The sequence below is a fragment of the Danio rerio genome, chromosome 23, assembly GCF_052040795.2.
Source record: "Danio rerio strain M-AB ecotype USA chromosome 23, GRCz13ab, whole genome shotgun sequence".
Lineage (NCBI taxonomy): Eukaryota > Metazoa > Chordata > Actinopteri > Cypriniformes > Danionidae > Danio > Danio rerio.
Window position 1 is genome coordinate 11028800 of NC_141043.1, and position 238270 is coordinate 11267069.

The following is a 238270-nucleotide window of genomic DNA, read 5'->3' on the forward strand; positions in this document are numbered from 1 at the left end:
TCTTTTCCGGAAAAATTCCGTAACGTCCTCGCCTGTGTGAACAGCGTTTTTTTGAATATACCGGTAAAGTAGTTCCGGAAATTTTCCGGATATTTACCGGTATCACTGTGTGAAAGGGGCATATGAGCGACTCGCAGTGGCAAATCGACAAGCAAACGGTAATTTCAATAAACAGCGAGCGACTTCCGGCGACCTCCATCTACGCAAGCGACAGCGACTGTTGGTGACCAGGTGGGCGCCAACCAACTTTGAGCGACAAGTCAAAGTTGATGCCTCATTCAGAGGTGAGCTCAACTGGTGCTCTTATTGGCCTTCGCTCAAAGTTGCTCTTCATTTGCATAAAGTTGAAGGATTCTCAAATTTTGTCGCATCGCTCGACAAGCCCACCTGGTCGCCAACAGTCGCTCACGTAGACGGAGGCCGCTGGAAGTCGCTCGCTTTCCGTTAAAACGAACAGTTGCTTGTCATTTTGCCGCTGTGAGTCACTTGTAGTGAGAATGAAGCTTGAGAATCCTTAAATTTTATTTAAATGACGAGGGACTTTGAGTGACAGCCAATAAGAGCACCAGTAGAGCTCACATGATCTCCACTCAGCTCGATCAGAGGACGGTTGTATTCGTGCTGTATAGACCTACACAGACCTGCGTTTGCAGCAGGTCGCCACCCAGAGCAACAGACAGCTACAAAGTCGCTGCTAGTGTAAATGAGGCATAAGGCAACAAATTCCCTGGGTTATTGAACCAAAATGAAAATATAGTTCCTGGGCATATTGACCTAGAAAATAGCAACTTTTAATTTTTCATCAATCTTAGTACATGATGTAGCAACAGAACAGTCTATTAGTCAGTCAAGCACAATTATTCATCAAAACTCGTGATGCTAATAGACCAATCCAATGCAATCATATGTTTAGCTAAAAGTTCTTCTGCCAGAGCCAGAAATCAGCTGAATGGAATCAAAAATAAACTGTTTACTCTAGGGGAGTGAAGTGTTTCTTTAAGACAGTGTTTCTCAACCACGTTCCTGAGGGACCACCAGCACTGTATGTCTTGGATGTCTCCTTTGTCTGTCACACCCATTTCAGGTCTTTCAGTCTCTCGCTAATGCGCTGATGATCTGAATCAGGTGTGTTTGGTTAGGGAGACTCAGGCTGTTTCTCAATATACGTTCTTCTGCGATCTTTGCGTCCTCGTGTTCTCGACATCAACTACCAAAGTCCAGTTCCAAAACTCAAGAAAACGGAGGACACATGAAAGTTCCTGGATGCATTTTTGATATCAAGGATGCGTCGATGCAGACTTAAGAGCAAAATTCACTCGAGAAGTTCCAGGAATCAATATGGCTGAATAAAGGAGATGGGAATCGCAGCATTTTCTATAGAAAAGAAAAATTACCAATTATGCGTGTATGCGCAAGGAGAATGCTAAGAACTTCCGGTCGTCAGCTGATGCACAGAAACAGTCACATTTGGACAGCTTTGAAATGATAGTTTTAATCTATTTTACTTGCTTCTAGTGTCTTTTAACTAATACTGTTGTCGATCAGTGCCACCTGCTGGACTGATAATTAAAAAAATACGATCTAATGCAGGGGTGTCAAACTCAATTCCTGGAAGGCCGAAGCCCTGCACAGTTTAGTTCCAACCCTGCTCCAACACACTTACCTGTAGGTTTCAAACAAGCCTGAAGGACTCAATTAGTTTGATCAGGTGTGTTTAATTAGGGTTGGAACTAAACTATGCAGAGCTGCGGCCCTTTTGGAACTGAGTTTGACACCTGTGATCTAATGGGATGGAAAACAACTGCTGTGAGGCATTTTTCCCCTCGTTGTCACATTAAGGGTGCTTATTTCCTGAATTTCGTAATAAAAAATTTGTATTATTTGCATTGTGAAACGTATACGAGTATGGTTTTTATGCATAGTATACATTGTGAAAAGAGGGAAAACAATAAGTCATTGTATGAATGCTGTCATATTTAAATAAATTTCCGTTATAAATGCTTAAAGGTCATGTGACCATCAGGAAGAACGCAGCATCTCATGTCTAGCAGGACGCATTCTCTGTTGTCAAGCTCTTCTGAGTTCGTTCTTATAAGGGTAACTTGACAAGAACAGTCTCCACAAGAACACAGGTCTGTTCTCAGCGTTTTTGGATTTGAGAAAATGCACAGAGCTGGTAGTCCTCCAGGAACATGGCTGAGAAACACTGCTTTAAGACATGTTATGTTTGCGTTCTTTAGGTATTTTTCAGGACTTTGAACAGGAACCTTCTGTCTATGGAGGATGAGGTAGCTCTCTGATTTCACCTAAAACAGTGTTTCTCAAACATGTACTTGGGTGACCACCAGCTCATTTTCCATGTCTCCCTAACCAAACACACCTGATTCAGATCATCAGCTCATTAGCAGAGACTGAAAGACCTTCAATGGGTGTAACAAAGTAAACAAATAAAACATGCAGTGTTGGTGGTTTTACAGGAAGTGGTTGAGAAACACTGACCGACATCTTAATTTGAGTTCCAAAGAAAAACAAAGATCTCAGGGGTTTCCAATGACATGAGAGTGAGTAATTGATAACACAATTGTAATTTTTGTGTGAATTAACATTTTAAGTACTTATTTTAGAGGAATATATATATAACAGTCAAAATATGAAACAATGTACATGATACCAGCATAATCCTCAAGACTGTAATAAGGTTTAGAAGGTTTTTATTAGCTTTATAAGCTTCTAGATTTTTAACAAAGGTCAGAATGAGTGTTTAAACCTGTGCAAAATGTCCTTATGGGCGAAAAAAGCCAATTTTTACAACACAATGCTATAGTGGGAGTATTAATCGGTGATCAGTTTTCATTAAAGGTCTCAATAAACCGTAAATATACTGTATGAAATCTCACAAACAAGTAAGCTGCTTCATATTCCAACAACTGCCGCGCACGTTCTCAGTTTCGTCGCCGTGAAGTTGAACAACAGACAGCACCATGGATCTGGATATAATTTGACAAGAAATATGCAAAGGTTTAAAGTCTAAAAACAGAGCAAGATAAAGAACAATTTCCTAAATACTCTCTTATCATCTCGTGAGCCACAAAACATGTCTACATGGTACACCGTATGGATTTCAAAGTTGGCCTTGTATTTATAATACTGTAAACTCACATCATCACAGTTTGTGTTTCCACCATGTAAACGGACAAGAGTTTCGTCATATGAAATAATAAGGGAACCAATCTCCCCCCGCACACGGTGGGCCAAGCACGATCTTTTCGTCGACAGACCGCCGATTCAGAGCTGTCTGAGAAATGGATGAGTTTAGATACTGTACATTTAGAATAAACGATTCTACGTTCTAAACACAAAGTCAAAAAACAGCTGTCTGCACGATGATTTAAATGACAACGAACGATAATAATGCAAACTTGGGAGCGCTGAGTTTCCGTGGTGCACACACAGGGGTTATATCTGGTAGAAGTACAGAATATACAGCGGGTCTCGGCGTGATGGGTGACTCACATGAACATCAACACATCAATCTACAAGGTGCTCCACGAGGGTTTCTCGACGGCTACGTTTCTGCCGCTGTGTGTGTGGAGATGGACATTGTCTGAATGGGGGTTGGAAAGATCCCTTTTCCATGTACAGTTTGGAGTGTGGCTTTAGGAGCTCTTGGCCTCGTCCAGTGAGATGCGTGTATGTGTCAATCGCTTCCTCCTTCAGAGGGTCTCGTTGTGCCCGGAGGAGTGGTCTCTTCTGGGGGTTGAGGCGCGGGATGAGCCCTTGTCTGTGCTCTCGGAGCTGGAGCTCAGGTGCTGCTGTTCAGAGCCAGCGCTGGAGGTGACCGTAGAGGACGAGGTGGAGGACGAGCGGGTCTTCTCCTTAAAGTCTGTGATGATGACAGTCACGTTGCCCACCGTTATAGCGAGCTGTTGAGCCGAGCTCCGGTCAACGTTCTTCAGTTTTGGTCTGGAATGTAAAAGAAACAAACAACTGAGCATTACCATTGAGTTCAACGTGCAAAGAATATTAAAGGTTCAGCTTGATTTAAACTGAAAATACAGGGATCGTTTACGAAAAGGGATGTTATGAGTCAATTCTGAGTCGAGTCAATTAAGAAATTAATTATTGGTCTTTAATTTCTTAAATGCTTCACATTTTTATGTAAAATATTCCAATTTTCTGAGATACTGAATTTAAGGTATTCAGTAGTTGTCATCAAAATCATCACAATTAAAGAAATAAACACTTGAAATGTATCAGTCTGTGTGGAATGAATGTATACATTATACAAGTTTCACTTCTTGAATGAAAGTCACCTGGATGGCACCTGTGTGTATATGTATACATATGTACACACAGTTCTACCGATTCTTGTATCTGATTGGATGATAGCCATGAGATAATAAAGTAATATCCGCTCTCGGACAACCTCTTCACTCTTGTGTATTACTCCGCCCACACCAGCGACATCGAGAAAGCTAAACAACTCTACACAGCCTAATAAATATTGCAGCTGTTGGACAACAATGTACTTTTGTTTTTTTTAAGTCAATGATGCAGTTGTTTAGACTGGTTGTAGTTGTTGGGACTGTCATAATGGCTATCAAACTGTCATGAGAACTCCTCTGACTGCTACCATTTCAAAAGTTACGCGAGTTTCTTTATTTCAGTCTACTGTAAAATGCTATTTGTTTAGGCTACATTTAAATGCCGTAATTTGGTCACAGTCTTCTGCTATTTACTTCAGAGGAAAGACGTGGTGCAGTGCAATCTGGGCTGCAGCCAATGCTTTTTAATGGGCTCACCTAACGATTCTACGTTCTAAACACGAAGTCAAAAAACAGCTGTCTGCACGATGATTTAATGACAACGAACGATAATAATGCAAACTTGGGAGCGCTGAGTTTCCGTGGTGCACAGACAGGGGCTATATCTGGTAGAAGTAAAGAATTTACATATGATGCAATCTCAGCTTGCATCATAAAGGATGCATCCAGATCCTATTGAATAGATTTGACTGCAATGTTAAGTTAAGCTTAATGCTGAATGACAACTAGGATGCTGTTCTTTTGACTGATTTACATGTCTTTATACAGTTTGTTAAATGTTATTAATGAAGAAATTAATTTCAAATAAATTGTGGTAATACTTCAAAAATATATTTTTGTAGTAACCCACAACGACTTGAGCAAAGAAATTGACATTACATTGTTCCGCCACAAGATGGTGACAGACCACAAAAAAGCCAGAGAAAATGTTTTTCTGAGCATGAATTTAAAAGGAAACTTGAACAAATCATTATAGAACTGGTAAATGAGTGTCTTTCTAAGTAAATATCTCTCATTTGTATGTTATAGCGCAATGCTATCTCACGGCAATTCGTAACATTTTGATTTAGTGGCTAATTCGAATAAATTTGTACGATCTAATTCGTGCAGTTTAGTACGATTAGCTCATCACCCAATCATTGTTGGGGTTAGGTGTGGGGCTGGGTTCCTAACCTCCTTTTTAAAATCATACAATTTCGTATAACAGAACTCATATGAATTCGTACAAATTAGCCACTGAACTGACAAAACGTAAAATACTTACGTTTCCTTGTGAGATCAGGCTGTATATTGTTGTATTTATACCATAGTCTGGTAAAGTTTCTGGCAGTGTTTGCTTTGCTTTGGCCTTTTTGGGGTTAATTATTGTGATATCCTGATTGCAACAGAGAAATACAGGAAGATATCTCTGTAGACTGATGGCCTTATAATCTTAAAATGTGAGCAAAATCACCTGTTTTGTCATCACTTTAGACATTACACTAGAGAATCACTCAAATACTAGCTCTAAAGTGACATTGGCGAAGTAGCAACGGTTTCTGCCGTTCTGACGTCAGCTCCAGGTATGAATGAACAGCAGAAGAAAGTAGTTCCTCATGCAAAAGGATTTTAGACACTCCGTGTTTGATTTTCGTTTTTATAAACACGATTATGCCATCAAACTGTTGTATAAATGCAATATCACACGAGTAGAAATGCGATATGGCTGTACATCATCACTGCCAATGCACACCTCCCACCGGTGCCAATATACAGCCATATCACACTGCTACTAATGTGTTATTGCATTTATAAAACAGTTCAATGGCATAACAGTGATACTGCTAATATCAGGGGTGTGACGAGACAATCCACAAGACGAGACACGAGATTGAGTTCACAAGAACGAGACAAGATTTTTATACTATTTTATTGAATCCTCAAATGATGAAATATATGAATGGAAAATTGTCTTTTATTCAAATAAAAAAAACACAAAATGCAAAACTATTTAGGTGCTTCTTCAAAATCAACTTGTAAAAGTTATTTAACTTGTATTTTATTGATTTCTATGCTGTAAAGGGAAAGCAAACACTGCAAAATATTTGCTAATATATGAATGGAATTTTTTTTATTAAATAGATTTTTTTTTTTGCTAAATAATAAAACTAAATTTCTATTTTATTTACAATACAAAATAAATAAATAAATAAAATAAGTAGCTTAAATTATAATAAAAAAAAAAAGAATAAAAAATAAGACCTTGCTCTTTAATTAGCCAAGACCTCCTCCTGTCCTCTGCAGGATTCAATAAAAGTATCTTTATGTTTCTAAGATGACAGAGAGATTAATCACTGCACTGACTTACATTTTTGGAATGAACAAAACCTATTAAATATAAACCAAATTATCAACGTTTTTAAAAATGTGCAAAGTAATTGTTGGTTGGCAGTGTTTGCTGTAACTACATCATTCTGACAGCAAAAACAAGCTTTCCAAAATCCACTGGCAGCAGTTCCAATGTCTGTTGCAGAAGTTTTGGCAACTTGTCATTAATTTACTCTGCAACCAAATGTGTCTCTTAATAAAAGAATAAAGAGAGTATTATTTAGCCGTCTTGTGATCATGCATACTGCAGAAACTGGTGTGTGGTTTTTGTCAAATTAAATTTAATTTGAGTCTTTACCTTGTACAACAAAAAAAGCATAATTGAATGCATATTAGTCTGTGATATATTAGTTTTGTCAAATAAAACAGCCATTTGAGTCTTTACCTTGTAAAAAATATGCATCTTTAATATTTAAGTCTGTAATATTTACTTCTCATCTCATTAGGAATAAAACTCTAATTAAAATTAAGTGTATTTTTAAATGTTTCATTAAGCTCTGCAAACATGATAATCCAATTTTCCCATTTACAATGCAGGAGAGTTACAGACAGACTGCTCATTGGATTTCTCTTAAACTCAAATTATTTGCAAACAATATAAATTGAATGAAATTCGTTTTAGTAGGAATCAAGAAAGCTGACATATAAAACTAATAATATAAATTTGCCTAATATATATATTTTCTTTACATATTGTGTTGTACAATTATGTAAAAAAAATCTTTTAAAATATAATGCATGTACAAATATCTAAAAATGTAGCTAAATTTCATATTAATGGAAAAAAAAACCATAAGAATATGAACTTACCGTGATATAACAGATTTGTTATTCTTCGTAACAGATTTGCCAGGCTTCATGCCATTGCTTTCCCCAGCTGGACTTTTCTGAATGAGTTTGGGCCTGTAAATGTTGATAAAACATGTAATTAGTAACTGACTATTAGCATAAAAACTAATTGCTTTTAATAATTTACATGCAAATGTGAGCTGGTAAAAAAAAAAAAAGTGTTTCAAATAAAATTTGAATGTATTTGTTAAGCTGACAGTCTTATCAAAATCAACATTTTGAGGAACTTTTAAAGTGCACCTATTATGGATTTTCAAAAACACCTTTTATGCAATGTATAAAAGCTCTAAGTGGATGAGCTGTACAGTTGAGTTTTAAATATAAAACTACTCCATGTGTAAAGTTCTTGGCTGTGTCTGAAATCGCATACTTCCATAGTATGTTAAATACAGTATGCGAGCCGAGTAGTGTGTCGAATTCATAGTATGCGAAAAACAGCATGCAAAAACTACCCGGATGACTTCTTGTAAGATTGTGAAGTGCACATCCAATGTACACTATACTATCCCACTATGCCATGCAAGTACTTTCAAGAATGGGAATGAAGATACTAACACAGGTAGCTTACAAGACAAGATAATTACGAATGGCCGATGTAGTATGTCCTAATTACATTCATACTACTCATATTTTAAATTCAAACTCAAATGTAGTAACTACTCGAGTACAAGGCGATTCAGACACAATCCTTGACCCTCAAAATGAAACTCAGCCTCAAGAGTCAACTCAGAGTTGTTACTTTGAATCATTCATAATAACAATATAGCAGATTGTGGGGAATGGGATTGCATTATAACTTGACAATGTTTTACAAAAATACTACAGTAAACCCCCAGCCTTGTGCTGTGTTCCTGTCTAGGCTACACAATAAGATGTTGTTAAGTATTGCAATAACTATATTTATTTCAATATAACAATGTGATTTATTTAAAATCATGTAATGATCATACTAAACCAAACTGATCATACTAGTCTCAGGGTGTACCCACAATGTGTACAGTTGCCTTGAACCGGGCCGAAGCCACACAACAAGTGTACCGCGTCAAATCCCAAGTGAACTGCGCTCTGGCTCACCTCTTCCAACCGAGCCTGAACTGAACCGTGTGTGAGCCCGATTAGGAGCACTCGCACTTCTCAAATGGCACTGTTCGGATAGCATAGTGTGAGTACTAGGGTTGGGCGACGTCAACCAATTTGGCATCGTACTATGTCTAATGTGTAACATCGCGACGGACGATGGCATTGTCGTCATGTGAAAATCAGTGTGGGGGGGTTGGAGACGGTGTTTGACAGGGTGCATGCGCAACGTGTCTGAAGAGCGAGGAGGGATCCGGTGGTGAAGGGTGACAAGGGTGCGCAACTTATTTGAGGACCGGGAGGGAGACTTCCGGGAGACTTGTCTGAATATCACGTTTAACAACTAAAGTGAGACGCGATTCAGCCATACATCATTGATAAACTGGCCGACATGCACTTCTCACTGGAGCCAAAGAGCTTAGAATGACCAAGAGAGTTTAGAATCACTCAATAGAACCTGGATGTTTTAAGTACACCTAGTAAGACCTTGATTAGCTTGTTCAGGTATGTTTAATTAGGGTTGGAGCTAAAATCTGCAGGACACCGGCCCTACAGAAACAAGTTTGGTGACCACTGCTCTAGAGTGTCGCCTCTTAGGCCCCGTTTACAATAGTGCGTTTTAGTTTTAAAACGGCGTTTTGGAATGAAAACGATCCGCGTCCACACTCGTGTTTTACCCAGCGTTTCTGAACTGCTCTCCGTCCACACCAAAACGCTGAAAACGCACATCACGTGAACACACAGACACTCGGGCAAGCACTGCAGCCCATCTACCCAGATGAGAGCTGTGCTAGTCGGACTTCTCATCAAGCATCTCCCGCTGGATCTAATCTCACTATATTTATTAAACGGAATATTTCATTCATCTTGTTGTCTTTATCTAACGACATATTCCCTGACTTTGGTCATTGGAATCTATTACTTGTTCTCAGGTAACGTGTTTTGGCTGAGCGCAAAGATAAGTTAATGATTAATGTAAGCACGTAGCCTACATTCTGTATATTGACTGATCGCTTGCCTTTATTTCCTATAATGTATAAACTTATTGTATGTCTTACTTTTATAATGGCCATTATCGATTATTAAAACTGGTATTCAGCAAAAGAGAGGGTGTGTTTCGTATTTTCACTGAAATTGAAAGGAGACAGTTGTTATCGGCTCCGTTTTGTTATAAATATCCACACAGTGAAGATGACGCTCGTGCCGCACGACGCCTCAACATTTCTCCTGTCTAAGTTGCTAATATAAAAATGAAAATTGTTCCTTAAATCATGTTTACATTTTATTGTTGACAAAGTGAAACAACGTAGCCAGGGTGATGTGAATGAAGTTATAAAGTACACTGTTCCCTTTGAAGATTTACCCGTGTCCTCGGTATAGTCTGTTTTCAATATCAAACTGAGAAGAAGAGACTGCAGCCATGATCAAACTTGCGAAGTCTGAACTTACACGGAGAGAATGCAGGACTGAACTGTGTGTGTTAGGCTACTTAATATTCAGGAAAAGCCCCAATCAGAGAGGCGAATGTCTGCAGCCCCGCCTCCGTTTTCAGGTGTCTCCGGTTTCCATCATTCACACTGAGACGGAGCAGCAGCGTTTCAGAATGAAAATGGCCTCTCCAGCGTTTTCGAAACGCTTCGTTTTCGGCGCTCGAGAACTCCGGCATAGTGTGGACGGTTGGCGTAACCGTAGCAAAACTTATGCGTTTTCAAACTAAAACGCATTAGTGTAAACGGGGCCTTAGTGATTCTATGCTCTTTGCTGGAGCTCAGATGAGCGCATGACAGTGTGTGTGGCTGTGTGTGTGTGTGTGAGAGGTCAAGAGGTCAAGAGTTCAAGATGTGCGTTTTCAGCGGATGAAGGATTGTTCAGAAATGCTAGGTAAAACACAGTGTGGATGTGGGTCATTTTTGTTCTAAAATGCCATTTTAACACTAAGACGTATTAGTATAAACGGGGCCTAAGTGTATATTATTCGTGAGTGGGTTTGCAACGCAGAGCGGAGGATCGGCGATGCTGTCTCAGCATCGTGTTTTCCATTGACCATCGCGATGGATGATGGCATTGTCTATCGGCCCAACCCTAGTGACTGCGCCCTCACACCCAATTCATGGTGGGCCACAGCTCTACAGAGTTTAGCGCCAACTCACACCTGCTTAATAGTTCAGTCATGAACACCTTGATTAGTTGGATCAGGTGTGTTTGATTAGGGGTGGAGCAAAACTGCAGAGCTGCAGCCAGAAATCGAGTTTAAGACCTACATACTAAAATAAATTTCGTAACAGATAGTATTTTTATCCAATAAAATCTAATTCAGGCATTTACTTTAAAACAATATAAATAAGTGAACACCTCATTGGGTATTCAAATTTGTATTGGCCGTTGACATTTTATTGACACATACAATAAATAGATTTTATTGCACCTCTCAGCGATACATTCAATGTACTTTATTGTGCAGCCTTATTCCTGTCATTATACTGATGACTGCTACAGCAACCAAGAATGCGGGATTTGCCGGCTATTTATTAATAAAGGAAGGGTCAATACCAGATACTAGCTGTACTTGGTGATTTATCAGTACCATGTTCATTTGAACAGCTTTATTTTCATCCAAATCACAAATTGAGTGTGACTAAAATGGTTGTCTTCTTGATGTAGTAATCTATAGAATGCAAATTATGCATTGTGTTGAACATGCCGCATTTGCTCCACACACATGCATAAAAAAACTTCGATTTGACTGCATTGCCATTTAGCAGAGCTGGTGCAATCACGTAACTATGATCAGATGCTTTTTTAACCTTGGAATATTCTCATGTTTTTCTGTCTGAGAATGCGCGGACAACACATGTGGGTGGCATCAAGATGTTTGCAAACGGCGTACTCATAGCTCAGGTATATCAAACTTCTTTTTACCCCCAAGCAAAGCTAAAAAGAACTTTGTGGGCCCTTTAGACGAAACTACAACCATAAAAAAACAACACTCACTTCATCTTCTTAGGAGTGGGTTTTTTGCTGGGCGTCAGGCTTTTATGTCTCTCTTTGTGTTTCTCCATCATGGCTCTCTCGATCTTTCCTTTTTTGAGCTCTTCTCTCTCTGCGCCCATCCTCTCGGCCGGCTGCATCCCAGAGCCTGCCGTGTGCGGATGATCTTTTTCCATGTGCTCTCTGAGAGGCTGAAGTTTCTCCAGCATGGCTCTGTCTGTGTGCTCTCTGTCTATTCTGTTGTGTTGCTGCGGCGGATGCTGCTGTGGCTGTTGCTGCGAATGCTGCTGTGGCTGCTGCGGCTGCTGTGGATGCTGCTGTGGTTGTTGTTGTTGTTGGAGGAGGTCTGGGGTCAGTCCTGCTCTTTCAGGCCTCCTGTCTGAATCGAGTGCTTGCGGTTTGTCAAGAACGCGTTCCTGTCTCCGTTCTTTGAGTGAATGTCCGCGGTCCAGCTGACCTCCTTCTAGACCTAGTCTCTCAGGATGGTCAGAGTCAGGATGGAGGCTGCTGAGTCTGTCCGAGTCAGAGTTGTCCATGTCGAAGTGGTCGTCGTCAGGCAGGTCTCTGTCTGTTCGTTCTCTTCTTTCTTTCTTGGCTGGAGGTGGAGCGGCGTACTGTTGAGCGACCTGCTGTGCCACGAGTTGAGAGTTTATCCTAGGTTTTCTGAAAGAGACGAGGTTACCAGAAATCAAGTGCTTTGTCAACAATACCAATCTCCAAGTTAAACACAAGTATCTGCTGATTTGTCTCTGATGTCAAAATAGGATGCTAGATAATCTTAACATGCAGTGAGGGTTATAGGTATTGTAATTTTAAAAACATGTCATGTTTTTTCCTGGGAATAATAACTCTAAAAGAGCTGTTGACAATGAATTAAACCAGGGGCCTGTTCCATAAACCAAGCTAACAAAAAAAAGCCAGGCTTATTTTGGTAAGGCAGGTTTATTAATGGCAGATTCAGTTTCATAAATAAAATTTACGATAGTTCAAACTCAGTTACTGTGGCAACTTTTGCTGGGAAACTAGCCTGGTACGGGGCAGGTTAACTCTTAGGCTTAGGTTCAAGCTTTATCAACTTAAGTCTTAAGCTTTGAATTCAAAGTAATGTTAACATTTACCTGCCATGATCTGATGCCCCTTTAATTCACTTAACCTCTTAATAATGATTAAAACTTAAAAGTCACTTAATAGTATATATATATATATATATATATATATATATATATATATATATATATATATATATATATATATACATACATATATATATATATATATATATATATATATATATATATATATATATATATATATATATATATATATATATATATATATACTAAACATCTTTAGGAATAGAACGATAAAGCATTTAAATTAAAATAAATTATTAAAAAAAACAAAAACAAATACAAACTCTAACATTTCAACAAAATTTAAAATTTTTTATGTTTTCTGTAGATTTTTTCTTGTTTATTAAAATTTTGTTTAATATTTTCCTCCAACATAATAATTTGGGTGCATATAAAGATTTTTTTTGGTACTGAAAATTCTAATGTATATGCACAAAGATAGTATTGTAAAGCATTTCCAGAACAAAATAAAAATCCATCAGATTTTTGCGTGTACGGTCTTTGTAGCCACTGTTTTAATCTTAATGTGCTTACAATTTTAAGTTACATTTTGTACGTTACAGCGAGCCTGCAATGCATTAAAACTTTTCCTTGCAAGCAACAACTGGCAGTAAGCGCATATCTCGCCATATATCGCTTTCTCTTTTTCTATCTTGCGCGGAAGCACAATGTCAATGTATTGTTTAAATTAATATCGTCTATCTAATATGATCTTTATTTTGTATTTTCTATTGGATTTAAGTAAGGTGATTGGCTGGACCATTCTACATCTTGATTCCTTTTTCTGAAGCCTTTTGAGAGTTTTCTTGGCTGTGTTTTGGATTATTGTCTTGCTGAAATGTCCACTCTGGTTTCATCTTCATCATCCTAATAAAGTAGACGACTGAAGCAGCTGATATTAATTTACACTGACAAAGGGCAGAGGATTGCTTAACAACTACTGGGAGGTTTAAATGCCTTTCTTCACCTCCTTTTCCTCATGAGTTTTTCGCAGTCATTTTATTTTATTTTAATACACAACTATCCCGATCACCAGCGATCTTGGAAAACATTCACACTTACATAGGACTATAAATCTGCTGGTAAATGGACTACAAGAACCAGTCATGCACCACACACACAACCGGCTCCTGATTCTGACTGATTGCATACACATATATACAGCTCACTTTGAGACACTCATGGCTGAGTCTTGTTATCTGTTTAGTGACATTACAATGCGTTTCCTTTGTCTTGCTTTACCGTGTTTTTGATCCTTGCCTTGTTTATTTGTTTATCCTGTTTGCTGCCTGCCTCTGACCATCTGCCTGCCTATTGACTACGATTCTGGACAGCCTGTATACATCTGTTTGCCCCTGTGTTGACCATTGCAGGCCTGACCTCGCTAACAAACCTGCATGTGGATCCGCACCTCTGTTGTCAGTGTCACTTCTCACGTAACATATAACATTATTTGTAAACTAATAAGTTTTATTTTATTTGGATATATGTTTTTTTTTGGTTGTTACCAACATCAGGTGAAATTTTTAAAATTAACAGCACCTTAAGAAATACGTTTCCTGAGAAAAATGCTCATGTTTTAAACACTTATTTCCCCCACTGTAACTACTTTTGAAATAGTAAAAATCCCATTTTTAAAAAGTCTCCATTGTACCATACATAATTACAACAAAACTTCAAATTCTAAAATCATCAACAATGTAATAACTAGGACTGTCGACATTAACTTAACACATGATAAATCTGAAATGGTTAATGTGCAAATGTTTCTTTAATGCAATAATCATTTAATAAGGTTTGATCCCAGTTTCTTGCCGACATTGCAGTCATAACATTGTCTGATTCATGGATCAAATCACAAAGTAATTGTCATTTGTCATAAAATAATTGCGATTATTAACAGCTTCTAGATGAAAGTTTGGATTAAATCAAAGTTTACCACTAGAAACGAACTGCCCTTGCACTGAAATACAACAAGTTTAAAGCACTAAATTTGGGTCAAACATATTTTTGCAGATGTTAGCATAATACCAGAGTGTTAACCATCCACGCACTTCAAAGCACACTGAACTGTAAGCTAGTCAACAAAAAGCAATGGCAAAAGCAAACTCTTTCCATCCCTTAATAGATCGTCATAGATTGTTAAGCACCCTAGCATCAACAGGAACTATTAATTCAAGAATACATTAACTGTATGACACTGAAAGCTAAAAATAAAGTAAGTCCATTTGCAGAAGGCACTTCTAATACATTTACTGTAGACCACTGGACATCAGTAACAAAATCTACATCGGTGTAAGAGCATTTATCATAAATCAATAAATTGAAAGACTAGTAAGTCAACAAACAATATTTCTTTGAACTTTATTGCTGCATATTTACAGTTAAATGCTATATTTTAAATGTGCGATTAATCTTGATTAATCAAAGACCATGACTGCGATTAACATGTTCATTTTTTTAATTGAGAGCACTAGTAATAACACACATAGATGTATAGAAAACATAGTGAATCAAACACATACTACTCATCAAGTAAAATTTAGTACTTTAAGACCATTATGAATGAGATTTTAGACTTTAGATTTTTTTTTAATGTGTCAAAACAAGAAAACTCTAGTCAAATATTTGTTTTTAATGACAAGTTTAACATTGTTAAAAGTACAGTTATTATGTAATAAACTACACGAATAATCAAAAAATATTTTTGTCTGCTTTTGGTCAACTCCTATTTAACCTAATGCGTTTCTGCTATAAAACCTGACGTTTCATGTCTATTTATAAATATTATGTCCACTCACACTTTTTTTCTGTAAATAGTTTTTGTGTAAATGGAAGATTATACAAAGGGATATATTGCTATTATTATCATGAGAAACTGTGTAATTAAGTTTTCTTTTACTGATTAGGGAATTGAATAAAAATAAATGCTGTAAAATGTCTAACAGCTGTTTTTAAATAACACTTCTTTGCAATAAAACAAAAAAAAACATAATTATATAAACTTAAACATATAGATTATTTACATTGTTAGTGATTAGATGGGTTTTTTATCTCAATTGAGTAACATTACTTCGACAACTTTTAAAATTAAGCCCCGTTTAAATTGATTTAAGACCTACAATACAATATTTCTGTGAATTTAAGACTTTTTAAGATCTAAAAAGATCTTTAACAACCAATAACAGTTTTAAAAACTAATAACAACCAACAAATAATTGGTTTTGAACTGAATCGACAGATTAATTTTTTTTCATAAGACTTCATTACATTTTAAAAATATTTAAGTAAAAAACTTTTAATATTTCACATTTCTGCTGTATTTTTGGTCAAATTAATGCACCTTTGTGGAGCATATGAAACTGTTAATTTTTTTAAAGGCACAAACAAAATGAAACCATGTATAAGCCATTAAGACTATCAATAGACAATAATTTATGAAAAGAGGAACAACTACTTCCCTTTGAAAAAAATGGCAACGGTATTATATTAACCTGTGCATATACTCTAACAATGGCTCAAAATTATTAGGCTTATATAACTGGACTATCAATTCCAGCCTGTCTCAATACCATTTCATACTGGCACAGCAGAAAGCAATGAGAGATTTTTACTGGGCAGCCAAGTTTCGTTCATAAGGGTGTGAATGAGGAAGGGTGAATTCTGGGGTTTAAAACAGAGTTCCTTTATTATCTGAAAAAAGGAGTGCATATAAGTGGAAAGAGAATGACAATAAATACTCATGCATCAGAGTTGATAACGCCCTGCTGACAGCTTATGTGATTGATTGGCGGCTCTCTATGAAGTTATAATAACATTACCTGTTCCAGATTTCACTTCATTCTGACAGCACATAATCACTCTTTTCAAATCTTATTAAAGAACGATAAAGTTGTGCTCATTTTTGCTAAATAAATAGAAATTAACAATCTCTTTGCAGCAACATCACAAAGCACTAACATAAATTCTTTATTATAACTGGTAAAGTTGCATTTTCAAGACTTTCCTTTTTTAGTTTGACAACTGAAAAGAATTGCTAAAAAATGCCTTCATTTTTTTCTATTTTTATTTTATTTTATTTTTATGATACTCGTAATATCTATAGATTATTTCTTGGATTCATAATCATTTGCCACATATGTGATATGCTAACATATGTATTCATATAACACCAATGAAATGATTGTGGTTACTGCAGTTTTAAGTTTTACTGAACTGTAAAACGTTGTCATACACACACACACACACACACACACACACACACACACACACACACACACACACACACACACACAGACACAGACACAGACACACACAGACACACACACACACAGACACACACACACACAGACACACACACACACACACACACAGACACACACACACACACACACACACACACACACACACACACACACACACACACACACACACACACACACACACACACACACACACACACACACACACACACACACACACACACACACACACACACACACACACACACACACACACACTTTTTTGTATTACTAATGGGTAGCAATTCACAATTATTTAAAAACTTGGTTAATCTGTAGAAAACCTCTTTGATTAACCAGATATGTACATTGTAACTGTAAAGTGCATGTCATTTCTGCAGTAATTCAATTTTGGTATTGCTATGCACAAAACAAACCTTAAACTAGGACTGCACAATATATCGTTTTGGCATCGATATTGCAATGAGTTTATTCGCAATAGTCACATAGCAGATTATGCAATGTTGAGTTTGCATTAGGACTGCGCAATCGTTTCAACATTGATATCACAATGAGATCTTTAGCAATATTCACATTTGACTGTTTGCAATGCTAAGTTTGCATTAGGACTGCACAATATATTGTTTCAGCATCGATATGACAATGAGATTATTTGCAATACTCACATCGCGATATATACAACGCTGAGTTTGCATTAGGACATTATATCGTTTCAACATTGATATCACAATGTGTTCATTTGCAATAGTCACATCATAGTATATGCAATGTTGAGTTGGAGTCATAGGAAGTTTAGAATTATATACACTCTACTGGTTAAAAGTTTGGGGTCAGTAGGAAGTAAAATAACTTATTCTGCTCACCAAGGCTGCATTTATTTAATCAAAAATACAGGACAAATTGTAAAATTGTGAAATGTTATTAAACTCTAAATTAACAGTTCAAAAGTAGTTTATAATGGAATTTATTACTTTATTCTACTGTTTTTAAAGATAAATTTCCAGCTTCATTACTTCAGTCTCAAAGTCACATGATCCTTTAGCAATCACTCTAATAATAATAATAATAATAATAATTATTGTTATTATTGGGCAACGCACTGGCGCAGTAGGTAGAGCTGTCGCCTCACAGCAAGAAGGTCGCTGGTTCGAGACTCGGCTGGGTCAGTTGGTGTTTCTGTGTGGAGCTTGCATGTTCTCCCTGCGTTCCCGTGGGTTTTCTCTGGGTGCTCTGGTTTCCCCCACACTCCAAAGACATGCGGTACAGGTGAATTGGATAGACTAAATTGTCCGTAGTGTATGAGTGTGCTGTGTTGCAGCTGGAAAGGTATCCGCTGTGTAAAAACATGTGCTGGATAAGTTTGCGGTTCATTCCGCTGTGGCGACACTAGATTAATAAAGGGACTAAGCCAAAAAAAAAATGAATGAATGAATTGTTATTATTATTATTAGTATCAATATTGTTATTATTAATGGTAATACAAATAAAAGCAATATTGACTGAAGCAATAATTTCATTTGAAACTACATACAATGAGAAAGCAGTTATTTTAAATTTTAATAAATATTTACAATTTACAATTTTTTATTTAATAAATGCCGCCTTGATGAAAACAATAATTTTTATTATTATTATTTTTTAAACATGAAAAAAAACTGACCCCAAACTTTGGCCCGGTAGTGTACATTATATTGTGATTATACAGAAACAGTTCAAAATACAGGATATTTGAGGAGTTACCGCAGAGTTTAACCACAATGGAGTAGAAGTGTATCTTTTATACATTTTTAAGGCCTGAAAGAGTTTAAAGCATTCAGACACAAGCAATTTTAGCATTTGTATCTTCAATAGGAAATCATTTGATTAACTCTAAGTCTAACTCAAACTAAGTCTTTACAGTGTTATTTTTTATTAGATTTTTTTTTACCATAAAGCACTGTTTATTTCACTTTTCTATTTGCCCTGTTGCAAGTATTTTTTCTTCCACTTGTTTTTACATTTCCTGCATCATTCACTCTCCTACAGAATTCTCGCAGTCAATCTAAAATTAATAAATTATTTCCAAATACAGTTATTCAAGTCATCAGGTAAAATTGTACATGTATATATTGCAATGTGTATCGCAAAAATACAAAATTTCACAATGTCAGATTTTTCCAACATCTTGCAACCCTAGTTTGCACTATAATTTATCATTTGCATGTGTTTTTGAGGCTTATGATTGTACAATGATTTTAAAAGCATTTGAAATTGTACCATTTGTAACTTTAGTAACGAGTGATTTTATTAAACTATTTTCTTATTCAAATACTGTACCCTTAATACTGCAAGACTTGGAAAACGATAAAACACTGTCTTTTTCTTTATTGCATATATAAATTGTTTATTAGATTTTATGGAGATGCATTCCCACTGCACAACTGACCTAACATCATAAATTCTCTCCAAATAGAGATATTAGGTCATCTGGTGAAACTTTATTAAATCACAATATATAATATAATGCATATATAATGCAGGATAAAAAAATATGGCAATGTTTTTCCAATATCGTGCAGTCCTACCTTAAACATTTAGTCATTTAGCAGATGTTTTCATCCAAAGCAATCAGCAAGAATTTAGCAAAAAATTATTTGGAAAAGATTTACAACTGGGAAAAATTACGTTTTTTTTCATTATTATTAATCTGTAATTAACTATTTTGATACTTAATAAAATAGGACTCTTAAAAAACCCTTGCCTCATTGTTGACCTTATTCTAAAATGTGGTAGTGCGTCTGTTTTCGCGATTGATTTAGAACTTCCGATTCAGTCGCCTATGGGAGAAATGACAAGGTATAATAAACGTCAAAAAACGGTCAAACTACTTGCACTACAAACAAATGTTTGCATGACTATATAGACCAAGTAGAATAATATAATAAGGAAATGTCAGTTTGCAACATCAAACAGCGAAAAAAGCAGTTTTTAATGTCTAAAAATGAATGGAAGTGAATGAGACCAGAAGTCTCGAGACAAAAAGATTCAAATGGCTGCACCTGCTCTTCGGTGAAAAATAAGGTGAATAGGGCTGTCAAGTATTTTGAAACTATCAAATCAAAATAAAATAAGAAATAATCATGTTCTTTTCAGTTTTTCACAAGTATTTACCCTGTGTTTTCACTATATGTCATAAACATTTTATTGACTATGGTTTCCATTTTTCCCACTGATAACCGATTAAAACTGTCACTTGTTTTCATTATCGATTAGATGTTGCAACCCTACATTTTATAAGCGTGTGGTCCCCCTCACAGCATAAATCTGGCTTAAAAGAGACAGACAGAGGCTTTGTTTATGTGTGTGTGTCTGTCTATGTGATACCCTGCTGATTCCCTCAGCTGTTGCTACTCTGGTGTGCAACAGTATCAAGACACAGACGACACTCTTTCAGGTCAGCAGAAACAGATCTCAGAATGTAATAAATCTGGCCTCATCAAACAACCTTATTACAAGACAGCACGGACTGATCCTGTGGCTTCAACAAATCTAGAAAAATCAACATTCAAGCATGCGGTTTAATTTATGCGAGAGGAGATGTGTGCACTTCAGGCCTTAAACAATACATGAAAAGACTGTCACTTTGGCAGAGAATTGAGCACCTGTGATAGAGCCAGTGTGCGCTCGCTTTCTTCATCCCACTAGAATATTCCTCTGAAAGCAGGTAATGGAGCGAAACTTAAAAGGATGTGGTGTTTCCTTTATGATCTGTCAATTTTTCAAGAGCAATTCTTTTGCAAATATGAAAAATTAAACACCTTGCACATATGCAAAAGGTGACTAAATGTCTGAAGCACTGGTGAAAATCGTTTTCCCTAGTGGTGTAACCAATCATAAATCTCACGGTTTGGATCACATTATGGTTTTTTTAGTCATGGATCGGATTTTTCGGATTAGCCAAAAAGGGGAGGGAACAAATGTAATTTGCTTTCCATTTATTACAAAAACAACACTGCAATACACTTTTGGTTAACAAACAGAACTTAAAAACCTGTAATTTTATTAAAAATAAAATGTAGAAATAATCAGCTTAATAAGGATAAATTGTAAAATATTTAGTGCTGTAAAAAACTCAGTGTTACTACTGCCGTTGCTGACATGCTATACGTTTAAATCTAACATTACATTATAATTTGTACAACCCATATTTATTTTTAGCCCCATTTTCAATAAATGATTCAGTTATTCGCTCATAAAACTTAATTTGTCCATGCGAGATGGATCATTTTTGAAGAATTATTCAGTGGACTAATCTTGATAGCTGGTTGGATGTCGCGTGGATGTTAAGATCCTGATCTTTTTATAATTTAATCGAGCAGCGTACACTGAATGCATAAATATCGACTAAACAAGTAGTGACAGAAAACCCCTTTAATAACCTAAGAAACCCACCACCACATTCTGAAAAACCTACCACAACTTCTTCTGTCATCCTTATATTTTACAGGAAAGCCTAAATGCTTTCATACACATGATTTGAATGACTCGAGAGGCAATTTCTTTGCAATCGTTAAAAATTTAGGATTAATCGACAAGTAAAAAATGTATTAGCTTGATCTGAGTTTTACGTGTGTTTCGAACAGTGCGTTGTGATCCGTACAAATACAGATCAACCGTGATCTATTACACTCCTACTTTCTCCCCCTTTTTATTTGAATTCATTCAGAAGTTAAAATGATTATGTATTTATTGTTTTACATGTTTTTGTGCAAAACAAATATAGGAGCTGTACTGAGATCTTTAAATAGATGCTGCATCCCCAAATTGCCCACTTATATTGTCCTAAAAGCTTCTTCTTCACACAATTGTACATACGTTTGAGTGTGTAAAGGAAGAGCATGTATGTTTTGGGATATTCTACTTTCTCATCAACAGACTCTTATTTTGCTTAGTTACACACTCTGTCACCATATCATCCACATTCTTTCATATGTAATTTCCTTCCATACTGGAGATGCAGCAGTATAATAATCAGCCATTTGCAAGTCTTTCATGCAGAGAAATCTCATCAGGCGTTTGCATAATTTTGCGTTCAGAATCTAATGACCAAACATGTCTTTATAAAAGTTCACGTTGTTGTTGCAGATAAAATATAACATGGAAAATATTATAATTACTTTCCAGTAGGTTAGATATTATTCAAAAGTCATTAAAACATCTCTAAGCTTCTCTACTTGCCAGTTGTTCTTAAACATGCGCCAGTTTTGTAGTTTAACACTGTTTTTACCTACATTTGTAGTTCTAAGCAATTTCAAGTCCAAAGCGCAATGTATTGTGGGCAATATCAGTGGTTAGAGTACAGAGGTTCCACACTTCAATGTTCTACTGGACATAGTAGTAGACTATCTGGGACCCTTTGGCATACTCTTTTCAATACATTCTATTTTCTGACCATTTAGGATGTTTAGTATGCGAATTGAAATGCAGCAAGAGTTGTTGTTGTTTATTAGTTTTTTTTTGAATGACATCAAATAAGGTAGATCAAGTATTACATTTTAAAGTATAAAATTTTTAATTATTTTTGTATTGTCGTAGAAGTTACTGGTAAACATTGACATTTTATTGCTCTACTATGGCGGCTGAGAGAGCTCAAATGCACGGCAAGTCAAGAAAACACATGCAAACAGAAGAAAACATCTACATCAATTTAACACATTCTCACAACATGTGAAAATACAAAAACGTGAAGTAAATGCAGAAATGTGTCGGGGGTCACAAAATGTGACAAACCCAGTTGCTTCCTGTTGAGTTGCCGGAGAACTAAAAGGTTAGTTTTTCGTTTATTTTAATATTCTGAGAGCTCAGTTTCATGTTGGTTGTATATTTTAGCCCTAACAATCTGACAAACTAACTCTTAAACATTTCAGTTATGGTCTGCGCTATTTGCTGCACATTTCTCTATTTCCATGTTATGAGAAAATTTTGTGCACGTGTTGTCAAATTAGTGGTGGTGTTTTTGGTAATGCATTTTCTTAAATTGCAGCACATTTAAACTCTCTGTATCATTGTTTAACAATAGCTTCTACACTAAAACACAATTAAACAAGATTAATATAATTAAAAAAAACTATATTTAAATATTACAAAGGAGCCCAAAATCCTGTATATCTTATTCTATACAACGGTCTTTCAAAATGACTGGATTTTACCCAGCAAGATTTTTTTAAGAATGTAAAACAACTAAATTTAGCGTGATCACCAGGGCCACACAGAATCTGCTTACACAGAAATCTGCATTTTTTTAGCCCATAGAGTGTACTTTTTTTATTCTGTTTTAAAATTAATTTCAGTAATATTACTGACTAATATGAAAATGTTTATAGGATTTATTTACAATACAGTATGTAAAGTAATATTTTATGTCTTTTTAATAGATATGTGGTAGATGAGAGAGAGAGTTTTAATTTTATTGCCATTTCAGTGTCTATGGCTATGATATGTGGTAGATATATTATATGAGAGACTTGCTTTGTTTAACAAACAAGTGGATCTAATTGGACATGCATTGTAAACATTAAATAATTTTTTTATTTCATATATTACGTTTTAGTTACGATACTTTCCGAAATCATTCTGCATTAATCTGCAGATTTAGTTTTTTTTTTTTTTTTACAAAATTCTGCACAGAAATAGCAAAAAATGTCTGTACATACTGTCTGGCCCTAGTGATCACGTACCCTTATGTATTTTAACCCTTTAACTGCCTGCTCTACCAAATGGTTGACCATGTTTTGACTGTTTTAAACAAATGTTTAAACTGTTTAAAATAGTGGTTTACACACACAGCATTGTTGGTTTGCAAAAATAAAAATAGAAAAAAATATAACAAATATAATCCTGTTGCACTACTACACTTGTTTTTGATGTTATTGTAAAAAAAAAACAAGAAAATGTGTTAAATGAGAATCTGAAATATGTTATGGCATACTTTAAAATGATGATGTAGTGTTCAAAAATGTTTTATTTTAATTGTATTTTTAATTAAATTGGTCTTACACTTCATATTTTATAGTATATGCCTTAATTCAGGTACACATCCATAAACTGACATGTCAACCATATGGTAGAGGTTGATATTTTAGAAATTATGGGATGTGTTGAAAAAAAAAACGCATTGAGTGCTAACTAGCCACATTAGGCATTAAGAAATGCAATCCGATTTTTTTTTTCTTGTTGGGGCAGTTAAAGGGTCAAAAAGGTCAGACGGCAGGTTCCATTTTTGCAAAAATTTTCTGCCATGCTTAAGAATGATGATGAAATAGCACCCATATACTTTCATCATTATCATTAAAGTAGACATTTTGCACACATTTGATTGCATTTAATTTCATTTACCTTTATATGCAGACATTGTGTTGTTTTTAACCTAGGGTTGGCCAATTAATCGAAGTACATCGATCTAATTTTTCCAGGTCAATTTTTTAAATTACATTTCCAACCGCGTGTTGAGTCACGTGACCCTAGGCTCTGATAGGGTTGATTTATACTTCTGCATCAAACGTATGGGGGTATGGTGCAGCGCAGCCTTCACATAGTCGCATTTCCGCACACCTCTCACAAAAAGTAACTACACGTGGCACGTTTGCACTTCATTGACGCTGGTTGGATACTGTCCCAGAGATGCCTTGAGACGGCATATTTTCATAAAATAAAATAAATAAAATAATTGTTCATTACTGATAATCGAGTTAAAATTAATCATGATTATGATTTTAGGACAAATCACCCAGCCCTTTTTTTAAATCCCATACTATTGAACATTTTCTAGAACAAATCTAATATTTACTTGGAAGCTTCTGATATTTTCTACAAATTTATCATAAAAAATATCCCAACTGTATCTTATAATCCACTATCGAGACATTTGCAACCGCTAAAATAATTACACTACCATCTGTGATAAAAAGAAATTAAACAACTTTGAAATAAAACAGGCGACGCAGTGGCGCAGTAGGTAGTGCCTCACAGCAAGAAGATCACTGGTTCGAGCCTCAGCTCAGTTGGCGTTTCTGTGTGGAGTTTGCATGTTCTCCTTGCATTTGCGTGGATTTCCTCCGGGTGCTCCGGTTTCCCCCACAGTCCAAAGACATGCGGTACAGGTCAATTGGGTAGGCTAAATTGTCCGTTGTGTATGAGTGTGTGTGTGGATGTTTCCCAGAGATGGGTTGCGGCTGGAAGGGCATCCGCTGTGTAAAAACTTGCTGGATAAGTTGGCGGTTCATTCCACTGTGGCAACCCCGGATTAATAAAGGGACTAAGTCGACGAGAAAATGAATGAATGAATGAAATAAAACATGCTCATATCTACAAAAACAATTTTTAAATGCATTTTTCTTTACTACAGGCCTACATATCTGATCTTTAACTTCCTCACCAGATGCCTTTCTACATATTTTCTAGAGACCATATTCAGCACTCATACACCAAATTCTAGCACTTAACATCATCAATATGATACCATCAGTGCATTAGTGTGGCCACAGCAATACATCAGCCACAAAAAAAAACAGCCATACGCTCCATATTCTCAACAAATAACTTAACCTACATTAACAAATTAGAGACATTAAAGCCTCAACCTTGCAGTTTTCCATTTCCTATACTATAGGAACACATAATGGGCCCCTGCACACACACACGCGCCAGGATACATCCATACTATCCCAGATCCTGCCGCCTGTCCTAGAGTGTCATTGAAATTCTACAGGAATCTAATGACGTCAGTATGCACGAAGACACAATCCGACATCAACAAGTCACAAAATATCAATGTTGACATCCTCGTCGCATGCGTGTGCAGTGTGTTTATGCTGCATAATGTGAATGCTCAGCTCGTCCTTGTGTCACTTTACCTTGTAGATGTACCTTTCCGCACATCACATATACTGCATTTGAATGCCTCTGCACTGTTTTTGAAGGTGCAGACGCTACAGTCCCAAAATCCGTTGTCTGCAGAGGGCTTGGCTTGTCTTTTTGGCCTGCAAGATTTAAAGGGAGCAATGGTTAGGGCATTTAAATAGCACGCTGCACCCTAATTAGTGCAAGTGTCATCATGTGCACTTAATTCTACGCGCTGGAGACTGTAAACCAGGCTCCACAATCACACCATTACGCGATTTAGCATGCCTAAAGGGCAAACTAGCTTTATCTGTTGACAAAAAGCCGAGTGAAATAGAAGAGAGGAGGCGTTTCCTGAATTCCCTTTGTCTAAAGCTGGATACCGGGAGTCAGGCAAGGCTCCGTATCCGCCATGGCTGCGCTTTTTTCCGTTAAATCCGACCAGGAAAAATAAGTAGACTTCATCCGCATTACGCGGCTATTCGCCGGTGTACACAAACGCACGAGCTGCTTTACAAAAAGGCAGAGTAATCGAGTCGTTTCTATACCTGGATGGGCTTTTCTTGTCGCCCATAATGGGAGAAACACCGTCTTCCAGAGGAGGGGGCTTCTGTAATGTACAGTGTGAGCTCCAGACAGAGCCGCTGCTGCTGTTATCGCACACTTGCACTCGCTGACCGCTGCAGCGCAAGGCGTCGGTCCGTCACGTGACCCCGTTCTTGGCCAATCACGACTCGCGCACGTTTAAAAGTCTAAATGTTTTATAAAGAAATTTGCTCGTTTGATTGATATGAGAGCTGCAGACCGCGTGGATTTGTTGTAGGGTATAAAGGAAAATTACAAAAACTAAAAAATAATCGATGGCCTTTTTTGTTGGATATCCAGTTGAGTACACTGAAATATGGGAACTGGAGGTAAAAAAAAAAATGAACGTCGGAAAATGACTGGAATTGAAAGCAACTTTTAAAAACTAAAGAGCTGCAGAAAAATAGATTTGACCAACATGAGCTGTTTTAACTGATATTTAGCCCTATGTATATAGCAAACTAAAACAGGAGTTTTTTTTACTATGTAAAACACGTGTAAGTTAGACTCCATGGGAATGTTTCTGGGCCCATAGTATTTTCTTTTAAGGGAAATCATAACAAATGTAAACATTTTATGAAACATTAATCTTGTGAAATTATTATGTTATAAAACTAATCAATCTATAAATCTAAAGATTAAAATAAATAATTAGTCAGACATTTTATTAAAATAACCTATTTGTGTTCAAAATCAATTAGTAAATTAAAACTGGATACAAGATTATCTAATGATAAAAATGATCAAATAATTTACAACAAAATGTATTAATAAATATGATTCAAATAAATCAACAAAATAAATAATACAATTATAAATAAATATGCAAATAAATGAATACAGTACAATAATGAGTGTAATAAAATGTAATAGGCGGTTCATACCATTGTGGTGACCCCTGATACGGATTAGGCTGAAGGAAAATGAATGAATGAATAAAATGCAATAAAGCAATGTAATGATAATTATAAGTATGTATTTTCCACCAATTTATTATGTAAATTTTACACATAAAAAAACTTAATGCCTTTTGTTTTATGTAGGTGGTCTTTTAGATGGAGATCTGGTTTTGCTGCGCGACATAAGAAATGTGTATGTATATGTAACCAATTAAACTAAGTAAATTAAACTAAGTAATCTAGGTATGATATTTAAAAAAATCGAAATATACAAATAAATATAAAATATTATAAATATATTATTATTATTATTGTATTATAATTCATTCATTCATTTTCTTGTCGGCTTAGTCCCTTTATTATTCCGGGGTCGCCACAGCGGAATGAACCGCCAACTTATCCAGCAAGTTTTTATGCAGCAGATGCCCTTCCAGCCGCAACCCATCTCTGGGAAACATCCACACACACATTCACACACACACTCATACACTACGGACAATTTAGCCTACCCAATTCACCTGTACTGCATGTCTTTGGACTGTGGGGGAAACCAGAGCACACGGAGGAAACACACGCAAAGGCAGGGAGAACATGCAAACTCCACACAGAAACGCCAACTGAACCGAGGTTCGAACCAGTGACCTTTCTTGCTATGAGGCGACAACCTACTGCGCCCAGCAAAGCATTAAAAAATTCATGTTATACAAAAACAAAAAGGAAAAAAGCATATAAAAATTCATGTTTCACAGTGCACTGGATAACATTATTATCAGGTTTGCATAAAATTATTATTCATTCATTCATTTTACTTCAACTTAGTCCCTTTATTTATCAGGGGTCGCCACAGCGGAATGAAGCATATGTTTTACACAGTGGATGCCCTTCCAGCTGCAACGCAGTACTGGGAAACACCTACACTCTCACATTTACTTAAACATACACACACACACACATACTTGTTTTTGTGCATTGTGGGGGTCACCTGTCACGGTGGTTACGTAATGGGGACCACCCTTTCTGATGATGTTAGAGACATAAAAAAAATAGTTTGCCACACAAAAATACAAACTATTTCATAAAATCACTTCAGATTTTGGATATTCCGCAAATTTTTTTTTAGACCTGACACAGTGGTCACTTGTGGGGACATTTCAGGTTTTGTGTAGAAGTGGGGTCCGCCACATACACAACCGATTTTTAGACAAAGTGGGGACCAATTCTACACACACTTTACTGGTTTTGAGACAAAGTAAGGACCAGTTCCAGATACACATTACCGGTATTGAGTCAAAGTAGGGACCAGGTCTACACACACATTACTGGTATTGAGTCAAAGTAAGGACCAGATCTACACACACATTACTGGTATTGAGTCAAAGTAGGGACCAGATCTACACACACATTACAGGTATTGAGTCAAAGTAAGGACCGGATCTACACACACATTACTGGTATTGAGTCAAAGTAAGGACCAGGTCTACACACACATTACCGGTATTGAGTCAAAGTAAGGACCAGGTCTACACACACATTACCAGTATTGAGTCAAAGTAAGGACCAGGTCTACACACACATTACCAGTATTGAGTCAAAGTAAGGACCAGGTCTACACACACATTACCAGTATTGAGTCAAAGTAAGGACCGGATCTACACACACATTACCGGTATTGAGTCAAAGTAAGGACCAGGTCTACACACACATTACCGGTATTGAGTCAAAGTAAGGACCAGGTCTACACACACATTACCGGTATTGAGTCAAAGTAAGGACCAGGTCTACACACACATTACTGGTATTGAGTCAAAGTAAGGACCAGGTCTACACACACATTACCGGTATTGAGTCAAAGTAAGGACCAGGTCTACACACACATTACTGGTATTGAGTCAAAGTAAGGACCAGGTCTACACACACATCACTGGTTTTGAGTCAAAGTAAGGACCAGATCTACACACACATTACCGTTTTTTAGTCAAAGTAAGGACCAGTTCTACACACACACATTACCGGTTTTTAGGCAACATGGGGATCAGATCAGCACCCTTACTAATATTAAATTTTAAACCTCAATCAAGTAATTTGACAGTAAACTGCTTTAGAATTTTCATTTGAAGAGCAGGTCAGTTTATAAAAAATGTAATTTGAATACAGAAGGAACCTCAAGATCCAAACAGGAAATGGTCCAGAATAAATTTAATAAATGTTATATTTATCATAAATAATTTCCACAAAACCTTTAAACACAAAAAACAGTAAACACAAAATCCATGAAACTCTCTTGCATGTCTAAAAGCAGTTCTCATTGGGTATAACAAGCTTCCACATAACTCTTCCATGTCTGCATACACATTTAGTTAAGTGCAATAGCAAACAATATTAAACGGTTAGTTCACCCCAAAATGAAGATTCTGTTATTAATTCCTCTCCTTCATATTGTTTCAATCCCTTGCTGTCTATGGAGGATGAGGAGTTCTTGCACTTCATCTAAGTTATCTTCCTTTGAGTCTGAAGATGAATGAAGGTCTCAGGGGATTAGAGTGAGATGAGGGCAAGTAATTAATAATATAATGTACATTTTTGTGTAAACTCTTAAAACCCACCAGTATGTTCTATTTCTGTTTCTGTCGTATTTTAACTATTTGAAAAAAAACATTAAAAATATTTAAAAATACATTTATAAAGAACTGAACCCCACAAATGCACAGAGACCTTTATCATATAACCAAGCCACCAAAACTCCAAATAGACATCATTTGTTAAGCATTAACTCTACATTAATAGTAAGCAGTTTATAAACACAGCTAGATGCTCTATTGTTGACTTATAAGCATGTGTTATGTGCTCAATTTTTGTGTTTTCATACTTTGTTTATAATTAATTTTTCATTACTAAATGAAGTATTGCATTATTTACAAACTGTCTAAGAATAATTGGTGTTTTTTAAGATCATTAAGAATGAGTAAATAAATGATTAAAAAACTATATAAATTAACATTTATACATTTAATATTCAGGCATATAATTAGGGCTAAAAAAAGAAAAAAAAAAAGAAAATCCAATCGGTTCACTCTAAGCAAAATTTATATTTTTTCGGTTCTGTTCTTGCGTTGCTTAATAGACAAAATATTCCGAAAACAGTTTTCTAGAAAAAAAAAAAAACTTTATTTAATTACAAAGTATTGCAGGGCTCTAGAGTGCTCTGTTTTTTTTAATGGTGCAACTAAAAAATCTATACGAGGGGTAAGATTAAATGAATTTTCAATAAGTATCATTAAAGACATATTTATAATATGAACTTGCTTTTGGTTATTGATTGACACACTGTTTAAAGGTGCTACACACAGCCTCACTCCTTGGTATCGAGCGCAGGCCAGGCACTACATTTAGATGTTGTATAATATGAAATAGCAATTAAATTATGAAAATTGTTATGAAATAGTTTTTCAGTTATGTAGCCTAATAAAAATATTTAGTACACTGCACAGTGCAATTATTATTTAAATTTATTATATCCATTATTATTAATATTAGTAAAATTGACAAAACACAGAACTCTTTTGAACGTTTGCTTTCATTTTGACATGCTAAAGCGCACTTTTACAGTTTTGTAAAGAAACATCCCATTATGCAGCAGCAGTCAAGTTAGGACACTTAAAAATGCCTTTTGTGTTCAAAGATGAACGGCCTGCGAAGTCAAGTTTACATGGTTATAAATTAAATAGATATAGCCTAGTGTGTAAGTGAGTTTGCTGCAGATCCACCTCTCACATGTGCTGCAGGTAGGGTAAATGATAATCTTTTTTAAAAATTTACTTTAGGCTATACTGCTATTTGCTCATGCAAAATTAAACACCAGAAAATATATCGTAGGCCTATATTAAGAGCTAAATTACAGTTAGCATCATATTAGTTCAATTATGTGCTGTAGGCTATTGATTGACCAACACCCCCTGTATACAGTTTACCCACTGCAGGTCTACAGTTCTGATGTGTATTTTGAATTACTTGTTTTAAATGACAGTAAGACATGCTATATTAAGTTTTTATTGTAAAATATACATTATAATCCAGTACAAAGTAAAATAATATTTATTAATGGCCTATTGGCAGCGTATAGCCGTTAAGCTTATAGTCTAAGCATGTCATTTTATTATAATTAACATAAATTACAAACTAATACAGAAAAAACGTTTCTGTATATTTTTATTAAACGAAAAATGCAATGAGTTATACTTTGGTTTTAATTTTATTAGAAATTTAATAGCCGTTTAGGCAACACTACTTCTACATGTCATTGGCTCTGATTGCGTTTTTTACAGATAACCTATATACAAAGATTTTTATTAAACAAGTGCACTACCACAAGATATTTTTGTAGGTGTAAAAATCTAAAAAGTATCATTATCATATTCTTGCCTTAATCATCTTTAATATAAATATAAAATTTAACACATTCATTGATTAAACTAGGGATGCTAACGATTACTCGATTGATTTATTGTCGGTAACCCTTTAAAACCGATAGACCTTATCGATGACCGATTAAGCATGGGCATTTAATAAGTTATGCTTTGCTCTTTGAGATGCGTCCACGATTTCACACATTACATAATCAAGTGTGCGCAGTTTAGGCTACGTTACCCTTTTTTAGACAGTCGTGCACTCTCTTGACTTTGCATATTGGTTATGCACATATTGGTCATACCTATTATGCTCAGATCTCGTTTATCCGCTGGTGCTGCCATTAATCCGCTGGTCAAGTAATCAAAAAGTAGGCTACATGACGTTTAATTATGGGCAGGTTATTAAGACCAAACATTGGTTGTGCAAACTTTATTATGTTCTCTAAAATTTTAAAGTGTTTTAGGCTACATTATCTTTTATAGACTGGCATAGGCCTAAATACGCATCACGGCCAGACATTTATAGTTTATATAAAAACGAGCGTCACCGTCGCATTTGTTCACATGCTTTAAATTAATGCTTTTTGTCTCCCAAATTCATATAATAAAGAGAATGATAAAATAACATTATTAACTGTTTAACTGTAACCATTTCTGTTCAGAACGATTAAAGTTGATCTTTTTTTTCGGTTTTCGTTTCTGTTCCTGAAAAATGTCATTTGATTCTGTTTTTCGTTTCCGTTCCTTGAACCGGTTTGGAGCCCTGCATATAATACGTTTTTCTGCATGTTAAATAATGCTTTATTAACTCAACTTCATGCAGTTTTGAGATCTAATCTAAAGTGAGGAATATTGATGCTTTATAAATCCCTTATAAATGACAATTAAAGGCTCAGAATCATTCATTTATTCATTTATTTTCATTTTGGTTTTCTCTCTTTATTAATCCGGGGTCGCAACAGCGGATTGAACCACCAACTTATCCAGCACGTTTTTATGCAGCGGATGCCCTTCCAGCTGCAACCCATCCCTGGGACACATCCATACACATACACACTCATTTACTACGGACCATTTTAGGCTACCCAATTCACCTGTACCGCATGTAGGAGCACCTGGAGGAAACCCACACCAACACAGGGAGAACATGCAAACTTTACACAGAAATGCCAACCGACCCAGCCAGGGCTCGAACCAGCGACCTTTTTGCTGTGAGGTGACAGCACTACCTACTGTGCCACTGCGTTGCCAGGCTCAGTATCAAATAAACAATAAGTATTTGCAATTGTACCTAAACAAATACAATTACTGTAAATTTTAAACATTGCTGAATAACAGGAGTGTCGAAATACAACATCATTTGATAAAATAATATAATAATTTAACAATACATTACGTGTAAAGCAATTTTATATTTAGACAAGATTGCAATGATTTACTTTTCATTTGATACAGTTTCATTTGAGCATCTTGTAATAAGTAGAAATGAATATTCATTTTTTTCCTGTATATAATGTAACTGAGCCTTATATTGTCATTTATAATGGATTTATAAAGCATGAATAGCCCTCGCTTTAGATTAGATCACAAAACTGCATGAAGTTGAGTTCATAAAGCATTTATTAACATACTAAACAACTTATTATATGCCTGAATAATAAGAATTATCAATGTTATTTTGAATAGTTTATTAATCATTTACTTGCACATTCTGAATTATCTAAAAAAAAAAACACCAACTACTTTTAAATATCTGGTTTGTTAATGATGTATTTTTCATTACTAAATTAAGTATTGCATTATTTACCAAGTATGAAAACAATCATTAAGCACATTATAATTGTGCTTATAAGTCAATAATATTTGTAATTTATATTTATAAATATAATTTATAAACTGCTTACTAATGTCTATTAATGTAGCGTTAATGCTTAACAAACGTTCAACTAACTATTTGCGAATGTTTCATAAATAATTCATTGTGTGCAGTTATTATAGTGTTACCCAACATTTATATATCTTATTAATCAGGCATATAGTAATGGTTACTCTGTCTAATAATAAATGCTTTATGAACTCAACTTCATGCAGTTTTGTGAGCTAATGTAAAGTGAGGACTATTGATGCTTTATAAATCCCTTATAAATGACAATTAAAATCTCAGCTATATTCTAAACAGAAAAAAGAAATAAATTAAAAGGGAGAGTGATTTATAGCTTTATATATATATATATATATATATATATATATATATATATATATATATATATATATATATATATATATATATATATATATATATATATATATATATATATGGTGAAGCAGTGGCGTGGTAGGTAGTGCTGTCGCCTCACAGCAAGAAGGTCGCTGGGTCACTGGTTTGAACCTCGGCTCAGTTGGCATTTCTGTGAGAAGTTTGCATGTTCTCCCTGCATTCGTGTGGGTTTCCTCCGGGTGCAAAGGCACAGTCCAAAGACATGCTACAGGTGAATTGGGAAGGCTAAATTGTCCCTAGTGTATGAGTGTGACAGGCCCATATGACAGGCTGGCCGGAAGGTGTAAAAAAGTCGTTATCATATGGACAAGTCTAAAACTGAAGGACTTGTTCCAAAAAGAGCCGACCCCGCAATCATACGGGACTAAGGCCAAAGAAGATATATATATATATATATATTTTTTTTTTTCATTAATTTCAAGATACACAAATGAAACTATCTAATGAAAAATAAATCTTTGCAATCTTTGAAATCTAAAATTACTGTACAGTGCAAACATCACAGAAACACTGAAATGAATATTGCCATATTGTGAATTATGTTGTTTTGAAATGATGTTGTATTTTTATTTTGCAATGTTTAAACTTTACAGAATTTTTTTAATAAGATTGCAAAGATTTATTGTTCATTAGATACTGAGCCTTTAATTGTCATTTATAAGGGATTTATCAACTATAAACAGTCCTTAATAGATTAGGTCACAAAACTGCATGAAGTTGTGTTATTATAGCATTTACTAACACACATGGTTACAATTTCTATATGCCTGAATAAAACATGCTAATTTAATTATTAATGTTCATTTGAATAGTTTATTAATCATTTAATAACTCATTCTGAATTATCTTTAAAAAAACCACCAACTACTCTTATATACAAATAGTTTGTAAATAATGCAATACATAATGTAGTAATGAAAAATGAATCAGTAACAAAGCATGAAAATACAATTAAGTCAAGTCAAGAATACAGCGTTTGAAGCTGTATTTATAAACTGCTTCCTAAAGTCTATTAATGTAGAGTTAGTGCTAAACTAATGATGTATAGTGTGTAGTTACTATGAAAGTGTTATTCAGAATTTTTTTTTTCTAAAGAGCCGAGATTCAGTTTTTAATATAAAAATCCAAAGCTGACCAATCTCTGGATTTTAGAGCCAATGGTTCAGCTTTCACCACAGCATGTACTTCCTGTTTGCTCCAGGATCTTCTCTTTATGGGACCTATGGGTGATTAAAATATAAAAAAGTGGTTTTAGTTGCATAAATGTTCAGTCATTTTTACAACATGTGCTGTTATGTTAGTTTGATATTGTGATAGAAAATGCTAGAAAAATATGTCTTGCCTATTATTAAAAATACTTAAGATGGAGATGTATTAAAAAATACTTCCTATTAACTCCAAAACTGGTTAATGTGGTTACACTTTATTCCATAGTCCAATTTAGACATTCTTCTAACTATGCGTAACTCTGCAACTACGTTAATTATCTCACCGTAAAGTATTATGTGTTAGAGTATTTGCATACTGTTAGAATGTTCAATAAGACTAACGCTCATCTGATTATCAGTAGAGTATTAGCAGACTGTTAGCTCAAGTTTAGCTCAAAACACTACACTGTAACACATATCTGTTAATTACCAGTTCCTGTATTTTGTGATTTACAAGTGTTTTTTTTTTGTTTTGTTTTTTTGTGATGGTGAATTGCATTATGGGATGTTGATCTCTGCTCTGTGCACTTTTGATGTTGAAAATTCAACTCTACAGTTTAACAAAGTGAATTATACTGACATTTTAGTAGTTTGAAATAATATAATGTATAAGAAATAATATATAGAGATAAATAAGTCTTTAGAATAACAGAAAATGTACCGGCAGTTTATTACAAGGTTTCTGTAGCATAATATACAACAACAACCCAAACAAAAAGTCACTTTTTTTTTACTTTTTAAGATTAAAAGTTGTTGGAAGAAAGATCAAGATCCCATAATGCAATTCAAAAGCAGAAACAAACAGATTTCATAAAAACAAATTATGAAAAACTGCTAATTTAATCATTATTACTTATTTTTATTAATTTTAGAGTGTAGAGTATTAGCTGACAGTTAAGGTTACCTCAATAAAACCAACTCTCATTGGTCTCAGTAAATAGTACAGCAGACTGTTAGGTTACGCTCAAAATTAGTACAATATGACTAACTCTTATATTAATTTAGCAGAGCATTAGCAGTGTTGATTCTAACAGACAGTCTAATGACTGTTAGTTGACAAGTAGTTGCAGTTACTTGTAGTTAGTAGTAGTAGTAGTAGTAATAGTAAAGTAAATTATCAAAATAAAGTGTAACCAGATATGCAATTAGTATATTTTTCCAAAGTATTTAGCAATATTGTTTAACTAACATGAAATGAGACATCAAGTGCCACTGTACTGAAATCATCATGGAAGTAATGTGCTTCTGTCCTGTTTTACCCTACATGTTATGTAAATGAGCTTGTGCATTCGGACTTGTACAATAACACAAGTCAGTCACAAATTAACTTTAATGATCATACCTCTCTTTTTTGTGAATGCTGGGTCTGCTTCACTATCTTCACACACACTGTACCATGGTGATGATACTTGAGGGGACTCTGAAAGTAAAAATCAAGTCTGAGAGTTGACTTCTCTGCATAAAGCTTACCAAAATATTTGAGAGGGTGCTCGCTGCAGAGCCATTTGAGGAGAGGTGAGCTCCAGAGAGGGGGAGCATGAGCTGTCGCTCCTCCTCCTGTAAGCTGTTTTAATGCGTACACCAACCCCACCCCTAACCCTACCCCCAGTGACATCACTCGTAGAAGAAGTGCAAAAAAGGTGGAGCTCAAGCTTAAGCTCCCCCTCTCTGAAGCTCACCTCTCCTCAAATGGCTCTGCAGCGAGCACCACTTGAAATATTTATTTGATTTTGTGTTGTTTTTTTTTAATGGGTAAAAGCGTGTGATGGTAGCTTAAAAATAGTTTTCAAACATAGCACATACATATCATGATAAAAATAAACATTCTGAAAAAGAAAAATTCTGATCAGAAAAATAAATAATATTTTTACCTTTTAGATTGGACTTCACCTTCTCCAAAATCACGATCCACTGTAACTTTCTCTGAATGTAAAAACCCACACAAAAATACATCATTTAAAACAATATGATATATGTTTGCAAATACAAATGTGTATATAACATCCAGAAAATCTGGCACTGTATTACATGTTTGTGTGTAAACCCACGATTTGATCAAGATTCCACCCTTTAAAATCTGCCCAGCGTCTGTTTTCAAGTCCCAGAAAAACTGAGTTGTGGGAACAGAGCAGTTCTCTTCTGCAGTCATACAGTCATAACACACACATACATATGAAGAGTTTGGTTGCAAAATGCGATAAACGGCATTTTTTGACATTTGGATTTTATTATTGGAAATCACTGTTCAGATGTACCTTAATCTATGTGTGAATTGCTGCCATTAATAACATTTAAGAATGCACATTTTAGGCCAAGTACAAAACGTTTTTTTTTTTCACAAAACGCAATTTCCGTCAGACCAGTTTCTTTACAAAGTGCGATATACAGTTAGAGAACGTTCAGGATGCGGCGTGAGCTCAGCATCCCCTGGGAAGAGAGTCATCGCCGGTGAAGTGCTCAGAGTTTGCTCATTGATTTAGCGATAGAAGATGAAGTCTTCAACTTCACAAAAATTTATAAAAACGCCACAAAAGTGGACCAGAATAAGATACTTCTGCATCAACAATACACAAATGCAGCAGGGAACGAGTCTCCGCTAATGTCAAAAGAAGGCCTAGGAGCGCCTTTTTTTCTACTCCCCATCACAAGATACCTGTCTGCAAGGCGACATTTCTAAGTGTCCTTTATAAGTTTATTTTTTAAATAATTTCTTAAATGTAGCCGAGTAGCCTATCTGAAGATTTATTTATGCGGTTGCACCTATTATTTATAATTTATTCTTGTTGTTGTTGATTTATTATAAAGGAACTTAAAGGGCACATGTTGTTATGGAGAAAACGGTTTAGCTTTTTCACAACCAAATAAATAAGCTATTGTTATTATTATTACAGTGAAATAATTCATTAAATATGACATAGCGAGGCAAGTTTGTGTCACGGACTCAGCTCCGCCCGCTCTAATCATACAGGTTTGGTTTTCTGCAGCGGTGTGGAAGGAGCCGCCCTCCACTCTTTCTGTACCAAGCTAAAGGTCATTTATCTAACTAACTTAATCTTACTTATCAAACAAAACATTGATTCACTAGCTTTTGGTAATGGTATTAATGTAGTATAATATAGCCTAAGGTGGATGTAGCGTTTTGCAAAAAAATAAAATAAAGTTATGTTATGTTGTGTACATTCTGGCCAAATCTAACTTAGAATCTTATTATTATTAATCAATCTTTGCATATATTATTCCATATATTTATGGTGTATAGTTTTTTTTTTAACCAATTTAAGATGTTTGACAATGTGGGTTGGATTAATATGTAGCATTTTGGCATGTTTTTTTACTTAATTATAGACATAAAATTAAATAAAAAATATCCTGGATTTGAAAATATTGTGTTCCTGGCCTTCACTGAGCTTAAGTTATAGTTTAATGTACAAAAATTGTGAATGAACTTGACTGTTGATGTCCTGAAAAATAATGTCAAAATTACCAACATTTTTTTAAATGGATATATCTCGTTCTGCAATGAAACTCTTCATATACAGTTGAAGTCAGAATTATTAGCCCCCCTGAATTATTAGACAGCTTGTTTATTATTTCCCCAATTTCTGTTTAACGGAGAGAAGATTTTTTTCAACACATTTCTAAACAATAGTTTTAATAACTATTTCTAATAATCATTTCTAATAATGGACTTATTTAATCTTTGCCATGACGACAGTAAATAATATTAGACTAGATATTCTTTAAGACACTTCTATACAGCTTAAAGTGACATTTAAAGGCTTCACTAGGGTAATTAGGTTAACTAGGCAGGTTAGGGTAATTAGTCAAGTTATTGTATAACGATGGTTTGTTCAGTAAATTATCGAGAAAAAAATATAGCTTAAAGAGGCTAATAATTTTGTTCCTTAAATGGTGTTTAAAAAAATTTAAACTGTTTTTATTCTAGTCAAAATAAAACAAATAAGACTTTTTCCAGAAGAAAAAAATATTATCAGACATAGACAGCAGTACTCAAGGTTCGCGGTCTCCACTATGTCAGGCCTTACTGTGTGTGTATTGAGGACTAAGTGTGTTTAACAGCTTCTCTAACATGCCTCTGGTCCCCACAATGTCAGTGCATATGTTCACCAATAAGGACACACACTCTGTTTCATTTCTATATTTTGATTAAGTTAAATAATTACAATTAAATACACCACTACTACAACAACAACTACTATTACTACTACAACTAATAATAATAATAATAATAATAATAATAATAATTGTTATTATTATTATAAACACACCTCATCAGAGTTGTGGGTCTCCTACTGGAGCAGAGCAGTTCTCTTCCTCTGTCATATGGTCATCCTTCAATAAAAGCTGAAAAAAATAAAATGTATATATATATATATATATATATATATATATATATATATATATATATATATATATATATATATATATATATATATATATATATATATATATATATATATATATATATATTAGTTAGACAGTAGTACTCAAGGGTCCCGGTCCCCACTACGTCAGACCTCACTGTGTGTATTCAGGACTAAGTGTGTTTCACAGCTTCTCTAACATGCCTCTGGTCCCCACAATGTTACACTAGTGCATACGTTCATAAATTAGGACACACACTCTGTTTCATTTCTATATTTTGATTAAGTTAAATAATTACAATTAAATGCACTACTACTACAACAACAACTACTACTACTACTACTAATAAAAATAATAACAACAACATTAAACACACCTCATCAGAGAGTTGTGGGTCACGTACTGGAGCAGAGCAGTTCTCTTCCTCTGTCATATGGTCATCCTTCAATATAAGCTGAATATAAAAAAATTTATATTAGTTAGACAGCAGTACTCAAGGGTTCCGGTCCCCACTATGTCAGACCGTACTGTGTGTGTATTCAGGACTAAGTGTGTTTCACAGCTTCTCTAACATGCCTCTGGTCCCCACAATGTTACACTAGTGCATACGTTCATAAATTAGGACACACACTCTGTTTCATTTCTATATTTTGATTAAGTTAAATAATTACAATTAAATGCACCACTACTACAACAACAACTACTACTACTACAACAACTAGTAATAATAATAACAACAACAACAACAACAACAACAATATTAATAAACACACCTCATAAGAGAGTTGTGGGTCTCGTACTGGAGCAGAGCTGTTCTCTCCTTCTGTCATATGGTCATACTTCAGCAAACCTGAATATAAAAAATATATATATTAGTTAGACAGCAGTACTCAAGGGTCCCGGTCCCCACTATGTCAGACCGTACTGTGTGTGTTTTCAGGACTAAGTGTGTTTCACAGCTTCTCTAACATGCCTCTGGTCCCCACAATGTTACACTAGTGCATACGTTCATAAATTAGGACACACACTCTGTTTCATTTCTATATTTTGATTAAGTTAAATAATTACAATTAAATGCACTACTACAACAACAACAACTACTGCTACTACTACTACTACTACTACTACTACTACTACTATTACTACTATTACTAATAATAATAACAACAACAACAATAATAAACACACCTCATCAGAGTTGTGAGTCTCGTACTGGAGCAGAGCAGTTCTCTTCCTCTGTCATATGGTCATCCTTCAATAAAAGCTGAATATAAAAAATAAAATATATATATTAGTTAGACAGCAGTACTCAAGGGTCCCGGTCCCCACTATGTCAGACCGTACTGTGTGTGTATTCAGGACTAAGTGTGTTTCACAGCTTCTCTAACATGCCTCTGGTCCCCACAATGTTACACTAGTGCATACGTTCATAAATTAGGACACACACTCTGTTTCATTTCTATATTTTGATTAAGATAAAGAATTACAATTAAATGCACCACTACTACAACAACAACTACTACTACTACTACTACTAATAATAATAATAATAATAACAACAACATTAAACACACCTCATCAGAGATTTGTGGGTCACGTACTGGAGCAGAGCAGTTCTCTTCCTCTGTCATATGGTCAACTATCAATATAAGCTGAAAAAAAATAAAATATATATTAGTTAGACAGCAGTACTCAAGGGTTCCGGTCCCCACTATGTCAGGCCTTACTGTGTGTGTATTGAGGACTAAGTGTGTTTCACAGCTTCTCTAACATGCCTCTGGTCCCCACAATGTTACACTAGTGCATACGTTCACCAATTAGGACACACACTCTGTTTCATTTCTATATTTTGATTAAGTTAAATAATTACAATTAAATGCACTACTACTACAACAACAACTACTACTACTACTACTACTAATAATAATAATAATTATTATTATTATTAAATTTAAACCCACCTCATCAGAGGGTTGTGGGTCTCCTACTGGAGCAGAGCAGTTCTCTTCTTCTCGTCATTTGGTCATACTTCAATAAAAGCTGAATATAAAAAACAAAAAATAATAATTAGACAGTAGTACTCAGGGCTCCTGGTCCCCACTATGTCAGACCGTACTGTGTGTGTATTGAGGACTAAGTGTGTTTCACAGCTTCTCTAACATGCCTCTGGTCCCCACAATGTTACACTATTGCATATGTTCATAAATTAGGACACACACTAAGTTAAATAATTACAATTAAATGCACTACTACAGCAACAACATCTACTACTACTACTACTAATAATAATAATAATAATAATAATAAACACACCTCATCAGAGAGTTGTCGAAGCAGTTCTCTTCTGCAGTCATATGGGCATCCTTCAATGAAAGCTATTTAAAAACAGCTTTGTTATATAAGTCATGTCATGACTATAAAGCTTTCATGACAGTCTTATGAACCCCCCTTTAAAGTAAAGCATTACCCAATTAATGTAACTTTTTTTTACCCATTAAGACAAGAAGAAGATATTAAGAGATTGATTTCATTATCTCTTATGAATGATGCAAACTCTTTATTTTTGAACAGATTTACCCTTAATCTATATTAACATTAAAAAAACTCTTAGCTTTGCTGAATGTATTAAGGATTAATGTATTAAGTGATCAAAATGTCAAACCTTTCTCCAAGGCCAATCACATGCGCCATAGTCAAACGTTATTTCCTCTCCAAAGAAAATATCCCTGATTGCAAAAAGGCACAAATGAGGTTTTCTCTGAACAACGATCTTATTGACAGTGCAGTTAGGGTGCAGATGGTCATCATTCACCAGCCGGCCGAGGGTCTCGTCCTCATGATCGGCATCAATGCTGCAAAACTAAGAGAAAAGAGCAAGCAACATTTTAATTATGCCCTCTCATAGCAATGAAAAGCTAACTATGGCATGAATACAAACAAAATGAATATAATATATACATGTACATTTGAATGGGGAAAACACTTAACCACCTGTTCTTGTTTTACCATATAAAGTCAAACATAAAGACAGTATTTTTATTAATATCTCATCTATGCTTTGCTTCCACAAGCTCTATCATTTGTACTCAACCCCAAAACTTCCTTTAATAAATGTGGACAACGCAAACTCTGACCTAAAAGATTTAATGAAACGTGTAGGGTTCAAAAACTACAAAAACCTCACATTAGCATCCTCTCTGTGTGTGAATTATAAATACAGTAAACCTTTTGAAGTGGATCAGAACCTTTCCTCAATGTTGTTCTAATACTATTGAACACCTGTTCTTCTTTCTTAGGACAGTTTTAAAGAACTTTTTTCAACTTCAATTGTTTACAGGTCACACTTTACAATCAGGTTTTATTAGTTAATGTACTTACTAACATGACCTAGTAATGAACAATGCATGTACAGCATTTATTAATCATAGTTTAACATTTACTAATGCATTATTCAAATCAAAATTCATGCTTGTACCAGTAATAATGCATTGCAATAATTAATGCATTGTGCATGTTTAACTAGTAATGAACAACTTTATTTTCATTAACTAAAGTTAAACAACATGAACAAATACTGTAATAAAGTATTATTTATTGTTCATGTTAGTAAATGCATTAACCATCATTAACTAATTTAACCTTATTGTAAAAGGCTACCAGTTGACAGCAAATAAATAAATAAAACACACACAGTGAACATTTATGTACTTTTATATATGTTTTACACTAAGTTGGAGTTTATTATAATTATTTATCTAAAATAAAACGTTTCTACACGTCATAGAACAATAAATTAAGTACATTTCTAGGACCAGATGGCCCCACATTTTAATTATAACCTCTATATCACTACATTAACGTATAAATAGTATATAATAGTGTTATTTCAGGATTAACTTTACATGTTTAAAGCAATTAACCATTTAAAAAGTATGATACAAGAACTATGAAAACATACCTTAGTAACCTTCTATATATTCGGTTTCCAGTGAATGGGTCTTGTTAGTGGAGCTGGTGATGTGTTTCTCCGCATCTTTTAATGGTTTTATCCTCCGTCGATCCATTTAGCCGCACGGTGATTGGTGACTGTCTGACCGCGGCTCATGCACTCCACCCCGGCCTCTGACTCACGTAGCACCGGGCAGTTAGCACGTTAGCACATTAGCGCGAGTAACTTTTACTCGTGTAAACAAGTTAAATTACATACCGAACTGTAGTTTGTGTCTTATCAGTGTTATATTAATACGTAATTTGAAACTACATCGATTAAAACACCCAGGACATTCGTTAAAACATTTAATTAACTATACCAGATAACTGTCAAAATATGCAACATAAGTATTTGTCATAAAACCGATTTCATTACATTATGATGGTGAAAAACATTATAACTTACCCGAAAATTCGATTAATTTGATGATAGATCTTAATTAAGTTGATTAAAGTCGGATTCATTTATGAGATCTGCGCATGTGCAGTAGCCAGAGTGTGTAAGTGTGTGTCAGGGTGCAGTACCGCCATCCGACTACAGGACCGCTATAGAGCAGTGCGCCGACACACACTTACACACTCAATTCAGGTAAATGGTCAAGGTGGGGATCAGTGAAAAAAACTGCACTAGGCATATCAGCAACGCCCCCTGAGTCTTTTAAAGGCAAAACATGGTGGGGACCGGGCGATCGGTCCCCACTATGTTTTTGGTCCCCACTTTGTGAGTGTGCTATCATGCTGAGGTCCCCACCATGTAATAAAAACAAACACAAACACACACACACACACACACACACACACACACACACGCACACACACATACACTGTCAGTTTAGTTTATTCAATTCCCCATACTGACTTTGGGGGAAACCGGAGTATCTGGAGGAAACCCACGCGAACTTGGGGAGAACATGCAAACTCCACACAGAAATGCCAACTGAATATATATATTTTTTGTATGAATAAATAACAAAATTGATTAAAAACACAAACTTACAAATACATTTTTATATTTTATGAAAATTGTTTAATTTCACTACAATATTTATCACCAATTGACTTCATTTCAAATTCTAAATTCTAAAATGTCTATGATATTGTGTAGTTATATTTGTCAGTATTATTCTTCGTTACATGGTTGATTAGAATTATAAAAAGTATAAAACTTAAAAATAAAACCTATTAGAACTGTTTTATTATGCAGTTTGGGTGACACGGTGGTGCAGTAGTGCTCACAGCAAGAAGGTCGCTGGTTTGAGCTGGGTCAGTTGGCATTTCTGTGTAGAGTTTGCATGTTCTCCCCATGTTCGCGTGGGTTTCCTCCGGGTGCTCGGGTTTCCCCCAAAAGTCCAAAGACATGTGGTATAGGTGAATTGGGTGAGTCAAATTGTCTGTAGGCTATGTATGTGTGCAAATGAGTGATGGGTTTCCCAGTGTTGGGTTGCAGCTGGAACGGCATCCGCTGTGCAAAACAGATGCTGGATAAGTTGGCGGTTCATTCCACTGTGGCGACCCCAGATAAATAAAGGGACTAAGCCGAAAAGAAAATGATAATTCGGTTTATGTATTGTAAAATCACTGCATCTATAGATGTTCAACTGGAATCAATCTTTTTCGTTTAATTTTTTTTTATGTTTTGGGACAGGTGCTTTAGGGGTTACATTTTAACGTGATATTACAACCAAAACTACTGTCTTACCACTTGGTCGTCCTGGCGCTTCTGTGCACATTGTGCAGTTGAGTTTTGATCAACAGATGAAGACCTGGCGCATGCCCAGCAGAAGCGGTCAGGCAGGTAGTGACGTCACCGGCGCCATATTAAAGATTTGCTGCTGTTTTCTCCGTGTCGCTGTTGCCATCTTTCTGTTTCCAACTGGACTCAGAGAGACTAGAGAGTAGTAAACATACCTCCACAATGGAAATCGACACGCTTCTGGGAGCATTTCGAGGTACTACGGGCGCTATCTAACGGATAACGGAAAAGATTTGGTAGATTCGTTAGCTTGTGAGCTATGCTAGGGAATCAAACTAGCAGCCGATGCTAGGTGCTGATTCCACCGGGAAAAGCTTTGTGTATCTATAATAATCGATGGTGATTGTTTATTAACAGTACACAGGAAATGTATTGAAGTTGACCTTGAGGATGTACCGGGTCGGAAGTTATTATAGTGCTCTGATATCCAGGAACTGAGAGAAAGCCGGTTAGCTCTGAGCTGCTCTGATGTTAGTGTGAGGAGAGAATATACACTGCTTTAGTCGCTTATTTACAGACACAACTTATTACTTTCAGTAACTTCGTTGCATAGTCAGCAGAAAAGTTTCTCGGGCTATTATTTCCGTGACTTAACTTTGAGGAAGGTTGTAGATGACTTTGTTAAAAGAAAATCAAAGTTGATGTTGAGTTAAGTGATGTTTTCAAATTGTCATGATGATTTTGTTTATTAGATTTGTTTTAGTTTTAAATAAGACTTTGAATATACATATCTTTAAAAATCCAAAGATGAGCAATTCTAGCATCATGGATGTGACATTTGCAGTAAAAACTCAAAACCATAAAACAAACAAACAAAAAAATCTACATAGAAAGTATACATTAACATTACATTGAACATCTGGTTATATTTTCCAAAACAACTATCCACAGAGTTAAAGAATCAGAAAAAATATCCATCTGTAAATCATTTTTTATATTTTAAATGAGGAAAGAAACATGCGTTTGATGCGACAAAAAGAAGTTAGCGAGTTTTCAGTATACAATATAGTAGAAATTCTGTGAATGAAACTGCTCAACCCAAAAGAAAGAATGCTAAACAAAAGGGCAAGAGATGGCTCACTAGAACAAACATGATTTATTTTATTTGACGTTTTTGCATTTATGAGGAAAGAGCTTTGTTATGAATGTGACACTTTTCCGTTATGAATGTGACAGAGGTGAAATTGGCACTTGTGTGTGACTTTGGTTAATCAAATATAATAGTTTAAAAACACTGACAGAGTCATTTTTGATAATTTTTTACACATTGTAAAATACTTGCTTAAAACATGTAGAAACAGTTTCTTTGTTTTGGTGAAAACTATTTTTTTTCATGGCAACATTGACATTTGCATGGAATTGCTCAGATTCAGATTTTGTTTTCCATGTTAACATTGTACACACAATACTGAGGTAAAGTTGGTTTTTATATTCACACATTCTGACTTTTTTTATGATATAATTTCAGAAAAGTATAGTGAAATCAAATGAGCATCCAGTTATTATCAAAGTACAACAATGATCACAGTCAAATAAAGTCACACTTCACTTGCATGTGATTTCAGACAAAATACTCAAAGTACCATGGTATACAATGAAGGGAGTAGGCATGGGCTGGCATAAAATTCTGACCGTATGAAAACCTTGGATAAAAATATCACGGTTTCACAGTATGACAGTATTGTGATGATTATTGCTCTAAAGTATGTTCTTCTGGGTAAAAAACAATCTTTTCCCTATTGAACACAATATATTTTATTTTAAGAAACATTTAAAATATTTTGGAACAATAAAGATGTCAGTCTAAATATTGAAAATAAATCATTGACTTCTGCTTTCTTAATTAGTTTACATAAAACTTTTTTCTTTACAACTTGATGAGGCAGTTTCTTTATTTTCTTTGGATATAAAGTAAGTAAGAATAGCACATAGGATGCATATAGCAGTATGAGATGTTGAATTATAAGTGATTTTTTTCCTCAAATGTTTGCTGAATCATGTGCTGACCAGTAGCTTTTGATGTGAAAGGTATTTTTCTACTAGAGATACTGTTGCCCTAAAAAAAACCTAAACAAAATATATGAAGAGTACAGATGCAAAAACCACTAAGTGCAGTTTGAAATTTTCACTGAAAATGATTTTTTTTTTCTCAGCCTCATTTGTTTATGTTGTGTTATTTTACTTTTAAAAAACATGAAAAGGACTAATCGTTGGCCATAAAATTGAAATTTCTGAACCTACACAATTTCAGACGGCATTTAGATGTTTTTGCATCTAGTTCTAAATTCTTCAATTGTTAAAAAAAAAAAAAAACCTTAAAACCTTTGATTTTCAAAACTGCAGTAAACCTTAAAAACGTTTATCGTCCCATTCCTAATAGGGAGTTGTTACAGAGCGATTGTGCGAATATAATACCAACTTTATCTCAATATTACCACCATTATACCTGGTGCAGAAATGTAATTGTCGATATTTCATTCTATATAAACCAAATGCAATTAAAAAGGTTGTACTGATAAAATAAAATAATGTGTCAGAATTATATACCAGCAAAATTGGCAATAGGTTGAGGTAAAGTTTATATTCGCAGTTTCAGACTTTGATGTTTAATAAAATAGTTAAGCAGAATTTTAAAAAGCTAATACAGATTAATGATAATGACAATGTTATGAGCAAAACTTACATTGTGCTTAGTGTTTAGCATGCCACTTAAATATTCAGTCTTAAGTCACAAGTATGACTTGGAAAGAACATTAGCACTATTTTACTGACTGTAAACTGTGTTGTACTTTGATAATTATTCACTGGTGCTAATATGATTTCTCTATTTATAATTTGCAAAGAATACTTTTTCTGAAATGATGTTAATAAGTAAAAAATCTAAATGTGCAAATATGTAAACAAACTTTACCCCAACACGCAATAGCATTAAATAAACATTCTGCAGTACCTTCATAAAGCTGTTTTGTTTATTTGTTTGTTTAATGTAGATTTCGAGAAGAAAGGAGAAAAGGAAAGCTGCCCAATTTTGGATCAGTTTCTATCGCATGTTGCAAAAACAGGAGAGACCATGTAAGTTCTGAAGAACTCTTACACACTGATCTTGAATCAAGTGCAAGTTTATACTATTGTGAAGAGAATATTGCTACTGCTTACATTTCGATTGATCTGTGCCCACATATATACATTTTAAGTTAATTCACCCTGGAATTCTTTGATTGAAAACCACATTATGCTGTTGTAAAAAGCTTACAGTGTGTAATGTTGCTGTTTGAAAATGTAAAGTCTTAAAGATCAATATGTATAACTAATAAATTGCCTTCTAAAAACACAGAAATGTTACTGGTAATTGGATTTTCAATTCTGTAACTTATCCACACAGATACATTTAGCTTTTGTAAAGTGTCTAATTTGACCCACTCTTAAATCTGTTGACGACATAAAGTTGAGAAGAACCTTTGATTTGGTAAGACAAGACATTATAAAATAATTGTTCAATTGCTGAAACTGAGGTAGTGTTCGATTTATCAAGATTTTGATTTTAGGAGGTCATATTGCACAGCCCTAATCAGTCATGATCATAAAACAGAGCTTTGAATTACAATTGCACACATTTAGTATTTGACACACAATTCTCCCCCCACAAAAAACCCCAAAACAATTTAAATCAGAATTGTGGTATGCTCATTACATTTATCATATTATTTCAGTGCTACATATAAAAAAATATATTAAATTACTTCTTTTATATAATATTATGTGTGCATTGATATTTAGAAATAAATGATGTCTTTAGGTCATTGTTTTCCATAATTTTAATTGAAACAATATTATTAATCTACTTTTACTGTGGTATTGAGGTACTGTACTTGTGGTTTTCATGATCTGCAGTGCTTTTATTTGTTTTGGCATCATTTTTGCTAGAAGCCCTTATTTTTGACCCTGATGGACTTGCGCTTGTTAATGCTAATGTATATCAATTACACAATTGTAAAACCTACTACAAATAAACGCCCACATTTCATGGAATTTCATATTCTGACTGAAAAAAAAATAAGAAGTTATTCTAAAAGATGTAATTCATAATTGTTGATAAAATAACATTCTAAGGAAAAACTGAATGCAGATTCAGACTTTGATTAATGTAAATGAAGGTTCTAGAAACTAACAATGTAAGTTCCAGAACATGTTAAATAAATTTTATCTAAAGATATGATGTTTAAAGCAATGGTGTTTTCTTTTAATAGCAAATGTCTTGCATATCATATAGTTAAGCTGCTAGTTGCTGTGGTATTGATGTACTTAAATTTTGTAGAGCAGTTACTACACTGCTTACTCAAAATTAAATTGTAATTAGTTTGCAGACACAAGTGTTTAAAGCAACTTACTGTCACTACATACTATCGACTACAGCAGCATTGCCAGTATTTAAAGTGCCCTACTCACGCTACTACTGCACTCGGTTAACCATGCAACCATAGTGCATCAGTGTGAAGCAACAGTAACTTATGCCTTAACCATACGTTCCTTACATACAGTTTGCAAGCAACAACAGTCTATTCACCTTATTCTCCGCCGACGAGTGGGCGCTGCCATTTGAATCTTTTTGGCTTGAGACTTCCGGTCTCATTCACTTCCATTCATTTTTTGACCTTAAAAACTGCTCATTACGCTGCTTGATGTTGCAATTTGATATTTTCTTATTATATTATTCTACTTGGTCTGTATAGTCCTGCAAACATTTGTTTGTAGAGCAAGTAGTTTGACCGTTTTCTGCCGTTTATTATTCCTAGTCATTTCTCCCATAGGCGACTGAATCGGAAGTTCTAAGACAATCGCGAAAACAGGCGCACTTCCGCATTTTAGAATAAGGTCAATACCAGGGGTGGCCAACCCTGTTCCTGGAGAACCACCTTCCTGCGGATTTCAGTTGCTACCCATATCAAACACACCTGAACCAATTAAATAGGACCTGAACACCACGTGATAATTACATTCAGGTGTGTTTGATATGGGTTGCAACTGAAATCTGCAGGAAGGTGGCTCTCCAGGAACAGGATTGGCCACCCCTGGTCTATACAGATAAAAAGTTTTCTTTTTTAGAAGTTAAAATCTTTTTTGGGGAAAAAGAGTTTTTACCTACTCATTGTTTCTGCCACATTCATTCCTCCATGGTGGGGCGCCACACTAAAATTGATTTACGCCATGGATACATTTCAGCTTCTCCTTTAAAACCTTGAGTTGTTGCTGTTTTTTATGGCGGGTTATAATCGCACCAAAACTTATTAAAATGTAAGTGAATTATAACAGAGGGAACTTTTCTGTAATCGTAGTAGTGCTGTGTGTTATTTGGTTAACTCTTTAAGGTTGCATGCTGACTGACTGACAGGATTGTGCGATGGATGAGGCCAGTAAACACAATGTAGCCTCCATAATTATACTTTATATATAAATTAGAGCTGCATGATTCTGGCTAAGATGAGAATCGCAATATTTTTTTGTTTGCTTAAAATGAAGATCACAATTTTCTCATGATTCTGTAGATGTAAAATAAAGGTTGAGATCAGTGGGCTAATATTATTGTTATTTCTCAAACATGGTAAAACAACAACAATAATAATATTACCCCTATGTGTAGGTCATCTGTTAAAATGATAAATATTGCATAGACTTGGAATAGTGGACTTGAACAGACTTTAAATTTGTCCAGGTCATTAATGCACAGTAAAGTGATGACTTCAGAGTTATGAATAGTTATATTCTGATGTTTAATTATTATGTTTGAGACATGTGCTTGTAATCTGTCCTTGACGACATTATTAGACCATTTATTCAGGGGTAAAGTCAGAGATTTGTCATTATCAAATTTCCTCTTGCCTTATATTCAACATTATATAGGCTAGAGTAGTTATATAGACACTGTAAACATTTGTTCTTATGCACAACACTCTGCGTTCGATATGAAAGAAAAATATTAAATGCTTGTCGCAATCATAACTGTAAAATGCGATATGATTATGTAAATGATGTGCTCGCTTTCGGTTTCATTTTCACTGCTAAATGCGGTTCATACTTCCTGCACGGCTCCGAAACGATCACTCTGTTCCACAAAGTGAATGTTATTTACAACTTTATTACATGTTATCCACAGCCTGTGCAGGTTCTGTTCACTAAAGCAGACTTCATTCACAGGCGCACACCCACCCTCTGTGGTAACAGCTCGCGGTCTGCTCACGTCACGTGTGATTTAGCGGATGTGAATAAATCATTACATTAAGACAGAAATGACATTTTTGGCTGAATTATACTTTATAAATACAGTATGTGACCCTTTTAACACCATTTTGGAGGTGTCCACGTTGTTGAGCAATGTTTGTAAACTACGTGAAGATTTGTGCAGAAGTATCTTGAAATTTATTTTGCCCAATTTGTGATGTTTATCTTATTAAAACTGTTTGTTACTGCGCCTCTAGGATTCAGTGGTCTCAGTTTAAAAGCTACTTCCTCTTCAAACTTGAAAAAGTGATGGATGATTTTAAAGCCTCATGTCCAGAGCAACGGGGACCTGCAAATCCAAATGTTGAGTACATTCCCTTTGAAGAGATGAAGCAGAGGATTCTCAAAATCGTCAATGGGTACAACGGGTAAGAGATGACAAACATATTCCACAGGTGTTTAGTTCCCGTGTGAAAATATTTCATAATAAAGTTACTTTTTTTTAGGATTCCTTTCACTATTCAACGGCTATGTGAGCTGCTTACTGAGCCAAAAAGAAACTACGCAGGAACAGACAAGTTCCTCAGGGGTGTGGAGAAGGTATGTTGATAGTTTCTTTAATAGATTTAATTTGTGCCTAATGCAGATTTACTTTAAGGGATGGCTCTCCCTATTACATGATAGTTTTGTTATCATTTACTCACCCTCCACTTGTATCAAACTTGTATGAGTTATTTTGTTGTTATTTTGGATTTTTTAGGGCTGATAAATTGATGTCTTGAGTTTTGTGGATCAATTCTGCAAATTATTTTTTATTTATTTTATTTTTAATAATTTTTATTTATTCTATTCTTTAATATTATTATTTATTTATTATTATTTTTTAATTAAAATTATTATAATTGTTTTTGGAATGGATCATGATTATCTCTGGAATCGATTCCGAGCTTGGTTTTTAACAGCAGATGGCGTTTTATGCTAGTTCTTAATCCTTCACTCAAATGCTCACAAGGAAAATAGCACTCGGCCTCTCTTGCGCATACTCTGTCTCTGCTTTTGTCCACTCCGGTGCCTCAAAGGTAAAAACTAAGCTCAGAATGTGTTCAAAGAGAGCTATAACTCTTTTAATTCATCTCAGAATCAACACAGAATTGATTCTCAAATCGCAGTGCATTATTTTTTTTTGTCCCAGCTCACAAACTACATTTAGTTGTTCACAAATAATGTTATTGTTTCTAATATTCAGAGTAAGGGCTTAATCACAATAAAACGTTTACATGTCAGAAGCAAGGCCATTTATATAATCACATTTGTATGCCATTTCCATTATTGCATTGTTCTATTGTTCTCTAACACCAATTCACATGAGGCTTCAGCGTCAACTCTTGAAGGAGGGAGTGTGTGATGTTGTGGCTGACACGATCATCATATCAGCGTCAGCCAATGAAATTAGTCCGCAATCAGCTACTGTCTTGGCTGGGGTATTTGCAGTGGCTGATGCTTCCGTTTGCAGTTAAAAAGTTGAGAAATTACCAACTTCTGCAGCAAGCAACGCCACTGAAGCAGTGCAGATGGATCCACAATTTAGTACGGCACCGCTTGATGTCACACAGTCAAAGTGATTGTGAAGCGTTGACGCTCTCTGTGAATCAGGTGTAAGAATTGTGGTTCTTTTTCTTACTTCTTTTAATTTACTCATTCACTTTTCTTCTGTATAGTCCCTGATTTATCTGGGGTCATCACAACAGATTAAACGATTGGCATTTACTCTGGCACATGTTTTATGCGGCGGATGGCCTTTCAGCTTTAATCCAGCTCTTGGAAACACCCATACACAAACCAGCAACCTTCTTACCACTGAGCCACTGTGCCCCCTTTCACTTTATTTATTTCCATCTGATGCAAAACACTTTTGCATGGTTGAATTTTGTACCATAGAAATCCCAAGCTGGGGTACTGTGCGCCATTTTGAAATGAGGGAGCAGAGGTTGGTGCTAAGGAGTTGTTGAACAGAATTCAGGAATTAAAAGTGAAGAGGAAGTTTCAGAATGTCACGGATATCATTCATAGAGCTGTGTGAACTTGTTGTTCACCCAATGTCCACCAGAGTTTTCCATTGGAACAGTGAACAGATTTGAAATCACCTTTTGTACGTCAAATCAACCGCGCTCATCCAACTTTAAAAACAATGGCTTGCTAAATAAATATGAAAAAAGATTACATAATTTACATAAAAAGTATAAAAGGACTCAAAGGCAGGTGTGAGGGACACTTGGAAATAACACTATTAAGGTAGTTTATGTGCCTGAATACTTGGATTAAAATGCGTACACCCCCTTTGTTAATATTATTATTCTTACTGCAATTATGAGCTTGCATTATTTCTGCCAAATGATTGTGTTTACCTCAGGTAAAGTTAAATCGCAATATTGCCAATTATAATTGCATTAAGATGGTACATTAACATACTCTGTTAATTATTTACTTCCATAGTAATTTTGTTCCTGTAATTCAGTGATTACTTACCAAACATTTTTTTTAATCAACATGGTTGAGGGTGAGTACATTTGTAAAATGTCTGGATGTACAATGTCTTCAGTTTTGTTCTCTGTTGGTTTTAAATAATTTTTGTTTTTTTATTTACAGAATGTAATGGTGGTCAGTTGTGTGTATCCTACCTCAGAGTGAGTGAACCTTTCTTTGTTGTATTTTCCGGTTTATTGAGTGGGATTTCAATATCAGCTTTCGTCCAACCATTCTGATTTCCTTAATTCTACCATTCATCATTTTTTACAGGAAAAAAGGGTCAAGTTGTGTGAACCGAATGAATGGTGTCATGTTTCCTGGCAACACTTCAGCTTTTCCAGATAGGTGAGTTTATCACTTGAACCACCACTGTGGAGAACTTTAATAATAGCCTCATGGGTCACTGATTTCAGTAATTCAGTTTGAAATGTTAGTAATTGCTGTAAAGAGATGAATCTTAATTTACTGTCCGATGGCATGATGTCTGTGACAGAAATGTGAATGGTCCGGGAACACCAAGGCCACTGAATAGACCAAAACACTCCTTATCCAGCAATGTAGCTACAAACGGCCTTCCTGACAGCACAGAAAGCAAAGAACAAGCATCTGAGCAATCAGAGAGGACGGTCAAGTAAGTTTGAAATACCAGTGCATGCATGTGACACTCTTGTTCAAACCAGTTAAAAGAATATACATTGGGAAATACACTCACCGGCCACTTTATTAGGTCCACCTGTCCACCTGCTCGGTGACGCAAATTTCTAATCAGCCAATCACAATGACAGCAACGTAATGCATTTAGGCATGTTGACATGGTCAAGATGATCTGCTGCAGTTCAAATTAAGCATCAGAAGCCGAAAAAAGGTGATTTAAGTGACTGAACGTAAATTAGTTGTTGGTGCCAGACTGGCTGTATTTTAGAAACTGATGATCTACTGGGATTTTAACACACAACTATCTCTAGGGTTTACAGAGAATGATCTGAAAAAGAGGAAATATCCAGTGAGTGGCAATTCTGTGGTCGCAAATGCCTTGTTGATGCCTGAGATTAGAGGAGCATGGACAGACTGGTTCAAGCTGATAGAAAGGCAACAGTTACTGAAATAACCACTTGTTACAATTGAGGTATGCAAAAGAGCCTCTCTAAACACACAACACGTCGAACCTCGAGGCGGATGGGCTACAGCAGCAGAAGACCACACCGGGTGCCACTCCTGTCAGCTAAGATCAGGAAACTGAGGCTACAATTGGCACAGGCTCACCAAAATTGGACACTAAAAGATTGAAAAAATGTTGCCTGATCTGATGAGTCTCGATTTCTGCTGCAACATTCGGATGGTAGGGTCAGAATTTTGTGTCAACAACTTGAAACTATGGATCCATCCTGCTTTGTATCAACGATTCAGGCCGGTGTTAGTGGTGGTGTAATGGTGTGGGGGATATTTTCCTGGCACGCTTTGGGCCCATTAGTACCAATTGAGCATCATGTCAATGCAACCGTCTACCTGACTATTGTTGCTGACCATGTACATTCCTTTAAGACCACTGTGTACCCACCTTCTGATAGCTACTTTCAGCAGAATAACATGCCATGTCATAAAGCGCAAATCATCTTAGACTGGTACCTTGAACATGACCATGAGTTCACTGTTCTCAAATGGCCTCCACAGTCACCAGATCTCAATCCAATAGAGCACCTTTGAGATATGGTGGAAGATAAACATCATGGATGTGCAGCCGACAAATCTGTGGCAACTGTGTTGCCATCATGTCACTATGAACCAAAGTCTCTGAGAAATATTTCCAGTACCTTGTTGATCTATGCCACAAAGGATTAGTTCTGGAGGCAAAGGGGTTCAACCCGGTACTAGTTAGGTACCGAATAATGTGGCCGGTGTGTGTATATCGGGAGATTTGCTGAATGCAGTTTTACTGGGGGTTGTAACAGTGTTTCTGCAGTTTTTTTTTGTTTTTTTTTATTATTATTATTTTTTTTTAAAGATTTAGGAATGATCCCGTTCACTCGTGCTTGACTGCTGTTTCAACCAATGCAATGATCTTTTATGTCTATCAAAGAGCATTAAAACAGTGTTGTTGTTTGTAAATTCCTATTAAAATTAACAGAATTGGGAAGAATTTATTTTTAATTGAAAGTAACAAAACAAATCTGGCGATTATTGGAATGGATGTGTGCTAAAAAGGACTGGTCAAAGTTTATTCATGCATCAACTACAATGGCATAGGCCAGGGGTGGCCAACCCTGTTCCTGGAGAGCCACCTTCCTGCAGATTTCAGTTGCTACCCATATCAAACACACCTGAACCAATTAATTGGGACCTGAACACCAAGTGATAATTACAGGCAGGTGTGTTTGATATGGGTTGCATCTGAAATCTGCAGGAAAGTGGCTCTCCAGGAACAGGGTTGGCCACCCCTGGCGTAGGCGGTAAGCTTTGGAATTCTAAAATCTCTTTCAAATGTTAAATTTTGTACAAAGTTCAAGGCAGTGCTGTTTTTGTTTGGTAAATGTGCCAGATAAAAGTTTCAAATAATGTACAAAGTTATCCTTGTGTATATAAATCAAGAATCAATCAAAATCGCTTCAAGGATATTTTAGGTGTCGGTGCTCTTGTGCTCTTTGGGTAAGAGATCCATAAAAATACACAAAGAATCCTTCACAAAATCAAGTACAAGTCACTTTAAGGAGGTGAAAAACTTAAAAAGCCTTTATTGACATGGCTATTGTTAAAAAAAAAAACATCACTCGCCTTCATTAGGGTGTACAGTTATTTTTTTGTTTAGTAGTACATGCAATATTTAAAGACCCATTAGAAAACCAAAAGTATATTTTGTTATATCTTCGATTATGTTGTGTTTATATATGCACACAAGTCAGAATTATTAGCCCCCCCTTAAATTTATTTATTTCTAACATTTCCAAAATGATGGTTAACAGAGCAAGGATAATTTCACAGTATGTTTGATAATATTGTTGGGAAAGAAAAACAGGGAGGCTAATAATTCAGGGGGGCTAGTAATTCTGACTTCAACTGTATATGTATAAAAATGAACCCTAAACATCATGAATAATTTTTGTTTAGGTTATTATTTTAAATTATCATCATATTAACCTAGAACAGTTCAAGTCATATGTTGAAGTTTTCATTGTGTGTGTGTGTGTGTGTGTGTATAATATGAAGTTTATAATGGCATAAATCTTTATATAAAGTTCTGAACTTTTTTTTTTGCTTTAGCGAGTCTTCGGCATCAGAAGCACAAGGTCACAGTGGTGCAGTGAAGAGTAAACATCGTGACGACGAAGATGCTACACATGCAGAGACACATGAAGCAAAGAGGCTTAAGTTTGACAAGGAGGAAGAGGAGGAGGAGGATGATGAGGAAGAAGATGAAGATGGGGATGAAATAAAGAAAGAGCTTGATGAACCGCACTCACCCTGCACATCAGTAGCTGAGAGCTCATCAGACGTACCGCAGTCTTCAACAGACGTCACTGCTGAGGTGAAGGATGAAGACCAAGGTATGTCTTATTTACGGTTTTAAATCTTAACCTGTTTCTACCTGCTATTAACACATGTTTTTAATCATTCCATCACAATTAATCAGCCAGGATCCATCAATGTTTAATAAACATTGAGTTTAATAAACATTGATTTAAGTAGTACCAGCCTAGTACCTATTGATTTCTGTGATGAATTAAAGAAATTAATGAATCAAAGCTAATGCTGTTTACCTAATCAAATCACAATATTGATTGTTGTCTATGAATAGCAAACCAGGAGAGACTTTTTAAATATAAGATCTGGACTTTCGGAGTCTGAGAACTTTGGAAGCACTGAAAGGAAAATTCTGGATGCACTTGGCCAAAAATGAAAATTTTTTTTAAATAGGGATGCTCCGAACGGTCGACCGAAGATCTGAACAACACATTATGATAAAACAACTCGAGGATAACATACAAAAACTTAAAAATAATACCAACAGTAAGAAAATATAAAAAAAAAAGTAAATAAAAAAATAAAAAAATAAATAAAATAGAGAGTTACTATAGAGTATAATTATTTACATACGATATCAAAAGTAATTTACTGTTTGACCTTGATGTTTTATTTAAGTTCTATTCCGCTGTTCAGTCGTATGAAAATGTTAGATATAAAAAAAAATGCCCAACCCAACCGTCATTGGTGGATGAGCAAAGAATGAGATTGTACAAATTTATTTATTAAATTAGCCAATAATCAAAAAGTTACGAATTGCCATGAGATGGTCTTGTCTTCAGGCTCCAGCTTTGTTTTATGTTGATCGTATTAAAACAGAGAAAACAATCTGAAGTTGCTGTTTTTAAGTTATATTTACCTTCATTTTAACAGTCCGGCCCACTTGGGAATAGATTTTCTCCCATGTGGCCCCTGTGCTAAAATGAGTTTGACACCCCTGTTCTGAGCAATAAGTTTGTTAGGTTAAATGAATTGAGCAGTAAAGATATCACAAGAGCAAATCCCTCCTTCTCTCTCTCTCAGTAGCCGCGTTTCCACTATCGCGCCTAAAGCGAGCGAGCCAAGGCCAGTGGGGTTTCCACTGTCACTTCCGGGGCCTAATCGGGCCAAAGCGGGGCTTTCTTGGGGCCAGCGGCCGGCCTTTTAATAAAGTAGTTTTAATTTATAGTGATGTTTTTTGCTGCGTCCTCCTTTATGTTTCAATAACACATAATAATCTTTACACCATATTAAAGACACAGCAGACAGTAAAGGTTTTCGAGAGTTTTTGTCAAATTTAAAATGTTTGTTTTTGCGCGTTTACATGTCTGTATGTGTGTGTGAGACCGGGCAAAAGCGCTCCTTCACAGCTCTGTTATGCCGCGAGCGGATTTTTTCTTTATTTATTTTGGAGATAATACACAATATAAATACAACAGAAAGACATAAAACTTAACAAATTATGTGCCCACTATCGTAGACTTTAAACAATATATTGTCATATCTTGATAAAACAGCCTTAGCTATATTGAAATATAATTTAAAGAATAAAATATCGGATATATATAAAACCACATTAAATAAATTAACCAATATAAAATAAACAAAATCTAGCTATAACAATGTAGGTAGCCTATATACAATACATAAATCAAACCGTTTTAAAGCCACATATAGCCTAACTTTCATTTTACAAAGACCTGTCTGAAAAAAAAAAAGATTTTCGATATTTTCTAAAAACTAAACACCGAAGAATGTTTGAAATATTTATATAAAGTAAATATTTATATAAGATAATATTTATAAAGTATTTGGATATGATGATATTAATCAAATCGCGCAACAAGAGCATTATTTCGGTGAGTGAAAGCAGAATCCTTTACCTTTTTTTCTGTCACTCAGTCCTGCGCAGCGCTCGCTGCTTTAAACGCATCGGGGGAAAGTCCAAACACAAAATGTGTTCTATATCCTCAAACAACTGTTTATGTTTTTATATGACGTGGTTAAATTTATAAATGAAACTTTAAATGAAGAGCTTTAGTGAATAGCTGCCGAGCGCAACAAATATGGCTATATTTTATTAGGCTACTCGCTCTTGTGCTGAAAACTTAACACGACTTCTATCAAAACGAGGATGTTATAAAATACATGCCATATCGAGTTATAAAGGAGAATTTCTATGGCTTTATATTATGGATGTGTGCGCTCACTGTGATAGGTCCCTGCGCTAATGGCGAGAGCACTCTATGCACAATGCCAACAGTTGGTCGGCGAGTAAACAATAAATGTAATGAATGGAAATACACAGGTCTGTGCGTATAGACATTTCATGTACTGCTGTACAGTAATGTGTCGTTTGTTTGTTTCGGTTGTCTTCATTTTAATGGTTTCGTTTCGTGATGATTCTATGGTCTGCTTTATCTGCCTGTCCTCATTCCCGCTGAAGTGGGTGGGTTGTGTGACGTTTGATTCGGGGACGTTCTGTGGGCGGTGTTTGCGTGACGTGCTGTGAGCTACTAGCCCGACAGTGGAAACGCGACATGATTTCAGCCTCATTTCTCAACCTCCCGGGCTATTGGCCCGGCCCGGCCCAATTAAAGCCCTGGCTCGCACTGGCCCGATAGTGAAAATGCGGCTAGTGAGAGATCTGCTGTCAGTAGTTGGAAACGAGCAAAATATTTGGATGGTCTTGCATGTTCTTAGGCTTTTTTATAACAACTGAAAGTTCTGTGTTTTTGACAATATTGCAAGTTCACTAAAAGATGATTAAATTATTAAAAAATAAATAAATTATAATTTTTTTTCATGAATAGTTAATAATATGACTTCTTAATAAACAGTAGTTTATAAGCCTATTTCATTTTAGTAAAATAGTAATGGATTTATTGGTGTGCATTTTAACTTCTGATGGATCAAATTTGTGCTTCAAACTTTTTTTTTTTATTAAGACATGTTGAATTCTTTTTTAATCCTTTGCAAATATTTCTAAATTGCATTGTTTAAAATTTTTCTTCTCAATTGTTATACCATACATTATTTTCTGTAAAACTGCTTCTGGCCATGACATGTCCACACTAAATGGTTAAAAGAGATGTGTTTAAGATATTATATGCAGCATCCCTAATTTATTTTCTTAAGTGAAGAGGGTCTCCACTTAAGTCCCATACTATGGGGAAAATGTGCATAATGCAATATAAAACTTGTATCATTAGAATTGGGTACTGTGTATCGACCGATCACCGTGACAAAGAATTGGTACTCTGTATTGGCTGCAAAAATCCTGATCGGAGCATCCCTATTTATTTCATTTAATAATATAAATTTTCAAGAATTTTTAAGTTTGAGATAAAAATACACACAACTTAATAAAGGTTAAACAGAGTAAACAGAGGCATTTCCAGAGCTATTCTGAAAGAGACCCTTCATTTACCACATTTTTCCCTTTTGAAAAGTTGTCTTTCTGACTAGCTGTCAAAATGAAAGTTTGGTTTTTAATTTACATTTTTATTTAACTTGGTACAATAGGTAAAACATTTCATAGGGTTCCTAAAATGTTATTTTTGATTTTTCATAAATAGTTACATTTAAAAAGGTTAATGATTTTAATCTAATACATGCCTTTTAACTATTGAAATTGTTTGTTAAAATTGAGGCCAGGAAATAATCAACAGTTGTAGTTGTCTGTGGTTGTCAGTGTCTACACCAGGGCTTCTCAAAGTTTGGACACTGGTCTTCAACTGTGCATAAGGGATTAAATTTGGATTTACTACCTTTAATAAAAATGTGTTATATTATTAGCTTTTTTAATGTCTTTTTTTTTTTATTGTCCAAAATGAAACAGAGTGAAAACATTTAGTGCGTGATGCTGTTTTGTCATGAAATACAGTCAGCGTATGACATTTGCCATAATCCGACGACACTCTTCATTGTATTGTGTAGATGGTTGAGGATGTCAGTTTCCAGAAAAGAAAGGTTAGGATAGAAGTGTGCCTTAATTTTGCTCCAATTCAGCACAAAACTGTCCTGTTTGATTGATTATTAGATAGTTGAAGATAGTTTGAAAGCTGAAAATGAAAGTGTCCTCCACATGTGGTCAGGGCCGGATTAAGAACACATTGGATCCTGGGGCTATAGCAAATCCAAGGGTCCCCGTTTAATTTTTTTTACCTCACAAAAGAGGTACCTGCAAAAATAATCAAAACCAAGACATTTGCAATGCTTCCTAAATTAGTGCTTTATAATAAATACTTTAAATAGGGGTTTACCTTTTAAAAAGTTTCTTTAGAACTTTAGCTGACCATAAATCCCTAATGATGGTATATCTTTAAATTCCATGCTTCTAATATGCAAAATATTGTGGTCTTCTGAGTTACAGAAGGCTAGCATCCTTATTTTTATTTATTTATTTTTTTTGCAGCAGATAAATTGTCTGATGAAAGCCAGCGCCAATATTTCATTGCCCCTTTTATAAAAATGACAGTAATATTATGGAGCAAAGTAAACATTCATAAAAAAGTTTGCTTTTTAACTGGTTCAGTTAGACATACTGTAAAGCATAACAGAGTGTATTTACTTGAGATAGGTACTCCGTAACGATGGACATTGCTTGTGTAGGCAATTTGATGTGTTCGCACACTCTCTCGGTTTATATTGTGATGGAAGGATTGTGCGAGCGCATGTCGTTTTTTTTTTTTTTTTTTTTGTCAAGCTGTAACCGCTATGCAACCGAGACAGCACTTCATTTTTAAGTTAATTCAGCATTGTCCCAGCTATCTACTATCTCAGCTTCTGTTACTACATGTACAAGTTAATCCAGGGGTGTCCAAACTCGCTCCTGGAGGGCTGGTGTCCTGCAGATTTTAGCTCCAACTTGTCTCAACACACCTCCAAGGATGTTTCTAGAAAGCCTAGTAAGAGCTTGATTAGCTAGCTCAGGTGGTTCTGATTGGGGTTGTAACTAAACTGCAGGACACCAGCCCTCCAGGACCGAGTTTGGACATGCCTGCGTTAATCAGTATGATAAAGATGGTTTGAATTGTACTTTTTGTTATACAACAAGCTTGGTTAGCCTGTCTTTGACTGGACTGTAATAAGAGACTGTCCTGGGAAAACTGGGACATCTGATCACCCTTATTTGTGACTAAAACAAGGCTATTTAATATTCTGATTGGGCTATAGCCACTCTGAGCTCCAGTTTAGCAGTTTGTCAAGTGTTTTCCAAAAGGAATACTTTACATTATCGACGAGAGAAAGCATAACGCAAAGAGGTGTTTCCAGTGTCATAGCGCAAATTAATTCTTTAGCCAATCAAAAGCCCCTTTCTTCTGTGGGCCCTGGGGCTTCAGCCCCACCTAGCCCTTATGTTAATCCGGGCTTGCATGTGATCAGATGAATTCAAAACAATCATATTCCAGGCATAAATAGATATTTAGAGTACATTGGCATCTAAATGCATAGCTTTTAACATCCTCTATAGATGCAGACTGTGAATGTCAGATCAGTCTTAATCAAACATTTGGATATTTGCCATTTACTGAAGGTCTTTACCTTAAGAGTGCCTTGTTCTGTTCTCTGAGTTTGTAAACCACTTGCTAATGCTATGCATTGTTGTTGAACTATTATCGTACAAAATGGTCTTCGCCAGTTTTCACATTTGGTGATTGTTTTGGTCTTAACCCTTTGAAGGGTCTTTAATATTGCATTATGTGGCTGAGATCCACAATGCATTTGTATTATGAACACGAGTGTCACAGTAAGCACTAGCAGCAGCTGTTTACCTCTGTATCTAGGTAACCATTGAGGACAACATTCCAAAAATGGAAAGTGCTGTTGGTTCATTTTTTTCACTTGTGTTTTTGTAAGCGACACTAAATCTTAACATGTACTGCAAAAGCAATTTCTTCAGACATGGCCAGCAGTGAAAAATGCATTATACTGTAATGGGCTTCCACATAATAAAGCAGATTACTTTTATGGAATTTGCCAACTGTACTGGAGTTCACATTAAATCCCATTTTGAAGGTTTGGTGCACAGGCGCATTTAGGAAATGAATGTCTCATCCCTCTCTGCCTGTCGCTCTGTTCTTGAAATGGGATGTTTAATGTCTTTATAAAGGCTATATAGTCAGGCACATACCAATTCATTCTTTATCATTACTGTATTAAGCATTTTACAATCTAAGAAATGTTTTAAAACCTAGAAATGTGGAAAGGTTTAGCGCTATGCTAACCATCTCCCAGCCCCCGCAATATAACAAATGCTAAAAAACCTGGCCACAAACAAACAATTGTGTATACTGTTTTCCAAGTTACAAATAATCTGACAGATCACTTTAAGGAGAGTAAACTTAAAAGTTGTTTGCAGGTGATACATAACCAACACAAATCTTTAAGTATCTATAAATCCAAATATACATTAAAAATACATTCATTGAATGTATTAAATTAAATGGTCTTTTTTGACCCCCAATTAAGAACCATAGGGTTAAAATCCATCATTAATAAATTTGCAGCAAATCAGCATATTTGTGAAGGATTTCTGTATAGGCTAATAATGCTTTAAGTTCAGATGTGCCAGACAGAAATAATATGCATTTTTCAATATAATAAAATGGAAAAGTCATTTTAATAGTGTTGAGATTTTAATACAATTAAAAACTTTGTATTTTGATTAAATGAATGCAGCCTAAAGAGAGCCTTAAAGAAACGCTACACCTTTTTTTTTTTTTTTTTTTTTTTTTTACAAAGCACCCAGAGCTAAACAGTTGAGTTTTAATCCATTCAGCCCATTTTGGATTTGGCTGGAGCACATCTGTTAGGAGCACAAATTATTGAATCTGATTAGATCATTAGCATACTGCTGGAATTAAAAAAATATATTTCTTATTTAAAGCTTGACCTTTTTTGTAGTTACGTCATGTACTATATGAGGCAGTGTTTCCCACAGGTTTGAAATATACTTGTGGAGGTAGCTGGATTAAAACTGAGCTTTACCCATGGCACATGGTTGCCTTCATGCAACAAAACAAGTTATTTTTAACAACATTTTTATTAATTATGACACTGTTACACACTGTTTCTTGTCAATAGGTTGAAGTAAAAAAAAAAGTAATCCACTATTTGTCCTTTTTAATTTATTCAGGAGCCATGTGCACCCACTGACAGGTCAAATCTACTGCTGCCATGCAACTGAGAAATATATGACTAAGGAATAAAAACAGACCGTATCTCTAAAAAGTATAATAATTACAAGAATAAAAGATTTTTTAAATAATGCAAATCAGTTAATGAACCGGTTAATTAACCAACGGTGTACAAATAATTGGCAGCAAGTTTAAATGTAATATCATCCTCGATGGGCTTATCGAAAAGTTTATCTGAGTCGTTTAGTATAAAGAGTGAATTATTTGATGTTTCTCTCGCACTTGCAGCTGTGCACTTGTTGTCAGCTGCGAAGCCAAGAGAAAGTAAATCAGGCTTTAAATAAAAACATAATGCAAAAACGAATACAATCAACGAAGACTTTAGAAAGCAAAACCAAAAGCTGATTCACGGACATTTTAGGAAATTTAAAAACCCTGGATAAATGTACAAATCCCAAAAAAGGAGCATCTCTGCAGAGTACGTGAGATTGTCTGTAGAAGTCTTAACCGTTCTCGCACGTACACAACGAGATGTAGGAAACGTGTAGGATGAAAAAAGATTTTTCCACTGGTTAATCAATCGTGTATGTTTGACTATGTTTGAACTTTGCTGCTGTACCAGGTGCAATGATATTAGTCTGAACTATTACCTAGCAGGGGAATATTTTCAGATTTAACTTCGAGTAAAATGCTAAGGGTGTAATCAGATTCAATCAGTAATGCTAAGCTAAAAGTGCTCCCACCAGACCCTGAGATCGGCTGAATGGATGTAAAAATGGTTATACTCGACTGATTAACTCGCTTGGCTAGTAAAATTTCCAAAAAAAGGTGGAGTGTTGCTTCAGGCAAGCATAAGATACTTCCTTTAAAAAGATACAAAAATGATTTCAAACTTTGCATATCAGTATTTTCTAAGCATATCTTACAATACATTTTGCTCCTCTCTACAGAGCCCTCTAGTACACAGTCAGAGGTCGTAGAAAATGGGGTTGACAGATCTACTTCAGAAGATTCACCCGACCCTTCCCACAACAAGGCAACCGGCAGTGAATCGGACCCTAAAGAGCAGCAAGCGGAGGAGGAGGAGGAGGAAGAGGAGAGCGCAGAGGCTCAGGAAACAGAGGAGACAAATGACCCAGTCAGCAGTAGCAGCAATAACAGCAGTGACGAGGGAGTGTCCAGTGCAGAGACTCCATCCGCATCTCCCAGCAGTTCCACAGAGCTGCCAGCAGAGGGCAGTGTCACCGCAGAAATCACTTCAGACAGCTCAGAGACTGCAGACGACAACATGGAGCAAGACTGAAGTGTGGCCACACGCTGTTGATTTTTACACTCTACTGTACAAACCCCCCCACAAATCACTTATCCTGCAAATTTAGCAGATCCTTTATAGACCAGGAGAAGAGGGCATTTTGGTGACGCCCCTAAAGAGCTCTCGAGACACATCTCCTCCTTTTGAGCCTCCTTTGGGCTTTCTGTTAATATGGGTTCTTCTCTGAAGAACCACTTGAAAAACTGGAAGCTCACTTTTCTGATGGCTTAGCAGAGCGTTTGCCATTGAATAACACAAGTCCTTGTGTCCATGGCGGTTTTCTGTAATCCTACTCTAATCATGGGTGTCCATCAAAATCATGTCTCTCGCCTGCTTTTCTAGGCGTGAAAACGTGGCACATCTTTGGTTTGTGTGAACATACGTTTGAAGGGTAAGGGGCGTATGTGCACTTCCTTTTAGTTTTGTCCAGTCAACAAATGATCTCAGGATTCCCGTTGAATGGCAGACCGGTGTCTAAACATTCCAGGAGAACACCCACTTTTGCCCTTATTGCCTTCTGCATTCATCTGGTGGATTGTAGCACAAAGTGCTCAATAGCAAAATTTAGACCGATTTCCTTTCTTTGCTAATTGTTTCTCTTTTATTTTTAGCTCCTTTGATTTTAACTGCCTTCCCAGCATAGCACCGAAATGTATTAATCCACTGATGCTGGTAAATAGATTCTAAAATGGACTAATGTGATTTTCCATGCACTAGATACTTGAGTGCTGTTGGTTGCAATGTGTAACTTAATATAGTGAGCCTGTTTTTTCAACCGACATAATGTGCTTAACCACTATTGAGCCATTCTTATTTGTTATGAGCTTTTTCATTTTCTTTCATAAAACGACGGCAAACAGTTGTATACAATTGAAATGAACAACACTGTCAACAGCAACATCTCTTAAACTGTACTTTTCATGCTTCCTACAGACATGTGTAGAGGCTGTCCCACCCATACCTATTTCCACAGCTCCTTTTTGATATGTAGAATTTTTAAATTAGATTTTTGTAGATTATTATAAGTGTTCACTGCTTTTGTGAAAAAGTGAAATTGTATGATCTCCATGTGAACTGAATGCTTGGGCTTTCAACAGTATTTCTGAAGAGCAATAAATGTTCACATTAAAAGCGGTGATATGATTAATCTGTGGCAACTGGAGACAGTTCTAATCATTCGTCTCATTTAAGGTCATGGACACAGTTCGTTTGCATCACAAAATTTGCTAGTGAAGCCTAAAACTGATGGACATCACATATAATGCTGTTCACAACAGACGCGGAATGCATGAATAAATTGTGCAATTCATGTGTAAATGGACGTGAACATTTTGAGTTTACTCACTTCATTCACGTGTCAAGTGGGCAGGAGCTGGTATAAGTTTCTGATAACCTTGGATAAAAATATCACGATTACACGGCATCCCAGTATTGTCTAAAATATATTCTTTTTAAATGTCTGGGTAAAAAATAACACATTTTCCCCCCTTTGAAAACAATATATTCTATCTTTTGAAAGATTTAAAACATTTGAGCAGTAAACATGTCAGGCTAAATAATGAAAATGAATCATCGACTTCTGCTGTCTTCATTATTTTCAACAACACAGATTTCTTTACAATTTAAAATGGCATCTTTGGATGTCTTTTCTGCTGGAGATACTGTTTTCCTAAAAAACAACAACAAAAAAGTCAATATAACAATCTTACAAACACCTTGGAAATGGTATAGAAGAAAATTTAGGTGGTTTTAAAACCTTGACTTTTCCAAACTGTGGTATACCCATGCCTAGAGTCAAATTCTCCTCACAGTATATGCGGATTTGCGTCATGGGTGGGGCTTCTATCTGCCGACTGACTCTAGCTTCATTGCTAATTTGCTAACATGGATTTCATTTAGAGAATAGCTGTGTTAATGTGCTTTAGGAAGGCTAAAAACAACGTATATATTCGTTCGGCGCAGTGTCTGAATCCACTAGATTCTTTCAGAGATGCAACCAGCTCTGAGTTCATCAACTCCTACAGAAACTGTACCTGGATGATGGAGGCTTTCAGCTGTGCTTCCGGCTGAGCCCAGTTTGATAAACTGTTGTCCGGTGTCATCATAACATGCATCATAATCATGCCCCAACAAGAGAAACCTTCTGTTTGGTTAATGTGGTGCGAAGGTCCGCTGATGTTCAGATTGTCCAACGCAAGCGAAACGTGCTATATGCTCGAAACACTCAACTCCAGCCTCTTGATTCACGTAAATGGCGCATCACGCTGCAGGATGTCTACTCGCGTCTTTGCATTGACTTACCAAAGTAAATCACTTGCACTTGATGCTTCACCTGCGTCCGGTGTGAACGAAGCATGAGAGGGTGATGTGCAAGCATTTGGAAATAACTGAAAATAAGAGCATACTGTAAAAAAGGTTTGGCATGAGGTATTGCATAAACTAAGATTAGTTGCCCAATGTGAGATGTGGGTACAAAAAGTAATTTTGGTGCAGCTGCAAGTATTAAGATATGAAATAGATACTTAGAATTAATCACTGTTGTACTCGAACTGCTGTCACACAAATCAAGGTTTTTAAGTACCTAAACAACCCCTTAAATGAGGCAAGTCTTCCCACACCAGTCTGCACACAATTTTACACAGTAAACTAGTAAAGTGCCCTGAACCGTTGCGTAATCCACAGGTGTCAAACTCTGTTCCTGGAGGGCCACAGCTCTGCTTAATTTAGTTTTAATCCCAATTAAACACACCTGATCAAACTAATTGAGCCCTTCAGGCTTGTTTGTAACCTACAGGTAAGTGAGTTGGAAGTAAACTGCAGGGCTGCGGCCCCTCCAGGAACTCCAGGAACCCCTGGTGTAATCCCTTACACTGTTGTCACAGAGAGAAAGGAATTATATAGCTTAGTCCCGTCTGTGGACTTTGTTCCATGTGTCAGCAGCTCCTGAATGGTCATCCAGTTGTCAAATATCCTCTTATTCCTCCTCTTCATCATCTTTTTACGGCTAAGCTGGATGATGTCAGGCTCTTTGTTGTTCAGTGTTCCTGTTTTTCCCTTGTTCTCCATGTAGCACTGCTTTATGAGTTCCCGTTGTTGCTGCTGTTCCTTGGCTTGCACAGCATGCTGCTTGCGTTCCTTCTTGTTCCAATATCTACCCAGTTTTAGTTCGCTTCCCGCATCATCATCTGTTGTTATGCTGCAGCGCTCTTCTCGAATACGCAAAGCACGCTCCTTTAGCAGCTGGTCTCTAATGGGTCTTCTTGTAACGTACCTTGTTCCATCATTACAGACCTTTACCTTCCACCCCATCTTGAGCCTGGAATCAGTTGTAGTGTTTTCTGGATTCTTGCAAAGGCTGGCTATGCTGACTTGACTGTGGGCGTATTCCACAGCTGACTTTTGCTGAATGAGTTGCATGTAGCTTTGGTAATGTTGTGCATGGGCTGGGATGTAGGTGTTCTTGTATGAGGAATGATGTAAAGACCTTGGGTTCTTCCTCTTACTCTGCTTTCGTTTACCCTGATTTGTTACCTCTGGATCTCCGGCTAAACTCTTGGTGGGGCTGATCTCCCGAATAGGAGAGAGGTTATGTTTTGAACATGCTGTCGTTGAGTTGCGTCTAATCATGGGTGAACCTTTACCCTTGTCTGCAATTAGCATCCTTTGGGATTCAGGAGAATGTGACTCCAGAGCAGGCTGTAAGCTCCAACAGCTCTCTCCAGTGTTATAAGCACTAGTAGAGCATTCGTTGTCCACCTTGTTATTTAAGAGGTCCTGGTGAACTTTATCATTTAGTTGTTCAATGAAGTGCTTTGTGCTGGGATCTGTGGTTTGCGGACCACTATCTTCAGCCTGAAGCCTGTGCGCTTGTATTATACTCAGACATTCCAGCTCAATGTTCAACAGCTGCTTATTAAGCATCTGATCCTCTTGATCATCACAGTTTGTAGTAATCCTCTTTCCATATTGTGTAGCATCGTGCTCCAGTAGACCTTGAAGATTGTTGCTGTTCATCAGACATTTCAATTCAAGCAGTTTCCGGAAACGTTCGCATGCAGTGCCAGGTATGCCAATGAAGTTTCCATTGTCTCCATTGTCAACTGACAGGAAGGATTCATTGCTTAAGTTCATGTCCCCACATTCCAGTGTGCCCTGGCTATAGCTAAACTTCTTGTGGTTTTCTGGAAGGGTGTCACAAAGAGAATTCTGGTCATCCCCTAAGATGTCCTGCTCAGAGCTTTCATCATTACGAGTGCTTTCATCAGTGCGGCCTACACCACTGTCTTTCTCATGATGGTTGGACAGTAAGGTTGCCGTATCAGTAGTGCCTCCATCTTCTTCACGTGTGCTCTGTTAAAGTGAGAGGAAAAATCTTTTAATGGCACCTTTATTTGGAAAACAATTACCTGTTGACTTGACCATTATTATCGTACCTGCTGCAGCATACTTGTATCAAACTCTTTGACCTTGTCATTCAGTTGCTCAAGAATGCCCAGTTTCAAGTCCTCTTCCAACCAGCAAACGTCCTATGAGCCAAATTGCAATGCAACGTTATACAGTGCTTTTATAATCAGGGATCTCCAGATCTTTCTCCAGAGTTTTAAGTGAATTCCATTTCTCTGTTTTGCATGTGAAGGGGTAGGGTATTCTAATATTTTTTGTTAGGAGGGAGAAGGGCTTCATAGCTCTTCAAACAAATATTTATTATACCTCACACAAAGTACTATGTCAAACAAAATGTAGTAGATTGGTAAACATTTGAAGTGAATCAAAAACATTTAAAGTGAATTCATCAACAATGTTTTAAAACTACGGAACAACACCCATTCTTTTAGGACAATTTTTTAAAACAGTTTTGATCTACTTCTAATGTTAACCACTTTAGTAATGTAGTAAACTTTTTTTAAACAAAATCCCTAGAGGGCTGCTTACCTGCACAGTTTAGTGACAACCCTATTTCAACACACTTAAGCTGTGGTCACACAGGAATTTTCTCCCCATAGACTTCCATTCAAACGCACGAGAATACATCAGACCTGAAAGGCCAGGTTGTGTGGCTAGTTTCGCAATTCGATAAGTTGCAAAGTTAAAGCTTGGTGAACTCTGATCTGCGAAAACGTTTCACTTGACTGTGTGAGACCAATCGAGCATCAAAATATGGCCTCTCTGTACAGAAATTTTAAATATGGAGCAATCACTTGCTTTTTTTTAATGTCTAATCATCTTGTTTAATCCCACCCCTTTCCACAACACCGAATGACAGAATTTTACAAGCTCAAACTCTGATGTGACATCAGCTTTACTTGTAGGTTTTAAACAAGTTTAATGCACCAAATTAGTTTGACCTGGTGTGTTTACTTAAGGTTGGAACTAAACTGTGCAGAGCTGCGGCCCTACAGGAACTAAATTTGAAACCAGTGGTCTAAGGTAGATGTGTCCAAACTAATTAATTAGCTGATTCAGGTGTGTTTAATTGGGGTTAGAACTAAAATATGCAAGACACTGGCCCTCCAAGACTGGGTTTGGACATGCCTGGTCTAAGTGAAGGAATAAAAATAAGGGATCCAGGTTCAGGTGTATTTAAATTGGTTTGGAGCTTAACATTGTTAAAAGGTGATCAAACAGAAGCAGGATTAGAAACCCCTGACATAAAACAAATGATTCTTACTAAAATGTTTTCTGTAAAATCACAGAATCAGTAACAGACCTGTCTTTCTGGTCGAGCTACTAGGATGGCCACATTCTTGCTGTCCTCCTTGGTCAGAAGTGCCACTGCCACCTCATGGCTCTGAACCTCTTCTCCATTGATCTTCAACAAGAAGAATAAAATCATTTAGTTTTGTTACAGTATACATTTTGTCCAAAGATTCCAAAAAGGCAAAGGTATGAATCCTACCTGGATGATCTGGTCTCCTTCTTGGATTCTACCATCCTTTGCTGCGACTCCTTCTGGATCAATCTAAGGACAGTGAATTTAATCTTAAGAGTTAAGCCTGGACCAGACTGGAATATTAAAGTTGATACAAAATGTACTGCTTTATAACCCTACCTTGCTAACATAAATGGTTGTCTTCTCATCATCCATCTTGTAACACAACATCAGGCCAAACTTATCCTGGATGTTTTTCCTCTGAAGATCCACCTCCTATTAAACAGATAATTGAACTGAATTAAAGAGGGTGAAAAAGATTAAGCATTTTACTCAGTGTCAACATGTAAGCCAAAGCCTTGAGAATTTGCAGTGCTCGCTGCAGCTCATAGAAGTTTAATCTGCATGATAAATTCATGTGTAATTAAAATGTACTTGGGGAAATGTTAGCAGGTATACGAAATTAAAAATAACCCCAGGAGATGTTGTTTAAATTAAACATGCATCGTTCAGTAGAGTGTGAAGATGTGTCTATACAAACACAATACCTCGTATTCCAGCCCTTTACTCTCAATGTCTTTCTCTACACCGTCATCAAAGTCTGGGGGGTAAGGTGAGTCGCATCTTGTTTTTTGACACCTTTGATACAACACAAATTAACACGTTAGGTTAAAAAAAATTTTTTTTGAACTTTTATGACACAGTAGAACAAATGTTTGAAAAATTCTGACTAGTACTTACTGCTTGGGTGAACAGAAACCGTTCAGAATAGCAATACTCGGTGGTGTTGTGGGTGATGGCAACTGGGCCATAGTCTCTATATGTTTCAAATATTGCAGTGTAATGTTGGTCTGAGTGCTGTTGTCCATTCCACAGACTGGTTTGAGAGGCTTGCAAGTCTTGTGCGTAACCCTGCGTAGTACCTCAACCTCAATGGGATCTTCGGTAGTTTGGAATGCCTCAACTGCTTGGTCATGGGTGGCGATGGAAAGGCTTCTTCCATTTATCTGCACAAAGAGAATAGAAAAGATATTTCAGTGACATGGTGGAATAGGTGTTTCAGAATAACGATGTACACTACCTGACAAAAGTCTTGTTACCTATCCCAAGTTTTAGGAACAACAAATAATAACTTGACTTGAAGTGGCTAATATGAAAGACAAAGGCGTCTAGATTGCGCTTATTATAACAAAATAAAATATGATCATGCCTTGATTATAAATTATTTAATTAGGAGAATGAGGTCTGACTTTGCTTAGACAAAAGTAGTCACTTAACATAAATAGTGTACAGTACAGCATGTTATGAATTTATATTGTGTATGACTCCCATGAGCTTGGAGGACTGCATCCATTCATCTCTGCAATGACTCATAAAAGAATTTGCCCTCTCCCTTGGTTTGTAATGTATTGGGCAGCACAAATGTCTGCCCATTACAGAACTGTAACTCTGCAGATCTCTCGCACACCCCCATACTGAATATAACCCCAAACCATGATTTTTCCTTCACCAAACCTGACTGATTTCTTTGAGAATCTTGAGTCAATGCTGGTTCCAATAGATCATCTGCAGTATTTGTGATGATTGTTATGCAGTCCAACAGATGGTTCATCGGAAAAATCTACCTTCTGTCACTTACAATAGTATTTTTGTTGTCTGTACTTGTACCTTATTCTTATAATAAGTCTTAAATTGATAATAGACACTTGGCTCTCATGGGACTTTTGTACTAATTCATACAAAGTGGTCACTGTCACCAAAGAAGCATGTCTAAACATTTTTAGTCATGACAGGTCAGTAGTTGGCGATGAAACCTTAGACACATATACAGTAGTCAACATTTGAATCAACTATTCATTGAATGGTCTGTTCCAAATGGAATATACATCACCTACCTAAGGTCACTTCAGTGAGAAAACAATTATAGCTGCCTTAATGAAGTGTCATTCCAAAAATAAATAAAACACTTTTAAGTGCCTTTTGGAATGAGGGATGCACCTGATGAACCCTTCAGGCCATGATCACACAGGGAAGTTTCACTGCGTTCAGTTTAGAAGTGCACATGTCTAGGTTCTGTTCCCTTCAGTGGGACCCTCCAAAGAGATTAGGGCATAGGGATGAGCCCTTCTGATTGAAACCCATTGGAAGTTGTACTTGAAAAAATTGAACAAGACTCATTCTGGTCTCATTACGATTTTGAAAACCCTTTTTTTCTATCTCCTTGCATATCTTAATGCACAATTTGATTTGATGACTATATCCAATATTTCTTGTAACGGCTTGCATCATCTTTAAAAAGTGACCAATATCTGGTATTGTAGCATATGCAATTACACTACAAACTTAAAAAAAAAAAAAAAAAAAGAAATAACCCAATTTGCACTAGATACAATCAAAATGATATTTCAAGCATTTGCTTTCTGTACCACCTGTAAAGGTCTCCTAGGAGGAGTCTTGTCCTCCATTGTGCCATTAAAAAGAGTTGTGGTTGATGCTGTGCTATCTTTAAAGGTCAGCACAACATAAAACTTCAGCATGACTCCTCTGGGTTTAGCCCTCATCTTCCAAGAGTCATGTGAGTGCAGTCAGTATTCATTTGAGTTGACGTCATCATTAGAATCCATGTATTTAGTTTTTTCTCCAATGTTTGATGGTCATCTAATTTCTGCCATAAGTGGAATTGAGTCACTATAGTATAAATGTGACCTTTGTGAAGAAACAGTAGGTCTCTGTGCACATATGCATTCTTCAACAGTTCTGTAATCAACCATTGTTGTCCTGCTCTTTTAATCCTGTTTTCTAAAGCTTATTTTTAGGTCCCTGGAGTGTAAACGAGCATAACTTTTTTCTTTTTAGTTGCAAATGGTGTCATGTGAATGCACTTTTTAAAAAGGAAGCAACCCATTTTTTTAATCTTGCCTTTTTAAAGAAATGGACCAGCGCTTATGAGATAGATGACATTTTATTAGTGAATGACTCTAGTGGCTGTGAATTTAATGATCTTAAATCAGAAGTGATCAACCTTTTTCTTGGAGATTTCAGATCATACACACCTGCCTGTAATGGGCTGTTCAGGTCTTAAATAATTGGTTCAGGTGTGTTTGATCAAGGTTGGAGCCAAACTCTGCAGTAAGGTAAATCTCCAGCAACAGGGTTGAGTAGCAGTCTTAAACCAATAAATGGTCTGTTGTGGCAAAGAAGGAGGTGAGCCCACAGGCAAAAAGTTCATGACCATAGGTAAGAGAACGTAGATTGACCAATAAGTTTACCTATGTTCCAAAAGGAAAACACCTCAGATACAAGTGGACAAAATAAGTTTCCTTGGCAGGGTGCACCCTTATAGATAGGTTGAGGAGCTCTGTCACTTGGGAGGATTGGGAGTAGAGCTGCTGCTCCCCCACATAAAATGAAGCCAGTTGAGGTTGCTTGGGCATCTGTTTTGGATGCCTACCTAGGTAGGTGTTCCAGGGTTGACCCACCAGGAGGAGGAGCCAGGGAAGACCCCTGACATGCTAGAGGGACTATGGGGTCTTCTTTTATTATTTAGTCAAACAAACACATCTGAACCAGCTAGTCAAGCTCTTCCAAGGTATACTAGAAGCTTTCAGGGTGGTGTGTTTAAGGAAGTTGGAGCCCTCCAAAACTGAGTTTGGACACCCCTGGTCTAGGCGCAAAGTCTAAAGCGCATGGTAAAAGCATTAAGGGCGTGTCCGAATCCACTCCTTATGAGTTACGGGTGTGTTTTGAGTCTGTTTTGTGCCTCATCTCATCAAGAGTCAGTTGTGTCACGACATGGCACATTTGCTTTTTACATGGTGGACAAACTGAATGGAAAAACGCTTCACTAGCGAGAAAACAGTTAAACACAGGATGTGCAGTGTGAGGACAAAGAATGAGCCTCCTCCATTTGGCCTCTTTAATTTAACTTTTTACTTTATTCTTTTACTTTTGTGGAGAAAGGAAACAATGTTGTACGCAGTCCACTGAGGACATCCATTAGCCTAAATATTTAATTTCATTTGTTAAGCGCAAAGATTTGCTTCAAAACTATTTCTAAATTCAGTTCTAGTTTCCAGCAAATGAATAAATGAACAATAATAATGAAGTGTGGTCAAAAAACTATATATATATATATATATATATATATATATATATATATATATATATATATATATATATATATATATATATACACACAACTATTTATATATATGATGCATATGTCCCCAATACCAGACAGGTGGACAAATCTAAACAGGTTTTTATTAAAACAAATATGAATATGCATATAATAGATAATACTACTAATAATAACATAATAATAAAAATGCAAATTGTCATGAATAAATTGAAAAAAAACAAAAAAACAAACAAACATAAAGTTATGGAGGCAGTGGTTTTTATATTTATGTAGAAAATAATTTTGTAACATTTTAATCCTTTATTTTTTCATATGTAAAGATATTTGTGTGTTGCTGTGCATCCTGTTTGTAATAAGCATTTGGACCTGCATATGGACTCTTCTAATGCAGTATATTTCAGTTTCTCAGAATAGCAGCGCGCCAACAATAACCCTTAACACACCACCTTTACAGACCAGCACACCCATGAGTCCACAAAGTAGCGCAAATGGATTTGCTTTTTAAACAACATGGCACAAAACATGAAAATAAGGGTTGCACTGGTCTGACAATAGCAACCGATCACTGCAAACACATCTTCCACATTATTACGCTGGGTGTATGATAGGGCCCACTGTCTATTGGGCTGAAAAAACCTTGGGATTCCCCAGAGGAACAGGAGGAAGGGTCAGGAGAGAGGAAAGTTTGGGGCTCCAGGGTGAGACTGCAGCCCCCTCACCAGATAAGTGGTGGAAAATGAATGAACAGAGCTTAATTCACCCTTACCCTCATGTCGTTTCAATCCCATGAGATCTTAATTCATCTTCAGAATGCAAATTAAGATATTTTAGACTGAATCCAAGATTACATACAAAGCTCCAAGAGCAGTTTTGTGTGCCAAAAACTAAAAACAACGCCAATGTTTTTTTTTCCTCACCAGGTCCTCAAAGTTTGTGTTTACCACATGCAGTAGGAAGTATTGCCATTAGTTCAGTACAACACATAAGTGTTGTATTGTCCATAGTAAACATGCACTGTAAACTGACATGGAACAAAGTTGTTTTTCCAGGTTTTTGGCACACAAAAGTGTTCTTGAGGATTCATATGCTTACAGTTGAAGCACCGAAGGATTGTTTTGACAATGGTTTTAAATCCTTTTTTGGACTTTTAACATCTTATGACAATTGCTGTCAATGAAGAATAAGACAGCTCTTAGATTTTATTTAAAATTCGTGTTCCAAAAGTGCATGAAGGTCTCAGGGGTTTAGAATGAGGTTGAGCAATAGCTAACAAAATTTTCATTTTTAGCTGAACTAACCCTTTAAGCAAGGTCTGAGTTGGCATTCTGCAAGAACTTTGCTTCTTTAAGGTTCCCATGGTACTTTTCGACTGACTGACATGTATACTAACAAAAGGAAACCATTCTATAGACAGTATTTCTATAAAAAGAAATACACACTACTCTAGCAAATACACTACAGTTCAGAGAATACACCTAAATATCACTTTTAAGTCAATGTATGTTTTGTAGTTGTATGCATTGTCATTGCAACTCGACAATATATTAAACGTGAGTCCTGTTTGTGGCTGTACATTAACCTTAAACCCAGGAACGAGGTCAAAATCCAAAAACCTTCAGATTATGGAAGGGCATTTGACCCTCCAAGTAATGTAAAGCAGATGAGGCAAATTAAGCTCGAGCACTGTTTTTCACATACACAAAATAACTGGCTATTCAATCCTGTTAATGGACTCTATATTATTATAAAAAGTAGTATTTTGGAGAAAGTAAAAAATCATACAGACAGAATAAGAACAGTTAACCGGCAAGTTAATGATTTGCTAAGCAAGAATGAACAACTGCAGACAAATATTGTCATATGAAACACTGACTTCTTGACCTAAAAACAGTTCATTTTGGCTAAACATTGCAAAGCCAGGCCTGAACTTGCAAGGGCAATGCAGAAAGACATATATAACCGGAAGCTCGGTTTTAACATTATCACACAGTTAGTGAGATTTCATTCATCGATTGGAGCCCAACAGGGTGTGTAAAAGCTTCTGAATCGCACAAGGAAATGGCTATGTGCCAGTAAGCTAATGGGAGAGAACTTCATTTATCAAAGCGCCGTAAGACTCGAATCTCTAGGCTAATGTCCTGAGGGAGCGCGACTCAATCTGCTGTCTGTTCTGGAATCTTGCAGTGGCAATAACACACATGGGAACTTTGTCAGTGTGCCCATTCATGTGTGAGCTGACAAACTACTTTAAATTCACTTGCTCACACTGTTTCTCTTACGCCTTTTGGCACACGGGGCAGAAAATTCACTGCATATACTTGAGTTTAATTCAATGAGACAAGCTTTGCCTGACTACAGCCATTTTTAAAGTCGCACTAAAGCAAGACGAATTCTGTATGTAGCGTTGCAGCTAGTTTGATATATTAAATTAAGCTGCTGGTCTTTTTGTTAATGAATCAAAGAATCAAATAAAGAATGTTTGTTTCCAGCCTTTTATTAGAACACAAACAAAATTTGAGGACTATAAAAAATAAGGTAAATATTATGATAACTGTAATTGTGTCCAAAAAAGTATATACATCGTGTCTAAAGATAACCAAGCAATAATATATTATGCAAAAATAAGACATTGTACTACAGGAGGAACAACGACAAATTTTTGAACAGTAGTAACATCACAATCTGTGCATTAGAATAATACTTTCATTTACTTTTCTTGGTGGTGACGAAATGATGACGTATTTATTTTTAGCTGCGTAAGACTTAAATAAAAATGGTGTTTTTGAATTCTGATAAGAGTTTGATCAAAGGTTTACAAGAACTGAAAGGATACAGTGCTTCACGTTTTCTTTATGAGTTTCTGACCAAAAACTGGACAAAAGGTGGATTGGATTACCTATTGGCGAAAATTGATCAGCTATCGTGTGGTGATAAGTGATCGTCCACACACTGCCTGTACTGTTGAAAATATCACCTTGTCAAAGACATGGTGCTGAGCCATGAAGACGCACCACACACCCACTGCACTGTCCAACAGATTGCATGGGAGTTTGCCAATTAATGACTGCGATGTGTAAACTTTGCTTTATTTCTGCATGTGCTAATTCAGTTTGCAAGTAATAAAATTGATACATTCTGTCAATATTTGGGTTTTATTGCTTAAAAAGGTAAAGCAGTGATATAGATCAGGTGAGGTGGACAAAGTATACATATCATATTATCATATAATTACATCTATTTGCCATCTAATTACATAATATAATTAAAATTGATGTATTTTGAAAAAAATCTGACAATTAATTATGCTTGGATTTTTTGATTTTTGAATTTCTTTTTTAAATATTTCCCAAATAATGTTTAACAGGGCAAGAAAATGTTCACAGTATGTCTTATAATATTGTTTCTTCTAGAGAAAGTCTTGTTTGTTTTATTTTGGCTAGAATAAAAGCAGTTTAAAATTTTTTCAACACCATTTTAAGGACAAAATTATTAGCCCCCTTAAGATAATTTTTTTGTCTACAGAACAATCATTATACAATAACTTGCCTTATTATCCTGCCTAGTTGACCTAATTAACCTAGTTAAGAGTTAAATGTCACATTAAGCTGTATAGAAGTGTCTGGATAAGTATTAAGTAAAATATTATTTACTGTCATCATGTCAAAGATAAAATAAATCAGTTATTAAAAATTAGGTATTAAAACTATTAGGTTTAGAAATGTGTTGAAAATCTGCTCTCCTTTAAACAGAAATTGGGAAAAAAATAAACAGTGAGGCTAATAATTCTGACTTCAACTGTATATATATTCATTCATGTATTTGCTTTTCGGCTTAGTCCCTTTATTAATCTGGGGTTGCCACAGCGGAATGAACCGCCAACTTATCCAGCACGTTTTTACACAGCGGATGCCCTTTCAGCCACAACCCATCTCTGGGAAACATCCACACACACTCATACACTATACTCAATTCACCTGTCCACATGTCTTTGGTCTGTGCAAACCGGAGCAAACCCACGCGAACACAGGAAGAACATGCAAACTCCACACAGAAACGCCAACTGAGCCGAGGCTCGAACCAGCGACCTTCTTGCTGTGAGGCTAAAGCACTACCTACTGCACCACTACGTCGCCCTGCTAATGTTTTATTTTTCTCTAATAACTTGCATCATAGCATATGATTCACACATCGTATTCTACATATGTCACATCCAAGTTCATAATGTGCATGTCTCACTGTGATTTGTAATGATTTTATAAGATGTCTAAAAATCACATAAAAGTCTAAAGATGCTTTTTAAAAACATATTGACCACAAACCTTTGAATGGTAGTGTATCTATAAACTGACTCAAACTGGTAAATATATGGTTTGCTTCATTTATCTTAGTTATTCCTTGCACTCACACAAGTTTCAGCCATCTTAGAGGTCAATCAGAGGTTAAATTACCTTGAGAGCTAATTAAACAGATATTGTGGGAATGTTGCTGATCTATCTTAAACCCAACCGTATAAACAAAGTAATAAACACACACAGACATTAAGTATTTGCATTTCTCGCTCGTCTTCAGTGGAGTGTGACCCTCTCATGACCCTGTCAAATGTACACACCGTCTCCAAAACACATTCCTTCTGTCTGCAAAATAACCTTTTGCAACCTTTTTAGCATGCGAAACAACCTCCGGAGGCTAACGGCGTGAACTCGAAGGCATTCCAGATTGCTCGTTCAATGGTCGTAATCTAATTATGATTAATTCAATAGGAATGAATGACATTTCTTAATCAGTTTAAATTAAAACACACCTCCACGCCCAGCGGATGTTAGCGGAGAATAAACAAACCTAAATGACACTGTGACAAGTCAACTGCAACTCAACATATCTTCATTAATATTCATTTTTACTTGACATTTGCCTTTTAGGAGTTTGCAATTCTCATTTGATTGCTTGATCAATTCAAAACAGCAAAGTTCGCAAACAGAGATGCAAAATATGCCAATTTTGATCCAAAATGAACAATAAACAACCTTAAATGACATGCCAAATGAAATAAAGTCTTTTTTATTTACCTGACATGTGGTTTGTAGGTGTTTGTAGTTCTCATCTGATCGCCGTATTGCACACAAACTGCAGCCCATGATGGAAATACATCAGAAAGCAGCAGAACGACTCCAAAACGTGACCGTAAAAGCAAAAGAGCATCTACTGAAGCCTGCAGACACAACAGCTCCAGTGTTTGTATCTAAAAGCCACACATGTGAGAGCTTGTTATCTCCTCCCATTGAGCGCAACCCTCTCTCATTAAACCAACGTGTTGTCTTTATACTCAACTATGTTGTTTTTATTGTCATAAAAAAAAACAATTCAACCCCGTAATCCAAAGATGATAATAACCACGTTCCTCAGGTGTGGCGCAAAAGAGTCTGTTTTGCAATGGAAACAAGTTGTGAAAATGTTTTGTCGCAGGCCATTAAAAAGCGCACTTCAACGATTGCCGGCACGAGCATGTCGATTGGAAAGTTGCTGCAATGAAAATGAGCAGTTGTTGTAATGTCAGTGCGGTACAAGCATAACCGGAGGGTTTTGTTATTTGTTTTTCTCCTGAAAGTGCACCAATGTTCAGCCTGTGGGCTCTAGGCTGTGATGTAATCTTGCATGTCACAGACAGGGTAAAGGTTACTGAGGAGCCTGATGCATTTGTTCCATCCTTTTGAAAATAACTTTAAAAGACGGTACTGGAAGAGCAGTGGAACCATCCTGTAGAATGATAAATAAATCATGCAAGGATGCATTTAATTGAGCTAAAGTATGGAGCTAGATCCTTCTTAAATTGAATACACTTACTAAATAAAATTCATACATGCACAACACAATTCACATGTACAAAATCCAAATTGTAAATTCAAACACAATTCATACACAATTCTACATACAATTTGTGAATTCAAGTAAAAATCATTGTAAAAAGTAAATATTTTCACAAAATGAAATGAAATTGTGTATTTTTAAATCGTGTTTTGAATTTACAAACTGGATTTGGGTATTTTTGAATCACGTTTTTAACTTATAAATTGGATTTGTGTTTTTTTAATCATGTTTTGATTTTATAAATTGGATTTGTGTATTTTTGAATCGTGTTTTGAGTTTATGAATTGGATTTGTGTATTTATGAATCATGTTTTGAATTTACAAATTGGATTTGTGTATTTATGAATCGTGATTTTATTTTATGAATTGAATTTGTTTATTTTTAAATCGTGCTTTTATTTTAGGAATTGGATTTGTGTATTTTTAAATCATGTTTTGAATTCACAAATTGATTTTGTGTATTTATGAATCGTGATTTGAATTTGATTGGTTACTACCAATTAATCCATTATTATTAAAAACTTGACTTATTTAAGCAAATATAAAAAATACCTTAATGCAACATCTTTACTTAATATTGATCAATTTTACTGTATTACTGTATTGGTATACTCATTCATTTATTCATTTATTCATTTTCTTTTAGGCTTAGTCCCTTTATTAATCCGCGGTTGCCACAGATGAATGAACCGCCAACTTATTCAGCACATGTTTTATGCAGCGGGTGCCCTTGCAGCCGCAACCCATCACTGGGAAACATCACACCTATTTACACACATACACTACAGACAATAGTTTACCCAATTCACCTAGAGCACATGTCTTTGGACTGTGGGGGAAACTGTCCAGTTTCCGTGAGCAATTGATCCAGCCGAGGCTCGAACCAGCTTCCTTTTTTGCTGTGAGGCGAACTATCTACTTACTGCGCCACCGTGTTGCCCCGTATTAGGTATACTGTATTACTGTATAAATGGTATTACTGTTTTGGCAAAAAAATAACTGTGCAACACAAGACTGGTTTTTCGACTAGTTTTATATTTATTTAAGCAGGATTTTTTTGTATTTATTTCTTAATTGTTTTAGATTGATATAATTGTACTCAACATAAGGGTAATGCCTTACTTGAAGGTAGTGTTCAAAGTAACATGTAATGTAACGTGTAACATAATGTAATGTAATAAAGTAACAGTAATGTCATGAATGTCAAATATATTTTTTCATGCTTATGACAAGTGCTGTTAGGTGTCATTTAGTCAGTTATGTAATTTTAAATCCAAAAATGACATTGTTTGTTCTGACAACTTGACATAAATAACCAAATCACAACTAGCCTTTATCTTTGTCATGACAACTTGACAATACCAAGACAACATAACTCATCATAAATCTGTCATAAACACGATCGTCGTGTCATTTTAATTGTGTCATTAATATTTTTCTGACCACTTTTTCTGTGGGACAAACTGAATGTGTTATTTTTTTATTTTTAAGAACGTAATTATGATTTAATCACATTTTAATGACAAATTCAGCTTGTACCACTGTAATTAAAGTCAAAATAATGACACTGTTATAAAATTCATGACATTTATAGTGGCTTCTTGAAAGTCATGCTTATAACAATGTCATCTTTGTAATTCATGACATATGACATGATTATAAAGGCTTCATGGCAGTCGTATGAACACCCCTTAAAGTGAAGTTTTACCAAAGTTTCTTTGGAAATTAAAATAAGCTGTTAATGGCAATGGGCTATGTGAACACACATATAACAGTCCCTCCAGGATTTAGCGATTTTGTGTGTATTTTGCCACAAAATGCAAGAATTGGGGCAAATTATGTTTTGAGAAAAGCTTTTTAGATCACAAATACTAAAACAAAAATAAATAAATAAATAAACGATTAGCTATCCTGTGACATTTGAATTATTTGTCTAACATTTCCCAAAAACTGTTTAATAAAGATTTTGTTTTTCAAAACTTTTTTTAAAAATGATACTTTAATGAATAATTCATAATTACTAATTTCTTTTGATTTTGTCACGATGACAATACATAATATTTTACTAGCAACTTAAAGGCTTAACTGGGTTAATTACACTTACCGGCCACTTTATTAGGTACACCGGTCCAACTGCTCGTTACCCCAATTGTCTAATTAGCCAATCGCATGGCAGCAACTTAATGCATTTAGGTATGTAGACATAGTCAAGACGATCTGCTGCAGGTCAAACAGAATGGGGAAGAAAGGTGATTTAGGTGACTTCGAATGTGGCATGGTTGTTTGTGCCAGACATACTGGTCTGAGTATTTCAGCAACTGCTGATCTTCTGGTATTTTTATGCACAACCATCTCTAGGGTTTACAGAGAATGGTCAGAAAAAGAAAAAAATATCAGTGAGTGGCAGTTCTGTGTGCGCAAATGCCTTGTTAAAGCCAGAGATCAGAGGACAATGGCCAGACAGGAAACAGTAACTCAAATAACCACTCGTTACAACCAAGGTAAGCAGAAGAGCATCTCTGGATAATGCGCCATCTCATAAAGCGTGAATAATCTCAGACTTGTTTCTGGAACATGACAATGAGTTCACTGTTCTCAAACAACAGTCACCAGATCTCAGTCCAACAGAGCACCTTTGGGATGTGGTGGAATGGGAGATTCACATCATGGACGTGCAACCGACAAATCTGCAGCAACTGCGTGATGCTATCATGAACCAAAATTTCTGAGGAATACTTCCAGTACCTTGTGATATCTATGCCACAAAGGATTAAGGCAGTTCTGAAGGCAAAAGCGAGTCCAACCCAGTACTAGTAATATGTACCTAATAAAGTGGCCGGTGAGTGTTTATTACGTTAGCTTAGGTTAGGTTAATGAGGCAAGTCATTAGATTGTTCTGTGGTCAATGCAAAACATAAAAAATCTCAAGACGGCTAATAATATTGATTGTTAATAATAATAATAATAATAATAGGGCGACACGGTGGTGCTGTAGGTAGTGCTGTCACCTCACAGCAAGAAGGTTGCTGGTTCATGCCTCGGCTGGGTCAATTGGCATTTCTGTGTGGAGTTTGCATGTTCTTCCCATTTTCGAGTGGGTTTCCTCCAGGTGCTCCGGTTTCCCCCACAGTCCAAAGACATGAGGTACAGGTGAATTGGGTAGGCTAAATTGTCTGTAGTATGTGTTTAAATGAGTGTGTATGGATGTTTCCCAGAGATGGGTTGCAGCTGGAAGGGCATCCACTGCGTTAAACATATGCTGGATAAGTTGGCGCTGTGGTGACCCCAGATTAATATAGGGACTAAGTTGAAAAGAAAATGAATAAATAAATGAATAATAATAATAATAATAATAATAATAATAATAATAATAAATAAAAAAAATTCAGTCAAACTAAAAAGAAATAAGGAAATAAAAATAAAATAGGAAATACTGTGAAAAATGAAAACATCATATGAGATATTTAAAAAATAAATCAACTGTATGTTGTTCTTCGAGGACAAAAACACAACATTAGTGGCTGCACGTTTGAAACACTTGACATGGATGTCAACACTGAAGAAGCACATGCTAAAGCAGGGGTAAAGGCTTGAAAGTCTCTTTACACGTCCGTGTCCTGATATCCAGATATCATTAAGCCCTTCCTCAGGGTCTGTATAATCCTCTCATATGGCTCAGTGCTCCATCAGGCTAATGAAAATCTCCGCTGGAGGTTGTGTATCACAGAGCCGCAGTGTCTGCCGCAGTGCATACAGCCAACCTAATGGTGAATTGTGCCATTTTACCTCAACCAATGGCATGTATGCTAATGCAAGTGTTGGCGAAATCTAGTTCTAAAAATAATTTAGCTGCGGAAGCCAGTAATCAATATTAAGCATTCATCATGAAACCTGCAGTGATTGAACCAATTGGTTAGATAAACACAAATCTTTCTCCGTTCTGTTATTTGGATGTCTTGTGTCTGTGCTGTAGTTCAGTGTGGATCGTTTTTTTTTATTTCTGCCTGTAAACTGAGGAGAGATGATTCAGATTGTGTAAGAACACAGTGTCAGGATTGAGTCACCTTTTGTGACTGTGTGTGAGAGCAGCTCCGTATCTTCTGAACATCTCAGGAAAAGCATGACTCACACATGGATAAACTGTTCTGTTTTTCTCTCCTCTGTTCTATTTTAATCCATCTGGAGAGTTATGTGTAACAAACTCTACTGTATTGTCTTGTGTTAAAAATAGGAGCTAGAACATCTATAACTGCAAACCAGACTGGAAATACATTCCTCAGCTTACATTTCATTACACATTTCAGGTGAAAAATCCACTAGAGGGCGCTGTTGACATTTATGGAAATCTGAAATATGTTACTTGAATTAAGATTTAGACAAGAAGCAGTTGCTTGTTGAACAGTTCAACTAGACCAGTGATTGAAATTGAAACCTAACTTTATGTGCAAAACTATAATATCGTATAAAACATGTGCGAAAAAAGTAGCGTTTCTATCCAACGAGTCAAAGCGAAGAACATTGTTACTTCCTAATTAACTGGCGCCAAATATCAACAGTGAAGCTGCTGTAGGAAAAGCTGCATAAATCTTTTCTTCATTTAATAAATGACTTGCCTCAGAAGGCAATCCAGACATGCAGTGAATGTGTGGTGGCGTTTGAAGGCGTGAGACGCGGAGCACAGACACTGTTGATTCTGGAGATAATTAATAATATAATAATACTAATACTGAATTGGTTAAGGTGTTTTAGAATGACCAAAACTACATTTCAGATGGTTTACAATGTGCTCAGCCTGCTGGTTTGTACATTTACACACATTTTTATCATCACATGATGTCTTATAACAAAATCATATGATCTTTTTATTGCGCATACTGGAATTTGTTTAGTAAAAGTGTTTCTATCGCAGTTTATGCACATCGTTTCTTAACGAATAAAAAGTTTGTCCTACTCAGTTATGCGCAGAGATGTAGAACTACTTCACCACTGTACTTAAGTACTAAAAGGCTGTATCTGTACTCTCCTGGAGTTTTTTTTTTCTTCTCCTACTTCCACTTTTACTTCAGTACATATTTTCGATGAGTTTAATACTTCTGCTCATATGCTGCATCATTACTCGATACTAGGGGTGTCAAAATTATTAATGTCGGTTCAGTAATAGATCATAACCGGTTATTTTGTACTGACGTCATTTATCTCCTATGCACGATGTTGCAGTAGAATACTATGGCGAAGGAGGCGAGGGCAATTAAATAAAACTCTCACTACAATGAAGCGGCACAGCACACAAGCCACTATTAAAAAGCTGTAAAACTCCATGTTTACCTCTCTCACACACACTTTGGACATGTGACCCCCTGGCATGTTTGTGAGGTAACTTTTCCTCTCCTCTTGGCTGTCAAAGCGATACTTGTGGAACCAGACATGAGCGTGCCAGTGGTGCAAGTTTTCTCCACAGTGTCTATTACAGATTACCTGTAATAACCGTGTATTATGCACATATAGACTAAAACCACGGCTGTTCTTCCCGTCATCGGTGAATAGCGCTTTCATTTCTAAAGCCAATAGCAGCCCTTTCTGTTGAGCGGGTGAAGACAATAACCAATCAAAGGGGTGTAAGACCTCACTTGTCAGCGCTCAAAAAACAAGCGGGATAATATTTACATTAGTTTATTTGCTATAAAAGCTAATGCTGTCTTCTGGGCATGGGAGGGCACTATAACGACCAGCATCTTCCGGTGGAATTTTAGAACTTACATTTACATCGTTTACAACCGGTGATTTGCGATCCGAAAATGGGTTTTAATAGCATCTTGTGTGGATTAAGGAGAGTTTTTGTGGATGCGGACTTCAGAATCTCGCTGGAAGTAGTAAATCATCTGGGTACTTCTCGCATACTGATTTTTTCGAATTCTTAGAATTGAGACATACTACTCGGCTCGCATACTGATTTTAGCGTACTATATAGTGTGGAAGTATGCGTTTTGAACGCAGCCATGGTCAAGACGATCTGCTGCAGTTCAAAGATGATGGGGAAGAAAGGTGATTTAAGTGACTTTGAGCATGGTACTTGACTGGTCTGAGTATTTCAGAAACTGCCAATCTACTGGGATTTTCACACACAGCTATCTCTAGGGTTTACAAAGAATGGTCCAAAAAGAGAAAATATCCAGTGAGCAGCAGTTATGTGGGTGCAAAAGCCTTGTTGAAGCCAGAGGTCAGAGGAGAATGGCTCAAATAACTCAAATAACCACTCATTACAACCAACGTGTGCAGAAAAGCATCTCTGAACACACAACACGTCCAACCTTGAGGAGGATGGGCTAGAGCAGCAGAAGACCACACCGGGTGCCACTCCTGTCAGCTAAAAACAGGAAACTGAGGCTAAAATTCACACAGGCTCACCTAAATTGGACAATAGAAAATTAGAAAAATGTTGCCTGGTCTAATGAGTCTCGAATTTAGCGTCAACAAGCACAAATTCTTGCCCTGTATTAATGGATCAGCTGACCACATAGCAAGCAGACTTGGCCCAAATGTGGCCTCATTATGGCACTGCTGACGTGTTGCAGACAGTGGCATGCATAATGTCAGCCGAATGTGGGCCATGCATGGATGACGGCAAACTACATTTGGGCCAGTAGTGGATGGTAGCTGTGTGGCCCAGATCAGTGCAGCGATTGTTAACAATGTTTAACATTACGCTGGATTATGGCTCAGTTTTTGGGGTTTTTGGTTAAAGTATAAATTTAAGCTAAACTAACGTATAGCTGATATGTTACCAACAAAAACCTGTTTTGTCCAAGTTCAGGGCCAGTTATGGGTGATAAATTGGCTGAGATTTGGGTTGGTTATGGCATATGTGTAATCCTTGTCTTTGTGAGGGAAAAGTTATTGTGTGGCCCAGAGACGGGTCAGAAAACATTTGCTATGTGGGTGGTGGTGTAATGGTGTGGGGTGTATTTTCTTAGCAGACTTTGGGTCCATTAATACTACTTGAGTATCCCATCTCAGACTGGTATCTTGAACATGACAATGAGTTTACTGTACTCAAATGGCCTCCACAGTGACCAGATCTTAATCCAATAGAACACCTTTGGGATGCGGTGGACAGGACATTCGCATCATAGATGTGCAGCTGACAAATCTGCAGCAACTGCATGATGCTATCATGTCATTATAAACCAAAATCTCTGAGGTATATTTCCAGTACTTTGTTTAATCTATGCCACGAAGGATCAAGGCAATTCTGAAGGAAAAATAGGGTTCAACCTGGTACTAGTAAGGTGTAATAAAGTGGCCGGTGAGTGTATTTAACCCATATTGCAATTTCCGTTTACTTTAAAATCAGGCAAAACCACTGTAACACTCATACATGTAATGGCTTATTGTTAGTATTTTGATGAATCATTATTCAAACTGACTGTTATTGTCTGCAAAGGAGCCGTACTCTCTACAATCACTTTCTCCCTCACCAGCATAAGACACTCTCTCGTCACATCAACACAATTATCATAATAACACAGTCGCACTTCACTCGCTCACTCAACATTTCCACAGAAGACAGGACTGTAAACCTGTTTTCAACATCTTGACATGAAAGCACTTGCCAAACCAACGCTTTTTAGGACAACTTGTACAAAAACAACCACAAATAGAGCCAGCATCAGGGCTCGGGCTGCATTAAAACACAGCGCATTATATAGCTAACTTGTACAATTGAGTTCACTCAAAAAACATATGCACTCTCTCTTAGGTCATCCAACATGTAGGTGATGTTATTTCCGTAACTAAAAAATTCAAGTAGATTTTTTCAATGAAAGATATTTTATCTGAAGTTGTTAATAAAAATCCAATTCAACATCTACAGACACTCTGAGTCAAAAAAAAGAGAAGATATAATTATATAATTTATATAATAATAATCATTTAAAATCTCTTGTTGAAAAAACTGCTGTCTTATTAAATTATTTACATTTTTACAAAACTGCACTATTGTGTGAATGTCCAATGGTATAACTGTTTCAAGTTCAATAAATTACAGCTCTCATAAATAAATAAAAAATCTTTAACAAATACTCCAGGCATTTTATTAAATGCAAATCATTTTTATCCATATATTTCTAAAAATATAGGAACTTGAAACAGTATTACAGTCGCCTCACAGCAAGAAGGTCGCTGGTTCGCGCCTCAGCTGGGACAGTTGGCATTTCTCTGTGGTTTGCATGTTCTACCCATGTTGACGTGGGTTTCTTGGGTGCTCTGCTGGGTTTCGCCAACAATTCCAAAGATGTGTGCTACAGGTAAATTGGGTAAGCTAAATTGTGTAGTAGGGTTTGTGTGTGAATGAGTGTGTATGGGTGTTTCCCAGTACAGGGTTGCAGCTCCCTGGGAAGGGCACCCACTGCCTAAAACATGTGCTGGATAAGTTGGCGGTTCATTCCACTGTAGCGACCCCTGATTAATAAAGGGAACAAGTTGAAAAGAAAATAAATGAACGGAACCACACACACACACACACACACACGCACACACACACAAAATGATTAAGCTGTGGTGTTGTTTGCTGTGACACCCCTGTTTACTGAAAATGTTCAACAAATCCAACAAGTCATGGAAAAAACAACCCAGCCTCATTCTGATTACGTACCGCTATATACATTTCTGGAGAGCAACAAATTCAACCCAGGAGCTAAGTTTTTTGCAGTTTTTGTTTTCTTGAATCCACTAGAGGCCACTGTGTATACTTTTTGATATCTCAAATTTGTTTCACAAATGGCATTAGTGTCTGCTCTTCTCGCGTACATCCACCAGAGGCTGCTGTTGACTGACTGACTGACTGAATGATCGATTGAATGACCTACACTCCTCTTTCCCTAAGCCCAACCAATAGTGTTTTCAAAAGCACAGATGGCTACATAATTTGCGATCTCCAGAAATGTTTACAGGGCTACGTTTTCAGATGTTGGGAAAAAAACATTATTTATAATTTCATATTTTAAACAGCATTATATGTACATAAGTGTCCAGCAATGAAGATATATCACACTTAAGGTAAATCTAGTAAAAATTCAAATGAAAAAATTGAGTTAGTGACCCTTATATTTTCTCAAATATGAGACATCAAACTACATGAATATAAATATGTTTTATACAAAAATTGTGTTTTTTTTTTTACTAAAAACTACCTAACAAAAGTCTTGTCGCCTATCCAAGTTTAACTTGACTTCTATTTAATCATTTGGTATCAGAAGTTGCTTATAGGCAAAGGCCTCTAGATTATACTTATTTTACCAAAATAAAATAAGATCATGCTTTGATTTTTAATTATGTAATTAGGATAGTAAGGTCTGACAGACAAAAGTCTTGTCACTTAACAGAAATAATGTACAGTATAGAATATAAAGTTATGATGCAGTGGAAAAAGACCTAATATTGTGTTTGACTCCCATGAGCTTGGAGGACTGCATCCATACTGTACATCTCTGCAATGACTCAAATAGCTTATTAATAAAGTCATCTGGAATGGCAAAGAAAACTTTCTTGCAGGACTCCCAGAGTTAATCAAGATTCTTTGGATTCATCTTCAATGCTTCCTTCATGTAGCCCCAGACATGCTCAATAATGTTCATGTCTGGTGACTGGGCTGGCCAATTCTGAAGCACCTTGACCTTCTTTGGTTTCAGGAACTTTGATGTGGTCTTTCTGCTGAAGAATTTGCCCTCTCCTGTGGTTTGTAATGTAATAGGGAGCACAAATGTCTTGATACCTCAGGCTGTTGATGTTGCCATCCACTTTGCAGATCTCTCGTATCTTCCCATACTAAATGTAACCCCAAACCATGATTTTTTCTTCACCAAACTTGATGGATTTATGTGAGAATCTTAAGCCCATGTGGGTTCCAACAGGTCTTCTGCAGTGTTTGTGATGATTGGGATGTAGTTCAACAAAATGAATATACCCACGGCCTTAATGATACATTCAGGATCTTTTTAATAATGATTGCTCTGCGTAAGAAACCTTATGTACAACATTATTACTTTTGACACGATGGTGAATTAATGATAAATTTTCATGTAATGTAATACTGAACGCATAAAGAGCACCTGCACAAAATAGAGCCTAGTCATCATTTCTGAACACCACTGATTTCCCATAATGCTGGAGTAAAACAGGTCTGGTCAGTTCTCTGGATGACCTTACAAGCTACGTGAAGGAATAGAGGTGCTCCGTGTCTTTATGAAACCATGAAAACAATTACTTAAAAAAAACCTGAATAGGAGTGCTTTAACTGTTTGATTTGCAAAGACATGCCTCTCTGTTCTGCGCTCCTATAAAAATAACAGGCATTCACAGTATTCATGAAAAGGTACTTCCGTTGAGACTAATCACGCTTTCAAGTTTGAAAATAGGCAGAAAGGAACAATGCGAATAAACAATTGCACAAAAGAGTCGTTCTTTCCACCAGAGAATAGAGGACGCCAAGAAAAGCAGGCCTGAACTTAAGACCAGAGTCTCATTACACTGGAGGTGAATGCAGAGCAAAATCAGCCTCCTTGAAGCTGTAAAAGGATGAATCTATAGTGGTCTGCATTAACACTTCTTCAAACCTCTACTTGTACATTTCTGTGACCCAAGACAGACTTATTAGACAGCATTTACACGGCATGGTTCAAGTAAACCAAATACATTTTTTTTTCTTCCATGTGCCAGATATTGGATATAGCCCATGTATGCGTAAGGAAGAAAAATTCACATGGGACTGAACCGAGATCCAGAGTCCTAAATCTTATATCTCATATTCAAGGACAGAAAAGCATTTATATTATTGTGTATCACAAGTTAATGCAATTAATCTGTCACGGTTGCAGGTTTGTGCGCTTTTCCGGAGTGTATGTTTGATCACGTGGGTTTGTTCCAGACTTTAGCCGCTGAATGCGGCTGGAACGCGGAGGCGCAATGGGACATGTTTTTGCACAGATTATCTGACCGGCTTCAGGATGTGATATATTCGCTAGATCTTCCCAAAACTCTTGACGGGCTAGTTGACTTAGCCATCCGGGTTGACACTAGACTGCGCCGTCGAGAGAGTCGCCTGCAGCAAGGCGGGTTTCCGGAGCTCGTCCCTGACTTTCCGGCCGTGGCTGCAACACCGGAAGTGGTAAACGTTGACCCGGAACCCATGCAGGTGGGTAGATCCCGCTTGTCCGTGCAGGAGAAGCGCAGACGGAGATCGGAGGGCCTCTACTGTGGTGGGGCGGGGCATCGGGTGGCTTCCTGTCCCGTAAAAGACAACACCCATCAGTAGGTAAGAGGTTACTGATGGGTGAAATTAATATGGACAAATCCTCTACGTCTGCTACTTTACTGCCCGTCTCTTTATCGTGGGGTTCCGGAACTCATAACACACAGGCGCTCGTCGATTCCAGGGCGGAAATCGTTTCTAGTTTCGCTTTCAGTTTCAAACTTCCGGTTATAGCACTATCACAACCCATTGCAGTACGCGCACTCAGTGGACTTTCCCTTCCCACTATCACCCATTCCACCAAACCCATAAAACTCATTACGTCTGGAAATCATGTTGAACACATTTCATTTTTTTCAACAGACTGTTCCAACTCACCGGTGGTTTTAGGTCATCCTTGGATTCTGCATAAACCCTACATTAATTGGGGCCTTAATTCTATATTCTCGTGGAGTGAGAAATGTCATGAGTCTTGTCTTTCGTCTGCTCGTTCTGCTGTTTCTTGTTCTGTGTTTCAGGAGGAGCGCATGGACCTGTCAAACGTGCCCAGTGAGTACCTCGACCTGAAGAGAGTGTTCAGTAAGTCTCGAGCTGCTTCTCTGCCTCCTCACCGTCCCTATGACTGTGCAATAGACTTATTGCCAGGTACGTCTCCGCCTAAAGGCAAGTTATACTCTTTTTCTATTCCTGAGAGGGAGGCCATGGAGAAATATATTTCTGATTCTCTAGTGGCCAAGATCATACGGCCCTCTTCTTCACCGGCGGGGGCGGGGTTCTTTTTCGTGAAAAAGAAGGATGGGTCTCTTAGACCCTGCATAGACTATCGAGGGCTGAACAGCATCACGGTGAAGAATACGTATCCTTTGCCGTTGATGTCTTCAGCGTTCGAGCGTCTGCAGGGGGCTTCGTTTTTCACGAAATTAGATCTCCGCAACGCATATCATTTGGTTCGCATGAAGCAGGGCCATGAGTGGAAGACTGCGTTTTTGACCCCCAGGGGGCATTTTGAATATTGTGTTCTTCCGTTCGGGCTTTCTAATGCACCTGCGGTTTTCCAAGCACTCGTAAATGACGTGTTGCGAGACATGATAGATCAGTTTATTTATGTCTACCTGGATGACATTCTGATTTTTTTCTCGTTCTCTCCAGGAACATGTGCAGCACGTCAGGCGAGTGCTTCAGCGGCTGCTAGAGAATGGGCTTTTTGTCAAGGCGGAGAAATGCGTGTTCCATGCACAGTCTGTTCCCTTTTTAGGACACATTGTGTCAGTCGAGGGGGTGCGCATGGATCCAGAGAAGGTTCAGGCTATGGTAAATTGGCCAATTCCGGAGTCTCGTAAGGCCCTGCAGAGATTTCTGGGCTTCGCAAATTTTTACCGGCGTTTTATTCGCAATTTCAGCCAGCTCGCCGCCCCTCTGACGTCCTTAGCCTCCGCCAAGACTCCCTTCAGGTGGTCGAGTGTAGCACAGGCTGCATTCACTAAACTGAAAGGCTGTTTTGTTTCAGCCCCCATTCTGGTGACACCTGATCCAGCCCGGCAGTTCGTGGTGGAGGTTGACGCGTCAGAGGTGGGGGTGGTCGCTATCCTGTCCCAGCGCACCTCCTCGGATGACAGAATTAATCCGTGCGCGTTTTTCTCACATCGATTATCTCCCGCAGAACGTAATTACGACATTGGTAATCGGGAGTTGTTGGCTGTCAAACTCGCATTGGAGGAATGGCGTCACTGGTTGGAGGGTTCGGGGGTTCCCTTTATCGTTTGGACTGATCATAAGAACCTCGAATACATCAGGTCTGCCAAATGACTTAACTCCAGGCAGGCTCGGTGGGCATTATTCTTCGGACGTTTTGACTTTACCATTTCTTATCGGCCGGGTTCCAAAAAACACCAAACCCGACGCGTTATCCCGTCTTTTTGATTCTTCCGAGCGCAATCCGTCTCCTGAGCCCATCGTTCCCCAGAGCATTTGTATTTCTGCGGTGACATGGGAGATCGAGAGCAGGGTCCGCACAGCCCTGGATAGAGGAACGCCCCCGGCCGGATGCCCACCCAGTCGTTTGTTTGTGCCGGAGGAGATTCAGTCTGACGTCATTCGGTGGGGACATTCCTCCAAAGTGGCTTGTCATCCGGGGGTGAGTCGTACCTTATTTTTGGTTAAACAGCGATTTTGGTGGCCAGCTATGGCACGGGACATACGCGAGTTTGTTTTGGCCTGTCCTGTTTGTGCCGTTTCTAAGACTTCTAATCGCCCTCCTGCTGGACTCCTTCAGCCGCTGTCAGTGCCTTCGAGACCCTGGTCGCACATTTCGCTAGATTTTGTCACTGGTCTCCCGCCATCCAGTGGCAATACGGCTGTTTTGACCGTAGTGGACCGGTTCTCGAAGGCTACTCATTTCATTCCTCTGCCCAAATTACCCTCAGCCAGAGAGACAGCGGATGCTGTCATTAATCACGTCTTTCGCATTCATGGCCTCCCGACGGACGTGGTTTCTGACAGGGGGCCCCAGTTTGTCTCTAAATTTTGCAGAGAATTTTGTCATTTATTGGGAGCGACTGTAAGTCTTTCTTCTGGTTTTCATCCTCAGAGTAACGGACAAACAGAAAGGGCCAATCAAGATCTCGAGCACATGTTACGTTGTTTGGTTTCCCAAAATCCCTCCTCTTGGAGTCAGCTGCTCCCATGGGTGGAGTACGCACACAATTCATTACCAGTGTCGGCTAAGGGCCTCTCTCCGTTTCAGTGTAGTCTAGGATACCAGCCACCAGCTTTTCCCAGTCTGGAATCCGAAATCACAGTCCCCTCCGCCCACGCCTTTGTCCAGAGGTGTCGACGCACTTGGAGCAGGGCCAGACAGACCCTCCTCCAAGTGGGTGCGCGCACTAAGGCTAAAGCCGATCGCCACCGATCGAAGCCTCCCGTTTACGTCGTCGGTCAAAAAGTGTGGCTTTCAACTAAGAATATTCTTTTGCGTTCCGTATGTAATAAACTTGCACCCCCCCCACCCCCCGCCGTGTCTCGTAGATGGGGAGACCGTTTATTCGGTTAAGCGTATTCTGGACTCGAGACGGAGGGGGCGAGGATTTTAGTACTTGGTGGACTGAGAAGGTTATGGTGCAGAGGAGAGGAGTTGGGTTCCTGCAAAGGACATACTGGATCACTCTCTTATTGATGATTACAATCGCCAGGTAAGCTCTTCTGGGAGCACCAGGAGGTACTCTTAGGAGAGAAGTAATGTCACGGTTGCAGGTTTGTGCGCTTTTCCGGAGTGTATGTTTGATCACGTGGGTTTGTTTTGGTTGTCCATGTGTATTTGTTATGCTCACGTGACATGACAACACTCAGCGGGGCTGATTACTCACCAGCTGAGACTCATTATTAGCCCTATATCAGGGCGACGTTTCTATGTCTCTTTGTCAGTTCGTTACATCTGTTCTCATGTGTGTTATCTGTGCTCAGGCCCCTGAGGAGAATTTTCTGGACCCTGTTTTCCTGTCTGTTCCTGCCCTGTGTTCGTCGTCCTCCTAGCCTGTCACTATCTCTGTTCGTTTATTTTGACTTGGTCAAATAAACTTTATTACTTGCACTTGGATCCTCTTTGACTTTTATTTTTGAACGTGACATAATCATGTTAACTAGAAGTGCGCAACATCCGTCGTTTAAAGGTGCAGAAGGTGATCTGCCAAAAAAAGCTATACGCTGAAATGTTATTATAGCATAATATCTTTGAAATAGTCTCTTCCCTCATGTCCAAAGCCACGCCTCGTGAAATCGCGAACATACACCTTAAAGATGACAGTAGATATTTCCTTATCAAGCAATATTTACCTATTTTTATTTAATATTTGACTTTTCTTCAAGTGTTGTTGATAAAAATTGAAATTCCCTCCATCTTGAACATGTTCTCAGATGGCACTATTCATTTTCACAGAAACCACCTAAATAATCTTTCACACAAACTTTTTAAAGCGACATTACAGTGTTGTGGTGGAAATGACACTGATACTCTGTGACAGCTATATTTTGTATAAAAAACAATATTGATAATAGTCTCACATTAATAACTATAAAATATTCAAATTATTTCACTAGTGCTTAATTAAGATATATTAATAGATAGCAGATAGATAATAATTTAAAATGTTATTTTCATTGTTGAAGTTTAAAAATCTGGATGTGAGACAAGGCGAAAACTGTGGTTTTGACACCTAAAAGAATGAATAATATAATAACAAATATAAAAAATGGATATATGATCAAAGGACATAAAAGTGCCTGTAGTTGAAGAATTACTCAGTTATGGTTTAATGTAAATTTGTCTTAATTTGGTTGGAGTATCGTTGTCTATTGCCATGCTTTAGTGCAAATGTGTGCTTTTTTGATTTTGGAATTGTTTCTATTGTTTTATTTAAATGTAAATTCTTTTTTCTTTTTTGGTTTTGATGATGATTTGGTTTGATTCATGATTTCATGTAAATTTGTCATTTTGTTTGTATAGGACCCCAGAACGGATAGCTGTGGGGATCTAAATAAACAATAAACAATCACGTCTGTAAATCACTCATGTAAATGACATTCAAATGCCAACTGGTTTAAAAAAGCCTAGATAAAAACTTTTCTGTCATGAACTACAGTAAAAACGAAACACAAACTAAAAAAAGCAACACAGGCTCATTCTAAAAACGTACCTCTATATAAACTTCTGGAGATCGTGAATTACAAAATCCAAAAAATAAAATAAAAAATGTGGTAAAATCTGAAAAAAAAATTTTTTTTAATAAAAATTCAAAAATCAGGTGGCCGCGAGGGCTTTTTTCTGGGGGGGTTGGTGTGGGGATCAGTTTGTTGGTCAGTCAGTCGGTCAGCTGACAGCAGCCACCGGTGTATTTATGCGAGAAGAGCAGGGGCCTGTTTCAGTAAGGAGGTTCAAACAACTCAGAGTTTAAACTTGAACTCTGAGTTGATTTACCGAGAGATTAAAAACTCTGAAACTTTGGTTTCAGAACAGCAGATCTGAGTTAGGTCAATCAACTTTGAGTAGACCAACTCAGAGTTAAGCGCGTACACCGTGACAATAAAAAGGCATTATCAATGGAACGCAGATATTACGAGTGACAATGGCAACATCTTTCTCCAGCTGAACTTGATGTGATCATGCAACATTAAAGCAAATATGAGTGTATACATTTTTAAAAAGAAGCAGCCATCAGTGAAACAGAGACAGTTAGCGTGGGAAAACAGCTGCTCAAGTTAATGCATAATTTTACATTTAAAGTATGTAAATATCTAAGTAAAATAAAATAAGTTATGTAATGTGTGATGTTTATACATTTTTTTCTAAACTTTTATACACGTTTATCAGTTTTAATAGAATTAACAGTGCACTTGTGTGTCTGCATTTTTTTATTAATCAAGTGATAGAGGTTGATATAACATTTAGAAGGTTAGCGGTACTAAAAATAATTTTAGAACGAATAATAATCCCATTAATTTAGTTAAAATAAATGTCGACGGTCAGTGAATTTAAGCTAATTATTTATTGTGTTGTGTGTGACTAAAATGTAGGCAATATCTATGTTTCCATCCAAATATATTACATAAATTTATGTGCAAAACTGGAATATTGTATAAAATATGCGAATAAAGCAGCGTTTCCATCCAACGAGTCAAAGAGAACAAAATCGTCACTTCCTGATTAACTGGCGCCAAATATCAACAGTAAAAACAGAATTTACTGTGGTAGAAGAAGCTTTGTCAATTATTTATTTAATAAATGTACTCGCACCTCAAAAGACAATGCTGACACAGAGTGAGCACGTGGGGGCATGTTTAAAATGACTATAACAACATTTAAGAAGTGTTACAGTGTGCTCAGCCTTGTTTTTTATGGATATTTTCAAAAAATTATGTGTATCATGATGTTTCCATCAATGGTTTTTTGCACATATCCAAAATGAGCATTAAAATAGGTGGGTGAAAACGTGAGGCTTAGGCGAGAAATACCACTTCGTCTTTAAAAAAGAGAAGACCGACAGAAACTCTGAGTTTAGAGAATAAAACCTGCACCTGACCAGGTTAGGTTTACAGAGTAAGTTACCACAGTAACTGACTCTGAGTTAAAGTTACCTCTCTTTTAGAAACAGGCTTGACTATCCCTGCTTTCTCAGTTTAACAAACCTGCCATTTTGAAACAGAGTTTTCACTTAACCTCCTTTCTGAAACAGGCCCCAGGTGTGAATGGCACTTGTCATGTAAGCGGCATTAAAAAAACAGTCACAAAATCTTTAGTGTAATTGCAAATCTTTTTTTAGCGTAATTGCTTTTGTCTTTGCCATGATGACATTATATTTTATTATACAAGATACTAGAATGCTGTGCAATTTAAAACCTTTTCATTCCTTCCTTCATTCTTTTATTTTATTTTCAGCTTAGTCCCTTTATTAATCTGGGGTCGCCACAGCAGAATGAACCTCCAACTTATCCAGCATGTTTTACACAGCGGATGCCCTTCCACCTGCAACCCATCACTGGGAAACATCCTTCCACTCTCATTTACACATACGGCCAATTTAGCTTACCCAATTCACCTATAGGGCATGTCTTGGGACTGTAGGGGAAACCAGAGCACCCGAAGAAAACCCAAGCCAACACGGGTAGGACATGCAAACTCCACACAGAAACACCAACTGACCCAGCCAGGGCTTGAACCAGCAACCTTCTTGCTGTGAGGTGGGTGCTACCCACTGCGCCATTGTGCTGCCTGATTCAGATAACTTATTTCAGTTAATTAGTCAAGCTCCTTAAAAACATATATGTTGTATGATATCTTGTTTATTAATACCAAAAAATCATACTTTAGTTTGCCATGTAACAAGGTTTGAAAATGAATGTGGGCCTGTAGAAAAAATCCTGCCAAATAACTGTCAAATGTGAATCAGTCCTTACATTTTGATCTGTGTATATTGCTTTAGATTCATTACCGTTGAGAATTGAGTTGAGAATTACAATCAATCACCAAACTTTCTCAGTTAAGTAAAGTGTCTGTTTAGCTTATGAATGCAGTAGCCAATCAGATTTGCCTTTGCTGTGCATGTCATCATCAAAGAATCTGATTTTGCAAGCTCAATTCAAAATCATGAATACATGAATTCTCAGCTAATTCCAATAATCTAAACACTCATTCCCTGTCCTGTTTGTGCATCCAGTGATGGCTATGACACACTTGAACTGTTGTGTCCTTGGTAACTTTATTTCTAAAGCAAATGACCGAAAGACTTAAAATAGGATTATATGATTACAGCAATAGCTTAATAGAACTATTTGAGAAGTTCCACCAGAAGTAACAAGAGCATGTGATTTCTGAACTCATGCTCAAACAATAATGTACTGTAATACGTGATTAGTTACTTTCCTTAAAAACTGTGAGAAAGGGCATAGATTGCCTTTGATATTGATTGGGATCTAATTTACCCCCAATTATTTTATTTTGGACGTGATTAAAATATTGGTAGGAACATTTCAATAACCGCTGGATATTGGTGGGAACACATCCTCTCCATCCATGCTCATTTTACACCTATGACAGTGAGTAAACTTGAAACTGTTAAGTTTACATAACTTCATTTTTATAATTATGCACTCAGTTAATTAGGTTGGCTTGAGAAAGCCAACATGCTGTTATACTACTCGGTCCTCTAAACCAAACTTGGGTTGGGCCGGTAGACGATGCCATCGTCCATCGCCAATGGCCGACAAACTTCACGATGCTGAGCCGGCATTGCTATCCAGTTCCTGCCGGCCGGTTCCTGCCTCAAAATGAGCGAGTTTGAGCCACTTGTACATCCAGGAAGTGTTCAGGAAAAGCAAAAAATCAGCGAAGAAACTCGACACAGAGGAGCATTAACACCTCACTGCCAACTAGCGTTTCGGAAATGCAGACTAACAGAGACAGTGTACAGAAGTATAAATGCACAGCTACGCGCGTTGCATGCTCCGTGGGTTACGCCGGTCACTTGAAGCAGAAGTATAAATCAGGCTTTATTGTTAAGCATTATATTTTCAATAAAATATGGCAAGCCATTTTTACAAGTCCAAGTCCAGTATTTGACTGTCAAAGAGACATCGCGGTTGATTTATATCACTCATATTGGCAAGAGGCGTTGATGTATCATGGGTAACACTTTACAATAAGGTTCATTAGTTAATGTTAATTAATGCATTTAATAACATGAACAAACAATGAACAATACATTTACTACAGTATTTATTCATGTTAGTAAACTTTAGTTAATGAAAATACAGTAGTTCATTGTTAGTGCATGTTAACTCACAGTGCATTAACTAATGTTAACAAGCACGGACTTGGATGTTAATAATGCATTAGTAAATGTTCAATTATGATTAATAAATGCTGTACATTCATGTTAGTAAATGCATTAACTAATGAACCTTATTGTAAAGTGTTACCGTATCATGTCATATGTGTCAATTGTCCCCATAGCAACAAAACAGGCTAACCAAGCTACCGTTTAAAGGGCACCTATGGTGAAAAATCTACTTTTCAAGCTATTTCGACAGATATATGTGTATATATAGTTAACCATCATATTGGGGTGATATAAACACACAAAGTCTTTTCTTTTCAATTTAACAACATAAAAACGGTGGACCAATTGGAACGGTTTTCAGACCGACCGCAACTTTACGTAGAAGTGCTTTCCCGCTGCCCACCGAATTAATTGACAGCTGCGCGCATTAACATGTCCCGGTAGTCACATGTATATGTCAACAAGACCAGGCAGACATACGCAAAGAAACCGGGAATAAAAGGTCTGTTCTGTTCGCTAGGATCAGCAATCATCATCAAATGTGATTAAGAGTAAGTGTTACGTCCCTTCCCCTTTTTGGTCTAGGGTTGGGGAAGGAAAATAACAAAGAAAATTAAAATTTAGAATTTAAAAAAAAAAAAGAAGACCAAATTAATGAATTGTGTATAAATAATCAAATTTTGAGGGAACACTTCAATCCTGCCTCAGAAATGTGAAACAACCACAAGAGTAAACTTAAATTATTTTATTATTTGGTTCTTAAATCAATAAACAATAAATGAAGCATAAATCTCAGGAGAAGGATTAACCAAAACAGGTCTAGCTCAGGAGGAGTACTAAATAACCTAATTGCAGGTAAAAGAAAAGAAATGAAACACAGGCTTTCCTCAACTCCCTTACTATCAATAAACACAGTCAAACAATTACAAAAATAAAAATGGCAACCTCTCCCTACAGCTTCAATTTTTAAATCAAAAAGTCAAACAAAGAAACAATACAATTACCTTTTACGTACCACACAAAAGAATATATGTATTTAAATCACAACTCAGAAAACAGACACACTGCCTGTAAAATTACACAATGCAAAAATAAGCAAGTTTCTCAAAGCACAGAAACTAAAATTGAACTCACTAGCCCATTAACTCCTTTTTACAAACAACCAGATCAACACCCACAACAATCACGAGTCTGGAGCAGGGGAGAAGTGAACCTCTCCGTGGTTTGAGACGCACTGCTCTTTTGTAGCAGCGCATTACTGCAGCACGCTCCATTGATGAGCACCACCTGGGCCCAATCAGCTCTACCTAGTGAGCAGGCAGAGAGACACCGTGAAAGTAAAAGAAACACACAACATAACCACTCCCAATGGACAGTAAACACACAAATAAATAATAAATAAATAAATACATCCAAGGGATGTAACACCCCCACCACTAAGAATACAAATCAAGGTTTGTAATCAAGATGGTTTTACCTTATCACATTGCTTAAGGTACCTGGGTCAGAAATGAACCCCACATTTACACTCTAGAAAGAGCATCAGCCATAACATTTTCACTTCCCCTCTTGTGCTGAATGTCCAGGTTGTACTCTTGGATGGTAAGGGCCCACCGTAATAAGCGTTGGTTAGAACCGGACATGCGAGAAAGGAACACCAAAGGGTTATGGTCTGTGTACACAATAATGGACTGAGGACTGTTTCCCAAATAAACTTCAAAATGTTGAAGTGCCAGTAACAGGGCTAGAGCTTCCTTTTCAATTACGCTGTAGTTCTGCTGGGTCTTAGAGAACTTTTTAGAAAAGTAGGACACTGGATGGTCAATGCCGGCCTCATCCTCTTGCAGCAGAACTGCCCCAGCTCCGGTAGCACTTGCATCCACTTGCAGACTGAAAGGTTTGGTAAAGTTTGGAGCTGAGAGAACAGGGGCTTGACAAAGGAGGTCTTTTGCACCATTAAAAGCAAGTTCACAATCGTTGGTCCATTCAAACCTTTTGCATGTGCTGAGCAGGTCTGTGAGGGGAGAGACTAGAGAAGAAAAATTGGGACAAAAACTTCTGTAGTATCCACTCATTCCAAGGAACCGTCTCAGCTCCCGCTTATTACAGGGCACAGGGAATTCAATTATGGCTGTAATTTTGGCATCAACAGGTTTCACTAATCCTTGACCAACTTGCTTGCCCAAGTATGTGATTACACCTTTTGCAAATTCACATTTAGCAAGGTTTAGGGTCAATGATGCCGATGTCAAATACTTAAACACCTTTTCAAGGGTTTTCACATGATCAGACCAATTGTCTGAATATACTACAACGTCATCCAGATACACTTCACAGTTGGTTACATCTGACAGAACCTGCAGCATCATACGCTGAAAGGTAGCAGGTGCATTTCGCATCCCGAAGGCCAGGACCTTGTACTGTAGAAAACTGTCAGGGGTGACAAATGCAGAAATCTCAGATGCACGTTGACTGAGTGGCACTTGCCAGTAACCTTTTAGTAGATCCAACTTTGTGACATACTTGGCCAAACCAACTCGATCGACACAGTCTTCCATTCTGGGAAGGGGGAAGGAGTCAGGTTTAGTTAGATTGTTAACTTTTCTATAATCTGTGCAAAATCTAAAAGTGTTATCTGGTTTTGGGACAAGGAGGCAGGGGGAACTCCAAGGACTTTGACTAGGTTCGGCCAGGCCATGATCCAACATATACTTCACTTCAGCTTGCATGATTTCCCGTTTTCTGGAATTCACTCTGTAAGGGTGCTGCTTCACTGGTACAGCATCTCCAACATCAATGTCATGCACACATACTGCAGTTCGGCCAGGCACATCATTGAATAAGTCAGGAAAGGCATGCAGCAAACCAGTGATATCTTTAAACTGCTCAGCAGTCAGGTGAGAAAGAAAGTGCTGAAGATCTTGCATTATAACAGAATTGTTCAGTCTTGTACAAGAAGCAGAGACATCTTTACTCACAAGATCATCTTCCTCCAAAGAGAAGTTTGAGCTTATAACAGCAGTGGCAGTGGTGGAAACTGGAAGGACAGCAGACTTATCTTGAGCTTTTCCAAGGTGATGTCGATCTACATAGGCTTTGAGTCGGTTTATATGACAAACACGGCTCTTGCATTTTCGGTCTGGGGTGGCAACAAGAAAGTTGGTCTCATTTAGCTTTCTCTTAATTAAATAGGGCCCTGCAAACTTGGAATGCAAGATGGAACCAGGAGTTGGAAGTAAGACTAGGACCGAATCTCCAGGCCGAAAGTCTCTTTTTACAGCCTTCTTGTCATAATGACACTTCATTTTTGATTGGGCAACAGAGAGATGTCGTTTTGCAATAGCTTGGGCATTCTGCAGCTTTTCACGTATAGAGGACACATAGTCATCAACAGGTACAGGATTGGAACGTGGATTCAATATCTGTTCACTCAACAGTTTTAGTGGACCTCTCAGAGTATGGCCAAACACGAGCTCAGCTGGGCTAAAGCTGAGGGACTCCTGCACAGACTCCCTTACTGCAAACATTAGAAAAGGTAAACCTTCAACCCAGTCTTTACCAGTTTCTGTACAGTAACGGCGTAGCATGGTTTTCAGGGTCTGGTGAAATCTCTCCAAGGCACCTTGACTCTCAGGATGGTAGGCAGAGGATGTCTGATGGCTTATACCTAGTTCCTTTAAAGTCTGTTTAAAGATCTTGGAAGTGAAATTTGTACCTTGGTCACTTTGGACTATTCTTGGTAGGCCAAATGTCGTGCAGAATTTAATTAGCTCTCTTACCACAGCTTTTGCTTTCAGGGTCCGCAATGGAACAGCCTCTGGAAAACGGGTGGCAGCACACATAATAGTCAAAATGTACTGATGCCCAGATTTGGCTTTGGGCAATGGCCCCACACAGTCAATAATCAACCGCTCAAATGGATCAGTTATAACAGGAATAGGGCATAGAGGTGCAGGTGGGATCTTCTGGTTGGGTTTACCATCCACCTGGCATGTGTGACATGACTTACAAAATTTTGCAACTTCTGATTTAAGACCAGGCCAAAAGAAATACTTCACAATGTGATTGTACGTTTTTGTGACACCAACATGTCCTGAAAACACATTTTCATGGGCAAGTTTTAATACCTGCTGTCGGTAACCAGAGGGCAAAACAATTTGTTGTACTTCTTGCCAGGACAAATCTTCCTCATGCGGTTTCCACTTGCGCATCAACAATCCATTTTCCCAGAAGTACACTACACCTACATCAGGTGCATGTTTGATACCATCAGCAGCCAGTACACACTTAGTAAGGGAAGGGTCTGCTTTTTGGGCAGCAGCAAGGTGTTCTCTGCTTACTTCCAATGGGGCAGTAGGGGTGTCATCAAGGCAGATTTCATCAGAATCAGGGTCTGGAGTTACAGAGAGTACACATTCAAGAGAGTCAGGTTCTTTAACCATAAAGGAGTCTGATACATCCACCACATCCTCAAATCTCTTTGATTGGGCACGGGTTATGGCACATGCAGGAAAAGCAGAAGGAAACTTCTCAGCCAAGTCAGGTTTTTGCATAAAATTTGGGGTGTGAGACACCACTGGTCTAGGGAAAACAATGCCACCCGCAAGGTCATTTCCTAGAATTAAACCCACCCCATCAACAGGTAACTGTTCACGTACAGCTAAATTGACTGGACCACTCACAACTTCTGACTTTAGATAAACCGAGTGAAGGGGAACGTTCACACAGCGCATTTCAATTCCACGAATTAACACATCGTTACCAGTAAAAGATTCAGCAGAAAAGGGCAATACATCTGCTGCTATAAAAGACTGAACCGAACCAGTGTCACGCAAGATTGTTACAGTCTTAAATTTAGAGTCTGGAGACAGAGAAACTGAACCTTCAAACAAGAAAGGTCGATAGCTCTCCTCAACAGGAGAATTACCCTCATGTGGCTTTTCCACTAGAGCTACATTTTTGGGTTTTATGGTTGTGTTCTTCTGTTTCCAGGCTCTACAATCTGCAATTAGATGATTTGGATCTAAACAAAAGAAACACACTCTTTTATCAGCACCCGCTGGTTTAGGAGTCATTTTGGGTGACATTTCACTTTTAGCAGCACGTGTAAAGCGATTTACTACTGAACTTTCAACATTTACAGGTGAATTTTTGACTGTCGTGTTTGGAAAAATATTCCTGTGAGTCAACACAAACTCATCAGCTAACACGGCAGCATCTGATAGCGATGAAACTTTTTGTTCATTCAAATGAACAGCAATATTAGAGGGAATACAATTTTTGAACTCCTCTAGCAAAATTAGCTCCTGTAAATCTGCCAGGGTTGAAATTTTGCTAGAGAAACACCATTTTTCAAAAAGGACTCTCTTCTCTCTAACAAACTCAACATAAGTCTGTTTGACTGTTTTCGAATGACTACGAAACTTCTGTCTGTAGGCCTCAGGGACTAACTCATAAGCCCGCAACACAGCAGCCTTAACTACATCATAGTCAAGAGAGTTTTCAATTGACAGAGACGAACAAACTTCCTGAGCCTTTCCAGTGAGGCTACACTGCAGTAATAAAGCCCACATATCTTTTGGCCAACTTAACTTACTTGCAATGCGCTCAAATGCAACAAAGTAGGAGTCAACTTCAGCTTCCCTGAATGGAGGTACAAGTCTTATGTATTTACTGATATCAAAAGATTCTCTAGATGGTACTCGTGAAAAGTCTTCTGTTACAGTACTGTTAGCAGATGTTACATGCGTGGAGACTGACACAGGCCTAGAACGTGGCATGGGAACTGGTGTCAATGCTAAACGTTTTGCTTCCAACTCCAATTTACCTAGTTGGATATCACGGTCTGCTTGTTTCTCAACTACCCGAAGCTTTATCATTTCTGCCTCACACTCTTGCTTCTTAATTAAAAGGTCCAATTCCTTTAATTTCAAAGCAATTACTGGATCTTGAGTCATCACATGGTCATAGTTAACGCCCAAATCAGTTATCTGTTCTGCCATTTCAGCTTCTTGCGCAATCACAGGATCATGGTTAACATCAATTTCAGACATCTGTTCTACCACTTCATCTTGCCCTTCAACACTATCATCAGAGTCTTTAGGCAAAATACCTTCCTCCACTAATTTTCCAAACAACTCCTCTTTTAGAGTTTGCTTGGTAACATCTCTCTGTACAGAAATGTTAAAGAAGTCTGCAATCAAAAACAGATCCTTTTTCCTACACTTATTAAAAGCCTCAATAGTAGGTGCTAGAGAAAAAGTGGTTAAATCAAACTCCATTTTTCAATGCTTTCTCTGCACTGTCCTCCCCACCTACAGTCGAAAACAGTCAAAATGTTTGAGAAAAGAGAGTACTTACCAACCACTTGAGAGATAGCAGAGTCCCCAAATTGTTGCTGGTCAAATTAACCTCCAATTTGTTACCAGTTTGACGAGCTTTCAATTTGATACCGGTTGGACGAGCCCCTAATTTTTACCGGATGGACGAGACCCCACTTGTTTATCGGTCGGACGAATGAGCCCCCACTTGTTAACCAGTCAGACGGACGAGCCCTCACTTGTTACCGATCGGACGAGCCCCCACTTGTTACGTCCCTTCCCCTTTTTGGTCTAGGGTTGGGGAAGGAAAATAACAAAGAAAATTAAAATTTAGAATTTGAGAAAAAAAAAGAAGACCAAATTAATGAATTGTGTATAAATAATCAAATTTTGAGGGAACACTTCAATCCTGCCTCAGAAATGTGAAACAACCACAAGAGTAAACTTAAATTATTTTATTATTTGGTTCTTAAATCAATAAACAATAAATGAAGCATAAATCTCAGGAGAAGGATTAACCAAAACAACAAACAAAACAGGTCTAGCTCAGGAGGAGTACTAAATAACCTAATTGCAGGTAAAAGAAAAGAAATGAAACAACACAGGCTTTCCTCAACTCCCTTACTATCAATAAACACAGTCAAACAATTACAAAAATAAAAATGGCAACCTCTCCCTACAGCTTCAATTTTTAAATCAAAAAGTCAAACAAAGAAACAATACAATTACCTTTTACATACCACACAAAAGAATATATGTATTTAAATCACAACTCAGAAAACAGACACACTGCCTGTAAAATTACACAATGCAAAAATAAGCAAGTTTCTCAAAGCACAGAAACTAAAATTGAACTCACTAGCCCATTAACTCCTTTTTACAAACAACCAGATCAACACCCACAACAATCACGAGTCTGGAGCAGGGGAGAAGTGAACCTCTCCGTGGTTTGAGACGCACTGCTCTTTTGTAGCAGCGCATTACTGCAGCACGCTCCATTGATGAGCACCACCTGGGCCCAATCAGCTCTACCTAGTGAGCAGGCAGAGAGACACCGTGAAAGTAAAAGAAACACACAACATAACCACTCCCAATGGACAGTAAACACACAAATAAATAATAAATAAATAAATACATCCAAGGGATGTAACAGTAAGTTTCACATGTTTAAAGTGTTTTAAAACAGTGAAAATGTGTAATAAATTACAGTGATTTACTTCAGCTTTACTCTATCATTACAGCTGCGTGTCAGAACAATTATAAAAGAAGACACTTCAATCCTGGTTTGTGGACATTAAATCAGGTTTATTTTGTACAATAACATAACAGATATCCACACAGCAGTGGAGGTTAGCCTGTATCCTGTCACATTTGAGTGCAAAAACAGTGCAAAGCTAAGCGCGCTCTGTCTGTCGGCCTGTCTGTGTGCGTGTGTGTGTGTCAGCTGCGGCGTGCGTGCGTATCTGTGTGTGTGTGTGCGCGTGTGCGCGTGAACTTTGTAATGATATTGCATGTGACTCATCAATGCAACTTCACAACAAATACTGATTAAGTTAGTAAAGTTCTTACTGTAGTATTTCTCACAAACGCTACGTGAGACCTTTTTCCTTCAAGTCTGTCTGTTGTCTGACGCAGCCGAGGGAGGAGATTAAAGCACGCGGGAAGGCACATAGAAACAGTAGGCGGGGAAGACTCGTCTTAAAGGCGCAGTACGACAAAACCACCCCCTGGTGGAAATAAGTATAAAACAGGATCTTGTAAAAGGTATAATGAAAAATCTGATGGGTGTTTTGAGCTGAAACTTTATATACACATTCTAGAGACGCAAAAGACTTATATTATATCTGAAAAAGGGGTAACCTAGGTGCCCTTTAAAAACGGAAATTTTTCTACATCAGAACATCATAGGGACCTGGGTATGAGCTCGTTTGACTCATACTAGCAAATGGGACTTCCTGTGTACTATGCATGGTAACAATGATAAGCCAAGTGCTAATAACAATTAACTATGTAAGTGATAATTAACGGCTTGCCGTGCGTTAAAAGATTTTAATGCACGACATGGAGGCGAAGGGAAGTGCATTAAATCTTTTAATGCACGGCAAGCTGTTGAATATATTCCATGGTCATTTGTCAAGGTAGGCGTAAGTTTAAAATAGTTTTGCTTTTTGCAGCGCAATATTTTATCAGTTAATATTTTTTATCAGTTTTTACATGTTAGATTTTTTAGACCCTCCACTGACAGGCTGACAGACGGGGTGAGAGAGAGAGCATGTGCGTGCTGTTTATACCTGCTAATATTAAGATTTCCAATCACAGGTGGACAAATACGACATCCTCAGTCACACCTGGGGCCTCATGTATCAACGCTGCGTACGCACAAAAACTTTGCGTACGCCATTTTTCACGCTCAGAATCGCTCACGTTTGGATTTACTAACAATGAACTGAACGTGGGAATGTGCGCACCTTCACGGCAGCTTTCTGGCAGGCGTACGCACATTTTTTGTGCGTGTCTGTTTTATTTCCATTGGCGACTCCTAGAGGCAGTTGTGTTAAATTCCTCTCTACAAAGTGTCTGAGCCTTGCAATGGCAGCTGTATGAGACGGGTTCAGCAGGTATATAAGGTTTCCATACCATACATTTGACCAGCTAAACATTTAAGCACAATTTGCAGCAGTCGCCTGTTTTCCCAATGTAATCTGAGCGATCTACCGCACGCACATTGCTATAAAGACACTATCTGAACTGAAGATGAATTTGCATGTGTGAATCAGAAACATTTCCATTCAATAAATGTGCAAATAAAATATGATGCTTATTGATATGAACTTATTGATGATTCCTACTTGTCTTTCTCGTGATAAATAGTTGGCAAAATCTGATATGTAGCGGGGGAAAAACCAAGAAAGAGTTCATCAGACGCTGGATTCGAGCCAACTTCATGCTCGAACGTATCAATTCATGATCACAAGCGTCTTACGAGCGCGCCACTGAGACTGTTTAGCGTACTTCAACAGTTTACAGATATAAACCACACTATTTCTTTTTTTTTTTAATGCACTCAGTGCGATGTTCAGACCCGACTGTGTTGACCGCATCAGCTAAACTCTCCCACTCTATTTTTTTCTTTTGTTGTTAATTCCGGAGAACAAACTTGCAAATAACACCGCTTTTCTCCGGTCTACCTCCGAAAGCAGCACCTCCAATTCACATTCTGTTCAAAGTTTCTCTTTTTGCTTGCTTTTGCCATTGCTTTTTCGTTGGGTTTTGCCATTAGCATAGTCATTAGCATATTCATACGAGGGAGGAGGCAGGGAGGGGTTTTGTGCTCGTGCATGTTGCGCTCAGTTTCACGTTCATTCAGATGTACAAAAGAATATGCGTGAGATTCGGCGTACGCAGTGTTTCATACATCTGAAATTTTTTCTGCGTAAATGTGCGTACGCAATGTTTTAGTAAGATTTCCACGCAAGTCTTCGTACATGAGGCCCCTGGACTGTGTTTCCAGTCACACATGTTTCTATTGTTTACTTCCTACCAGTTCTCTGATGAGGGAGGATCTGTATGTATATTGGCTTTCTCTTAAGATTACGTTAATATTGTGTAAGCTGGGCTACCTATAGCTGAATTTCTGCAATTTACATTTCATAACCAACATACAAATGTTTTTAAAAGTAGCATATCAATTACCTACACACAGTTCTGTCCAACCAAAAGATGATTTTCATCATAGGTGTACTTTAAGTTGCTAACATTGCTATCACTGCTTATATTCAATCGGCTCATGAAAATGACTCTCTTCTTCAAGCACTTTATTACAAATCATAGCCTCTCTTTACTATTTTTCTTATTTTTCTAAACAATATCAGCACCTTAGAACCGCTAGTGAGAATTTTCTCTTTATAATCTTTATAGGTTGCTTTTGACAAACAAATCTAAATGTAAATATCAATTTAACATTTCACTTTTATCACACTCATCACCACCAAAATCCATCTCACTCATTCACTATTAATCATTGAAGTCTGCAATAACAAGCTACATTTGATAAAAGCTTAAGTTCTACATGACACTCCCTGATTCCGAGCCAGTATTAGACTGAATATAAAGTGTAATGCTTTGCTCTGGAGGCCGCTTTCTCACATATTTCTTTCCCTGTGAGGCATAAACTGTGCAGCACAAGAGCTTCTCTGTTCCAGACTTTTCAAAGTGAGTTTGCCAAACCTACAGTTCTGGCCCCATGAACGCATGCCTAAAATAACCAGAAACCAGCAACTCTTCTAGTATCTAGTTATAAAGATTTGTAGTGTTTTTTTAAAAGTGACCTATTATCCAAAAATCTGTTTTACAAGAGGTTTAAACACACTTATGTGTCGACAGTGTGTGAATATAACCGGCTTCTAGTGTATTAAAGTATTCATTTAAATTTTTATAATCACACTTGATGAAAAGAAAAGCAGAACCACTCTGACTGAGATTCTCCCTGTATACGTGTCATCAGAGGGGGAAAGTCCTGCCCCCTAGTGATGGTCTCTGCCTCTGCCTCTGCCTCTGCAGTGGTCACACTAGAGTTTGTACGTACGAAATTCTGTTGTACGGCTCTGCGAAAAATTGAGCTATTTTTTTAAATTTCTGTCCAAAGAGGTCATGTTTTGATCTTCGATTGGTCTCACGCAATCATGTGATGCGATTTTGCAGCTCAGAGTTCACCAAGCTTGAACTTTCCAACAAGTGCGGATGTGAAAAATGTGAAAAATGGTAAATTTGGCCCAAATGATGGAGGACAAATGTGGGCCACAGTTGGCAAAATGTGGCATAGTCATTTAAGGGTAATCTGGGTCTAAACCTAAAGTGGCTCAAACGTGTAAGTGCAAGTGTGGCCCAGTTATCTTAAGACATATGTGGGCCACATTTGGCAAATATTACGCACAGTAAACTCTGGCTAATACAGCCATTAGCCTACAGTGGCCCAAAGAAGATATGGAAAATGTGGCCCAGTAATCTTAAAATAAACGTGTGGCCACTTTTGGCAAATACTCAGCACAATAAGCTATGGCTAATGTGGATTTGAGGCTATTTGGCACAGTTAGCTCTGGCTAATGTGGCTGTGAACCGAAAGTGGCCCAGAGAAGATATAGCAAATGTGGCCCAGTTATCTTAAAACATATGTGGACCACATAGACTAAAGTCAACATCATGGAGAAAAGTGTTTGCTTTAGTTGGGCTCATAGCCCTAAAACTCCTAATATACATTTTTTTTTGGCTGCTGTAACTTTTAGGAACTTTGCTTGTTTATTCATAAAAAAAGTAAAAACAAAACAAAAAACAATAAAATAAAGTTAGGCACAACCTTTGATGAAATAATATAATTCACTGATGTTAACCAATGTTTAATCTATTATCAGAAGTAACTTAATAACATGCTTGCACATGCCACATAATTATGAAGGTTTATAAGCTAAAACAAATTCTATGGTTCAACTTCTACTCACAGAGACATCAATAATCAGTATGAACCTCAACAACGGTGACAAATAACAAAATGAAAAAAAAAACAAAACTCACAAACATCAAAAAAGGATACTAAAAGTGACAAAATCACAGCATCAACATAAACAGCAGAATCAAAAGAAAATAATGAAAACTGAAGCATCAATAAGCTATAGAATTCATACTGCAATGCATGCTGGATTTTTTGTATTTTGCCACACACAGCAAGTTTAAGGTGTAGGCCAGATCTGGGCCAGAATAAAAGCCAATTGTGGCCCAGAAAAGGGTCAATTCAGGTTCATTTGATTGAATTCTGGCTAATATGTGGTATTGATTTGGCTCATTTGTGGCCCAGATCTGGCAAACAGGAGCGGACCACCCTAGAGCCACTATTCCATTCAGTATGTGGTCCAGATGTAAGTGTCTGGTGTGGGCTGGATCTGGGCCAGAATAAAAGCAAACTGTGGCCCAGAATATGGTCAGTTCTGGTTCATTTGGTTGAATTCTAGCTGATATGTGTTATTGCTTTGGCTTATTTGTGGCCCAGATCTGGCAAACAGGAGCGGACCGCCCAAGTGGCATCTTTCCATGTGGTATGTGGGCCAAATATAAGAGTCTAGTTTGGGCCGGATTTGAGCCACATGAATTTTGCTAGCTGGGTATGCTGACACAAAGGCATTTGTAGCTCTGCCCTCTTTTGAAGTCTTAAATGTGTAGTTTCAATCAGTTATAAAATATTATTTGTTTGTATTTTGAGCTGAAACTTCAAATACACACTCTAGGCATCTTTTAAAAGGGGCCATAAGAAAAACCTATTTGTTCATTCATTCTTTCATTCATTCATTCATCCATCCTGTTGTCTCCGCTGGGGAATACTTCCTGTAGTCTACAACTCTCAGAACTCTCAATGCTCATCAACTCCTACAGCAGCTGGCAATAATCTGAACACTCACACATTCACAGCTGTAGCTCATGATTCACTGATTACAAGGACTATAAGTACACCTCACCTTCACTCACACATGGCTGAGTCTTGTTTCTTTATTGAACACTATGAAACATTTTCTCTGTTTGTTTTCCTGTATTTTGATTCTTGCATTGTTTACCGTCTTGATCTTTTGCTGCCAAGTCTGACCTCTTGTCTATATTTTTGATCACGTTTTTTGGATTTTTCTTGTGATGCTATTTTGCTACTTTTCATAACTTCTGCCTGTTTGACCTCGACTTAATAAAACTGCATTTGGATCCACAAGTCTTTTGTCAGCGTCTCGCTTCGTATTCATTCATTCATTCATTCATTCATTCATTCATTCATTCAGTGTTTTAAAGATGAACTGAGTATAAAAAAGTGTCTGCTTTCATGGTTCATATAACTTTGTGGAGATAAAATGTAAAAGAATACATAAAATAATGTTCCATCATCATTCAGCATGATAGATATATTTAAGTAAAAACCCAACAACACTTATTCTCACTTGCATTTTTAAAAATATTAAAAAGATTTAATGATCATATAATATTATAATATTAAATTTCCGATGACAAATGTGTTATTTTTTTAAGGATTGTTATTTATTCGTTCATTCATTCATTCGTTCATTCATTCATTCATTTTCTTTTCGGCTTAGTCCCATTATTAATCCAGGAACGCCACTGAGGAATGAACCGCCCAGTATTGTGTCAATGTATAAATACTTACAATGACAATTAATTCAGAATTTGGGCTGCACTGTGATCCATAAAGCGTTTTATAACATTTCATCAAATGATTCTTGTAATAAATTACATAATTTTTATGGAAGTCTTTCGTAAATAATAGTAAAAATTCTAGATTTTTTTTTCCCCCGCTTAGAATAAAATAAATAATATATTAAACAGGGACCAATTGTCCTAGAAATTAAGTCATATTGCACTTTTAATGTCTGGATGTTTTTAAACCTCTTTTCATATTTGACTTATTTGCAGTTAGGTCTATAAAATTATAATAAAATCTCTCTTTTTTTCTAATCTATATCATTTTATCTTCAAGGACTGTTGCTATTCACATTTTTGCAAGAAATTATGCTTGCAAAATGTTGAAAGTAAATTTCAGCTACCAATACATTTCTCTTCAATCTAGTTACGGTGTCTAACCAGTTCCACTTTTATCATCACATTCAGTTAAAGTCAGAATTATTAGCCCCCCTTTAAACTTTTTTTTCTTTTTTAAATATTTCCCAAATGATAGGTAACAGAGCAAGGAAATTTTCACAGTATATCTGATGATATTTTTTCTTCTGGAGAAAGTTCTATTTGTATTATTTTGGCTAGAATAAAAGCAGTTTTTATAAAAAAAAAAAAAAGGTCAAAATTATTAGCCCCTTTAATCTATATATATTTTTTTCGATAGTCTAGAGAACCAACCTAATTTTGTGCCTAATTACAGTTATAGTTAACCTGATTAACCTAATTAAGCATTTAAATGTCACTTTAAGCTGTATAGAAGTGTCTAAAAAATATCCAGTCAAATCATATTTACTGTAATCATGGCAAATAATAATTTTGGGTTATTGTAGGTGTTTTTGTTGTTGTAAAAATTGTTGGTCCAAGATAAGAATAAAATAAAAAATAAAGAAACATTTAATTTAGAGAATTGACTCTAGAACCACTCCTAAACATTTACATTTACTTCAGATAATTTAAAACATATGACAGCCCAAACACAAAACTTGCACAATTTGATGATGAATTACTAGAAGAATGTTTGCAAATCTGCCTTGTCATACCGGAGATCATATGAATGCTGACAGAATGTAAACCTCAAATCCCTGGCTTTGTTTATGGTTGTTCAGTGATTAAATGAAATCATCTAATGTCAGTTCTGATCTTCATTTAATAATGTTGTTAATGATGTAGTTAAACAGTCATTGCACATCTGCTCTAAAACATTGAACAACAAGGGATTTACTTTAGTAAGCAGGTTATGTGACATACCAGGGTAGATTGAATGGTTATCAAGAGAATAACCTCAGCTTTTAATAAACACACTGACACCCACACACACACATACAAATAAATATAATAATTCACACACATACATTATACAATCAATTTAGCTTATTCAATTCACCTGTACCGCATGTCATTGGACTTGTGGGGGAAACCAGAGAGCACCCGAAGGAAACCAGCATGAACATAGGGAGAACATACAAACTCCAAACAGAAATGGCAACTGATCCAGCCGGGGCTCAAACCAGCGACCTTCTTGCTGTGAGGCGATCATGCTACCCACTTTGCCACCATGAAATTAAAATGTCTGGTCACACTTTATTTTGATGGTTTATTTGTTAAATTTAGGTTACAATGCATCTACATGCCAACTAATTCTCATTAGATTATAAGTAGACTGTTAGGTTGGGCTTAGGGTTAGTGTCAGTTGACATGTAGGCTTTGTACTTGCAAAGTTTCTTATAGTCAAATGTCTGTTAAAGCAGCAGTATCAACAGATTTTAAGTGTTCAGTCTACTAATACTCAAATGGACCATCGAAATAAAGTGTTACCAAATGTCTAACTACCCATTAGGGGATGACATGAGCTGAAAATGCAACTTATAATTAAACAGAAGAAGAATAAAGAGGCATTGCTCACTGAGTTTTAATATCTTTAGTGTGTGTTCACAGTTAGCATTCTCTGAGTTGACTTTTTATATCCAACATATAATGATTAAGATGTTAGGTTATGCAAGTAAGGACATTAGTTTATGAAGTTAAATTTGCTTTCTGGAATACATTCAGAGAGAACTTTCTACAAAGCTGGTCTGTTCAGGGTAAGGTTGGAGCAAAGCCTACAAACATTTTTCAGGCTCAAGAAAGTAGGTTGGTTTTAATTAGGTTTCGCTGCCATGGTAACTTAAGCTACACGGCTAACCTGCTCAGGAGCAGGTTTTATTATTTGTTAGAGAGATCATAAAGCCAATCTGGACCAATCAGCTGTGATTAAAGTGACATACATTTGGTGTAATAAAACCACTCCCAATTCACATGCATATTTTTGCTCCAAATTAAACTTTTACACTAAAATTGTCGCAAAACTTCAAAACTCTTTCATTCATTCATTAATTTTCCTTTTTCTTAGTCTCTATTTCAGAGGTCACTACAGTGGAATGAACCGTCAACTATTTCAGCATATGTTTCACGCAGCAGATGCCCTTCTAGCCGCGACCCAGTACTGGGAAACACCCATACTCATTCACTCATTCACACACACATATACACTACGGCCAATTTAGTTTACCCAATTTACTTATAGCTCAAGTCTTTGGACTTGTGTGGGAGCACCTGGAGGAAACCCACGCGAACACGGGAGAAACATGAACTCCACACAGAAATGCCAACTGACACAGCCAGGACTCAAACCAGTGACCTTCTCACAGTGAGGCAGCAGTGTTAAGCGTGTCGCCCATAGTTTATATTATATAATATTCAATTATTTCTATATTTATGTGAATATTATATATTCAAATAGTCCCAGTTAATATTAGTAACTGCTTTAAAAATAAAAGTACATTTAACATCATTTAAATTTACATTAAAGCTTTAAAATGGAACATTCTGATTATTTTGCACTGACGTAATAATATTTTACGTTCATTTTTGACGTGAAATTGTATTTGAATTTATTATATCTCTCAAATAATCTTCATCCGAGAAGTGAGGTGAATTAAACTCATGTGTTGTGTTATTGGCTGTTTGCTGCAACAAATCGTTACCTTGGAATTATAAGGTTCTATCTACATTCTGAATGATTTTGAGACATTGAGCTTCAAAGTTTTTGCATTCCATGTAGCAAACAGTATATGTGTAACATTTGTTTTTTAAATAAAGTCTTAAAATGTGAACAACTTATAAAAAAAACCATATGTAAATGATAACGTAAATAAGTTGTCATTTAATAAATCATAACTCAGTTTTGACAAAAATGTTAAATAGAACCTTATAATTCTAAGGTGACAAAATCCAGAGCTAACACAGAAATTTCATACAGAGTCAATTGTTGTAAAACCACTTAACCTGATCTTAACCAGGTTGCATTTGTTTGCTTTTGTCTTTTTGTGCAACAGGTCTCTTGTTTGAGGAGATTTGCAATGGATGCAACGAGCCATTTTTTAGTAAAATGTCTGTTTTTCACATGTCATAATTTCTGTTTTAGGCAACAAAATCAGATAATTGTTGTGAAAGGGTTACTAACTGACATGGGACATGCCTGGGCTGTGCTTCTACTACAGAATTCCTTCAAAGAAAGAACAACCAGAAAAGAGAAATGGATGGATTTGTGCCAAATGGTAGCATCTTTGACCCTTAACAGTCTACAGTACCTATAGCTGTTAGTCCGTTTGAATGCATTTTATACAGTTTCTATTCTAGTTTGAGTGCAATTAACGTAAAAATTAAAGCGCAATGTTAAAGTATAAATAGCAGAAGTGAAGGAATAGATTTTTCTTATTAGCAAATATTAAGCTAAGCAAAAATAAAAAAAAACATCACCTGGCACTTACAAGCCATACTGCCGTCACTAATGACTAAATGGCTGAGAAATATCCACAAGATAAAGGTAAACATCGCTGAATTGGAGCTCTGATAGGTAAATGAGGGTTTTAAGTGACTGAAAAATGGCTGTATAGTGCAGGATATGGATGACAAGTGCCCACAAATGTACAGTTTGAGATCATATCTCTGTTTTGTTCTGTTGATATGTAATCCAAAGATTCATAGGTTGATGCAGACGGAGATATGATCAGATTTGTACTGCATTACAATGGAGATCCCAGTGTAGCTGCCATTACCGCCAGTTATAATTTTTTGGACTGCCAGGTCTCATTTTAGGTCACATGACTGAAAACAGCCAATTACTACATACCCAAAACATTTCTTTACAAGGCGAATCTCAGTCTAAATGCCTGTGCATCCCCAACAGTGGACATTTGGTTCAACCGAGACCCAACAGAAACACAGAGCATCCTTATTTAACATCCCTGTAATGTTTCTAATGATTTAACTCTAAAACATGTGTTTGGGCTGGACGGATGAATTGCTGTTTGTCCCCTTTTAGAGCTTAATAAATCTTTTGCTTCAACTGCGTGTTTTCTGTTTACTGCTCAAGAGAACTCTCCATGTAATTGTTTCTGCGCTGAAACACATTCCACAATTTAATTTCATCTGTTTGGCCCACACTTAATTATTGTAAATGTATAGCATGTGAATATGATGAGAATCATTTCAATCAGCATGACTTCATTTAAAACAACTTAAATAAGTGTTTACTTTGAGACACAGATACACTCATATCTACTTAAAATAATAACAGGAAAATAACATGTGTATTTAGTAAAGATGATCATTGAATTGATCAAATGCAATAATTTATTAAGTGAAAAGTAAAAAAAAATATTTTTATTTGAAAAATAATTTTCTTTTTAGCTGTTCAAAAAGCTAGTTACTGTAACAAGCTTTATGTAGGAATCTTAATACTTACTTGCAATCTTAGGCTGACAAAAAATGCATCTGATAAATTTTTTTAAATGGAGCTAAAAATACAAGTAATGTTGCCTTTTAAATATGACCCAATCCAGAAAAATGAGAGAGAGTGACCCAAATTTTAAAATTGAGATTATGGTATAGATGGAGAGAGAGAAATTAAAATTATGGAAAGTTAGGAAGTTAGGAAGTTTTTTGCCATCCAACATTTAATATCCTCAAGACAATTAATTAGAGACTGCAGGGAGTTCTGAGATTTTAAGGGAACCAGATCTTGAAAGATGCTAAAACTGGTGAAATATGAGCATGTTTTTTGGTGCCTGTTAAAAGTCTAGCTGCTGCATTTTGAACCAACTGCAACCGTGCCAAAGAGGATTGGGGGAGACCAACATATAAAGAGTTGCAATAGTCTAGGCGGGACGTGATAAAAGCATGTATGACCGTTTCCAGATCTTGAAAGGAGAGAATGGATTTGAGTCTGGAGATGATCCTCAGCTGATAATAACTATTCTTAACCACTGAGCTAATTTGTTTTTCTAGACAAAGCTCAGAATCAAGGATAACTCCTAGATTTTTTACTTGCGATTTAACATACGGTGCAAGACTACCCAAGCCCCCAATATACGACATTCTTGTTTTTGAGGGGCCGAAGAGAATAACCTCAGTTTTGTCATTATTAAGTTGAAGGAAGTTTTTTGCCATCCAACATTTAATATCCTCAAGACAATTCATTAGAGACTGCAGGGAGTTCTGAGATTTTAAGGGAACATACAGCTGAGAGTCATCTGCATAAAAAAAAAAAAAAAAAAAATATATATATATATATATATATATATATATATATATATATATATATATATATATATATATATATATATATATATATATATATATATATATATATTTGCTGTTTTTTCCAAATAATCAGTCTTAAAATACAACGGTTCCACCTTCCGACTCATTTCGCCACATCGGCTCACAAATATATACTGTAAAATTGCTGGGTTATTTCAACACAAATTTGGTCAAATACGGTCCATATAGCTAGGTAATTTTTTTAAATTCAATTAATAACCACATTACATGGCAACCAAATAGTTTGGCTTGTCCATATATGACACAAATTTGGGTCAAAATAACCCAGCATTTTTTTTTACAATGTCAGATTTAACATTTTATTAACATTTTACTATTTGTGTAATAATCAGGCTCCAAAACAGTTAGTGGCAGCATTGGGTAAAGTTACTTTGGAAGGTAATGCATTACAACATTGAGTTACTACCCAAAAAAGTAACTAGTTGCGATACTTTTTTTGGTAAGTGATGCTTTAAGCTACTTTTGAGTTACTTTTTTGTTGCTTTTGCGTTACTTTTTTGACCTGGCTGTGGCTTGATCTCTTTCAGAACTTTCAGAAATTTTTCCTTTTTTTTTTTTTTTTTAATTAAGGAGCTCTTCAGGTAACACTTTTACAGTAACAGAACATGAATAATGATGTATTAATATGTAAACTAAACATTACTTTATTATGAACTAATGATGAGTTAATGCATTCGCTAATCATTAACTAACGTTGACTACAACATGAGTCATGTGTGAAGAACAGCTACAATAATTACTTGTTAGTAAATGATTGTTTGTTATTTTAATTTCTTATTTAACAATCAGGTTTATGATAAATGTAACCAACATGAAGTTATTAGCTGCTAATGTATAGGTATATCATGACTTTACTTGGAGGGAGACATCATCATTAACCCATTCTAACCACTCATGAACTCCTTATGCACGTTCGTCTAGTGTGCTTACACTGAATAACAATAGAAAAGTGTTGTCAACATCAACATGAGCACTTTAAACACTCATGTTCATGAGTAGTTAAGGATGAGTTAATGATAATGCCCCTCCAAGTAAAGTCATGACATAATCATACATTAACAGCTCATGACTTCATGTTGGTTACATTTAGCATAAACTTAAATATTAATTAAAATAGCAACATGTACTAACAACTAATTAAAGTAGCCGATTTCCACACATGAACTCATGTGATTATCATTAGTTTATAATAAATTAATATTTATTGTACATATGAATAGATCATTATTCATGTACTCTTATTGTAAAGTGGTACCGCTCTACAATTAACAACACACTGTATGACCTTCATTTCCCAGTAATGGGTTGCAGCTGGAAGGGCATCTGCGTCAAAACATTAGCTGGATAAGTTGGTGGTTCATTTCGCTGTGGTGACCCCAGATTAATAATGGGACTAAGCCGAAAATAAAATAAATGAATGTATGACCTTTATTTACCTTTAAAGAAAAAGCATATGAAAAAATTAATGTAGATCTAAATGTTCTAAATTCAGATTAATGAAAGTTTGAAGCAATGTGTTTGCTGCTTTTGTACTTTTTCTCTTAAAAAGTAAAACCAGTGTCTATTCTGATGATCCTTTTTTGCTTTTCTTACATGTGTTCAAAATAAAGAGAATACTTCTATCTCAGAAAAGTAAGGCTCTGTCATCTTCCTTTCGCCTGTTCCTGCATTCTCTCATTGAGTGTGGGATTCAACGCGAATATGATCATTTTAATTCAGCAATTTATCTTTAAAAAGCGAATTAAACAAACTATAAAAAGTAACTCGCATCACCTTTTTAAAAAAAGTAACTCACATTATTACTGTGAGGGTTTTGCCACTCTGGTCTTGTGAATTCTTGTTTTGGTGGCAGAATCCGAACACTGGCCTGTCTTGTCCTGTTTCTGTCATTGTGTGTGGCTCTGTGTGCGCGCGCGCCGTTGTAAGTAAGTAAGTAAGTGAAGTTTATTTATAAAGCACATTTACTTCAGTTTGGCACTGACCAAAGTGCTGAACAAAACCATAGCACACTCTAAAAGAGTAAAAGATAACAATAAAAGTAATAATAAGAATAAAAGTATTACAGCAACAACCACAATAAAGATTAAAAGCCTGGGAATGCAATAGAATAAAAATGTGTCTTAAGTCTGGACTTAAAAATAGAGAGAGAAGAAGCACTTGTAATATCCGGTGGTAGCTGGTTCCACAAACGAGGAGCAGCGACTGCAAAGGCTCTATCTCCTTTCAATTTAAGTCGTGACCGAGGAATTTGAAGTAAAATTTTATTTGAGAACCTAAGAGACCAAGGAGTTGGCTGAAAGTTAATAAGCTCTGATATATAAGAAGGTGCTTGCCCATTCAGTGCTTTAAAAACAATAAGTAAAATCTTGAACTGAATTCTAAAATTAACAGGAAGCCAATGAAGGGATGCTAAAACTGGTGAAATATGAGCATGTTTTTTGGTGCCTGTTAAAAGTCTAGCTGCTGCATTTTGAACCAACTGCAACCGTGCCAAAGAGGATTGGGGGAGACCAACATATAAAGAGTTGCAATAGTCTAGGCGGGACGTGATAAAAGCATGTATGACCGTTTCCAGATCTTGAAAGGAAAGAATGGATTTGAGTCTGGAGATGATCCTCAGCTGATAATAACTATTCTTAACCACTGAGCTAATTTGTTTTTCTAGACAAAGCTCAGAATCAAGGATAACTCCTAGATTTTTTACTTGCGATTTAACTTACGGTGCAAGACTACCCAAGCCCCCAATATACGACATTCTTGTTTTTGAGGGGCCGAAGAGAATAACCTCAGTTTTGTCATTATTAAGTTGAAGGAAGTTTTTTGCCATCCAACATTTAATATCCTCAAGACAATTCATTAGAGACTGCAGGGAGTTCTGAGATTTTAAGGGAACATACAGCTGAGAGTCATCTGCATAAAAATGAAAAGAGATGTTATGTTTCCTTATAATATTACCAAGAGGAAGCATATATAAATTGAAGAGCATTGGACCCAGAATAGAGCCATGGGGGACACCACACAGAAGAGGGGCAGGTGTTGACAAAAATTGGCCAACAGAAACTGAAAAAGACCTGGATTTTATATATGACTGAAACCATTGAAATGCTGAACCCTTTATGCCCACCCAATGTTCCAGACGTGATAGAAGTATGGTATGATCAACTGTATCAAAAGCAGAACTCAGATCCAGTAAAACCAAAACTGCATTACTGCCTGAATCTACCGACAGCAGTAAGTCATTCCACACTTTTAACAGAGCGGTTTCAGTACTGTGGTGCATAGTGAAACCTGACTGTAAAGGTTCAAGTTTATGGGACGATTTTAAAAAAGGCTAAAAAAGATGATAAGACAGCTCTTTCTAGAACTTTTGACATAAATGGAAGTTTAGAGATAGGACGGAAGTTATTTAAGCAATTTAAATCTGCATTGGGTTTTTTAAGCAATGGCTGGACAACTGCATGCTTTAAAAACGTAGGGACAGTGCCTGAAACTAAGCAGGAATTAATAATTGCTTGTATACTAGAACCTATTGTGTTGAAAGTTTTTTTAAAAGGTTAGAGGAAATAGGATCACACGGCGAAGTTGAATTTTTTTGTTGTGGGTATTCGCAGAGCATGCGCGCTCCCGCTTGATGCGGCCACGCGGGCTCTGCGTGCCTCGGACACGTGCGCTTTTGTACTAGTGTTTGTGATGCGCTCTCCTGTCCATTGTCTAGTCCCACCCTCCTTGTTAACTCATTATTAGTTTCTCATGTTCACCTGTTTTTGTCAATTTACTTCTGCTTTATAATCCCCTCATGTCTGCAGTCCTGTGCCAGTTCGTCGTCTTCACTCCCCTGTGTTTCTGCTCCAGTCTTGTCTTGCCAACCCAGCCAAGTTTGTTTGTGTGTTTTGTTAATGTTTTTCCCCTCGGGTTAGTTTTGTTTTGCCTTTTATTATTATTTTATTATTAATAAATACCCATTATTTGCTGCACCTGAGTCCTCGCTCCTTTCCCTAACCACGACCGTGACAATTACGTGATTTTGAAAAGTAATGCATTACTTTAATCATTACTTAGGAAAGTTTTATTATTATGTAACTCATGTTACTAGTAATGAGTTACCGCTAACACAAGATACAAGCACTATTACAGTCTATTTATAACGATCAAATTTGCTTGGCATTCCAAGATCCAAACTTAAAGACACAAGTAAGTGAGCATTTGCATTAAGCTGGCTGCATAACTAAAGTTTTCATCGTTTCCATCTCTAGACGCAGCAGAGTTTGCATAACATTCATTCAGCTCGGCGTCCATTGTCAGAGCCCTGTTTCCTCATTCTGCTAATCTTCCATTGATCATTTCTGATGTTTTCCCTCAATCTTTTATCTAATTCAGCATGTGTTGCGATTATTGTAAGCAGCAGTTGGAGATCTGAAGTGTAGAGAGGATTTAACTTGCATAAAAAGCACAGCGAGATCAAAGCAGTCGATCTCAACAAGCTTTCTCAGACAATTACACAGAAATCGAGGTGGACCTTTAAGTAAAGAGCTGGGTCATAAAGGAATATTAGATAATCGCTTAACATCATTGCCTCTATAATGTCCTTTTGGCTCAACAGGTTTCTTTAGTGGATCATAATCTGAGTGTCCTGATAATATAAAAACTAAATGCTGATTACTTGAGTAATAATTTCACTTTTTGTGATCTACTGTAAAGCCTGGGACACACAAACTATCATTTTGACTTTAACTGTACATTCCGTGGTCGACACGGTGGCGCAGTGGATATATTACTGTCGCCTAACAGCAAGAAGGTCATTGGTTTGAGCTCCAGCTGGGTCAGTTGACATTTCTGTGTAGAGTTTGCATGTTCTCCCCGTGTTCGTGTGGGTTTCCTCCAGGTGTTCCGATTTCCCCCACAGTCCAAAGACATGCGCTACAGGTGAATTAGGTGAAGTTTACTTATAAACTAATTTCGAGAGGATCACATGCTTATGATTGCTTGGGGCTGGTCCCGCATTAACCAATTTTTGATTCACCAATTAGAGGATTCCTAAGCCATTATAAATACCCTAAGTTCCATATAACAGCCATTTTTGTTTGAAGAATCCCCCTTCCATCCCTACTCCTCCTCCTTTCCTTAATGGGTGGCACGGTGGCCCAGTTGTTAGCACTGCTGCCTCACAGTAAGAATGTCACTGGTTCAAGTCCTTACCAAGCCAGCAGACGTTTCTGTGTGGAGTTTGCACATTCTCTCCTTGCTCATGTGGGTTTCCAGCGGTTTCTAGGTTTCCTCCCACCGTCCGAAAACATGCAACCTTAGTTAATTGACTAATCCAAATAGGCACCATAGACATGCTCCTAGTAAGTAGTTATCTCTTAGGAGCAATCACCATCTGTTCATTAGCTACTACAGCAGGAGAGTTCTCAAGATCTACCTGAGCTCAAACTCCCCTCTCACCTTGCAAATGGGAGGGAGCCCCGGGCTTGAGGATCTAATAAGCTCGGGCTCTCTCCCGGGACAGCATGCCAAACAAGCTCTATAATCAATCATCAACTAAGTGTGAACTCTTTAAATAAGCTAAATTGGCCGTAGTGTATGTGTGGGTGTGAATGTAAGAGTGTATGGATGTATCCCAGTCCAGGGTTGCGGCTGGAAGGGCATCCGCTGTGTAAAACATATGCTGGAATAGTCGGCGGTTCATTCTGCTGTGGTGACCTCTGATTAATAAAAGGACTGTAGCAGTGTTTAAGTGACATTCTTACAGTAAATTAACAATAATAAACAAATACACATGATGGCTTGCTGTACGTGTCTGACAGGAATAAACCCAAGTCAGAAAGTGTCCAGTTGTTTACAGTTATGATCTATGCAGTAGTGACAACGGTTTTTGACAAGAGTCAGCATGTTTATTGTCTACAATTGCTTTTTTCAATTTAGATTTCACTCAATATTTGGAAGGCATTTAATGTTATAACGAAAAAAAAAATTAAGGTAAAGAAAACCAACATATCTTTGATAAAAAAATTACAAGTAAAAGTAGCACAATGTGGCATTGCATGAGCATTTTGTATTCCCAGTTGTGCTAAGTTGACAATAAAAAAGGTAGAGTGCCTGTAGGGAAAAGCAACCTGATTGCATCATTGTAAATAATGTCTGCACCCATAATCCAAAATAAATGTGAATGACGTAAATTGTTATATATTTCTCAAACACTGTAAAAAAGGCTGGGTTCCACACAATTCCTTCACATTGTCCCAATACAAATTGACTAAGTTCATTTAATTGTTTTTATATATTTAAGTACATTGAGCATAAAACAAATAAGTTGTCTCTCCCAAAACGCAGGAGTTAGGTTGATTCAGCTTGTTTTAAATAAGTAGTTTGAACAAGCAGCAAAAATAATTGTTTGATTGTACATATTTCACAAAGAGGCATCATATACATTATATTAGATGATGTACTATATATTACATCATAAGGTGTCAAAATGCTCTCAAAAACCTTCACCGAATAGTAAAACTTCCACTAAAAACTAAACCAAGGCTGCGTCCGAAACTGCCTACTACTCAGTAGGTACTGTATTTGAATTTAAACATACTACTCAACCGTTAGAAAAGTACGTTCTGTACAGTATGAATGTGAAAGTATGAATGGAATTCGGACGTACTACATCAGCCATTTTGTCATGGTCACGCGACCTACCTGCGTAATTTGCGTCGATTCACTCCTATTCATGAATTCGCTCGCGGGGCATCATGGGATAGCGCAGCGTGCATGAGATGCGCACTCCAGAATTTCGCCAGAAGTAGTAAGTCATCCGGGTACTTCTAGCATACTGATTTTCGAATTTTATGTATTCGGACATACTACTCGGCTCGCATACTGATTTTGGCGTACTATATAGTATGGAAGTATGCGGTTTCGGACGCAGCCTAAATCTCAAGCATAGTTTGGATCATGAGGAGGCACAGTGTGTCAGTGGTTAGTGCGATTACCTCACAGCAAGAAGTACTCTGGCTTGAGTCCTGACTGGACCAGAAAATCTTCACATGCTCCTGTTTCTCCTGCAGTTGAAGTGTAAAAAGTACTGTTGAGTAAGCACTACATCTGTCACCGACTCGGTCCCAGTCATTCCCCTCGCTGGCCAGCAGAGGTCACCATCACCGGACTTCTAATCATTACGTCATGCTCATACACTGATTGCTACACACACCTGCATAACATCTCACTGATGATCCACGCACACACTTATTAGCAGCTCACACACTCACTCCTTTGCGAAGTCTTGTTCTGCCCTGCTGATATTACTAAGCGTTATCTCCTTGCCTGATCTCCTGTGTTTTACCTGGACTGTTCCTCGACCTTGCCTTGCCTGCTACCTGCCTTGAACCTTACTTTGTACCTTGACTTTGATCCACGCCGCCTGCCCGAACCAGGCCTGATACCTCGCCTCTGACCCACGCCGCCTGCCAGCCCTTAGACCCAATATACCTACGTTTGATGTGATTGCGCACACTAGTGCTTATTGTGTGATTGTGATTAAACTGTGTGAAATAAATATACTGCAAATGGATCCCTCTGTGTCAGACTCCTGGTTACAACATCATTGCTTTACTTAAAAATACAATTTAAAGCATACACAGTATAGTGAAGTTTAAAGTTAGAGAGCAATCTAACATTTTCTACACTGTAAAATATGTTAGATTCAACACAATTGAAATGTATTCAGGCAACACAAAGAATTTAAGTTAACTTATTGTATTTACAAACAATTAAGTTGTCTCCAAATAAAAAACCTCAAGAATTGTGTTGATTCAGCTCATTTTAAATAAATAGTTTAAACAAAGAGCCAATGTAATTTGTTTGAGTGTACATTTCAAAGTCACTGCTTTGTCCCATTTGAAGTTATTTTAACAGGAGTAAAAGAGCAGTTTAAGCATACTTCATGATTGGCAAAGAACACCGATCAGCATTAGAGAACACTTTCAGATACCTATTACAATCTGGTAGCTGGTTTAATTGTGTTAATACTCTGACAAACCCTGTTTAACTGTCAGCCAAACTTTCTGGTTTTTACTGACTTTGCGAGATGTTGAGCTGTTCAAAAGTGACTGAAACTCTCAGACAGCAGTTTGACCTAGTGAAGACCAAATGAATGAGCCTCTCAGACAACACTATGAGACAGTTATTACATCAAAGAAAAAGAAAATATTGTAAAATATGTTTTTCATTCAGTGGTTCATTCTGTTGTGGCAACCCCTCATGGATAAGGGATTAATCAAATGGACCAGGGAATGGAATTATGAAGCAAACCAAACGATTTAGTAGAAAATCAGCTAATATGTTTATCAGAAGCTCCTTCAGCAACATGCGGATCCTTCCCTGCATTCATCACTAAATCAGCCAACAATTTCCATGCAGGACAATCAACTCAGTCACAGTGCAAAATTTTCTCGAAGCTGAAAACACTGAAATAATGAAATTGTTTGTCTAGAGTCCTGATGTAAACCTAACTGAAGACTTCTGGAAAATCCTTGGGAACAAAGTTATGGACGGCAAAAAATGATACAGTAAGTAAACTGTAGAAGACACTGAAGAAGAGTAGATCAAGATCACAGCAGAGAAGAGAGACTGATGTCTGTGAAGGGTTAGTGATATGCTGTGGGAGATTAAGGCCCAATCCCAATTCTATTTTTGTACCCGTACCCTTTCCCCATGGCCCTTAAAACAGCGTGTGAAGGGGGAGGGTTTCAAAATTTACACCTGAGAATTGGGACATCACTACATCACCTGCACACGTCATCATATGTCATCGCAATCTCTTGCTTCATATGAGATCAGACGATTATGACTGCTGGAGACTACTGACGTCCCATGGCTGAAGATGCGCTGAACTTATTAAAAACAGGGGCCTTTACACCTACTATACCTTCAGAAATTTAGTTGCAATCTTTCATTGTGCTACGATCATTGCTGTTGTCTAGAATTCTGAATTTCCTACATAAAAAATGCTTTTTGTTGTAGCGTTTTTGTCTATTTCGTAAAAGACTCTTCTAGCATGATCTAATATTTTAACAGTCAAAATGTCCACTTTTAAAATTCCATTAATTTTTCACGATGAAGATTACATTACTGGCGGTTCATTCTGCGGTGGTAACCCCTGTCTAATAAAGGGAATAAGCCGAAAAAGAAAATTAATGAAGGGATGCATTTTGAGCTCATTTGTATGTACAGTTGAAGTCGAAATGATTAGCCCTCCGGCGAAATTTTTTTTTCCAAATATTTCCCAACTAATGTTTTTTCCTATCTCATTTTTTTCTTCTGAAGAAAGTCTTAATTGTTTTATTTTGGCTAGAATAAAAGCAGTTTTACTTTTTTTTTTTTAATATTAATATTAAGGTACATTTTTTCGCTCCTGATTGTCTACAGAACAAACCATCATTATCCAAATACTTGCCTAATGATAAAGTTAGCCTAACTTACCTAGTTAACCTAACTAACCTAGTTAAGCCTTTTAATGTCACTTTAAGCTCTATAGAAGTGATCTGAAAAATATCTCGTCAAATATTATTTACTGTCATCATGGCAAAGATAAAACAAATCAGTTATTAGAAATGAGTAGGGCCAGAGAGAATCGGCGGACATTTTTTGCCATTTCTGTGCAGAATTTTGTTAAAATCTTGAAAAATTTCTAGTAAAATGTAATTTACTGTCATCATGGCAAAGATAAAAGAAATAGGTTAGTAGAAATGAGTTATCTTGAAAACATCTTCCCTCTGTTAAACAGAAATTGGGGAAAAATATACAGGGAGTAATTCGGGATTATTCCGATCCAAGCAAACGGCAAAGTTTTTCCCACTTTTTTGACTTATATATTGGTCTCTGACATCATTTGGTAAAAATGGAGCCGTTCCGACAGGAGCAGTGATGTTTTACGATGCATTCTAGCATTCATATCTAAAAATGTATTTATTTGTCTAACAAATGCCCCAAAGAAAACACTTTTCCCTGCTACTCCTGCCAGCTGATCACCCATAACCTGTGCTCTTACGTAAGCAGGTGAACTGACGCGAAATATACAGTTGAAGTCAGAATTATTAGCCCCCCTGTTTATTTTTCCCCCAATTTCTGTTTAACAGAGAGAAGATTTCTTTAACACATTTCTAAACATAATAGTTTTAATAACTCCTTTCTAATAACTGATTTATTTTATCTTTGCCCTGATGACAGTAAATAATATTTTTTAAGACACTTCTATACAGCATAAAGTGACATTTAAAGGCTTATCTGGGTTAATTAGGTTAACTAGGCAGGTTATGGTAATTAGGCAAGTTATTCTGTAGACTATCAGAAAAGAATAGTTTAAAGGGGCTAATAATTTTGTCCCTAAAATAGTATTTAAAAAATTGAAAGTGGCGCAGTAGGTAGTGCTGTCGCCTCAGAGCAAGAAGTTCGCTGGGTCGCTGGTTCGAACCTCGGCTCAGTTGGCGTTTCTGTGGAGATTGCATGTTCTCCTTGCCTTCGCGTGAGTTTCCTCCGGGTGTTCCGGTTTCCCCCACAGTCCAAAGACATGCTGTACAGGTGAATTGGGTAGGCTAAATTGTCCGTTGTGTATGAGTGTATGAGTGTGTGTGTGTGAATGTGTGTGTGTGTGGATGTTTCCCAGAGATGGGTTGTGGCTGGAAGGGCATCCGCTGCGTAAAAAACTTGCTGGATAAGTTGGCGGTTCATTTCGCTGTGGCGACCCCGGATTAATAAAGGGACTAAGCCGACAAGAAAATGAATGAATCAATAAATGAATGAATGAATAAAAGCTGCTTTTATTCTAGTTGAAATAAATCAAATAAGACTTTATCCAGAAGAAAAAAAATTATTAGACATACTGTGAAAATTTCTTTGCTCTGTTAAACATCGTTTGGGAAATATAAAAAAAAAAAAATTCAAAAAGGGGCTAATAATTATAATAATAATATAATCTTAATCTTAAATATAATCTTAATTACTCAATACTCATACAACAAATAAACAAATAAAGTACACAATTATATAAATATTACAAATGGCTCCAACTGTAATACTTCAAGTATGTATATAAATCGTTCTGTATTACACAGAATGGTTGGCAACACTAATACAGCTTGAGGACATTTATTTTTCTAGCTCTAGAATAAGTTTCTCAACAAAACACATTTCCTGTGTCTTCCAAAGCCCCTCTGACCCAGATCTCCTGTCTGCCCTAGATTTCTTCTAGGATGGAACAGACCCCCTAATGCAGCACGTGAGTTCAAAGCATGTTTTATAAACTTTGCAGGCTAAAATATCACCGCTGTCCTGCTGACACTGACCTCGCAGGCCGGTGGTCTGAACCTTTGAATTGGCTCACGGCGATTGTTTTCATCACACACCGGTGTGTTTAATAAAAGCAGAGGAAAGAAGAAATGCTTTCCATACCTCACAACCTAACAGAGAGAAATACCGCGTCTTAGCCATCATGTTATTAAGTCAGGAGAACAACATTCAAGCAGTTTGTTTTTCCAGATTTACAGGATGTTACAAACATGCTTACTGTATATGAATCACCTGGGTTTGCCTTTAAGCATATACGCAAGAAGGCTTTTTGGTGATCTGTCTACAAACATGTCGCAATAGTATGATCGGGCAAGCAGATTTTCCTGATTCACAACACTTTTATTCCTAAGTTAACTTAAATGTTTAGATTTTTGACACAATTAAGAATTAACTCCTGTTCATCTTATTAAATTGTTAGCATTTCTTATGTTATTGAAAGCATCATATTTGTTGATGAGACTAATATTATTCTTTTATTCACACTCATTCACTATGAACAATTTAGCCTACCCAATTCACCTACCGTATGTCTCTGGACTGTGGGGGAAACAGGGGCAAATGGAAGAAACCCACGCGAACGCAGGGAGAACATGCAAACTCCACACAGATACGTCAACTGAGCCGAGGATCGAACCAGCGACCCAGCAACCTTCTTGCTGTGAGGCGAACGTGCTAACCACTGCGCCACTGCATCGCCCAATAGCCAATTAGTTTATTCAATTTACCTCTAACACATGTTTTGGGACTGTGGAGGAAACCGGAGCACTATGAAGCTAATAATATGCCAAAACAATTTGAATTTGAATTGTGTTAATTTAAATTATTGTCAATTGTACTTAATAAATCAGAATTTTTTTAATTCCGTTAAAAAATGTTTTGAACTATCTATCTATCTATCTATCTATCTATCTATCTATCTATCTATCTATCTATCTATCTATCTATCTATCTATCTATCTATCTATCTATCTATCTATCTATCTATCTATCTATCTATCTATCTATCTATCTATCTAACCCTAATCTATCTGCATTTAAATCTAAATTTATGAAATATTTAACAATGTTCATTTTAATAATCATTTTAGATGCGGTTGTGTGTGTTCACATTTATACAGACTGTAGAACACATTATAGAACTATTTATTGTTTATATAGATTTTAAAATAATAACTTATCTTATTGTCTAAAAGATAAATAAAATATAACTAAATATAAAATAGAAATTATAACTAATATAAAAATAATAACATAAATATAAATGATATAGAAACATTAATCTGTGCATTTTGTAAAACCTCTTTTTCTTTATGTATATACATGCATTGTATATTCACTACGTTATCAAAAATGCCATCTGGAATTTTCTTCTATAATGAGCATTTTTTTTCAGCCACTAATGTTTATGTTCAGTTATTTTATGTTAAAAGCGATAAAAATAACCTGTTTTTTGCTAAAAAAGCAGGGACGGATTTAAGCAATAAACAAGGTCAGCGTCTGCTTAGGGCCCCCAAATAAATACCTGGACATATAAATGATAGCATAAATTTTACGTAATTGAATGTAATTATTTCACCTGTGCAAATGTGTCCCCCACCTTTAATCATTCACCAACCCTGCAGTTAAATTTAGTTTTCAAAATGAAATTGTTTATTTATTATTTTTAGTTGTGAATTCTATTTAAGAAAACAAATCAATTTACGAGATGCTTTACATGTTATTATCATTTTGCACTAAGATAAAATGCAGAAAAGGAGATCGAATGATATAAGAAAAAAACTGCAAAATAATAATAATAATAATAAAATTAAGTACAAAAGGTGCATTTTAGAATTTTTGGGCCTCATGGCTGGAATTGCTAAGAACCCAAAAATCATGAAAAATCTGCCCCTGTCTAAAAATGAAATTACGGAATCAGGATATAGGAGCTTGAGGAAAATCCTCATTCAGATGGCACTTAGAGGTTTTTGCATGTGAACCCTTTATATATATATATATATTTAATTCAATAAATAAACAGATAAATAAAAACATCTATGTAAATGAATCATATAAAATTATAAAAAAAAATGTAAAAGTTTTTAAAATATAAAAACTATAAATTGAAAATTTACAAATACAATTGTAATAATTTATAGAAATAAATACATTTTATTAAATATTGCATAAACTATTATATTTGATATAAATATACTAAGTATAATATAAAATATTGTATGATACTTATCCCTGTATTAATCTAACTGCTAATATATCCATGAATACACAACATGCATTTATCATGATACATAAATAACTATCAAAAACACCATAAAAAGTCACTATCAATTTGTCATATCAATTTGACATTGATAGTGTATATAATACCATATATAAGTATTTGATATCTCAGACAGTAGCTTTGTATGAAAAACAGAATGAAATTCATGTCATTAGTAAGTGACAATCCAATTTGAAGACTTCAGAAAACCTGAATAATGGACAAAACTGCAGCATATGGGTTTTAAATGACCATTTGTACCTTCTCTGCTTGCAAAGGGGATCTAAGAGCTCCACAAAAGCTGCATGTGTCTTCCTCTCTGAATCGAGCGGTTGTATCATGCGCTCTTTGGGGAGCAAATGGAGTGTGATGCACAGATTTCAAAAGGCGCTGCTACCATTGTTATGTTCATCACGTCAGACAGACAGCAAAGAGCTCACAGGAGACAAAACCAGTCAAGAAAGAAACTATCATACTCTGCTCTGCCTGTTTAAGAGGACACTCCATGAAAACATGAGCTCTTTCCTAGACATTCAGCGACAAAATGATGCTTTCAGATGTCATACTTGTATATGTTCTAATGTAACCGAACTCTCTTTTGCTCTGCATTGTGTAATTAATGACGAGAGGCATATAGGACCGGCGGGGTTACATTCTAACTAGCTACTTGTTATGACTCTGCATAACATAATGGCTACCAATCAAAATATCGGAATAATCAAAATACCAACCAATCAGCTACTTCCACAAAATATGTAAAACCCCATTCACACGTTGAACACCATTCAGATCAGTTTGTAATATCAGTGAATCCTTGAATTGAGACTCTGAATGGGTCATTTGAATCAGTGAATCATTTACTGGAGACTCACTCTGAATGGATTATTTAAATCAGTAAATAGTTGAATAGGCGAAGCAGTGGCGATCATCAAGAAGATAGTACAATACAAGCTATCCGGCTTGATGGCTCCGTTTTCAACTCTGCCTGGCCTGTGCTCGGCTAATCTCTTTGATCACTGGCTGCAGACATGGTTCGCACCTACTTACTGGAGACTTAGACCGTACTCACACTAGGTACAGTTGCCTCGAACCGGGCCAAAGCACGCTTGTCCCCCCTCCCGTCTCCCCCGACGGCCCGCGCTCACACCATATCGGGCCTCGGCACGCTTACGTCATCGCTGCTGCGCTGTTTAGAAGCGCTCTCTATGGCAAGCCTTTTTAGCATTTAAATCTTTGTTCTGACTCCATAAATATATTTAGAGATATCTCTAATTATATTTTGACTAGTCATATTTATAATTCGACTAGTCAGAATAACAATTAGAGATATCTGCAATTGCAATTGTACTAGTACGAAATCAGATTGGAGATATCTGCAAATATCTTATGACTAGTCATATTCCTCCATTGACTTCCATTGAAAAATATTTGCAGATATCTCTAAATGAGTTTTGACTCGGCCCAAGTGATCCGCGCTCAGGCACACCTCTTCCAACCGGGCCAGGGCCGGCCAAGTGAACCGTGCTTGAGCCCGATTCAGCGCACTCACACTTCTCAAACGATCCGGGAAACGGGCCTGGGCACGGTACGGATGGCATAGTGTGAGTAGGCCCTTAGGGTGCTTTCACACCTGCCTTATTTAGTTCGATTGAATTGCACTAGTTTGTTTTCCCTCTCGGTGCGGTTCGTTTGGGCAGGTGTGAATGCAGCAATCGTACTTGAGTGCACACCAAAAGCAGACCAAAAATGTATACCGAGACCTGCTTGAAGAGGTGGTCTCGGAATGCTTTTAAACGAACCCTGGAGCGGTTCGTTTGTGGTGAGAATATGATCCGAACAAAAACAGACCCAACCGCAAAAAGTACTGTGCCTTTTGGACTAATCCAGCTGCCATAGGCCGATACACTTTGCATTATTGGATATTGAGGAAAAATTTTTGTTGACAGCGCTTTACCAACAGAGAGGGAAAAACATTACCCGATGGATCGTTGGTAATATTTCCGCAAGATGACCATGTCGCAGTTTAGTTAAATGAATTCATGCCTCCTACTGAAGTGACGTGCGATGCATTAAAACACTGTTTTCCAGCCATGGCTGCGATTCATTCTTGAAATGTATAGTTTGTATAAAGCAGGGATACAATCAGCCAGCGCAGTCGTCCCTCCATAGTAAAAAGCGACATTTTGTAACAATGTACCATTTATTGCCCTTGGTCCAGACCAAATTAACTGAACTACAGATGTAAAAGCACCCTTTCCGTACGTTCACACCGAAAGCGGCGAGAGCGTCAAAGTAGCCGGAAGTCATTAATTTTTAATGAGAGCCGGCAGCGTTAAGCGGCGAGGAGCAGCACGGTGCGTCTTCGCCAGTGTGGGCGTCAAAGGGAGTTGAAATCAAGTCAACTTTATAGTAATGAGCTATGACGTGGTTCGGCAATCAGAATGAAGACGTCCACCGCTTGATAGGAGTTCTTTGGTTCCGACCACAGTTGTTCCCAAGGGTTTGATGATTGCGGTCACTGGATTTCCAATTATTTACAATGTTTTCTTACAGGAACATGCATTAAATAAGTTACTGGCGAGTTACTGATGTGCATTAATGTTATATATATATTTATCTTAAAAAAGGGGGAATCTCACGCGACGTGACAGTACAAAACAGTATAGCTTTTTCAGAATATTTCAGACATATGGACACATATTGGATAAATAGAGCAAAGCCACAACATACGCAACTTGATCTTCCATTGTTATTTGAGTTTGATAAGAAGTGCGCAACATTTTCACGCTAGAAACATGTTTTATGCTGGAATGTAACTGATATGCTGCAACGGCTCCTTTAAATACGAGATCCATGTAGCGAGATTTGACGCTCTCACCGCTTTCGGTGTGAACGTACGGTTACTCTGAACAGATAATTTGAATCAGTGAATTATTTACTAGAGATTCACTCTGGATGGATCATTCACACCCGAAAGCCACATTCACATGCTAAACCCCATTCAAATCAGTTTGTAATATCAGTGAATCCTTAAATGTAGACTCACTCAAAATGGATGATTCTGAATTAGTGAATCATTTAATAGAGACTCCCTCTGTACAGATCATTCACACATAGAAGTCACATTAACAGAATATACCCCATTCAGATCAATTTGTAATATAAGGGTATTGTTTATGGAGACTCACTCTGAACAGATCATTTGAATGATTGACTCATTTACTGGAGACTCACTCTAAATGGATCTTTTGAATCAGTGAATCGTTTACTGGTAACTCACCCTGAATGCTTCAATTGAATCAGTGAATAACTGACTGTAGACTCACTCTGAATGGATAATTTGAATCAGGGAATCGTTTACTGGAAACTCACACTCAACTCCTTTGAATCAGTGAATCACCGACTGCAGACTCGCTCTAAATGGATCATATGAATCAGTGGGTTGTTTACTCATGAACGATGTCAGATGTTAATTTACAAATGAATTGTTTAGTGCAATTTGTGAACCTGATTTAACAGGTTCACTGATAAAATGAATCTTGTTCACCAAATGAAACACCACTATCTAGTCTCTCCAGTTTCTCCCCTTCATAAAAACTTTTCTCAGCTTCATTCCGGATATTTACCAGAATAAAAAGTACAATAATTTGTTTTGGAATGTAGTGAAATAAAAGTAAAAGGTTCCTAAAATAAAAATACTTAAGTACTTAAGTAAATGAGTGAAGTAAAAACACCTAGTACCTGTTATTTTCTCCATGTTTGTACAATGCATTCATTCTTTTTGACATGATTTTGTTTAGAGTTTAGATTCGTGTCACCATCACTGTGCAAAATTTATGACAATCTAAATGTTTTTACACTTAGATCCAAATCTACACCCGTAATACACTCAAATCTCATATTTTATATCATTCTCTATTGTTGGATGAAACATTTTGTTCCTGTTAGGGATGAATAACTGCTGGATGAACAGACTAATGCCCTTTTTTAAAGAAGCCTGCCCAGTGTGAAATCAACCTGCGACGGCGCCAACATTGTTAGTCTGAGTAGATCTGACAAATCTAACAGACAGACTGTGAAAACATTGGCACCAGTTGAGGAGCTCAGGCTAGCAGTATGATGTCTGTCTCCTTCAGCTTTCATAAGTCTAGTGATTGTCTTTGGTGAACTTTCTCCTCCATAGTGTGGAGTTTTGATTCTGATTCTGCATTTTTGGCCTTCGTCCCGTCTAAGAAATGAAACTTTGCAAACCTTAGTGATCCGGTCATGAACACACAGTCCAGCTTTGTCCGCTGCTCCGTTTTCCACTATTTTGGATATATAGATCCCGTCACTGAAGTCTCCATGCTCATCCAGTTCCTTGGATAGAAGCAAGTGTTGAATATTAGATCAGTGAAGTAATTATAGATTTTTCAGATTCTTCCTTAAATGTATCTAAGCTAAAATGCTAAAAACACAAACTGTAAAATCATGTATTGATGAATGTACAGTTTTAAGGTAAGCGTCTGCAATGGCACAATAACTATGTATACATGTTATAAACAAATAAACATATTTATAAAATATATTAACTAAAATCCGTGTATCATTCGTTAGGTAAATTTTTAAAATTCAAAGCAAAAATTCAAAAGCAAATAAACAACTTGTTTTTTTTATTATTTGTTTTCTGAAACAGAAAGAAAACATGAATAATGACTCTTTATCTAATTTTCTGATCATGCGTTCAGATCAAAAACAGAAAAACAAATAAAGGGATCAGACCGATTTAGATTTTTTAATTTAACTAAATTGCCATGAGGCCGGAGGTTTATTGATGTAAATTTCCTTGCATGTTTGCAAACCTTCTCGTGAAGTTGGCTCCCTATAAAAATAAGTAATCCCTAAAACTATGTCATTCTTTTGTGCTTTGTTTGTAATATTTGTAAATGTTTGTGCTGGTTTGAAGGCTGAGATATTAAGCATTATTTTGGTGACCATGTGACATCATTTTCCACCCCATGTTGCTCAAATCTCTCCAAATCAGCACAGGTCATTTGTGCACGATTTGTTCTGGTTTGTGCTGTTAAACAAACACTATCTATTTTCCTTGTTTGGATATAATCAAAATATTTCGGGAGCCACAATGTCAATCTCCACCCCATTTCCTCTAAATCGCATTAAAAACAATAACATCATCAGCCACCCTGTCCATCATTCTGATTGATTTAATTTCTAAAGTGAAAGACCTTGGCCAATATGAAGATAATTGCTACAGTCCTGCTTTACTTTCGATTTCAAAAAACAAAACAGAACAAAACATTTTACAGGAAGGACAAAATTAAATAAAGTATCCATCAAATAATATAGAATTTCCAATCAAAAATATATTTGTTGAATTGAAATGTAAGCAAATTAGCTTGTTACACAATAAAAACTTAAACTAAGTCAAAGAACTTTTTTAATTTTAGCTTGTACAGCCATTCGTAAAACAATGCAAAGAAAGGCAAAGTTTACTTGAAAAGACAAAAAGGATAATTCAAATATTACCCTTCAAAACAAAACTAAATTGGAACAGAGTTCCAAAACAAAACAAGTTTAAATTTTAACTGCAATTACAAAAAGAGCATTTGTAAAATATTGTCACGATCACATATGGCCATCGCCCAGATAGGGGCACCCAAGGCTACCCTAATATGACTTTGCTGTTGATATTATTAATTTTGAATGCACTTATGTAAATTCCCAATATTTCAATAAATAAAATAAATAAATGCAGCCACTAAATTATTGGTGGCACTAACAAAGCTGATTCACTGCTCCTCCCCCTCCTTCAATGGCAGATTTAGGCATGGGCAATATGGGCGATCGCCCAGAGGGGCAGCTGGGGGCGACATGCATAGACGGTAAAAAAACCCATCCCCTAGTAAAAGCATTGGGAAACGATTTACTTTATGCAAGTGTATTAACTTAGTGGCAATCCCAAAATAAAGACGTTAGGGGGTGTTCATAGTTGGCGGGTGAAAGCAAACTGACGCATGGGTGCAGAAAACCATTCCTGTGCACCTCACGCACTCCTGTGTGAATACCAGTTGTTTGCATGCGCGCCGATAAAATACGTGCCGCTCATGCGCCGTGAAACCAGAGTAACAGCCTTTTGTGCAGAGGTGTCGGCATTCAGCGAGTTTTGCAAGTTGACTAAGTAAAGTTGATATAATTTGTTGATGATAATACTTTCACTAAGCAGAAATGAAGAATAATGAGTCAGGGAGGTAAGCCTTCATAACATTAATTCTCGGCCAGGAATCAGGTCTAAGACCACAGATAATTCAATAAAACATATTTTTTTTGTATACTATAGAATTGTCATAACTAATATTCATGCAAAACATTTCTTAAGTGATCTTGACATATCACTCCAGTTGTTACATTGTTTTCCAGTAACATTTAGGATTGGTTTCTGGTATTTATTTAGAATAGTTGTATAAAAATATTAATAATAATTGTATTTATTTAGAATAAATATAAATAAATTGTTATATTTATTGAAAAATAAATCTAACAATTGAAGGGGAGTGGGGGGTGTATGGGGTGGGTCGCCCAGGGTGTCATTTAAACTAGAACGGCTACTGCGGGCCTCACCGATCGCCGTTGATCGCGTTCAATAGACAGCAATGGCAATTTAATATTTACCTTAAGTACATCAATAGAAGAAGCTATATCAATAATATTGTGGTTCAAAAAGTAATATGGATAAATGATATTATTAGGGTCTGTATAGTGAGTGTGTGTGTGTTTATAGTAATGCCTCTTGTTCAGTTTGTTCATTTGTTTTATTAATTAATTCATTCATCTTCATAAATTTTAGACATGGCATAGACTGTGTGCTGTAGAGTAAAAGTATGTGAAAAATAACTGAAAAGTTATTTATACATGTATGAAAAGTGTTTTTAAACTAAATATTGATTTTTATTTGGTTTGCACATGTACTTGGTAAACTATTTCAAGGAAAAAAATGCTATATTATAAGAGTAATTAATTAAATTAATTAAAACCAAATTATTAGATTTACCAGAAACAAAAATATAACATTATACTGAATTCATTATTTTTTTGTGTGGCACCCCAAGATTTGATGTGGCTTCTTCTGGCCACCCCTAAGAAATTTTTTTGGGGGCGCCACTGTCGCAATAATGAGCCACAGCTGGCCAGGTGATCAGAACAGCTGATGCTTGCCAAACACGTGACCATAACAACAGAATAACAAGTGCACAGGGGAACCAAAACAAACAATCAGACAAGTGCACAAGCCCACAACCGTGACATGCTAACTCTGAACAGGAAGCAACTGGGTTTGTCACTTTTGTGGTCCCTCCATATTTTTTTATTGTGATTTACTTTATTTGTAGGATGTTTCTCTGCATGTGTTGTGAGCATTTGTGTTTAGTGCATGTAAATTGTCTAAATGATTATGTTTTTTCAATTTTATTGTGTTTTTCTATTATCTTGCATCGTGTTTGAGCTCTCTCAGCCATTGTAAGTCTGGCACAGTTATGAAAACCAAAATTAGAGCCTTCTATATAAAAAAATAACAACAACAAAAAAAGTCCAAAGCATCCTCAATTCTGAATCCAGTTGAGCGTCACTCAGGGGCAAACTCTCTGTGCATAAATGTATGTCGAGCAAGCGTAAACCTGGTTAACCATGGCTGTCCGTGAAGACAGAACAGGTGGTAAACAGCCTGTGGTGATTCTCGCTAGATTATAGAGGAGAATGTGAAGTGAGTGAAAGCCAAAGCCACAGCTTGCTCTCTCCTCTCCATTTGGACACAGTCTATGTGAGAAGCTAATAGCACCCACGCTCACATTTCACACAGTGTACTCGACAGAAATGTGTGGAGCTCAAACTGTGCAATCTGCAATTATCTTTTTACATGTGGCCCGCTTGCTGATTTTTGTTTTGCTTTCGTACAATGGAGGTACAGTAGAAATGACGGGACAAATGTCTTCTGTGGCCAACTAACCTACTGTTTTTTTTTTGTCTGTACGTTAGAATGTGTCCTGACGGGTTTGATTCATTTCTGGCTATCATACATTTTCACCATTATTTACAAAAAACACCTACTGAGTGCTGTTTTTAGAGTAAAAGAAACGTTTATGGGACTTATTACAGAATCATATGTGTATTTAAGGTACTTTCCATCTATTTTTTTCTTTAAACTGAAATGATATACACTCAACGGCCACTTTATTAGGTACACCTGTCCAGCTGCTTGTTAACGCAAATTTGTAATCAGCCAATTACATGGCAGCAACTCAATGCATTTCGGCATGTAGAAATGGTCAAGACTATCTGCTGCTGTTCAAACTGAGCATCAGAATAGGGAAGAAATATGATTTAAGTGACTTTGAATGTAGCATGGATGTTGGTACCAGACGGGCTTGTCTGAGTATTTCAGAAACTGCTGATCTACTCTAATTTTTACGCACAGCCATCTCAAGGGTTTACAGAGAATGGTCAGAAAATTAGAAAATCCAGAGGTCAGAGGAGAATGGCCAGACTGGTTTGAACTGATAGAAATGCAACAGTAACTCAAATAACCACTCGTTACAACCGAGGCATGCAGAAGAGCATCTATGAATGCACAACCATCCAACCTTGAGGCAGATGGGCTACAGCAGCAGAAGACCACCCTGGGTGCCACTCCTGTCAGCTAAGAATAGGAAACTGAGGCTACAATTCACACAGCCTCACCAAAATTGGACAATAGTAGATTGAAAAAACATTGCCTGGTCTGATGAGTCCCAATTTCTGCTGCGACATTCGAATGGTAGGGTCAGAAGTTGGCATCAACAACATGAAAGCATGGATCCATCCTGCCTCATATCAACAATGTGGGGTTATTTTCTTGGCAGCATTTGGGCCCATTAGTACCAATTGAGTATTGTGTCAACACCACAGCCTACCTGAGTATTGTAGCTGACCATGTCCTTCGCTTTATGACCACAGTGTACAAGTGAAAATCATGTCAGACTGGTTTCTTGAAAATGACAATGAGTTCACTGTACTCAAATGGCCTCCACAGTCACCAGAACTCAATCCACCTTTGGGATGTGGTGGAACGGGAGATTCGCATCATGGATGTGCAGCCGACAAACCTGCAGGAACTGCATGATGCTGTCACTGTACTCAAATGGCCTCCACAGTCACCAGAACTCAATCCACCTTTGGGATGTGGTGGAACGGGAGATTCGCATCATGGATGTGCAGCCGACAAACCTGCAGGAACTGCATGATGCTATCACTGTACTCAAATGGCCTCCACAGTCACCAGAACTCAATCCACCTTTGGGATGTGGTGGAACGGGAGATTCACATCATGGATGTGCAGCCGACAAACCTGCAGGAACTGCATGATGCTATCATGTCAATATGGACCAGAATTTGTGAGGAATATTTCAAGTACCTTGTTGAATCTATGCCACAAAGCAATAAGGCAGTTATGAAGTCAAAAGGGGATCCAACCCGGTACTAGTAAGGTGCACCTATTAAAGTGGCCGGTGAGTTTTAAACAAATGTATATGCTACAATAAGCCATAACTAATGTAAACATGCAATGTAACATTTAAAGTATTACGTACTGTCATCATGGCAAAGATAAAATAAACCAGTTATTAGAAATCAGTTATTAAAACTATTATGTTTAAAAAAAATCTTCTCTCTGTTAAAAAGAAATTGGGAAAAAAATAAACAGGGGGGCTAATAATTCAGTGGGTTTAATAATTCTGACTTCAACTGTACATTTCGGAACATGTCCGAGTTGTTTTCTTCTGAACAATAAATGCAAATGAACATCATTGTGCCAAAGCAAGTTTCGCAAAGATTATCACTAAATAATGATGATTTGTCTTCTCCTCTTAAAAAACTATTGAACTTCTTACAGGTCATCTACTTGTATGATACTTTTGGTTCTTAAAACTGTAGGCTCCAGTGAATCTCACTGTACATAAAAAGCAGCTAAACATTTTATTTTATGTTCCACAGGATAAAGAGAAAGCTAATTATTATTTACATGCAGTTAATTTAACACGTATGACGTTTACATACCTCACACAATCTTCCTCCAATGATACTGAATCCGAGAGACCCTGACGTCTTGTGAAGGGTTACTTTGAAGCTCATTGTTTCTTCTCCCTGAAACAGAGGAATAAAAAAAGAGAGAGACACTTATTTCAGATGCTGCAACAGACAGACTGTTACAGCAGGTTTCAACACAGCTTCACTGACCCTGCTAACCATCTCTCCCTGAAGAAGCAGAGCTCTCTCCATTAGCTACCTAATGAAACGGCAAAGCCACATGAGATTCAGGGTATTATCATATATCAAGCAGAGAAGACAGATCACACCCTCAGAGACACCTGGCAAAGTCACAATCAAGGTACTAAAAATGTCTGCAAATCACTTACGAACACAAGTTTACCGTATTTTATGACACAGTAGCTATTTTTTCCAACCATAATTGAAAATTTACAGCACAAAATGAAAATGTGTGTGTAAAACATTTGCGAATAAAGCATTCATTTCATGTGCTCACAAGAATAAATCACAAATTGCTGGGAAACTAGCACGATATACAACTTTTTTTTCAATATTTTCTATGCCTGATATATGTTGGAGGTGAGTGCCTAATGACAGGAAAAAAATCAATTAAGACAATTAATAGAGGTTTATTATATACAAAAGTATTTTCACTGAGGTGTTCACAGAAGTATTAGTACAATATAGGGATGCACGATATATCGGCGGTCATATCTTTATCAGCTGATCAATTTTTAATGTAATCGGTCAGATGTCAAAATTGAGCTGATATCTTTAAACTAAATAGATTACGGAATTATACAGAACTGCCTGACTCATACATGCGTGGGCCAAACTTGTTCAGACTTGTCCAGTGCACTATAATGGAGCTTTCCTCACATGGTTTATTCCATCAAAGTCCGTCCTTTCTTTGTGTGGTATTGCTGTGCGTTAACAACTCAGTAACTAACCGTATTCCTTGGATCAAAATCTGACACTGGACAAATCTGACTCCACAGCTCCATAGTTAAAGTTTTAAACTCACAGCGGTTTATCATAAACCTTTTCACCGGTCATTTTTCCCGCAACTGACAGTAAGAGCAAACATAGAAGCGTTGTCTGATTGACAAGCAGCACCTACATGTGAACAAAAGGATTTAAAATGACAAATGGGATGAATTTATGCCGCATTTTCTAAAGTAATACTTTCTGTATTTAGCTTTTCGCTTGTACAGTGATTCTGAACACTCAAAAGACCTCTTAAAATGCTTTTTTGAACATACTTATTTGTACATTACTGTAATACGTTTTATTCAGGAACATTTGAGCTGGTTTCAGTTCTTAGAACTTTATTTTTCATTTCATATAAAATGTATTTATTTTACTTGTTTGTTAATTAAATCCCATTTTTTATTTAATGTATTATTTTTTATGCAAGACAAAATTTTGTCAAGTTGCTTGTTAATTTGCTACGCCAAGAAAAGAAAATAATTTACTTTTGGCATGCTGATTTTTGTGAAATCGTGAATATAGGTCTTTATAATTCATTCATTCATTCATTCATTCATTTTTTGCCCCTTTTCCGGTGCCAGGTCGCAGGGGCAGCAGTCTTAGGAGAGAACCCCAGACTTGACTCTCCCCAGACACTTTCTCCAGCACCTCCGGTGGGATCCCGAGGTGTTCCCAGGCAGGCCAAGAAACAAAGTCCCTCCAGCGTGTCCTGGGTCCTCCTCCAATCTCACGTTCCATCTTTCCCTCACTCGTGAACAAAACCCAGAGATACCTAAATTCCTCCACCTGGGGTAAGGATTTTTCTCCAACCTGGAGATGGCAAACTACCTTTTTCTGGTGGAGCACCATGGCCTTGGAGGTCCTGATTCTCATCCCAACCGCGTCACACTTAGCAGCAAACCGCCCCAGTGCATGCTGAAGGTCCATGTTCGATGAAGCCAACAGAACAACATTGTCTTCGAATAATAGAGAAATCATGTGGTCCTCGAACCGGACCCCCTCCAACCCAAGGCTGCTTGAAATTCTGTCCATATTTTGAAATTACTGTTTTTTTTGCTTTGAGTTGGCTATATAAGATAATTTCAAATGTCAAGGGGTTCCCAAAATGTTATGCTTGCGACCCCCAAAATAACAATGCCAGTGACTCGCAGCCCCGACTATTCTCTGAGGTGGTTATGAATATACAAACTTTGCATGTAATGGCAGAATAAGCCCAAGTAATCTCGCCACTCGGAGACCATCCTCCATGTTTAGTTGTGGCCTGTATTTATTTTTAATGTGCATGAATGCCGTAAAGGTGTCAGCTGTCATGTGTGTACTCCCTGTACAGCCAAACACTGACTGTACAGCCAAACACAGCTCCAACGTCATCGTTAAATTTGTTGATGACACAACGGTGGTGGGCCTAATCACGATAATGATGAGACGGCCTACAGAGAGGAGGTGCTCACTCTGACGCAGTGGTGTGAGGACAACCACCTCTTACTCAACGTAAGCAAAACCAAGGAGCTGGTGGAGAGAAAAGAGAGAGAGAGAAGAGAGAACACACCCTCATCACCATCAACGGGACACCAGTGGAGAGAGTCAGCACTTTCAAGTCTCTTGGAGTACACATTGCTGGGGATTTGACAAGGACGGCTCACACAGACGCAGTGCTGAGGAAGGCACAACAACGTCTCTTCTTCTTCAGGCGTCTCAGGAGGTTTGGAATAAGCCCCCACATCCTCCGCTCGTTCTACACCTGCACTGTGGAGAGCATCCTGTCTGGCTGTATCACTACCTGGTATGGCAATAGCACCAGCAGCATTCGCAAAGGCCTAAGGAAAGCTTCATCCCTCAGACTATCAGGCTGATGAACACTTAAAACACCCCACACAGACAGACTCTTCCATACCCCTCAATGCACACCATCAATATGTAGCATGCACTGCACTTTAACCAATCCATACTTGAAAGAATACTGCCTACAACAACTATGTGGACACCTATTCATTGCACATATCGCTGTTTAACTTACATTGACCTGTTTTTTTTTTTTTGGGAGTATGCTGTTGTATTTTGCACTGTCATTGTATTTGCACTGTATAACATCTGTATTTTGTACTATTTGTATTTTGTATTGTCTGTATTTTGCACTGTCATTGTATTTGCACTTTCTGTATTTTGTATTTCTGGAGCCAGCACCTAAGCTTATCACTCATGATATCACATGTGCGGCTGATGATGGGACAATAAAAGTGATTTGATTTGAAATTCAAGCTGATGCATAAAATCAATCTGCTACATCTGATGCAATTGTTGTGTCTTTAATTTAATGCAATCACCCCAGGAGTCGTAATGCTGGCTTTTTATTTTAATGTTGTTATTTTAATGTACCTATTAACTACTATTAATATTTTTTATCTTCAGGAGGTTATGGATAAAATATGGTAATTCTAATAGTTTAATGAAATAAATTTAATTCTTAGAAATCACCAAATAACCCACCCCCCCTCTTATTGTCACATGACCCCCACTTTGAGACCCACGGACCTAGACCAGCGAATCCAGTAGTCCATATGGAGATATATAGGTAAGGCTAACATGTTCGTAATGATGCAGTGGCACAGTAGGAAGTGCTGTCGCCTCACAGCAAGAAGGTCGCTGGTTCGAGCCTCGGCTGGGTCAGTTGGTGTTTCTGTGTAGAGCTTGTATGTTCTCCCTGTGTTTGCGTGGGTTTCCTCCAGGTGCTCCAGTTTCCCCCCACAGTCCAAAGACATGCGGTACAGGTGAATTGGGTAGGCTAAATTGCCCGTAGTGTATGAGTGTGTTTTAGTGGTTTCATAGAAATGTAGGTTGAAGCATGTATTTTTAATGAGCCTGCCTTGGTTTTTCTATTTGATATCCTAAAGAAATAGCTCATGAGATGTGTAATAGAATTAACAGAGGGACTGAACTACACTTCTTTCCTTCTTTTTAATACTAAAATATGTAGCGGGAGTGAATAAAAGATTTATTTTTGATTGCAGGTTTTGCCCAATTTAACTGCATATTTTAATTGCATTATTCAACAATATGTATGTGGGTCAAAGAGGATCAAAACAATATTTATGTGAGTTGCAGAGATTCAACAAGTTTAATGAAACATTAAAGGGATAGTTCACTCAAAATTGAAAACTCTGTCATAAATTACTGACCCTTGACTTCTTCCAAATCAGATTGAGTTTTTTTGACTAGTTGAACACAACACAAAATATTCAGAACAACGCTGAAAACCTGTAACCATTGACTTCCATATAATTTGTTTTTCATACTATAGTATAGACATTAATGATTACAGACTTCCAACATTCCTCAAAATATCTACTTTTGTGTACAACAGAAAAAACCTTAAACTGATGCAAGTCAAGAGTGATTAAATGTAGGCAGAATATTTAGCTTTGGATGAACTATCCCTTTAAATTGACCGCTAAAATAAGATGTTGCCTCTACCCAGTAAAGTTAAATCCATATTTGTAAAACTGCTTTATGACAGACATCAAGCTGTCTCAGCAGCTGGGTTTGATCAGCTGTCATGAGGCAGATGTGCCCGACTGAAAGCGGAGGCAAGGCCTATGACTTTTCAAGAATGACAGACAGTAAGATAGCCTTAAAATATCTGAACTTAAGTGAGTTGTCTGTTAACATTTCTAGCAGTGGCGTCCCCCGCTGAAACAGCAGCTGCAGGCGGAAATCTGTCACACTGAATGAGACAAACATCATGAGCTCTTGATTAGAGTCTGACTCAAACCACAGAGAGCGCAGAGAGCAAGAACGGACTCTTTTCTTTCGGTATTATATCTCTGAAGTCCACAAGACATGCCGCCTGTCAGCTCAATTAGAGCCATGTTTTAAGTTTTGCTCTTTCCACAGACTATTCACTCACTATATGCGAGACAGGGTAATTATGGGAAGGCATTTGAATAGTGAATGAGGATGTTCAAAAGCTTGATTTCCGTATGTACTGATGTAGATCGCTGGAGTGTGAATGCTTTAAACTGACATGAAAATTAACTGACAATTCTGGCTTGGTGGCAGTGAAGTGTTTTTAGTCTTGAGAGAGATCTCAGCGTGGATCTCATCAATCTTCAGTAAAATCTAATTAAATTAAAGTGCTTGAAAAGATTCTGCTTGTGTGAGGTGCTGAATTCAATTATGATGGAAAATCACAGCTAGAAGTAACAAAATGTTGTCACAAGCTATATATATACTGTGTATATTCTGTATCAGTTATACAAAAAAAGTGTAAAAGGATTGCTTGTTAATGGAGAGGTACGCTTAAAGGGCACATATGGTGAAAAATCTACTTTTCAAGCTGTTTGGACAGACATCTGTGTAGGTACAGTGTAAAGACTGTCATATTGGGGGTATATAAACACACAAAGTCCTTTTTTATTTCAATTTCACAAAATAAAAACGGTGGACCATTTGGAGCGGTTTTTAGATAGACCGCAACTTGACGTAGGAGTGTGGTCCCCCTGCTCACCAATAATGATTGACAAGAGTGCATGACCATATCCTCAGTTTGTCGTCCGCCATTTTCAGCGTGAGTCAAAGCGATGTCACCAAAGGAACACCCTTGCTCTATTTTTAGATGTAAGGCTCATTGGGCTCAACACAAGATCAACATTCACCACATGATCGTTCTCATCGGAGCCATTGTTTAGGTGGGTTTGCAAACATGTACTTTTCATTACATCTTCCCTAAACTTCAGCTGTTTGCATTTTTCGCAGTCACAGAAGCTCCCTGTGATCTTAACTAGATGCATCTGGAAAGTGCGAGCGTGTTGCCTCACGTGGGCGTCCCTCCATTGGAAAAAAATAACGAACTTGCCTGCAGGTCGCACACCAGAAGCCATGCAGCGCCATGCATTTTAGAACTCTAAACATAGGTTTCTTTCAGGGTACACACATCAGCACCTCAAGTCGGCGGCTGTCCGCAGCCCCCAGCCACGACTCAGGACACTGTTCATTTTTCTGCTGCGCCACAGAGCGCCATCTGAATAGTTTCATTTTAAATAACATGTGAATGTGTGCATCTGTTGTGCCGTGTTGCGGCTCTGAGCGGCGCATCCGATGACTTAGTCAAAATTAACTCTGTGCGTGATTTATAGTCTCTATGTACAAGCATGTAATATTAAAGTAGCACATAGTTGGCTGTAAAACTATAAAAAAAAAAACACAAGTTATTTTGTACTCTCTGCTTGGTATGTGTCAGAGTCATACATGTACAGTTAAATTCTGTTCCTCTTACTCATGTTGCTTCTCTCTGTCTGCCTGTCTGCTCCGCCTCCTTGTTAATTTGGGCGGGAAGTCGAAACTAAATCTGAATTGTGTTTTGAACTTAACCTCAAGTGGCACACTCAGAAGAACCATAATATTAATATAAAATCTTGAAAAAGGGGTAAACTAGGTGCCATATAACGTGACATCTCTAAAGGGGAATGTCTGTCCATTTCTTAATGACTGGAAGCTGAAGTGAACTTGGGTTCTGCAGCAGGACAATGATCCAGAGCACACCTTCAAGACCACTTCTGAAAGACTTGAGAAAACAAAAACTAAAACTTTTTAGTGGCCTAGTTAAAGTTCTGACCTGAATTCAATTGATAAGTTGTGGCATGACCTTAAAAAGGCGGTTAATGCTCAAAAACCCTTCAATGTGGCTTAATTACAACAATTCTGCAAAGATGAGTGGTAAAAAAGTCCCCCACATCACTGTAAAAGACTCATTGCAAGTTATTAAATGTAGAAGAATTCTAAAATATATTACAGAGATGTCACTTTGAGGGCCCTATCATACACCCGGCGAAATGCGACAAGGCGCGACGCAATTGTTGTTTGCTAGTTTCAGCTTTTCGCAAGAGTCGTTCAGAAGTTTTGCACCACGCTGGTGCTTTTTCAGATAATTCATAACAATTTGCTTTTGTATAATGTTGTTATTATTAGCATAATTATTTATTATATGCATATTTATATTTTTTTTATTAAAAACAAGCTTAGATTTGTCCACTTGTCAGGTTTTAGACCATATGGGGCAAAGCATGTGTATTTGGAAATAACTCAGTTTTTTAACACTCTTTGTTATTATTGTTTATTTATTTGTTTGCTGGAATTTAGAACTGAATTTAGAAATAGGTTTGATAAAAATTTTTGAGCTTAACAAACTAAATTAATTATTTATAGGCTAATGGATGTCTGTGCATACAGTACAACACGTTTCCCTATCCACGAGAGTGAAAGTGAAAGTAAAGAATGAGGAGGCTCATATCTCATTCTCGCCTGTAGATGCTCTGTTTATCTGTTTTCTTACTAGTGAAATGCTGTTTTTCCACCTACAAAGTCCATCATGTAAATAGCAAATGCACCATGGCACGGCACAACTAACTCATAAAGGGAATGAAAGATGAGACTCTGATTGGTTTATTCTCAAAACACATCTATAAATCATTAAGAGAATAAGCTCAAGCCTGTTAGACCATGCGCCATGGCGCAAAGCAGATTTTTACCGTCCTAAAATAGCAAAAGTGGATTCTGACATGCCCCTAATGCTTTCACACCCCGCGCTTTGTGCATGGATCATCAAAATAGAGTCCCCTAAGGGTACCTTTCCATTAACAAGCAATCCTTTTACAGTTTACTTGTTAATGGAGAGGTATTGCAGTTAAAAATATGGTAGAGACACTTTGAAATGTACTATTTCATTAACTTATACAGTGATAATAAAACAATGTATTGAAGTACTAATATCGGTTTCGTACACAGACAAAATTACCACCATACGCAGGTTGTGATGAGAATTGCTCAGTTTTTACACAGATACAAAACACTGTCATGGTAAAGCACAAGTTCAAAGTAATGCAATAAAGATTATTTTAACAACATTAGATCTGTATTGGACATAAGTGATAAGGAACAAAAAGTCATTATTTTTTTAAGGTGTCGTTGTTACAGTGTAACGATTCATTGAACTATTGAGTAATATTAGTAAATTACATGTATTTGCTATATGGTTATGGTTAGAATGTGGGTTGGGTTTAGGGTGAGTCACATGTACTGTAATTATGGATAATTAATTGTAATTACTATGGCAATTACACGGAACATGCGTAACAAGGACACCTTTACATACAGTAATTATGGGAATTCTGTGAATGTCAATTTACGGTTAATATCATGGCCATTTTAGCAGTTTATCCTAAAAAGCTCTTAAAAAGATTACACCAAAGATTTTTTTTTTAAATCTGTCTTCTTTTACAGAAAAGACCCTGAAAACTGTTTTTGTTCTCATTGACTTCTATTCTATTTATTTATATTTTTTAATTAATTTTTTGACAGTATTCTTCCAAATTTCATTCTGCTCCACAACAGACAGTAAAATTACATTTAAATCGGTACATATAGGGTAAATAATCACAAAATTTTGATTGTTTGATAAACCACGTAAAGTATACTATGGGTTTCCCAGTGATGAGAATTTTCACAGTATGTCTGAAAATAATTTTTTCTTCTGGATAGAGTCTGATTTGTTATATTTAGGCTAGAATAAGAGCAGTTTAAAAAAAAACATTTTAAGGTCCAAATTATTATCCCCCTTGAGCTATATATTTTTTCAGTTGTCTACAGAACAAATCAGCATTATACAATAACTTACGTACTTACTCTAACCTGCCTAGTAACCTAATTAACATAGTTAAGCCTTTAAATGTCACTGTATTCTGTAAAATATCTAGCAAATATATTTTTTTAAGTTCAACTGATTAACAACTTTGGAGTTTACAACAGGTTAGTCTTTAAATATTTATAAGTTACTACTAAAAATAATCATAGTGAAAATAAATATATATTAAAATATATATATATATAAATATATATTTAAAAAAAAAATATATATATATATTTATATATATATATATATATATATATATATATATATATATATATATATATATATATATATATATATATTTGAAACATTTGGAAGTGAGTAAATAAGTAACCACAGAAACACTTTTAAACTTACACAAAATACTTGTTACAATTTGCATTAGTTATGGAAATGGATTTAGCATTTTTTGTACATTTCTATGCAAGAATGGCATAACAAACAATAAGTAAGCTCATTTTAGTGAAAGATATCTTAACCCAACATACAGTTTAGATTTACAAATTAAAATTGACCATTTTAATGAAATATTTTCATTACGTTGTCAAAACTTTTTTTTTTGTTCAAATCTTGTCAAAACACTTTAAGCACTTCTCGAATTTATAAGTTTCCAAAGTTTCCCAACCAGTATTTAAACTCAAAGTGAACAATTAATGAGCTTCACAGAAAGGACGCCACTTTAATTTGTCTTACAAATGTTAACTTAAAAGAACGCTTGACTTTTTCAGCGTTCCCTCCACTCGCACCTCTTCATGATACACTGACCTGATCTCGGGGCATCCAACTGTTGGTCAGAGCGTCAATCCTGCTCTTGTACTCGGTGATTTTCTTCTGGAAGGTAAGCGCGGTGATGTGCAGCTCGCAGTGGAGCGCGGAGAGTTTGGACAGAAGAGACCTTTCCCTCTTGCTGAAGCTCAGCGCCTGCCGCTTCAGCTCTTTCTCCAGACTCTGCGCTTTGGTCTGGAGGAGACCGCCGTGCGCTTTAAGAGCCTGGAGACAGCTGTGCTCCCCCGACATTTCCTTGGGGGTCAGCATAAGCCCACATCCATTCTTACAGACCTCCAGCGCCCTGTACTCGCACGTCTCCTGCAGGTGTGAGGCCGCGTCCTTCAGGTTGAGCACCGCGTCGCATCCTTCATTCCTGCATCTGACCGGAGAGAAGTCGCACATCTCCGCGTGCTCCGCCAGATGCTGGAGCTTCATCACCCGGGCGCAGCCTCGCTCGCGGTGGTCGCATTTGATGTCCAGTTTGAGAATGAGGTTTTTGAGGGGTAGGACTTGGTTCAGCTCTTTGTTGGATATCTTCTGGCATTGGACGGGACAGCTGTTGACTTTGGAGAGCCACTGGAGCGCGCACGCGGCGCAGAAGACATGTCCGCACGGAGTGGCGAGAGGATCCTCCAAAACTTTTCCGCACAGTTTACAGATCAAGTCCGGGTCTACAGGACCCTCAAAACGGTCTAAGTCAAAGCCCATACTATGTGAGGTGGACCACAGAGTCGACTGAGGAAATATGAGAGAGAGAGATGTCTGCCCACGCTGATGAGATGAGTGATAAACTACTAGTTTGAGTCAGGAGAAGAGGCGCGTCTACCGTAAACACTCAACAAGCAGAGCAGTTCGTGCGCGCGCCCGCGGATGAGCGCTTGATTAAAGAATTATGTAGATGACGTGCTGTGTTGCTTTAAGAACTGTATTACTGTATGAATGGCCATGGCAAGCACATCTGAGGAGACTATTCGTGTCCTATGTGGGAATACAATAATATCACAGACGGAGCAGCGCCAGATGTCCAGTGTTTCAAATACACAACTGTCTGGTTTTGATCACTAATAATAATAATAATAATAATAATAATAATAATAATAATAATAATAATAATAATAAAGAAAAGAAAAAAGAAAAGAAAGAATGAAAAAAGCAAATAAAAAACGATAAAATAATAACGAATACATTTTTGTTTAAAATACACTAAACCAGTGGTCACCAAACTTGTTCCTGGAGGGCCGGTGTCCTAAAGATTTTATCTCCAACCCTAATCAAACACACCTGAACAAGCTAATCAAGGTCTTACTAGGTATGCTTGAAACATCCAGGTGTGTTGAGGCAAGTTGGAGCTAAACCCTGCAGGGACACCGGCCCTCCAGGACTGAGATTGGTGACCCCTGCACTAAACACTAAACCTAATTTAATAAAATATTATTTTGGCTTGTTTTCAACAATACACTTCAGAAAATGGCAGGATATTTAAACTTGGGTAAAATATAGACTAACGTACACATTGGGTTATATTTTGTCCAATAATAATTTAATAAAAAAAGTAAACCAGGCGTTGGGCTAGTCCCTAATACAATCAGAATTGGTTTAGACTAATTCGCATTTTTAGAGTGTAAACAAAAATATGAGTGGTAATTTTAACCACCAATGATGATAATGTGAATGAATTTGTAAAACAAGGATGCATTAAATTGATCAAAAGTTACATTTAAAATGTTACAAACCATCTAGGTTTTAATTAAATATTGATCTTCAGGCACAACAATGGGTATCACTGTTGTTAATAAGAAACATCATAAGAAATTAAATGATATTTTAAAAGGTCTATTCCAGAAATTGAAAGTCTGTGGATTTTCATGTAATAGAATATCAAATATCAGCTGCTTTTGCTTGTCAATTTACATTTTAGTTTCCATCCATCAAAATCTGCATTTTGATTATAATCTGATAATTGCTCTATTATTATGTTTTTATTGCATTGTTTTACACAATTTGCCTATATTGTCATGGTTGGGAACCGATTTAGTAACATTTATTTCCTTTCTCCACTTGTCAACTGACATCCACTTAAGTCAAATGGCTGGACTTGTTAACTTTAGCAAACATGCCAGGAAATTTCAAAAGCGTTGGCTACAAAATGGCCACTTTTAGGCTTTGTGCTGTTTTATAAATTTTTATTTATTTACAAAATCTGAAATGAATAATGACGACACAGTGGCTCAGTGTTTAACACTGCCACCTTACAGCATGAAGATCACTGGTTTGAGTCCCGGCTGGGCATTTCTGTGTGGAGTTTGCATGTTTCCCCCAGAGTCCAAAGTTAATAGGTGAATTGGGTAAACTGAGTGCATGAGTGTGTGTGTGTGTGTGTGTGAATGTTAGAGTGTATGGGTGTTTCCCAGTTCTGGGTTGCGTCTGGAAGGGCATATGCTGCGTAAAACATATGCTGGACAGGCCCGTAGTCAGCCTGGTGAAAGGGGTGGTTCTTTTTTTCTCAAAAAGTGGACCTTTTAGCAATTATAAGCCTCAGTTTCTATTTAGCTATTTAAATACTGGATTTTTGCTGGATTAGCTAGTCAGATGTCATCATATCCACACTTTTTGATGTATTAAAAATATTTCCTAAAAAATAGCAATAAAAAATTTAAAACAAGACAAATTTTTAAAATACAAATTTATTATATCTTATATCATAATTTGGCAGTCTTTTTGAACATATGTTCAATATTTTGCGATAATGATGCCATTGCCTGCTTTTTCTGGCCAGAGTTATTTAAAATGACACTTTATTTATAATATACATTGAATATATATATATATATATATATATATATATATATATATATATATATATATATATATATATATATATATATATATATATATATATATATATATATATATATATAATATTAAATTACATAAAAACAATTAAAAGGACAAATTCTGGACCTTTTGGCTATTGGGGGAGGTTCGTTCGAACCACCCGAACCACCCCTGGCTATGGGCATGCTGGAATAGTTGGCGGTTTATCCCACTAACTAAGGCAACCCCTTATAAATAAGGCACTAAGCCAAAGGAAAATAAAGGAATAAATTAATTCAATGAATGATAATTGTTACACTCATGATGGCCATTAAAGGAAAAATTATATTCAGACTCAAACTAATTTTGATGATATGTGAAACACAACAGCATCTTGTTATTTATTTTATTATAGGCCATGGAAATTCAGCTTTTTAGCCAGTGAAAGTCGAGGGAAGTCAGGGAACTTGACATTTGCTTAAAATGTGAGACAATTCAGCATATTATAAACAGTTCTGAAATATCACGAGGCACAAAATATTTTAGTAATCTTGCTTGTGCCATAATAACATTTCAAAATATAGTTTTCCTAACCTTTTGAACAGCAGTGTACTATTTTATAATTTGAACTTTCAAAGCTCTTTAAAAGTCATTATCAAATTCTATCAATACACCATTCATCTTAATTCACAATAATAATAAACGTAAAAAAAAATGCAAAAAAGCTTTCACGATGCAACAAATACTTAAGTAATAGATTAAAAAACTATGCTATCATTTAGAATTTTCATAATCAGCATCTTTAACATACAGTCAATAATATAAAACACCATATTTTTTTACAATTTAACATTACTGCAATATCTATACTGTATATTGTAATATTTATATACAGATATGTTGGTATAATATAGAAAAGTCTAAAAAAACTGTGAGGAAACAGGTATCAGGAAAATCATGGATATAATTCACTCAAATAAATGAACATTTACACACAGTTTATTCACCCTCAAGTGGTTCCAAACCTTTATAAGTTTATTTATTTATTCTGTTGAACACCAGGGTTGGGTGTAACGCGTCACACAGTAACGCGTTAATGTTTGCTAATTATTTGAAGAACGCAGTAATGTCACGAATTACACTTTTAATTTGTGTAATTAGATTTAATTTACTAAAGTCAATGTAATTGTGTTACTTACGTTACAAATATAGTTTTTGAAGGAAAGAAAATGCTTCTTTTAATCACATTTTCCCATGGCAACGTCAGTAATTGAGCATGCGCTTTTAAATAGCTGGAAAACGTAATGGTCATTGTTGAGAGTGGCTGCTTCTTCAAGTGGAAACGTTACATTACTTTGATTTCATTGAGCGTAAAAAACTAAATATTGCTATGAAATGTCCAGTTTCTAAAAAACTTACGACTGCTTTTAATTGACCAGCAACTTGTTTGAGCACTTGAATAAAAAACATTCGATGAAAATACTCGTCACCAAGGAGGACACCGGCACCCAGAAACACCGCGTCCCAACTCAGCCTAAACAGGCTAAATATATATATATTTTTTGTGCAGAATCAGGAGTGATCTTCTAAATGCTTCATAGCTGCTTTTGGGGCCATTCACATATTGCATTTTTATGGGATTGCATACTGCACACATTTCCCAGTAGAACCCAATTGAAAATCACAAGTCACATGACAAGAACTGACTGATCAGCTTCATACTTTGGAATATACACATTTCCATATAATTACCTCAGACAAACACTGAACACCCAAAGACTGCAGTGCTTTTTCATACTATGAATGTCAATGGTTACTGGTATCCAATTTTCTTCTAAATGTCTTCTTTTGTGTTCAACAAGCACAAACAAGTTTGGAACAAGTGAATGATGAGACAATTTTTGGGGTGAACTATCTCTTTAAGTCTTTTGAAGATGTCAAACTGCTATGATCAACAATATTTTTCATTCATTCATTAATTTTCTTTTCGGCCTAGTCCCTTTATTAATCTGGGGTCAGCACAGTGGAATGAACAGCCAACTTATCCAGCATATGTTTTACGCAGCGGATGCTATGCCACCTGCAACCATCCCTGGAAATCATCCACACACACACACTCATTCACACGCATACACTACAGATAATTTAGCCTACCCAATTCACCTGTACAGCATGTCTTTGGACTTGTGGGGGAAACCGGATCACCCGGAGGTAACCCACGCGAACGCGGGGAGAACATGCAAGCTATACGAACTGCCAAATGACCCAGCTGGGACTCGAACCAGCAACCTTCTTGCTGTGAGCAATTTTGCTACCAACTGCACCACCGTGCTGCCCCGTAATGTTTTTCAGTGAATAATAAATTACTGAAAGAGCTGCAGTATATTTTGTATCTTTATAGGTATATTTCGTACGCTTTAAAACTTCAAAGTAAAGTAATTAGTAATCTAATTACTTTTTACATTAAGTAATTAGTAATGTAACCAGATTACAATTTTCCCGTAATAATCAGTAATAATCTATTACTTTTTAAACTTATCCAACACAGTTGAACCCTAAAAAATACATTTTAAAGGAAGCTAGAAATCTGTAACCATGACTTTCATAGTAGGAAAAAACAAATACAGTGAAGGTCAATGCTTACAGGTGTCCAGCTTTCTTCAAATATATTATTTATTGTTCAACAGAAGCAGGAAACTCCAACAGGGTTTGAAACAAGTGAATTGCGACTTAGATGATGACAGAATGTCCATTTTTGGCTGAACTATACCTTTAAGACAGTTAAATTAGAATTGAAATGTAATCATACATTACAATAGAAATTCTTAACTCCCCCTCATGGGAGCTCATAGTATTGCACTTTTTTTTGTATTTTCTGATGTTTAGATCACGCATCTCTCTTGCAATGAGCTGATAAATTTAATCCGATGCAAAGAAAAACACACATCTTACATTTTTACCACTGTTGATCATTATGCCAGGTCAAGGCAAAACTATGATATACTTGCTACATTTTACAATCTACGAGTGCTATTTAACATATCTACACGCAACAAGAGAAAACCACCCACACACAAAACTTATCTCAGCATCACTGAATAAAATCCAGCTGGACGTCGGTTTAAGCTGGAGTCTGTGGCCTGCTGTGGCAGCTCGTGTCAGGAATGCACTGTCTCTTATCAGGCCTGCGTTTCCAAAGCATCAGCACTTGCCCGATTCCCCTGTGTAGATACACCAGTGTTAATATATTTCCCAGCGCGGGGTCAACCGGCAAGAAAAAAGTGTTACGAGAGGAGTGGGTTGCAGCCTTATCAAACTCCTGAAGATTGGGAGGTAAATCTTTAGCATCTTAACATGACAGCCGGCTGTTTTAGCTGGAGGAAAAGAACGAGCGGCGGGATGATTAAAGGCTCTCTGTTAGGCATAAGCTATGAGGAACAAGTCTATTCATTAACATCTCGTTATTTTTCAGCACCTAATTAAAGGGGAGGTAAAGGGCAATGTTTAAAGGCATGTGTGGGTAAACAGCATTTATCTCAACCTGTTAGGTTTATGTGATTCTCTGACAGGCCGTTTGAGAGTTCAGCGTGAACAGAAGTCCAAAACACTCATCTTGATCCAGCTTTCTGCATTATTATGGTGCTAAACATCCACACTATAAGGAAGGTGATTGTTATGGCTCTTTCAACAACACTGATAAGAAATAACTAATGTCCCTACAAGATATGTTACTTTGAGTGCTGGCGTATACAAATAAATGATTCAAAAACAATGATCTATATTGGTTGTAAAGCTAGTGAGCTGCAGATGTTTTGTGTCATGTTGTTATCAGCAGTCATTTTGAATGAAATTTATGGAAAGATGAAAAAGAAACTGACAAGCACGTCCACATTTGACAGCTAATAGTGTAAACGAATGGCATGAAGGCTGCATCACAGCATCGATAAAAATGGAAATATGTAGCAACTTAAATTGTCACCTCATTAGTGTGATTTGATGCCTTAAAAGAATCATCAACTCAAAAAAAAAAAATCTGTCATTTTCTCACCCTTAAGACCCATAAGGCTTATTTTATGATAATTTTATTTTATCAGAATTTGAAGTCCCTAAAATTACTGTTTTCCATACACTTCTGAAGTCATACAATACCTTTATGTGATTAACAATATGAAGCAGAAAAAGAGATGCTTTGGGGAAAGTTCAGGCTGCACTTGCCTATATGATGATAGTGAATGGGAACCTCAAAACAATTCAAATCAATTTATGTTAAATTATATATCGCTTTTACAATGAGGATTGTGTCAAAACCGCTAGAAGATTATGTTAGATTGAAACCATCGGTCCAGTTTTCATTGCTGAAGTTCCGTTTAGTTCAGTTCAGTTCAGTGTGGTTTAAATTTCACTGCTAAAAGTCCAAACACTGAAAAGAAAATCATCGATGCGCAGCTCCACAAGTCCAAACCAAGCAAGATAGTGGCGACAGTGGCAAGGAACAAACTTCACCAAATGACCAAAGTGAAGGGAAAATACCTCTAGAGAAACCAGGCTCAGTTGGGCATGACTCAAGAGTCCCTGAATTTACTATTTTCAATATATTTCTGATGCCATATAATACGTTTATGTAATTGTGTAATGTGTAATTGTATGTAATGAAGTAAAAAAAAAAAAAAGATGTGGAGAAAGTTCAGGCTGCACTTTCCTATACAGAAATATAGTAAATGGGAACCTCAAACTGTACAGCATTACATTACTATCTGCTTCAAAATGATTGAAAGGCTTTTCTAGAGTAATATTGTAAAGCTTAAATAAATGTATGTGAAAATCTTAATGAAGATAATAAAGAGACATTTTGAAGAATGTTCACAATGGTTTTTTTTAAGCTAACGGAGACCTTAAATATCTAATATCAAGATTCAAAACGAATTAAAATTACTACTAAAAAATTTAAGGGTGGCGTGGTGCATAGCGCTGTTGCCTCAAAGCGAGAAGGTTTCTGGTTTGAGCCTCGGCTGGGTCAGTTGGCATTTCTGTGTGGAGTTTGCATGTTCTCCCCATGTTTGCGTAGGTTTCCTTTCGGTTTCCCCCATAAGTCCTATAACACATGCGCTATAGGTGAATTTCACTGTTAAAAAAATCCGTAAATTTACAGTTTATTTCCGACAGCTGGGGTGCCGGAAAAAAATGGCTGCTAAATTACAGAAATATACCGTAAAATAGCAGATATTAAATTACAGAAATTTCCTTAATTTTAAATTTAACAGCTGCTAGAAATAAACTGTAAAATTATGGATTTTTTTACAGTGTAAGCTAAGTTGTTCGTAGTGTATGTGTGTGAATGAGAGTGTATGTGTGTTTTGGTTTGCAGCTGGAAAGGCATCCGCTGTGCAAAACATATCATGGATAAGTTGGCGGTTCATTGCACTGTGGCTACCCCTAATTATTAAAAGGACTAAGCTGAAATACTAACAAATTTATAAAAACATATATTCTGTGTCCTTTAAAACAATACAACAACCTCATGTGATGAACAATGAAATTTGAAAAAAAGATGTTTTGAATAATGTACATGCTGCACATTCTCATACAGTGATAGTAGATTAGACAAAGAGTTTATAAATGCTAATAAAAAACAAGATACTGTAATCTAAACACAGAAAGTTAATAATTTCAATATAATATAAAAATGTCCAGCACTCTTATAAATTAAGGTACAAAAATCTCTTACTGGCGTGGTATATCATTAATATTTCAAAGGCATAAGTCACTCAAAAATGAAAATTCTGTCATTTACTGTCCCTTCACTTCTTTCAAACTGGTTTGAGTTTTTTTTCTTTTATAGTAAACAGAAAAAAGATATTTTGAAGAATGTTGAAAACGTAACCATTTACTTCCATATTTGGTTTTCTTACTATGGATGCCAATGATTACAGGTTTCCAACATTCTTCAAAATATCTTTATTTTTGTTCAACAGAAAAAACTGCTTTGGAATATAGGTAAAGGTTAAGTAAATAGTGACAGGATTATTTTTTTGAGTGAAGTATCCCATTAAGGTAATATGTACTTTTAAAGTACCAATGTGAACCATTGAGGTAAATCCAGTGTATCTTTTGAAAAGGAACAACCCTACTGTCAGCTTTTGTACCTCTTTTTCTGAAAGCCAATGTCATACTCTATCATAGGAACTTGTTATGCTGTTCCGTATTAATATGACAAATGTAACGCATATGAATAGAGATGCAAGGAGTCAAGGAGAGATTCTTGCCACGGGCTAATGTTTGGCAAGCTATTTACATCTGCAAGAGGAAACAGCTGCTGAATTATTGTGTGACCTGATGACTCACACGCCTCTACCACACATTAAACCTTCTGCCTTGAATTACAGCCAAACCAGTACATCCATCACATGCACAGGCAGTCGCTCACTTGTGACCGATGCTTTGTGTCAAATGACAGAGAGAGGAAGAATATGAATTTATGTGAAAGGAGATTTTCTGATACTCTCTCTCTCTCTCTCCCCCCCTAAATTCTATTTCTTAGCAGCAGATGAAAAACGGCTAACTGCATCTCTGGTTATCTGAAGCGCAGGGCATGATTTAGGTCTTATTGAGCTTCTAGATCCAATTAGTTCTCTAAAGGCTCATTAGAATGAGTAAATCATGCTAAAAATCTGCAGCGCTCACCGTGCACTTCTTAAATTAACAGTTTTGAATGCTTGAGGATTGTATTTTTTTCTCTTATGGCTCTTATCTTGAGTCATTTTTGTTCTTGATTACACTGCAGACTCTGCCGATTAGCTGCATTGGGTGCAGGAATTAAACCGAGATAACCACTTTTTCCTGCCTGCCACAAAATCACTCGTAGAGGTCCAAGGTAGTGCTGATGGGATCATTTTAGTCCACCTCCTGATAAGTCCTTACTGAGCTGATAACGCCATCTATTGATGGTGCAACAGCAGGTGCAATTGTCAACACAAACTCTGGGTGGCGCTGTTTTGCTAAATATGCGTGAACGTGAACCACCTGAAAATATCGTTTGCTTTGTTTTTTAAATTCCTACAGCAAATCGTTGGCTCACATATCAAGAATTATCAGGGCACATGGAATCTATGTAGTGTTTTTTTGCCAGTGACAATCTGCGTTTATTTATTCAACCAACTGTCCGTCTAGAGTTACGATTATGTTAGCATGCAAAAGTTCTTCTTCAGCGAGATTTAACCTCAGAGATTTTGTTTTCATCTCCATGGCTTTTGTAGCGAATGCAAATGCTTCCAGAACATTCTTTATGTTGGTTTATAGCTAAGTTTAGTTTTGTTAAGCGATTTAGCCTTCAAAGAGAGTGAATCAAGGCTCCAAACCCTGCAAATATAATTGCTGTGCAGCTAAGCACATTGATAAAACGGCGAATATACAACTAAGATTGTTGTTTCATACTCAAATTTAATAGGCCCATATATGATGTAATATGTTATATTTAGTACACATGAAATCAAATTTGAAACCTTTTTAAAATTGGAACAGTTTTGTAATGTATAAAATGTAGATTACATGTTCAGAGTATGGGCCAATATTCATTCATTGCTGTAGACGTAGACATATATATATATGTCATATAGACAAAATACATGTTAAAAATTTTTTAATTCTTAGCATTACATGATGTTTATTTATTTATTTATTTATTATAGAAAATAATTAGGCAAATATATTTTCAAATGCTTTAAAATTTTTATTATTAATCTTTGTGATGCTTCATATTCTTCACATGTTTTTAACAGTGACATAATGTGAAATAAGAGCTTAGAACAGCTAAATATTTAATATTTGACAACTAAAACAAAACAAAAAACAAAAGAACAAAAGCATTGATATCCACAAACAGTGATATCTTTTGTTTGGTTACTGACAATCTTTCAAAATATATTACATTTACATTTAGTCATTTAGAAGACGGTAGTGATTTAGTTGGGGAGGCATTCAGCAATTCAACAAAAAAAAAATGCAATATAAACAAGAAGTGCTAATTATACAAAGGAACTATTAGAGAATTGAGTGTGAGAGTAAGGAGGAAATTTTTTTTTTATAGAGAGAGAATCAGGTATTGGCGATGAAGCATACAAGATTATAAAAACAATGTATTCGAACAATCAGTGCGCAATTAAAATAGGAAAATAAGCGAACTGAATTCTTCACTCAGGGGCGGGGTGTAAGACAGGGCTGTCCACTGTCACCGACCCTCTTCAATATTAATTTAGCAATGCTCCTAGAGAAAGCAGATACGTCGGGTCTCACATTATATGACTCCAGTGTAAAGTTCTTGCTGTTTGCAGATGATCTGGTGCTGCTGTCGCCAACAAAATAGGGGCTACAGCAGCAGCTGGATGTCCTGCACAGCTTCTGTCAGACCTGGGCCCTGATTGTTAACCCAAAGAAAATCAAAACCCTAATATTCCAGAAAAAACACAGATGTTCGAGAAAGAAACACAGTTTCACCCTTGGTAGGATAAAAGTTGAACCTGCCACAAGCTACAGATACCTCAGGTTGAAAATAGGTGCTAATGGAAAAATAAATTTGGCTGTGAATGAACTGAAAGAGAAAGCAAGAAGGGCCTTTTACGCCATTACAAAATCAACACAATTAGAAATTCCACTTCGAATCTGGCTAAAAATTTTTCAGTCAGTGATTGAACCAATAGTGCTATAGGGAAGTGAAGTGTGGGTCCCTCTCCTCAGTCATGAGTTTGACAAGTGGGATAAAAATCCAATTGAAGACCTATGTAGAGTTCTGCAGGAGCATCCTCAGGGTACAGAGGAACACACCCAGCAATGCATGCAGAGCAGAATTAGGCCAATATCCTATACTCATGCACATTGAGAAACGAGCCGTCAAATTTTGGAAGCACATAAAAATGGTTTATGGTTGGATTATCTTAGTTTTTGAAAACATTGAAACATTGAATATTGAAAAAAAGCCCCTGATTCAGATGGTCCTGAAGCTAGAAATACAAACTAACACAAAGAATATGACTATATACTAATATAACAGCAGGCAGCATCCGAACATGGACATGCTCATCCACAAAATTAAGCCCAATCAAATTATAAATGCATGAAAATAAGAGTATCTGATTGACTGGAATGAGGCAGCAGGAAAACAAAGTAAACTTTAATGTTATTTAGACCTAAATAGAGATTATACCACAGCAACATATCCGAGTGCGGTAAAGGACATTAAACTAAGAACAACAGTGACCAAATACAGGCTGAGTGCTCACAGTCTGACTGTAGAGATGGGCCGATACAGACAGAACTGGCAACCCAGAGAGAGCCGCATCTGCCCACACTGTGCCCAGGCAGAGGTGGAGATGGAGGAACACTTCCTCACCCGCTGCTCAAACTATCAGCACATCAGAGAAACATTCTACACTAAACTACAGAGCATTTACCCACAATCAGTGGTGTAAAGTGACTAGTTACAAATACTCAAACTACTGTAATTGAGTAGTTTTTCTCAGGAATTGTACTTTACTGAGTAGATTTATAAATGTCTACTTTGACCTTTCTTTGAGTACATTTTTAGTGCAGTATCGGTACTTTTACTTCATTACTTGCCTTCAACTTGCAGTCACTACTTTATTTTCCGTTGTCTATGGGGATTAGAAAAATCAGTCCTATGATTCCTGTCCAATCAAAATTAACTACCTCAAGAAATGGGTGATTTTTAATGGCAGCAAACTGTTTGGAAGCCTTAAAAGTGTCCAAAAAGATGTCAAAAATCTTTACACACATTGACCCAGAGACTTTTTAGTTCCAGGGTTGTGCAAACTCGGACCTGGAGGGCCAGTGACCTGCACAGTTTAGCTCCAACTCTAATCAAACACACCTGCTTATAGATTTCTGGTGATCTTGAAGACACTGATTGGTATGTTCAAGTGTTTTTGATTAGAGTTGGAGCGAAACAATCCAGGACACCAGCCCTCCAGGATAAAGTGTGGTGACCCCAGATTAAAAAAGGGACCAAGCCGAAAAGTAAATGAATGAATGAATGAATAAACAGAAGGGACACCAATCACTTACATTGGGGTTTAAAACAGATACAAAGGCATTCACTTCAACTGCTCCAAGCAAGAATCGCCATTGTAAGTCACCCATTTTTTTTTTAATGGTGGTTTGTAAATTGCTCTCCAAGCAGGCTTATTTTCATTACTAATCTTTAACTTCTTTCTTCATTCTGTATAAGTTTTTAAACTTAAATTATGTTGATGTGAGAGAGAGAGAGAGAGAGAGAGAGAGAGTTTCTACAGGTGGTTAGTCAAGCCCACACACTTCATAAATGCACAGTGTTTTTTTGTGCTGATTGTAAGAAGGTGTCTGGTGCAAATGTGTAAAACTGGTGCAGGTGTTGTTTAAAGTGTTAAAGAGATTGAAATAAGTGTGTTTTCTACAGGTGGTTTATACCCCACTCTCTTGTCACTCAGTTTGGGGTTGTCATGTGGTGAGGTTATAGACTCTCTGTGAATGTAACATAACAACAAAGAACCATTCTGAAAAAGGTCCTTATATATAAGTTTCTGGAGATCGCAAATTATGTGAGGCTACATTTGATCTTTAAAACAAACGCTATGGGGCGGTAAGACACCTTTCCTTTTAGTGCTAGCTGCTTACCTCCTTATAGACGGCTTTCCTGCGGTTACCAGTTTGTTCAGTTGCTCGCAGCATACATCGGCAGACTTAAGATGCAGAGAAGAGTTGACCATAATGACAGGGTTTGAGTCTGGTGAGGAGCGGTTACAGAAAGCAGGTAGGAAAAAACATAAAACAAAAAATTTAATAAACAAGATAACAGGGTAAGAATATGGTGTAAAATCTGAAAACATGGTAAAAATCAGGGGGCTTTTTTTCTGCATTGCTTTTCAAAACACTGTGGGTGGACGCTGGTCAATCAGTGTTTTTGAAAACACTATTGGTTGGGTTCAGGGAAGTGGGTGGGTGGTAGTTATCTGTCAGTTGGTCAGTCAGTTGACAGCTGCCTCTGGTGGATTTATGCAAGAACAGCAGGCGCGAATGGCACTCACAAGAAAAATTTGAGATCTCAAAAAGCACACACAGCGGCCTCTGGTGGATTAAAAATTAGAATTAGAAATGTATATAGAGTTATGTTTTCAGAACGATTCTGGGTTGTACCATTAGCTGACGCTCGCTTTCTGACCAGAGGCTCCTGGAAGGGATGTAGACCTTCAGTGGTAGTTAGAGGTAGGAAGGTGCAGTGCCAGTGGTTGTTCTGTAAGCAAGCATCAATGATTTTAACTTGATATAAGCTTCAACCAGTAACCAATGCAGAGAGATAAAAAGAGCTGTTACATGGGTTATCTAACTCTCATTGAAGAGCACACATCAGTCTTATGTAAATTAAACTGAAATAATTAGGAAAGTGAATTTGATCAGGGCAGTAAACAATTTTTATGACAATTAACCAACCAACGCAGACATATAACTACATATTTTCATTCATATTTTAAAAGAGAAATATAATTTTTGAATTGCTCTTTGCTGTTTACTTACTTGCTCTTTTACTGTTCTGTTTTGCATTTTTATAAATCTTTAAATAAACCCAAAAAAATAGAAAAGGCATGGTTTACAGCCTTGCATTTAAATAAGCACAATCTTGTGAAAAGGTCTTGCTGTTGTTGGTTTTTCGTTATGCCCTGAGAGCTCAGACCAACAAGCAAGGCATTTCGTCCATGTCTCATTGCCATCTCGTTGGTGTCTCGTTTTGAGAGCATTGCCTGGACCTTCAGGCCACGGAGGCTGACATTTTCACTGCAGACCATCTTTACAGGCAATAAATCACCAAGTTTTTAGCTTCACCATAACGCATGTTGGAACAGATTTCGAAAGTGTATTGATTTTTGGGCGATGGCAAAACACTGTCAAGCTGTCATCTATTTTAGGTGGGACTGAAGAGTCAGAGTAAGCACCCCCGCCCAATCCCCCCCCCCCCAAAACCATTTCCAGATGAAACCTTTTGAACTAAAGCGCATCATAGCACATTACTTGCTGAGGAGGTAATAGGATTAATCTGTGAGTCCAGTTAACGCTGTTCACATCACACATTTTATACACAAGACCTCACTTCAACAGTAAGCGTGATCAAAGTGAGAGGAGCTTTTCTACCTTGACTGAACCACGCATGCCCGATGCCTGCTCTAATTCATGTTGGAAAAAATATAGCATGCTTAAAGCGCCAGTAATTGAGCTGATTAATCAGCCCGAGTTCAAATTTAGCTTCATTAATAAGAACTAATCTCCAAATAAGAACTTGATTAGACGAAAAACCTTCAAAATCCAGAAGAAAAGAGTGACTAACGGCAGCAGAGAGGTAATAATATGAATATGGACTAAATAAAGTGTTGGTAATTACAATAAATAAAGATTTTTGTTCATTGCAATTTGGCAAGGTGAAGATTGTAAAATATATCAGATGCTTTCACATTTACTGGTTTAGCTGGAAAAAGGATTACAATAAATCTGCAATGTGAGTCTTTTAAATAAAGGTTTGTAATTTTAGTTTAATCTAATATTTTCTAATGCTTTTAATGGACGACGCTGCGAGAATAAGGTAAAAGCGAACTGATAGTTCTAATTAATTATATAAGGAGCTTTTTATTACAGGCTTTCTAAAATGGTATCCTTAAATTAGCAGATAAATATGCTAATTTGCATACATTCTAGCTCACAAATCTGAACATTAGATGAAGTATGTAAATGTTACTGAATTGAATTAGAAAATGGCTTTGAAATATATATATATATATATATATATATATATATATATATATATATATATATATATATATATATATATATATATATATATATGCATAAAAATTTAAAAAATAAGATGCTGGTGTATCTTAACAAAATAAATAAATAAATAAATTAAATAAATAAATAAAAACATCAAAAATTATTCTAATATAATGTAAAATTTTACATAATATATATTATTTATTATAGGTATAATAAGTATTTAAAAAAGAGCTTCATCTTATGGTTCAAAGAAAGTACTTAACATATTACACTATCTATCCATCTGAGCATATCTATACATTAAACATATCCCTACATTGAATCACATTCAGTATCAGAATTTTTACTTGATTAGTGATCTAGAAATAGTCAGCATTCATGCCAAGTTGTAATTACCGTAATTACCAGATGACAACCCGAATGTTCAATTTGGAAAATTTCACATAATCAGACTTATAATTATGCATTTCTATGGCAACTATTATTGGCAAAATTAATGTGTAATCTGAGTGATCAGATGACAAAACTACAAAACAAGATACAATTATTATGCAAATCATAAACTTAGAGTTTATTTAGAGGGAAATTTGATTTCCATTCAATATTTTTGAGGGTGTAATATCGGCAGTCTTTCCCAGAGATGGGTTGCGGCTGGAAGGGCATCCGCTGAGTAAAAAAAAAGCTGCTGGATAAGTTGGCGGTTCATTCCGCTGGCGGTTCATTCCCCGGATTAATAAAGGGACTAAGCCGACAAGAAAATAAATTAATAATATCAGCAGTCCTATATAAAAACTATTAGACAGAAATATTGCAAGATGTAAGTTGTCACGTAAGATGAGAACAAAAAAATTTTTTTTACAAGTGCTGCAATTCCAATATTGGATATTTTATAACAGCTGCAAGGAAAATAGAAAGTGCTTTAAAGTTATTATTGGTTCTTGCAATTGATAGAGTGTATATTAATAGATTTGCCACTGATTTGTGTTTTATACTTATTTGTGCTTTATTTTAATAACGATAATGTCTTCAAAAGTTCAAAGAGAATAATAAACATATGTTTTTAGACCTTAAAAGTGGTAAATAATTGGTTATCAGACAAAAACATTGATTTGTTGTAGTGGCCCACTCAGAGCCCTGACTTAAATCAAATTGAGGATCTGTGGAGGGAGCTAAAGATCAGAGTGATGGCAAGGAGACTCAACGACCTGAAAGATTTAGAGCTCATCTGTAAAAATGAATGGGCAAAAATACCAGTGGAGATAGGCAAAAATCTGTTCAGCAATTAATTATACGAAGCGTTTGATTGCTGTAATAGACCATTTTGATGGATGTAAACAAAAACAATGGTCCCAGAGCATTTCCTGTTTTACATTATTAATTTTTATAGGTTCCGAGAATCCAAAAAGAGCCACAACTTAAAAAATAATGTTATAGCTGTTTTAACATGCAGTTATGATTGAATTGCCTCTTGTTACAGTTATAAAATAGTTTGATGACAAAGAGGAAATGTTCATGGGTTAATGACATGACCACAATGAAATGCTCTATAGCCAGTTGAGGCTTTTCTGTTGATTACTGAGAAGGGTATGAATAATTTGGACATGCCACCTTTTGTTCAAATATAAATAAAAGCTGAGAAATATTTTTTTTTCATTATAATGCCTCTTCTACATCATAATGCAAATCATAAACTTTATTTAAAGAGAAATTAGAGTTTCAATCAATGAATTTATACATTTTGAGGTAATATGATCACCAGTCATACATGTATATAGAAACTATTAAACAGAAAATGTACAAAATGAGAATGTGAACGCTTTTTTACAAGTGCAGTTATTCCAATATTGCACATTTTACAGATACAGCTGTGGAGAAAATAGAGAGGGTGCTTCAAAGTCTTTAAAGGAGTGTATATTAATATACTTGCCATTGATATGTGTTTTTATTTTATTTGTGTTTTATTTTGATAAGAATAATGCCTTTAAAATTTAAAATAAGAATAATGTTTTCAGATTTTAAAAGTGGCGAAGAAATGGTTATCAGACAAAAACATTGAAATGTTGCAGTGGCCTAGCCAGGCAAGGGAAGGCAAGGCAAGGCAAGTTTATTTATTTGGCACATTTCATACACGGTGGCAATTCAAAGTGCTTTACTGAAAGCTGAAAGCTGATTCACCCTGCTTTGACTGAACTTTTGGAATTTCTAGTTTATTTGATCCTAGAGATCTGAGTGATCTTTTAGATTTGTATTCAGTGAGCATATCTGGTATGTATTGAGGTCCTAGTCCATTAAAAGAAAAGTAGTAATACTTTAAAATCTATTCTGAATGTAACTGGGAGCCAGTGTAAAGACCTGAGGACTGGTGTGATGTGCTCTGATTTCCTGGTTCTGGTCAAAATCCTGGCAGCAGCGTTCTGGATGAGCTGTATGTCTGACTGTCTTTTTGGGAAGGCCAGTGAGGAGGCAGTAATCCACCCTACTGCTGATAAAAGCATGAACAGGTTTTTCTAAGTCCTCACTGGAAACAAAGCATCTAATTCTTGCAATGTTTTTGAAATGATAGTATGCTGATTTACTAACTGCTTGGATTTAAGTCATGGCCAGAGCAATCTGTGGAAGGAGTTAAAAATCAGGAAGATGGCAAAAAGACAGTCCAACCTGAAAGTGTTGGAGCTATAGCCAATAAAGGCCTTTCTGATTAAGAGAAGTGTATGAATAATTTTGGACATGCCACTTTTTGTTCAAATGTAAATAAAAGCTGAGAAAGATATTTTCCACAGTGACGCTACTGGTCTTGTACATCTTATCTTTTCGGAGAAGGCTGTGTCATTTCTAGTCAAAAACAAACTTGCTACTAGAATAAAAGTAACTTTAAGTCAGAATTTGACAGGGGTATGAAGACTTTCAGGCTTGACTTGATTGATTTATTTTTTTTCTCCAAAATGTAAGGTCTAAAATGTAAGGTTTAAAATCTTACGACATTCTAAATTACATATTGCAAATAATAAAACGAATTAATTACTTGTGATTTATACATTACTGATTATTTACAGTCAATGAGATTCAAATTGGCAGTATACCTTGGAAGTTAATGCCAGGTTATAATGATGTGAAATTTTCCTGATTGATGCTTCTTTATTTAGTAGTCAGCTCTCTTGATAGGTGAAAATGAAGTGTAATTTTCTCTCCACTGTGTCCAGTCATTAACTTACTGTCAAGCTTACTTTGGCACTGCAGGAATGAGCTCAGCAACCCTATAATAAAGACTCTGTAAGATGACTCTCGGGTCTTATTTGCAAAGCAGGGAGATTTTGTTGGGAAATTCTATACATGACTTGTAAAGTAAAACTTACAAGTAAGATCTTTTATTTATTTTATTCAGTGATAGAGAGCTGCATCGTTTCATAAATCTGAGAAATTGTGATTTTTCACTCAAGATTATTTAATAACTTTAATGAAGGCATTCACAAAAATCTTTTGTCAGTTGATTGAACAGAGAATGCAAGGGTCAGTTCACACAAAGATTAAAAAATGGTTATTAATAACTCACCATCATGTCCTTCCAATCCTCTTCAAAGGAGACTTTCATTCATCTTCAAGTTTAGATGAAACCTGAGAGCTCTTTCATCCTGCATACACAGCAATGCTCAAGAAAAGAAATCAAAATATCACTTCAATAATCATAAGAAGCTCCAAGAAAAAAAAGTACAATTATTTAATTTGCCAGTGTATTCCACACAAGACTAAGATGCACATTTACAAATTCATCTTAACAAATATTTTACTATTAAATCTAAACTTAAAACCTATTTATTTAGACCTGCTTTAGATATTCATTAGTTTTAAATGTCTTATTGTTTTATCGACATTTATGGTTTGATTATGTTTTTAATCATCTTTTGTGTTTTAATGTGTCATTTTGTCCTAAAGGACTTTGAGCAGCCCTTTGGTTATAGTAAGGTGCTATATAAACAAGACAGGTCTATTATAAAAAAGTACTCTTGTGTACATTTCTGGAGAGCATAAATTATGTAGCCAGAGCTATGCGCTATGTATGGCTGCGTTTAATCTTTTTTATTATAATTTTTAATTATTAACAACAAATATAGAATTATACAGTAATATGCAAAAATATATGCCAGAGTGTACATAAAAATTCAGTAATTAAAAATCTTATATTCCTTAATATTATGACAAGTCTTCTTTGCTTTTTTATTAACAATTTTCTCCAAAATTGTACAGTAGTCTACAGCAGTCTCTTGAAGGAAATGAACAACATTTGGCTTTGATCCAGTCTGCATTTCATCTTAAAAACAAATGCTATGATGCGGTGTGATGTCACCAATGGCTTCTGTTTCTTTTCGTGCTGCCAGCTGACCACTTACTTACATTTGGACGGCTTTTTCGGTGCTACCAATTTTCCCAGTAGCTTGCCATGTACATCTGCTGACTTAAGACGCAGAAAGAACTTGATCGCGACAATGGGGTTCGAGTTTAGTGAAGAAAAAGCAGTTAAAACAAAAACAAAAGACAAAAAAAAAAGAATAAACAAGTAAATAACATGGTGAGAACACGGTAAGATCTGGAAAAGTGATAAAAATTAGGAAGCTGTGGGGGCTTTTCTTTTTTCTAGATTACTTTTGAAAACACTGTCGGTTGGGTTTAGGGAAGGATGTGATCAGGGTCAATCGTTGCTTTTGAAAACTATATCGGTTCTGTATAGGAGCGACTGTCTGTCTGACTGACTGACTGGCTGAACGACCCTCCTCCTCCTCCTTCTTCCATAAACCTGAGCGACGATTCACAAAAGCCATCAAGAAAAAAAGGCCTTGTCCGATTTTGAGCGCGTTTTCAGATTTCACCGTGTTCTCGCCCCGTTACGAACTCGTTCGCTTTATTTTTTGGATTCTGTTTTTTGTCTAACCTGATTTCTGGAACCGCTTTTCCCCAGACTCGAATCCGGTCATCGCCACAGCCGGCTTCTCCTCCTCCTCAGGGCCTCCGCTCCGCCAACGTAACACAACAAGCAAACCAGACAAACTGGTCGTGGCGGGAAATCCCTCTACATGGTAGTGAGGTGAGCCATCAGCCCAGCTGGCGAGCACGAAGAGGAGCGGCGTCACACCGACACATAGCGTTCCCTTAAAAAAATGAAATGCGGCTATACATACCTCTGGCCATGTAAATTGTGGTCTCCAGAGATGTCCGCGGAGCTACATTTTCGGAATGAGCTTGGGTTGACATTTACGTTTACAATACAAATCAAACATTTAAAAGAAACAATGCACCAAATGATAAAACATTTTAATGAACAAGAGCAAGAATGTGATTCTTTTTTTTTTTAGAACTTGACCATATGATGCAATGTGAATCAGAGTGCAAATCGTTAGACAGTGATGATGAAATTCTCAAATGTGTATTGGTTAAGCCGTGAAACGAGCAAACCTGCATTACATTATAAAATGTTTTAGTTGTATTCTACACCCTTACTGTAACAATGTGCCAATTTTAATGACAAGAGGCAAAATAATTGGCATTAAACATTCCTAACATTTCGCAAGGAAGCATTTGGATTTTGCTGAATAGCTGATTCTGAGTTAAATATTCATTCACAAGAATGTTTTACACACATCTGCCACACACAGAATTATAAGTTATGTGTAATGTACAATCACGGCTGTTGGCTAATTTAGATTGATGTCTATCAATGATGCCTCTGGCGAACCAATAGTAGGCATATCAAACATAACACCTAACACAATCTCATATAAACTGATATAGATTAATTTCAATCTCAGCCTAGTTTTGTTCGATGCTAAAATCGAATTACCTGTCAGTGTATGTAACCCAAATGATTCAAGTTTTAAAGCTTTAACGAGAAAAACAAGAAGATCATGCATATTCATTTGCCAAACATAATCAAATATCTCAGACACCAAATATTTCAGAACAGCAAACTGAATTCACTAGTAATATCACTTGTAATATTTAATCTCAGGATTGTTATTAGACTACTCTTGGTCTCCTTTTTACAGATTTTGATTTTCTATCAACTCAATTTAAGGAACTTAAAAACCGTTAACTTCCCTAAGAAATGTCTAAATCAATTAAGACTCTCTTAGTGTTTTTTGATGAAAATTCTTGATCTAACCTGCTTTTCTTATCCAATGCCCTTCTGTCAGCCTTCACATAAAACCCTTATTTCTGCTTTTGTGCCTGCAGGATAATCAATTATTTACTTCTCATCACCGTCTATTGTCCAAAACTGATCAGCACCATTACAGATTACTGAGGAAAAAAAAATCTCATTAAACAGCTTTCTCCTCTGCAAGAACATCATTCTGTCATCTGCCTGACTGGACCATCGCCACATTCAACTTATTTCTGCGAAATATTTGAGATTTCACCTTGCAGAATACCTTAATGGTCAACACTGTCCGTCCTTCAGAGGTGAACCTGAGGCAAGGTGTTCTGGGTCCTTCTGTGCTGCATGTCTCTCTGAGGTAAAAGCAATTGATTTGCCTTGGCTTTTTTTTTTTTTTTGCCTGAATATATATTTTTAAGACCCTTATATACTGGGCTTCAAGTGAAATTGTGGAACAAGTTTCTATGATCCTAGCTGTCTATTCTCAAGGACTCATGTTTATGCTGTAATACATTCAAGAGGAAGTGTTATCTTTAATTATGTATACACACAATTTTAGGTTCCAAAAACATTTCCTTAATGTTCCCCTTAAGCTTTATAATGTTTTTACAGTCAAAAATCTACGGTATGCTGCAACCCAATTCACAAACTGTTGTTAAAAAAAAACTAAAAAAATTATATATATATATATATATATATATATATATATATATATATATATATATATATATATATATATATATATATATAGTATGTCTCAAACAGTAGTTTGTAAAATTGAGTATTTAAAAGTGACCTATTTTTAGTTCAAAATCAAAGTGCAGATTGATGCATAATCTAACTGGCTAATATTGCCCAAAGTCCATTGTGTGTTGGACGTGAATTCAATTAGAAAAACAAACATGAGTAAAAAATGCAAACAAACTACGCTTGATTGACAGAGAATGTGACTAGGACCCGAAGATTTTGTAATTGAGAAAAAATTAAAAACTGTTCAAAATCCTAAACTGTTTTTATACCTTTATCTTTTTTTGTACAAAGCGCTTTGGGAATTTTGTTGTTATTATTATTATTATTACTGTTATTATTATTATTATTACTACAGCATACATACCCTTCTATTATGCACTCAAATGTATGCAGTTTTTCTTTAGTAGGCGAATTGGGATACAGTGCTGTTTCCCAACCACGTTCCTGGAGGACCACCAACTCTGCACATTTTCTATGTCTTCTTAACCAAACACACCTGTTTCAGATCATCAGCTCATTAGCAGAGGCTGAAAGACCAGAGAAACACTGCTTTAGATGATGTACTAATATTGTTATAATAACATTATTCTAAACATTTCAATCTCATGTTATGTTAAAGTTCTCACAACGTCATTTAAAAAGTTATTAAAACATAAAAATCTGCATAATTTATGTTATAATTTGCATAATGTTATAAGAGGATTTTTCTATCAACAGTACAACATGAAAACATTTTTCAAGAGCAACTAACATCCTCAAAACATTCCAAGAATGTTATTTTAAGAAAGCTTTTCTAACAACGTTATAGGAATGTTAAAAAAAATCTTTAAATAACATTATGTGCTAATATTTATACAACTTTTAAGGAATGTTTATATAATGCTTTTTAAATGCTGTTTTCTTAAGTGCTGCTATTTAATTTTGGGTGTTTTTTTTTTTAGATTTAAAGGAGACCTATTATTCCCATTTTTACAAGATGTAAAATACGTATCTGATGTGTCTAGAGTGTCTATGTGATGTTTCAGCTCTAGATAACACATTACTAATTTTTTTAACTTTTTGAATCTGGCCCTTATAGGTGTTGATCTTAATAATACTGTTTTGGTAACTGTTGCTTTAAATTCAAATGAGGTTGTGCCCCAGCCCACTCTTTAAATATGGGCGGGGCTATTAATGCCTGTGCATCAGCATAGTGGCAAATTCAAAACAGGACTCAGAAGAAGGTAGCCTATGGAGACTGCAGTGTTCATTTGTGCATCCTAAAGCTAGACAGTTATAATGCCCATACTTCTGCGTTGAGTGATCGGTGTGACCTACGGCGCATGCCTTGCGCGTTGCCGTGCATTAATAAATTTGCGCCCTGTTTGTTTTGCTCTGCTATAACACTTCCGAAACGTAGGCTAGCAGTAGGCCTTTATGTTCCTCTGTATTGTGTTTCTTTGTTGGTGTTTAGTTATTTATGAATGCTACCTTAACGTACAAGTAGCTAAAACTCATTCAGAGGCAGAAACTTGCGGAAGTGCTACAACTTTAATCATAAGAAAACACTAAATAAAAGTTTCCATCTAGAGTAAGGTTGGGCGATGTCTAATGTGAAACATTGCGATGGATGATGGCATCATAGGTGGAGGTGAATTAATTATTTATGAATTCATAACAAATTATTTATTTGTAGCCTACCCTTTCAACTACCTGACCCGCATGTTCTTTGTTTTACACATAAACATATCATAAATAAAGAGGTTGCACACAAATTACCACCTGTAAATCACTTTTTCCGCTGGAGGTTGGTTGGTAAAAAAAGTACAAAACCAACAGTATCTGAGGTTTCCACTAAAATTACTAAGTACAAGTGTGAAAGTGAAGACTGAAGCAGTGTACTGATGCTGTGACACATTACCTGATAGATTCTAAAAACAGGAGAGTCGTTAGATAGAGACAAGATTAATTAAATATCACGTTTAACAAATATAGTGAGACGTGATCCAGCAGTACATCCTTAATAATATGTCTGACGTGCACTGCTCTTTGAAGCTAAGGCGAGCGCATGACAATGTGTGTGTTCGTGTGTGTGTGGTCACGTGATGTGCGTTTTCAGCGGATGGATGGTTGTTCAGAAATGCTAGGTAAAACACAGTGTGGATGTAGATCATTTTCGTTCTAAAATGCCATTTTAAAACTAAGATGTATTAGTGTAAACGGGGCCTAAGTGTGTATTTTTCATGAGTGGGATTGCGACAGGGGCGGGGCGGAGGATCAGCGATTTGGCGCCATTGGCGATGGACGATGGCAACGTCTACTGGCCCAACCCTAATCTAGAGCTCCTTCAAGGGACTCAACACTTTGAAACACTCGATTTAACTGGTTCGCCCGGCTATCTGTTCCGCCCACACTACCAAGCTGACTAATCACAGAGCTTGCGCTATGCATCGTTGTAATGTGTAGTTACATTTGAGATGTGCACATTAGCCACAGCGAGGGCTATGTGACCGTGCGAAGGCTCAGCCAGAGCACATGTGTGTGCTTGACGCAAAAGTAAAAATCAGCCTTTACCCAGGGCCTATTGTGCTAATGATGACAAGATCATCAGTAATGGGCATGTACTGATGACATGTACAAAGGGCAACATAGGCTCATTCTGAAAACATATATACATTTCTAGAGATCGTGAATTATATATCCAGAGGAACGTCTTTAAAATTAACACTACGGGGCGGTATGATGGTGTTCCTTTTAGCGCTTACAAGCTGACTGCTTACCTCTGTGTGGAAGGCTTTCCCAATGTCACCAGTTTGTCCAGTGGCTCGCCACTGAACATGACGACTGGGTTCGAGTTCGACAAAGAATGGTTCGAGAAAGCAGGTAAGACAAAACCAAAAGGCAAAATATATAATAAACAAGCCAATAAAAGGGTGAGTTATGTGGTAAAATCTGAAATCTTGGTAAAAAAAAACCAGGCTGCGACAAGGGCTTTTCTTTTTCTGGATTACTTTTGAAAACACTGTCGGTTGGGTTTGGGAAAGGGGTGGGCGCTGGTCAATCAGTGCTTTTTAAAACACTATCGGTTGGGTTTAGGGAAGGTATGGGTGCTGGTCAATCAATGCTTTTTAAAACACTATCGGTTGGGTTTAGGGAAGGAGGGTGGGGGGATTGGTAGGTCAATCAGTCAGTCAGTCAGTCAGTCAGTCGACAACAGCCTCTGGTGAATTTACGCGAGATGAGCAGGCGTGAATGGCACTCACGAGAGAAATATGAGATCTGAAAAAGCACACACAGCAGCCTCTGGTAAATTCATAAAAAAAAAAAAAACCTGCAAAAACATTGTAGCTCCTTGTAGCTCATTGTAGCTCTCCAGAAATTTATATAGGGGTACATAATCAGAACGCGAATGGGTTGCTTTTATGCTAATGAGGGAGAGATCATCACTAATGGGCAGGGCTTTTCCTCTTTGATGACATGCACATAGAAGAAAACATCAGTCAAACTGTTTCTGCATTTTTTATCAGTTGTTATTACAAAAATGTAATTAATACATTTTACCATTAGTGGCTAGATATATTCACACACTGTTGCCACACAATCCCTTACAAAAAGGATTTTTGCAAAATAGGTCCCCTTTAAGTGACTAACACAATATAAAATATCAAATATTTCTCAATGAATCCAAAAGCATTGTGAGCTGCAGTATATTTTTGGAAGCAGTGTTCTTTTGTGGTGTTGTTTACACCAAATATTTATGAGCTGAAACTTGCATAGGAAAATGCTTTACAAAAGTCTAACACTGGATGCATCAAAGTAGAAGTCCAGAGGACTATGCTGTCAGTCAGAAACAGAACATGAAATCCTTTTTACTGAGGGCAACTCTTAGCATGCGTCCAGTGACAGAATCGCACGTTATAATAGATTTCGTGTGCTCTGACACAATATGTTTTGCCGTTTGCATTTCGAGAACCTGCCAGTTTACACCATTGTGACCAGACTAGATGGTGTATTATTTCCATAGCAATGCCTCTTTATTTCGGCATTCGCTCAGCTTTCTCTTGCACAGCTGGTGGACTTTTTGTGAAGACACAATAACACACTGTTTGTTTTTGCTCCTTTTTTTGTTTTCCACTAAAAAGGAATGTGGATACTTGTTTGCTATAGGGCTACAGTCTGTTTATTTAAATGTTACATTTCTAAACTGAAATATCCTTTCTTTACATTTTTTTGCTATGACTGTCGATTATAACTGGTCAGTCAAATCACGTGTCATGTGACATTCAATAATATGCTTTTAAAATCATATATGTCCTATTTTGGGTTATTATATTTGGTCTACATATATGCTTTAAAAATATTTAATGAGTAAATAATTGTTTTAAAAGATGTCTTTTTTTGCACAAGATGCAGTTTTTTTTGTTTTTTTAAAGGATGAAGTTATAACACTGAGTAATAGCTATATTTTGTCGATTTCCTTCCATTCATTCATTTTCCTTTGGCTTAGTCTCTGTTTTGCCACAAAGGAATAAACCACCAACTATTCTGGCAAATGTTTTACATAGTGGATGTCTTTCTAGCCATAACCCAGTACTGGGAAACACCATACACCATACCATATGCTGCTTAAGAACCACTTCATACTCTTATTATATGACGGTTGTATGGCTTAAAGGGTCACGAAACACCAAAACACATTTTTTGAGCTGTTGACAGTCGTATATGTGTCCCACACTGCTAAAAACACTATTAGGACACCTATATTTCACTAAAAAGTGTAAATTGGTTGTTGTTGCGTTATTTCAAGCAAATTCGTACACGTCATGACATAATAGCGTTGTATTCCAGCGTGCAGACTGGATGTCTGTGCCAGAGTGTGTCTTATTACGTCTTACAGTGTGATGCATTAATGCATGAGTAAGGCTTGGTTCAAACCAATCAGTGCGCTCTATTGTGCAACTTCATTAATATTCATTACTGTCACAGTGTTTAGACGACTGAGACGCTACATTGTGTTGGCAAAACAAGCGTGAAGTGTTGCTTTTATAGTTTGCTGCAGTTAAGTTTCGTTTTCATTTTCTCTCTGTGAGAGCTCAGACTCACGTGTGGATTACAGTGTACGCGACGCTCGACAACAATAACTTACGTGTCTAAGGAGGAACATTGTTTACCTGAGAGCTGTTCTCATCTGCAAACGCTGAGATCCGGATTCGCTTGTAGTCTTCTTTTCATAAAGACGCGGCTCTAGTTGCTGGTGATTGTCCTGTCTCTACAGACTTGGTAAGTGAGCGACCAGCGCTCTTCGTTTATTCAGTTTGTTCGTATCGAAACGAGGGGGTTTCATGGCCCTTTAATGACATTTTTCAATCAATACTGCACAAATAATAGAAATGTGATTGCTTTAAGACATGCATTAATATCAGTGTACTGTCTTTTTTAGGTGTTTATTCTGCAATGCACATATGAACATCATCATCACTGACGAATGATGAAATAACAAATAACACTCTTATGAAATAATAAATATTTATAACTACTTTTAAGTGCTCAATCTTATTTCGTAATCGTAATATTTGTATGTATTTATATTAAAGTATTTGAAAGCAATTCAAAATCTATTTTTATATTTCTTCTGTTTACATGTAAATAAGAAATTTACAAATATTAAATAAAAAAAGATGAATAAAAGCAAATATTATTGTTCATTTTTTCCCCTTCAGTTTAGTCCCTTTATTTATCAGGGGTTGCCACAGTGGAATGAGCCACCAACTTATCCAGAATATGCTTTAAACAGTGGATACATTAATTAAGTATTACATTAAAATTCATAAATTAAATAAATACATTAACTATTAAAATAGAAAAAGAATGAACCACCAACTTATCCAGCAGATGTTTTTTTTTTTTTTTGGCAGCGAATGCCCTTCCAGCTGTAACCTTTCAGTGAAACATCCATACACACTCATTCACTCACATACACTATGGACAATTTAGCCTACCCAATTCACCTGTACCACATGTCTTTGGACTGTGGGGGAAACAAGAGCACCCGGAGAAAATCCACGCAAACATGGGGAGAACATACAAACTCCACACAGAAATGTCAGCTGACCCAGCCGAGGCCCGAACCAGCGAACTTCTTGCTGTAAGGCGAACACACTACCTACTGCAGCCCAAAAAAGATACTACTAAATGTAATAACGAGGCAAATGTAATAAAAAAATGAATACAGTAGCACAATAAAATATCTTAATAATATATTAATGTGTAGAAATGCATATAATAGTTCATTACATGAGTTAAGTCAAATAAAATGTATAGGTTGCCTTTTACATAATGAGGATGTCTTCAAAATATTTGGGGGTCAATATCATTGCAAACTTGAATGAACAGAGAATAAACTTGAAAATTGAAATCAATCGAATCACTGAAAATCCCCAAAACTGTAAATGATGATTGTGCCAATAAGTTATGACAGCGTACTATGTTGAGTTATGTTAACTTATCTGAATTGAATGTGTTGACATAACTTATTTATAAAAGTTTTACTTTGCTGAACTTTTTATTCATTCATTAATTTTCCTATTGCTAGTCCTTTAATTTATCAGGGGTCGCTACAGTGGAATAAATCGCCAACTTATAATAATAATAATAATAATAATAATAATAATAATAATGGTCACACTTTGCAATAAGGTTTATTAGTCAATGTTAATTAATGCATTAACTAACATGAACAAACAATGAACAATACATTTACTACTGTATTTGTTCATGTTAGTTAATGTTAGTTAATGAAAATACAATAGTTCATTGTTAGTTCGTTAACTCATGGTGCATTAACTAATGTTAACAAGCACAGACTTAGATGTGAATAATGCATTAGTAAATGTTCAATTATGATTAATAAATGCTGTGCATGTGTTGTTAATGATTAGTTCATGTTACTACATGCATTAACCAATGAACCTTACTGTAAAGTGTTACAATAATAATAATAATAATAATAATAATAATAATAATAATAATAATTCCCTACATAATACATATACATATTCCCTACATTATATAGCACTTTTCTAACACTCAAAGCGCAATTTACACATTAGGGAGAATCTCCTCATCCACCACCTGTGTACAGCATCCACCTTGATAACGCAGAAGGCAGAGTGATGAAGCCAATTAAGATATGGAGATTGTTAGGAGGCCATGATGGACAGAGGCCAGTTGGCAAATTTGACCAGGATGTAGGGTTAAACCCTGGGATTTTTGATGACCACGGAGTGCCAAGACCTCGGTTAAACTTCTCATCTAAAAAGACGACGCTCACTGAGCAGTATAGAGTCCCCTTCACTATACTGTGGTGTGAGGACCCACACAGAACGCAGGTTTGGACTCTCGATGGTCACTCGAACCAGTGACCATCTTGCTGTGAGGTGACAGTAACCACTGAGCCACCGTGACGCCCCTTAGCTAACCTTATTATACTTAAAAAAAGAATCAGCTGAACTCAAATATGTTAGTTACCTTAACTTTTTTAAACATCTGAGCTTTAAATAATACAAATATGTACAAATGAAAATGAATACATTTTTAATGAAATGAATCCACTTTAAAATTGTATTTGTAGTCATTCGTTTTCTGCCGCTTATCCGGGGACGGACTTCCAGACTTCCCTCTCCCCAGACACTTCCTCCAGCTCCTCCGGGGGGATCCTGAGGCATTCCCAGGCCATCGAGAGACATAGTCCCTCCAGCGTGTCCTGGGTCTTCCCCGAGGCCTCCTCCCGATGGGACATGCCTGGAACACCTCCCTAGGTAGACGTCCAGGGGGCATCCGAAACAGATGCCCGAGCCAACTCAGCTGACTTCTCTCGATGTGGAGGAGCAGCGGCTGTACTCCGAGCTCCTCCTGGGTGTCAGAGCTCCTCACCCTATCCATAAGAGTGCGCCCTGCCACCCTTTGAATGAAACTCATTTCGGCCGCTTGTATCCGAGATTTTGTCCTTTCGGTCATGACCCAAAGCTCATGACCATAGGTGAAAGTAGTAACGTAGATTGACTGGTAAATCGAGAGCTTTGCCTTTCGGCTCAGCTCCTTCACCACAACCGACCGGTACATCGACCGCATTACTGCTGCCGCTGCACCAATCCGCCTGTCAATCTCACGCTCCATCCTTCCCTCACTCGTGAACAAAACCCTAAGATACTTAACCTCCTCACCCGGGGAGTAAGGACTTTCCTCCAACCTGGAGATGTATTTGTATTCGGTTTGTAATTTTGTATATATTGTAATACTTTTGCTTAAATTTTTATTTGTTTACTTTTGGATTTTGTCAGACAATGACATCTTTCTGCAGATTCAGAATTTGATTGTGTTGCTAAAAATGGCAGCAACGCAGTGGCGCAGAAGGTAGTGCTGTCGCCTCACAGCAAGGAGGTCACTGGTTCAAGCCTTGCCTGTGTCAGCTGGTGTTCATGTGGGTTTCCTCCGGGTGCTCTGGTTTCTCCCACAGTCCAAAGATATGCAGTACAGGCATGGGTAGGCCGGGAGGGCATCCGCTGCATAAAATATATGCTAGATAAGTTGGCACTTCATTCTGCTCAGGTGACCTTTATTAATAAAGGGACTCAGCCAAAAAAGAAAATGAATGAATGCTAAATATGGCTTAAGCAGGTTGACAAAATTTGGGAGGGTTTGAGATCAGTTTAGATATTTTGAAGATGCATTTTATGTTAAGCATTTAACAAAAACAAGTGTCTTTACCTACTCGCTTTTTTTATGCGTTTGGGAGGGTTTTGGACAGTTTTGGCTAGAAACATTTAAGTGTATCTGGCAACATTGACCGCCATTTTCTCATTGTAATGCAGTAGTGTGTGTTTGTCTGAGGTTTTTCTCACATCTTCTTTGGTGAAATTTGTATTTGCAGGCTTCTAAAACCTGTATTTAGTATTAAGTGAACCATGGTCTAAAGTAAACCTAAAATTGTGGGGCAGCAAGTTTAAAAAACATTTTTTTTTATGGTGAACAACAGTATGCTTAAAAACTTTATAAACGGCCCCATAGGATTTCCAAAGCCTCCAAACTTTAGTAAAAAAAAAAAAAAAACACAGTTGTGTATTCTCTTGGTTGACTTGCTTCTGTTTAGATCTCGATCTCCGTCTCACAGACCTTGAATTTCCTCAGCGGGCCGTGACCCCATGCTTTAGTTATGAAGCCGGTGACAGGGCGAGTGTGTCCTGAATTAAAGGAGCAGCGTTATAGGAGCTATCAGTCCAGAGCTCATTAGAGACGATGTGATCTGACAGTGTGTGTCAAAGCGTGAACACCGAAACACAAATAAAAAGTGAATGTGCTGCCTCAGCAGTCCACACGGCCTGAGTCAGAGAGAGGATTTAAAGGCCCTGTGTTCGCCTGGTGGACATAAAGACCAGCAGCAGTCCTCAGATCACCCATTAAACACAGCATACTATGTGTGTAAACTGAGTAATTAAGACAAAAAAAATGCTGGAGCCCTTAAAGTTGTCATAAGGGGATTGTTAGTGTTTTCGTCATACAGGGAAGGAGAATGTTACATTACAAAGAGAGTTTTCAGTGAATTCTGAAGATATCAATCAATTATCTTTCATGTGGTGTTCAATAAATGTGTAAAAAATCTATTATCTTCAGTAAGCAGTATTTAGGAGAGATAATTATTAATGCAATTTATTGCACGACAGTCTTGTTTAAAGGGATACTTCATCCAAATATGCTAATCTGCTGTTAGTTTACACTCCCTGAGGGTATTTTACATGTACAGTGCATCCTAGAAGTATTCATAGCGCTTAACGTTTTCCACATTTTTTTATTGTTACAGCCTTATTACGAAATGGATTAAATTAATTTTTGTCTTCAAAATTCTACACACAATACCCATAATGAAAATGTGAAAAAATTGCTGCAAATTTATAAAAAATAACTGAAAACTCACATGTATAAGTATTCACAGCCTTTGCTGTGGAGCTCTAAATTGAGCTCAGATCCATTCTGTTTCCACTGATCATTTTTGAGATGTTTCAGCAGTTTAACTGGAGTTCACCTGCGGTAAATTCATTTGATTGGACATGATTTGAAAAGGTATACACCTGTCTAAATAAGGTCCCAGGGTTGACAGTGCATGTCAAAGCACAAACCAAGCATGAAGACAAAGGAATTGTCTGTTGACCTAGGCACAAGGCTGGAGAAGGTTTCAGAAGTATCTCTGCTTCTCTGAAAGCTCCAATGAGCATAGTGGCCTCCATCATCCATAAGTGGAAGATGTTTGGAACCACCAAGACTCTTCCTAGGGCTGCACGGTGGCGCAGTGGGAAGCACGTTTGCCTCACAGCAAGAAGGTCACTGGTTCAAGGTCAGTTGACGTTTCTGTGTAAAGCTTGCATGTTCTCTCTGTGCTGGTGTGGGTTTCCTCTAGGAGTTCTGGTTTCCCCCACAAGTTCAAAAAAGCATGTGGTATAGGTGAATTCGGTAAGCTAAATTTTCTGCAGTGTATGTGTGTGTATGGATGTTTCCCAGTGGTGGGTCGCAGCTGGAAGGGCCTCCGCTGCGTGAAAACATATGCTGGATAAGTTGGCAGTTCATTCCACTGTGGTGAGCACAGATTAATAAAGGGATTTAGCCGTAAAGAAAATGAATGAATGAATGAATGAAATTAAGTTAGCGTATTAGCTTTTTACAAATTTAAGTGGATTGAACAAAAAACAATTAAATTTCCCACGAAAAAACTCAAGAAGTGTTTCATCTCATTGAAATAAGTAGTTTAAACAAACAGCAAACTTTTTTTGGAGTGTAAACGGATCTTATGAAGCAAACCACAGGTCTGGCCAAGATTTTTTTTTTTAATTTCAATTCAATTGATTTGGTTTAAAAATATGAATGTGAAACTATATACTATTTGTCAAAAGCAGATTGTTAAATATCCTACAGTGGCTAGACTGAATAATACCTGGTTTATCACAATTTAAGTAGGGAAGCGAAAGAGGAGAAATGGGAAAAAGAATCTACATATGAGACCGAGCTTCTGGAACACCCCTCTTGATTAATTGAGGACTCCACAGACTGTGGATGCTTTTAAATGTGGACTGAAAATTTGTCTTTTCAGAAGAGCTTTTGACTTTTTTTTAAACACTTTTACCTGCTTTTACTTGTAGCACAACCTATATAGAACAACCTATAGTTTCCTACATTTTAAGGTCATTTCTTTGTTGAATGGGCATTATCAGTGGTTATCGGCTGATAGATCTTGTATGGGTTAATAGGAGCCTTCTGCACTAATCAGCTATAGATCACATACGGCTGCTGCCAGAAGTTAAGGAGAATTATTCATATTATTAATTAAATTTCAAATTAACAGTATTTTATTAACATCTACCCCTACTTCAATCCTAAACCCAACCATCAAAGTAATGTAAAAACAGATCTGGATCTGGAGTCTTCTCTATTAGTATAGCTGATTAACCACGGTAATTATTTATATTATGTATTACTGCCGGAAGTAAAGGAGAATTATTTATATTATTAATTCAATTTCCCATTAATTGTATTTCAGTAACATCTACCTCTACCCAACCCTAAATCCAACTGTCACAGTAATATAAAAACAGATCTGGATCTGGAGTCTTCTCTATTAGTATAGCTGATTCACCATGTGGATGGATATTAATAGCCTTCCGAGCCTATATTCTGAAGCACTAAAAACGTTTTAACAAAAAAATAAAATAAAATAAAATAAAATAAAAAAAAATGCCTTCAATCTGGTAATCAGTTGCAGCATTTTTTTTTTTTTTTTGCTTTTTTGCTGACTTTTCAATAGAGCTCTGGCAAAAGCTCCTTGGAGAAATGATTCTGCATGGATTCTGTGATTAACCAAATACATCAATATTCTCTCGAATCAATTGCTTAGTTTCTTTTTCTTTTCTTTTTTTTTTACCAGCAGATGGTGTTGTATGCATAACAAACAGCCATACTCTGTTTGCCTATAGTTTATTATAAATACTACTTGATAATTTGAACAAATTAGAAAAGATTTAAGCAAATTACTTCATTTTTTATTTAGGTTTAAGCAAATTACTTTGCTTATGTGTTCATAGTGAGCTGTTTACATTAATCTTGTGACATAAACTAAAAGACAAGTTCATGACTTTATGACTGAATGCATTCTTCAACGAGCTTTATTCTACAGTTGCCACCTGCTGTTGAAAACTAAGCTCAGAATCGATTAAAAATTTATATCAATCAAGAGATGCATTTTAAAAATCTTAGAATTGATTTCTTGAACATTTTTTCTTGAACAGCTCTACTTTTCAAGATGGTGAGCCATGTCAGCTGATTTGAATGTTATCACTCGATTGAATGGGCGTTATCAGTTGATAGATATGGGCTTTCTGCCCCTACTTATAGGCTGAGAAGACAGTTATCATTCATCCACATGGATAAGCAGCTATAGATTACATACAGCTGTGGCTGTAAATTAATGATAATTATTTATTAAATTTCCCATTAATTCTGTTTTATTAACGTTTACCTCTACCCCAACCCTAAACCCAACCATGACCCAAACCATGACCCAAAGTGACATAGATGCTTTTTGGTTGTTCTAAATCTGTAGTTTCTAGAATATTGTATCATTCTCATTCTCATAATCTCATTTGAGCCAAATAGCTGGTTGTCCACTAAAGACAAATACACACTAGGGCAAGAATTAGCCTCTCTGCAGATATGGGCCTTATTTATTAAACAAATAATTGATAAATAAAATAATTAAGAAATAATGTTTGAAAAAACAAATAATAATAATAATAATAATAATTTTTTATTTGGAAGTGAGAAGTAGCTTCGATCAATTTTTACAATTTTCAGTTCTCCTGAAGGTGAATGTTATAAAGATAATAGCTAAGATTATTCATGTTTTCTTCTATTTGTGTTTATAGTTTAACATGCAAAGATTTTATTAAGATTTTGTCAGTTGTCATTACATTTAAAATAGGTCTACTTGTATAAATTAAATGGTTTGAAACGTTGTTAAATGGTGTTTTGGTGTAAGATCACTTATACTAGGCTAACCCACTTTTAGTACAACTGAAAATGATGTGATTCGCACAAATGAAGCGACATGAGTTGAGAGTTTTTTGCGATTGATGTGCGAATTGGTTGTGTTGGAAAAGCTTAAGTGGACATTTGCACTGCATTAACCAATCAGAAGCTTTCTCTTGTTGGAGAGTAACTAAGATGTAGCGCCTGTTGTTGATGTCTTAGGGGAAAATTCTCCTGCCGACATTGGACAACAGTTCATCGAACTGGACACGGTTCAGTTGGAAGCACCGCTGATAGCTTTCATCATCCAGGTATAGTTTCTGGAGGAGTTTATGTTAGATTAGTTCTTCACTCTCTTGATCATAAAAGTTCTTCTTTTTGGCCAGGTTAAGTTTATTCATTTCATAAACTCTAGTGATATTCAATGATGATTGTTTTCATTTGCCACATTTATAAACATAGAATTGTCCATACGATGGGATTGTCTGCATAGGAATGTTTCATAAATGACACATTAATCTTGTTGTAAGTTGATTTGTGCACTCAGATCTGAGCTCGCTTCTACGTTGGATGAATCATTGAGGCCCATTGTCTTAGAATTTAACAGAATCAGAACTTAATCTGAACTTTGCTCAGGAGCATGTTGTGTAGAAAAAGAACAGCCCCGAAGTTCACTTTAGTCACAAAAGCTTTGTCAAACTGTGTAAAGATCAAACTTAGAAATCAGCGAAAAGTGGAAGATGTCATGGTTTTACATGATACATTTTCTGCATGTCTTATTTTGTCTGCAACTGTATACACAAAAACACCATTGAATCAGTGTTACACCTCTTAAATTCTCTCTAACTTTATTTGAGATCCTATATCTCACAATTCTTTCGTCTGCCAAACACAGAAGAACATATTTCGAAGAATGTTGGAATTTAGTTGTAATTTTTTTTCCTACTTTGGTTTCCAGTAGTTGCTGACTTTGTATTAAATGTAACTCTTAGAGGTTTAAAACTACTTCATGAAGGGTGAAAATCCCTTTAATAATCCTTTCTGCTCGAGTGTTTACTACACAATTAAAGCATTTTTTTCAATCAACCTATGCAAATGGCCCGTACATTCACCATGCTCTTTCGCACAGGGATACATATTCTTGCGATTATTCTTATCCTTGCAGTCTTTTACTTTATTTGTTTACTTTATTTTTATACGGCGCTAGACAGCAAAGAGCTTACAAGTGAAGCAAAAACTTGAGTTTAGCTTACCTGTCAAGAAGAAACTCTGTGTCCCGACTGAAACACAAACATTAAATTTAACCATCTTGAAAACGGAGTGCCAGTATTTATCCTTGTTTCACCCTGTTGTCTGTCTCTCTGTATCTTGGTAAGACTCAGTGTTTAAACTTCTAGGGGAGATAAACCTGTGAAGGGCATACTCAGACTGGGTTAGGATAAATGATTTTACTGTTTTTACACATTCACCATCCTATAGATCTGCATAATATTGCTGTTAGACAATGAAGAAGATCTGTAAAATTACAAAGTCTATTATCAGTTAATGACATTATTACACTTTCTAAATTCCCTCAAATGCAACGATTGTAGTCCTCAGTTTTGGAAATATACACAATACTACAAATATATTAATAGTTAACGTGAAAGACAATTTAGTCTTCTTTCTAATCCAGGCTCATTCTGAAAACCTACCTCCATATACATTTTGAGACTGCCAAATACGTCCCAGGAGCTACATTTTTTAGCAGTTTTTGTTTTCATGAATCCATCAGAGGCCACTGTTTACACGTTTTCAGTTCTCAAAATTCTCTCACAAGTGTTATTTGCGCCTGCTATTCTCGTGTGAATCCACTGGAGGATGCTGTCGACTTACAGTTTGACTGACTGACTGACCGATCTACTGACCCACTCTCCTCCTTCCCTAAACTCAACCAACTGTATTGATTGACCTGCCCAACAACTTTCCTAAACCCAACCAACAATTTCCATAAGCAATCCAGAAAAATAAAAGCCCTCGTCTAATTTTTACCATGCTTTCAGATTTTACCCCATTCTCACCCTGTTATTTACGTATTGTTTTGGTTTCTCTTTTGGTCCTTACCGCTTTCTGAAACCATTCTTTACCAGACTCGAACTCTGTCGTTGTGGTCAACTCCTCTCTGCATCTTAAGTCCGCCAACATAAATGGCAAGGTAAAGGGACAAACTGGTAACAGCGGGAAAGCCGTCAAAACAGAGGTAAGCGGTCAGCAGAGATTTCAAAATGCAGAAATGGTGTAAACATCACTTTAATATCATTCAGTAAGTTTAATTAAAACAATTAAAAGCAAATTAGCATCAAACAACATGACAATCTCTTTTAGAGTAATATGCTCAAGTGACCTCCACCGTGAGAGCGCTTTCCTGCTTCAGTCTAGGTAACCTGGTGAGGGATAAAACTCTGTAGTCCTCTGTAGCACATCCTTGTGTTGTCTATAATAGTGCCGTCCCGGTACTGAAGTTTCATCCATTTTCGTCCATTTCCCGCTAACATTCAAGCACCGCTGAGCACGTTCATAAAAACAGCCCTGATTTACCATAGTGTTCACAAGTGCTCATCAGTTTACCACTCTTCACCCAGTGCAAACACAGATAAATGGACACAGGAGCGCGAAGCAGCCGTGAAAATCAGTCGAGTCATCAAGCAGCCGTGAAAATCAGTCGAGTCATAAAGCAGATCGCTCGTCTGTGTTTGTACTCTTTAAACAGCAGAGGGTGAACTGATGACCTTCTTGGCCAATCACAGACATATATGATGAACATGTGAACAGACTGGCAAAAGAAACTGATTTAGAGAACTGTTTAAAGAAAGCCATCAACAGTGCCTTAAATGTTAATGGAAAATTGACAGTTTTTCTTTTAATTCAGTGACAAGTCTAACATAGTGAAAGAATCAGTTCATTAATTTGAGCTTGATAAATGGCATCTAAAACGTGTGTTTCGGAAGATAAAAAGGGATATCAGAACTCATTTTCAGCTAAGGGAAATGGCACTAGATAGCCAACGTTTTTTTTCACTTTTCAATCAGAAAGGACCTTCGGGTCACTCGGAAGGCAGTGAAATTATAAATTTGAGTCACATTTTCTTTGCTAATAAGATATACAGCCAGGTACACAATGTTCCTATGTAACTCTCAACGATACTTCCGGGTTTCTTCCCACCGCAGCCTCGATTTTGCTTTTAAAAATGGTGGCTGCGTGAAATTGGTCTATTGAACTACGACTTACATTACCCTTTGCACTCATTAACCCTTGCAATAGCTGACAACAATCCAGACATTTACTCACAGACACTACTGTAGCTTATGATGGACTGATTAGTAGGACTATATATACACCTCACATTCACATTCTCATTGCGGAGTCTTGTTTCTTTACGAACTATACAAAGCATTTTTTCCTTGTTTGTTTTCACAGGTTTTTGATCTTTGCCGCCTAGCCTGACCGCTCACCTGTATCATGTTTATTGGATTAACCTTGTTTTTGTATGCTAGAAAAGCAATATATCAGGAGTTTGACAAAGCTATAAAACACAAGCAGATGTTTTGTTGGCAGAATAACTGAGGCACAGGCTGTAAAGGCTCTATTCTTTTTTTTTGGAAGGGGTGGGGAGCATTTGTAGATCATTTACATTTAAAAAGACACACACACACACACACACACACACACACACACACACACACACACACACACACACACACACACACACACACACACACACACACACACAAAACACAGTTTTTGCTTGGTTTAATTCATCAAATAATAAAAGATCTGTCGAGGATTTTGAAATAAAATTCCTCAGAAACATTTTTGGGACACATATTTTGTATTGAGTATTGTAAAAAGCTATATAATAGGACCCCTTTTGGTATTGTACAGCATTTAGCATACAGCCGTATGTTGTGAATATGTACCCATCATACTGTATTTTTAATATTTTTTTAAGTTTGCTTTCCTCTCTTTCAGTATGTGATGCTATGAATGTATGGACAACACATGGAATGTGTGCATTTGTCAAGTTTACCACTGCTTTAAGGACAAATCTAACATTTCTTTGGCAGAATTTCCTAGGAAGTGAACAAGACTTAATTCTGATACTCAAAAATGTGGTTCTACAAGGACTGAAGGGAAAAAGGTCTCCGATTTGGGAATAGAGATGATCAGGCTTACTTTTGCAGCTCTACAATGCCGCTTACAGCGTGTGGCATTTGAATAGAGCTCATGCGAGGAGTTACACGCTACAAAGGAGTTTCTTGTTCTGCATCCCACTGCTCGCTCTGAAGTGACTGTCATCTCTGATTGTACAAATTAACTGCTGAGCCTAAAAATCTGGAACAAAGACTTGAAATGTGGTATAAGGAAAGGTGATAAAGCGACAGGCTTGTGGAACAAGATGCTCGGCTCAGATTTAATCCACCAGGCACATCATGCTGGCAGAAAATCACACCTCATAGTGAGAGAGCGAGAGATTGGTGGCATGCACTAAAAATAACCCGCAATGCTAAAACGGAGCCCGTTTATTTATTAATTTCTATCCCGATTCAAACATCTGTTAGTTTTGCATCCACAGACAAAAGCTAAAAAGGAACAGAAAGAGGCAATCAATAGTAATTTAGCACAGACCTTGAGGTTGGCCTCAGTTTAATCTTAGAACATTTCAGGATGCAAGTGTGTGCACTTTCAGTCTCTCTCTCTCTCTCTCTCTCTCACACACACACACACACACACACACACAGCGAAGTCTGTTATTATTCTGAATCACTGGATCAGCATTGCAGACTGTATATTACATATATTATGACTCAAAGATCAATTTTAGTCTCTGTTATAGCTAAACCTCCAGCGGGACATTATCTTAGTGGTTGGTGCTGGAATGCTGGTCATTTCTCAAGTATGATTATAATCTTCAGCAAAGGGCAAGCGATGAATTTATATAGCAAACTGTTTTCTTTGGCTTGACAGTGAAGCGCTTATCTGAACGCTTTGAACAGATAAATATATATTTCATGGTGGTGGAGTAATATATTGTCTGATGAAACATCATTCATGTTTTTTTTTTTATCCATGATTTATTCCCTAACTTACAGCCATTTATTTTTGTAAAGTCAACCTAAGAAGAAAATTGTTATTTTGTCAAACACACACACACACACACGCACGCACGCATGCACGCACGCACGCACGCACGCACGCACACACACACACACACTTACTATCTTTATAGTGACTTCCCACAGACGTAATAATTTTTATACTGTACAGGCTATATATTCAATCCCCCACCCTAGGGTTAGCCCTAAGCCCCAATCCTCACAGGAAACAGTCTGCATTTTTACATCTTCAAAACACTTTATTCTGGATTATTTATGAGCTGCTTTTCTCATGGGGACCAAAATATCTTCTGACAAGGTCAAAATTGACTGGTGTACTATACTTACTGTATGGACACACACACACACACACACTGGTTTGTTTGTGAATTGTGGGGATATTCCATAGGTTTCCATTTTTGCTATACAGTACATTCTTTTCCTGTACCCCTTACAGGATTTAAGAGAAAAATGGGGATGTCCTCATAATTAGCCATCTCCTTGTAATACCTGTGTCATATTACACATTTCTCTAAAAGTGGACATTTTTGCAGTTATTCGCCTCATTTTCTTATAATTCTGAGATTTAAATACTGCATTCAAGGGATATTTTAAGCACTATTTATAGCTGGATTAGCTTGTCGGGTGCTTATCAAAATCACACTTTTTTGTGTAGCAAAAATATTTTCTAAATGTTTAGAATAAATAAATATGAAAAAAAAACCACGTATTTTTTACAATACAGCTTTAATTGTGAGGAAAACTGGATAATTTGGAGCTATTGCAGCTAATTTCTGGATTTAAAATAATTTTTAGTGTGGAATCTTAAAATATGTGACGTCTGCCTTTCCAGAGATGACATCTCGGTTTCTCATTATTATTCAAAGCGGAGTTTTCTTATCCTATGAGAAGATCCTATTTCTTAATTATTCATAACAGCATGTGCTTTCCAATAACAAACCTGCTAAATTGGGAGGCCGCATCCTCGCATGACCCACAGTATTTAGACGTTCATGAAAGGTAATGAAAGGTGTTTGTTTCCATGATCCACAGGGTTTGTTTCATGGCTTTCCCAGCAATGCTGTCAGGGCCAGCAAGATACAGCAAAGCTGTTTGTGTGTAGCAAGCATTTTTATCGGAAGAGCGGTATGAGAATTGGAGAATGATGGACTTTGTCTTTTATTAGTTAAGTTTGTTACCATTCAGACACATCGATTATATCCGTGCTGCTGTGTTTGCCTATGTTTAAAATGCTTCAGATTACTGGCTAATGGTTGAAATAGATAGAAAGAGACCTGCTGCACTACTATCCACTCTCCATTCAGACCCAGGATTCAGGAGGAGGGAAGTCCTTCTCATTCATAGTGTTTACAAAAAAAAGATTATCTTTATAACGATATAACAAATTGTGGTTGTGTATATATTATATGAAATTATGTAAAAACTTATTGTATATGTAGCAGGGCATTGAATTCCCCAGTGTTTCGTTCTTTGCATGTTAACTTTGTGAACTATAAAAATCATGGGTCTCCTCACGTTTTATGAAAATGTTTTTAATAAATTCTGAGGTAAACTTGAACTGAAAGAGGGAGTTTCATGGCCCTTTAAAGTTTTCTCAGTCATAAATTGGCCCTTTGAATAATACAAAATTAAAACATTAAATTACTAACAATGTAGGGCTTCATGATTTTTCTAGCCTCTCTTTTAAAAAAAGTACATTTGAAAATTTTATATGGGCCACTTTTGGTGCGTCAAAGCTTTTTGTTTGTCATTTATTGTTTCAAGAATTAGCTCCAAGATTTAGAATAAAAGTCTCTTGCAAAATGTTTTCTCTATTTTAACTAACAATACAGTAGTGAAAAGTAGTGAACAGTACGGAAAGTTGACTTCACTTACGTCATATTGTCACAGTTGAAAGGATGATAAAATGCAGAAATAAAATGGGTATTTCTTAATTATAAAAAAAATAAATAAAAGGGAAACAAAAACAACCCTGAGGGTTAACAAAAACATTAACAAAAGCAACTAAACAAACAAACTGGGCTGGCAGAGAACAGCGGGGCTGGACAGGACTGGACAAGACTAGATACTGGAAAGACTGCAAACTGGAAAAGGAGAGCGCAAATGAGGAGACTATAAAGGAAAAATATTTGACAAACAGCTGAACATAATAAATGAATAGGTAAACTAGGAGGGTGGGACTAGACAATAGACAGGAGCACATGACACAAGAAACAACACAAGCCATGTGTTCATATAAAATGAGACTAGAACAGGCAGCCAATAAAGGAAATTATTAACCACCTGTTCACATGAAACACAACACTAAAGCACGTGTCGCATGTAAACATGTACCACATGCTAAACACAACACAAACAGAAGACTGAAAGCAAGACATAAGTACACGATAAATAAAAACTCTTACCGTGCACTCACATACCGTGCATGTTCCATACCAGCACCAACCTAAACCAAAACCAACTAGACTGAGAGACTGAAAATGAAACCGCATGCTGCAGAAAGAACAAATACAAACACCAGGCCGAGAGCATGCATCCCAAGCATGCCCTGATCTCGTGCGCCCACAGGAAGCCGACATGGAGCCAAGACAGTGCTCCTACAATGACAAAGGCTGACAATGATGGAAATTATGAATGCTTGACCCAAGAAATTTTGAGCCGAGCACAACATACTAGACATGACAGGACTAGTGTCTGGACTCTGCCACCAAAACAAGAATTAATAAGACCGAAGTGGCAAAATCCTGACACATATTGTATATTTTCTTCCACAGCTGGATGTTGGGCACATGAAAAATTATAGTTTAAATAAAAAAAAAAAACTAATTATCTTTCCTCTTGGTCTTAAAGCCTTTTTTTATGTGTTTTTTTCTCAATTTATGATGGTGTAGTAGTTAAAAAAGGTCAAACAAAGGGGACAAATTCTAGACCTTTGTCAGTGAGGGGTGGCCACATCAGCGGTGTTGAAGAACGCGCTCAAGAGCACTTAAATGTTAGTGGGAAATGGACCTTTCTTTTATATATATATATATATATATATATATATATATATATATATATATATATATATATATATATATATATATATATATAACTTTAGTATTAATTGAATAAATAAACAGGGTACTACGAAAAAACAATTATATTGCATGAAAAAATTATACACATAACTGAAATTACTGTATATTTTACAGTAAATATATACAATACTGTTATTGTACTGTTATAAATAAAGTATTTATGCTGTAATTACTGTAGATTTCATCACATGCGGGGACCAAGGTGAGGGACAACAGGGAATCGAAGTTTAATGAAATTATTCATGCTAGCAAACAAGATCAAAGACTAGTAAGGCTAGTAAAAAAAGGACAATCCGGGAACTTACTCATAAACAAACAATAGTCAAAATAGGCGACTACACAGGATCAACGATATAACAAGGCTGTGGTCAAAAGTACAAACAGTAAAAATAAAGAAACATCAGGACTATGGCATACTAACATTACCTCAACACATCACATCAACATCAACAACTCCGTACTGAACTAGTGTTTGTGTGGTGAAAAATTAGCTTATGTAATCAGTCCATGAAGTGCAACATCTGAGTTCTGGAAACAGGTGTGTGTGTGTGTGTGTGTGTGTGTGTGTGGTGCATGATAGGATTTGTAGTTCCTTAACACATCAGCAGTCTGTCAGGAATGGATCGCTTGAGATCATGATAGATTTACAGTAAGTTACTGGCTGCCAGTAAGTTACTGTGAATTCTGCAGGACGTTTTTCAGTTCTTTTTCAATTCAACAGTGCATTTAAGTCCTGATTTTCCACAAAAACATGCATGCACACACTTAGACACATAGACTACTTTGACCTCACTGAGAAATTGCTAACAAGTTTTGCAAGTATTACAAAGAACTGGCAAGTAACATATTAAATTAAATGTGATTTTCCTAATGGCAGACAGCACTTTCTTAATTTAAAATCTAATAATCGGAAGATCAAAAGGTTAAATAAAAATTACTTCATCTTTCTTCGCTCGTATTTACCACGGGTGCCAATATTAACGGAGGGCAAAGTATAGCTGTGATTTAGTCCTTGCAGGAACTGATTATAACGTAACAAAAAGAAGAAAATTATTTAGTCAAAGACCAAAAAATCTGAGGAATTATTAAATAAATTAACCCCTTAATCATTACCTCTGCAAAATATAATACAATAAAAATAAATAAATAAATGAAAAGCGTTAATTACAATAAACGCACTGTTGAGGTGAACATTTTAGAGTTTTTCCAATTATGAGTTACAAGGCAAAGTGCATGCACCAGACATTTTAATATGTCTCTGCATTGATTTGGAAGATAAAGAGTGACTCTTCATTACAAGCAGGGACCCCGAGGGTCTGCGCACTGTTAACTTCAGATGGAGACAGATATGGATTTGTGAGCCCGTTCTCACCAGGGTCACTCGGCTCAGATATGTTTCAGCTTTAATACGTTCTAGGACCTCCATTAATGACGTGCCCCCAAACCCTGACTAATTCATTTCCTTATCTTCCAGCCTGGCAGGAATGCAGGTTGCGTTCGAATGAAAATGCATTAACAGGCGTCATGATGGAACGCTGGCATTGATAAGGTGACAACATCCCTGTCTGACTACAGCACACTGATCTATCGCTGAATTATCAGTGCTGTTTGCTGCCTTGCCAAATAAAAATAATTGGCGCATGGTAGGACTGTTATTGTGTAGAATAATTAGCATTTCTTGCTAAGAAAGACATCTCTTTTTGCTTAAATGCTCAAATGAAATTAAATCTAGCAGGCTGTTTGTTTTACAGACATGAATGTTACCTCAAATCATGCAGCTTGTTAAGGAGAAAAATTGATTTTAGTTTCATTTGGACTTGATTGTGGCATTAGCATGTTGCTAAGCTAATGGGATGCTGCTTTGTTAGTTTTCTCAGCTCTAACACTTATTATAATATCTGCAATGTTACTTCAAGTTGGACAACAGAATGGTAAACATTGGAGCAGAATGATCCTCATTGAATCAGTCATTTGATGTCACTTCCAAAATGGCGGGAACCAAAAAGCATAGCCATGAGCACAGTTTTAATAACAGCATTATTGTTTGGTTATAATAATGCCATTTCAAATATCTTCAGAATGTTATTTAAATGTTTTTCAAACGTTCCATTCACATTATAATAATGTTCTATGAATATTTTTCTATCAACATTATGAGAATCATGCTAAAAAGGTTCCAAAAATGTTGTTCTATGAGTGTTTTACTCTCAATGTTATTTTCCAAAAATATTATTTTTACATGCTAACATTTACACAATGTTTCAGGAACATTACGGATTATTCTGAGAACATTCCCAATGCAAGAATGGATTTTAACTACAGCGGTTTGAACTGTAGTTTTGCCGAATGACTAAAAAAGTTATCAGTATGATGGTAAAAAGTGTACATTTCCAGTCAAACCATCCTTCTGCAATCTTACCAAAATGGAAATAAGGGCAGTTTTAAAAAAAGCTAAAAATGTGGGAGATTGTTGATTGTGTTGTATTGCCATATGGAGCAATTAAGTGTTGTTGTTAAATCAAAAGTAATTGACAAATAATTGGAAGTGAGATGATTTAATGGCATTAGTTTGCTATGGTTACAACTGAATTAGTTACAAAACAACAGTTTAAAATGATAAAACATGAAATGCTAAAACCATGTGATATTAATTGTACCCAGCCTAAATTTAAAATAAAGTTACCTGAGAGAGAGGGAGAGGCAGTCAAAGAACAGAGAGTAGGCCCCAAAGAGAGCCTGATAGCAGTAGTGTCAGAAAAGATTCAAAGCAGGATAGAAAGAAAAGAGACCAAAACAAAGTTTACCACATATTTTGTATCTTTTTTGACCATGTGACCAAAGCCTAAATAATGAGACATATAAACTGACCAACCAACACATATTAACCAGGCCCTGATCTTGGTGAAAAAGACATGTTTCGTAATATAAACAAATGCATATGATAATTTGTATTCCTACACCTGTTACTGTAGCTACTAAATTTTAAATCTTCTAGACAGGTAGCTAATAAGCTAGCTTTGATGTCTGGAATTGTATATTATTTTACATTAAATAGTGTAAATGTTTTGAATAATGAACAATGTAAGCTTCTTACATGTTTTTGAATATATTCATTTTTCTGCAGCTTTTCCGGGGCTGGGTCGAGGGGGCAGTAGTCTTAGGAGAGAACCCCAGAATTCCCTCTCCCCAGCTCCTCCGGGAGAATCCCGAAGCGTTCCCAGGCCAGTTGAGAGACACTGTCCCTCCAGCGTGTCCTTTGTCTTCCCCGAGGCCTCCTCCCGGTGGAACATGCCTGTAACACCTCCCTAGGTAGGCGTCCAGGAGGCATCCGAAACAGATGCCCGAACCACCTCAGCTGACTTCTCTCAATGTGGAGGAGCAGTGGCTCTACTCTGAGCTCCTTCCAGGTGTCAGAGCTTCTCAACCTATTCAAAGGAGTGCCACCCTTTGAAGGAAACTCATTTCGGCCACTTGTATCCAAGATCTTGTCCTTTCGGTCATGACCCAAAGCTCATGACCATAGGAGAGAGTAGGAACGTAGACTGATCAGTAATTTGAGAGCTTTGCCTTTCGGCTTAGCTCCTTCTTTACCACAACAGACTGGTACATCGACCGAATTACTGCTGCCGCTGCACCAATCCACCTGTCAATCTCACGCTCCATCCTTCCCTCACTCGTGAACAAAACCCAGAGATACTTAAACTCCTCCACCTGGGGTAAAGACTTTCCTCCAACCTGGAGATGGCAAACCACCTTTTTTTCCAGTGGAGCACCATGGCCTCGAACTTGGAGGTGCTGATTCTCATCCCAGCTGCATCACACTCGGCAACAAACCGCATGCTGAAGGTCCATGTTCGATGAAGCCAACAGAACAACATCATCTGCGAATAAAAATGAAATTCTGTGGTCCCCGAACCGGACCCTCTCCAGCTCAAGGCTGTGACTTGAAATTCTGTCCATGAAAATTATGATAATGAATTATGAATATCATCACACAATTTTTGAATGATTTTATTTGTAGCCAGAAGCAATTTTAGTACGTAACATTTCTTCCGGCTAAATCATTGCTATTGTCTTCATATGTTAAATATAAGCTTAAGTCTCATATATGTGTATGCTGCCTGCCTGCCTGTCTCCTTCCTATCTATCTATCTATCTATCTATCTATCTATCTATCTATCTATCTATCTATCTATCTATCTATCTATCTATCTATCTATCTATCTATCTATCTATCTCAGCACATCTTTTTAATCCATCTCAGCACAGTGCATTAAGGGAAAAAACTGCACAGCAACAATACCACAATTCTGATTGGGTAATCACCACTCTCATATTCTCTGTAAAACAAAAAAAAAAAGTATTTTTTATTAAAACATCTAAATTGCAAGACCTAAACAGACCAAGAACGCTAGTACAAACAAAGAAAAATCTGATTGTTAATAGAAAAAAAGTGCTTGAATAGAAAACAATTGCTTGAATACACGAGATGCGAATGAATTACAACCTCGTATTCGAACATTAAAACCAACAGTTTGCTGAAACGCTGCTGTGTGAAGGGATGCTGGTGTCTAATAGGCAGTGTAAGTTGTCACAGCAGCTGTCAGACAGTGTAATCATAAAGCGCTCCCCAGTGTTTAAAGAGCACGGAGCACTGGCCCTGCTTGTTTCTGATTGCATCGGGGCATCTTGCATTGATTGCATCGACCCCTTCAGTTTCCACTGGGCTGGATTAGCTGGAGCTCTGCAGCCCGAAAGAGATGGAGAACCATTCTTTTGTTTTTACAGTGAGAGTCATTAGTGTATTACTGGCCCATTGTGTGGGCTCTGAACACATTCCAGCCCTTTCTCTACTTTAGAGTGATTTATTTATTTATTTATTTTTATTATTGGCATATTATTTGGAGAGTGCAGCAATTTATTTGACATTCAACTTGCACCATGTGAGAGCCGGCTTTGCAAAACCCATCTGATGTCAGTACTCACAATCAGATGTCAAAATAAGCTAAGAGGAATCTGGAATTAGAAAGGAATTGAGAAATAAGCACACTACTGTATTGAAGCCAAATGAAGCATGCTACGGGATGTAAATCCAATCAAGCCAAATTTTCTCTGACAGATTTTTGAAGTCCTAAATCAGAGTCTAAATTCACTATCTAAGATTTTAAATGTAACTTTAAAATGTAATTAAGGCAAGATATCCAAAAGTATTCAGATGTAAAAAAAATGCTGCTTGACCTCAGGTTAAAACATTATGAAACATATATTTTTTTAAACTTTGTAATATGTAAAATTTACCCTCACACAATTAGAAGCAATTAATGTGAAATAGTTCTTGTGCAAAAATGTAATGGAAATGGCCTGGCTGTTCTCCAAGAGAAAAAATATAATAATAAAAAAATATACAAAACACATAATTTATCTTTGTATGCCTGTTCTTCAAATCTTGTGTCTGTGTGTGTGTGTGTGTGTGTGTGTGTGTTTGGCCTTGCTGGATTTCTAAAAGACATACTCAACCTTCCTAGGCACCTGTGATTGAAATAAAAAAAAAAATCAGCTTGTTTTCTGTTTTGAAATTTCAGATACAAATGAAGATGTGACCAGAGTATAGACAATATACCATGTTTGTAAACATTTAGGATGTGCGCGCAACGAGGTTGCAGAAAAAAGCCTGGAGCTCAAGCATTTACACCCAGGGAATGACATCCAATGCGGTACAGAGTTTATTTTAGTCTTAGAAATAAGTTATATTGATTACATAGTATATATATTATTTACATAATGCTTTCAGCGTATTATAACAGCTTGTCACCCAGTGATAAGCACAGTTATTCAGCAAAAGTGATCGGCATTCGTCTGACAGGTCCATTTACGATAGCACCCTCCCAATGGATGTTGGATAACACAAAATGGTCAAGAAAGCCAATTGTCTGAGAGAGTATATAACGGGCCAATGAAATGCCAAATGAGTTGGCAGTGTAAGCTTGCGCACTTGTGCCTTATTGCCAATTAGCTTCGCATATAAGCACAGGGAAAGCAAGGAAATGCCATCCTTTTCACTTCAGAGACTATTACAGCCTTCTGAGAGAGTCGATGAGGGTTCCTCCTGCTGTGATCCAGCAATTTCGAGAGAACGAGAGCAGTCTCTCGGTCCAGAGTGCATACACGCAGTGGTCGAGCTGGGTTTCTCCCTTGCCTGGCGTTCTTTAGGTCCGGTCCTCCAGAGCGGTGTGAATAAAGTTGCAATTTCACAAAAAGAGCAACACAGTCGTGCAGCACGTCCTTTTCAGGATGGCGCTCTGACCGTGCTTTTCTGGATGCAGTGGTTTCCTGTCCCCTGATGATGGGCACGAGCAATTCATGTCGTCATTGCGATGCCATGACTGTTGCGCAGTTCAGATCACGGCAAGCCTTTGCAAAAGGGTGAACCACCCCAATTGTCCCCTATACTGCAGCATGCATTCGGGCAGATCTGAGGGTTCCAGTGGGAGATTATCCGTTGCCTCCGGGCCTGCGGACCTCCCGCTCTTCCAAGCGCTCCATCCAAGCTTCGAGCGGAGAAAGCGATGCGTCTAACCAGATGGTAGCCCTTACGTTCGATGACACTGGGGACCACACGTCCACTGCTGCATCGGTTGGTGGGCTTTCATTGTCCTACGAGAATCCAGGCCCGCTCGCCCCCCTAGGGCAGGTGAGCGCTGTCAAAACAGATCCTGAAACGGACATGTTAGCCAGGCTTTCCTGGGCTGCTTCGGCCGTGGGGTTTGAAATAGTTTATTCCCCAGCTCCACGGCCGGACCATCTAGATTACGTAGAGGACCAGAGGGCTAAGCCTACGAAGCCTCTCGTCCCCCTCTTGCACAGTAGGCTCACATGGTCTTGGAGGGCACTTTTTTCTGCCCGTGCTGCATGTCCCTCCGCCCTCACCACTCTTGACGGTGGAGCAGCCAGGGGGTATGTGGTTAACTACTGCTCCTCCCCCCGCACACGCCTCAGGTGAAGCGAGCACCTCGAAAGCAGGCAGCCCCCCCTGCCCAGAGAGCCGCTAAGTCCGGTAAATGGACCGCGAAGCGTCCCTGGGACAGGTTATCTGGAGAAGAGTGAACTTGCTCTTTCCCCACTGTAGAGGCAGGCCCCATTTCCAACGGCACTTTTTACTGCCATGAAAAAATCAATGAAAGAGCACTTTTCCACTTCCCCGGATGTGACAGCACGAACCCTGCCAGTCCGGGACACTCTGCTTTCCAGCTCGCAGGTTCTGCGCTCTTTGCCAGTGGCTCATGAGCGCTAGGAGGACGGTCTTCTTTCTACCACCCCTCGAGCCCCCTCTCTGGAGTTTGGGTCCTGAGTGAGAGCGAATCTCTCGCCTCCTGCTCTTTCACGGGACCCTCGCGCTTCCTGGATCAGCACACCCACTCTGCCCTGCCCCACTGCTGGTACGTCAGCGGTTGTAGCGATGAGTCCATTAGCGAGAGCTCTGCCTGCCTGGTTAGCGTGGGCCAGCCCTTCGCGGTGGCTCATACACACAATCTGACTCGGCTATGCAATTCAGTTCGTGAAACGGCCGCCCAAGTTCACGGGTTTATATTTCACCAGGGTCAGCCCCCTGTCTGCCCCTGTCTTGCGAAAGGGAGATTGCTGTCCTCTTGGCGAAGGATGCAATTGCGCCGGTCCCTCCAGCGGAGATGGAGAGCGGGTTTTACAGCCCGTACTTCATCGTACCCAAAAAAAACGGTGGGTTACGGCCAATCCTAGATCTGCGCGTTTTGAACCGCTGTCTGCACATGCTGCCATTCAGAATGCTCACGCAGAGGTGCATCCCCCGGTGCGTTTGTCCTCAGGATTGGTTTGCAGCAATAGACCTGAAAGATACGTATTTCCATGTCTCCATTCTTCCTCGTCACTGTCAGTTTCTGCGGTTTGTTTTCGAAGGTCGAACTTGGCAATACAAAGTCCTCCCCTTCGGGCTCTCTCTGTCTCCTGTCTTCAACAAGCTCGCTGAGGGTGCCTTAGCGGCTCTTCGGCTCACTGGCATCCACATCCTCAATTATCTCGATGACTGGCTGATTTTAGCCCACTCTCGGGAGCAATTGATTATGCACAGAGACAAGGTGCTCCAACACCTCCACCTGTTGGGGTTTCAGGTTAACCGAGAAAAGAGCAAACTCGCCCTCATGCAGAAGATCTCTTTTCTAGGGCTGGAGCTGGACTCAGAGAGTCTGAACAGTCTGAGAGAAATAAAAATAGTGGTAAAATAATGGTTCCACTGAAATTATTTCAGAGGCTCCAGGGGTATATGGCATCTGCAGCCGCTGTCACGCCACTCGGATTACTCCATATGAGACCACTCCAGCACTGGCCTCATGATCGAGTCCCCAGACGTGCATGACACGCGGGCACATAACGTGTCACTGTTACTGCGCTGTGTTGCAGCGCCCTCAGCCCTTGGAACGACCCCTTGTTCCTACATGGTGGAGTACCTCTAGGACAGGCGTCCAGTCATGTTGTTGTTCAACAGATGCTTCCAGCACGGGCTGGGGGGCTGTGTGCTGCGGGCATGCAGCTGTGGGCCTGTGGAATGAAACCCAGTTGCATGGGCATATCAATTGCCTTGAGCTGTTGGCAGTGTTCCTCGCTCTCCACCATTTTTTTCTGGTGCTGGATGCGTATTTTTTCTGGATCTGGTGGCGTATATCAACCGCATGGGGGGTTTTTGTTCTCGCCGCATGTCTCAGCTCGCCCACCGTCTGCTCCTCTGGAGTCATATGCGGCTGAAATCGCTGCGCGCCATTCACATTCCAGGCAAGCTCAACCATGCAGCCGATACACTCTCACTGCAGCCTTTACATCCAGGAGAATGGAGACTCCACCCTGAGTCTGTTCAGCTGATTTGGACGCGATTCGAGGAAGCCCAGATCGATTTGTTGCTTCCCCCAAGAACGCTCACTGCCAGTTGTTCTTTTCCCTGACCGAGGGCTCTCTCGGCATGGATGCACTGGCGCACAGCTGGCTTGAAATGCGTTTCCCCTAGTGAGCCTGCTCGCGCAGTAACTGTGCAAGGTCAGGGAGTACGAGGAACAGGTTTTGCTGGTTGCGCCCCTCTGGCCCAACCGGACCTGGATGACAGAGCTCTCCCTCATTGCGGCGGCCCTCCCCTGGCAAATCCCTTTGAGAGAGGACCTCTAGCACCCTCGCTCCAGTCTTTGGAACCTCCAAGTGTGGTCCTTAGACGCGAGGAAGACTTAGGTTACCTAAACTTAGGTGATCCCTGCAGATTCCTCCGAGGCCCCCAGCACTGACTTAGCAGAGGAGTCACTTGCTGGCCCATTATGTTGTAGGTCTGCCCACTGGTCAGCCCGCATTTTGGGTATTTGCCTGCTATGCGTGATCCCCACTAGGCAATCCAATATGCGTATTCAGCCACGGTGCAGTCCCCCCTCACGGGGGGGACCCTTGTCTTCCCTCTCCGCTAACCATCTTATTATATGCGTACTCCCCCTTCTCAGGGCTAGTCCATATATTTTGCCATCATATATCCCCATTGGGTAGCAGGTGGCCTCCGCAGCGTACTCCCTATCGGGACTGCATGCTTTCCCAACGTAATGTCGTATTTTTCTAGAATATCTAGATGCTTGCGACTCCCAAAAAATATATCTAAATAAATTTGAAGTGGGATAAGTAAGGGCCAGTGATCACGTTGGAAGAGTTGTAAGTGTCAGCTCTTCAGCTTAAAAGGATGGCGTTTCCTTGTTTTCCCTGTGCTTATATGCAGAGCTAATTGGCAATAAGGCACACGTGCGCTTATGCTGCCAACTCATTTGGCATTTCATTGGGCCGTTATATACTCTTTCAGACAGTTGGCTAACTAAAACGAAATCCCCATTCGTGGATTAAAATCCACTTAAAGCATTTCCATTCTCCTCCTCGGGGAACGAGGGTTACTTTAGTAACCAGAGCGTTGTGGGTAATCATCATCAAGCAAACCTGCATTCTGACAGCGAACTGCACCTGTACGGCTGGGTTAGGGTATGTGAACTTACACTTTTACATTTATATCTAAGCATTCAGTGTCTGCAGTTAATGAAACATATTTAACTGTTTTTGCTGAAAATTATTGCTGCAATCAACAACAAGTAATGTGTATGATTCAGTATAGCATGAACTTACCTGATATGAAATGAAAACTGTAGAGTTGAGCACTTTTGATAAGGTTGTCACTCGATTCAGCTCCCTTTTGGCCAAAGATGTCTGCGTTTGGCAGTAAAAGCAGTGTGGTGTATGGTAAAAGTTAAGTTTTTAAATTTGGCATCCTACAACATGACATGTTTGCCATTGCAAACAGTCTCTTTTTGCAACCGGGAACCTGTGTGACGTCATGTGTGACGTAGGTTGGTAATTTCTCTATATGAGCTGACAAAACAAACAAAAGTGCAGTTGGGAGGGGGGGTGGGGGGCATTAATAATATCTCTGGGGGCCCCAAAACTGCTTGGGCTCTAAGAATCGTCCTAACCCCCCAGCAGCGCCCCTGGTGGTTAGTTGCCAAGGTATTGCTATGCAGTTGCTAGTATGTTGTTAGTGCTAGTTAGTATAATAAATATGATCAATATCACATGAGTAGCAGTGCGATATAACTGTATAAAACAGTTCAATGGCATGATCATGTGTATTAAAAAGGAAATCGAACATGTTTCAAAAAGTGTTGAACGAGTTTCAAAAACCTTTTGTTAGAAGAACTACATTGCAGCTGATGTTAGAACAGGAGAAACCGTTGCTACGAAACAAAGTCACTTTAGAGCTAGTATTTGAATGATTCTCTAGTGTACAGTCTAAAATAATGACAACACATGTGATTTTGCTGACATTTAAGCACTATAAGGCTGAACGGCATGAAATGCCATCAGTCTACAGAGATTTCCCAGTATTTCTCTGTTGCAATTGGGAGATCACTTTATTTACCTTGAAAAAGCCAAAGCAAAATAAACACTAGCAGATTATGTTATAAATACAGCACTACAACATAAAAAATAGAGAGATTGACTTTGATTTGATTAGCTGTAGTTTGAAATTTGCGATAAGTTTTTCTCCTCTAAGGACTCCAAGGTCACCATCTTGTGGAAAAACCATCTTTGCTCTGCTCAGTATGACAGACTATTGGCCGCCGGCGGTCGAATATCCCAAATTATAAATATTTAAATAGACACTATCCTTACAAATAAACTGCATAGTTGCAATCTAAACAGCTACATTCTCGCTTAAAAAGCCTCAAAAGTACATTAAGTTGCCCAACTGCTGCAATATTAGTCAAACTGTAGTGAGTTAATTGATCTGCTGTCACTCTATGTGGGTGGAGTACGACACAAGGATGAAGAGGCTGTGTTTTTGTACTGAAAAAGAAAAAGCAAAGCAAACACAAGCAGATTATTATGGTATAAATACAGCAGGAAACATACAAAAGAGAGAGATAAACTTAAAATGATACTTATTTGTTCTGTATGATTTGTTCAGCTGTAGTTTGAAACGTACACTAAAAAATGCTGTTTTTCTCAGACTCATTATGTGGTCTCTGTTGCCATCTTGTATCAACCGTCTTTGCTCTGCTCAGCATGACAAGCAGATGGCCCCCAACGCGATCCGAAATTATAAATATTTAAAATAGACACTTTCTTTATAAATAAACTTTGTTCGTTCGTTTTCTTTTCGGCTTAGTCCCTTTATTAAGCTGGGGTCGCCACAGCAGAATGAACAGCCAACTTATCCAGCAAATGTTTTAAGCAGCAGATACCCTTCCAGCTGCAACCTATTATTAGGAAACCCATACACACTCATTCACACAGATACATACACTATGGACAATTTGACTTACCCAATTCACCTAAACCACATGTCTTTGGACTCACTAAAACACAGGGAGAATATGCAAACTCCACACAGAAAGTCCAACTGGCCCAGCCGAGGCTCGAATCGAGACGACAGCACTACCTACTGCACCACTGCGTCACCCTAAACAAATTGCATTATCACCTAAAAAGCCTTAAAAGTACATTATGTTGTCCAACAGCTGCAATATTTGTCAAACTGCAATGAGTCTAGTGGTCTGTTGTCAATCTGTTTAGGTGAAGTAATATACAAGCGGCTGTATGAGTGCTGATGTTGCTGTGCTGTGTTGGTTGAGTATTGTGGATAGCCACTAGGGAGTAGCCATACAATTGCTGTGGGTGGTTGCAAAGTCATTGCTGTGCAGTTTGTGGGGTGATGTTCCCAGGATTTTCAGGGTGTTGCTATACAGTTGCTTGTATATTGTGTGTGCTTGCCAAGGCATTGCTGTGCAGTTCCTGGGGTATTGTTTGTGGTTGTCAGGGTGTTACTATGCACTTTTGTGGTGAATTGTGAGTGGTTACCAAATAAGTGTTGTCAAGTGGGGTGAGGTATGGTTTCAAGGGTGTTGCTATGCAGCCGCTGAGGCATTGTGTATACATACTAGTGTGTTGCAGTACATTTGTTGGTTGCTGTGTAGGCTTACAGTGGCATCGCTGTGCAGTTGCTGGGGTATTGTGGTTAGTCTGCAGGGTGTTGTGTTGGTTGTGTTGTTGGTGGTTGCTAGGCAGTAGCTATACAGTTGGTAGGGTGATGTGTGGTTTCCAGGGTGTTGCTATGAACTTGCTGGAGCATCTGTGTGCTTATAACGATGTTGCTATGCAGTTGTTGGGTTGTTGTATATTGTTGCGTGTGGCATAACATATATTATTGCAGGTTGCTGAGGTAATTTGAGTGGTTGTCATGTTGTTGTTATTTAATTTCTGGTAAATTAAGAGTGGTTATCAGGGCATTGCTATTCAGTTGCTGGGGCATTGTGGTTAGCTTTCAGGGTGGTACTATTCAATTGGTGGGGTGTTGTTGGTGGTTGCTAGGCAGTAGCTATGCAGTTGTTAGAGTTTTGCTGTACATTTGTTAGGGTATCATGGTCAGTTTTCAGGGCATTGCTATTCAGTTAGTAGGGTGATGTGTAGTTTCCAGGGTGTTGCTATGCACTTGCTGGAGCATGTGAGAATGCTTACAATGATGTTGCCATGCAGTTGTTAGATTGTTTTATATTGTTGCAAGTTGCTAAGATAATGTGAATGGTTGTCAGATTGTTGCCATTCAGTTCCTGGTAAGTTATGTGTGGATACCAGGGCATTGCTATTCAGTTGCTAGGGTAATGTGTGGTTTCCAGGGTGTTGCTATGCACTTGCTGAGCATGTGTGTGCTTACAATGATGTTGCTATGCAGTTGTTATATTGTTGTATATTGTTGCAAGTTGCTAAGATAATGTGAGTGGTTGTCAGGTTGTTGCCATTCAGTTTCTGATAAGTTATGGGTGGTTACAGGGCATTGCTACTCAGTTGCTAGTGTAATGTGTGGTTTCCAGGGTGTTGCTTTGCACTAACTGTAGCATGTGTATGCTAACAACAATGTTGCTATGCAGTTAGTGGGGTGTTGTTGGTGGTTGCTAGGCAGTAGCTGTGCAGTTGTTGGAGTTTTGCTGTATATTTGGTAGGGTTTTATGGTTGGTTCTCAGGGTACTGCTATGTGGTTGTTGGGGTGTTGAGGGTGGTTGCCAGGGCATTGCTTTTCAGTTGCTAGAGTGATGTGTGGTTTCCAGGGTGTTGCTATGCACTTGCTGGATCATGTGTGTGCTTAAAGTGATATTGATATGCAGTTGTTGGGTTGTTATATATTGTTGAAAGTTGCTGAGGTAATTTGAGTTCGGTTTTTGGTGAGTTGTGGGTGGTTACCAGGGTATAGCTATTCAGTAGCTGGGGCATTGTGGTTAGTTTTTCACAGTGCAGGTATGTAGTTAGTGGGGTGTTGGTGGTGGTTGCTATGCAGTAGCAGTGCAGTTATTGGTGTTTTGCTGTACATTTGGTAGGGTATTTTGGTTGGTTCTCTATTGTGTCTGTTTAAAAGGGCATCGCAATGAAGTTGTTGGGTTGTTGTGTAGCATTGCAAGAGCGTTGCTGTGCAGTTGCTAGTGTGATGTCTAGTTTCCAAGGCATTGCTATGCGGTTGCTAGAGCATGTATGGGGTTACAATGATGTTGCTATACAGTTGTTGGGTTGTTGAATATTGTTGCAAGGACATACTGTTCAGTTGCTGAGGTAATGAAAGTGGTTGTCAGGTTGTTGCTATTCAATTTCTGGTTATATATGGATGGTTACCAGGGCATTGATGTGCAGTTGATAGGGAGTTATGGGTGGTTTTCAGTTAGAGTAATGTCCAGGGTGTTTGCTACGTAGTTGCATTGTATGTGCTTAAAAGAGCATTGCAATGAAGTTGTTGGGTTGTTGTGTAGGGTTGCAAGGGCATTGCTGTGCAGTTGCCGGGATGCAGTGCAGTTGCTTGAATGCTGTGTGTGGTTTCCATTAAGATAATTTGCACTGGAAATGGCTGATACACATAGCATAAGAAAGCATCAAAAGCATCCTTACCTTCATCCTTACTGGGAAAAGCTCAATGTTTTGGCTAAAGCCAGAGTTTGTCTTTAAACATAACATTTACAAACTCACCTTGATATCTTGATGTACTGTGGTGCTTCGAGATAAGCAGTTGAGTCAGGCGTTGGAGGTCTGAACCATGAGCATTGACTGTGCCGGCAGATAACAAGTTTTAGCAGGGTGCTAAGGCACTTACAACCCTCAAGATGAGAGGAGATACATTCATTAGTCCGTGACCTGCAAGGTCCTTCAGTGTCACTGTTCCCTCTGATCCAAATCTCACTTTATTGAATTCTTCTCCAAAAAGCAATAAGCAGCATCCTCTTTCAGAGTGGCTGGGGACATGGATGTTAGACAACACGCCAATATTAAAGAATCACAGCTCAGGCAAATGAAATTATGGAAAGTCACCACCAGCAGAACACCTCACAAGCTCCAGCATCTCAGATTCAACTACCCAATGCTTGCTTTAGCTTCACTGGTATTAGGATTTAATGCTACTCATGCTAGTGTGGAAAGTACAAAATAAAAACAAAATCAATGACGACGTTTTTGAAGGCCAATAGATGAAGCAAAACTCTTCAAGTATGTTTGTTTCATTCGAGTATTTGAGTGACCCGTGTCTCTTCAGTGTTCTTTGTGATTCTTCTCATTTGCTACTAATCGTTCATGCTTTGATAAAAATGAGGGAAAATGACAGTTATTGCCACTTATATTTTCCATTTTTACATGTGCTTTGAATGCATCCAGCGCATTGACAGCCAGAGGCCATTTCTGAAGGTACTTCAGACACAAACTGATTTGATGGACTTCAAGTGGAGACAGAATAGAGTTTTGGCCGTATGTGTCCATGCAATTCTTGTCAAAATAATATCACGCTGGACTGTGTGGCATTGGACTGTAAATTGGCTCTCGTATTGTCCTGGAATAAGTGTGTCTGATATATTCCTGTTCTTTCTAGTCAAAAGAAGCATTTTCTTGGACTTTCTTTTCTCCAGCATCCCACACACACACACACACACACACACACACACACACACACACACACACTGAACAGCCAAACTTTCACATTAGAATGCAAGAGAGCAGAGTTTGAGGAGCTGGTAGATTTTGTTCCAAACTTTCTGGGATTGTGCCTACTGTATGTGGATGCGTTGTCATAGCAATGATATTTAAATTCCCCAAAGACAGATTACATTTGAGGATCTCACATTTGGGGAAACCCACACAACACATGTATAATGTGATAATGTAACAATAAGCTTACCCTTTTTTCTTACCAGTAATTTATTTTCTGGCAGATCTTGTGTTGTTAACTTTAAAAATCGTGTATAATGCTGCTCTCTCGGGGTCTTTTTGTTCTACTAGTATATTCTCCTGAGGGAGGGACTATATTTGTGTCCTGTTTCTTCAGGAATGACAAAGTGTCCCATGAGTCTTACCGGATTCTTGTCCAAATATACTGCAGGGCTGCTTTGCTATCTTAGTCAGCTTTAAAGTCTACATAAAATCACCCCCCCCCCCTTTTTTTGTGGTTAATGCACTTTCCTGCTCTTTTCATGCATGAATCATCACCGCTTGTTATTCCATAAATGAGTTCTTTGTAAAAAATGATGTATTTTAGAAAAGTAAAAAACATTGTATGTTCATTCATTTATTTATTTACCTTCAGTTTAGTCCCTTTATTCATTAGGGGTTGCCACAGCGGAATTTTTACGCAGCGAATGTCCATCCAGGTGCTGGGAAACACCTATACACACTCATTTACACACATTCAGTATGGCCAAGTTTATTAAATTTAGTTTATTTAGTTCACCTATACAGCATGTCTTTAGACTTTGGGGGTAAGTGGAGCACCTGTGTCGCCCCAAACATTTTACACTGTAAACAAAATGTTATTTACTTTTTTTTTTTTTTTTGAATCAAATTTGACTTCTCTAGTCATCTCAACTGACATCAATCAAACTGACTAAATTTTTTAAGTTAAACTTGGTATAATTGAAACATTTAAACCTGATTAACTTATTAAAATAAGGTAAAGGAATATAAAATATTTGTTGCGATGACTTTTTGTCATAACTGTTTTACAGTGTATGTGACAATGAAAAAGACATTTCAAAACGTGACTATATTTGGACAAAGCAAGATTAATTCAAATATTAATGTATTGTTTTGTCACTCCAAAATCTTGAATACATTTATGAATGTATTTAACTTCAGGAGAAGTTGAAGTCCTTCAGGTGGACTTCAGGAGAAACCCCCCTGCTCTCCCCTCACTGAGCATCATGGACAGCATTGTGGGAGCAGTGGAATCATTCAGGTTCCATGGGCACCACCATCTCTAAGGACCTAAAGTGGGACACTCACATTGACTCCATTGTCAAAAAAGCTCAACAAAGGCTGTACTTTCTTTGTCAGCTGAGGAAGTTCAAGCTCTCAAATGAGCTGCTGAAACAGTTACACATCTCCATCATTGAATCAGTCCTCTGCATGGCAATAACTGCCTGGTTTAGCTCAGCTACTAAATCCGACCTCCGAAGACTATGTCTAATAGTTCGGACTGCTGAGCGAATCATTGGGACAACCCTCCCTACTCTCCAAGAACTGTACTTATCCAGAGCGAGCAGAAGTGTTGCCAAAATCACTCTGGACCCCTCACACCCAGCACACTGCCTCTTTGAACTTTTTCCTTCTGGTTGATGCTACAGAGCACTGCGCACCAGAACAACTCGTCACAGAGATAGTTTTTTCCCTCAGGCAATCCATCTCATGAACACTTCATAATAATAGTTATTTGTGGAACAAACATCACTACTTGCTATACACTTTTAATGAACATATCCACTTATTTAACAACACAAGTTAGATGTAAAGTTGCACATAACAGCTGCACATATAACCTTGTATTTAGTAATATATCTGTACATACACTTGTCAATTTGTATATTTGCATTCACTACGTTTTTCTATTTTTAAAATATATTTATGATCTGTTTTTTTGTCCTGTCTCTGTAATTCTGTTGCAGTGTAGAAGCTCTGTCACCAAAACAAATTCCTCGTATGTGTGGACATACATGGCAATAAAACTCTTTCTGATTCTGAATTAATAAATATTAGTAATGTGTTTAATTAAATAATGATAATCATAATAATAATAATATCTGTTTATATGTGTAAATTTACACATATATTTGGTGAAAGAAATTTAAACGGGTGGTCCACTATGATATCATATTTAAGCCTACATCGAACAAAGCCTACAGCGAAAGAAGTTTGGGCATTAAAAAAAAACAACATTTGGATAAGTGAAGTCATAAACCCTTCAGGTTACACGCATTCATCACACATACAGTACACCCTGCGCAGCAAAGGGGCATGGCCAGAGGCGCTATAATGTTTTAGAATAGAAATCTAAAATGCCGTCCAAACGTTGCTATTTCCACAAAGCTCTTTCAGTGTCTGTATTTGGGCTGCCAAATGACATGACACAAAGAGAGAAGTGCTTACAATTTAATTTTAATTATGTTTCAGAGAATTATAAAAAAAGATATAGCTCTAGCGTTTGACAAAGAAGAGCTTCCAGAATCTCTTCCAGTTCAGTGCTGGATTCGGCTAAAATGTCCTCAAAGAAGGAGCAGCTCCAACCATAATAGACGAATAATATTTTTATTAGTTAAATTTGATCTAATACATGCATAGTTTCTAATGTTAATGCTATGTTTTAGCGATGACGTAAACAAGTATGTAAAGGACGGGAAACGCTGTTAGATTTTGCTGTATTTGGCTTAACTGTTTTTGGGTGGCTCGCCAATGTATTATATGACTCTATTAAATGCAATTAAACTAAAATGCACATAATCTTTCACTACAAATTGATATTATCATGCAGCATTAAACAAAAGGTTAACAAGCATGTACTTGGATGTTAATAATGTATTAGTAAATGTTTAATTATGATTAATAAATATGGTAACACTTTACAATAAGGTTCATTAGTTAATGCATTTACTAACATGAACGAATCATGAACAACCCATGTACAGCATTTATTAATCATAATTGAACATTTTGTTAACATTAGTTAATGCACCATGAGTTAACATGAACTAACAATGAACTACTGTATTTTCATTAACTAACGTTAACTAACATGAACAGTAGTAGATGTGTTGTTCCTTATTTGTTCATGTTATATGCATTAATTAACATTAACTAATGGACCTTATTGTAAAGTGTGACCATAAAAACTGTACATGTGTTGTTGATGATTAGTTCATGTTACTAAATGCATTAACTAATGAACCTTATTGTAAAGTGTTACCCATGATTTCTACAAATAAAGCCCAAGTAAACATTGCTTTGCACCTCATAAACAGAAGCAAGCCTTAAAAATAGACTCTGGACCACCCCTTTATTGTAATTAATTAATCAGAGTTTATAATTTTTTTCTGTGCCAAACACAACAAATAGTCACATTTACACTGTATATATCAGGATTAATAAAATATTAGTGACAAATCTGTCTAGTCAAAATATTTTATTGATATAAACTGGGAGTACTGCTATATTTAATTAATGAACCACGAATAATTTAGTTTTAACTAAATCATTAATAAATCAAAACTACATCAACTCAGGTTTCAACAAGATTTACTGTAAGTTAGATTGTTTTAATATATTATTCAACTGATTCATTTAAATACTTTTGTCATCCTAAAACAGGCTGCTTCATATTATTCTCTTTTTTTGCTCACAAATTGAATAAAGCAATTTGACATGCTATAAAAAAAGCCTGTCAGTTGTAAAAGTTGTCTGTGAAAGCGAGAGCCTGCATAAGAGAACAGTTATAAAGGTAGACAGACACTTATTCTCTAGACAGAACATTTATTTGAAGAGCTCAACACAGACTGCTGTGCCAGAAACTGATGATATTCCTCCCACAGGACACCATTACAACACTTCCTTTACATCTATCTATCTATCTATCTATCTATCTATCTATCTATCTATCTATCTATCTATCTATCTATCTATCTATCTATCTATCTATCTATCTGTCTGTCTGTCTGTCTGTCTGTCTGTCTGTCTGTCTGTCTGTCTGTCTGTCTGTCTGTCTGTCTGTCTGTCTGTCTGTTGCTCTGTGTTGTTCTATCGCTCTATGTATCTATCTATCGTTCTATCTGTTGTTCTATCCATCATTTTTTCATTCTAACAATATACCTTTCTATACATTGTTCCTTCATTCTATCATTCTATTGATCATTCTGTTGTTCTTAGATACTTTACATTGTTTTTCCATTCCATCTATCGTTCCACCATTCAATTGTTTTATCATTCTATCCATCGTTTTCCATACTATCTTTCTATCCATCGTACTTCCCTTCTATCATTCTATTGTTCCATTCATTCATTCATTCATTCATTCATTCATTCATTCATTCATTCATTCATTCATTCATTCATTCATTCATTCATTCATTCATTCATTCATTCATTCATTCATCCATTCATTCATTCAATTATTCTGTCTATTGTTCTTCCATTCTATCATTCTATTCTCATACTTACATTCTATTTTACTGTCCATCATTTTTCCATTCTATCATTCTGTCGATCATTTGTAAGTTTACTATCTTTTTTCCCTTGTTCCTCCATTTTATTCATTGTTCTTCCATTAAATAATTTTTCAGTCTATCTATTGTTCCCTACATTGTATATAGCGCTTTTCTGGACACTCAAAGTGCTTTACACATTGGGGGGAATCTCCTCATCCCCCTTGTGGATGTGCAGCATCCACGACAACAGCCATATTGCCAGACTGTACGCCACACAACAGCTAATTGGTGGAGAGCGATAAAGCCAATTATGATATGATGGACAGAGCCCAGTGGGCAAATTTGGCTTTTCGAAAGACATCCTGGAATTTTTAACGACCACAGAGAGTCAGGACCTTGGTTTAACGTCTCATCCGAGGTGTACTGCAAAAAAGTCCACTTTTTTTAGAAAAAAAGAAACACACCTTTCACCAGGCTGGCTACAGGCCTGTCTTTCATTTGTCCATTCTATCATTCTATTGATTATTCATTTATTTAATCAATCTATCCATTGTTCTTAGATTTTTGTTTTATCCCACATTCTTCCATTCTATCATTCTGTCCATCATTCTTCCATTCCACCACTCTATCTATTGTTCTTCCATTTTCTCAGCATTCTTCCATTCTATCATTCAAGACATTGTTCATCCGCTCTATCATTCCACCCTTGGTTCTTCCATTCTGTCATGCTATCCATAGTTTGACCATTCTATTATTCTATCTATTATTCAACCATTATATTATTCTATCCACCGTGCTTGCATTTTACATTATATCATTCTATCCATTGTTCTTCGATTTAATCCTTCTGTATACCATTTATCTGTTCTATCTATCTATCTATCTATCTATCTATCTATCTATCTATCTATCTATCTATCTATCTATCTATCTATCTATCTATCTATCTATCTATCTATCTATCTATCTATCTATCTGTCTGTCTGTCTGTCTGTCTGTCTGTCTGTCTGTCTGTCTGTCTGTCTGTCTGTCTGTCTGGCTGTCTGTCTGTTTGCCTGCCTGCCTGCCTGCCTTGTTCTATCTATCTTTCTATCTATCTACTTTATTTATTATTCTTCACGCATATTCTTACACTCAGGAGCCTTATGCATTTGCACTTGCTAACAGCAGCACATTCACTTAAACACTCACTATTACACTGTACAAAAGACACACATTAACTGCAGGAGTTTCACACATAAAACAGATAATGTCGAAGTTACCAAGTGAAGCAGACCGCATACGGAAAATATTCATAGCAGCGGCTGTATTACAGTAAAGCCACAGGTCCTTCAGATCAGGACTCAGGAGACCTTTTTAATTGACAAATTTGATCTAATAAGGTTGCTGCGCACTGCTAGCTCCCTTCTCCCTTTAAATCACCTCTACCTGAAGCCAAGAGGTTGTAAAATTCTCGCTGGAGATATTGATCCAAAAGATTTACTTAAATGCCAGGCTCTTCTAGAGGCCGCTGTCATTGTTAAATTTAGAGAGACTCTTCAATAAACCCTCGAGCCTTTTTCCTCATATAGGCCTTTCTTATGAATTAATTAGATGGAAATGGAAACGCGCATGCATATATAATGAGGTCATTTTTAAAAATCGTATTTTACAATAACATTCCATTTTATACTTAGCATAAAACAGCCCCGCGACGTTCAATGTTTCCCAGCGCTCGTAAACGTGCTCCTTTCAGACTAAAGCAAATTAGAAGCAAACAGATTGGTGGAAATGGGAGGCATGTTTTTTGGCTGACACGCAAAGCATTTGACTGTGGCTGACGGTGGAGTTTGTTTGTTTGTTTTCCCCGTGACAGCTGTTTCGGACTCGACCACACAGCAATTTATGAGGGCACTATGGACAGTTTATCATAGACAGAGCACAGAGCACACAGCATTCATCACAGGGGGAGCCAGGACACAGTCAGGAGAGCAATTCCAGGGGCTACCGGTTTGCAAGGCACGGCATGAATCACTGCCAAAGCAAAGCCACAGAAAAAATAAAATAATAAAACACTTAAAAAAAATATAGTTCACCCAAAGATACATAAAAAGTCATGTGGAATGGACTGCAGTAAATCCTTCTGCACATCACGGCTTCGGACAACAATAGAGTCTCCTCAAGAACAGCACACAGAGGAGAGCCGGGATGATTGCTATGCTCAATAAATTTCAGTAATAACACCCAATGCACACAGTTGCAATATCCAGATATGTGTAGGCAATGGGGGCAAAATGGCACAAAAAAAAAAAAAAAAAAAAAAACACTTACAAACTTAATAGAGGTTATCCACAAAAAAATCAAATCAAACTATTGTAGTTGTCATTAAATATGAAAGTGAATGAAACAAGTTTTTACAACCATACAACCAATCAGCGTTGGGTAAGTTACTTAAAAAATACTAATTACATAATTAAATTACTTTCTAATCACTACAGCTAAAAATCCCTTTAATTACTCAATAAAAAAATACGGTCCCATTTTATATTACAGTTTTTCTCAGTCGCTTTGGTGCATTTCTCACTGCTCTATTTACATTTGCACAACAGTTAATGCATTTCTCAAAACAATTAGTGCAAACTGCAAAACTTAGCTGATAACCTGCAAAAGCGCGTCACATGCTCAAAATGGATAGTTCATTCCTCAAAAGCAAGTATTGATGTCAATCAAAGTGTCCATATCATCAAAATGAAAAGTCCTGATAGCATTGTTTATGAACAAGATAGTCAAATGGCTTAGTCATGTTTTCATTATGACAGTTTACTCTGTACATTTTGTCAATGAAAAAAAAGTCAGATTTTGGTGACACTTCCTGAAAATGCTCAAGACATCACTATAGACTATTTGCACAGCCATTTGAAAACTACAGTAAAGTGAGACATCATTGCATTGAGTGAGTTATCTGTGTACAAGACACTAAATATGTATGTTTCACATTTTTACTGCATTTGCTCTTTGCAATTCAAATGTACTCACAGCATTTTGCAAAAGAATAAACACACCCTTATTTACAACAAACATAAACTCCCTTTAGGTAGAGCTGTGCACAACTGTACACAATATTGCAGTACATATTGGAACTGAGCCTACAACATACACAGGTCTGTAAATCATTCATCAAATTGTTCAATTTTAAAGACATTTTCAGGAAAATAAAGATTTAAATTTGTTTTATAAAATTTGTTTGACAGATTTTGACAACTAGTTCACCATTTTTGTATGTAATGACTCAAGTAATAAAATGAGGACTATTAGTTTTATATAGAATGACTATTCAGCATTTACAAGTTTAGTTCATTTTGACTAACATGACAGAAGCAAATGATAATGTTATAAATAGCAGAGTTGTATGAAAGCAATTGATGCTTGTCCAAAAGCATTTACAATTTGTTGAAAAGAATGAGAAATTGCTACTAGGATGTGCACAATTGACTAATTGTTTTAAGAAATGCATCAACTGTTGTGCAAATGTAAATAGTGTAGTGAGAAATGCACCAAAGCGACTGAGAAAAACTGTAAGTGGCCCTAACTACAACCCCAAATCAGAAAAAGTTGAGACAGTATGCTGAATTCCAAATTTACTTTGACTTGTATTTTATAGCAACCAATATGAACACAATATTTTATGTTTTGTCTTTTCAATCTCATTTCATTTGTAAATTTACATTATTTTCTGTCATTCAGACCTGCAACACATTCCTGAATAATCCTTTTTTTTTCGTGCGGAACACACGTTGTCCATTTCTCCAAAAAAATACCTAAAATACTGATTTATTTGCCCACAGTACATGTTTCCATTGTGTGATGGTTCACTTCTGGACACTGTTAACATAGGGTTTCCTTTTAGCACAGTACAGTTTTAACTGACATTTGTGTATGTAAATACGTATTGTAGTGTTTGAAAAGGTTTGCCAAAGTAGCTTTTGTGGTGATATTGCTTACAGATGAATGACAATTCTTGATGCAGTGCCACCTGAGGGATTGGAAATCATGGTAGTTCAGCTTAGGCTTGCGTAGTACTTGTCCTTTATACATGGAAATTCTTCTAGATTCCTTGAATCTGTTAATTGACCCTTCACTAAACCACAGCCAAAAACCGCCACCCACCAATCGTGGCTTAGCAACTGTAGCTACATGCAGGGGTTCTGTCAAGCTTTCGAGCGAGTGCATATGGATTGTGCAAATCTGATACCTGGTATCCTTAAAATTTGGACGGGATGGTGGAATTTTTTCTCTTTTCAAAACCTAAAACCCAAGAGGAGAAATGCCAGCATGGATCAAGCTGTGTGAGGGGCGCTAAAGGAGCAGAGTTAAGTTGGTTTTGATGTTCCTGACACATTCAGTGATAGAGAGACAGAACAAAACAGAGATGTGATCACAAACTGAGCACTTACGATCAATACACTTTACTCACAGCTGTTTTTCAGTCATTTATAAAGAACACACAAACATACTGACAGTAATAGGTAGCTTACTGTACATTGTTATGGGTCAATGATGCTAATATTCGGCACAAATCGATCAATCTCCCCTTTCTGGCTGTTCTTTCTATGAATAAACTATGTAAAAGCACTGTCATTCGTGTTTCCTCGTTGGTTAGTAAGGCTATATTTCATTGCACAACAATTGATCTATCAGGCTTTTTGGCTAAAAATACAGAAATCACGGTTTCATTTGTTATTATTAGATTATTTTTAAATTTCCCCTCTCCTGCTGAGCATGAGCTAAGCTCTTGAATGGTTAGCGTATGAGGCGGCTAGGCTAAGCTAGCTTCAATTTTGATTGAATTATTCTCTAATCGGTTGCCTATAATGTCGTGAATATACCCCTGTAATGCATACTGCAGTCCTTTTTTGTCTGGCTTTCTCGGATATCTCACCTGTTCGGCAAAAATGACATTATATCCCTGGCAATGTCTGACACCGGCGCACACACATTGAAAAAGCCATGCCAGGCACGAAAGGTTGACAAGGCATAGCAACAGTAACTAAGGAGGGCGGGGCTTAGCGAAGGGTCCATTATTTTATGCACTGTTAAAGGTCAAATATCCGAGTGTCTTTCTATCTTTGCATGATTTTAAAAAATTCAATAATTTTTTCACGTATTTGTTGGCAAACTTGCGATCCCCTGCCCATCTTTGCTCCTAAAGGACTAGACCTTTGTAGGATGCTGCTTTCGTATCAAATCATGATTGCAATCACCAGAGGTAGGTAGTAACGAGTTTCATTACTTCGTTTCATTTACTTTCAGTAAAATTATTGGGTAACGAGTACTTTGGGAGTACATTTAAATATGTGTACTTTTATTCTTACTCAAGTAATTTATTAGAGAAAAATCATTACTCTTACTTTGCTACATTTGGCAGCGTTCCTTAGTTGCTGCCAAGTGATAATAAATATGATCCAAATATATTAATTGCAAATATCGCGAGGCGCCTCGTTGGTCAGGTTGTCGCGCGGGGTTGCTATAGAAACATGTCTCCCGCTTTCGGTTAGAGTGCTCACCTGTTGGAAAAATGTCTGAAGTCTAGGAAGACGTGTGAGTTTATACTGTGGTCCTTGAAACATCTGTGAGTTTCGAGAAGGACGGTCACAGTGCAGTGAGTTTATAGGACCAGGTCACCCGGCCTCAAGTTCAGTCTATGTTTTTACTCCAAGATATCAACAAGAATAGTTTCATAATGCGATGCACGCATCAAACTGACATTGCAACATATACATGAATGACAGCTCTGACCTGAAAAAAAAAAAACATATTGGTAAGTGGCAAAATTATCCATAGTTTTAGACCTTATTAATGGTAACTATGGGATAACTAAAGACAATGCTGTTTAATGGAATAACTGATTAGCCCTGGACACATTAGTCATTTACCTATTAAAAAAATATAACATTTAAATACTATTTTTAACACACAGTTGCTTTAACAAAGATATTATCAACACATTACTATATTTTTAATATCTCGTTTTTAACAGCACGTAATATTTGACTAGATAATCTTCAAGATTCTAGATATTTCGTCACCTCAGAATTATTAGGTTCCATCTGACATTTTTGTCAAAATTGATTTATTGACATATTCTTATTAAATGACAACTTATTTACATTATGGAATGTTTTGTATATTTATATTAAGTTGTTTACATTTAAAGACTTTTTATTTAAAAAACTAATGTTACACACATACTAATTGCTAAATGGAATGCAAAAACTTTGAAGCTAAAAATCTCAAAATAATTAAATAATTTTGACCTTAAAATGTGTTTTCCAGAGGTGGGTTGTGGCTGGAATGGCATCCGCAGCATAAAACATGTGCTGGATAAGTTGGTGGTTCATTCTGCTGTGGCAACCTTGATGAATAAAGGGACTAAGCCAAAAAGGAGATGAATGAATGTTGACAGGAAAAAAAAAAAAAAAAAAATTGATCAGACAAAGCATGAGATATTTTGTTTTTTATGTTGTATGCACATTAATGTTTGTTCATGTATTCACTAAAATGAAAAAAAAAATATATATATATTTTACACTTATGCAGAACGTGTTTGATATAAATTTAATAACAAACACACTAAATCCAAAATTTCAGGACAAGATAAGATTGATTGATGAAAACAATCAAAAGCTAAAACTAACTAAACTAAACTAAACTAACAACCAAAAAACAACATTTGCCTTAGTGATATATTATTTTGGTCAAAATGTGGGATACCAAACCTGCAAGACAGAAGCTTCAGTCCATGCAAATTCCAGACTCAATTTAAACATTAATTTAGAGAATTTTATGTTTTAATGCAATTGTTGCTTTGATTTTATGTCAATATTGTATGTTATTAATGAATGTTAATGCAACCCTGATCTTTGTGTATAGGTGTATAGTATTTCTATTTACATTTTTTTTTGTAAATAAAGGCATGATATCTTTGAGCATTATTAAATTATTATTATTTATTAAAAACATGTTATTGGTAATGCTTTACAGTTCTGCCATTGGTAAAATTCTCTGTCATTTATTGCACAGTTGTTCTCTCACAGAATTGTCAGCAGCATATGAAAAATTTATATATATAAATTTCTAAATCTCAGGAAGCTTAGAACTCAAACTATTTAATCTATGTTTTGGTCACCCCCTTTTTTATTCTTCGAAAAATAACTACATTAATTAATAATTCATTTACACTATGAAATGGTTTAGTCCTCCTTGCAAAAGATTGACAGTTTCAGAAATGGTTAAAGAAAATAGGCAGACAAATAAAGGAAAATAAAAATAATAAAGTCATTTATTTATACATTTTCCTTCAGCTTAGGTCCTTATTGATCTGGGGTCGCCAGAGTGGAATGAACTGCCATGAGAAAATGTCTTAATTTCAATTCTTACTTTAAATTTTTTAATTTTGGAGCCATACCTAATTATAACAACAGGGTTGGAACTAAAGTCTGCAGGGTTGCAGCTCTCCAGCAACAGAGTTTGACACCCCTGATATAATAATAATAATAATAATAATAATAATAATAATAATAAAATTTATAATAATAATAATAATATTAATAATAATAATAATAATAATAATAATAATAATAATAATAATAATAATAATAATGTTTGTTTGTAGGGGAAAATTTCCTGTGGACTCACACAGCACTTCAGGAGGTTCTGACAAAATAACAATTAAAAATAAGCAAACATGCAAAATAATTACATACACTATTGATTAGTGTTCTGATTGACACTGTGATAAAAGAGTTCTTAATCTGTTCCGATTCCAGCGAAAGGTTCTGTATCTTCTACTATAAGATAAAAGATCGTAAAATGGTAAGAGTAAATGAGATGGGTTATTTAAAATGATTTTCACTTAATTCAGAGTGCATTGCTCATAAAGTGTTTGAATACTAGTAAAAGTTTCAGATTCTATTAGTCTCGTAACAGTTCTGATAATATTGTAAAATTTTAACTTCAGATTTACAGAAAGATTGCCATCCCATGTAGATACACCATACCTGATAACACTCTCAAAAACAGCCTGACAAAATAGTAATAATAATAATAATAATTATCATTTTGATAATTTCCCAAAACCAGAAAGGGGAAAACAAATTAAATTAGTTCATAGTAGTAGTTCAAAGATGCCTGAGGTCTAGACAATCAACAATATCTTTAGAAAATCAATAATAATATCCTTTAAATGCTCTCAGATTTTTATTTGTGTATATATATTAAAATAGCCGTAAATATTAGAATATTATGAGGATGACATTTTGTGTGAATTGCCTCCAAATGTTTTTAAAATTGTGTTTGCAGGGTTTATATCTAGTTTGAGATCACCATTAAAAAAAATAAAAAAATAAAAATAAATAAATCATATAAAGTTTATATTATACAGGCCCGTAGACAGGGGGGTGGGGGGTTCGAGTAGTTTGAAAGCCTTGAGTGGTTTGAAATGGGCTGGCCTGTTTGTTATTTACAAAACTTAATTAGTTGTTATTTATTTTGTTGGTTTTTAATACTTTTTTTGAAATATTATAAATTGTTTTTGTTATTTTAAAAATAAAAAAAATTTCATACTTCTTTTTTTCAAAATGCTTAATTTAAAAAAACTAACCTCATAACATTATTTATAAAAGTGCAATAAATTATACTTTAAATGCACATTTCTAAATAAAAAACTTTGTGGTAAAATAGTATTGCAAGCACTTTGACAAAATTGAATCAAAATGATTTTTTTTTTGTTGCATCAAAATATGTGGTTATGATCACCATCTGATAAGCTGATGTGGCAAATATTAGTGCTTAAAATGACACTAAAATACAGTATTTGAACTTCATAATTTAATATAAATTGCAAAAAGATCCCCTTTTAAGAAATAAGAACCACCCTTTTTAATAGGTTGGCTACAGGCCTGATATAAGTACATTTGTAGAATTCTACACTATTCTATAAACTATAAATTGTATCTAAGCTTTTTGCAGTAATGGTTATATTTATCCTCCATCATCGTTAAAATGATGCAGCACGGGTGTTATGATTGGCACTGCCCTTCATGTACTCATCCAACTGTGTCAAACCTAATTAGGTTGTTAATTTAATCCATACTGACAACTTCTAATACGTCAAGGATATTTGAGCCATGATTTCAAAGCAAAATGCTAAATGCTTTCACGATAAAAAAGCAAAAACTAAAACGTTTACAGTTATTCCTGCTCGCCCACATCCTCTAAATGATGTGCGTGTTGTATTTCAGTGTTTAATTATCCTCTCACTTGCTCCATAATCAAAATCAGCCATTTATTCAGTGCTATTATATCATGCAGTTCATCTGGAAACTGGATCACTGGGTAAAACAACTGTCCCATGGCAGCACGGGTCATTTTACAACACTTTGCACACTTGTATAAAATGCATTACAGTAATTTCTTAATTGTTTACAAGTCTCAGCTGAGACTGGCTAGAGTATGCGGGTACACCAGATTTAAAAAAAAGAAAAAAGAAAAAGAAAAGCTTTAATCCAGTCCAGCCATTGATCTAAAATGAGTGTGACACCCTCGGGTTAGAGGCTGTCAGTGAACTGCTAAGATGAATAGTGCACTTCCATTGAAATCTATTAGTCATGTAACAGGCCTAAACAGCTCATGCATTATTTCTAACTGCCTTAATAGTAAAACAATAGGATAAAGGGATAAATCTGCAGAAAGGCGGCTTTGGTGCAAGGCCAAGTTATCATAATTCAGCATTGGTGGCGGGTCTTTCAAAATAAAGCATGTGCAACAGTATTACAAATGAACAAAGTAGGCTGATTATAGAAAGCATGTGCAAAATTGAGATACAGTGGCAAAAATAAGTAATGAACATGTCACCATATTTCTAGCATATTTCTAATAGTACTGTTGACTTGATATTTTTACCGGGTGATATATGTCCATATATGAGAAAATAACAAAAAAACAACAACTTTAGATTACAAATGAAGTTATGTGTAATAAAATTAATTTACACAGGAAATTGAACACATTGAACACATGAAGAAAGGAAGGTGTAGAAAGGCAGTGAAAGCCCAGATAGCAGCTGAAATCTCTCACTAGTTCTTTAGAAACCCTCTGCCCTTCGTGATTGTAAATTAATATTAGCTGGTTCAATCAAACATTTACATTAAAAAAAAAAAAAAAAACGATAAAGAGGAAACCACAGATATTTCAGGAAGACAATGATCCAAAACACAGAAAAGGAAACTCTTAAATGCTTTCAGAAAAAGAAAATCAAGCTGTAGAATGGACCAGCCAACCAGCTGTATTGAATCCATTAGAAAAAATAAAAAATAAAGATCAGATTTGACAGACAAGACCCAGAGAACCATCAAGATTTTTACACTCTTATGAATTCTGTGATAAAAAAAAAAAAAAAAATCACACCTGAGCAATTCATGTGACTTTATTCTCCACATGAAAGACGTCTTTAAGCTACTATCAATAAAAAAAGCTGTTTATATAAACTTTAAGTACATTTCAGAAGCTCATTACTTTCTCCTTGTGTCATTTTTTTGTTATTACACATAACTAATCTTTCAGATTTATTTTTTGTTTTATTTTTATGTTTGTATTGTTTGGGTTTTTACCAAAATCTGGTTTAATTTCACGTTAACAGCTCTTTTAGAAATATAATTTAACTGCTGTATTTTTGCAATAATTAAGATAATTCCTTGGAAAAAAAATTTAAAAGGTTTTTTGGTAACACTTTTATTTATTTATTTGGCATAAGCATTTAGTGAGATGATTATTTGTTAAGCATTAACGCAACATTAATAAAATTAGTTAGTAAGAAGTTTATAACTGCAGCTACAAATGCTGTATTCTTGATTTACAACCACATTTACAATGTCCTTAATAACTACACTTTTTAGAAGAATTTGTGACTAGTTGATTTTTCATTACAATCAGAATCAGATCAGAATCAGATCAGTTTTATTGCCGAATGTGCTTCACACACAAGGAATTTGTTTTGGCTATAGAAGCTTTCAGTGTACATAAAGTGACAAGTGACAACACAAAATAAATATGGAAAAAAAAAATATGATAAACATTAAACAGAGATGCACTTAGTCAAAAATCTGGATGTTGAGTTGTATGTACAGATCTGTTATAAATACAGGTGTAACGAGGAGACTCACACGGAGGGATCCATTATGCAGTATTTATTTATCAAACTCTCATTCACACACACACACAATATGCACTAACGTGCAAACACACAACAGCAACAGTCTATGATGAATAAAGACTGGCGATGAACAGACACAGAGAGTTTTACCAGGCATGGGTCGAGGGCAGGCTGCAAGTATCAGAGTCCGTGTATCAGGCGTGGGTCATGGGCAGGCAGCGAATATCAGAGTCCTTATATCAGGCGTGGGTCGTGGGCAGGCAGAAGGCGAAGCAGAGTCAGAAACAGGCTGGAGTAATGCACAGGAGATCAGGCAGGATATAACGCTCAGAAATGCTGGCCGGGGCTAAACAAGACTTTGCACTGACTGAGCGTTTGGAGCTGGCTTATAAAGGGTACGTAGGTCGTTAGCTAGATTCAGTTCAGGTGTGCTGGATCAGTGTAAGTGGATGATGTAATGCTTAGAAGTCCGGAGATGGTGGCCTCTGCTGGCCAGCGAGGGGAATGACTGGGACCGAGTCGGTGACAACAGGTTTTACAGTGCGGTATACAAATGCGAATGGAGAAAGTATTGCATTGTATATTGGTATAAGGTGCTGTGTACAAGTGCGTATGAGAAAGTATTGCACATATTTATTGCACAGTTGGGGGATATTTAACTGTTCATAAGCTACATGGCTTGAGGAAAGAAACTTTTGCTGTGTCTGGCTGTTTGTGTGCTTGGTGCTCTGAAGCGCCCACCAGATGGTAACAGTTCAAACAGGTAGTGTGCTGGGTGTGAGGCGTCCAAGGTGATTTTGCGAGCCCTTTTACTCACTTTGGAATAGTTCTTTTCTTAAAGTGGAGGAAGGTTAGTGCCAGTGATACGTTCAGCAGTCCGGAATATTCGCTGTAGTCTACGGAGGTCAGTTTTGGCAGCTGAGCAGAACCAGGCGGTGATTGAAGTGCAGAGGAAGGATTGAATGACAGCTAAGTAGAACTGTACGAGCAGCTCTTGTGGCAGGTTAAACTTCCTCAGCTGACGAAGGAAGTACAGTCAACGAAGGACATTTAAATGTAGTATTGCAATATTTACAAACCATTTGTATTTAAGAGTTGTTGGTGACCTTTAAGATAATTTAGAATGAGTTAGTAAATGATTAATAAACTATTGAAATGAACATTTATATATCTTATTATTCAGGCATATACTAATAGTTAATTTCTATGTTAATAGATGCTTTATTAACTCAACTTCATGCTGTTTTGTGACCTAATCTAAAGTGAGGACTATTTATGGTTTATAAATCCCTTATAAATGCCAATTAAAGGCTCAGTTTTAAATGAACAATAACCTTTGCTGAATAACAGGAGTGTTGAAATATGGCATAAAATTGGATAAAACAACAGCAATATATTAAGGTAACAATATAATAGGATGCAATGTTTAAACTGTACGGTAATTTTAGATAAGTTTGCAAGGATTGATTTTTTTATTTGATACAGTTTCATTTGTGTATCTTAAAATGAATAGGAATAAAAAATCATGTAAACGTTTATGTTCTCTTTTCCTGTTTATAAGATAACTGAGCTCTTAATTGTCATTTATTAGGGATTAATAAAGCATGACTAGTTCTCACTTTAGATTAGGTCACAAAACTGGATGAAGTTGAGTTAATAAAGCATTTGTTAACATACAAATTCAGCATATGCCTGAATAATAAGATGTATAAATGTTCATTTGATTAGTTTATTAATCATTTACGAACTCATTCTGATTATAATCTGAAAATCTTAAAAAAACACAAACTATGCTTGTCAAGAATCGACCATTTGTAGCTGCAGTTATAAACTACTTGCTAACGATTTTTATTGTAGAGTTAATGCTTAACCGATAATGAATTCACTGTTTGCTAATGCTTAATAAATGGTTGGATGTCAGGTGACCAAAATTTTACGTCTAGTCAGCGTCTAATGACAACGCTATTTTTATATCCAATAATGACGCCAAATGGCACTGATCTTAAACCAACGTTATATTGAAGTCAAATACTGACATTCATTCATCAGGTATGGCAACCAAAATCCACCGTCTGATACACGTCAAAGTGGTAAGGCCCTATGATACACCCGGCGCAATGTGGCACAAGGCGCGACGGAATAGTTGTTTGCTAGTTTCAGCTTGGTGCAAGCCTAGTTTTGATGTTTTGCACCACGCTGTTTAAATAGCAAATGCATTTGCGCTCATATGTACGCCCATAGGCGTTCTAGTCTAAAAAGGGAGGCGCGTTGCTATTTCTAAAAAAAAACTATAATAGATTTTTCAATAGAACAGAACAAAGCCAGTCTATTGTCCAGCGCAGAGCGCGTTATTTGTGTGCCTCGTTTACACACTGCTTAATCCACACAATATGTAGAGCAATACGCAAATATTTTTACAAATGAAAAATAACTAAAATATTAAGGATATTTATAGGATATAATAAGGATATAAATCTAAAGGATTAAAATATTACAAAACATATTATTTTCTAGCCTACATGGTCCCACTTTATATTAAGTGTCCCTAACTACTATGTACTTACACCAAAAAAAAAAAAAAAAAAATGTTTTTACTGTGTTTATAATGTATTTGAGAACACTTGTGTTGCTTTTGAGTTGGAATAGAGGTTGGGTTAAGGACAGGTTTGGTGGCATGGGTAGGTTTAAGGGTAGGTTAAGGTGTAAGGGATGGTCAACAGTGTATTTACAAATGTAATTACAAAAGTTAATTACAGATTTAACTATATACATGTATTTAATCAAGCATAAGTACACAGTAAATACATGTATTTACACAATAAGTACATTGTAACAAACTATTAATTCCTATGTAAGTACATATCAGTTAAGGTTACTTAATATAAAGTGGGACCGCCCACGTAAATATAAAAACCATACTTTCATGCCTTCTTCATCTCAGGGGGCTTTTTCAGTTCCTTCATAATGATTTGCTTTTGTATAATGTTATCATTATTAGTTATTATATCCATATTTATATTTGTTTTCTTAAAAACAAGCTTAGATTTGCCCACCTGTCAGGTTTTGGACCATTGGGTATAACTCAGGTTTTTGAACACACTTCGTTATTATTGTTCATTTATTCGTTTGCTGGAAATTAGAACTGAATTTAGAAATAGTTTTGAAAAGAATCTTTGTGCTTAACAAACAAAATTATTTATTCATAGGCTAATTGGTGTTTGTGCTAACAAGGTTTCCCTATCCATGCAAGCGAAAGTGAAAGTAGATAATGAGAATTGGTTTATCTCTTATCCTCGCGCTGCAGATGCTCTGTTTAACTGTTTTCTTGCTAGTGAAACGCTCAGTTTTTCCACTTACAAAGTCATCATGTAAATAGCAAATGCGCTTATGGCATGACGTAACTGACTTTTAAAAATGAATGGGAGTTTAGACTCTGATTGGTTTATTCTCAAAACACACCTATAACTCATTAAGAAAATAAGCTCAACCCTTTTAGATCATGGCGCAAAGCGGATTTTTCCATCCTTATAATAGCAAAAATGGATTCTGACACGCCCAAAGCTGCATGGACCGTCAAAATAGAGCCCTTAATGCTTTAGGGGAACCTAAAAACAATATTTAGGCTATTAATATACAAAAGGCATATAATGGTGTAATCAGGACTTAAAATATACAAAAAAAACCCCTCACCTTTCAAAAATCACCTACAACTTCACTGAGCTGAAGTCATGGCACAATAAGTAAATCCCAGCAAGTTCGTCAGGTTTTTGTGTCCCCTTACAGCGTATTAAGCTCTTTCGACCATTATACAAATACAACATCTTGAAAATAAACAGCAGAGGATAAAAATACAATACAGCCACTGACCTATTTCCATCTTGCTATTAATACAAAAGAGTTAATACTGTATATAATTACAGTTTTTCTCAGTCACTTTGGTCCATTTCTCAGAGGAGAATTGAAATTCTCAATCCTCACATCACTGTCACTTGAACACATCAAAAAAGCAGTCTCTCATTCCTTTGAACAAGTTGCAAATGCAATATATCCATGTAAAAAATTAATTCTCTGATGTTTCCAACATTATCAGTTGCTTATGTCATTTTGATCAAAATGTATTATAATGGTCTCTGTCTGAATAGTCGCACCCCCTACAGCATTTAGGCATAAGTTCATGTTCACGTGTTCAAGTCTTTACATGCAAAATGATTGAACATGTTGTCATAATATGTTGTCACTTTTAAATCTGTCCAGAATTGGTAAATTTGGTAAATCTAGACTTAATTTAACGAATGTGCATCTCAAAGGAGATTGTTCTACGTTCGAATTTCTACATTTGTTTTGTTTTTTCTTTGTGCTATGCACTGACGTATTTTCCTTTCTGTATCACAATGACATGATCTTAAGAAATTACAGTACAAACAGCAAAAAAATGATCCAGAGTACACTGTTGTATTGACAATGCTTGACTGTCTTATCTGTACACAATGACAAAAGGACTTGTCATTCTGACTGCACTGAACCGTTCAGTGATACAGAAATGTTTTGAGAGATGAATTAGGATTTTGAGCAAGATACTAATTCACGGGATTTTGCTATTTGTATGCATTGTGTGTGTATATATATATATATATATATATATATATATATATATATATATATATATATATATATATATATATATATATATATATATATAACAATAGATATGTAGAAACTAACTAGCTTACTGAAACTGTCAAAATTCTTAATCCTTTAATATCATCTTTAAAAAAAAATAAGATAATGTATTGTCCTAAAAGGGAATACATTTGATTTTCTGAGACAGCAAAGAGGTGTGCCCCACAGCACAATATTGGGACCACTTTGTGTTTTCTATTAATGTAAATAGTTAACTATTAGTCTGTAAAAACAGTAATGTTTAACATTATACTGATGATATATGTTTTATTTACTAATTCAAATAAACTTTTCATAGCAAATGTTATGTTTTAATTTTTGGTTCATTGCTTAAACCGGTTCTTGTGTTGTTTATTGAAGAGATTATACTCATAAAATGGAAAAGTGTTTTAATTGATTCTAAAAAGAAAAGGCAGTTTTGCATTAATATTTTACATCCGCCCTAAAATGTTTTTTTATTTTTAATTACAGTGTTTGTAAGGAACATGTTTCTCAACTCAAACTTATTAAACCCCATACATATATACACAACCCAGGCTCATTCTGAACATGTATTACTATATACATTTCTGGAGAATGAGGCCAGCATCAGAGGCCACTGTGTATGCTTTTTCAGATCCACACCTGCTGTTCTTGTGTAAATACACTAGAGGACGCTGTTGACTGATTGACTGTCTGACTGATCGACTGACCCACCCCCCTCCTTCCCTAATTCCAGCCAACAGTGTTTTAAAAAGCACCGATTGACCCGCCCACCTACTTCCGTAAACCCAACCGACAGTTTTAGAAAAACAATCCTGAAAAAGAAAAGCCCTCGCCTGATTTTTACCACATCTTCACATTTTACAACATTTTCATCTTGTTATTTACATGTTCATTTTGTTTTTTGGCTTTTGTTTTTGTCTTACCTGCCTTTTGGAACCATTCTTCACTGGACTTGAACCCGGTCGTTGAGGTCATTTCCTCTCTGCATCTCAAGTTTGCCAATGTTTGCCATGAGCTACTGGACAAAATGGTAACAGCGAGAAAGCCATTCATATGGAGGTAAACAATCAGCTGGTAAGTGCGGAAAAGATTAGTGTCAAACCCCCCCCCCCCCTAGCATTAGTTTTAAAGATGAAATGCAGGCATTCGTTCCTCTGGCTAAATAATTTGCGATCTCTGGAAATGTATATAAGTGTATGAGCATATGTTGTATAAACGTACGTGTGTGTGTGTGTGTGTGTTTGTGTGTGTACACGTGTTTTTGTAACATTTCATGACACAAATCTGACTACTGACAAAGGTATGACACAGGTATTACAAGAAGGTGGTGAAATGTGAGGACTAAATCTCACAAAATGAGTTTTTTTTCATAAACTAAAACTGGGTTTAGGGGTAGTGTGGGGTTAGGGCAATACAAATACAGTTTGTACATTCTAAAAACAATGAAAATCTATGTATTAATCCCACAATTCACAAAAACAAACATTTGTGTGTATGTGTGTGCGCGTGTGTGTCTTTGTGTTACAGAACAACACGACTCATTTTTGTGACATTATGGAGGTAAATCTCCAATAAGTGGTTTTTATTAAATTTGCTTTAGAAAATGTACACACATTAAACAATCAACATGCACAGCTTTACTATACACAATCCGATTCTTTTCAATATGAAAACTGTATTCAGCTCGAGTACATCATCTCATAGAGATGTATTCAATATACAACATATTAATACAGAACTATCAAAAACCTCAGGTCAAGTGTTGTTACAAGTATGGAAGGTGAATCTATTTAAAACTAACGCACGAAAACACAAGTTAATCTTGATTTTGTTGTCTTTTCAATCAAAAAAGGAACAAAATATCATCTCGCATTCCATTACATAATCCTTCCAAAAATCAGTCTCTGAGAGCCGTAATCAAATTGCTTTACTTTAAAGGACAGCACTTGACCTTTAACAAAAAAAGTCCATTACAAGTTTGATGTCATAAAACCGAAAGAACAAAACAATACTTGGAAAATACAAAACACTTTTTTTTTACCTTTTCTGAAGCAACCACATAAACCAATGATTTTTTTGTTTGTTTTTTTTTTCATATATAAAAAGCACTTAAGGATCTCCGATGAAGCAACTCCAGAGAAAACATGAATAATATCCACAAAAATGGGCTGACAATCCAGAACAAAATACACAAGTCCCAACAGGCACCTAAATGTCAGCAGCCATTTCAAAGGTTAAATCAAAATCATGCAGCAGCCTTCATCCCGGACACAAAAACATCCTAGAGCTTCAACAGAGTTTGATGTGACATCTATATTGTACGGCAAGTCTGTAGGGACAACGCGACTTTTCTCACTCAGAGAGCGTTTTTCATTTACACCCACTTCAACTTTTTCATGTTTGACCTTACAATTCAAAACCAAGGCCGAGTGAAAATAAAACTGCGCCCTAGAGTCCCCTCAAATGTGCGTAAGTGAGGCCCTTTGAGTGCGGTCATCCTAAAACGACACAGAAAGGTGGCCGCGTCCCTTTTGTGAGGTGAAATAACAAAAAAAGGAAAGCAAAATCGCTGCTTGTCAGTCGTCCTGACACAGCTCAGATGCTGTTCGTCTCATATCCATCTTGTCTCGGCTGTCCTTATAACCATTATTCCCTTGCAGATTTGGTCAAAGGCCGCCGCAGGGTGCGCTGTAATTTATTAGTATGGTTTAATGGCTTCTACATTACGATAAAGATCCGTCAAATTCTGTGCTTTCAGTTTTCATACCCAGGCTCAGTGAAAAAAATGTTCCTCTACCAATATTTTTTACAAAACTACCACCAAAAAAAAAAAAAACAGCAACAAACCATGCTCATTGAAAGTAAAACATATTGTTTATGTTTCAGAATAATAGTACTTATAGACACATTTTGCTGCAGTTTCTAGGCAGATAAAGGCTAGAAGACAGTACCAATGACTGTTGTTCTGTTTTGCATAAATCGTAAACACAGGATCAGATTATTGATGATTTTAACATGGCTGTCTGGAACACTTGATTCTGATTGGACAGTCACGGTAGCTTATAGCTGTGCGATATTCTGCAATATCAGAACTCGTACATCCTCTTCATCCTTGTGTCTTACTCCACCCACATAGAGTGACAGCAGATCAATAAACTCACTACAGTTTGACTAATATTGCAGCTGTTGGGCAACATAATGTACTTTTGAGGCTTTTTAGGTGAGAATGTAGTTGTTTAGATTACAACTATGCAGTTTATTTATAAGCATAGTGCCTATTTAAAATAATAAAAATATTATGAGATTCAACGTGTTTTCGGTCATTAGCCTGTCATACTGAACAGAGCAAAGACGGTTGTGCCACAAGATGGTGACAGTGACTGCATAATGAGTCCTTAGTGGAGAAAAACTCATCCCAAATTTCACATTACAAATCATTATAAAACAGGTAAGTAACATTCTAAGTCGATCTCTCTCTTTTGTATGTTTGTAGTGCTGTATTTATACCATTATCTGCTAGTGTTTGCTTCTTTTTGGCTTTTTCAGGGTTTATTATTGTGATCACCCAATTGCAACAGAGAAATACTGGGGAATCTCAGTAGACTGATGAAATTTCATGCCGTTCAGCCCTATAATCTTAAAATGTCAGAAAAATCACCTGTTTTGTCATCACTTTAGACCGTATGCTAGAAAATCATTCAAATACTAGCTCTAAAGTGACGATGAATTATCAACGGTTTCTGCTGTTCTGATATCAGCTGCAAATGTGAATGAATGGTGGAAAAAGGTAATTCCTCTAATAAAAGGTATTTTGAGACTCTTCGTGTTTGATTTTCTTTTTTATATACAAAATTAGGCCCTCAAAATGTTGTATTAACGCAATATCAATATCGTCACTGGTGGGACACTAAGGCACTCGGCCTCTGACCTTGAGCCAACATACGTCTCCCACCAGTGTCGATATACAGCCATATTGCACTGCTACTCCTTTGATGTGATATTGCTTATATACAGTTAAAGTCAGAATTATTAGCCCCCCCTTTGAATAAAAAAAAAATATATATATATAATATAATATATATATATATATATTTCCCAAATTATGTTTAACAGAGCAAGGACATTTTTTACAGTTATCTAAAAATATTTTTTCTTCTGGAGAAAGTCTTATTTGTTTTATTTCGGCTAGAATAAAAGCAGTTAATTCAAAATATAAAACGTTTTAAGCTCAATATTATTAGCCCCTATAAGCTAATCTAACATATTTGTTCCGATAGTCTACAGAACAGACCATCATTATACAATAACTTGCCTAATTACCCTAACCTGCCAAGTAAACATAGTTAAGTCTTTGAAAAAGTTAAGCCTGTGTTGAAAAAAATCTGCTCTCCTTTAAACAGAAATGAGCAAAATAAATAAACAGGGGGGCTAATAATTCAGAGGGGCTAATAATTCTGACTTCAACTGTGTATATATATAAACACACACACACACACACACACACACACACACACACACACACACACACACACACACACACACACACACACACACACACACACACACACACACACACACACACACTTAAATGGATTACAGTGGGTATGTCATGATTTTTCTTTTGCATTTTTTTGTTAAGTTTCAAATTAATATAAACGTTGTTACAAAAAATGTTCATAGAAATGGGAAAACTGTGCTAAGTCAGTGTAATACATTGCTGAATTTGTTTTTTAAAAACAGCTGCAGGATACCCTAAAATTG

At 36.8% G+C, this 238270-nt stretch overlaps 3 protein-coding genes and 2 long non-coding RNA genes across 12 annotated transcripts; 2 read left to right on the forward strand and 3 right to left on the reverse strand.

Annotated features, from left to right (window-relative positions):
- Positions 1 to 2694: 2694 nt before the first annotated feature.
- rybpa (RING1 and YY1 binding protein a) lies at positions 2695 to 45861 on the reverse strand. 3 transcript variants are annotated; one of them, NM_001444061.1, is given in 5 exon segments: positions 2695 to 3963; positions 7503 to 7595; positions 11610 to 12269; positions 25893 to 26018; positions 45330 to 45861. In NM_001444061.1, coding segments are annotated over 3 exon segments (876 nt in total). In that variant the 5' UTR covers positions 12143 to 12269; positions 25893 to 26018; positions 45330 to 45861; the 3' UTR covers positions 2695 to 3713.
- Positions 34456 to 44150, reverse strand: LOC147838173 (uncharacterized). 5 transcript variants are annotated; one of them, XR_015523236.1, is made up of 13 exons: positions 44037 to 44150; positions 43599 to 43762; positions 42303 to 42500; positions 41954 to 42015; positions 41602 to 41680; positions 41215 to 41292; positions 40829 to 40904; positions 40414 to 40490; positions 40017 to 40094; positions 39544 to 39619; positions 37126 to 37177; positions 36597 to 36674; positions 34456 to 35266 (listed from the first exon to the last, which is right to left on the reverse strand). It is a non-coding gene; the product is annotated as an uncharacterized LOC147838173 (long non-coding RNA). The 5 variants fall into 5 exon arrangements; XR_015523237.1 differs by having other exon boundaries at positions 43599 to 43766; XR_015523239.1 differs by lacking the exon at positions 40414 to 40490.
- Positions 45414 to 67221, forward strand: ppp4r2a (protein phosphatase 4, regulatory subunit 2a). Its single transcript, NM_001115140.2, is given in 9 exon segments — positions 45414 to 45579; positions 48374 to 48455; positions 51857 to 52027; positions 52106 to 52199; positions 54246 to 54283; positions 54396 to 54470; positions 54619 to 54756; positions 57381 to 57664; positions 65713 to 67221. Coding segments are annotated over 9 exon segments (1269 nt in total). The 5' UTR covers positions 45414 to 45545; the 3' UTR covers positions 66066 to 67221.
- A 425-nt stretch (positions 67222 to 67646) lies between these two features.
- On the reverse strand, positions 67647 to 154615 carry pdzrn3a (PDZ domain containing RING finger 3a). 2 transcript variants are annotated; one of them, XM_087306664.1, is made up of 10 exons: positions 153828 to 154615; positions 144401 to 144487; positions 138569 to 138676; positions 72685 to 72950; positions 72492 to 72582; positions 72124 to 72219; positions 71971 to 72033; positions 71782 to 71883; positions 70508 to 70600; positions 67647 to 70424 (listed from the first exon to the last, which is right to left on the reverse strand). In XM_087306664.1, the coding sequence occupies exons 1-10, from the start codon at positions 154536 to 154538 to the stop codon at positions 68940 to 68942; spliced, it is 3102 nt and encodes a 1033-aa protein (XP_087162790.1). In that variant the 5' UTR covers positions 154539 to 154615; the 3' UTR covers positions 67647 to 68939. The 2 variants fall into 2 exon arrangements, with proteins under 2 accessions (XP_087162790.1, XP_087162791.1); XM_087306665.1 differs by lacking the exons at positions 138569 to 138676; positions 144401 to 144487; positions 153828 to 154615 and adding an exon at positions 81151 to 81288.
- On the forward strand, positions 76372 to 79226 carry LOC147838174 (uncharacterized). The gene is made up of 2 exons (XR_015523270.1): positions 76372 to 77317; positions 77395 to 79226. It is a non-coding gene; the product is annotated as an uncharacterized LOC147838174 (long non-coding RNA).
- Positions 154616 to 238270: the final 83655 nt, after the last annotated feature.

Bases quoted from the DNA above. Each gene is read 5' to 3' on its own strand.
- pdzrn3a (XM_087306664.1), bottom strand. From the start codon at position 154,538: ATGGGCTTTGACTTAGACCGTTTTGAGGGTCCTGTAGACCCGGACTTG. The intron at 72,583-72,684 runs GTAAGTACTAGT...GTTGTATCAAAG, and splicing joins GGTTTCTGTTCACCCAAGCA to GTGTCAAAAAACAAGATGCG. The intron at 72,220-72,491 runs GTATTGTGTTTG...TCTGTTTAATAG, and splicing joins GTAAAGGGCTGGAATACGAG to GAGGTGGATCTTCAGAGGAA.